Source organism: Arvicola amphibius, chromosome 6 (genome assembly GCF_903992535.2).
Source record: "Arvicola amphibius chromosome 6, mArvAmp1.2, whole genome shotgun sequence".
Lineage (NCBI taxonomy): Eukaryota > Metazoa > Chordata > Mammalia > Rodentia > Cricetidae > Arvicola > Arvicola amphibius.
Genome location: NC_052052.2, coordinates 33,628,726 through 33,868,842, shown reverse-complemented (window position 1 = coordinate 33,868,842; position 240,117 = coordinate 33,628,726). Strand labels below are relative to the sequence as shown.

The window sequence follows — 240,117 nt, the reverse complement described above, 5'->3', positions numbered from 1 at the left end:
TTCTCCTCGAAATGGATCAGTTTCTCTTTTTTGCTTTTTTTTTGGTTTTTCGAGACAGGGTTTCTCTGCAGCTTTTTTAGAGCCTGTCCTGGAACTAGCTCTTGTAGACCAGGCTGGCCTCGAACTCAGAGATCCGCCTGCCTCTGCCTCCCGAGTGCTGGGATTAAAGGCGTGCGCCACCACCGCCCGGCTCAGTTTCTCATTAGAGGAGAGGACTCAAACGACAAACGCAGGTCCAAAGCCAGTGTTACGTTAGCCCAGATGGTCCAGGGTGAGAATTGGCAAAAGGCACTGTTTATTCTACGTCTGGAGGTCCTCGTGCTCTGTGCTACAGGTTTATGCTGTGGGTGCAGCCTACAGCTCCTTCTCTGCCTCCAAACGCTAATTCTCCTAATTCTTCCTTTGCATTAGCAAGTGGATAGTACTTCTGACTGACGAACCATCCCCAAACCCTTGCCTTTTGACAGCTGTTCTCATGTCCACAGCATCTTTACCAGCTTATCTCGGCCAACCCAAGAGTATTCATATCCTTAATTAGACATTTTAAGGTTTTTCACAATGTCTTGTCTCCTTTGCAGTTTTTCTCATTAATTCTCACTGCAAACTTTGAGTTCCCATCAATCTGGGAAACTTGCTATTCCCAACATCATCTTGCATATTCCCAAATGTCTCACATGACATGTTATTACCATCTGTATTTACGTGTTTGTTCAGTGTCTGTTTCTGGAAGTAGACTGCGAGCTCCTTGCAGTCTGTGTGTTGGAGTTTGTATTTAGAGAACCAGAAAATGTCAATACCAACAAACTGGTATCATTTTCATTTAGGCCAAGGGATTGTCTTGAAAGGAGCTGGCAGATGTCAGCAGTGACGTCACCTGGCTCTCAATAACCCCACCCACCTCCATAGTAAGTCCACACACCACCTACTAACGAGGCTTTACTTCGGGTTTCATTATTATCCCATTTGCTTATATTTCTAATGTTTCTTGCCACATATCAGTCTGTGTCTCCTTTCCCTTCTGTCTTCTCCTTCCTTTTGTTTTTGACCCCCCCTTTCCTTTACAGTTTTCCCCACTTGAAGCAGACAATGGAATGGTTCCCATACTTCACTGGAAGTTCTAGTTGCCATTCCTGCCTTTCTTTGTCAAATACAAATCTGTGTTCAGGAGAGATAATCATGGTCATTTTGATGCTGGCCTTACAAATTCTTTGAGAAAACCATGGTACCAACAGGAAATTTCACTGGATTCTGAATTTAACACCATGGATTTGAGTTCTGGTTCTGTTACTCATTTGCTTGTGGCCTTAAGACAGCTTTTCTCAGTCTTCCTTGATATAGTAAAAGAGGATAAAATACCAATCAGTTAGGGATACACAACAGAGTTACAAAGCAGCATTTAGAAGCCAGTTGAATTAAAACAGACACAATTCAATGAATTCTTTTCAGCAATGCTATTTTTCCCCAGCTAAAAACTGCAAAAAATCCTGCATCGATTGCAGGATCATTATTACTAGATTTCCCTGCCTCTGTATCATTCTGTAGCTTGTTCTGCATCTCTCCACAGTTATAGAACAGCCTCCATTAATGTGTTTTTATTCTTAATACCTAGAAAAATAGCACTTGCATGCAGTGCTAGTGAGAGTTAGTTGTGGCAGGCAACATCCAATATGTCCCTTTTAATCTCCCTCTTCCCATGTAGTCTTCTCAGACCCTGAAGTCAGGATAGGCTAGATGCAGTAGTGATGGCATGTGAACTCCAAGGCTAAAGCATAAAGGTATTGTGCCGTCGACTTTGTTTCCAGTTCTTTTTACAGGAAATCAATTTATTGGAGAGAACTCCTTAACAGAGTTCTGTTAAGACCTACCTAAATTTTCCAGTCACATGACTGCCAAAGGAAGCCTTCAAATGATTACATCCTCAGCCAATATCTGATGCGAGCTACATGAGTGATCCAGAGACAGAATCAAAGGGCTGAGCTACTCCCAAATGCCTTCCCTCACAAAAACCGCAAGAGGCGATCCATGGCCATTATTTGACACCTCTAGATTCTGCAAGAATTTGTGACTCTGCACCAGTCACGAACTGTCAGCGATCTCTACAGAGGAAAGTGTTTCTCTTCTATAATTAAGTTCCATTCTAGTTACATTCTCAGGAAAGATTCTAGAATATATGATGTAAGGGCACCCAGAGAAGGATGTTCATTGAAATACTATTTGGAAGAAAGGAAATACTAATGTTTACCATTAGTGAAATAAATAGCTAACATTTATTAAGTAAGCATGTAGTAGGTATTATTCTATACAATCCACATATATTAATTATAAAACAACCTTGTTAGATAAGAATTCTTCACTGCACTGTACAAATGATAAAGCTGATGCATATAAGGTTTAAGTCACTTCTTTCAGTATTCATAGCTAACAAGTAGGGGCATTCTATTTTAAAAATTGTGAGATACCCCCCCCCTTTTTTTGGAGATAGGATCTCCAAACAAAGTGAGTTCAGGCTAACCTTGAACTCACTTTGTAGCTCAAGCTAGTCTTGAAATGGCGATCCATCTACCTTAGCCTCTGAAATAACAATATTGCAGGCACAAACCACCATGCTATGTTCAAAATGTGACATACTATCCCAGCACTCGGGAGGCAGAGGCAGGCGGATCTCTGTGAGTTCGAGGCCAGCCTGGTCTACAAGAGCTAGTTCCAGGACAGGCTCTAAAAAAAAAAAAAAAAAAAAAAAAAAGCTGCAGAGAAACCCTGTCTCGAAAAAAACCAAAAAAAAAAAAAAAAAAAAAAAAAAAAAAAAAAAAAAAAGAAACAAAATGTGACATACTCTTCTTTAAAAGTTTTCTGATTTATTTCTTTGGGGGCATGAACATGTCACAGAGTGCAAGCGTGGGTCAGAGGACATCTTTGGGTAGTATCTTCCTTTGCCATGTTGCTCATGGGAATTGAACTCAGATTTGGAGGCAGATATCTTTACCCATTGAGTTGTCTCGCTGTTCCTGAAATGTGATAAATTCATGTGTGTGTGTTTATGTGGTGTTTATATGTGTTTGTGAGTACATGTGTATGTGGATGCTCATGTCAATGTGTGTGTGTTTGTGTGTGTGGTATGGAGGGTCTTCCTTGGTTGTTCTCCGTCTTAATCTTTGAGACGATCTTTTACGGAACCCAGAGCTCGTCAGTTTTGCTAGGCTGGCTAGTCAGTGAGCTATGAGGAACTACCTATCTTAGTACCCTATAGCACTGGGGTTATAGACACTTGGGATTTTATGTGGGTTCTGGGGAATCTAAAAATTTGCTCACTTTTAACGTTTTTATGTATATGCATGCTTTACCTGTGTATGCGCACCCGTGCATGACTGGTGCCCTAGTAGGCTCGAAGAGAGCATCAGAGCCCCTTGGAACTGGAGTTACAGATAGCTGTGGTGATATGAGTTCTGGGAACCAAACCCAGGTTCTCTGCAAAAGTAGTATAATCTCTTAACTGCTGACCCATTGCTCTCCCCATGCTTGTGAAGCAGGTTTTTACCAACTGAGTCATCGCCCCAGCCTCAGAATATGATATATTCTTAAAACAGACTGTTTTGTGGGGCCTGGGAATGCCTGAGAATTTTTTTTATCATACATAGGAAGAAACAAGACACCAGTAGGAGAGTACGGAGTCAAACCATTTGATTAAACAAAAATATACAAAACTGTTACACACATGCACTTTGGAAATAGACTCTAACTTCAAATTACAGTTGCTTCTAAAGAAGTTATACAGAGATGGTTGAAGGAGATCTTAGATATAGTAAATAGTAATGATTAATTCTGAGTAATGGGCATAAGCCATATAGATGAGTGTAGATATGCTAGTCTTTGTACTTTGCCATACCCTCAAAAATAGTTTTTTTAAGCCAGGCGGTGGTGGTGCATGCCTTTAGTTTCAGCACTTGGGAGGCAGAGGCAGGCGGATCTCTGTGAGTTCGAGGCCAGCCTGGGCTACAAGAGCTAGTGTCAGGATAGGCTCCAAAGCTACACAGAGAAACCCTGTCTTGAAAAACCACAAAAAAAATTAAATGCTGCTTAAATCAAACTTTACTATCTTTAAGTAACATTTCTTCCATCCAATGATCTATTAATCATGCTTGTCAACAACTAATTAAATCAAATTAAAATATCAGTTGATTCAAAATGAAATATTCTTTATCTCTAATGTCTATCATCATTTTCCTTTCTTTTTTAAAAAATGAAATATTCTTCATGTGACTTCCATTTAAAAAAATTTATCTTTATTTGCATTGGTGTTTTGCCTGCATGTATGTCTATGTTAGTGTTAGATCTTGGGATTACAGACAGTTGTGAGCTGCCATGTGGGTGCTAGGAATCGCACCCAGCTCCTCTAGAAGAGCAGTCAGTATACTGTTAACCACTGAGCCATGGCTCCAGCCCCTCAGCTTCCATTTTAAGCATTACGGCAGGTGAGAATCATCCCTTACTTATAAATGGTTTCTGTCCTTACAAATCTAATAGTGGGGTCAAGACAGACATTAAAAGAACACACGCGCGCGCGCGCGCGCGCACACACACACACACACACACACACACACACACTGAAGAGAACGGGTGTTATGTGTGGTCCAAGATTCAAGGAGAGGCGTTTAAGTAGTGATTGATACTTCATAGTGATCCAAGTATACTTGCAGAAATAATGGCAACTACCCATTTATGAAAGAAGCAATTGACCTCTTTTTTAATTCTTACAAGTTATATGCAGACGTTGTTACCAGCTCTCTTTTACAAATCAATTGCATCGTGATTAGTACCACACAACTAGCAAGAGCGATTCACGTCTAAGTGACAGCCTGCACTCTTCTGCTCCAGGCTTTCTTCTCTTCTTCTTTGTTTCTTTCTTCTTCTTTCTCCAGCTGAACTCAACTATAGGAAATCTTCTAACACAATTCTTGGAACTTTTTAAAAGATGGAGTGATTAGTTTGTCAGCAAATTCTACGATTTGAGTAAAAGACAGTCACATCTCTGTGCTGCTTCTGGAGAAGCTACGGTCGTAGTTGTCATTCTTGAGCACCCACTAATGCACCTGGGTGAGAAGACACAGCAGTGAAGAAAATGGACACGACCTTCACTGCCACGGAGTTTACTCCTAGTTGGGCAGTTAGACATTAAATAACAACAACAACAACAACAAAACCGCATTAATTTTTAGGTAAGTAATTCAGGGGAACAGAAGGCAGACAAGAAAAACAAAATCCCAGTTTAAATCAGAGGCAAGGATCAGAGAATTTTATCAAAAACTACACAGAAAATGTTGTTCTTTCTTTCCATTGGATGCAAAGTGCTAAACCCCTCAAAGAGCCCCAGGAGGGTGCTGCTGCCTCTGCGGTGAGGTCCTGGCGCCCCATTGTTCGGACCGGCTGGTGGACTTGGCCAGTTTCTGAGCTGGCGGGGGGGGGGGGGGGGGGCCGACGCTATCCTATACTGTGGCATGAGAAGAGTTTTCATCTCTCGAACTTTCTGATTCCACCCTCCACTCCCACCCCGGGGTCTTCCTTCGGGGCATCTTTCTGCTCGGCTGATGCTCCTTCAGCTGCGACAGCCGCCTGTCAATTCCGCCTTGTCGCAGGAGCCTGATCTGGAGTTCTTTCCTCTCCTCATGCCCCGCAAGTCTATCTCTTCATGGCGACGGCTGGCGGCCTGGTCTTTTCACCGCCTCCGCCCCCCGCTCCCCACCCCCCGTTCCTCTCTGGCCGGCCGGGCGGCAGGTGGGCCGGAGGCACCTGGTCCCGGGCGCTCCTCGTCCCCGGCCACCCCGCGCGAGCGCTCGGCTTGTGTTCCGGGCTGGCGGCGCCCGGAGCGCGCGGGCAGCCTGTGCTCGCTCCCGCGTCTCCTCGCGCCCGCGGCGGCCCGGACGGCGCGCGTCGCCTCGCGCTGCTCCTCCAGGCCAACCAGCGCGGGCCCAGGCGGCGCAAGCACGGGACCGGCCCCGGCTTCCCACTCGGGCCGGCGAGCTCGTGGGTTCGTTCGCCCCGCCCCCTCCCCACAGCGCCGCCGCTGGGCGCTTGCGCGGGGCGCGTGGCCGTGGCCGGGGTCTCCGCCGCAGCCCGAGCCGCCGCCTCCGCCTCAGTCAGTCAGTCAGTCCCCAGCAATGGCGGAAGGAGGTGAGCGAGAGGAGCTGCTCTCGCCGCCGCCGATCTCTCCGGCCAAGCGGCTGTGCTCGTGGCCCAGCCCGCAAGCTCACCACCCCCGCGGGACTCCCGGGGCGGCGGGCGGAGGGGCGGGGGTCGGCGGCGGCGGCTGCCTGGCCCCCGGGGCCCGCCCCCACCTGCAGCCCGAGTCCTTGCTGGACTGCGCCGCCAAGACGGTGGCAGAAAAGTGGGCGTACGAGCGTGTGGAGGAGCGCTTCGAGCGGATCCCCGAGCCGGTGCAGCGCCGCATCGTCTACTGGTCCTTCCCGCGGAATGAGCGGGAGATCTGCATGTACTCCAGCTTCCAGTACCGGGGCGGCCCGGGCGCCGGAGCGGCTGCCGGCGCCGCGGGGTCTTCGCCGGTCGAGGAGGGGCCGCCGCCACCCCCGGGGACCGCCACTCCGGCCGGCTCCGCCCCCGGGGCCGCCGGGGCAGGCGCGTCCCCCGGGCTGGGCACTGGGACTGGCGTGGCGAGCGGCGTTGGCGGTGAGGGGCTGCCGTTCCGCCGGGGCATCCGTCTGCTGGACAGCGGCTCCGTGGAGAACGTGCTGCAAGTCGGTAGGTGCTGCCCGGCCCCTCTCCGTCCCCTGCCTCTTCTGCAGGTGCCTCCCAAGCCCGGGATCGCAACCCCGGCTTTCTGCCCAACTCCTGTGCCCCCGCCGAAGGATAAAAAAGTCACATAAAAAACTTTTCCTAACGTTTCCTTCAGGTCCACTTCTGTTCTTTCCCCTCACCGGCTGCCCCATTTCTTTTTGTTTGAAGAGCTAATAGGGGTCCTCTCTCTCTCTCTCTCTCTCTCTCTCTCTCTCTCTCTCTCTCTCTCTCTCTCTCTCTCTCTCTCTCTCTCTCTCTCCTCCACACTAAAGGCATAAGGATGGGGAGATGGGTGCCCTTTTGGATGCAACAATTTTCGAAACGCGTTTTACTGATTTAAGTTTAGAGGAGAAGGGATCGTTAGTGAATCTGGAGAAATAGGTCTTAGAGAGAGTATTTGAGGGACAGGCTGTCACAGCCAATCTGTAGTTACAGCAGATTGAATCCGGGTGTAATTAACTTTCACATCGGAAAAAACAACAGAATACTGTGCATTTTAGACAATTTTAAATTTCCGTTTTAATATTTTTCTCCCTGGGCCAGTGATGTTTGGGAATCTAGGCTGCAGATTAACAATAACCGAAGATGGAAATGTGACAGCTTCTCTTCTCTACACCCCCATCCATGGGAAAGGGGGGAAAAAAAAAGCCACACAATCTGGAGTGGGGGCGGGGTCTGCCTTCCTTGTCAGACTGGGGTAAATCAAAAGCCAGTCACGTTGGATGTTTCAAATGCTTTTCATTTAACACGTCTTCGATTCGCTTTTGTTTTATCTTTTTGTTTGTACAAAAATGGAAACTGGTTCTTTTCATCTACTCTTCTCTTGAGCTTCCAGTTAGTTTGCTAATCTTTTTAAGTATTTAACTAAAGTGTACCTGATTTGTGGAATGATCAGGGAGAAAGGAAAAAAACGACATTGTTTAACATTGATTTGCTATGCAGAATATTAAACCACTTTTGGAGCCTTTTGGATTATTATAGCGTTCTGGGAGCACATATCCTTATGTATTTTATTGTACAGTATATGCTTTTATTTACTAAAGGCAATACTGATTTTTGTAAAGGAGTTGAAAGGAGGATGTTTCACAGGGCAGGCACACATCCATATACAAACCCAAGCATCTAGCTCTCTTCATCCAAGGTAAAACCAACATATTTGGAATTATTTCCCTTTGAAAACTGGTACATCACAGTGTTTCATATAGAACAGTCTGCTTCCAGTTATTGAGCGTCAGTGAATTTTGTGTTTATTTTTTAAAAAGCGTACTATAATTCTTAAGTAAGTGTAAAATGCATATTTATTATGTGCCTGAATATAGGGACACTGGATTGAAAAGTTATGCTTATTTGAAAGATATCAGTGCTTTGTGTATAGTTTAGAAAGAATGAGTTGGATAAATGGGTAATTATGATATACAACTTTAATATTGAAATATGAAAATGAATATGGTTCATTTTATTAATTTCTAAGGTTTAATATTTCTGAGAGTTCAGAGCAGTTAACTCTAATAAAGATTCTTATTTAAAACATTTTAAATTGAAGAGTCAGTTTAAGTGGTTGTCTTAGGGACAGAAATGGACTTGAAAGCATTTCAAACTTGAAGGTAGCAAACAGGGCAGAAGAGTTTCTGTCCCTTCTCCCACCTCCCAGTGCTGGGGATTGAACCTAGGGCCTCTGGCATGCTAGGCAAACACACTACTACTGAGCTGTAACTCTAGCCCCAAGAGGTACCTATTTTTAGAATGATTAAAATGTCAAGTTCCAAGTGAAATCAGATTTAGAGGATGATCCAGATCATATTCAAATCACATATTCCTCTTTTTGTATGAGAGTTGGTGTATGGGGTAATGGACGTGTCCATGAACATTTCAGGGACCCCGAGAAGAACACAAACAAACATTGTCTCATTTATTTGGATTTCCTAGATAAATAATGAATTACACTGTATTTGAGAACCAGGTGCTTTGTGTTTTTTATTTCTCTGCCCTTAATTTGTCCTAGTAAGTATGGAAGAAGACATCTCATTTCGTTATTTAAAGCATTTTGACATTAATCACCTTGTAATATGAAAAACTAGAAGCCCATCCCTTTTTTTCCCTTGAACTCATAGTTTTTAATTTTTAAACTGAAATATAACTACATCATTTCCCTCTCCCCTTCCCTCCCGCCGACCACTTTCATGTGCCATATATGTGCCATATATGTTGAGGCGTCCTCTTTGCCAGCAGCTTGCTTCTCAGCGCTGGCCAACGACCTCTGCATCTTCTCCACCTTAGCTCTAGCCTGAAGCCCATCCCTCTTAATGTTTTGTGTGACTTAATCCAGATGATCAGTTTTCTAAAAGCATTGCAAAGAGATGAGTCATTTGCATATAGTCTGATAGTAAATCTTGTTCTTTAGCTTATAATGTCACTTCAAACTCAGTTTGATTCTTACATCCCACTAAGAATTCTCTGTATTTCCTTAGTGTTTCCAAGTCATAGTATGATCCTGGAACGGGGGGTTGTTAAAGGTAGAAAGGAAGAAACTTCCAGATAGTTCTATAATAACTGTATTTCATTCTTTTAATTTTGTTTTAAAGATTTATTTTATGTATACATGTGAGTGCCTAGATGTATGCCTGATGCCCATGGAGGCCAGAAGAGGGTGTTGGAACCCCTGGAACTGTAATTATAGGCAATTTTGAGCCACCATGTGGGTGCTAGGAACTAAACCCTGGTCCTTTGCTTAGAGCAGCAGGTGCTCTTAACTGCTGAGCCATCTCTCCAGTCTTAAATTTTTGGTTGAGAAAAGGTTTTATTCTGTAGATCAGGGTGGCCTCAAACTCAAGTCAATCCTCCTGCCTCAGTATCCTAAGTTCTAGGATTGCAGACATGAACCACCACATTTTAAAATCCTTTAAAAGATTCACAATGGAAAAATTTGAAAGGTATTTTTAATTTTTAATTACTTGAGTCTGTGTGTATGGGTGCATGTGAGTGTATGTGCCTTCAGTGTAGGGAGAAGGCACGTCAGATCCTCAGGAGCTGGAGTTATAGTGGTGTGAGCCACCCATGTGGGTGCTGGGAACTGAGCTAAGGACCTCTATAGGAGCAGGCATCAAGCATTCTTAACCGATGATCCATCTCTTCAGCCCTTTATAATGTGTTTTTGTTTATTTGTTTGTTTGGTTTTGCATAACAGAGTATACTCTTGTAAAACCAGCACTCGAGTGAAGGCAGGAAAATCTTGAGTTTGAGCCTAGCTTGATTACATAGTAAGACTCTTAAACAAACAAAAAAAGCACAACACACAAAAGTTTTTACAGAAAATAAAAGCAAAGAAAACTTTTATGAAGACTATATAGGTTAAATTCTTTTACTTCAAATTACTTTCCACAGGTTAACTAAATTCTGTAACTTCTGAGTACTTTCCACTTAGAATCATTAGTAGAAGTCAGTGTGCATGGGTGCTCTGTAGAAAACATCACATTTTGAATGAGAACTAAAACTTCCTACCTTGATGTCAACAAAAAGGAGAAATGTAGGTTTATTATGTTTAAAGATACATTTCTTTACATAATAATACTGACTCAGAAAAAAATAATACCAGTTCAGAAGAATTGTTCCTTTTAAAAGGTAAAAATTAGTCTTTTCATGTATTTCTCTAAGTTTGAAACTGTGTTAATAAATTTACAATCTGACCCCTCAGTGTTATGATTTTAAAATGTTTTATTTGTGTTTTCTATGAATGCCAATACTACCTTGTGTGGTATAGTTATAACTACAAAGCTAACCGTTGTAGTAGAAGTAGACAATTTCAGGAAATTATCCACAATTGAAGTCTATAATTATGTATACTTGTGTATCATCAATAAAAATATCTATGAAGTTTCTTGTGAATCTTAGCAAGTATAATAACTGTTCTTTTTGTTGTTGTTGTTATTTGTTTGTTTTGTGATATCTAGAATGGAGTCCAGACTAGGCAAGCACTCTGCTACTGACTTACACCTGTAGCTCCAGTTAATGAATTTTATATGAAATTAATTTCTATCTATAATATTGGGGAACACAAAAGATATACTACTAGAAAGCTGTATAGTATCCTCTGTAAACTCGAATAGAATAGGTATAATTACAATAAAATTTTGTAATGGAAATGGCTTAATTTATATGTAGAATATCACAAAAGGCAGCCATATACCTTTAAGGAATATTTGGTGACATTAAATTTTCTTGTTTTTTGAGATAGAATCTTACTATGTATGCCTGGCTGGCCTGGAATTTGCTGTTTTTGTAGACCAGGCTGGCTCTGTATACAGACAGATCTGCCTTTCTCTGTCTCACCAAGTACTGGGATCAAAGATGTCCGCCACTACATCCAGCTCATTAAAAAAATAAATAAATTGTTACACTTATTTATTTGTGTGTGTGTACATTTATGAAATGATGTGTGCAGAAATCAGAGGATAATTTATGGGCACAGTTCTTTCATGCCACTTTGATCCCGGGTATCAAAGTCAAGTTATTGGCCGTAGTGCTAAAGTCTTTATCTGTTGAGTCATCTCCATGGTCTGGTAACATTTTTTTAGTGAAAAAGTTTATCAAGTTTTAACTTTTGTTTATTTTTTATTATCTATTTATTTATTTGTTTTCAGAGTGAGTTCTCTCCTTCCTCCCTTATTGTATACATGGAGTTTTATTTTTTTTTATTTGTGTTCATATGCTATGTGTGCATGTATATGTAGAAGCCCAGAGGTCAGGATCAGGTATCATTCCAATACTTAGGAGAACCTTTCACCTCTCCTCTCTTTAAAAACATTATTTTTAATTATTTTGTGTATGTGTGTCTGTGCACATGTCAATATGTACATGTGGGTGTTGGTGTCCTTGGATTCATTGAGTTACAGATGGTTGTGAGCTACCTGTCATAGGTGCTGGGACTTCTGCAAGAGCAGTATGTACTCTTAACTTCTCTCTAGCCCCCACCTTGTTTTTTGAGACAAGCTCTTTTACTAAAAGCTGGGGGCTCATGGCTTAGGCTAGCTTGACCTGATCAGCAAGCAAGACCCTGGACTCTGTTTATTGCTGATTGCAAGTGCACCGCCATGCTTGGCTTTCTCCGTGGGTGCAGAAACTTGTACTTGCAAGGCAAGCACTTTATTGCCTGAGCCATCTTCCTGGCTCTGTACGTGCATGTTAGTGTTCAGTAAGTGAACATTCAGTAAGGGAATGAATCTTGAGTGGACTTTTCAATGCTGTGCAACTGATGAACTGTTGCCGGTGCACCTGTATGCCCAGCTACTCAACAGGCTGAGCTAGAATAGCTTGAGTCCAGGAGTTCCTGACAGCACAATGTAAAATAGCAAGACTTCTTTCTTAAAAGTACCAGCCAACCAGCCAGCCAACCAATCAGCCCACCGAGCAAACAGTCAATCAATCAAGCAAGTAAACAAAAAAATAATATATCCACATCCAGAAAAACAAAAATCAGCAGCAAAAATCCTGAAAGGAGAAGAAAGAGAAGCCTGAATTTTTAGTGTGAGCATTGTCATAGTGAGTGGTGGGGGAAACTCCAAACTTGCCCACGTAAGAAATGGATGAGTATTACAGCATCGTATGTGAAGTGGTGAGTTACCATTTTTTCTAAATATAAGAAATTATTTAATTCTTATAAAGATGACCATCTCAAGAATAGAGTTTTATTTAGATCTTAAAGATAATGGACAAACTAAAGAGAGTAGACTTCCTTTCAGAGGTTACTGTTAGGGCAGGTGCTGTGGCTGAGTGCTCGAGTACTCACCTCGTGTGCAGGATCTGGATTCAGCCCCCAGGGCCACGGGTTTGAAATGTCTTGTGTTTTGGTCGTCCTTATTTGTTTCACAGTACAGGTTTACACAGAACGCTAGGAGCACTTTTCTTTGCATTTTACAGGAAGATTTGAAACAGACAGTTTTTTTTAATAGATCAAAGTACATCCACAATTTTAAACATAAGTACTACTGAAATGTGAGTTTAAAGCCTAGTTTACAGTCTACACTGAAGAAGACTGGAAATCGATTTATGCCTATGTGAACCAAGTAATTTTTCCTACTTCAGCAGTGGTTATGAAGCTGGACATGGTGGCACATACCTTTAACTGAGCACTCTAGAACAGCGGTTCTCAATCTATGGGTTGCAACTCCTTTGGGGTTGTCAGTTGACCCTTTCATGGCCTAAGACCACTGGAAGATACATATCTATATTACAATTTGCAACAGTAGCAAAATTGCAGTTATGAAGTAGCAACAAAAATTTTATGGCTAGGGTCACCACAACATGAGGAACTGTATTAAAAGGCTGAAGCATTAGGAAGGTTGAGAACTACTGTTGTAGAGTCTGAGGCAGGAGGGTCAGGAGTTCAGACTCATCCTCAGCCATATGTTTGAGGCTAGCCTGAACTACATGAGAAACTATCTCAAAATAGCACCTCCCACCCCTACTTCCCATCTCTACAAAACAAACAAACAAAACCCACAAAAAACAAAAACCCACATGCCTGTTGAAAACTCAAGGCATTAACTGGTGGTATTCAGTTTGGGTTAGGGTTTTAAATATGGGACTATATACTGAAAGGTCAGTGGTTCATACAAAAAAAAAAAAAAAAAAAAAAAAAAAAAAAAAAAAAAGAGGCCGGGCGGTGGTGGCGCACGCCTTTAATCCCAGCACTCGGGAGGCAGAGGCAGGCGGATCTCTGTGAGTTCGAGACCAGCCTGGTCTACAAGAGCTAGTTCCAGGACAGGCTCCAAAGCCACAGAGAAACCCTGTCTCGAAAAAAAAAAAAAAAAAAAAAAAAAAAAAAAAAAAAAAAAAAAAAAAAAAACAAAAACAAAAAAAAAAAGAGGAAATTCATGGTTATGGGTTTATCTCAGTGGCGGGGGGAAGGCTTGGCAGACGTGTAAGGACTATGGTTCAAACCCTTTTTTTTTGAGACAAGGTTTCTCTGTGTAGCTTTGGCTGTCCAGGAACTCACTCCGTAGCCAGGCTGACCTTGAACTCATAGAGCTCCACCTGCCTCTGCCTCCTGGGTGCTAGGATTAAAGGCACCTGCCACCACTGCCCATCCTCAAACCCACACATTTTTTAGGAGACAATAATTCATCTTTTTTTTCCCAAGGCTAGGTGCACACCATGGTACCTGGCACTGGGTCACTTTTATGTGAATTTTCTGCCATGTAGTTTGTTTATAAGCTAATTTTTTTCCTATAAAGGCAGTGTACTTCTTGGTCATTTTTAACCTGCCCTTGAGTGTATGGTAAGAAACCATAGTCATTTTGGTATTAACATTTAGCATTTGTCCTGGTTAAATTTATTTTTATTTTACTTTTTGTCAGCTTGACACAGTCAGCATCATCTGGGGAGAAGAAACCTCAATTGAGAAAATGCCTCCAACGGATTGGCCTGTAGGCAGGTCTGTGGGACATTTTGATTAATTGATTTGAGAGGGCCCAGCACTGAGTTGTCTAAGAAAACAACCTGAGCAAGCTATGGGGAACAAGCCAGAAAGCAGCATTCCTTGGTCCCTGCTTCAGTTCCTGCCTTGAGTTCCTGTTCTGACTTTCTTTCATGATGGCCTACAACTGTAACAATCACATTTTCCCTGAGTTGCTTTTGGTCACGGTCTTTATCATAGCAGAGAAAACCAAACTAACACAGCATTTGCGATCATATGCAAAATTATTCTGATACTTTTAATAATAATATGTATCCACTGATTTTGATTTTCAGTACAACTTTCTCTCCCTTAGAGAGATTAATGTAATTTGTCCTAAATGGTGTTCAGGAAATATGTAGTCATAATTTTCTTTTTTTGAGGCTCCCAACCAGCTCTCCAAATAAAGACATGGAGACGTTTTTAAAATTACGACTGCTCAGCCTCAGCCTAGGCTTTTCCCACTAGCTCTTTTAACTTAATTTAACCTGCTTTATCATCTATGTTTTGCCTTGGGGTTTTTAACTTTCATTCTGTATTTCCTATTTTTCTGCTTCCTCTGTGTCTGTCTATCTGGCCCCTGCTGTCTCCCCATTGTCTCCTTTTCTTTCTTTCTTAAGCCTGAATTCCTCCTCCTACATATTCTTCCTGCCAGAAGTTTTGCCTATACCTCCTTCCTCAATATTGGTCAGTCAGCTTTTTATTAGACCAATCAGTTGCTTTAGGTAGGCAAGGTAAAACAGCAACACATCTTTTCATAATTAAACAAATGTAACACATCTTTACACAGTTAAAAAATATTCTAAAACAGAATTTTTTTAATCTATGTATTTATTTTAAGGTAACTTCTCATTTTGTAGCCCATGCTGGCTTGGACTTCATTGCAATCCTCCTGATTCAGCCTCTTGAGGTCTTAAGAGTATAGGTGGGAGCCACTGTACCTGTCTAACAAATGTTTATTGAATGAAAGAACAGTCATGTGCCATTTTTATATTTTGTAGTATGGATATATCTTTTAATTTATATGTGACTAGAGTCTGGAAGATATGCTGACATTTTATGACTTAATCTTTGGATATTTCTAATTTTTAAAATGTGTATTTTGAAAGTGGTGGTTTGTTTTTAACTAGTTTATTGTTATTTATTGAATTATCACATAGTTAACTTATTTTATTTAAGGATCAGTAAATAATTGTTTACCAGCTTTTGATAGAATTGTTTCTAATAAACTTTGTATTCTTCCTTTAGAGTCCAAACTAAGGTTGAAAATGCTAAATCCTAAGGTTCTAAGGATTACATTGTTACCATTTTAAATTAGGCAAGTTATAAGTTCAATGGGTACTTGACTCTAAGTCTCTGAAACTTGATTTTTTTTAAATTTTTTTAAATTTTTTTTCACTGACAAATTGGACAGAATCTTTAAAGAAGAGCTAATGCTTGTCCACCTTCCAACATTACATAAATCAAAACTCATTTTATGAAGACAGTTATAATCTTTTTTTTTTTTTTTTGGTTTTTTGAGACAGGGTTTCTCTGCAGCTTTATTTAGAGCCTGTCCTGGAGCTAGCTCTTGTAGACCAGGCTGGTCTCGAACTCACAGAGATCCGCCTGCCTCTGCCTCCCGAGTGCTGGGATTAAAGGTGTGCACCACCACCGCCCAGCAACAATTATAATCTTGATATTAAAAAATAGATGAAAGATACATCAAAGAAATAAAACTATGGATCAATATCTTATATGAACATAGACTTAAAAAATTCTTAATAAATTTCTGGCACACCAAATTTAAGAACTTGTTAAAATGACCATATGATACATTGTTTTTTTTTGTTATCCATGTCTTTTTTTTTTATTAAAAATTTCTGCCTCCTCCCCGCCTCCCATTTACCCCTTCCCCCCTCCCCCTCCACTCCCTCTCCCTCTCCTGTCCAGAGAGCAGTAAGGGTTCCCTGCCCTGTGGGAAGTCCAAGTTCCTCCCCCCTCCATCCAGGTCCAGGAAGGTGAGCATCCAAACAGGTCAGGCCCCCCCAAAGCCAGTATGCGTAGTAGGATCCAAATCCAGTGTCATTGTTCTTGGCTTCTCAGCAGCCCTCATTGACCGCCATGTTCAGGGAGTCCGGATTTATCCCATGCTTTTTCAGTCCCAGTCCAGCTGGGCTTGGTAAGCTCCGAATAGATCAGCCCCACCATCTCGGTGGATGGGAGCACTCCTCGCAGTCCAGACTTCCTTGCTCATGTTTTCCCTCCTTCTGCTCCTCATTTGGACCTTGGGAGCTCAGTCCGGTGCACCAATGTGTGGCTCTGTCTTTATCTCCATCCATCGCCAGATGAAGGTTCTATGGTGATATGCAAGATATTCATCAGTATGGCTATAGGATCTGGCCTTTTCCGACTCCCTCTCCTCAGCTGCCCACGGAACTAGCTGGGGGCATCTCCCTGGATACCTGAGAACCCCTCTAGAGTCAAGTCTCTTAATAATCCTAAAATGGCTCCCTTAATTAGGATATATGCTTCCCTGCTCCCATATCCACCCTTCCTATATCCCAAGCATCCCATTCCCCCAAGCTCTCCCCATCCTCCCCTTCACGCTTTTCTCTCCCCATCTCCCCTTGCTCCCAACCCACCCCACCCCCAAGTTCCCAATTTTTGCCCGACAAACTTGTCTACTTCCAATATCCAGGAGGATAACTATGTTTTTCTTTGGTTTCACCTTCTTATTGTCTTCTCAAGGATCACAAATTATAGGCTCGATGTCCTTTATTTATGGCTAAAAACCAATTATGAGTGAGTTCATCCCATGTTCATCTTTTTGGGTCTGGGTTACCTCACTCAAAATAGTGTTTTCTATTTCCATCCATTTGCATGCAAAATTCAAGATTTTTTTAAAAAAATTCATTGTTCTTTTTTGTTTGTTTGCTTTTTTGCTTCTTTTTTCTTCCTTATAAGGATTGGGTAAATGTGGTCCTGGGGCTGTTTAAGCAGAAGATGAAGTACTTGCTCCATAGTGTTTTCTTGTTTCAAAGACAGTTATCTGGATACTTACATTAGTTCTTAGAGAAGTGGGAATTAAAATCCAAGGAAATACCTACTCTACACATAAACGACTTATCTAGTCACACTGGGTAAAAGTGAATCTTCTTGGAAAGGAAAGGGGACCATTGGGCGTGGTAACACACCTTTAATCCTAGCACTCTGGAAGCAGAGGCAGGTGGATCTATGTGAATTCAAGGCCAGTTTGGTGAAAATAGTGAGTTCCAGGCCAGCTAGGGCAACATAGTGAGACCTTGTGCCTCTCTCTTTCTCTCTCATTTTGGTTTTTGTTTTTCAAGACGAGGTTTCCCTGTGTAACTCTCCCTCTCCTGAAACTCTCTCTGTAGACCAGGCTGGCCTCAAACTCAGAAATCTGCCTGTCTCCACCTCCTGAGTACTAGGATTAAAGATGTGTACCAGCACTTCCCATCGAGACCTTGTCTCAAAAAAGAGGAAGCTCTGGTTGACAAATAGTTGAGAAACAGCAAGGACTGGACGCTATTTGTGCAGTTATGTAGAGAACAATTAAAAACGATATGTTGGGCTCCTGTTGGAAGAGAAAATCTGTTCGTACTTACCTGTTCATCTAGGTCAGTATTCAGAGAGTGGGTTTCTTGTTGAAATCCAGAATTTGTTGGGTGGAAAATATATATCCATAACATTTGGATGGAGCCAGGTGTTGCTTGGTTGGTTGCTCAGACCCAGAAGGACTAGTTAATCCTTAAAGGAAACAGCATTAAACTTGTTTCCCATGCAGCTGCTTTTATTCTGCAAGCCACATAGTTAAAAGTAAAGGCTGTCAGAGTTTGGGTGTAGGTCAGTGGTGCAGGGCTTGCCCTGGCATGTGTGAGGCACCAGATTAATCAACAATAACAGTGAACAGTGTCAGAAAAATTCAGAGGGTATCTGTTTCCACGAAAAAGGGGCAGATCTACAGATGAGGAGTAAGTTCTAAGCGTTGTCTAGCTACAGAAACAAGATTCTGGATTAAAAAACTAATTTGTGATAGGTTAGAGATGTAGTAAAAGATCTTTACTGGATTAGGAAAAGGAAAAAATTGTGGATGCTAATCTTGGTTTCACAATAAAATCACATGACTTTTTTTTTTTTTAAAAAAAGATCATGTTCAGGATCATGTTCAAGTTAATTAAGTTAGAATCTATTGAGAACAAAATTTCAGAATCAAATCAAAACAAAACCTGTCCAGAGAGAGAAAATTAGTTTGTGTTACTGGATTGAAACTAGGGCCTCGCACATGGAGGCTGACTGAGCTCCATCTCTGCCCTGCCAGATCTTCTGTGAGCAGCCGTATCACCGCTCTTGAACACAGAACCTCATTATTAGTGTTGTCCTGTGTCTAAGTGTGCTGTTGACAGTCAAAGGAGCTGGCAGTTTTGCCAACTTAAATGTTACGGTCCATATTGACTTCTGCTTGTTAATGGAGCTCAAAAAGAACGATTTGCTTAGCACATAATGTTTTTTTTTTTCTTTTCTTTTTTCTTTTTCTAAATCTCGGGTCTTTTTTCAATATTTTTTTAAAAATTTATTTATTTTATGTGCATTGGTGTTTGCCTGCATGTGTGTCTGTGTGAGGCTGTTGGATTCCCTGGAACTGGAGTTATAGACAGTTGTGAGCCACCATGTGGGTGCTGGGAATCGAACCCAGGTCCTCTGGAAGAGAAGCCAGTGCTCTTAACCGCTGAGCCATCTCCCCAGCCCCATGTTTCTGTCTTTTAATTCTGCAAAGTACATCTATTTTTGCCTTTGTAGCAGGCGAATCTCTGTGAGTTCGAGACCAGCCTGGTCTACAAGAGCTAGTTCCAGGACAGGCTCCAAAGCTACAGAGAAACCCTGTCTCAAAAAACCAAAAAAAAAAAAAAAAAAAAAAAGACCCTAGTATTAGTGTGATACCAAGCTACAAGTTTCTCATGCTTGCTCATCCATTCATTTATAGTTTTTATAAATGTTTTTTTAGATTTATTTATTATGTACACAACATTCTGCCTCCATGTATGCCTGCAGGCCAGAGGAGGGCGACAGATTTCATTACAGATGGTTGTGAGCCACCATGTGGTTGCCGGGAACTGAACTCAGAACCTCTGGAAGAGCAGCCAGTGCTCTTAACCACTGAGCCATCTCTCCAACTCAAAACTCAATATTTTTAATGTTCTTCAAAAAATAGAAGTTAATTTCTATATCATAAGGAATTTGCAACTTAATTCAGGATGTATATGTAAGATAGTCTTTAATGCAATGTTTTATAAAAGTAGATGTAATTATAGAGACAAAGTAGAAAGTGTGACCCTGCAAAATGGAATAAGCTGAATATATTTCAACTGTTTTAATGTAATTCAACTATTTTAACATAATTCTAACTATAAGAAATTTTAAGGGGCTGGAGAGATGGCTCACCAGTTAAGAGCACTGGCTGCTCCTCCGGAGGACCTGGGTTCGATTCCCAGCACCCACATGGTGGCTCACAGCTGTGTATAACTCCAGTCCCAGAGCTTCTGACACCCTCACACAGACATACATGCAGGCAAACACCAGTGACACAAAATAAAAATTATAAAAAAGAAATTTTAACATTACAGCTAATATTGCAATAAAGATTAGGAAAATTGTTTACTGTCATAAGCTTGATTTACCTTTTATAGAATTTCTTTTGAATGACGTAAGGCCTGCTCGTACCTTACTATGTAGCTAGTTGATCCAAAGGGACAGTATTAAGAAAGATGACAGAAACATTATCAGATATGAATAATTTTTCTAAAAATAAGCATTACAGATTTCCATTTTTATAATAGTTTTATTATCATCATATAATTTTTATTTTTCTTTTAAAGATTATTACTGCTTTTAAGTAGAACAGCCTTTTGTACATCCTTTCACTGTATTATACTCAGCAAGCAATGCACTGTTTTATTTTGAAAACTTTGGAAATACATTTTCCTTTATTTATTGTTTTATTGAATAAAGCCTGTAGTATTAATTTATTAATAGCCTGCCTGTTTTTATTTTGCTTAAATCTAATAACACCTGATAAGCCAATCTGTCAAACATGAAACATCATCAGTATTATTAGTATAAAAAACCTTTTCTATGTTATGCCTCCCTAAAATGAAGAACTAATGTTCTGTTTAATATAGAGCCTATTGAGCAAAACTGGCTGGCCAGCAAGCCCTAGGGCTCTGTCTTCTCAGCACTGATTACAGGTGTTTAGGCCATGTTCTTGGCTTTTTTATGTGGGTTCTGGGTTTTGAACTAAGGTCGTGAAGATGGCATGGAAAACAGTTTATGACTGAGCCATCTCCCCAGTCCTCAAAATCATGTTATTGTACTCTTTCCTATCTCATGTATTTGTAAGATACTCTGATGTGTGTGTGTGTGTGTGTGTGTATGCAATTCTAGATCATTATTATGTTTGTTCCTCAACTGTAAATGAATAAAATAATGCTCTCTGGGGTTGGAGAGTTGGTTCAGTAGTTAAAAGCACTTGGTGCTCTTGCAAAGTGCTGGAGTTCAGTTCCCAGCACCTATATCAGGCAGCTCAAAACCACCTGTAAATCCAGAGCCAATGAATCAGACACCCTCTTCAGGCCTCCATAGGTACCTGCGTACATGAGGCATTCATTAACATGTTCACATGCACACAGAGTAAAATGTTTTAAAACTGATGCTACTTCACAGATTGTTTTGATAATTAAATTCATTAATAGTAAGCTGTTAGAATGAGGCCCAGCATAGAAACTGTGGAGTACTCATTATTACTATGATAACCCTTATATACATTGTTGCATAGTCTTTATTTGTTCCTTTCCCTTCACCCCATCTCCGAAGCTTTTATAGTGTGACAGGTACTCTCATTCTCTAAATTAAAATTGGTCTCTTAAGGTTACTAGTGACCTCATGATGGCCAAACACAGCATCCTTTTCCAGCCCTTGGTTCTTTATGACTTCTACAGAATTTTCTAGAGTTTGTTGCTCCTTCCTTTTGAAATATTTGCTCAATAGGTATTTGTTGTGTAATAGTTCCTCAGAGATTGAAACATTCCATCTTGTAGGGAAGCTCTTTAAGAAGGAAGGTAAACAACTGAAAATAACTTCAGGAAGTCCCTGAAACTGACCAGATTTACTAGGCTCCACCTTGCCAGATTAAAGAAAGAAAAAAAAAGCTGAGAGTCCTTCTCAGACTATGGAGAAGCTGAACTACAAAGAAGACTCAGTCAAGCCACGTTGCGAAGAAAACCCTGAGACCACATCAACTGCCTGGAAGAACCATCTGAGGCACTTGGAAAGGATGCTCTCGAACCTGCTGAACCACCTACAGGCTGTGTACTGTGCTTCTGGTTCCCAACTTTTATCCTGGGCTGGGTTTTGGAGATGCAGCTGTGTTTTGAGTTATTTCTGCTCCTATAAGCCCTCACATATTTTCCTGTAAGTAACCCAAGTAAAATTCATAGTTCACTAAGTTAGACTTTGGTGGTATCTATAGTTTGGTCTCTCCTGGGCTCACTCTCTGGGCATGGGTAGGTGCTTCCCCAGGAAAAGTTTTATCATGCAACAGTATTTAAAACCAATACATCTGATAAAGGATTAATAGCTAGAATATAAAGAATACCAGGACTCAACTCATATATGAGAAAAAGGTTGAAAAACATTTCTCCAATGAAAATATAAAAATAACTAATAAATATGAGAAAATTTACAACACTAATCATTAAGGAAATGACAGTTAAGTTCATAATGAGACACTTATTAGAATGAATGTAATTGTTATTAATTTATCAGTTCAATTTCTTTCTGTGTGTGTATTTGACTGTCACCCTCTTCCTTCTTTTTTTTTCTTTTTGGTGGTGCTGGAGAGTAAATGCAGTGCATTGTACATACTAGGCAAGGTCTCTACCACTAAGCTCTTTCTCTGGCTCCTGGGGTTTTATTTATTATTAAACTCTACTCCCAAATGCAAGCAAGAATGTTGAGTAATCCTAACCCTTTGGTGTAGAAAGAAGCGTTGGGGCTGCGTCCCGCCACCCGGCCGCCTGCTAGCTTTACACCCGAAATAATTACATGGAAACTGTATTCTTTTAAAACACTGCCTGGCCCATAGTTTCAGCCTCTTATTGGCTAATTCTCACATCTTCCTTTAACCCATATTTAGTAATCTGTGTAGCACCACGAGGTGTGGCTTACCAGGAGAGATCTTAACCTGCGTCCATCTTGGAGAGGAGAAGCATGGAGACTCACTATGGCGACTGCCTGAAGCGTCTCCCCACTCCTGCTACCCAGCATTCTGTTCTGTCTACTCCACCTACCTAATTTTCTGTTCTCTTAAAGGGCCAAGGCAGTTTTCTTTATTAATTAACCAATGAAAGTAACATAGACAGATAACTCTCCTCCATCACTTTGGAAGTTTAAAGTAGTATAGTTGCTCTGGAAATACATGGTTTATTGGCATGATGTTCCCACCCAAAATAATGTAGAATTACTATATGACCCAGTAGTTCTAGTTCTGGATCTATAACCCAGAATAACTGAAATCAGGAACTTGAACAGGTGTTGATATAGCCATGTTTAGAACAGCATTATTTATGATCACTGTGCTGGCTATTTTGTCATCTTGCTATAAGATAGAATCATCTGGGAAGAAAGAATTTCATTTGAGAAATTATCTCCATCAGACTGACTTTTTGTGGAAAAAAGTAGGGCATTTTCTTGATTAGTGATTGATGTGGGAGGGCCCAGCCCACTATAGGGTAGGTGGACCTATAATGAATATCTAAATGGTTTCAGTATAATAAAAACTTAGAAGTCAGAAATTGAGACAAAGACCTGATAAACCAAGGACAGTGGTGAGTTAGTCGTCTGACCCTTTCTCTACATTTTTCCCCAACTACCAACCCTGGAAATACTGTCTTCTCTCTTCCTGTCCCCTCTAGTAGATCTTGTCAGTCCTCCAAGAACTCTATGGCTAATCCTAGTTAGCCAATCGCCAACTCTGTCTTTTGATTTAAGGTGGCTTTATTGGCACAGTGGAATGGCTGTATGAACAATTCTCCCACAACATTTCCACTTTTTGTCTAAATAAAAAGTTTTTAGCACTAACACAGTGAAACTATATATAATAACAATTGTTAAGTAAGAAATACATTCACAATGTTTAGTTCATTTGTATTTTGCAAAATCAGAGAAAATACTCTATTATATATCTTATCTTGGTGAGTCCAGTTTTGAACCTAATTTACTTTCTATCACAACTAAGAACAACTGTAACTATAACTAATCTTCAACACTTTTAGAGACCTGAGACGGATATAATATTGCTTGAGTAATCAAGAAGTGAGAACAAGAAAGTTCCAAAACTAAGAAACTACAGAGACATCTGGTTGCCTGGATAGTCATCCCAGGTTTCTCTGAAACACTGGGGTATCCATATTCAGCCTACATGCCTAAAATATCTGACAGACTTTTCTGTGAAGCAAGAATTTTGAAGGACTCTTTTACCTTGTCTTGGCAAAGTTTGGCAGTTGCTTTTTGTGTCCTGCTTGTCCAATTTGGGTAGTATACTGGGTAGTATACTGTCAACAAGTTGAGGCAAGGGCAGTTTCTTTGCCCAGTGGCTAACTTTGCCACAAATGAAAGCAAACTCCATATGGAGGTTGGAGGTTGGAGGTTCTTTGATGAACATCATCCCCCCCCCCCTTTTTGGAGTAAATTGGTGTTGCCAAGAACAGAAATATCTCACTGTCATGAAAAGCCTTATGTTACTAAAATGTTAAAATGCCATATTCCATAGGTCTCTGAAGTGTTTGAAGACCACCTATCTATTTAAATATGTCTCTGATTGACCTTGTAAACATACATAACGACTATAAATTTGATTGTTATAGATGACCACTAATCTGTATTTCTTTATTATCCTAAATAGCTTTCAAAGACTAGAAGTTTATATAACATTTTAAAATGAGCTGCATAGGTGCAATACTCAAACAAAAGTAGGAACATATATATGGTATATAACAAAAATAACCTTAAGTTTGTATCATTATACAAAACTCCATACCAATATAAAATTAAAGATTAGTAGTGGATTTTTTAGTTTGAAAATAGATTCTTTTATCCTATAATTTCTTTTTCCTTTCAGAAGGATATCCCTGAATCTAATTTTCTTGCTTAGTTTCCTTCCTGACTATGACCAATAACTTGTGACCAACCCCCCTAAATGATGACAAGCATTCATTGAACAATCAAAAATCACCTTCTCCACCTACTTGGAATGTGGGCATCATTTTCTTAAAATTACTTCCTGTTGTCTGGGGGATATGACATCTTTAGGGAATACTAAAAAAATTGAGATAAAGATCAATATCTGGTCGAGCTAGCTGTTGTCCAGCCTTGGTGTGATGGGAAAGCACAGGGCTTATCTGAAGTTCTAAGTGGAGTGGTCTACGAGGCTGGACCATCTCAACTAACTGCTTTGAAGTTGTTCTGAGCTGTTTGTAGTCTGAAGCTGATCTTTGGGTAGTGTTTATCAGCTTAGTGGCAATATTACAATCCAGGTGGATTCATCACTGTGGGACTCCAATGCCCTATGGAGACGTCAAAGATTGCTGTTAGGAATCATGTTTTACTTAACATTTTAAGTGTTATAGGCAACAGATCTCAGAGAGATTAAAGGACCACAGTCTGTTAAATACATCTGGGGTACACAAACTTATTTCCTACTTACCTGCTTCAGACTCAAGCCTGAAATCACATACAGGAAGCTAGAAGAAGCCTATTTATAGAATCAATTTGTACTTTGTATGACCATTATTATCATGACAGAAGGTTTAAATATATATATATATATACACACACATATTAATCTTATAAATTTTGAGATATTATTTATACCTTAAGAAAGATCAAATAATCAAAATTAAATCAAAGGATTATGAGATTAGTGATTCTAGAATAATCCCTAATTTGGTTTTTCTTCTTTTGCATACCAGGTGACCCTTCTGACACAAGACAGAGATTCTGGGTTTTCTTTTAACAAGAATACTTGGGTTTAGAGAAGAGAGAGCCATGCTACAACTCCAAAGCCAGCTTTAACTTTTAGAATTGGGACTACCAAAAGACCATTTGCTTTATATGTCTGTAGAGAACAGTAGAGATTAAACAATTAGGAAGATTTATGAGATTTTATCCAGTTGGAAGTGTACTATACCATTAGGCCAGTTTACTCTTTTTGGGGGGACATTTTTTTTCTGGATGATTTGTCCTTCTTCAGAACATTTGTCCAATGATCTTAAGATTCCTTAGTTGGGTGCTTTTGTTTTTCTGGAAAGAGAAAAATAAAACTGTTTCCCTTTTTGACAGGTTGAATGGACACACTGTTTGATGAACCATCACATCTCATAATAAAGAGGTCTCTCCTGTTCATATATAATCTTTTATCAACTTCGATGATATCCATAGCTTTTCTTCTCTTGTGGAAACAAAAGCAAAACCTCTTTCCCAGTGTAACACATATCCTGGTTTCCATTCTGAGGTTAACACATTCTTAAAGTGTACAAGCTGATTTAGTTAGGTTTTTTTTTCTTTCTACCATCCAGTGTCACTCTGCAGCTGTTGGTCCTTTCTCATTAGCCTTTAAAGAAATTAGAGCTAATAAAGCATTGTGTAATCTATCTGTGGTGATCTTTATTATCCCTTTCTGTTTATTAAGAATGTCTTTTAAAATGTGATTAGATCTTTCTATAACTGCTTGTCCTGTAGGATTGTGTGGTATACCTATAATGTGCTTTATGTTGTAATATGCAAAAAACTGTTTCGTTTTGCTAGAGACATATGCTGGAGCATTGTCAATATTAATTTGTACAGGTATTCTCTGTTACAAATGATCATAACTTCTAATAAACATGAAATTATAGAATGAGCCTTTTCAGAACTTAAAGCAGTTTCCTATTGAAATCCTGAATATGTATCTATGGTATGGTGCACATATTTCCAAACTCCACAAAATGAAGCACATCTACTTGCCAGATTCCATTTATTTGCATATCCTTTGGATTACTTTCTTTGGAGTTTAGTTATATAAAGAACAAGTAGGAATTTTCCTTATTTCCTTGGCTTGTTACCAAGTAATAGAAAAATCTTTCTTTAAACCTTTGCTCTTAACATGGAATTCTGAAATTTCTAGCACATTTCCTACCCATAGCTGATCAATTTCAACATTTCCTTCTGCTAGAGGGCCTGGTAGACCCATATGGGTTCTGATATGTGTTTTATATAAGGGTTGATTTCTATTTTTGATTATTTCTTGCAATTGAATAAGCAACAAAGTTAATTCTGAATCATCTGGAATAAGTTCAGTGGCTTCAATATATAAGACAACTCTTTCTGCATATTGAGAGTCAATAACTATATTAAAAGAGTCTGGAGAATCTAGTAATATCATGAGAGTAGCATATAATTCTGACTTTTGAACAGAATCTTAAGTGCTTTGAGACACTTAAATTTCCTGACTTATAACCTGCCTTTCTTCATTTATTTGCTACAGTATAGAATGTAGGGGAAGGATGTGAAGGATCCAATTAGTTCTTTGGGATATTTGTTGCTAATCTCTCCCAAGAAATTGCTGCAAGCTCTTTGCCAGTGTTCATTTTCTGTCCATAATGAGGCAATTTCAGTATTAGTAAAAAGTATTACAATTTCTGCTGAGTCTATTCCTTTTAGTTGATGAAGTCTCAATTTTCCTTTCAGAATCAGTTCAGAAACCTTTTCTACATAGGTCTTTAATCTTTTTTTACTCTATTTGTGTGGCAAAAAATCCATTCTAAGATATTATCTTCTCTCTGCTTAAGAATTCCAGTAGGAGAATGGGTAGAGGGTAGTATGACCAAGATCCAAGCCATCCACTTGTGTATCCTGTAATTTCTTTTCTATGAGAGCCAATTCTTTCTCAGCCTCAACTGATAATTTTCTTGGACTGTTTAAGTCTTTATCACCTTGTAAGGTTTGAAATAATTTACTTAGCTCTTAAATTGTTAATCCAGTTGTGTGCCATATTTAATATCTCCTAGCAATTTTTGAAAATCATTATGAGTTTGTAATTGCTCTCTCCTTATTTGCACTCTGGTTGAATTTTTTGTAAACCTTTATTATATCCTTGGTAATTAATAGAATCTCCTCTTTGTATTTTTTTCAGGAGCAATTTGTAATCCCCAACAAGGCAAATTTTTTTTTTACTTCTTCAAACATTTTTTTCTGAGATATCAGCATCTGAATCAGGTAGTAAGATATCATCCAAATAATGGTAAATTATAAATTGAGGAAACTTTTATGAATTATTTCCAATGACTGTTACATAAAATATTGACACAAAGCAAGGCTGCTTAATATCACTTGTGGAAGAAATTTCCACTAGTACCTTTTAACAGGCTGAAATTATTATAAGTAGGCACTATGAAGGCGAATTTTTCTCTGTCTTGCTCTTGTGAAGGTATTATAAAAAAACAGTCTTCTAAATCAATCACTATAATAGACCATTCTTTAGGTAATAGAGAAGGCAAGGGAATTCTAGGCTGCAAAGATCCCATTGGCTGAACCACCAATGGCTCTTAGATCTGTTACCATTTCCCATTTTCCAGATCTTTTTAATAGCAAATATAGGAGAATTCCAAGGATTGGTCAGTTCAATATGTTGGGCATTTAGCTTTTAGCTGCTCCTGTATAGCTGTTATAATGCCTGTAAGTTTTGTGATGTCACAGGTCACTGTTCCACCCAGACAGGCTTGTTGGCTATTTTAAAGTAGGACTGTTGGTACCTTTGAAAAATTAGCAGCTGTTGTGCCCTGCTTATGTACAACCTGAGCAGTCTGTGACTGTTCTTGATAATACTTTTAATATTTCTCTCAAAAGCATTCTTTATTTTACAGTTTGTTTTTGAGATTGGAGAAAGGTTAATTTGGGTTTTCCATTGCTGTAATAAATCACATCCCCATAAATTTATTGCTATGTTAGCCACATATGGTTTCAGTTTTCCTATCTGTCCTTCTGGTCCTATGCATCCAACCTATTTTGTCGAATGTTTTACCTGAGATAAAGTTCCAGGCCCTAGAAGCTGAACATTTACCTCCAGAAGAAGCCAATCTGGATGCCAAGATTTTGATGAAATTATTGTTACATCTGCACTTATGTCTACTAAACCCTCAATTTCAATGCCATCTACATGTATTTTTAGCTTTGGTCTCTGATCATTTATAGCAAATTGCCAAAATACTTGTTTTCTGATCTCTCCTGAACCTTTTGTTTTATCTGTTGTAGTGTTTTGTCTTTGGTCATATCCAGAGCAGTATGGTTTTTAACAATAGTTATTATAAGTCTTTTAATTGCTCTATGGATGAATTTCTCCTATGCTGACAGGGAATGATTGAGCCAGATTTGATATTGGAGCCTGCAGGAGGCCCCTCAGGACATTTCTTTTTTTTTAATTAATCTTTATTGAGCTCTACATTTTCTTTGCTCCCCTCCCTGCTTCTCCCCTACCCCCTTCAACCCCCCCCCCAAGGTCCCCACGCTCCCAATTTACTCAGGAGATCTAGTAAGGACTAGTAAGTCTTTTTGGTTTTTCAAGAAAGGGCTTAGTAACTTAGGAGCCTGTCCTGGAACCTGGAACTTGTTCATAGATCAAGTTGGCCTCACAGGAATCTGCCTGCCTTTGCCTCCTGAGTGCTGGGATTAAAGGTATGTGCCACCACTCCTGGCCTGAATAATAAGTATTTCTTAATAGTCAAATTATATTTGGCACAGTTACCCAACCACTTTTTAAAGGATGTGAATTACCAAACTGGTAATAATTATGATTGACACTATGTCAATCCCAGTTAAATTGTTTATCCCCTCAGTTATTTTTTCCATTTGCAAGCCATCCATAGTATCATTAAACAGCATCCTAAATCCCTACATTGTGATATTTCCAATTCTTAATATGGGAAAGATTTTCCTTTTTTTTCTAAACCTAATTCCCCACTTAATAATTCCCAAGTATTTTACCATATCCAATGATGCTATCAGCATAGGTAGAGCTGTTTCTGGGATATTCAGCTACAGTGATGATGTTTGACTGTGCTGGCAGAGTGTGGGTGTGGCGGGGCACACTGTGACTGCTCACATGGTGTACTGGGAGGGGAGTGAGCTGTCTGAAGAGCTAATGTTAGGAAACCAGTGGGAGAAATCCATGTGTTGCTGGGATGCCCCTCCTGTTGCTAGTGGTGGCTTACTGTTGCTGCTCAGCACGGCTGGGTGGAGGACATTGGTGGTGCATTGCTAGGCCCCTTGGCAGCTTGCAGTGGTGGCAGCAACAGTAAAAGCCTGAGCCCTGATCAGGTTTCAGGACGGCTGACCTGGCCTGGGTTGTTGGCCCAGGGAGGGAATCTGGGGGAGGCCTGCATGGTGGGAAGTGAGGGCACAGTCTGGGACAGCTAACCCCAGTGGCATTTTGGTGCCAGGGGTAGGGTTGAAAGACTGCCAAGGACTCCCCCCACCACACACACGGGAAAATAGTTGTGAACAGTCTGTGGGGAGAGAGATAAAGCAAACTGCTGCAGCAGTAGTGATGGCAGCATGGCAGGTCCACCACCTCGGTGTGGTTTAATAATGCCATGTGTTGGTCACCAGATGTAGCGAATATCAAAATTGTTCCAGTATAATAAAACTCGGGAGTCAGAATTGAGATAAAGACCTGATTAATCCAAGGACAGTGGTGAGTCAATTGGTTGACCCTCTCCATATTTTCCCCAACCACCAACCTGGAAAATTCCCTGGAAATCTTCTCTTCTCTCTTCCTGTCCTTTCTAGCAGACCTCCTCAGTCCTCCAAGAACTCTATAGCTAATCCCAGTCAGCCAGTCGCTGACTCCATCCTTTGGTGCAAGGTGGCTTTAGTGGCACAGTGGAATATCTGTGCAAACAATTCTCCTACAACATGGACTTTGGTTATGTACGAAAGCAGCTTAGTGATTTTCAGAGGCTGGACTAACAATAATTACTCATGGATTTCTCATGAAAATGTTTTCTTCTGTATCATAAAACTGTTTCTAATAAACTGTGTGGTGGTGGCACACACCTTCAATCCCACCACTCTGGAGGCAGAGGTAGACGGATCTCTGTGAGTTCAAGGCCAGCCTGGTCTACAAGAGCTAGTTAGTTCCAGGGCAGCTAGGATTTTAACACAGAGAAACCCTGTCTTGAAAAACAAAACAACAACAACAAAAAAAAAAAACAAAGTGTTTCTTCTAGATCATAAAAGTAGATACTGGCAATAACTGTACAAATCCACAAATATATCAAATACCACTGAACTACTTGCTTTAAGTTGGGGAATCTTATAACATGAATTATGCTGCTATAAAGGTGTTACCAGAAAAGCTGGTATCTTCCCCTCCCCAGAGAAGAACCTAAGATACTCTGTTTCACTGGGAATGAGGTCTAAATTTCTAATTACTGTATCTAGAGACCTGTGCTTAGATTCTATCATTTTTTAGCTGTGAAATTTTGGTCAAGTTTTTATGCTGATTCTGTTTTCTTTTTCTTTCTCTCTTTTCTCTTCTCTTCTTTTCTTTTCTTTTTTTTTTCTTTTTTCTTTTTTTCCGAGACAGGGTTTCTCTGTAGCTTTGGAGCCTGTCCTGGAACTAGCTCTTGTAGACCAGGCTGACCTCGAACTCACAGAGATCTGCCTGCATCTGCCTCCCAAGTGCTGGGATTAAAGGTGGGCACCGCCACCACCCGGCCAGTTTTCTTGTCTATAAATTAGGAATACAAAATCATGTTAAATGAGTTCACATATATAAGTAGCTCAGCATTTCTTAACTGTTGTAGGAGTACCATCAATGCAACGGTATCTTACCTTGCTTTCTTTCTCCCTCGCTTCCTCTTTCCCTCTCTCCCTTCCTCCCTCCCTGCTTCCATCCCTCCATCCTTTTTTTTTTTTAATTTTTCCAGACAGTGTTTCTCTGTGTAACAGTCCTGGTTGTCCTGAAACTCATTCTGTAGATCAGGCTGACCTCAGTCAGACTCAGAGATCCACTTGTCTCTGCCTCCCAAGTGCTGGGATTAAACGTGTGTGCCACCACCACCTGGCCTTACCTTGTTTCTTTAAAAAAAAAGAATTTTATATGTATTTATATCATATGTATTCATAGTGTGCTTTGATTAAGTCTACCCCTTAATTCTGTCTCCTCTAACTCCTCCCTCATCCCCCATTTCCTCCCAGTTTCACGTGTTCTTTTTAAAAGCCTAATGAGTCCACTTAGTGCTGCCTGTGTGTGCATCGGTGTAGGCTCTCTCCTGAGCTATGGATAACCTATCAGGGCCACCCTGAAGGAAGCAGACTCTCCCTCTCCCAGCAACTGTCACTTGCCAGCAACTTTTCAGCCAGTGGTGGGATTTCTTTACCATCTCTCAAATCTACGCTGGGAATTTGTCTGACTTGATCTTGTGCATCTAGTAGTCACAGCCTCTGTGAGTTCTTTTGTGCAACTACCCTGTTGTGTCCAGAAAACACTGTTTCATTGTAGCGATCCACACTTTCTTCTGCAGTGATCCCTGTAGTATCGATGGCCCATTTAGGACTGGGCACGCAGCAGTCTCTCATTCTCTGGGGATTGACCAGTGTGGGTCTCTGTGTTTAACCACATCTACTGCAGAAAGAAGCTTCTCTCTCCTTGTCTCTTAAAATTCCTTCTGTTCTTAAAAAAAGTATTTCTTTATCTATTTAGTTGGATTTAAAATTATTTTTAGCCTTTTGTGTTTTTTTAGCAATTATTTATTGAATGCCAATGTGTTAGGTTTTAGTTTATTCCCTGGAGATACAGCAGTGAACAAAAAGAGATGTTTTGTATTTATCTCCCAGGGTGCACATTTCAGGGAGGTGATAAACACTTTCTATCTTTAGCTTGTGTCATAATTGTTTGTTGTAAGTGTTGTCCTCCCTTCTTGTCTGCAAACTTCCAGGACAAGGGTTATATCCTATAGCGTGTTAAATAGTGTCCCTTGTAGGCTTCATAATATACTTTATTGCTTTATTTTTGCTGTGCTAGGGCTTCTTGCTATAATCATCTGGGAAGAGGGAACCTCAGTTGATAAAATACCTTTGTCATATTGGCCTATAGGCAGGCCTGTGGTGGCCTTTTCTTGATTAATCTATGTAGGAGGGCCCAGCCCACTGTGAGCCTAGGCACTGCTGAGCAGATGGTCCTAGGGAATATAAGAAAGGCAGTTGAAGTCAACTACACACCTTTAATCATAGCACTCAGGAGACAGAGGCAGGTGGGTCTTTTTTTGTGTGTTCGAGGATAGCCAGGACTACACAGAAAACTTGTCTTGAAAAATTAAAAATAAAATAAAAAGAAGAGGAAAAGGAGGAAGAGGAAAAGAAGAAGAAAGACCATGAGCCTAGAGAGCATGCCAGTAAAGCCAGTAGGTAGCATTCCTCCATAGCCTCTGCTTCTGTTGCTGCCATGAGCTCCTGACCTGACTTCCCTTTATGATGGACTGTAAGATGAACCAAACCTTTTGGTCATGGTGTTGATCACAGCAATAGAGAGCAAACTCTGTATCTCCCCTCCCTAATAATGGAGTTTAAACAGGTTTTTGTTGACATGAGTTGGGAACATTAATTCATTCATTTATATAACTTACCTAGCAAGTTGCCAGCCCTGGCAACTTTCCAGAGTCACTTGAAGTTTGTAAAGTCCCTGTCCTGGAGCTCCACTCTCTTGGTAACTAAGGTTGGTGTGGGGCTCATGTTTAAATGCGTGGGACTCACTGCTCTGCAGCACTTATCATACTCTCTTGGAAGGTAGTTCAGAAATTGGTAGGATTAATTTATATTCATATTGTTCCAAACTAGATTTGGAATTTGTAGGTTAAGTTGAATTAAATGATCAGGCTGGGCCCTGGAAAGAGTGAGAAGGGCCTGTTGGGATGGCTCAGCAGGTAAGGGTGCCCATGTCAACAAGTCTGAGTTCCATCCAGGGACAAGTTTGCAGATGGCTGAGCAGAGTGAGCCAGAGAGACCTGCCTGGCGGGCTGATCTGTGGTCAGGCGTGTTTTGCAGCTGGACTTGTTTCTCTTCACAGCCTCATTCCGCTGCCTTGCCTTCCCATGTGAGAGCAGTTTCATGCCAGTTCTGTCATCTACTACCTGAGAGCTCACCCTGGAATACTCTGGTGGAGGGTAGCGTGTGAAGGACACAGCTGTGAGCTCCCAACAGACAACTAACCTGGTAGTTAAAGGAATGAGTGCCTTGACCTTGAAAGAAGAATCTGGGTGACACAGTCCCTGTGTCTCCTGAACTTCCTTCATATTGGAAATTCACCCCGTGTAGATGTAGCTTCTCCAGCATTCTGTGTAGTCTGTTTTCTGGAGAAATTTAAACGAGTAAGATTAATGGGTAAGAATAGCAGCTGCTGTCCTAAAAGTGGTAGTGTGTATTCTGGATTCTTGAACAGAATCTCTGCAGGGCTGGGTAGTTTACCTGAAGGGAGAGGGTGGATGTCTTTACTAAGGCATCTGAACCTCCTTATCACGTCCTTTCTGGCCTCACTGCTCGTTTCTGTCAGGGGATACTCAGAGATGTCTTTTTTTGTTTATTTTTTTTATATTTAAAAATTTCCATCTCCTCCCTTTCTCCTCCCCCTTCCCTCCCCTCCCCTCCACCCATACCCCCCTCCCTCCCTCTCCAGGCCAAGGAGCCATCGGGGTTCCCTACTCTATGTTAAGACCAAGGTCCTCCCAACTCCCTCCAGGTCCAGGAAGGTGATCAACCAAGCTGAGAAGGCTCCCACAGAGCCCGTCCATGCAGAAGAATCAAAGCCCAGCGCCTTTGTCCTTGGCTTCTAAGTCAGCCTCCACCGTCGGCCACATTCAGAGAGTCCGGTTTGGTCTCATGTTCCATCAGTCCCATCAGAGATGTCTTAATGACAACCTAAATGCTGAGTGCCACCTACTTCTCCATGGTGTTCTTTGTGTTGGTGAATCTCAAATACTTTGTATAAACACTAACTTTTGTAAAGGTCCAGTGTATGCCCTTACAAGCAGGTCTGTTTTAGTGACATTAAAGAACAAATACAGTATTGCTAATCTTTTTACTTTTATTTCAAGGTTCAATGTTACTAAGTTTCCAAGGCTGTCTTTGAACCTGTTGATCTTCCTGCCTCATCCTCCATATAGTACCTGGGTTTGCAGGCCTATGGCATCAGCTGGACCTGGATTTTTCTTTCCTTTCAGTTACTGCTGTGAGAATCTGTATGCCAGTTTTGAGTGGGTACATGTTTTTGTGCTATAAGATGCATTGAATATAAGAGGCAGTGTTGCTTGCATTGAATTGGAAATTGATTTTTTTAAAGCTCTATTATTGTGTGTGTGATGTATATGTGGGAGTGAGTGTGTACCATGGCACATATATGGAGGTCAGAAGACTTCAGTTCTTGCCTTTCACCTTTATGTGTGTTCTAGGGATCAAACTCAGATTGTTGGACTTGTGAGGTAGTTTCATATATCACTGGTCTGGGAAATTATTTCTTAAAATTCAGGACAATTGTTATTGGGGACTGGAGACATAGATCAGCAGTTACAAGCACTTGCTAGTCTTTTAGAGGACCCAGGACCTATGTTGAATGGCTCACAAGTACCTGTAACTCCAGCTCTGGGGGGATTCTTCTGGCACTCAAGGGCACCCCCACACATCTGCCATACATAATAGATACAATCGCAGGAATAAAAATAAAATCTTTCAGAAATTATAATTGGTTGTGTGTTTGTAGGGAAGTATGAGTGTGATGTGTGATTTGTATGTATATCTCACACATGCCGTGGCATGTGTGCTGAGGTTAAAGGACAGCTTTGTGGAGTCAGTTCTCCCCTTCCACTTTTACACCAGTTCTTGTGTCAAGCTCTGGTCTTCAGGTTTTCAGGGTCAGTGCCTTTACCTCCCCAACTAGCTCCTTTGCTCTTGGGAATTTTCTTTCTTTCCTTTCTTTTTTCTTTTTGTTTTGTTTTGGTTTGGTTTGGTTTGGTTTGGTTTTTTGAGACAGGGTTTCTCTATGTAGTCCTAACTGTCCTGGAACTCGCTCTGTAGACCAGACTTGCGTCAACTCACTGAGATCTGCCTGCCTGTGCTGCCTGAGTGCTGTAATTAAAGGCGTGTGCCACCACCGCCGGGAGGGAAATTATTTTTAATATGCTACTTTGCTATTCTAGAGAAGAAGTGGAGAAGATGGAGCAAGCCAGGGAAGGAGGAAGAGGCAGAGTGAGGGCTTGTGACAGCTGCTTAGCATTTGGTGTCAAGTAGGGACTGATTGCTCAGTCTTCCTGAATTTTCTCATTGAAGGGTAGGGAGAATATCTTGTCTTTTGTCTGCTGTTTAACAAGCATTCAAATGGAGAAGTGTTTGTTTTGCCGATAAGGCTTATTCCTCTCCAGTTTTAGACATTATTGATTTTACATTTTGGATTGTAAGGACCGTAAGATTTGGAGGAATTCCTGCATTGCTGCTGCCCCTCTCCACTTCTGTGTGCACACTGCATTTGGTTTTCTGGTTACCACATGGAGAAATGAGTGTCATAGATCATAACTTTGTCATAACTGGCAATTTTTAATAGTTAGCAATATAAAATAGTGTTGTTTATAAAACAAATGCCTAATACACTTAAGAAAATACCTTTCCTTTTCAATATCATATGTTCTTTTTCTTATTTTCTTTATCATTATTCCTTATTTTCTGTTTTGTTTTGGGGAATATAAGTTATTTAGTAGATCTGTCCAAGAAAGTGACATTTAAGATAACATGTGGCCTGGATGTGGTGGCACATGCATTTGATTCCAGCACCAGGCAAGCAGAGACAATTGGATCTCTCTGAGTTTGAGGCCAGCCTGGTCTACATATTGAATTCCAGGAAAAGACTATATCGAGAGACCCTGTCTCAAAAAGAAAATGTCATGTAAAGTATGTAAAACATAATAGTCCCTGTGGATGGTTTTTAGTTTGACCGATAAGTTGTAATCATCTCTTAGTTACTATTTCTAATTGGAATTATCGAAACCAAAAGTACTCACAGAAACTTAAAAGAAAATTTGACTGAATTATTTTAACAAAGTAATACATAACTACTGTTTATTATATGCTAAGTAAAGATTTTGTGAGATTGTCTCATTTAGTCTACATTAGATAATATCTGCATTTACAAATAAAAATGAATTTGAGGCATTAACTAATTTATTAGTATATTAGAGGGACAGAATTTGTGTCTAGAACCTGATACACACACAGAGACACGTATATAGAAATATAGCAATAACCATAAGAACAGAAAATAGGGTAGGGGCTACAGAGCTGGGTCAGTGGCTAAGAGCACTTGTTAGCTCTTGCAGAGGCATCAGGTTCAGTCAGTTCCCAGCATTTATGTGGCCACTCACAGCCATCTGCAATTCCTGTTCCAGAGGACCCATTGCCCTCTTCTGACCTCCAAAGGCACCCAGCATGCATGTAGTACATAGACACACATGCAGACAAAGCACTCAGACCATAAAATAAAGTAAACCTCAAACTCTGCACTGTGTAGCTCTTACAGTGGTTACTAAAACTTATTTTAACTTATTTTTAGTAAGTTAGTAGTATAACTTTTTTTTTTGTTTTGTTTTTTTTGTTTTTTCGAGACAGGGTTTCTCTGCGGCTTTAGAGCCTGTCCTGGAGCTAGCTCTTGTAGACCAGGCTGGTCTCGAACTCACAGAGATCCGCCTGCCTCTGCCTCCCGAGTGCTGGGATTAAAGGCGTGCGCCACCACCGCCCGGCTAAGTATAACCTTTGCCAACATGCTGAAGGTAATTTTATGTGAATCTTTTATACAGGAGATAAAGTTTGACTAATTCTAGTATAGATGGGATTCATACAAATGTTTGTACAATAGCATGTCATTTAAATTTTCATATGCTATAGGACATGACTGTTAGTACAATATAATATAAATTCTATACCTTTTTTCCAGTTTTACCTCCAGATGAATTGCTTTTGATTTGACTATTTTTAGATTCAATCTTATTTTGCATGTTCTTTTACTAGAATAAAAGAAAGACATGTTAATCTTTTCCCAGGAGCCTTGACTTTTTTTTATAGTCTCCTATTGCAATGATTTATACCATTGTGAAAATTTAAATTTTTATAGAGTTTTATACTCTAAGAATTGCAGTTCAGCTATTTCAGGCAGCAACTGCCATATTATCATAAAACTAAAATTAAAAGGAACATGACTAACACCTACTTGAGAACTTTTACGTACCAGATATGTCAAGCTCCATTGTCTTAAGTCCTCATAACTCTATAATGATAAGCTTTATCTCTATTTTATGGATTAAAAACCTTCAAAATTAAATACCTTATTCAAGTTCCTACAGTTAACTATAAGTAGAGCCAGGTTTTAAACCTGTTTGGTTTTTTAAAAGATTTATTTATTTATTATATACACTGTTCAGCCTCCATGTATGCCTGCAGGCCAGAAGAGGACACCAGATCTCATTACAGATGGTTGTGAGCCACCATGTGGTTGCTGGGATTTGAACTCAGGACCTCTGGAAGAGCAGTCAGTGCTCTTAACCTCTGAGCCACCTCTCCAGCCCACCTGTTTGATTTTGAAGGGAGGAGTTCAGTCAATAAATACTTGTCTCCTGAGAGATATTTGCCAAAACTTTAGTTGACAAAAGATTGTTATATAAGTTTATAGACAACTTAGTTATAAAAAAGACAAACAACCCAATAAAATATGGGCAAAAAAGGGAAACAGACCCATCACAAAATATTATATTCAAATGACTAATTAATACATAAAAACACTCAGCATAATTTGTCATTAGAAACCCTCAGTGTAAATTAAATCTATCCTGATAGTACTACATTCCAGTCAGAATAGGTGTAATTAAAAATAAAATTCTCATATATATTTATTGCTATTAGGAATCTAAAATAGCACACACTTTGGGAAATCATCTAAACATACATTTATCTTACATTCTACATTACATTTACAAATAAAATAAAAGTGAATTTCATGAGAGCCAACAAAAAACTTTTGCAAATATATTCATGGCAGCCTTAATAATAATAGTTCCAAGCTAGAAGCAGCCTAATTGTACTGGGACAAGAGAATACTGAATGAACTGGTGTGATCATATAGTGGAATACTACTTTTCAGAAATAGAAAGGAACAAACTGCAGATACATGCAAAACAATATGCATAGGTCAAAAAGGATGCTTGACTGGTAGGATAGCAAAATGGCAGCAGATAAAGGCTGCCAGGCCTGATGACCTGAGTTCAGTCTCTAAGACTCTGTGATAGTTTGAATGTAATTGACCCCCATAATCTCATAGGGAGTAGCACTGTTAGAAGGTGTGGTTTTGTTGGAGTGGATATGGCCTTGTTGGAGAAAGTGTGTCACTGGGGGGTGGGGGTTGAGATTTCCTGTGCTCAGGATACTGTAGCCCAGTGAGTCAGTTGACTTTCTGTCGCCTACAAGATGTATGACTCTCAGCTAATACTCCAGCACCATGCTCCCATCCAAGATAATGTACTGAACCTCTGAAACTAAAAGCAAGTGCCCTCAAATGTTTCCTCATAAGAGTTGCCGTGGTCTAATTAAGACAGACTCAAATGATGGTAGGAGAGACCTGAATTCCACATGAGCACATGCATGTGTACCCCCTCCCAATGTAAAACAAAACTGAATGAAAAACTTTACTCAAATGTACATTGTATAATTTTATTGTTTGAGGTTCTAGAATAAGAAAATTTGTGTTTTTTAAAAAATTAGAATGATGATTGTCTCTGAAGGTGACAAATTAATAAGTAAAGGACTAGGGAATTTTCAGATGGTGATGGTAAAATTTTATGTCTTGATTGTTTATTTCACATTTCTATTGTTCATTGGCAATGTGTATAAGAACAACTGCTTTTATCTGGTGAACCTTGTAACCTTGTTGAACATATTCATTATCTTTTAGTGAGATTAGGATTTTCTATATAAAAATAATTTAACCTGTGAATAGTATCTGCATACCTGTTATTTCTTTTATTAGCCTATTTATCTTTTCTTAATAATCTTTGTGTTCTGTTCTAATCAGCCATAGTATAATTAACTTTCTCCTGGATATGTTCACTTACCTGCCATTTTAAATTCGATATCTCTTGATGTGGAATTCCCCTCTGTATGCTGTGATTACCATTAATGGACAAAGAAACTGCTTTGGACCTATAGCAGGGCAGAACTTAGCTAGATGGGGAAAACTAAATCGAATGCTGGAAGAAAGAAGGCAGAGTCAGGGGAGAAGCCATGAAGCCGCTGCCAGAGACAAACTTGCCAAAACTTTGCTGGTAAGCCACAACCTCGTGGTGATGCACAGATTAATAGAGATGGTTTAAATTAAGATATAAGAGTTAGCCAATAAGAAGCTAGAACTAATGGGCCAAGCAATGGTTTAAATAATATGGTTTTTGTGTGATTATTTCAGGTCTGAGCTGCCAGGCGGCCAGGAAACAAACTAGCGACCCCTTACAACAACCTCTAAGCCTCAGCTTACCTTTGTTTTTCAGTCTGAAGTCTTCTGCAGAGTCTCCTGTCTTGGATATGCCATCTCACTCAACTAATGGTTCAGATGGAAACAAGAGTTTTTAAAATTTATTATTGTTGTTGTTATTATCATTTGTATGGGTGTTTTGCTTATATGTATGTCTGTGTACCACATGTATATCTGGTACCTGTGGAGACCAGAAGAGGACATTGTATTCCCTGGAACTGGAGTTACTGACAGCTATAAATTGCCATTTGGGTGATGGGAACCAAACCCAGGTTTTCGGGAAGATCAACCAGTGCTTTAACTGCTGAGCCATTTCTCTAGCCCTAGGCTGATGGAGGAGAGTTATCTGTCTATGTTTCTTTTATTGGTTAATTAATAAAAAAAAACTGTCTTGGCCCTTTAAGAGACAAAAAATTAGGTAGGTGGAGTAGACAGAACAAAATTGTGGGAACAAGGAAGTAGAGTTGGGGAGACGCCGGCGGCTGGGTGGCGGGACACAGCCCCGCCGCTTCACACTACACTAGGCTTATGTTTGAGTCTTTAATTTTTCCTTACTCATTATATCTAGCCTGCCACTGAGTCCCGATAATACTGCTTCCTAATTATCTGAATCAGTCTGAATCTTATCTTTTGCCCCTCAACCCCTTAGCTAAACTGTCATAATCTTTTGCCAGGACTACTGCATTTGCCTAAAGGGTTCCTCTAGGAGCCATTCTTGACTTTATCTTGTTTGTTTAGTGACATGCTCACATTTGTCTTTTCAGACAAATCAACCCAGCAGACAAATGTGAACATGTCACTACACAAACCAACTTTTCTAATAGCTTCCTGTTGAAGGCCAGCATTACTCAAGCCTGATTGCTTTCATTCTCTTTTTGTGGTCTGCATGGCACTACAGGTTACAATCTCTAACTTCACCGAACATCATTATTCTGGGATTCTTTTGCTTCCTTGAATCAACAAGGATCATGTACCAATGTATACTAAGGTCTAGTATCAGTAAATATTAATTGAATAAATAAAAATTACATGGCAGGGAGAGTGGTGGTTTCATGTATGTATATCAAATCTTCTGTCATACTTTTTTTTTAAAACAAAAAAAGTTTATTTGGGTTTATGGTTTCAGATGGAGGGTCCATAGTGGCAGGTGAGGATTGGTAGCAAGCAGCAGGATCAGAAAAAAGTTGAGAGATTGCACCTCACCTGAGAATGATGAGTTATGACACATTAGAAGCAATAGCTTGCCTACCATTTTTCCCCCAATAAGGTTACTAAACCTTATAAATAAACACTGAGACATTTCTTTTTGCTAAAATCTTCTTCCAACTTTCTTTCTTCACCTAGTTCCTACTTACCCTTCAGTCTTTGCTTAACTATATTCCCTCAGGGTCTCTCTTTAAATCTTCCTTTGTGTCTTACTGAGTTAACTCTCTCTATTACACATCTTATACTTTCCTTGAAAACATTTATCATAACTGTATGCAACTAATTTTCACTTGATAGTATCCCTTTTTCTTTGCTAAGCCTTTTTTGCTTATGGATGTATTCTTTAAGTATATTATAGGCATTTTAATATTTGCTGACAAAATAAACTATGTATTCATTTATTTATTCTGCAAATATCTTGAGCCATACCATGATTCAGGTACTGCTCTAGGTTTGTAATTAAAGTAGTGAATTGAACTCTTACCTCCACCTCAGTCCGAAAAAGGCAATCCTGCTTCCAGGAATCTCAGAATGAGACTGTCCTGAGAGTTGTCTAACCCTCCCACCCCCTCAGCCCTCCACCCCTGTCTCATATTCTTCTCTAGGGCTGGGATTAAAAGGCATGCAAGCACCCGATTTCTATGGCAATTAAGGTGGCTACTGGAATTAAAGGTGTGTGTTACCACAACCTGGTCAGTAAGGCTGAGCTGTGGTACTGTTTTACTCTCAGATCTTCAGGCACTCTTTATTTATTAAAATACAGTTGAAATGCCAGTACAGTTATCATTAAACCTGATAAAGCACTATTTGTTTCTAGCTAGTACTTACAGGTTATTTTACTGTATTTGTAACAAGTAGAGTTTGAGGTTTTTCTGTTGTTAGTGGTGTTTTGCTATTTGTTTTTTCTCTTTGTTTTGCCTTTTACTTTCTCCCTTTAGCAAATGTGACCCTGTGATGTGTTTTATGAATTAAAGGAAGAAAAATACAGTATAAATATTATGGGACAAGTATATTATAAAAGGGTTCAGTGTCCATCCGCCTTTAGGACTTGAGGAGCCGGTGGGAGCAGCCACTGGAGGGAGACTATGGCTGTGTACCATTTTGCTCCTTTTAGAGAAACTTCATGATGCTCTAGAATATGCACTTACAAAGCTTTCGCTCTCACAAAAGCCTGAATACATCTTTGATTGGTTATATATTAAGGGAAATAGCCCACAGCATGGTGCCAGACAAGTGTAGAGCCCGACCGATTTGATCCTTAAGCAGGGAGAAAAATTCTATTCATCATTAAGAGCTTAGATTGTAAAAATGTTGTAATTATTTCAGCCTAAATTGGTTCACAGCTATTTTTTTTTCAATAAAAGTTCTCTTGAAATTGTGAAGCAAGAAGACAGTTTTCATTTTGATGACCTTTCCTGCATTGTGTTTTTCTTCAAGTCCTCCACCCTCCCCTGTAGCCTACTCTGTTTACTGTTCAAATCTGAATCATAATGTGCATCTGGAGGGATCCTGATCATGTGACCGGCTGAAGAGTCTCTTGTCCTTTATTACCACTCTTTGAACGTCTGATTTTGACACAGCCTTTGGTTACATCATGAGGAACTTACTCCTGCTCTTAATGGCTTTCGGGTTTGTGCACATGTGACATTATTTTCTCTCATTGTTGCCTATACACACATTTTTATTTTGTTTTGTTTTAGTTGCAAAATCAAACAAAGAATGCCAGCCACATTGGGCCTTGACAGAGATCCTTTTACTTGAAGGACCACTCATATAATGAATGATTTTTATTCAAGTGAATATTCATATCTTTCTGACTCTAATTTGTATGAGATGACAGCCTGCACACCATTCTGTTTGATTACAATCCATTCACCTTCATTATCTTTTGTCTGTTTAAGCTCCAGACTTACCATATCCATCTTGACCCTCCCCCACACCTTTGTCTTTTCTTTCATTGCAGTTTTCCTCTTGTCTCTTCTGTGGGCATTCTCAGATTGGTTGGTTTTATGTTGTTGTTTTTGTTGGGGTTGTTTTTTTAGTTCACTAAAAAGGGAGTGTTGTCTGGATGGGATTACATTTGCATGCTGGAGAGGGAACTAAAGATTTTTGTGGGGTTTGCCAAAGAGCCTGCTTTGGGAGGTAAAGGGAGATGAGAAAAGGGAAGCATAAGATTGGAGTTTAAGAAAAAAGTAAGAAATACTGAGGTAATTTCCCCCATCTCATTTTTTTTTGTATTATATAAGGATAGTTTTCCCTGTATTCAGTAAACCACTTGACTAACAATGGAACAAATTAGAGGCCTTTCTGAGGACTGGTTTTGAATGCACAATTGAGTTCTGCAAAGCAAAAGCCTTTCCTCTGAGGGTAAATGGTAATTGTAAATTTACAAGAGAGAAGCTGGCAAGTTGCAGGGTCTGTCTGTCTGTCTGTCTTCTCCTCCCATAGTTAATTAGAAGAGGTTTTATAAGAAAATTATTTCTTGAATTAATGTATTTCATCTAAGCTGCTCTCTTCATAAAAGTTTAGCCATGTTTTGAATTAGGATTTTTTTTTTTCACTTTAAAAATTCAGATTTGGGGCTACAGAGTAGTTCATTGGTAGTATACTTGCCTACCATGTGTAAGGCCTGGATTTGGTCCCCAGCCCTCTAAGATGCTATATTGGGGGGCTATTCTAGTTCTTTTTAAGTTGATAATGTTCATCCCTCATTAAGGATGATATTTGTTATCTGAGAAATGTTGTTTATGCCCACTGGAACCTGAAAGAACTGTAGAACATTTATAACAAAAGGCTGGATGAAGGGGTCCATGCCTCCCGGCACTCAAGAGGCTGAGTAAATGGAAGATTCCAAGTTCAAGCCAGCTCAAAAGGGATGTTGTCTCAAACAAAACAACAAAAGAAAAACCCTATATTTTTTCAGCAGTGAAAACTCAGCCAGGTTCGTAGTACACATAGTACAGGTAGAAGCCTGAGGGTCATCGTGTAGTGGGATGCAGAGTAGACAGGAAGTAGAAATAACTTTGGGATATGAAGGGTGTTCCTGGGGGAATAAGTTCGTTTATCCCAGAGCTTGCCCCAGCGCTTTTGGTTTGTTTGTTCGTGTGTGTGTGTGTGTGTGTGTGTGTGTGTGTGTACGCCTGTGTGTGCGTTCCCCTATGTGTGAGTGTATGTACATATGTATGAGTGTAACTTATGTATGTGCATTTGTGTATATTTCAGATGTTCCTCAGAAGCCCTCCTTGATTTTGTTTGTTTGTTTGTTTGTTTGTTGAGAATGGGTTTCTTACTGTTCAGGAGGTTACTAAGTAGGTAGGGTAGACTGGGTTATCTGGCCACCAAGCTGCAGGTCTGTAGGTATCCTCCTTTCTCTGAGTCCCGAGAGCTGGGATTACAAGGATGTGCCACAACATTCAACTTTTTTGAGTAGGTACTGGAGATCAAATTTAAGTCCTTATGCTTGAGTGGAGAAGGTACTTTATCAATAGCCATTTCCCTAGCCCTTGGCCAAAGGAGTTAAAAAGCCTTTTCTGTGTCAATTAGCATAATCACTTTTTTATTCTATAGACTGTTAATAATATAAATTGATTTTCAGATATTGGCACAGATTGTCTATCTACAGAAGAATTCATGTTCTATAATATAATGAAACAATACACTATTCTTTGTATTTATTTCTGAATTGAATATGCTAATATTTTGTTGAGATTTTATGTTTGGGTACTGTTCAACAAACTCTAGTTTGTTCTCCCTCCCTTTGTCCCTCCTCACTTTAGTGCCATGTTACTTATGTGGTCTCATAAAATGAGTTTGAAAGTGCTCACCTCTGACATCCCATTTCTCTGTTTACTCTGTAGTTAGTTTGTTGTTGTTTGTTTGTGTTTTGGAGGAATTCCTAATTTCCTCAATGTTGTTAATCTTGTATATGGAGTTACCCCTGATAATTCTTTATTTTTCTTTTTAATGGCTACATGGTATGTAATGATAGATAGCCCCTCCTTCTGCCTGAAATGGGCAATTTGTATTCTCTTTTAGGCTTGGTAGATACTTTTGTTGATCTTCCAGAGAACCAACTTTGGCTCAATTGTTTTTTCTGTTGTTTCTATATTCGATTTTTAAAAGTAGTTTACTGAATTTCAAAGCAGCGTGTGTTCATATAGAATTTCACATATATTTTATTGTGGTGCATATGTCTGGGAGTCTTTTTTTGATATTTATTGAGCTCAACCTTTTTCTCTGATCCCCTCCTCCCTTCAACCCTCCCCCAAGGTCCCCATGTTCCCAATTTACTTAGAAGATCTTGTCTTTTTCTACTTTCTAGCTCCCATGTAGATTAGATCTATGTAAGTCTCTCTTAGTGTTTGCATTGTTGTCTAAGTTCTCTGGGATTGTGGTTTGTAGGCTGGCTTTTTTGCTTTATGTTTAAAAACCACCTGAGTGAGTACATGTGATGATTGTCTTTCTGTGTCTGGGTTACCTCATTCAAAATAATGTTTTCTAGCTCCATCCATTTTCCTGCAAAATTCAAGCTGTCGTCATTTTTTCTGCTGTGTAGTACTCCATTGTGTAAATGTACCACATTTTCCTTATCCATTCTTTGGTCAAGGGGCATTTAGGTTGTTTCCAGGTCCCGGCTATGACAAACAATGCTGCTATGAACATAGTTGAGCACATGTCCTTGTGGTATGACTGAGCATCCTCTGGGTATATACCCAAAAGTGGTATTGCTGGGTCTTGAGGAAGCTTTTCCCTAATTTTCTGAGAAATCACCATACTGATATTTAAGGGGCTGTACCAGTTTGCACTCTCACCAGAAATGCAGAAGTGTTCCCTTTACCCCACATTCTCTCCAGCGTAAGTTGTCATCAGTGTTTTTGATCTTGACCATTTTTACAGGTGTAAGATGGAATCTCAGAGTTGTTTTGATTTGCATTTCTCTGATGACTAAGGATGTTGAACATTTCCTTAAGTGTCTTTCAGCCATTTTAGATTCCTGTGTTGAGAGTTCTCTGTTTAGGTCTGTACTCCATTTTTTTATTGGATTATATGTTCTTTTGGTGTCCAATTTTTTGAGTTCTTTGTATATTTTGGAGATCAGACCTCTGTCTGATGTGGGGTTAGTGAAGGTCTTTTCCCATTCTGTAGGCTGTCATTTTGTCTTGTTGACCGTGTCCTTTGCTTTACAGAAGCTTTTCAGTTTCAGGGGGTCCCATTTATTAATTGTTTCTCTCAGTGTCTGTGCTGCTGGGGTTATATTTAGGAAGTGGTCTCCAGTGCCAATGTGTTTAAGTGTACTTCCCACTTTCTCTTCTATAAGGTTCAGTGTGGCTGGCTTTATGTTGAGGTCTTTGATCCGTTTGGACTTGAGTTTTGTGCATGGTAATAGATATGGATCTATTTTCATTCTTCTACTTGTTGATATCCACTTATGCCAGCACATTTGTTAAATATTCTTTCTTTTTTTACATTTTATATTTTTTGCTTCTTTGTCAAAAATCAGGTATTCGTAGGTGTGGATTAATATTCAGGTCTTCTATTCAGTTCCATTGGTCCTCCTGTCTGTTCTTAGGCCAATACCAGGCTGTTTTCAGTACTGTAGCCCTGTAGTAGAGTTTGAAGTCAGGGATTGTGATGCCTCCAGAAATTCTTTTATTGTACAGGATTGTTTGGGCTATCTTGAGTCTTTTCTTTTCCATATGAAGTTGAGAATCATTCTTTTGAGGTCTTTGAAGAATTTTTCTGGGATTTTGATGGGCATTGCATTGAATCTGTAGATTGCCTTTGGTAAATTACCATTTTTACTATGTTAATTCTATCTACCCAAGAGCATGGAAGATTTTTTTTCCATTTTCTGATGTCTTTAATTTCTTTCTTCAAAGATTTAAAGTTCTTGTCATACAAGTCTTCCACTTGTTTGGCTAGAGTTAACTCCCAAAATATTTTATGCTATTTGTTGCTGTTGTGAAAGATGATGTTTCTCTGATTTCTTTCTCAGCCCATTTATCATCTGTGTACAGGAGAGCTACTGATTTTTTTTAGTTAATCTTGTATTCTGCTCCATTATTGAAAGTATTTATGAGTTGTAGAAGTTCCTTGGTAGAATTTTTGGGGTCACTTATGTAAACTATTATATCATCAGCAAATAGTAAGAGTTTGACTTCTTCTTTTCCAATTTGTATCCCCTTGATTTCCTTTTGTTGTCTTATTGCTCTAGCTAGGACCTCAAGAACTATATTGAATAGATATGGAGAGAATAAACAACCTTGTCTTGTTCCTGCTTTCAGTGGGATCGCTGGGAGTTTCTCTCCACTTAGTTTGATGTTGGCTGTTGGCTTGCTGTATGTTACCTTTATTATGTTTAGGTATGTTCCTTGTATCCCTCCTCTCCTCAAGACCTTTATCATGAATGATGTTGTATTTTGTCGAAAGCATTTTCGGCATCTAATGAGATGATCATGTGGCTTTTATTTTTCAGTTTGTTTAATGGTGGATTACGTTGACAGATTTTGGTGTGATGAACCATCCCTGCATATCTAGGGTGAAGCTAACATGATCATGGTGGATGATTTTTCTGATGTGTTCTTGGATTTTATTTGCCAGTATTTTATTTAGTATTTTTGCATCAATGTTCATGGGTGAGATTGGTCTGTAATTTTCTTAGTAATGTCTTTATGTGGTTTGGATATCAGGGTAATTGTAGCCTCATAAAGAGTTTGACAATGTTCCTTCTGTTTCTATTTTATGGAACAATTTGAGTATTGGTATTAGTTCTTCTTTGAAAATCTTGTAGAATTCTGAGCTGAAATCATCTGGTCCTGGGCTTTTTTTTTTTTTTTTTTTTTTGGTTGGGAGACTTTTGATGACTGTTTCTATTTCTTTAGCAGTTATAGTTCTATTTAATTTGCTTATCTGGTCTTGACTTTATTTTGGTAAGTGATGTTTATCCAGAAAGTTGTCCATTTCCTTTAAGTTTTCCAATTTTGTGAATGACAGGTTTTCAAAATATGACCTGATGATTCTCTGGATTTCCTCCGTATCTGTTGTTATGTCCCCCTCTTTATTTCTGATTTTGCCAATTTGGATATTCTCTCTCTGCCTTTTGGTTAGTTTGGATAAAGGTTTGTCTATTTTGTTGATTTTTCTCAAAGACCCAACTCTTTGTCTCATTGATTCTTTTTATTGTTTTCTTTGTTTCTATTTTGTTGATTTCAGCTCTCACTTTGATTATTTCCTGCTGTCTAGTTCTCTTAGGTGAGTTTGCTTCTTTTTGTTCTAAAGTTTTCAAATGTTCTGTTAATTCCAAATATTCTGTTAATTTTCCAGCTTCTTTATGTAGGCATTTAACACTGCTGTCATTATGTCCCAATAATTTGGGTATGTTGTGTGGTCGTATGTTGTGTGGTCATTTTCATTGAATTTTAGGAAGTTTTTAATTTCTCCCTTTATTTCTTCCTTGAACCCACTGATGTTTCAGGTGAGCATTGTTTAATTTCCTTGTGTTTGTGGGATTTCTGGAATTAGTGTTGCTGTTGAATTCTAATTTTAAGCCATAGTGATCCAATAAGATGCATGGAGTTATACCAATTTTTTTGTGTCTGTTGAGGTTTGTTTTGTTACCAAGTATGTGGTCAATTTTTGAGAAGGTTCCATGAGGTGCTAAGAAGAAGGTATATTCTTTTATGTTTGGATGGAATGTTCTATAGATGTCTATTAAGTCCTCTTGAGTCATAACATCTGTTAATTCCCTTATTTCTCTGTTAATTTTTTTGTCTGACTGATCTGTCCAGTGGTGAAAGTATCCAATCTGTTAGCCTGTGTCTTTTTATAGGTGAGTTAAGTCCATTTATATTAAGGGATACTAATGACCAGTGATTGCTATCTCCTGTTAATTTAGTTTTCAGTGTTGGTGATGTTATTTTGTGTGTTTTCCTCTTCTTTGGGATTTGCTGCTGTGAGATCATCAATTGTCTGTGTTTTTGTTGATGTAGCCAACTTCCTCAGGTTGGAGCTTTTCTTCTAGTACTTTGTGTAGGCCTGGGTTTGTGACTAGGTATTGGTTAAAAATGGTTTTGTCATGGAATATCTTGTTTTGTCCTCCTATGGTGATTGCAAGGTTTTTTTTTTTGTTTTTGTTTGTTTTGTTTGTTTTTCAAGTCAGGGTTTCTTTTTGTAGCCTTGGGGCCTATCCTGGAATTAGCTTTTGTAGACCAGGCTGGCCTTGAGCTCACAGAGGTTTGCCTTCCTCTGCCTCCTGAGTGCTAGGATTAAAGGTGTGCACCACCACTGCCTGGCACAAATATGTTTTCAAAGTAATGAATTCTTATCAGTATTTTCCAAGTTATATTTAATGTTATAGATTTCTCCTATATGTTTTAATTTTGTACTTTATACAATAGAATTTTGATTGTTAATACTAGTATTTAATTAATTAGCAATATGTTTAAGCAATGTTTAACACCAATAGTACTTATCACAGTAAAGCATGCTGTGTGGTCCAAGGGTAGTGATCTCCATGTAGTTCTTCTTTGCTTTAGTTATATTCTAATAAAGATAAAGAGAAGAAATTCATTTAACTTTTTATCTTTATTTTATTTGGATCTGTGTATCTGTGTGCATGGACACACATGTGCCGTGGTTCATGTGAGGGTCAGAAAACAATTTGTGGGCTCTCTCTTTCCACCGTATAAGTCCCAGGGATCTGATTTTCAGGCCTAGTACAGTGCTCCCAGCCACTGAGCTGTCTTGTCAGTCCAGGAGTTCTTTTTAAATTCCTTCTAGTAGTGAAAGGGCTCACTACATCCTCACCTGCACTACCATTTTCTGTTCTTGGGTTTGTTTGGGGTTTTGTTTTGTTTTTGAGACAGGGTTTTACTCTGTCCCCCATTGTGTGAATCAGGCTGTCCTCGACCTTGCAGTGATCCTCTTGCCTACATCGTGAATGCTGGAATTATAGACAGGAGCCACTACTCCTGGCCAATCTCTAGTGTTGGGATAGTAGCTATTTTGTTGAAAATGAGGTGGTATCTCGTTGAACTTTTTGTTTGTACTTTTCTTCCTTTATTTTATTCTTTCAGACAGTCTCATGTAACCCAGACTGCCCTCTCACACACTTATTTAGTTGAGGCTGGCCTTGAACCCTTAATCCTCCTGCTTCTGTCTCCTGAGTATTGCGATCACAGTACGTATAACAACACCCATAGTCATTCGTACTTCTCCAATGACAGTGATGAAGTACACCAAGAGTCTATCTTTCCTCCTTAACACACCGAGTCAGTGTGACTTAACACACTGACTGTCCCAAATGTTACTTGCATTTATAGTTCAAGACCTTTTGCTAAACATCTTCTCTTATGCCTGTTGATCATTTGTGTATCTTTGGGAAATTAGCTATTTAAATTCCTTTATGTTCTAATTGTGCCATTTTTATTATTGATTTGTAGAAGTTTCTTAAATATTCTGGATAGTAATTTATCAGGCATAGTAATTGCCAATATTTTCTTCCATGTTGCTGATATGGTCTAGTTTAATTTGTGCTGAAGATGAATTTAGCTACCTAGTAGAAAATGAATCAGTATAAAATATACAGAAAAAAGAATAAGATAATCTCAAAAATAAAGAAAAAATTTAAATTATTAATTAGCAGTGGAGAGAGGGGGTGTGTAGAGAACCAATTAGGAGACTCTTGCAAGAGTCTTAAGTAGTAGACAATCAGGGCTGTCAGTGGCAGTGGGAAAAAGTAAAAGGGATAGTCTATCTTCGAAGGCAGGATCAACTTGATATTGTTGAAAGTCTAGAGAAAGTCCTAGGCTGCTCCTGGATCTCTCAGTTTAGTACTCTGGTGAGTGGCGATGCTGTTTACCAAGGTGCAGAAGATTGAAGGAAAGGCAGGTATGGAGGGAGGGTTTCCCAGGTGGGGTAGAGGAGGGCATCGGTTTGAATAAAAAAATACACATTGGGTATATTGTATCCATGTGTGGCATCACATAGTGGTATCACGTAGGATTTTTTCCACACCTGCTTTTTTCTCATTTGAATCTCAGCATGTGGGAGAGGCAGAAGATCACTAGTTTCAGAGAAGCTTGGGCTTGGGAACGATTCTGTTTCTGTCGTGTAAATAAATTATGTTTACGTTTAGTAAAGGGTTTAGAACTGTAAATACAAAGAATGCTTTGGGACAGTCAGTGTGGTAATGCCACATTAGGCAAGAAAGATAGACAGACTCCTGATGCTGTTTATCCAGAAGAGTTTTGTCCTCTGCTGTTCGATCTAAAAGAATCTAGTCTAAGCAGCCCTCAACAAAGACTGTCTTCCTGTGTACTGAGCAGCAGAGCAGATACGGTAAGGACTGAGCACAGTAAGAGTGATTACAATGTTCTTGCTAGTGGTCACTTAATTCTGAACAGGTTGAATATACGCTGTATAAGCAGAATGAATACATAGTTATAAATTATCTAAAAACACATTATTAGCTTGGTTTCAGGGTGGTTTGTAGAGGGAAATTTTAAACAGCATTTCTTGGAAAAACCACTTCTACAGTCAGGATGTAATCTGGGGCTTTAGAATAAAATATAACATTTTGTTAAGTAAAATCTTTCAGAATACCTGTATACTTCATCAGAAGAGTTCTGCTGTTGTAAATTTAGCTTTGGTTTAATTTTGATTTAATGAGAAGTGGTTTTAGTTTTTTGTTTGTTTTTGGTTTTTGGTTTTTATTAATTAAACTTACTCATTTATTTTACATCCTGACCAAAGTTTCCTACCCTCCTCTCCTCCCATCCCAACCCCAACTCCCATCCACTCCTCTGTTTCAGTTCAGAAAGGAGCAGGCTCCCATGGGTGTCAACAAAGCTGAGGTAGGACTAAGCTCCTTCCGTTGTATTAAGAAACACCACATGAGGAATAGGTTCCTGGAACCTTCCCTTATATACCAGGCTGGCCTCGAACTTACAGAAATCCATCTGTCTCTGCCTTCCAAGTGTGGGGATTAAAGGCATGCACCACCACCCAGCTCTGGAACCTGTTTTTTAAGACAGGGTCTCATATGTAACTCTGGGTGGCCTGGTACTCCCCATGTAACCTATGCTGACCCGGAACTCTCCATGTAACCTATGCTGACTTGGAACTCATAGATCTTCCTGCCTGTGTCTCCAGAGTGCTGGGATTAAAAGTGTGGGCCACTATGCCCAGCTCTCCACATCCCTTGTAGTAATTAAAAGGTAAGAGAAAATGTACATTCTGTTTGTTTGCTTGTTTGTTTGTTTTCCTTTCAGTGCCGAAGAACACACCCAGGGCTAGGCAAGCATCTTGCTCAGTGGCTCCTCTGTAGACTCCTCTTAGAGGCTCTTTCTGTCATGGTGTCCCAGCTCAGGTTTGGCTTGCCTCTCAGCATCTTTCAGCATCCTGCTTGTTTCCCATTTGGACTCAATAGGAAAGGAAGCAATTTTGCTTACATAATCATTCTTTTCCTAGGATTACCCTTTGCTGCTTTTTACAGCCTGGATAGAAATTTTGTCATGAATTCTTCTCAGCCACTTCCTGTTCTTTGAAGGCTGGCACTGTTATAAAAAGCTAGTTGGCATTAGACACAAAAGATTACTCATTAACTTTTCTGTAAGGCCCACAGCTCCTTCCAAGTCTAATATTTTTAAAGGACTCATCTCTTTCTTTCCTTCTGAACAGACATTTAGAATACATTTGAATAGAGATCTGCATTTTTAGAACAATTGCTTTACATGCCATATTTAGTTTAAAAAGTTATTTTTCCCAAAGAAATGATGTTATAAATGGTAGTTTTATTTCCCCAACTACCTCCAAAGTCTTTTAAACTTTCACCATGAGCAATGTAACTTTTTAACTTTTAACTTGTTACCATAACTTTAACTTTAACTTTAACTTTTAACTGTCACCATAAGCAATTTAAGCATAAGCAACATAACAATGCTAACAACATAGAACCAAACAGCTGAGAGGCAGAAGTAAACCAAGAAATAAAATTAAAATGGTAAAATGTAGACTGGCGCCGGGCGGTGTGGCTCATGCCTTTAATCTCAGCCCGTGGGAGGCAGAGGCAGGCAGCTCTCTGTGAGTTCGAGGCCAGCCTGGGCTACAGAGCAAGTGCCAGGACAGGCTCCAAAGCCACACAGAGAAACCTTGTATAGAAAACAAACAAACAAACACAAATGTAGACTGGAGAGTGGCTTAGAAGGTAAAGGTGCCTGCTGCCAAGCTTGACAGCCTGAGTTTGACCCTGAATTCATGTGTCCAGCGCTGAATAGTCATGGTGGAATACATCTGTGATCCTATACTAAGGACATAGAGGCAAGAGAATCAGAAGTTCAAGGTTGCCCTTGGCTACATAGTGAGTTCAAGGCCAGTCTGAAATAATCGATCCTGTCTCAAAACAAAAACAAGAAGAAAACCACAAACAAAGAATTAAGAAATAGTTCAGTTGGTAAAGTGCTTGACAGGACCTGAGTCCAGTCTTCAGGACATACATAAAGAGGCAGGTGTGGTGATGCAGGTTTGTAATCCCAGTGCTAAGAGGGTGGAAAGTCCTTGAAGCTCGCCGCCAGGCCTGCCTCGCCTAAATGCTAAGAACCATAGGTCTCATTGAAAAACTCAGTCTCAGAAAACAGGATTGTGGCCATTGAGGTGGCTCAGCAGATAAAGACACCCACCACCAAGCTTGACAACCGGAGTTTGATCCACATGGAGGAAGAAGAGGACTGACTCTCTCATGTCATCCTCTGACCTCACTCATGCTGTGGCACACACATACACACAAAAATTTTTAAGTGTAATAAAATAGCTTTAAAGTAGTAAAATATCTCAAATTTCTTATTTTAATAGGGATAACACTGAGCCTTAAAAGTCGTTCTCTTTTATTGGTGTCCTTTTAATCTCACATCTGTGGAATTTATGTATTTTTCTTATTTGTTAATTTGTATTATATAAATGTAGTATAGTATGGCTTAATATGGTGTTTTGGTGTTTAAATGAAATTATTACTGCAAATATTGGTCCTTCTTTAGAATGTTGGAATAATGCCTCAATTTACATAAAAATTCAGTTCTCTGAAGTTGTGTCAATTCCAGGTTCCTTGGATATAGCTGATTACTCCAATCTTTGTGTCCTTTATATGTTCCATGTAACTTTAATATCACTTACTAGCTGCAATCTTTACTACTCTTGAATTTGTTCATCTATAAAATGATAATAGTATCTACCTGACAGTTTTGTTTTGGTTTTTTTGAGACAGGGTTCCTCTGTGAGGCCATGGGTGTCCTGGAACTCACTCTATAGACCAGGGTGGCCTCGACTACAGCTGTGCACCACCACTGCCCTGCTGCTTGACAGAGGAGAAAATGAGTTCATAATAATTAGTAGTTATTGTCATTAATGAATTATGGTTTTCATTCAAATTGTTTTCCCCCCGTGAACTATGAGTTTACCAGATGACTAAGTTTAGGAATATTATAATATTCATCTTTATAAGCATTATCTACTTTCCACTAGGTTTTTATTTTGAGATGATTGTAAATGCACTTATAATTTTTAGAAGTAATATAGTGGCTGAGGTGGTGGCTTAGTTGGAAAAGTGCTTGTTTTGCTAGTATGGAGACCCTACAACCCATGTAAGAATGCTGAGTGTGTAATCCCTAAGCCGGGAATGGATGAGACAGCTGATCTCTGGGAATGTCTGGCCAGTCTCTCCTAACCATTGAACTCCAGTCCAAGGGGAGACACTGACTCAAACAAGGCATGTGGCATTCCTGAGAGTGATACCTAAGAGTGTCCTCTGGCTTGTACACATATGTACACCCACTCTCACATGCACATACACATATACACTTATGCATTAACAAAAGAAACTTTTAAAATAATTAATATGAGATAATTTTCTTCATTTCCTCATTAGTAACACACCTTAAAATTATAGGAGAATATCAGCCAGGATATTGATATTGATAGAGTTAAAATACAACTAATTTCTGTTACCAGAAGAACCTATGTCTTACAACCACAGTCACTTATTTCTCATAACTCTTTCTTCCCCAGTTCACAAAGGTTTTAAAGACAGATAAAATAAAGGGAACAAGGAAAGGGAAAAGAGACCCTCACCCAGGAATCTTGTTGAAGCCACTCACCAGCTGAGAAGTTAGAAGTCTAGCACAATTAACATTTGCTCTACACATCACCTGCATAGAAATTGTATTCTTTTTAGACAAATATTTCCAATAAGAGTGTTAAAATAACAATGAATCATGCTTAAGACTGAGACATACGTGACCTTTGAGTATGGGTTCTTCTCCTTTCCTACCTGTCAACTTGAGTTTTCTAGGAATCCCTCTAGAACCCCCATGAACAGTAAAAGGCATGTCTTGTGCAACCCTGGTGACCCATGGCTTTCCTGTTCAGGTAACGACCCTATCTATCTAAGGCACATCCAAAACTACCCTGTAATCTAAGTCCTTGGAAATCCTTTGAGATGTTACTTGAGAGCCAGCAAAATCTTATGTTTAGCGGTTACTAAGATACTTAAATGTAACTTTCTCATGAGAAGCCCATACCCACACTGGGTGTGTCTTGTCTTCTTCCTGATTGCTTCTTCCTCATCACCTTTTCTGCTGCTTCAAGCTTAAAACTATGTTAAAACTTTCTTCTAGACCCTTAATATGTAGCTCAGTAATAAGGTAATTGACTAGCCAACACAAAGCATGAGTTTGATAAACACACACACACACACACACATGCAAATAGCAACAAAAATTTCTTCTTAATACATTATAATTATTTTTTTCATGTTGGATCATCCTAAAATTCTTTTCTGCTGCAAGACAAGAATCTGAGGAGAGGTCTCTGAAAAGAACCCAGACTGCTACTGGAGACAGCACAAAACTATCTCTGGCCCTCCTGTCCTATTGCTGCTTACACCTAACTCCTAGGAACCACTGATCTATTCTCTATTCCTATAATTCTGTGATTTTAGATATTGTATAAATTGAATCATGTGTGTGTGTGTTGAGGTACTCTCAGAGTTTAAGGATCTCTAGGTGCTGGAATTACAGGCAGTTGTGAGCCTGTAGTCAGGTTCTGGGAGCCACTACTGAAAGAGTAGGATACACTTTTAACTGCTGAATGATTGCTGTCCACCTTGGTTGATATTTTCTAAAACTTTCAAGCACAGTTAGTAAAATGTGGCAGAATGTCATTGATTATATGGTATAAATAATAAATAGCCAAAATATTTAGAAAAAAGAGAAATGAGTATCATTTGAGATAATCAACTATATGTAGAACTAATCAAACTTTATCAAGAAGGATAAGAAGAATGAATTGAATTTGGATAAGAGAAAAGGATTGCTTTAGTCTGACAAGGATGACATAGAAATGAGCTAATCTGTGTCTATCTTCATTATTCTTTTTTAAAATATTTATTTATTTATTATATATACAATATTCTGTCTGTGTTTATGCCTGCAGGCCAGAAGAGGGCACCATACCCCATTACAGATGGTTGTCAGCCACCATGTGGTTGCTGGGAATTGAACTCAGGACCTTTGGAAGAGCAGGCAATGTTCTTAACCTCTGAGCCATCTCTCCAGCCCTCCATTATTCTTAAGTGTTTAGGGATTTGTGTGAGAGAGGCTGAAATCTGAATGAGCTTGGTAGGAAAGTGTTCTGTGTATCATTCCCAGCCCTTTCCTTACCTCAATTAAAAAATGAAATTGTCAAATGGATGAAACTGGAGAATATTATGTTAAGTGAAATAAATTAAACTCAGAAAGCAGATATGTATTTTTCTCATCTGCAGAATCTAGATTTTTAAGAAATATATATATATGTATATATATATATATATTTATGGGGCTTGGCAGTGGTGGTGCACAGCTTTAATCCCAGCACTTGGAAGGCAGAGGTGGACAGATCTCTGTGAGTTTGAGGCCAACCTGATCTACAGAGAGAGTTCCAGGACAGCTAGAGCTGTTATACAGAGAAACTCTGTCTCGAAAACAAATCAAAAATCTATGAGGGACCAATAAGATTGTTCAGTTGGTTAAAAAAAAAATGCCTGCCACCAAGCTTGATGAGTTCAATCCCTGAGACAAGGTGGAAAGAGATGTGAAGAGCAAAATTTAAAAACACACACACACACACACACAACAATACTTTTTCTGTATCTGTGAACATTTCTGAGTTGCCACTTTCTTTATATCCAATTCTGAGGTACATGAAGGATAAAAAGAAAACTCAGACATCTAACAATCTGACATTTCTTGGATCTAGGTCTAGTTAGCCTGATCTCTGTTTTCTATATTTCAGGGTCTTTTGTGTTTGTTTTAATGTGGAGTTCTAGGCTTTTACAAAATATATGCTTTCTGAGAAGAATAGGAAAAAGAATATTTGCTCTACCTTCACAAAAGCAGATGTTAGATGAACTTCAACTGCATTGTCATTGATAACTCACTGTGCATTGGCCAGCAGGATGGCTCAGCAGATAAAGACACTGTGAGTGCACTGCCCCGAACCCAAATGATGGAAGGAGAGAGCAGTACAAATTGTCCTATGACCTCTGCACATGTACATGTTGTAGCTAATCTATTCCTTTGCTTTCCTCCCCTCCTGCTAGGTCTTGCTCCTCCCACTTTGCAACAAACTTACAGATCCATCTATGCTAACTTAAAAGACAGGACATTTACACAGCATTGTGAGGTGGAGGGGGTGACTATACAAAACCAAATAGGGCTTGGAGCAGAGAAATAGGAAATGGGGAGATCGCTTTCCATTTCTCCTATTGCTCACAGTATTTGTAAAGGTCCCAAATAATATTAGGATGTAAGGTGCCATTAGGTGGCACTTCGGATTGATTATCTAAGAAGTATTGAAGCCCAATTTAATTGCAAAAGTGAATAAATTTAGGACTCCAGGTCAGGTGTCAGTTGGAGAGACTGGAGGTTTTCTAAGAGGCATCCTTAGGGGGAATGAGAGGGTATAGAAGACAGGTTCCCATGGATGAGAGAAAAGGAAAATGTCACTGCAGCCTGTAGTCATGGGCGTCCCCAGGATGCAGGGAGAACTGAACGAGGACCAAGCTGTTCAGTGGCTCATCACCACACTCAAAGTGGGTCAGAGACTTAGCCTGGCCAAGCCAGCAGAGAGACTCAGTGTCTGGTACCAGGGCTTTTGTAGAGGCAAGAAAGCCAGAACAAAAACCGAGCTCTAAGAGGTGGGGTCTCATCCACAAGAAAGGGTCGGAGAATGGGGTCACAAAAGCCATGAGGGCCTAAAGGAGCTGTAGGATTATGGGCAGCTCCAGGGGGACGGTGGGAGAAGAGGGGAGGAAGGTGTGCAATAGCCTGGTTTGTCCTAAGGAAACTTCAGGATTGCAGCTCCAAGGGTGGGGGGATGGGATCAGGTCAACAGGGTCAGCCTATCCTTAAAGACCATGGCTGGTGGTACCTCCGCCTCCAAGAGTACCAGAGGGGTGCTGGACGCTCAGCAGCCACTTCCTCAGACTCAGGAAATAGTTACACCAACCAAAGGGGAAACTTACCTAAGTGCTGCTGGTGAATGGGAGCTGAGTGATCAGTGAGCTAGAAGGTGACGGGAAGTGCAAGCACTAGGAGTAACAGCACCAAGTGTAAGCATTACAGCTTGGATGGAAAGGCCTCCTGGCAGCCAGGAACCAAGGAATACCACAAAGTCACACCACACAACAAACCTCACACAAGAGATTTATTGGGAGGGAAGAAACCAGGAGCATGGCTGCCTCTGCTTGAGCAAGAATCAGCAGCAAAGTGAACTAGATACAGGGCTTATACAGAGTTTCTTGGGAGGGGGGTGGAAGTTTTGAGGGTAGAGATTGGTGGGATTTCATGTCCTTAGATTAGGCTTTACTCTGTAGGATTGGGGCAGGGTTCAGCAGTTAGAATAATTAAGAGTAGTCTGTGGGTGGAACCTGACAGTTAGAGGTCCTTGGGGGAGGAGCCTGGTCACTTGTGTAACTCAAGGGGCTCCCATTTTCTCCTCAAAATCAAGAGTTAGGTGAGAAGGCTCACCAGAGTTTGGCTCTGGGACCTACATAGCAGCAGGAGAGAACCAACTCTTGCAAGTTGCCGTCCGGCAGCCACAGGCATGCACACATATACACTCCTCACCCCACATACACAACATATGTATAACAAAAATTTATGTAAAAAATTAAGAATTTCTGCTCTCTGTTTCTATTTAATATTATGTGGATGTTCTAAACAGTATTATAAGGCAAGTAATGGGAAGGAACTTTTAATTGGGAAAGAAAAGGTAAAACTATAATTTGCTAATGACACGCCTATGTAAAATATATCCAATGGAATCTAGAAACAAAGCTAATAGAACTAATAAATATATTTAGTAAGGTTGCAAGTTATTAGATCAGTACATAAAATTTGATTATATTTGTATATACTAGCAATGAATATTCAAAGATTAGTAATTAGGGCCTGCAAGCTGGCTTAGCAGGTAAAGGCTCATGTAGCTCAAGGCTTGTAACTTGAATTCAGTCCCACTTAAAGCTGAAAGAAGAGACCCAACTCTACAAAGCTTCTCTGACGTCCATATGCTCACCATGGCAGATATACCCGTATGTGCAATAAAAATCTGTAAAAGTTATATTATAGTTCAATATCATTTACAAATACCAAACACAAGATTTATGAGCAAAAGAGTTCATAAATTTGAAAACTATAGGACGAGTTAAAGCGAAGACCTAAATATTAGAGACACTCTGTTTTCTTAAATAAGAAAGCACTATTTGGTGGAATTTCAATTCTTCCGAGCTGATGTATAGATTCAGTGTAACTTAGTGAGAAGCCAAGCAAGCTTCAGAATAAATTAATTTTAAAATTCCTGTAGAGGGCTGGTGAGATGGCTCAGCCTGTATGAGTTGCTTGCCATGAAGCCTACCTATCTTAGTCATTCCCTGGGACCCACATGGTGGAGGGAGAGAACTGACTCCCCCACCATGAGCCACAGAAAAGGCAAGGAACAAAATTTTCCCTCTAGCCTCCAAAAAGAATATAGCTTTGATGACACTGACTTGATCCCAGTGAAACCTGCTTCAGACTTCTGACTTCCAAAACTGTAAATTAATATTTGTGTTGTTTTTAGCCACCAAGTTTTTAGTAATTTCAGCAGTGAAGGAAAATGAGTACAGTTACTGTGCTGTGCTACATTTGTTGCTGTCAGACTTTCTCGCTGCCATTTCCTTTCTATATGCAACTTTCCACTTCTTATCCTCATTTCCATAGCACCTTACCTGGGCACTACTGTGTTTATCTCTATATATAATTTTTCTCTTGTTGATGGCCAAATGATACATCTTTCCTACTGGGAATGTAACTCAGTAGTAGATAACCTATGATAGACAAGGTCCTAGGTGTGGTTTCCAGCTCCACAGACTAACAAGTAAATATCACTACTGCCTGGAAGCCTTCCCAAAGCTCCCCTCACCCAAGCCTTGACCAGCAGCTCTGTTCTTGCCCTTGTAATACCTACTGCCCCCTGTTTGTGTCATTAAGACTGAAAAAAAATTATAATGGGCATCGTTGTATTGCTCTCAGTATCATTCTCTCAAATGATCATTACATTTTAGGATTCCTTATATTTTTAAAAATCTGGTTTACTTTCTTTTCCCACTGTTTATGCATGGGAGAAAGCTAATATTTTACCTACATAATTTGGTGCAGTACTTTTATCTGTTGTTGATCTTTGTGGACTCTGAACTTTTTACCATTTAGCTACCTCTCGGGTAAAAGTCTTTCCATTCACGTTAAGACTGCATATCTTTGCCTCCAAAAATATCTGTATTTTTAAAACTTACTACTACTACTACTGCAGGGGTGCATTGCTACAGCCCATGCGTGGAGGGAGTCAGTTCTTTCTTTCTACCTTTATGTAGGTTCCAGGGATTGAATTTGAGTTAGAAAAGTTGTTTGGCAGCATCTTTATCCACTGAGCCATCTCACCAGCCCTCCTCTATATTCTTGACCTTCGGAACCTCCTTCCTGTGTTTGGAGATACTCTTACATCTAGACATAAATTAGCTGGAGGAAACTTTATCTAGACTTTTTACTTTTCCCACGGGTACTCCAATAAGTGAGTCTGAGTCTCCACCTCTTTTCTGAGTTCTTTTTCCCCCATTGCCCATGTATTTTTGGAGCTCTAATCTGTCATTCTGAAATCAGGTCAGAGCAAATTGTACTTTAGCTTAATTCATGACTGTTTTATGATCAAATTTAAAGAAAACTGAGCCAGCTAGGTGGTTCAGCAGGTAAAGGTGCTTGCCACCAAGGCTGACAAGGTTTTATCTCTGGGACCCACGTAGTAGAAAGAGAAAGGAGAATCCCGCAAGTTATTCTTTGGCCTCCACACGGGGCTGTAGCATGTACACACATACATAACCTCCCCGTGAATAAGTGTTAAAAATAGCTTAAAATGAAACAAAAACACATGAACATGAGAACTGTAAATGTATAACTCACAGTTTAGGGGTCAATGAGATGGCTCAGTGGGTAAAGGCGCTTGGTTTAGCAAGCCTGGTAACCTGAATTTGATCTCTGGAACCCTCATAGTAGAAAGAAAACTGATCCCCGCAAATAGTCTTCTGACCTTGATACTCACTTCATGGCACCTGCTCATAACCCCTCCTGCATTCACACAAAGTGAACATTAAAAAGTTATTTAAAAGAAAAATTACATGAAAATGAGAACCTATAAATGTATAATTCACTATTTAGATTTCACAAAATGTGTTAAGGACTCTTTCTAAAGAAGTAGTGCACATGAGAAAGAACCTCTATGTCAGTGGTTCTCAACCTTCCTAATGCTGTGACCCTTTGATACAGTTCCTCATGCTGTGGTATGTTGTGGAATATTTATGTAAAGGTGTGTTACTTTTGTTTATGCTGCATTTGTTTAATTATGTGAAGATGTGTTGCTGTTTTACCTTGCCTGCCTAGGGCACCTAATTAGTCTAATAAAAAGCTGAATGGTCAATAGCTAGGCTGTAGAGGGAATTGGGGCTGGTGGGGAGAGAGAGTTAAGAGGAGAAAGCAAAAGGGAGAAAGGGAGATGCCTGGGGCCAGCCAGCCAGGCATGGAGTAGGACATAGAGAATGAAAGAAAGGTAAAAAGCCCTGAGACAAAGCGTAGATGAAGAGAAACAGGTTAAATTAAGTATAAGAGCCAGTGGGACAAGCATAGCATTAGGCCAAGCATTCATAACTAATAATAAGTCTCCCTGTCGTGATTTGTGAGCTGATTGGTGGTCCCAATCATAAAATTATTTTGTTGCTATTTCACAACTGTAATTTTGCTACTGTTATGAATCATATTGTAAATATCTGATATGCAGGATATCTCATATTTGACCCCTGAGAAAGGGTCATTTGACCCCCAGGTTGAGAACCACTGTCCTAACACTGTTCACTGCTGATGAGGTTAGAGCAGCAAAACATTCCTGTAAGATAAATTAATTCATTAATTAACTTTTTAAAAAGCCATGGAAGAGAATGGAAGGAGTTGCTGGCCAGTTGATGGGATTGTGCAGTGCTACAGTTTTACCTCAGAAGAGTTGCTAACACTGGTGGTTTTCTTTGTGAAGTACTGCTCACATCCAAATGATGATGTGAGCATTCAGAACCCCAGTAAAAGCCTGAGGAGAATGCCTTTTATCTGATTGGTTTTGTTGGGAATCAGGTTACTATGCAGAGTATAAGAAGTGGTTTTGCTGCAGTTTCTAACAGATTGAAAAGGATTGTCCTAATTGAATTTGTGTTGACATTCTTGCTACCCCACACAGGTCAGTTTGTAAGATGGAACAAAAGAATAGAGAGCCAGAGAGTGCGATGAAGGTCCTGACCAAAATGCTATAAATGTTAGGAATTTTGTTCTTACCATGTATGAAGCCCTGAAATAAAGACTGTTATGTGGGATATGCATTCATCTCCATATTAAAAAGGCCATATTAGAAATAACATGTCATGGAGTTTAGAAAAAATGAGGGTTAAATCATCTTAAAATTATGCTTTTATTTCATGAGAACTTAATTAAAATTCAAGTGATTCTTATGCTTAGGCATTTTTCTTTCGAGCATTTGAGGCTAGAATCTGTATAAAATGAGGTGTCCGTGAAATGAGATGAAAATAAGGGGGCAGCTAGAGTTATTGTCAGAACATTGAAATGATAACATTTTTAGTACACTGGTATGGCAGACACTGTCCTAAACACACGCACATTTTATATATATATATGGTTTCTGTGAGTTTTCTTTTGTTTGAGGCAGAGTCTCACAGTGGAGCCCGAACTGGTCTCTGACTCAGGATCCTCCTATCATAGCCTCAGTGCTGATTATGGGTATGCACCAAGCACTTAGCTTCTAAGTAAATGTAATGCGTTAAAAATAAACCTGAGGGCTGTAGAGCTGACCCAGTGGTTAAGGGCACGAGCTGTTCTCACAGAGGACTTGAGTTCAGTTCCCAGCGCCCACATGATGGCTCACAACCATCTATAACTCCAGTTCCAGGGCATCTGACATCCTCTTCTGAACTCCATGGCACCAGCCACACACATGGTGCACATATATGCCTGAGAGAAAACATTCACAAACATATAATAAATACATATCAAAAAATAAATGTGGCCAGAAGGTGGTGGCATACACCTTTAATCCCAGCATTCAGGAACAGAGGCAGGCAGATCTCTGTGAGTTCAAAGCCAGCCTAGTCTACAGAGTGAGTTCCAAGACAACCAAGGCTACATAGAGAAGTGCTATTTTGAAAATAAATAAATAGCTTTGTATATTGTTTTCCTTTTGAAAAGCAGTTTATTTTTAATACCCTTTACCCTATTGATGTGGACTCCTGAATGGAGCAGGATGGTTTATGAAATAAGATTATATTGTATGTTGCCTTTGTGTTTGTTTGAATAAGAGCCTAGGTAGGGATCTGGGCATGTAGTTCAGTTGGTAAAGTGCTTACCTAGCATACACAAACCATGATTCTGTCTGCAGCACTGAATGGACAGAGCATAGTGGCACACACATGTAATCCCAGCACTTAGGAGGTAGAGGCAGGAGGATCAAAAGTTCAAGATCTTCCTTAGTTACCTAGGGAGTTTTAGGCCAGCCTGGTGTGTGTGTGTGTGTGTGTGTGTGTGTGTGTGTGTGTGTGTGTGTATCTGTGGGTGGGTGGGTCTGGGTATCTGGGTGTCAGTGTCTCTGTCTGTGTCTGTTTTGCATACACACGCAAGCTCCAGATCTTCCTCAGTTATATGGAGAGTTTGAGCCCAGGCTGGTGTGTGTGTGGGCACACACACAAACACACAGAACCCAAGTGGTAGTGTTGGACTGTAACATCTATTTTAGCAATGTATATGCCTAGTACATGTGCATGCTGATATTTTTAATAGATATTTATGCTCACATAATATATCCCAATTATGGTTTCTCCTTCTACTCCTCCCAGTTCCCACCTTACCTCCTATCTGAATCCACTCCCTGATGTGGGATTGCCCTCTGTATGCTGTGATTACCATTAATGAATAAAGAAACTGCTTTGGACCTATAGCAGGGCAGAACTTAGCTAGGCAGGAAAAACTAAACTGAATGCTGGGAGAACGGAGGTGGGGTCAGGGCGAAACCATGTAGCCCCACCAGACAGACACTGGAACTTTACCCAGTAAGCCACTGCCACATGGCAATACACATACTAATGGAGATGGGTTAAATTAATATGTAAGAGTTAGTCAATAAGAAGCTAGAGCTAAGGGGCCAAGCAGGGATTTAATTAATACAGTTTCTGTGTAATTATTTTGGGTTTAAGCTACTAAGCAGCCAAGAACCAATAAGTAGCCTTCTTCAACAAATTGGCACGCCAATGTGGTGGACTAAATCCATGTAAAACCAAGACACTAAAAAACAAAGTTAAGCCGCATTTATTTTCCTGAATGGGCTTTGCTTACTGGCGGCATGCTGCATCTCCTTTAAGAGAGGTTTTCTTGATTCAGCGGTAGCAGAAAAAAAGCCATGGTTTTGAAATGCCAGCTTTCTGGGCCGTGCTGCCAGTGCGAACTCTGACTCTGGAGGCCCAGCTATGGAGCATTTAAGTGGGTTTTTGTGAGCAGAGTGCTACAACTTGCTTAATGGCAACATAGACTGGGTGTTTGCCTAAAAATGGGGCAATGTACATGGTTCTCAGGGGAGAACTATGCTGGGCTGGGCAGGGCAAGCAGGAAGTACTGTATATACCCTAGTAAAGCCATAGCTTAAGTTCATGAGAAAGGCTTAACATTTTAAGAAGCACTTCTGGTCAGAAAATAATTATAAATACACAATAAAGACAAATTCAGATGGAAAAGACCTCTAAATGGGTCATATTGTTGGATAAATGTGCATAGGCTTGAGAGAAAGAAGAAAAAGAATATAGACAGTTATAAAAAGAAGTAAATGGTTTAAAAAAGGTAAAGTCTTTAAAGAGACAGTACAGTCATCGATTAAAAGAAGTAAAGAAAAATAAGCCACATAAAGATGGAAAATTCACAGAGAGTCTAGATTTTGTATATTATTGTGTTTTCCTTTTATTTTTTGACTGTGAAGGAACTAAGTACAGAGAGATATTTCATTGTATGGCTGCTAAGCTAAACCAGCATGTATATTATAAAGATACCTTGACTTCAGAATTTGGGTCTAAGGATATGTTGCTTTGGAAAAGAGGTTTTTCTTTTGTTTCCACAGAGGATGAGAACCTGTGGAATCCTTCCAGACTAATATGGTTTGATGGACCAAGACCCCCTGAAAAGATGCCTTGAACACCCCTCAAAAAAATTACTTCACCCGCCGGGCGGTGGTGGCGCACGCCTTTAATCCCAGCACTCGGGAGGCAGAGGCAGGCGGATCTCTGTGAGTTCGAGGCCAGCCTGGTCTATAAGAGCTAGCTCCAGGACAGGCTCTAAAAAAAAGCTGCAGAGAAACCCTGTCTCAAAAAACCAAAAAAAAAAAAAAATTACTTCACCCAATAAACAGCAGGAAGCAGCTTGGACAGAACTATGCGCAAATTCCCCAAATATTGTTTATAAATTTTTGTTTACATTTAAAGGGGGATATGCTATAGAGATTTGCATTGGTATTGATCTTGGTTTAGTGATACAAATTTAAGGTCAGTTTTGCTATTCTGTGTATATTTATTATTTCTGATCTTGATTAAGGTATTATGTTTGTCGAGCTCATTTTAAAAAGTAATGTGTAATTAAGAAATATAGGCTAATAGATAATCATCTATAATAGTCAAGCTTGTAGTCATATTAGTTAGATTTTCTGGATGGACAGATATGTATTTCCGATGAACAGGCATTCTTCAAACCTTTCAAAGAATACAGAATATGGCATTTAAAATGTTTTAAGAAGTTAGGACTTTTCATGACAGTGAGACACATCTCCTAGCAGCACCAATCTACTTCAAGAGGAAGATGGGCATCAAAGAGGTTCCTTATGCAGTTTGTTTAGCCATTTGAGCAAAACTTCCTGTACTGCTTGATGAACTGGACATACAGGACCCACAGAGAAATGACTGCTAAACTTGCCTAAAGGTGAGATGGTCCTTCGGGGTTCCTGCTTCATGAAAGAGTGTGCTAAACATCCTGCAAGACACAGAAGAAAGTGACTGCCAAACTGTCTTTGAAATTTCCTGCTTCATGGAAAAGTCTGCTGGATACTATGGGCCTGTGGGCTGAAGATTGGATGTCCCAACAATATAGAAGAACTTTGGGTAACTGTCCAGGCAGTGAAATGTCTCTGTCAATTCTAGAGTTTTGAAATTTGCTTATAATGCACTTCCTGTTTACTTAGGTAATATTATATCTTTCTGGACTCTTTGATGGAGTTGAATATTATGGGTTTCCTTAGTTATGATAAAAAATAAAGTAGATATAAATGTTGTACTATAATTCTTGCTTGATAACTGTTTTGTTATATGTAATTTTACTATGTTAAAACCTTCTTTTTTATTTATACAGAAAATGGTAGGTGATGTGGGATTTCCCTCTGTATGCTGTGATTAACATTAATGAATAAAGAAACTGATTTGGACCTATAGCATGGCAGAACTTAGGAAGGCAGGGGAAATTAAGCTGAATGCTGGGAGAAAGGAGGCGGGATTGGAGAGAAGCCATGTAGCTCCACCAGAGACAGACGCTGGAACTTTACCCAGTAAGCCACTGCCATGTGGCGATACACAGATTAATGGAGATGGGTTAAATTAATATATAAGAGTTAGCCAATAAGAAACTAGAGCTAGGGGGCCAAGCAGTGATTTGATTATTTTGGGTCTGAGCTGCTGAGCAGCCAGGAACCAACAAGCAGCCCCCTCCAACAACTCCCTTTCTGTCTCTCATTAGAAAATAACAGACTTTTAAGAGATAATAAGAAAATACAACAAAAAATATAGGAAGATAAAATAAAAACTATCACATCGGAGTTGGACAAGACAAACTGAATGAAAAGAGCCATAGAGAAGGCACAAGAATGAGAAACCCACTTATTCATACACTCAGGAATCCCTTAAAAGCACTAAACTAGAAACCATTTTATATTTGTGTATATATATATATATATATATATATATATATATATATATATATATATTTATTCAGAGGACCTGGTGCAGATCCTGTGCACACTGTTTTTACAGAGAGCTATTTGAGGTGTCTGATAGTTTCTTTCAAACCTGTGTATCGAAGAGATTACTGATCTATAGTTCCAGAACGGTTACCCACCAGTATATAACATAACTTGCTCTTACACCATAAAGTGGTTATCATGAAAATAAAATTACTATTTGAAATGTTTGTGTTGGTTTTTTTTTGAGACAAGGTCTCATGAAGCCCAAGCTAGCTTCAAATGTACTATGTAGCTGATGGTGACAATGACTTTGAACTCCTGATCCACCTGTCTCCATGTCCCAAATGCTGGGATTATAGGTGTGTGCCATCATGCCAGGTGAAATTACTGCATTAATTGTGTCTTCTGTATGTTAGATATCTAAATAAATTTTTCAGATAAATTTGTATTTTTCTTTTTAACATAAATATTTCTAAAACAGTTTCTAAAGAAAACGGAAACTTTTAAAAACATATACTTAATTCCTTTATTGAATTGCAAGTTTAAAAAAAAACTGGAAACTGGGTGATGTAACGTTATCTCTAGAGGTGAATGCCTGGACTTGGGAGGCTTTGTTCTTTACTCTGGTTGCTAATACAGAGAGCAGAGACTGCTGCCTTCTAAAGCTGATGCTGAGAAAGGAGCCATAGCTGTTCTTTAGAGGTTAATGTAAGGAAACCCTCTTGATTTGCCAGAGGAGTCTGGGAAGGGAGCAGATGGCAGCAGGAAGGGCCCTTCAGCTTACTCAGCTGCTCTGAGAAGCTTAGGGTGACCTCTCTAATACAAACAGACCAAGTAGCTTTCAGAGTAACGGGCAGCATCATTTGTATTCCTGAATAACAATACTGCTCCTCACTTTATCTTCCACACCCTGATCCAGTCTGTGGGCACCATCTGCTTCTTGGGAATTTATAGAGGCCCAGGCCCAGGCTCGTTGAGATTGTTATGGAGTGGTGATTCGGGGAAATGTGTTCTTTACAAAGCACTTTCACATAAGTCTGGTTGAGCCCTATATCTATTTACATAATTAAGAAACTGAGGCAAAAAGGAATTGAGATTGGAATCCTAACTCGGTTATTGACTGTCTGTATTTTACTGTTCCTTTCCGGAGCTGTTCCAGTGCTCTTGTTTAGGTATTAGCCGCTAAGCTTGGGAGTTAAGTTTTCTAAGACAGAAATTAGTTATTTTACAAATGTTGTTGTTGGTGTTTTAAGAGTTCTCATGGCTACAGTTTTTCTAGGGTCACAGATTAAAAAAGAAAGTAACTCTGCCTCCCAAGTGCTGGGCTTAAAGATATGTGCCCAGCTTAAGACTAGTTTTCAGAATGCAGAGGCAGGCAGATCTTTAAGTTCAAGGCCAGCATGATCTACAGATTGAGTTCAACAACAACCAGGACTCCATAGAGAAACACTGTCTAGAAAAAAAAGAAAAGAAAAGAAAAGAAAAAGAAAATGTGTTTTTGAGACAGCAAGATGGCTCATCAGGTAAATGTGCCTGGCAAGTCTGAGGATCTGAGTTCCTTTCCCTGGGACCCATATGGTAGAAGACCTGTACACACATGCTGTGGCATGTGTGCACCCGAAGGCATATACACATACACACACATATATGCAATTAATAAATTAAGTAAACAAATAAAATAAAGTATATAAAAAGTAAAAATAAAATAAATAAATTAAATGAATAAAAATAAGTAAACAAAATGTTTTCTAAAACTATATAATCGTTTTACTAAATCACAGTACTCCTTCTTTGCCGTCAGCTGAAATGACATTGGTTTTCATGCGTTAGCACCTGCCTAGAGGCCTTGGGGAATCAAAAGAGCAGTGAGCAAAGTGGCTTTAATTGCCCAGGCTTTGCCCGAGCTTTTCTTCCACTCAGAAACACAAAGGCCTTTGAATGGTGTCAGAGGGCGGTGCAGAGAAGTGTTCCTTTAGAACTCCACGCAGATGATTCACGTGCTGTGCTAAGACTCTGTCTTGTAGGTCATGAGCCTATCTCATTCCTTCTGTGAGTGTTGCAAAGCCCTTGATAGTTACAGTTGCATAGAGTGGTTGCCCAGGAAACCAGACAGATGTCAGAGTTTCCTGACTTGTCATTGACGCAGGAGTCTTGTCTTTGTAAAATTATGCTTGCTAATTACTTTTATAGAGTTTGGATGCATCCGTCAGATCCAGTAGTATCATATCCACTGTCATGGCTAACAGTACAGGTTGGAACTAGACCGCCGGTGTTCAAGAAGGCTGTGTGATGTGAATGGCACCCCTCTATCTCTCTGAGCTGAGAGGAAAAAGAACAGGCATTACACTGTTCTGAGGGCTTAACTAGTTAACATGTGGAAAACACTTACAATATACTCTAGCATGTAAAAGCTATAAAATAGCTTGTTTTTTTAACTAAAAAAAATTTATAGAGCCAGGCATAGTGTTGCACACCTTTAATCCCAGCACTTAAGAAGTAGAGGCAGACAGATCTCTGTGAGTTCGAGACCAGCCTGGTCTACAAGAGCTAGTTCCAGGATAGACCCCAAAGCTACAGAGAAACCCTGTCTCAAAAAAAAAAAAAACCAAAAAAATATATAAATAAATAAAATGAAGCAGAAGCTGGCGGATCTCTTTGAGTTTGAAGCCAGTCCAGTCTACATAGTGAGTTCCAGGATAGCCAAAGCTATATAGTGAGACCCTGTCTCAAAAAATAAACAAGTAGATAAATAAATAATTGTGGGGTGGGAGAGATGGAGAGAGAGAATGTGGACATGCATGTCTGGCAGTGCCATGTGGGGGTCAGAATATAGCCCACAGGAGTTAGTTGGTTCTCTCTGTCCAGTGTGGGATCTGAGGATTGAGCCTCCAGCTGGAGCAGAACCTTTGCTTTGCTTTGGCTTTGCCACTGCTGAAAACTCTCCACTCACATCGTGCATTGATAACCTAGGCACCTACAGCCAAGCCACATTGAGGGCGCGGGACTCTTGGGAGAGCACCCAGAGGGCTGGTAGATGTCCTCTCTGCAGCCACTGCAACTCAGCTCCAACAGCAGCTGCGCTGGGACAGGAAGACTGTCAGTTAACTTTGTATATAAATTCTTGTTACTTTGTTCACCAGCCCAATAAAACTGTTTAATTTGCTGATATGTTTTAATCACAAAATTGGAAATTTTATAAATATACTTAACCTCTGTGAATTGTAGATATGAATATGTAGAGATTCAATTTAGTGTTCACTTATTCATTCATCTATAAAAAGATACTTATTAAGCCCTTCCAATATGCCAGCTGAAAATATAAAGATGAAAACAAACCCTTGTTTACAAGGAGTTCACAATCTAGAGGGAAAAGGCAAAAATGAAGCCATTAATTACACTGATAGTCATTTGCTTAAATAAAGATAAAACTAATGCAAATGAGCACCCTGAAAAATCACTTAGCTAGGTGTCCGAAGACATAAGTAAGGCTCATAGTAAACATCTTGTGAGCTGAGGAAAATGAGGAGGGGGAATCTCACATATGAAGGTATAGAGGCAAAGAAAATGGAGAAACCCTCCCACGGTAAAGAGCCACTCAGTGAGTTTGTTATGGTAGTGTGTTGAGTAGTGGGAGCACGTCTGCAGAGACTGAAGGTCCCAACACATGCTCCCCTGTCCTGTGACCAGTGAGAGACCTTAAAGGGTTCAAAACTGTTGTATTCAGTAAACATTTGTATAGATGTTTATGATGTGTTGTTAGTCTCTATATAGGTACCAGAAATACACAATAATGTGGAAATTATGTGATTTTTCAATAAAAGGGGCAGGAGGCTGGAAAGGTGGCTCAGCAGGCATAGCACATGTCATGAAAGCTGAGGACCTGAGCTCAATGACCAAAGCCCATATAAAGGTGGAATGAGAGAACTGACTCCAAAGAGTTATCCTCTGATCACACACGACTGTGACATCTCCCCCATCATACACACACGTCATAAATAAAAATTAAAAAAGCATAAAATGCCCAGCATGTATTCATGTTCAAAAAGTGTTACCGTGTAAAAATTATTTTGATCAATAAAAAAAACTAATTAGGGCATGCAGCTCAGTTGTAGAGTGCATTAAAGCTCTGGGTTCGATCCCTAGCACTGGCAGGAAAGAGAGGGTTACTAAGCAATTGGCTGTATTTGGAAAGTACACTGGTTTGAAAGAATCACTATAAATCTATTATTCCTAATTTTTAAAGCCCAAGATATTTCAGAAATTATGGTCATTTAACTTTTTGTTCTCATTACTATAATCATGCAAATTACATAACCGTTCTGGCAATCAATGAAGTGATTATTTCTTAGGTCTTTATTATCTGATTCTGGACAAAATCTTTCTTGTAAACTAGAATGCAAGCTCCACAGGCATAAATGCTAACGTTTTCATTTAATCATTCAACAGTCTGAGGTACCAGGTGGTTTAATGCAAAGTGATATTTGAGCTAAGCAGTGTAGAATATAGGATTTTCCTTATTTGGAAAAAAGAAATCTCACCACATATATACAATATTATCTATTATTATAATATATATAAAATGGAAAAATTGTCTTTAGTATTTCCTATTTAATTCAAGGTTGAGTTAAATCTGTTTCTTGGACTCTCCAAATTTTTTTTTTAATTTTTTGAGGCAGGGTGTCTTTGTGTAGCCTTGACTGTCTTGGAACTAGCTCTGTAAACAGACTGGCCTCGAAATCACAATGATCTGCCTGCCTCTGCCTTTAAAGTGCTGAGATTAAAAGTGTGTGCCACTGCCACCCAGCTTCTGCAGCTTTTTTAATGATGAGAACAAGCCACAAGTCATGCATGGGTTTTTAATAAACAGTGTTTTGTACGTATTTGAGCACAGCAAATTCTAGCAAGGACTTTTTCCAAACACTTGGTTGTTCATTCCGTGTGAGGACATTTTGATGGTTTTTCATTTTTGATTTAGAGACAGAATCTTGCTGTGTCTGTACAGCCCAGTTTAGCCCCAGACTCTCCTGAGACTAGAGGGCTGCTGTCACAGGAGTGTGCTGCCACCGTGGAGTTGCTGGTTCTTGTCCAAGCAATTCTTGGTGCATGTTGAAGGTAAAGAAAGTGTAACATGCTCACAAGAGGGTATCCTTGTAGGAGGCCATAGTATAAAGGAATCTTTAAAGGCCAGTGATTTCCCTAGAAATTGAAACATCAGAGCCATCATGTGTGTAATGGAGATGGGCTGTGGTATGGCTTTATTCTTCTATTTCTAAACAAGATAGAGCTGGGTAGAGAAGGAGTCTAAAATTACAAATTGGGATAGAAATTTAAAGTAAAACATTTCTTTTAATATCAGAGCTTGCTTTGTGCTTTGGGGGAAAATATACTACTTATAAAACTAAACAGGAACTCCTTGAAAATATTTGAGTTTTATTCAGGGTCCATTCAACACTAAAGTATTTGAGAGTTATGGGTTTTTGTTGGTTTGTTTGCTTGTTTGTTTTTTCAATTGATTGTAGGGTTTGTTTTATTTTGTTTTGTTTGAGACAGGGTCTCTCCACGTAACCTGACTCCCCCGGAACTCTCTATGTAAACAACACTGACCTTGAACTCACAGAGATCCACCTGCCTCTGCTTCTCCCCCTAAAAATTGATTTAAAGTTGTATATGATGTGATAGAGATACAAGAGGAGCTGAAGTCTATTTATGTATTCTCTTAAAAACAAGTCTGTACATGTCCACCATTCCTGATTACATTGCATAAAAAAAACACAGGAAAGAAATTGGGATGTTGGCCTTTGTGGCCTGCTACCAGTGGAGTAAATGTTATATGTTCTTTTTAACCACCTCTCCTCAATCTATCCCACATCCTTCAAGGTCTACAACTGGTAAAAGAGGCTCTTTTAAAAGCTTATGTTTCTTGGGCATTGGGCTAGCTGGTAAGTAGCATGGCCTTATGATATACATAAGGTTGTTTTGATTTGGTTTTGCTGGCATGTGCCATGGAAGAAAATGTGAGTGAAGAATCACCTGGGAAGCTTTGTGAAGTAGTTTTGGGCAATGTTTGATGTTTTTGTTACTACTTTTGTTAAGAGAACACTGCATTCCAGCTGAAGACAGGTGGAGGCAGGAGGATCAGGATTCCAAGGTCAGCTTGACTACATATCAAGTTGGAGACATCCTAAGCTACCCAACACCTTGTTAAAAAAAAAAAAACAATGAGGTGTTCTTCCTGCATTTAACAGTTATTGGTGTTGTGTGTCTTGTGAATAGAGATGTAGTACCATATGGTACATTTGCACCAAGTTCTGTGTCTTAGGTCTTGCTTTTTGGATGTTCCATATGGTCATCATTTTGGAATTGTATGTTTTCAAAGATGAAATGTCCTTAATCATAGTTATTCTTCCTATGGAATTCTTTTCCTATCTCATCTATAGCACGCACTTTCCTCTAGACTGTACTAGTGTCTGTGGACTTGCCTTTAGCGCCACTTTGAGTCACATCTACTACAAGAGTTCTTAACTTTTAAGGGTTTCTTTATTAACCATTTGAGACTGTAATGAAAACTATAAACTATCCTTCCACAAAAATATGTACAAAAGTATATTTTAAAGTTTTTACATTAGTCCAAGAGATTCACTCCCAGATAAAGGAGTCTTATATCTCTGGGTTGTGTATTCCTTCGAGACAGTACATAACTTTTGCTCACTGAGCTTGGTGTTGTCCAGACAAATCTCACTACCTGTAGAGGAGATTCCCACTGAGCTGTGTGAACTGACTAACCCCATAAGCTTCCTGCTACTCTCTAAACTGGATGTTTTCCTTTGTTTCTTTAGGCTTCCATCTGAGCGGCACAGTAACTGAACCAGCCACTGCTTCTGAACCAGCAGTGACTTACAAAGTTGCAATCAGTTTTGATCGATGCAAAATCACTTCCGTGACCTGTGGCTGTGGGAATAAGGACATATTCTACTGTGCTCATGTGGTAGCTCTCTCACTCTACAGAATCCGTAAACCAGACCAAGTCAAATTGCGTCTTCCTATCTCAGAAACCCTTTTCCAGATGAATAGGGACCAGCTACAGAAGTTTATTCAGTATTTAATCACAGCACACCACACCGAAGTTCTTCCTACTGCACAAAAGCTGGCAGATGAAATTCTATCCTCCAACTCAGAAATCAACCAAGTGAACGGTAATTATATAACATTTCTTGATTTAAAAAAAATTACCTTTTTCACAACCATTGAAAGCAACACTTTTCTCTGGACATGGTGGCGCACGCCTTTAATCCCAGCACTTGTGAGACAGAGGAAAGCAGATCTCTATGAGTTTGAGGCCAGCCTGGTCTACAAAGTAAGTTTCAGTACAGCCAGGGGTACACAGACAAACCCTATCTGGAAAAAAATAAATAAATAAACAAATAAAGCAACTCTCTACCTTGTTGCTTTATTGTATTTTAAGAGGTTGGAATTTTTCTACTGTTGTAATAATTTAACTTTAATCAATTCATTCTGTCCAAACAACTGTGATTAACTCTTAGTTTCTTAAAGCAATTCATTTCCACTCTATAGATATTTGGCTTGAGGTGTTGGTAGCATTCTACTTCTTGACTTGGTTGGTAGTTACAGTGTTAATCACTATGTAATAATTTATGGATCTTTACTATAGATTGTACAGTTTTCATAATTTATATTGTAACAAATGTTTAAGATCTGGGAATGTAGGTCAGCAATAGAGCACTGGCCTGGCATGTGCAAGGACCTGATCCAGTACCTAGAGCTGGAATAAAAATAGAATTTAGTTAATTTTAAAAATAGAACTTTATTAATTAAAGAAAATACTCAGGCTGGAGAGATGGTTCAGCAGTTAAGAGTACAATTCCCTGCAATCACATGGTGACTCCCAACCATCCACAGTGAGATCTGATGCCCTCTTCTGGTGTACATACATAAATGCAAATAGAGCACTCATACATCAAAACAAACAAAAAATACTGTGTGTATGCACACTTAAATATGTGCCTATGTATACAGAGCAAAAGACTAAAAGAGTCGTTGTAATCTATGACTGATAGAATGACAGGTGTTTTATGCTTTTTGGTCTAGTCCCTATATAAGTATATACTACTTTAATAGTTGAAACAATATTTAAGAAGAAAAGATCTGGGGACTGGAGAGATGGCTCAGCGGTTAAGAGCACTGGCTGCTCTTCCAGAGGTCCTGAGTTCAATTCCCAGCACCCACATGGTGGCTCACAACCATCAGTAGTAAGGTCTGGCACCTTTTTCTGGCCTGCCAGTGCATATGCAAACAGAACACTGTATACACGATAAATAAATCTAAAAAAAAAAAAAAGCAGTTGTGTTTCACTGTCATGAAAAGCCTTAGGTTGTTAAACATATTTTAAAAGAAGAAGAACTGGGTATAGTGGCCACACCTGCAGTCCCACTGCTTTGGAGGTAGAAGCCAAAAGAGTCAAGAACTCAGTCATCCTCACTTCACATCAAGTTCAAAGCCAACTTCAGCCACATGAGTCCTGACTCAAGGGAGAGAGACAGAAACAGACAGAGAAAGAAGGGAAGGAAGAAAGTTGTTCCTCAGACCTAAAAGCTCCCCCAGGACATGTGTCATGAAGCTTCATGAGAAAAAGCCAGTTCCCGAAATGCTTCACAGAGTGGACTCACCTTATAGTAATAGTAGACCATCAGAGTTTAAATTAGAGATGGTGTGATATTTTTTATTTAACTCATTTTACATTTCAGCTGTGGCTTGATTAATAATTATTTATAAAAGATAACCCCTTCCAAGCCGGGCGGCGGTGGCGCACACCTTTAATCCCAGCACCCGGGAGGCAGAGGCAGGCGGATCTCTGAGTTCGAGGCCAGCCTGGTCTACAAGAGCTAGTTCCAGGACAGGCTCTAGAAACTACAGGGAAACCCTGTCTCGAAAAACCAAAAAAAAAAAAAAAACAAAAAAAAACAAAAAGATACCCCTTCCATTTTATCTTCTCCTGTCACCCTGAGGAAGAACCCAGACAATGACACTGAAGTGACATGTCATCAGTACTAGAAGGTCAGTCACCTCATTCTCACTCTTTCAGGAGAAGGCTCAAATACCCAAACCAATCAACGTGTATAAGAACATTTTAATTTAACGTAACTTAATTTTCAATCAGTAGATTTAGACGGGGAGTTAGAGGAACCTAGTTGAAATTTAAATATTACCCTTTCTCTATCTGACTTTTGAATGTGGGCATTTCTTATTTAATCTTTTTTTTCTCATTTCATTGGATCTCTATATGTTGCTTTGATCTGCTGTTTTGTCCCACTGAACTTCCCCTTAGGGGTGGGGGTGAGCGGGAACCAGGTCAAAGGCTCAGACCCCAGGAGAGAGACAGGCTGGGTGCAGCAAGTTCAGTTTATTTTAGGAAGGGGAAATCCCACCCAGCTGAGGGGAAGCAGCAGCACTGGCGTCAGGGTCTCTGTTGGCGGCTGGAGACTGGTTTAGGTCCTCTTGTCTCATCTCAGGGCAGCAGTTAATTTTCTTTTTTGGGGGGTGGGCTTTGGGGTTTTGGTTTTTTGAGACAGGGTTTCTTTGTATAGCACTAGCTATCCAGGAACTCACTCTATATATGAAGGCCTCCAACTCAGAGATCTGCCTGCCTCTGCCTCCCAAGTGCTGGAATTAAAGGCCTGTGCCACCATAGCCTGGCTCCATTTCTTCTTTAAAATCCTTCATTGGTCGCCTATTATTATTAGGAAAAAGTCCACATTTCTTTAGTCTACAAAACAGTGCACAACTAGCTATTGCCTACATTTTTACATGATATTCCCTTGAGGGAATATCTTCTTCCCTTCTCCTATTATAGTTGTATTTAATTACAGTGTAGTTTATGACTTCATGCTGTCTTTGAACAAAAAATACACTCAATATTTCCCTCACTCTGTGCCAGGCAGACTCCCATTCACTCTTCCAGTGTCTTTTTTAAAGCTTATTGCAGCCTCTCTTTCCACATGAAAGTGTGTGTGTGTGAAGAACTGGGAAAGTAGTTATTGCTAGTATGTACAAGGCTCTGGGTTCAGTAACGGGAAAAATATGCATATAATTATTTGTGTATCCAAATAATTATATTTCTCTCCAGCTAGTCCAAAGAGGACAGGGACTGTATCAGTTTTGTTTATCACCAAATATTCAGTATTTGACATTAATTCTACTACATATTAGGCTCTTGGTAAATATTAATTTTTGGCTTGCTCTGTTTTGTTTTATTTTGTTTTTGAAATAAGATCTCACTGTATTGCTCAAGCGAGCCAGAATTCTTGAACAAAGGGATCCTCCTTCCCTAGCCTCAAAAGTTGCTGAAATTAGAGGCATGTGTCACTGCATCTGGCTAAATGTTTTTTTAATAAATGAAACTGTTGGGGTTGGAGAGATGACTCAGTGGTTAAGGGGACTATCTGCACTCTAAAGGACCCAGGTTCAATTCCCAGAAACTCACAACCATCTATAACTGTAGTCCCATGGAGTCTGATGCCTTCTTCAGACATACATGTAGACAATGCACCCATCTACATGAATAAATAAATAAATCTTTCTTAAAAAACAAATGAAACTGTCTTATAAAATATTCTGTAGTTCTGGGCATGATGCGACACACCTGCAATTCCAGTACTTGGGAGGCCAAGGAAGGAGGATCCGGAGTTCAAAGCCAACCTTGTCTGCATCATGGAATTGAGACCAGTCTTACCAACATAGGAAGATCCACACACACACACACACACACACACACACACACACACACACACACACACACACCTTTGTGGGGCCTCTTGGCTTTTTTCAGATGATTGTATAGTCTTAACATTCACACCGATTTTCTCTTGTATCTTACCTAAACGTTTTCTTACTCTCTTTTCTTTTTTTCTTTTCTTTGTTATAACTACCCAGTAGCAGACCAGAAAACATTTTGGGTGAAATTTGATTGTTAATAACTTTAAAGATTTTCAGTGGCCCAGCCCTATCCTAGCAGGTTATTCTGTAGGACATGTACTAGATATTTTGTAATGTGCCTGATTTCTTGCACAACTGCTATGACCATTTAGATCCAAGGTGCTCTCTGCTTTTCTTCGTATCTCCTCCAATTCTGAGAGATGATTGCATTCCATATTTTTTAAATATTTATTTATTTACTTATTATGTATATTATACAATATTCTGTCTGAAGACCAGCAAGAGGGCACCAGACCTCATTACAGATGGTTGTGAGCCACCATGTGGTTGCTGGGAATTGAACTCAGGACCTTTGAAAGAGCAGGCAATGCTCTTAACCGCTGAGCCATCTCTCCAGCCACCTTGCATTCCATATTTGCAGCCAGTTGATTAAGACCAACTTTCTTCTTAGGGCAGATTCCTAAATCTGCTTTTTCATCCCCTATTGATCCAATGCCTCTGCTTTCTGTTGCTAGACCACTATTGTTATTCTTTCCTCAGTCCTTAGACCCAAAGTACCCAGGACCCAGTTCTTGGCTTTACCTAGTTTATCTCAGTTCCTTCTCTGCTGAGCTACCAATTTGGTTTCAAAATATCCCAAAAGTATGTCCAAAATAACTGTATTAACAGTCACCAGCACTGTGCTAATAAATGATTCATCTGAATCCAACTAGGGATTGAAATGTAAGCAAGGAGCCAACAGACATTCAGGGAAGAGGTCTGTGTTAATAACCCCAGCTGTGTTTAGAGTAGTTTTGCTGAGGTAAGCCCAGATATGAAGGGAACTTGAATACAGGTTTATGAAATCATGTCACATCTATAGCTCTGCTACGCTTTAGGAAATAGTTTTGTGGTGAAATACAACATAACACATACATATTTATTTGTTAAGATGTCTCATATGACCCGGGCAGTCCTTAAATTCACTATATTATCAAAGATGGATTTGAACTCCTGATCCTTCTGTTTCTACCTCCTGAGTGCTAGGGACTAGAGATTATGTACCACCATGCCTAGCTAAAAATACAGTTTTATGTTCTAAGAAAGTATTTTTAGGCCGGGCGGTGGCGGCACACGCCTTTAATCCCAGCACTCGGGAGGCAGAGGCAGGCGGATCTCTGTGAGTTCGAGGCCAGCCTGGTCTACAAGAGCTAGTTCCAGGACAGGCTCTAAAAAAGCTGCAGAGAAACCCTGTCTCAAAAAAAAAAAAAAAGAAAAGAAAAAAAAAAGAAAAAAAAGAAAGTATTTTTAGTTTTAAAAATGATATATTTATATTAATACAGATTTGAACTTCACAGAGGAGCAAAGCAAAATAATAAATATCACTTCTCTGGGGGGGGGGAACGTTATGATTTTTCCTCCTATGTTTTGAAGGTGCAGAGGAGAAATAAACTAAGTTTCCCCTACCAAAGCCTCAGAATACAGCACAGAAGGCCTCTGGGACCAACTGTGCACACCCTCAGAATACAGCACAGAAGGCCTCTGGGACCAACTGTGCACACCCTCAGAACACGGCACGGAAGGCCTCTGGGACCAACTGTGTACACCCTCAGAATACGGCACAGAAGGCCTCTGGGACCAACTGTGTACACCCTCAGAATACGGCACAGAAGGCCTCTGGGACCAACTGTGCACACCCTCAGAATACGGCACAGAAGGCCTCTGGGACCAACTGTGCACACCCTCAGAATACGGCACAGAAGGCCTCTGGGACCAACTGTGCACACCCTCAGAATACAGCACAGAAGGCCTCTGGGACCAACTGTGCACACCCTCAGAATACGGCACAGAAGGCCTCTGGGACCAACTGTGCACACCCTCAGAATACAGCACAGAAGGCCTCTGGGACCAACTGTGCACACCCTCAGAATACGGCACAGAAGGCCTCTGGGACCAACTGTGCACACCCTCAGAATACAGCACAGAAGGCCTCTGGAACCAACTGTGCATGGTTTATTTTCTCTTCACACCAACCAACTAGTTCCACAGCAGACACCAACATGTCCTCTAATATAATTCATTTCTGATACTAACTACCTGGAAGGGGTATAAGGCCCACATGTTGAAGACACAATCTCTGGAACTGTTACTTCTGTCCTACTTCAGATGCTAGTCACATGCCCTAGGTTGTTTTCGCTTTTAGCTAGCTGGCAGACTGACTGCCATAAACCGAGGTTCTCACACTCCTTTCCTGGTGTTAGTTAATTTGCTGGGGCAGCTCACAGAATCGGGGAAACATTTTTCTTACATTCACAGGTTCATTATAATATTACCAAAGGTACAACTGAAAAATACATAGGGCAAAGCACATCTTACAAGAGGCTTTGCGCCCATACCTTATCCACGTATGCTACTCTGGAGAACCCTTCCCCATGTTCTACTGTTTGGGAGCTCTACAAATTCTGTGCTATTGGGTTTTTGTGGAAGGGTCATTACATAATGATTGTTTAAATCATTGGCCATTGGTGAGCAATTTAACCTTCAGGACTCTATTTCTCCTCATTAGAGGTTGACACCTGAGACTGTCCCAGCTCTCTGCCTGGAGGAGCAGTGCCAATCCTGAAGCTGTCTAGCTTGTCTTGACTGTCACCAGCAACTCATTAGCACCCAGAAAGCCACCACTTTGAAAATTCCAAGGACTTTAAAGTTGTACGTCACGCCTGGAGAGATAGCTGAGCAGATAAGAGTCCTCATATTTACAGAGTACCTGGGTTTGACCAGGACCCCCATGGCCGCTAACAACCAGTTATAACTAGTTCCAGAGGATCTGATGCCCTTTCTGACCTCTGCAAGCACTATATATTTGTGATTCACAGACAGACATGCAGACAAAACACCCAAACACATAAAATGAAAATCTTTTTTAAAAAAATAGTTGTAAGCTATGAAATAAAGGACAGAAGCCATGGGTATATTTAATAATAGCAGGTGTGTATTTCTCCTTGCTCTCTCTAACTCTCCTCTTTTCCTTTTCTTTCTTTTGGGTTTTGTTTTGTCTTTCAGGACAGGGTTTCTCTGTGTAGTCCTGGCTGTCTTGGAATGTGCTCTGTAGACAGACATCCCGTCCATCTGCCTCTGCCTCCCAACTTCTGGGACTAAAGGCGTGCGCCACCACCACCCGCTAGAGTATTTCACTCCAGCCTTCTCAGTAGTCATAGACCTTAGAAGGCCACAACTGTGACTCCTGTGAACCTAAAACTAGCGTGGATCTTACATTTCTGATGTCGCACACAGTTGCCAAAGCACTATCTAGTCTGTATGTTCACAATGTGCCTCCCAGCTGGGTGTGTGTCATGGGGATCCAGGGCACTCATCACACCGTTCCGTTCCTCACAGGTGCGCCTGACCCCACGGCTGGGGCCAGTATCGATGACGAGAACTGTTGGCACTTGGATGAAGAACAGGTGAAAGAACAAGTGAAGCTGTTTCTCTCCCAGGGGGGTTACTATGGCTCTGGAAAGCAGCTCAATTCAATGTTTTCCAAGGTAAGAAATAAAAAGGTAAGCCCAGCTCACCACACTTCTGCCTCCTGGTGTACCTAGCTTACTTCACCTAGCTGTACTGAGTGCTTAAAACCTAGCAGGAGAGGATAAGCAGAACCTTCATGATCAGGCTAGTCCATCGAGCCCAACTACCTCCCTCTGGTAGTCTGTTCTTTCTGCTGTACTCTCTGAAATGAGCTGGAGAACACAGCTGGAGAACTTCTCTCTGCTGTGAACCCACAGCTACCTGACGAAGCTCCAAAGACTAGAGTTCCAACAGTGTTCCAGAACAGACTCATGCCAGACAGGCCGGATTGGTTTTGTTGTATTTTTTCTCTCTCTCTTCCTGTTAGCACCTTTACTGGGATATATATATAATATTGCTTACACATATAATCAGTACAATTTTGGATGGAAACCCAGGTCAGCAGTAGCATATACAGTTCAGTGGGAATTTATAGAAGGATTTTTTGTGGGGTTGATAGTCATCACCACAATTAATATTCTCATCACCTCAGAAAGAAACATCATGCATTTACCTATTGATCAGAAGTGAGCTGCTTCAGAAACCAGGTATTTGTCTTTCCACGACATCAAATGTATGGAAAAACAATAAATTCACAAGTGATGTCAATTTTATCGGTTTTGATTTACCAACTAGTCCTGATTTCACATTAGAGTTGCAGGGTTTCTTTAATTCAAAATTTATTTGGGGGGATCTTGTGACGACATGAATGTAGTGTTCATATCATGACTATATGAAATCAGTTTTGTTTCCCCCCTCTTCCTTGGTTCCAGGGATTGAACTCAGTCACCAGGCTTAAGGCCAAGTATCTTTATGTGCTAGCCATCTGGCTGACCCCACAACTTATTTTATTCCAACTTTAATTACTGATAATAACTTTAAGATCACACATTATACATCATCCCAGTGTTATACACATACAAACTCTATCATCTATCTGCTTATCTATCATCTACCTATCTATTATGTATATATGTATGTATGCATTCATGCATGCTTCTGCTGGGAGAAGCAAATACTTTAACTCTTTAGGGGTTGCTACAAAAAGATTGGGCTACATATGTCAGTGAGGCCTCTCTGAAGTGAAGATGAGAGAGCAGAAACATGCAAAGAGAGTCACCCAAGGGGGTTAGATAAATATTGACATAAGGGGATGGAAAGATGGTTCAGTTTGTAAACTGCACCTGCAATCAATCCCCTGCAGTGCTGATTAAATGGAAGGTGAAATGCTGGAACTCTGGAGCTCATTGGCCAGCTTAGCCTACTTAGCAGAGTTGCTGGCCAATGAGAGGCTATCTCAAACAGAAGATGAAGTGCACCTAAGGAACAACACTCAAGGTCATCCTCTAACTTCCACACAAGTGACAACTGGGCCAGACACCAATCTGGTCACAGGACACGACCAATTCAGACTGTTTATCCACTATTACTAAGTGGGATCCTCCCCATAGATTCCCGGGAGATTCCCCTGCACCAGGCTTCTGGCCAACCCCAAAATGCCCCCTCTCCCAGCAGTCCTCCTCAACACTCAACCCCTCTGTACCCCCAAACCTGATCAATCATGTTCCCATCCCCACCTGCCCTCCGTCTACTCATGAAATCTCTTCTATTTTCCCTTCCCTGGGAGATCTGTGTCCCACTTTTGGATTCTGCTTATTACCTGGTCTCTCTGGGTCTGTGGACTGTAGCACAGTTATCCTTTATTTTACAGCTAATATCCACTTATGAGTGAGTACATTCCTTGTTTGTCTTTATCAGTCTGGGCTACCTCACCCAGGATGATTTTTTTTCTAGTCCATCCATTTACCTTCAAATTTCCTGGTATCCTTGCTTTTCACAGCTGAGTAATACTCTATTGTGTAAATGTACCACGTTTTCTTTATTCATTCCTCAGTAGAGGGGGTGTCCTTCCCTTTATATGACCAGGTAAGGAGACTGTTGGTCTGTGTTCAATAAGTTCACAAACCTGCTTTTTTTTGACATGGCTTTGATGCATTCCATGTGTTCTTGATTTGATAAGTTCATAGTGATAATATTTTTCATGAGTTGTGCTAGGCAGATGGTAGTTATTTACCTGCACAAGTAAGAGGGGGAGCTCTTCTGCATTAGCATTTGAACTTTAGCAAGAATCAAACGCCGTATTATAAGTGGAGCTAGTCAGGGCAATGCACAGCCTAAAGGTAATGTTTGACTTAGTGCAGAGTAACTGGAGCAGATGACAGCTTGTCTCACACTAATACTCTCTCTTACCCACCATATTTGCCTACCCACCCCCAACTCTCGGTAACCTCTTGTCTACTTTCTGTGTCTATAACCATCTCTATTCTGGACTTTCAAATAATAAAAATGTGAGTGTGTTTGTGTGTGTGTGTGTGTGTGGTGACAGACTTCTTTCACTTCTAAGCCTGCTGATTTGAAGGCTCATCTTTATAGTTAAGTAATAATCTGTTTTATTTACCCTTTGTCTGTTCATAGACACTTGGATTGCTTCCACCTTTTGGCTACTCTGAAAAAAGGTTGCTATTAACATTCTTGTACAAGTTCTACAGAGATGATTCTTCAAGGTTGCTGCCTTATTTTATAGTCCCGCCAACAGTGTGTGGGTTTTGATTTCTTTACATCCAGGCCAATACTGTTGTTATCTTTTTATTCTAGCTGTCCTAGTGTGTTTAAAGAGGTATCTCATTATATATAACAGGCTTTCTTGATACGTGTAGGAATTTCACTTACAGAGTTGAGAGGCTTTCTTTCTGTCTCTTACACTATGCAACTACATCATCTTCTCAACCTGTTCTCCATCCCTCACCTTCTCTTCTTTCTGTGCTCTGCAGTTACCAATTACTTGCCCCTCCTTATATGTCAGGTCCGAGAGATGCTTCGTATGAGAGATTCCAATGGAGCCAGGATGCTGACACTTATAACTGAGCAGTTCATGGCTGATCCCCGCCTCACACTCTGGAGGCAGCAAGGAACAAGCATGACAGACAAGTGCAGGCAGCTCTGGGATGAGCTGGGTAAGTCCCTATCCTTCACAAGTCCTATATCCTATCAGTCTACCCTCTGAGATCTCCCTTAGAGAGCATTTGCTGTGAGTTTTGTGGGGGTCATGCTATTCTCACTTAGGAACATTTCAGGTTCAACAGACGCGTCCTGATCTCACTGTGCTTTCCTGTTAAGGATTCTATTTCATGTCACCCACATAGGAGCCATCGCTGAAAGAACCCCTCTTCACTCGGCTTCAGTTGCATGGGACGACCTGGCTCTCCAAATCTTTAGCTCAGGTTCTGGGGACCTAGCTCAGCTAGTAGAATGCTTTCCTAGCATGTGTGAGACCCAAAGTTCAACCAGCACTGCATAAAGCAGGCGTGTTGGCACACACCTGTAGTCTCAGCACCTGGCAGGAGTTCAGGATCACCCTAGTTCCTTGGCGAACCCCAACACCACAACGAACCCTTAGCCTCACTTTTGTTTCATTCTCCAAGCCTGCTCTCTGGGGTATGCCTAGCCAGACCACTCATTAAGAGTTTCATGGAAAACCAGGCATTTTAGTCCCTAAACTAGTCTCTGTACTTTTAAGGCCATTCTGGTCTACATATAAAGGTCTAGCCCAGCCAGGACTGTATGGTCAGAACTTGTCTCAAAAAGTAAAGAATAGGCCGGGCGGTGGTGGTGCACGCCTTTAATCCCAGCACTCGGGAGGCAGAGGCAGGCGGATCTCTGTGAGTTCGAGGCCAGCCTGGTCTACAAGAGCTAGTTCCAGGACAGGCTCTAAAGCTGCAGAGAAACCCTGTCTCGAAAAACCAAAAAAAAAAAAAAAAAGTAAAGAATAAATATAAACAAGCATAATTTTAAGTTCCTTTAAAAATAAGAGTTGAGCCACTATAAATGAACCTTCATGAGGCTAGGTGGCCTTTGAAACATTACTATTCAGGAAAAACATTCTGTTTCACTTTAGAGGCTATGAAGTCTGGGGCTGGAGACATATGTCCCAGTGGTTAAGAACATGTATTATTTTTGTGAGACCCGAGTTCAGTTCTCAGCACCCATGTCAAGTGGCTCATAACTGCCTATGACTCCAGCTCCAAGGGGATGGATGCCTCTAACCTCACAAACAAATGCAGACATATACACATGCATGCATAAACAAATAATAATAAAAATATCTTTTAGAAAAAGGCTGTGAAATTCCCATCCGTGGTTAAGTTAAGAAGCATTAAGTAACTGGGTATGGTAGCTCTAATTCCAGCATGGGGAAGCATAAGTCAGGGGGAGGTGAGTTCAAGGTCAACTAGTCTGAGCAATTTAATTTAGCAAGACACTGCTGGTGCTGACTGGAGACTGAGAAAATACCTGGCACAGCAGCATAGCCAATCCTGACCTGAGAATAACAGGTCTTTCCTTGGAAAGGAGAGCAAAGTGTTCAAAGAAATAGTACCCATCATTCTTTGGAATATATAACGTTCTCCACAGTGACAGTGGCATGTGCCTGAAATCCAAGCATTGCCATACTGAGATTCGAGGTGGAAACAGGAGGATCTCTGGAAGCTTGAGAGTCAGCTACACTGGCCTGTGTGACAAAGTTCCAGACCAATGAGAGACCCTACCTCAAATAAGTGGAAGGTGCCTCAGGACCAACAGGTTGTCCTCTAGCCTTCTCATATATGCCATACACACTTGTGTACACACACAAACATACATGAAAAGGCCACTGCATCTAGCTTTTATGTGGGCCCTGGAGATCTGAATATTTGGAAGGCAAGCACTTTAACCACTGAGTTACCTCCCCAGCCCTATACCCTGAACATTTCTTAATTTAGCACATTATATTCACATGGCGATATGCTTATTTATCCATCTCTCCTACCAGACAGCTCCTAAAGACAGGGTCTATTCACCCATTGTTGGGTTACTTTTACATTGCTGTGGCCACACTATCAGATAAAAACTTAAGATTCATTTGGCTTAGAGTTACCCAAGTTTTAGTCCCTCAGCTAATTCTGAAAATCTTAGTAATTATATTCATATTTATATCTAATATATGTATATATATATGTATATACATATGTATGTGTGTATGTATGTATATATGTATGTATGTATTTTTGGCATGCACGAGAGAGAAGGAACTGATGGGTTATTTGCTTTTTGCTTTGGGCACATTTGGGCTGTTTGGGTGCCGAAGACTGAAGCACAGGCATGCGTGTTACTCCCAGATACTAAGAATGTAGACTGCTCTGTTTTTTAGGGGCCTTATGGGTGTGTATTATTTTAAACCCACACTGCAAACTGGAAGAAAAATCCTGTTGGCTACAGCAACTACAGAAGTGGAATGACCTGGATATCTGTCCCCTGGAAGATGGGAACTATGGGCATGAACTGCCCAACATTACCAATGCACTTTCCCAGAGTGCCAGCCACAGCCCAGGTGAGCCAAGTACCTTTGTGTTTAGAACTTCAAAAGCTGGGAAGACAAAACACTAGAACAATGGTGACCAGGCCTTCTTCTTCCTCCTCCTCCTTCTTTTCTTGTTTTTTTTTCTATCAAAAAACTTATTTTTTTTCTTTTTTTTAAATTTTGAGGCAGGGTCTTGCTTATGCAGTCTAAACTGGCCTTGAATTTTTTTTCATTTTTTTAATTAAAAATTTCCATCTCCTCCCCTCTTCCCACTTCCCTCCCCCTCCCCTCCACCCATACCCCCACTCCCTCCCTCTCCAGGCCAAAGAGCCATCAGGGTTCCCTACACTATGTTAAGTCCAAGGTCATCCCAACTCCCCCCAGGTCCAGGAAGATGAGCAACCAAACTGACAAGGCTCACACAGAGCCCGTCCTTGCCATAGAATCAAAGCCCATCGCCATTGTCCTTGGCTTCTCAGTCAGCCTCCACTGTCAGCCACATTCAAAGAGTCCTGACAAAAAAAAAGTATTTTTTTAAACTAAAAGAAAAATTATTTCAGAGGATATATATATATATTATATATTATATATATTATATATATATTATATACATATTATATATATTATATATATAATATATAGTCATTTATGTTTACTTCTGCTTTCTGATTCTCCTTTGAGTACACCCTAGTCGGGTTTTCAGCCCACCCTGTACTAAGAACAGCTCTATGCTCTGTGCTGGTCTACCTGCATGCCACTATGTTCCTGTCATGGCAATAATGAACTAACCCTCTGAAACTGTAAGACAGCCACAATTAAATGTTTTCCTTTATAAGAGTTGCCATGGTCATGGTGTCTCTTCACAGAAGTAAAACTCTAAGACAGTGGCAAGCCTTTATCTCAGAACATAACCAGAATCCAAGTACTTATTATCTCTACTGTTTATTACTCAGACCTCCTACCATTGTCTTTGATAAATGGTTACAAGTGACTGCCTCGCAGCTTGCTCATTCCATCCAACTAGTCTGGCCTTGCTGTTTTCAAACGTTCTCCAAATACATCCCTACCTCAGGACTTAGTGCTTGCTGTTCTTCCCACCTGGAATGTGGCTTCCTCTTATGTCCTATAGATCTACATTCAACTGCACTCCCCCCACACACCTCCTCTCTCCCTACCTCTACCAGACAGTCTAACTGCATTCCTGGCTCAAGTGATCTCCTTCCCCAGCTGGGACTGTAGGCATGTGCCACCTCACAAAACTGTTCAGTTGTTACCGTTTGTGGGGCTTGTTTTAGTTTTGGATTGTTATTTCTTTCGTTTTCCAGGGGAGGTTTTTTTTTTTTTTTTTTTTTTTTTTTTGAGATGAGGTCTTGCTATATATAGGCTTGGCTGGCCTGGAACTCATTATGTAGTCCAGGCTGATATGTGGTATTTTGTTTGTTATCTAAATAAAGCTTGCCTGAAGATCTGAGTGAGTGCAAAGATAAGCCACTAGTTAGCCATAGAGGCCAGGCAGTGGTGGCACACACCTTTAATCCCAGCACTCAGGAGGCAGAAGCAGATGGATCTCTGTTAGTTCAAGGCTGGCCTGGGCTACATGAAGATTGAATCTGTCTAAAAAAAGAAATATATTTTCAACTGTCATTAATCAGGCAAAGTAGCAATTGAATTATAGCTTATGTTTTTTTTCTTAAAGCATATTGGATAATTTTATTTTTATTTACTATTTCATGTTTTTGAGTGTCTTGCCAGAAGAGGCTGTCTGATCCCCTGGAACTGGAATGACAGAGGTTGTGAGCCACCCTGTGGCTGCTGGGAATTTAACACCAGTACTCTGGAAAAGCAGCCGGTGCTCTTAACCACTGAGCCATCTCTACAGCCTGTGTTTTTTATTTTTTACATGTCATATTTATAAGTCTACATAAATCCTTAGTTTATAAAGTAGATCTTTCATAATGTTCACTCATGTTCCATTCTTTAAACCTGAGTTTATGGGGCTGGAGAGATGGCTCAGCAGTTAAGAGTACTTGCTGCTCTTGCAGAGGGCCTGGGATTGAGTTCCCAGCCCTCATACCATGCGGTTCATAACTGCTACATCTCCAGTTACAGGAAGTCTGCATCCCTTTCTGACCTAAGTGTGTGCTGTGCATACACTCAAATACACACACACACACACACACACACACACACACACAGAGAGAGAGAGAGAGAGAGAGAGAGAGAGAGAGAGAGAGAGAGAGAGAGAGAAGCCTCTTTATAAAATTGAGTTTGTAAAGTTGAGTATGCCTATAATCCCAGCTCTTGAGAGGTAGAAGGGGAGATAGAGACAGAAGGATCAAATTCATAGCCAGCCTCAGTCACATAGCAAATCTAAACCCTACCTCAGCCTTCCCACACATCCCCAACTAGTTGAGCTTATGGAAGAGTTACAATCTATTTGAGAAGATTCAGCTAACCTATGTGGGAGAATAGCAAAGACTGATAATAGCTAAGCAAAAGATCAGACAGTGAACATTTGGATTCCAGATAAAGAGCCAGGCTGTTCCCTACAAGGCCTTTAACTCTCTGGGCCGCCATTCCTCATTTGCAAAATGTGGGGACTACTGTACTGTGGGAATGGACAAGATGAAGCGGGCAAAGTGCAAGCTGTGTTGAGAGCATACTAACTTTGGGACAGACTCAGTATTATTAGAAGATATAAAATAGGAGAGATACAGACAAGGACTGTCATGATTTGAGCTTACTTTGTGTATTGCTTTCCCTGCAGCCTTTTCCTGAAGGGAGGTGGCTTGGTCAGCTTTCAAGGAGAAAGTCTTGTCAGCGCCAGCTTTTCCTGTAGAGAACAAACTATAAGCTGACGGACAGAGATAAAGGTCCCTAATGCGGGCAGCTTTATGTCTTCCTCGGCCTTTATTAGTTTTATGTGTAAATTTTTATTTGTTTTTGATTTTTAGGGCACCCGAGGCAGGGGGTATTGTTTGTTTGTTAAAACAGTGTAACATCACCCAAACTAGCCTCAAACTTGTGAGCTTCCTGTGTTGGGCTCCTGAGTCGTTTTCCAGTTTCTGGTATGAATATCACAGAAGCCCTTAGTGTGGTAAGGGCCATGCTGCAAATGGAACAAGTTACGATTAGTTAGGGCATTATCTCACTGCCTCTCTCTTTCTGTGATGCTATGGAAACAGCTTATATCCTGACTATTGATGGGCAGATCACAAATGTTCCTTCAAGCTTCGTGTGGCTCTGAATCCCAGTAGAAGGCTGTTCAAAGAGGAAGGAATTCACAGACCTCTGTATAAAGGTTTTTTGATAGAGGACATCAATGTACAAAAGGCTTATTTAAGGAGACAACACAAATGTCCAGACTGACAGAATGTCCAGACAGACAGGATGTCCAGACTGTTCTTCTGGCCAACCTCCCTTCTAAGAAGACCGGGTGTTAGATTATTCAGCCTTTCTTTTTCCTCCCCCAGACTCTTTATCCAGACCAAGACGAACAGTCTTCACTAGAGCCATTGAGGGCCGGGAATTGCACTGGCAGGACAGCCACCTGCAGCGAATAATCAGCAGTGATATCTATGCTGCGCCAGCCTGCCAGCGGGAAAACGAGCGACTACTTTTTAATTCCCACGGCCAGCCACTGTGGCTAGGTAAGTCTAGCCTCCTGTGCTCCAAGAATTTCAGGGCCCAATCCCACCAGTACCAGGCCCACATGAGCCAGCAGTCTAGGTCCCAGCAACACTAGCTACAACTTAGAGTCTATATAGCTCTTTTGGAGCATTTACTACCAACCCTGGTCATTTATTTGAGGCCTACTTCATTTGTATGTTTGCTCAAGTGAGGTATAGCAATCTCAGGTAGAAATTTGTATCCTTTCCCTAAACTTTGGAAGAAGATAAAGCAATTGATACATATTGAAGGGCAATAACGAAGCCACTAGATATCAGTTCACACACTTGGAGTCATCTGTTACTGAGCAACATTATATCCTGCTCTGAATTTATGTTTTGCTTGAAAAGCACTATGGGAACTGAGGAGGCAGCAGGTCAGTAAGCATCAGAATTTGATCCCCAGAGCCCATTTAAAATAATCCAGGCATTGTAGTGTACACTTACAGTCCCAGTACTGGGAAGGCAGAGACAGCACATCCCCAAAGCTTGCTAGTCAGGCTAGCCTAGTGTTAGTGGCTAGTTACAGGTTAATGAAAGACCTTGTCTTTAAAAAAAAAATAGTGCCGGGCGGCGGTGGCGCACGCCTTTAATCCCAGCACTTGGGAGGCAGAGGCAGGAGGATCTCTGCCAGTCTGGTCTACAGAGCAAGTTCCAGGACAGCCTCCAAAGCTACACAAAGAAACCCTGTCTCAAAAAAATAATTAAAAAAATCAACAAAAAGAAACCTTGTCTCGAACCCACCACCACCACCACCACCCCCAAAACATAAATACAGCAAAATGGCTCAGTGAGTAAAATGTTTGCTGCACAAGCTGATGACCTGAGTTTGATTGCTGGAACCTATAGTGGAAGGAGAGAACCCACTCCTGAAATTTATCCTTTGATCTCCACATACAGTCTGTGGCATACACATGCCTGCACTCACACTCACAATAATAATAAATAACATAAAAATTTTAAGAGGTGGATAATGCCAGAGGAGTAACGCCCAAGATTGTCCTCTGGACTCCACATATATGAGCATACATGTACACATACATGAGCACACACACATAAAAAATAATACTGTGTTTGAAATCAGTTACTCTGTACTGGTAATGTGGATGAAGTCCGTGTTCATCACCAGGCTGTCTTCCTTTTCTCTGTCTCGTCTTCCTAGCATCCTTTATAATAAGATAGAGCTGTTTCATCTAGTTTAAACTTCTGCAGTAGTTGTTGGTATACAGTCAGTTTGTCTTTAATTTTATTAGAGAACATTTATTCTAAAATACAACTTAGGAGCCTGGTGTGGTGATACATATCTTAACCTCAGAATCTAGAAGGCAGAGGCAGGTGAATCTCTGTAAGTTTAATGAAAGTATGGTCTATGTAGCAAGTTCTAGATCAGTAAGGGTTACACTCTAGATCAGTTAGAGTGAGACTCTGTTTCAAAATCCAATACATATATACATACACACACATACACTAGATCAACAGACAGACAGACAGACAGACAGATCAAGCAAGCAGGCTAAGGTGTTCATTACAGAAATAAATGATGTACAGATGGGAATTGGGAACTACTTCTTTGTCCAATTTGATTAACTAGTAGATGAACACAGTCAGTGGAATGACATGTATTTATATTGAATGTTATATAAGCATATTTAATGCCATGGAAAAATATTTATGATGTACTGTTAAGTTGCAAAACAATAATTATAATATACAAAATTTGGTTTAAAAATTGAAAAATCTGGAACTTCACATGAAACTGTAAAGAGTAGTTATCTTATTTTGTATTTTTGCTTATTTATATCTTTAAATGTACATTATTTTATGTGTGTGCATGTTCGTGTGTGTGTTTATGTATTCAGATGTATAGATTGCATGTAAAGGACAGAAGTGGACATCAGGCATCTTTAAGTCTGTCTCTTCACCTTACATTTTGAGAGAGTCTGTCCCTAAACCTGGAGCTTACCAATTCAGTTAGACTGGCTAGCCAACAAGCCCAGTGATCTTTCTGCTTCCACTTCCCAGTCCCAGTTATTTGTATAATTTTTAATTTTAGTTCTAGAGGAAATGATAAAATAAAATGAAAGACTTGCTAGGATCATTCCCCTACTTTAAGAAGTTAATAATGCTGGGTGTGATGGTGCACACTTTTAATCCTAGCCCTCGGGAAGCAGAGGCAGGCAGATCTCTCTGAGTTCAAGGCCAGCCTTGTCTACAGAGGGAGTTCCAGTAAAGCCAGGGCATGGTGGCACACTCACACTCAGGAGTCAGAGGCCAGCAGATCTCTGTGTTCTACCTTTCCATGTATCTCTAGCCACATACATAAATTTCATATTCTTGAAGATAAAAACACAGTTCCTGTTACAAGGTGATGCCAAGTTGAATCTGAGAAACTAGACTGAACATAGACTCTCTTTGTCTGTCAAACATGGGCTTTCCTGATTTGAACTCAACCGAAATATTTTCTTCCTGCCTGTTAGAGCATGTGCCTACAGCCTGTGCTCGGGTTGATGCACTGCGATCTCATGGGTATCCAAAAGAGGCTCTCAGACTCACGGTGGCCATCATTAATACTCTGAGGTTGCAGCAGCAGCGGCAGCTAGAGATCTACAAACACCAGAAGAAAGGTATAGTGATTAGAAATCCTCTAACATCTTGGGATCTGAGGGTGGTAAGGATCTCGGGAGATAAAACAACCCAGAACCTAATTTTCTTTTTTTTTAAATATTTATTTATTTATTCTGTATACAATATTCTGTCTGTGTGTATGCCTGCAGGCTAGAAGAGGGCACCAGACCCCATTACAGATGATTGTGAGCCACCATGTGGTTGCTGGGAATTGAGCTCGGGATCTTTGGAAGAGCAGGCAATGCTCTTAACCTCTGAGCCATCTTTCCAGCCCCCAGAACCTAATTTTCATTCAGGACCATGGGCTTGAGAATTCTAAGTAATCTACCTGCTAAGTGGCATGCCTCACACTATTCCTGTGAATCTCAGCTTTATTGTTTGTAAAATAGGGACAATGATGTCTGCCTTTCACAGGGCAGGTGGAAGGCCCATTAAGACTGGAGAAGATGTTTTTGAAACTGTAAAGCTGTCTCCATATATACGTTGCCAGCAGACAGTCTAAATTAGAGCTAGCTGGTGAGCTTGTAATCAGGCCAATCAAGCAAAAACATGACAATAAGGGGAGCTTTTCTTTGACTTTCTGGTTAAGGCTTGAATGATACTGATTAGGAAACCAAAGCAGAAGAAAAGCGCAATTCCCACGTCTGTCTGTCTAACACTTGGAACCTGCTTATTTCCAGAACTGTTGCAGAGAGGAACCACAACAATCACAAACCTGGAGGGTTGGGTGGGCCATCCCCTGGATCCCATTGGCTGCCTGTTTCTCACTTTGACTGAAGCCTGCCGCCTGAATGATGACAGCTACATGGAAATGTCAGGTACAGGAGTCAGCCTGAGACAAGCCAGGACTGCCCACAGCAGCCTTCTCCCTGCCAAACTCTGTGGTCCAACCATGCATGTCCTGCTTTCCGCCTTTACCTTACTAGCTTCCTTAGGGGAAAAAGAAGGGCCAGAGAAATTTAAGGAATCAGAGGCCAAAGTCAGAGCAGTCTGGAAATGGAATAGAACTTCCAGCAATAGTGTGTATATCAAGCTGTTCATGGCAGTGCCCACCTATAGCCCCAGCTACTCAGGAGGCTAAGTCAGTTTCAGAGCTAACCTGGGTCATGTCATAAAAAAAAAAAGCCCAGGTATAGTGGCTCAAGCCTATAATCTCAGCACTCAGGAGGCTGAAGCAAGAGGATTACAACAGAAAAAGCAGCCTGGACCACACAGTGTAAGACACACACACACATACCTCAAGAAACAACAAAGTATCCATCTTTGAAATGATATAATTCCATTAGCAGGATCTTGTTCTAGTTTCCCCTTGGTTCCCCAATCCTCATGATCTCTGTTGAAAGAATTTAGACAGGACTGAGCATGGTAGCACACACCTTTAATCCCAGCACTCGGGAGGCAAAGGCAGGAGGCTAAAGTGGGCTACATATAGCAAGTTCCAGGCCAGCCAAGGCTACATAGTGAGACCCTGTCTCAAAAGCAAGCAAATTAAAAAAAAAAAAAGATAAGACACATAGAGTGTAGTATAGAAGATCATTGACTCTCTTAAGGTAAAGTGGTCCACTCTCAAAGGGAGAGTGGACAGTGGCTAGAGGGCAGTCACAGCAGAACACCCTCAGAGAGGGAACAAGGACTAGAGAGAGCTACAATTTTAGGTAGGCTTTATACTACTTCTAAAACTCTATGTGTAAACAGAGACTAGGCTATGTGTAAACAGAGACTTGGTTTCCCGGCCGCCCAGACCGGAATAATCACACAGAAACTACATTAATTACAACACTGCTTGGCCAGTATTTTAGGCATATTCCTATCTAGCTCTTACATCTTAAATTAACCTATTTCTATTAATCTGTGTATTACCTCAAGGCTGTAACCTACCAGTAAGGTTCCTGCGTCCCATCCTTCTCCTTTGGCAGCTACATGGAGCCTCTCTGACTCTGCCTACTCTCTATATATTTATCTCTGTTTGAATTCCCCACCTGACTTTAGTCTGCTAAACCATTGGCCAAAACATATTTATTCATTAACCAATAAAAGCGACACATATACAGAAGGACAACCTACATCAGCTCTGTCTTGAGGGCACCTTCCTGTCCAGGTGTTTAGAAAAAAGGCAATGATAACTCTTTATTCTTCACCAGAAAGCCTACAGCTAAATAGCAGTTTTTCTTCTGCAAAATGAATGTCATTTCCCACTGAGGGCCAGGGGTAAGACTCAGATCACCTCCTCCCAACTAACCTTTCTTTTTTTCTTTTTTAAAGAGGCATTGGTTGCCTCTGGAACTAGAGTAACAAGTGGTTGTGAGCCCCTTGACATGAGTGCTGGGATGTGAAGTCACCTCCTGAAAAGCTGTGAAAGCTCCTAACTGCGAGCCCATCTCTCCAGTCCCAGATCCAGTTCTTTTGACTAGTAATCAAAATCCTGAAGTATCAGACCCTTAAAAAGCCGGGCGGTGGTGGCGCACGCCTTTAATCCCAGCACTCGGGAGGCAGAGGCAGGTGGATCTCTGTGAGTTCGAGGCCAGCCTGGTCTACAAGAGCTAGTTCCAGGTCAGGCTCTAAAAAAGCTGCAGAGAAACCCTGTCTCGAAAAAACAAAAAAAAAAAAAAGTTGAAACAAAATCCTGAAGTTTCAGACCCTCATTTTATAGCTGCTGATTATGAAGGAGTCAGTCCCCAGTGATCCTTAAGCCTGCCAGCATCTAACTAGCTGCCTAGCAATACTCTGATTTTCTTTTTAACACTTTAACTCCTGGTGGCTTTGTACCAGTATGGGGAAGAATAGCCTAACTGACCCACAATAGCTCACAATTGCTTCTTCTTTCCTTTGTGCCATCACTGTGTTTATTCTCATTTACTTGAGTATTAGTCCACGGCATTACAGTGTCTACAAGCATCCTTACCACATTCTCGGCTGCTTGCAAGCAGAAATTATGACTAATCTTCCTGTGATCCAGCATTACATGCTGCTTACTTGTCTTCAAAGCTACTTAATAGAAAAAGGGGGGAAGAAGAAAATCAAGGTATTTTTGTTTACTTATTTTGTTTCTGAGATTATAATTATATCGTTTTCCCTTCCCTTTCTTCCCTCCACACTCTCCCATGTTCTCCATTTTATTCCCCATGCTGGTTCTGAACTCATGTACTCAAGCCGTCATCTCACAAGTGTCCTGAGAAGCTAAGACCACGAGTATATGCCATCATACCCAACTGAGACGCTGGCTCTTAAACCAGTGCTCGCTTCCTGGAATTTTGAGTGGAGCATTTAAAATCATATAAGATGCAAGTGTTACCAAAGTAAGAGTTAAACTGTATGGAGTCAGGTGTCTCTAGGTAGAGATGTAAGAGTTAACCAAAGCCAAGCTAGGGCAGGCCCTGATTGCCCTTCTAATTTCCTGCATAGGGAGTCCACATCTTTAGTCACCTTCATCAACACAATGGCACTTATAGCTTGAAAAACCTGAAGTTGCACTTGGTTTGTTTACCATTAACATTCACTGCCCTTCCGGTGTCGGCCCTAGAGAAACATAGGACAATGAGACGGTCTCGTTCCTTAAAGTGCTCACACTGACGTAACAGAAACAGACACAAAAACAGTTATGAGATTATATAGTGCACTGGCAAAAGACAAGACTTTATGCTTCCCTGACTAGCCTAGCAAATTCATGTGTTAATGTAGGAATCTTTGTGATTCTTTTTGTGAATCTTTTTTCAGTGTATTTTTCTTACTGCTTTGAGGTTCTGACTTAGCTTTATGATAACTAGTAAGCAGCTGCTATCCCAGAGTGGAACGGGTAGATGCACAGAAGAACCACTGGACCTGTCCTAAGAACCTGGTGTGCCTGTTGCCCTCAGATATGAATGGAAGCAGACTACCCGTGTACCAGCGTGTACCTGTGGCTTCAGGCTGCCCAGACAGCAGTGAGTCATACCTGTCATTGGCTCTGGAAGTTGCTCTGATGGGCATGGGTCAACAGAGGGTAATGCCTGAAGGCCTCTATGCACAGGACAAGGTGTGCCGTAACGAGGAGCAACTCCTAAGCCAACTCCAGGAACTTCAGCTGGATGAGGAGCTAGTACAGACATTGCGGAAACAGTGTATCTTACTGCTTGAAGGTAAGAAGAAAAGGAGTTTCAGTAACAAAACCTTTGACTGTGACTCTGGACCCCGTTCTCTAACAAAGCACAGTTATGGAAATATTTATGACATTAAAAATAATGAAGATTCTTATTTTTAGCAAACAAACTCAGATAGGTTCTTGAGCTCCTAAGTCTAGGTTGATATAAGTATACAAAAATAAATAAGTAAACTGGGTGGTAACAGCCCACACCTTTAATTCCAGCACTTGGGAGGCAGAGGCAGGTGGATCTCTTGATTTTGAGGCCAGCCTGGTTTACAGAGCAAGTTCCACAACTACTAGGGCTACACAGAGAAACTCTCTATCTTGAAAAACCAAAAATAAATAAACAAGTAAATAATAGTTGGCTGACTTATCTTCTTCCTTCAGGAGGCCCCTTCAGCGGTCTAGGAGAAGTTATCCACCGGGAGAGTGTTCCTATGCACACCTTTGCGAAGTATTTGTTCTCCGCTCTGCTGCCTCATGATCCAGACCTGTCCTATAAGTTAGCCTTACGAGCCATGAGGTGGGTAGCCCATGTCCAGCCTGTTAGTCTCCACCAGTGCAGACGTGTTCAGTGCCCTCTCTCTTTACTTATCCTACTCCCCTTTCCTCTTCGTCTGTTCCCTGACACCAAGCCTTCCTTAGAGCAGCTGAGGTATGTCCATATGATTTAGGATCCAGGAGTCGTTATTCATGAAATACTGGCCCTCTCCCCATACTCACGGTAGATTGTCTGAGCAGGCCCCTGAGGTATTGGAGCCACTTGGGCAGCCTGAGGAGGGATTTATGTCCTTCCATAACTCCTTTCAGTCATGGGTCCAGGTATAGGTCTCCAGAGAGTGTGGGAGAAGCAGAGATAAATATATATACCCGAAGACCTAGAAACAATGCTCTATTGAGAATCTTGTTTTCAACCTAGAGTAGGATTCTTGGTTTATGAGTATAGATTTCTGGGATGTAGCAGACCACACAGAGGAAGAATTTTAGTTAGACCATAAGACTTAGAGAACTCCTTAGCTAAAAGGGAAATTCTTTGGCATGTGTTTCGCATGCTCATCAAGATAACCCTATGGTACTCTACATGCTGGTCAAATCTCTTCACGGTGAGAACTGCTCAGCTTGAGGTTTCCAAGTGCCCAGGCTCCTGCCTGATATATTGTAGGCTTAAAACACTTCAAAGCTCTCAGCCTGTCTTTCCCTGACCAATCCCCAGCAGAAAACAAACTTCCCTAAAGGGGCTCACAATGCCAGAGTCTAACCGAAGCCTATGGCACTTCCTGGGTCTTCTAGGTTACCTGTTCTAGAAAACTCATCTTCTGCAGGCGACACTTCCCACCCTCATCACATGGTGTCTGTTGTGCCCAGCCGTTACCCTCGCTGGTTCACACTTGGACACTTGGAATCACAGCAGTGTGAACTGGCCTCTACCATGCTGACTGCTGCCAAAGGTAAGTACAAGTAGACATTAGACTCCAGCCTCCCCGATGTGCCTACCCACCCAGGGTCCGTAGTCTTCCGAAAAAGAGAAGCCATGTTTTCTGTGGTGACAAGAGCAGTGGAGATCTTCATGTTGACTGCTCGTGAGAAAGAGCACCTGGGTACAGTCCAGAATTCTGCCTTAGTTAGTAATTGTAAAACCCTGAACATATAGAAGCAAATGATTTTTAAATGTTTAAAAAATTATTTCATATTATGTGTCTGGGTACATGCGTGTCAGTGTTCAATGAGGTCAGCAGTTTCTGATCTCCTTAGAGCTGGAGTTATAGGTGCTTTTGAGTCCTCTGACATGGGTGCTAGGAACTGACCTTGGGTCCTCTGCAAGAACAGTATGTCCTCTTAACCAAAACCTATCTCTCCAGCACCATAATCAAATATTTTTTGTTTATTATTATTTTGCTTGTTTGGTTTTTTTCAGACAGGATTTCTCTGTGTAGCCCTGGCTGTCCTGGAACTCACTCTGTAGACCAAGCTAGCCTTCAACAATTCATTGAGATCTACCTGTCTCTACTGCCCAAGTGCTGGGATTAACTTCAGAATCAAATGATCTTTAAGTTAACTTCTAAATGTAATCTTCCAGCTAATAAAGTCAGTTTATTTTTTCCAACCTCAGTTTTGAAATCAATAAAATGGAGATTATTGTCAGTGATCTGTCAGCTCCCAGGATCATTGGAAGATGTAATGAAGACTAAGACAGAGCTATAAATCTCCACACAAAATCAGATGGTGTGATTTTTCTACCACACTTGGCCTAAGGGTGGAGTCCAGAATGATTGTGACCCCTATGAGCTCATGGAGCTCTGTGGGCTTGGTCCCAGACAAGGAGCTGCAGTAAACCCCGCTGCCATGAACCCTGAGCATTTGTCCAGGAAACTGGACGTTTAAGATGTCTTTTCATTTTTAATTAAAAATATCTTTGGTGGGAATGCCTTCAGAGACCAGAAGAGGCCCAGATTCCAGAGAGCTGTAATTACAAGCTTTGTAAGGTGTCTTATATGGGTACTGTCATGCCAACTTGGGTCCTCATGATAGAGCAGCAAGTGCTCTTAACTGACAAGCCGTCTCTCCAGCCCCATGAGCGTTCCCTCTGTGGATGTTTTGAAAGATAAACTCAGAGAAATGATAGATCTGCAGCATGGAAATTTGTTTCTTCAGCCATCTAAAGTTATGGCCACAAATAAGATTTATTTTGTGATATCAATTTAATATTTTGGCTGTCAGTAAGACAGGGGAGTTGCCCCAGTCTGACACAGAAAGGGTTAAGATCATCAAGTTCAAAGTCCCTCAGATCAAGTACAGTATTGACTATAACTGTGTTTCCAACCCAGTGTACATTCTTACCTATATTACCTAGACACTAAGTGGGTTACCCGAGTTCTGTGTGATTGGAAGTAGGTATTGCTTGGATTCTGCTCAATATCATTTTATTCTGACTTTAAAAAAAAACTCTCAAGTAGCTGCCATGGATGGATTTTGGGAGAGCCTGACAAACCCAAGTGTAGCTATGGGAAGTGAATGTAGGAGGTATTTTCTCTCCAGGAATTGAGTCCAAAATAGGGATGGATACTAATAATGAGAATCCGGAGGACATGAATTCAGAGTGGCTGAAATGCCTATGAATTTACCAGCAATTGGATTAAAAATGAATTGAATCTAGGTGGGGAAAATCTGTCCAGAACTCCTCAATTCCAGTAGTGGTGAAGGGAATATATGGTAGTGAAAGTGTGTTCCATGCTTGGGAGTTACCCAGCATTATCAACAACAGCCACAGGCTGAAGGATGATGGGGTTGCTCTGCTCATGAAGAGTGCACATGCTGTGTAAAGCAGCCACAAAGATCTTAAAGATGTGACTACTGTACTCTAGGCTGTATAAAACTGTAAGGCTACAGTGTGATTAATCCTGAGCCTTAATTCTCATCCATAAACATAGGTCACAGTTCTTTGCCTTTGTTTTTGTCTGGGCCCTGGCTGTCCTGGAACTCACTCTGTAGACCAGGCTGGCTTGAAACTCACAGAGATCTTGCCTCTACCTGCCAAGTGCTGGGATTAATATGTGTACTACCACAACTGGAATTTACAGTTCACTTCTTAATCTGTTATGTGAGCTCACAAAATCAAAGTACAGTCTTAGTTTTATGATTTAAATAGCCCTTAAGCAAGCAAAATTAACTGCTGTAGTGTGGAAGTAGTAAATGAAAAAACAAGCCATACACAAAGAAAGTAATTTTTAAAAAAACTAATAAAGGATTTATATCCCATGCACAGTGGTGGCTCATGTTTTTAATCCCAGCACTCAAGAGGCAGAGGCAGTTAGATCTCTGTGAGTTTGAGGCCAGCCTGGTCTACAGAGTAAATTCCAGGACAGCCAGGGCTAACTCAGAGAAACTCTGTCAAAAAACAAAACAAACAAACAAAAAAGACCTTATATCCCAAATATACAAAGAATTCTTTTTGTTTATTTCTGGTTTTGTTTTTCAAGCCAGGGTTTCTCTGTGTAACAGCCCTGGATTTCCTGGGACTCACTCCATACACCAGGCTGGCCTCAAACTCACAGAGATCCACTTGTCTGCCTCCTGAGTGCTGGGAATAAAGGTGTGTGCCATCCAATACCTGGCACAAAGAATTCTTAAATTCACAAGAAGCTAATGATGTCACCCAGTTGGTAGAGTGTATGCCTGGCATGTTTGAAGTCCTGCGTTTGATCCCTAGCACTGCATAGGCCAGGCATTGCAGTACACTTCCGTATTGCACTCCAGAGGGGAAGGAAAGAGGATCAGGAGTTCAAAGTCAGACTCCGCTATATAAATTAAAGGCCAGCCTGGAATACATGAGACTCTGTCTCAAAAAAAAATTGACAGTCCAATTTAAAAACTGAGTAAATGCTGGGCGGTGGTGGCTCATGCCTTTAATCCCAGCACTCAGGAGGCAGAGGCGGGCGGATCTCTGTGAGTTCGAGGCCAGCCTGGTCTACAGAGCTAGTTCCAGGACAGGCTCCAAAGCTACAGAGAAACCCTGTCTCAAAAAACCAAAAAAAAAAAAAAAAACCCGAGTAAATCCAGGAATATTAGTACACACCTTTGATCCCGGCACTCAGGAGGCAGAGGCAGGCGGATCTCTGAGTTTGAACCCAACCTGGTCTACACAGTAAGTTCTGCAACAGCCAGACCTACATAGTGAGACCCTGTGTGTGTGTGTGTGTGTGTGTGTGTTTCACAAAGATATGTAGTTTTAACATATGTTCCAGTAGTCTTGTTCCTAGGTATTATCCAAATGAGTCAAAAACATATACATACCCAAACCTGTACAGGAATATTTACATATCTATTCATCCTTGCCCCCAAGACAATCAAAATGTTCTTCAAAATGTTTGAAATGATAAACAAATTGTGACATATCCATACAATGGAATGTTATCTAGCAATAAAACAAAATAACCCCACATACAGGAACCTCAGCTGTGTATTTCACATTGCAAGAAGTCAGTGTAAAAATGCTACGTGCTGGACTGGGAGATGGCTCAGAGGTTGAGAGCACTGGCTGATCTTCCAGAGGACCCGAGTTCAATTCCCAGCAACCACATGGTGACTCACAGTCATCTTTAATGAAATCTGATGCCCTCTTCTGGCTTGCAGATACATATGTAGGCAGAACACTGTACACAGAGCAAATAAATAAATTAAAAAAAAATGCTACGTGCTCTGTGGTTCCAGTTGTTCGATGTTAAGGAGAAATGGGGACAGGTTTGATGAGCATAGGAGTTTTTAGGGCAGTGAAGGTAGCCAGAATGACATTGTAATTATGTGCTTACCTAAATTGTGTGACACAGAGACAATGTATGAACTTTAAAGTATGAACTTCAGTTAATATTTCAGTTGGATCACCAAATAATATATGGGAAAGGTGAGAGGCTGGAGAGATGGTTCAGTGGAAGAGCACTGGCTGCTCTTCCAGAGGACCTGGGTTCAATTCTCAGCACCCATATGGCAGCTCACAACTTCTTGTAATTCCAGTTGCAGAGAACTGGAGGCCCTCTTCTGACCTCTGTGGGTACTAGAAACATATACAATACACAGGTAAAACACCAATATACACAAAATAAAATAACTTTTAGAAAAAAGATGGGCAAGGTGAATTCATGTGACTGTCTAGGAGCAGAAAGATCTACCAGAGCATTTAGAAGAGGCAATTCACCAGCCAGAAGGGATGGTAGCATTCAGAAGCATTGGGTAAATTAGCGCAGTTTACTGTCTAGGGAAACTCCCGAATGAACTCTGCTCCTATCTTTCTGCTGACTACAGGAGATACTCTGAGGCTACGAACTATTCTGGAAGCAATACAGAAGCACATCCATTCTTCCTCCCTCATCTTCAAACTGGCTCAAGATGCATTCAAGATTGCTACTCCCACGGACAGCAGCACAGACAGCACTCTGCTCAATGTGGCCCTGGAGCTGGGGTTACAGGTATGGGTATGAGACAGTGTCCCAGGTTAGGTTTCTGGCCTAGTGACAGTTGGCAGAAGATATTCCAAGGGGACTGAACACAGCCATGCCTGGTTCTTTCCATCTTCCAGAGTACAAGTTCTCGGGTGGACAGAAGGTAAGGACTCAATAAAATTGGCCTCCGTTTGAAAGTTAAGGCCAGAAGTAAAATAGCTTTAGGCACCAGAGGGTTCCCATCTTCTCTACTTCCCTCTTCCTCCAAGTTAGTCAAGGTATGATAAGAGTCTTATCTATTGTCAGTCATGAGTGAAGCCTCATGTCTAGTGAGTGGGATGGAAAGAAATTAAATATATCCACACAGAGAGAAAGATCACTATTTAAATAATGAAAAATACTTGCTGCTGGGCTGGAAATGTATCTCATTTGGTAGAATGCTTAACTACATGCAGCAAGACCCTGGGTTCAACCCCTAATATTTCATAAACTGGGCATGGTGGGATACATCTCTAAGCAGAGGCAGAATGATTTTAAGTTCAAGATCATGGAGAGTAGCAGGCCAGCCTGACAGGTATGAGACCCTGTCTCGGGCAAACAAAAAATGTCCTTTGCAAGAAAGAATGAAGGAGAAGAGAGGAGAGGCTCCCAATTGTTAGGCTTGGCCCCTGGAAATGCCTCTCGTGTCTAGGTAATGCGGATGACCTTATCAACCCTTAACTGGAGGCGCCGAGAGATGGTTCGGTGGTTGGTTACTTGTGCTACAGAAGTGGGTGAGTCTCCTACCTCCCTCTTTCTCTTGGGGAGTTTCAAGGCCTGACTTTTTGTACAGAACAATGAATCCTTAGAGCTGTCATATTTCTGTTCCTGGCAGTCTGAGAAAGGATGTGCTGCTAAGAGAAGATGGCCTCAGTTCAGCCAGCCTAAGCCCTCACTGCTGGGACCATATCCTGATGCCAGCAGCACTTTGATCCCCTGCGATTAGGGAAATGTCTAAGAGAATACATTTCAGCACCAGTCCCCATGTGCTCCCTGGGGAGGGAGTGGGCCCAGTGGTTTGGTCCCAGTCTTTGTCTGTGCTTCTGGAAAATCACAGATAATTTGTAGGCTTGGGACCCATTCTAGAACCCAAAGCTCCAGCACAAGACTCTCCCTAGATGCCCTACTGTGGCTAGAGCCCCCAAGGAAACCTAGGGTCCTGCCTCGAGGCAGGCAAACCTGGGACTCTGTAGGTTCTTCTTTATGAAGGGCTGAGGGTAAAGCAGAGACCTTCAGCTCTCTGGTCTAGGAAGGAAGGGATGGGAAGAGATACCAAACAGGGTCTGGCCATCTGGGATGCTCCCCTTGCTCTGGTTTGCCTCAGACCATCTCAAGGATGCTGAGGAGGAGGGAGAACTCGTCTCTGCAGGCCAAGTTCAGACCCCAAATGGTAATCTGGGCAGACTTGGATTGAGATAGAGTAGCCTCTGCTGAGCTCAGGCTCTCCCTGACAGGTGTTCGGGCCCTGGTGAGCATCTTGCAGAGCTGGTACACCCTCTTCACCCCGACTGAGGCTACAAGTATTGTGGCTGCCACAGCCGTATCCCACACCACTATCCTGCGTCTCAGTCTTGACTACCCACAGCGGGAGGAACTGGCTAGCTGTGCTCGCACACTGGCCCTGCAGTGTGCTATGAAGGATCCGCAGAGCTGTGCCTTATCAGCTCTTACACTCTGTGAGAAAGACCACATTGCCTTTGAGGCAGCCTACCAGATTGCCATTGATGCTGCTGCTGGGGGCATGACTCATTCACAGCTGTTCACTATTGCCCGCTACATGGAGCTCCGTGGCTACCCGCTGCGTGCCTTCAAGCTGGCCTCGTTGGCCATGAGCCATCTTAACCTGGCCTACAACCAGGACACCCATCCAGCCATCAATGATGTGCTCTGGGCTTGTGCCCTTAGCCACTCTCTGGGCAAGAATGAACTGGCCGCTCTCATCCCCCTGGTGGTGAAGAGTGTGCACTGTGCCACAGTGCTTTCCGATATCCTGCGTCGGTGCACAGTGACTGCACCAGGCCTGGCGGGCATCCCAGGTCGCCGCAGCTCTGGAAAGCTCATGTCGACAGACAAAGCTCCACTGCGCCAGCTACTGGATGCCACCATCAATGCCTATATCAACACCACACACTCCCGTCTGACACACATCAGTCCCCGCCATTATGGAGAGTTCATTGAGTTTCTGAGCAAGGCTCGGGAGACCTTCCTACTGCCCCAGGATGGTCACTTGCAATTTGCCCAATTCATTGACAACCTCAAACAGATTTACAAAGGCAAGAAGAAGCTGATGCTGCTGGTTCGAGAGCGCTTTGGCTGAGAAAATAGATAGCTTGCTGCCAGGGCAGCCTGGGCTCCCAGATCAGGACATGGACTCTGAAACATCTGTCTACCCTGAGAGGACTCTGAGCACTTGTGGCTGAGCCAAAAGTACCACAGACCTAAGGATGGGGAGAGTCCAACTTTAACCAGTATTCCTGCCTTGGCAAGCTTCTCACTCCAGCCCACTGTTCCTGGAGGAGCTGGGCCCTGCAGACCGATCAGATGCCCCCACAACATGTCACCTCACGCCCCTATATCCTGCGTGTCCTGACCATTGGCACCTCTCCCTTGGCAAACACAGAACACTGTTCCGTCTCAGGGATTGCTTAACCAGAGAAACAGAAGCATTTATGGTACTGTAAATACTATAGTATATGTGTTGTCAAGCAGTGTAAAGCTGTAACTATTTATAATTCTGACTCTGATCTGATGGGCACTTAAAGTAGCTGTGGGTGGGATGATAGGCTTGTCTTCTGAGGAGACTCACAACCATTTCTCAGGTTTCCCATACAAAGTATATGCTACTGGCAGTGGGTAAGTGGGGGCAGCAGGGAGAAAAATGGACAGTTAAAATCCACGTCTTGTCTGTGCAGAAACTGTGGCCTGCAGATAGGACAGCTAGCCTACTGTTGACAACTAATAGTCACTGAGGGGCAGAGGTCAAGACTGGGCTCAGACGCTTGTCTCGCAGAGCTGTGACAACACTGACATTCCTGCCTCTGCCTCACACTCCAGGAGCCTGATGAACACATGAGTAATAAGTGCAGGGAGAAGACACAGGTCTAGGAAGCCACTGAGCTCAGACAGTACATCTGCTCTGGTCACCTTTATGTTAGAGAATCTGCTTTCATCTCCAAATTTGTCCGTGTGTATATCTGTATGGATAAGAACATGTCTGTGTACAGAGTTACACATGTGCATGCCTGTCAGTTGTGTAAATTATGTGACGTACTAGACTGTGGGTTTGTTTGCTGTTCCATTTGTGTGTGTGTGTGTGTGTGTGTGTGTGTGTGTACGCGCGAGTGATAATGCCTACCTAAGTGTTAACTGTACTCACACCTCCATGTTTAGGGTCTATGTGTATCTAGGCACACACGGGTACCTGTGTATAAACATTTTTGTGTCTGACTGTATGCCTGCTGACCATGATATGTCTTTACGTGAATGGTCTCTACATGTAGTCTGCCAGTGTCTTCATGCTTGGGGATCTGCATGAGTGTGCCTTCTTCCTGCCAGCTCTCTCTTGCCCATTCCTTACTCTCTTGCTAGCTGAACATCGTTACCCATCTCCGTGCCTCCTCTATTTACCTTCTCTCAGCAAACAAGTTTCTAAGCACTAGTGTCCCTCTGCCATGAAGATTGGCCACTTTCACTCCACTGTTCTCTTCCTCCTACTCTACCTCAAACTTCCTCTGCCTGCTTCCATCCTAGTTCCATCGGTAGCTAATGTGGAGGCTGAGGCTGGTATTCCCCCATCAGCCCATGCTGACCTCCAATGTGTCACGTTCCTACTACTTCATGACTCCTATGCTTAGCCTGAAATTACAGGAGGTAGCAAGGGCATTCAGAACCCTTTGGATACAGTTTCTTGAGTGTTTACTGTTTTGTCTTAGTTCCTGAGTTGGGTGGGGTTTGACAGGGAAGGGGTGGTGTAGCTAGAGTGCGAACTAAGGACCTTTCTGTCTGATTTACTTTTTTTTTTTTTTTTTTTTTTTTGGAAAACTACATGTTATCTTTTTTATTCCAAACTGACCAGTAAGTTGTATTTGCTGTTCGTGGCTACTAATGTGTTACTGTCCAGCCAAGGGCCCCTACACTGTCTCAGCCCAATGGGTTGGCAAAAAAAAAAAAAGGAAAAGCCACTCCCATTTCTGTATCATGATTGCCCTTTTTTAGCAAGTATGTGAACTCAGTGCTTTTCTATGAATAAATCATGGATCACAGAAAAGATCATTTTTCTAAAGCAGAAATTGTGTTCTATCAATAAATGAGGTTCGTTTCTCCTTTGATGGGACAGGGGCCTGGTTGGGCCTAGAGATGTACAGAAATGGACAAATGAAAGACTCCTTACATCACACCCATCTCCATGGCTCTAAGGCCTCAGAACCTTGTCCCAGGAATCAAACAGTCACGTCCTAATGTCACATGATAAGCAGGATCCCAAGATTCTGAGATAATCAGCAGGCATGCTCAAAAAATAACACACAATGAACTGAAGTGTCAGAGGATCCTTTGGCTTCTGAGACCATCATACCTTGGCTCCAGTTCTAAGCAACCTAGCTGTGGGTCTTTATACTCTCCCATAATGTGGTATCAAAGCTAGTCTCCCTAACTCCTGTCTACCCAGACTCCATCTTCCTCTCCTGAACTCCAAAGTGTTTTAGCCACTTCTGTGCCCTTTTTTGTTTATATATATATCATAGCCCCAACTACCTGGAAAGGTATACCAAATATCACGTCACTCTTGGGCTTGGGTAGCTGACAGCATGATGGTAGTGTGAGCCTGGTGTTAATGCTGTAGGGCATCTCACTGACACCTGAGCCCTGAGACTTGTGAAAGAAGACGCAGAGGAGGCTTAACGAAAAGGAACAAAGGAGCCTGGCCTGGTGTGACACACATCTTTAATCCCAGCACTTGAGAGACAGAGGTAGGTGGATCTATTGAGTTTTGAGGCTAACCGGGTCTACATAGTTTTTGTGTGTGTGTGTGTGTGTGTGTGTGTGTGTGTGTGTGAGGAAGGGAAGGGAAGGGAAGGGGACTGAGGATAAGATCATAAACCTTTACAAACAAGGGGACATGTTAGACTCCAGCTCTGGAAGTTTTATTCTCCGGGAAACAACCCGTGTTGGTGGTCCTTGAGCGGAAAGGAAAGGCACATACTTAATTCTGTCGAAGCAGACGTGAATGTTTGTGCACAGCATCCACAAAGGCTCCTACATGTTCTGGGTCCATGTCAGGGTAAAGCCCGTGCCCTAGGTTGGCAATGTAGCGTTGTGGCCCAAATTCATCCAGCATCTGCTGCACCAGTCGACCAATCTCTTCCTAGAGGACCAAGAGGGCACGGTCTAGGAGGTCAGCAGGGCTGTAGCCTCCCTGTACACAACAGTAGTGCACACACATGCAGGAGCGCTCCCGCAAGGCTGTACCTCCCTGTACACAACAGTAGTGCACACACACGCAGGAGCGCTCCCGCAAGGCTGTACCTCCCTGTACACAACAGTAGCGCACACACACACAGGAGCACTCCCGCAAGGCTGTACCTCCCTGTACACAACAGTAGTGCACACACACGCAGGAGCGCTCCCGCAAGGCTGTACCTCCCTGTACACAACAGTAGTGCACACACACGCAGGAGCGCTCCCGCAAGGCTGTACCTCCCTGTACACAACAGTAGTGCACACACACGCAGGAGCGCTCCCGCAGTGTCACTGTCATTAACTTAACAAAACTTACCAGGTGCCTCACATGCATCGGACACTAAGAACATACAAATGGGGGCCCGGGAGATGGCTCAGCAGGTAGGGTGCTGGCTAGCAACCCTGATGACATGAGATCAATCCCTGGGACCCACAGAAAGACAGAAGAAGATAACTGACTCCAAGTGTTGTCCTCTAGTCTCTACATAAGCCCCATGACATACATATAACCAAACACACAATAATAATAAGCTTACCAAAACATACAAATGAGAGCTATCCATAATCTTAAAACTTTAGGAAGTTGAGGCAGGAAGATGAGTCCAAAGCCAGCCTCCGTTACACAGTGAGTCTGAGGCCAGCCTCTGGCTCAAAAAGGGAAGGTGTGGTAGCCTGACAAGCACAGGCTCTGGGTTGGGTCCTCTGCTTCAAGGAGTGAGAGGAGGGGACAGACAACAGCCACAAAAACTAATTTGTTTTCATTTCTTGCTTTCTTAGGTGTGTATAGGATAGAGGAGAGGAAAAACAGGTATAATAAACCATACCCCTGTGATCACTCAACCATTGCACAGTGCACAGAGAAAACCTTTTATATACATGCTGGGCCCAGTAATTACCTCAGATGCATACAAGGCACAAGGATCCAGATTCCCCTGCAAGGTCACCATCTTCCCCACACGCTCCCTGGAAACAGAGCCATTGCCACATCCCTGTCACTGCACATTTGGGGATGGTACCCTCTACCTCAGCCTCTAGTGCCCACTCCTCCATCACTCACCGGGCTTTCTTTGGTGCCACTGTCCAGTCAAGTCCAACTACCTCATAGCCAGCCTGGGCCAGCTCTTCCAGGGCAAAATGGCCATCCTTAGCAAAGACAATCTGGAGAAAAGAGCAGAGCTCTGACATTAAGCCTTGCTGCGCCTGCTGCCTCTCTTGGCTGTGCTTCTGCTACCCTCCAGTGGTGACTTCAGTCCATGCAGGACTTAGCCCTGAAAGTGCTTCACTAAACCTGCCCCAGTCCTCACCATGGGCACTGGTGCCAGACCTGCCTCCTGCAGCCCAGCCTTCACTCGCTTGGCCACATCACGGATGTAGGGCAGTGCAAACTTGCCGAAGAGCTCTGGGCCAAGATGTCCTGCATGGGACTCAAAGAGCTGCAGTGCCTATAGATGGGTGACAAGAAAAGTGAACGCATAACACACACAGAGGAGGTCCCTCCAGCCCACACACAGGCCAGGCCATAATTGTCCCTGGGTGACTTTAAACCCTCATCTATTCTCAGGCTAGGAGCTTGGTGTTATTAAAAAAGTTTTGCCCTGAAAAAAAGAAGCCAGGTGGTGGTGGCACATGCCTTTAATCCCAGCACTTAGGAGGCAAATGCAGGCAAGATCTCTGTGCTTAAGGCCAGCCTGGTCTACAGAGTGACTTCTGGGATCTCCAGGGCTACACAGAGAAACCCTGTCTCAAAAAAGAAAGAAAAGAGCAAGGCCGTGGTAGCAGACTCATCTTCCTCTCCCAGCACTTGGGAGGCAGAGACAGAAGAAGCAGCAGTTTTGCCTTCTCCAGATCCTAACAGCAGCTTCAATCTCCAAATACTCAGACCTTTAAGTACTGGGTCGTTTCAGGGCTTAAAATCTAAGTGGTTCTCAACCTGTGGGTCACAGCCCCTTTGAGGCTGAATGACCCTTTCTTTTAACAGGGGTCCCATATCAGATATGATGATTCATAACACTAAGAAATTTATAGCTATGTAGTAGCAAAAAATTTTATGGTTGGGGGGTCACCCTAACATGAACTCTAGTAAAGGGTCACAGCATTAAGAAGATTGAGAACCACTTAGATACTGCAGTCAGATCACTGGAGGAACAGTAAGTGCCTGCTTTCTCCACTTTAAAAAGCCATTGCTTTGGGTCCTGACAGACCAAGCTACAGTCTACTTGTCCCTAGAGACTCACCTGAGCACCAGCAGCCACTTGTCCTATTAGATACGGGACCAGAGCATCAGTGAGTATGCCAAGCAGCTTGTGACTGGCCTGCGGTCTTTGGTACAGCCATCGCTTGGCCTGAGCCATGGTACTTGAACTGCCACCCTCCACCATGTATGTCATCAGGGTCCACTGCAGGGCACAAAGATGTCACAGCATAGAATCCCGTGTCGCTACCAGACCTGCCAGGATGACCTCTTCATGCTCCAGCCCATGCCCTGTGCAGAATTACCGGAGCACCAGCAAAGCCAATTAGTGGCACACGTCCAGCCAGCTGTTGTCGAGTAAGGGTGATGGCTTGGAACACATAGTCCAACTCCGTGGCCACTGCTGCTGGATCCCGTAGGCGCTCTAGGTCCCGCTCTTCTGTCAATGGCTCTGGGAAGCTGGGTCCTTTGCCAGGTACCATGGTCACCTCCATGCCCAGTGCCTTAAGGGGGATAAAATATCTGGGTTCATAACCTGGAACTGCAGAGGGAAGGGTTGGTTCAACCCACGTGATAAGGAAATAAAAGAATAAACAAACCCCGGCAAACTCCATTTCTTAGTGTTTTCCTCTACCAGTTATGTACTAATCTTGAAACTGACAAGACAGATTTCCAAGGAGTCCTCTCCTTTCCTTCCTTTCTTTCTTTTTTTTTTTTTTTTAAAGTCACCTTCCATGATCAGGATTGAGTACCTGGGGCACGACAAGGATGTCAGAGAAGATGATGGCAGCATCTAGAGGGAACCTTCTTAGTGGCTGTAGGAATAACAGAGGTTAGAGAGGCGGCTCACTGAGCGCATGAGTCCCACCCGCACTTGTGAGGCCCTCACCTGCAGAGTCAGTTCACAACAAGCCTCAGGAGAGCGGCAGGTGCTGAAGAAGTCCTGGCCCGCCCTAGTTTCCCTAAACTCTGTGAGAGGAGAGGGAGGACAGGATTCAACCACGAGGTCTTCCAAAGTTATCATGGTCCCCTGAAGAACTTCGCCTTCTAGAATTTCCGGTTTTATCTAGACCATAGCTTTGCCCCTGACCTGGTAAGTATCGGCCTGCTTGTCGCATGCACCAAACAGGAGTGTAGTCTGTTTCCTCTCCCCACGCTGCTCTCAGGAACGTGTCATTCTTCAGCTCCGGAAAATTCTTGCGTCTGAAGATCAGGTGGAGTAAATGTCATTAAGCTAGATTGGGGTTTGGGGAAGGCGGGTTCAGTCAGGCACCGCTATCTGCCGCCTCCAGGTCCGCTTGCAAACCATGGCTCCCCACCCATTCTGCCTCCTCTCTATCAGTTGGCGCACAAGACCAGGAGGGGGGCCCCACTGGGGCCTCTCTTCTAACGTTTGTCCAGCTTTCCCAAACTAGAGGGATGGGGGGGGGGCGGTGTCGTGGAATGAAAATCCAGTAAAGAGAGTTTGGGGAAAAGAAGTTAATCTCGGGGACCGGGCCGCGAGTGGTCTGATTGTGAAGCAGGGCGATCCCCTAAACCGAGAGCGAGGATCAGAGTTGATGGTCCCAGGTGCTAGTTAGAAGTTCTGAGTCACGTCGGAACGTCCTGGGACGCAGTCCCGTAAAGTAATCCCTGGAATGGAGGGGGGTGGGGGGGGCAGGTCGGGAGGGAAGGCGGGGCAGGGAGCGGGGAAGGTTCTGTTCCACGACTGGAAGATTTGGAATCTCAGTGACTTGGGTTCGTACTTGGAGAGTGGAGCGCTCCAGAAAAATAAGAGTTTAAGGATATATCCCCTGAATTGGAAGACCGGAATCAGAAAGCAAGATACCCACAGCGCATGCAGCAGAAGACTCACCCCAGCCCGTTCGCCTCCATGGTAAACAGTAGCTGAGCAGTCGCCGGTCACCGCTTTAATCTGAATCTCCGCCTACACAGTCCAGGCTCCGCCCCTTCCTGAAGGCACCCTAGGCCGTCGCCATATTGAGAATCACGTGACCACTCCAGTGACAGCTTTTGGGCTGCCCTCCCTGCTGCCCGTAGGACCCCAGCAACTTTTCACCGTAAAGTCCACTGTTGCGACGCAGTAACAAAGAAAGAAATGACTTCTCAATACGTCTTAAGGTGGCATGAGAAAATTGTTGCCATCTGTGATCTGGAAATCCCGAAATAGCCCAAGTCTCGCTTTCACTCCCTTCCATGAGACTAACAATGTTATCTGGCAAACGAATGATGCAAAAGGCTGTACACGGAACTGAAGTATTTTACTCTGCGTTTACAATACCCACTAGTAGTTACTTGGAATGATAAAATGCTGAGCAAGACGGGGACTGCTCTACGAATCGTTTGGGAACCCAGAAATTAGTAATCACATTTAAGTGGACAACGAATATTAGTCTCCTGGGGTTAGGAGTAACAAATAGCATCTATCCAGAATGATTGAAAATTCATCCTGCCAGTGACCGGGGAAGGGGTCATTCTACCAAACATTTAGTAACGCCGCCCCTAGGATAGATAGTTTAGCAAATTTAAAAATATTTCTCAAACAGGGCATGGTGGCTCACACCTTTAATCCCAGCACTGGGGAAGCAGAGGCAGGCGGATCTCTGAGTACGCGGGTCTGTCTATATAGTGGGTTCCAGGACAGTCAGGGCTACACAGAGAAACCCTTTCTCAAAAAACCAGTTGTAATATTTGTTGGGCAGGAGACAAAAACAAGAGGCCAAAGCACCCAGAAAATTTGTAGTGGCAGTTGCTTGAACAAAGGTAGTAGCACCATGCGCTTGAATAAAGCCAGTGAGAGGACAGCGAGTTCGAAACTAGCCTGTGCTGCATAACAAGAGTCTAATTTTGAGTCTGCTTTGGATTAACCCTGGACGGGGTCACAAAATAGGAACTATCGTGAAGTGTCAGAGTACACCAGACCAGACGGTGGAAATATGCTGTGCACTTAATCCAAAACATACGGCAAAGTAGGGTGGAAGGCAGGGCAGGGCGTGGTGGGAAGCTGAGTTTGCGGTGCCCCCGCTGCTGCGGGGCAGGGTTTCCCTGACGGGTCTCACCGTAGCGGCTTCACCATGGCTGGTCCTGGCCCCGGAGCGGCGCTCGAGTCCCCGCGACAGCTCCTGGGCCGCGTGCGTTTCCTGGCCGAGGCGGCGCGCAGCCTCCGGGCTGGGCTGCCACTACCCGCGGCGCTGGCTTTCGTGCCGCGAGAGGTGCTCTACAAGCTTTACAAGGACCCGGCGGGACCGTCGCGCGTGCTGCTGCCTGTGTGGGAGGCAGAGGGCCTGGGACTGCGTGTGGGTGCTGCGGGCCCTGCCCCAGGCGCCGGCTCGGGACCGCTGCGCGCCGCCCGCGACAGTATTGAGCTCCGGCGTGGAGCCTGCGTGCGAACCACCGGCGAGGAGCTGTGCAACGGCCACGGCCTCTGGGTGAAGTTGACCAAGGTGCGCCCCAGTTGTCGGGGACCCCGCAAAAGACCCCCTGGATCCAGCCAAAGTCCTGGTTGTTCCGCCCCCCTTTTCCCATAGTGAGCTGGTACTGCTTTCGGTGCTCTTTGCCCTGGGCTGGGCGAGCAGCTAAGCTGTCCCTGACAGCTATCCCCTGACGGCTGTCCCCGTGTGGCACGTCCCTGCAGGAGCAACTGGCCGAACACCTGAGTGACTGCGGACTGGACGAAGGCTGGCTTCTGGTGTGTCGCCCGGCGGAGGGCGGGGCTCGCCTAGTACCCATCGACACTCCGGACCACCTGCAGCGGCAGCAGCAGCTCTTTGGCGTGGACTACCGGCCGGTGCTCAGGTCCTGCAACTGAAAGAAGGCAACTTGGTGACGAGCGGGGCAGAGGGTTTGGAAACACAGTCCAAATCCAAAACCTTGGGTTGTCTGAGATATCGGGGTAGATAACAGGCAGGGATGAGACCTGAATGGGATGGGACGAGTTTTCTGGAGGTTTGGTGGTAGAATTCTGGAGAAGGCTCAAGACCTTGGAGGTTGTGTCCTGTTGCCCGTGCCTTCCTCATTGACCCCAGTCTGTGCCCGCAGATGGGAACAAGTGGTGGATCTGACATACTCGCATCGCCTGGGGTCCAGGCCTCAGCCTGCAGAGGCCTACACGGAAGCAGTGCAAAGGCTACTGTGAGTTATATGGATGGGGTGGAAGAGGAGGGAGCAGGGCCTGAACCCAGCCTAATAAGGGGTTTGGTATTGCTTAGCTATGTGCCCCCAACATGGACATACGAGTGCGACGAGGACCTGATCCACTTCTTATACGACCACCTGGGCAAAGAAGATGAGAACCTGGGTAGCGTGAAGCAGTATGTGGAGAGCATAGATGTCTCCTCCTACACGGTGGGTGCCTAGACTCCTCTTGTGGCTAGATACAGTCACATTCCTCAATGCTAGGTCCAGAGCTCCCATGGCCAAACCATCATCCCCACGGGCCACACTTAGTCCCACTCCCCTTAGAATCCCTATGGGAACCCCCAACATCCTTCCTACCCCACATCCACCCCAACTCAAACACTCACCCAGTGCAAATGTGACTCCATCTTTCTGCCCCTATCCTAGGAGGAGTTCAATGTGTCCTGCCTGACAGATAGCAATGCAGACACCTACTGGGAGAGCGACGGGTCCCAGTGCCAACACTGGGTTCGGCTCACCATGAAGAAAGGCACAATTGTCAAGTGAGTAGGTCCTGGGCCGGACAGGGTGGGTGAGCCATGTGCCGTGGGTGCCTAGAGACGCCCTCAGATACATACTCCGACCCCTCAGGAAACTGCTTCTCACAGTCGATACCACAGACGACAACTTCATGCCCAAGCGGGTCGTGGTCTATGGGGGTGAAGGGGACAACCTGAAGAAGCTGAGTGACGTGAGCATTGACGAGTGAGCGAGCTGTCCCAGGGTGGGAAGTGGGGCGTGATCTTAGCAATGGGGCCAAGCTCAGCTTGAATGGAACCTCAGGAGTCCCTGGAGGTCTAAGGCAGCAAGCATCTGATCTGTTTTATTTTTTGTTTTGTTTTGTTTTTGTTTTTCGAGACAGGGTTTCCCTGTAGTTTCTAGAGCCTGTCCTGGAGCTAGCTCTTGTAGACCAGGCTGGCCTCGAACTCAGAGATCCACATGTCTCTGCCTCCCGAGTGCTGGGATTAAAGGCGTGCGCCACCACCGCCCGGCCCCTCATCTGATCTGTTTTGTACCTGTCTCCTAGGACCCTGATTGGGGATGTCTGTGTCTTGGAGGACATGACTGTCCACCTGCCAATCATCGAGATCCGAATCGTTGAGTGTCGAGGTGGGACTTAAGGCTATGAGGAATCCCAGGGTATGGATGGGGGCAAGAAAAGGGGATGGACATGGAGTTAGGATAAAGCTATGGGGCCAGAGATAGATGTAAGCCAAGCTTAAAGCCTTAGGGGTAGTTGGGCTCATCTAGAAAAGGAATTTGTGTTATGATCCACAGGCATTCCAACAGCATAGAGGTGAGATGAATACATAAATATCAGGGTGATGTAATCGAATCTCTGAAGCCTCTAGTGGCTAACAGTGAGAAAATGCCAACCATTAAGGAGCCGTTCCCAGGTCTGAGGGCCAAGAAGGCAGCAGTCACAGTAGATGACCATACTCTAACCCCTCCCCCCTTCCTTCAGATGATGGGATTGATGTTCGTCTTCGAGGGGTCAAGATCAAGTCCTCTAGACAGCGGGAGCTAGGCTTGAATGCAGACCTGTTTCAGCCAGCCAGTCTGGTGCGATATCCACGCCTAGAAGGCACTGACCCGGAAGTCCTGTACCGAAGAGCTGTCCTTCTGCAGAGGTAGCTACAGTCCTGGCCCTGCAGGCCTGTCTTCCTCTCCCTAAGCCTTGGGAGTCTGCATGAAGGAAGCCCCAAAGTCTGGTAAAATAAACTATTCCGCTTTGAGGGCCAGAGCATCTCCTGATCATCGCTTCTGTCCTTGTGGATTAGAGACTGGGGTCTTACATCCGTGCTAAACTCTTTTTTGTTTTGTTTTTGAGACAGGATTTCTCTGTTGTAGTCTTGTCTGTCCTGGAACTCACCTTGTAGACCAGGCTGGCCTCGAACCCACAGAGATCTGACGGTCTCTGCCTTCTGAGTGCTGGGATTAAAGGCATGTGTTACCACTGCTCGACCTCCATGCTAAACTTTTTTTTTAAGATTTATTATTTATTATGTATGCAGTGTTCTGCCTGCAGGCCAGAAGACGGCACCAGGTCTCATTACAGATGGTTGTGAACCACCATGTGGTTGCTGGGAATTGAGCTCAGGACCTCTGGAAGAGCAGCCAGCGCCCTTAACCTCTGAGCCATCTCTCCAGCCCCTAAACTCTTTATCTTCACCCATTACCACAGATTCATCAAGATCCTGGACAGTGTCCTGCACCACCTGGTACCTGCGTGGGACCACACGCTGGGCACCTTCAGTGAGATTAAAGTGAGTCTGGACCCTGCAGTACTTATCTGGACGTTGGGCTCCTCCTTCCCAGTCAGGTAGCTTTCATTCTTCAGCAAAAAGTTCCTAAAACCCCTCGGGCTAGGCCCTTTCTGGTTCTGGAAACCAAGAAGAAAGCCAGGTGCTATAGGAGAGAGGGAAAGCGACTGCACAGGAGCATGCTGGCTGCTGCTGCACTTCCGCACCACACAGCCAGGCCTGACTGCGGCATGGACAAGCCTAGGAAGGGGCTGACAGGAAGCATAGTCTGCACCTCAGGAGCCCAGTGTACCAGGGGGTGAAGTAGGGAGGAACTTTGCTCTGTCTGTGGAACTATTAGAAAGTTTGTAAGAAGCCTACGGTGGTGGCATACACCTTTAATCCCAGCTCTCAGGAGGTGGAGCTAGAGACGGGGGATCTCTTGTGAGTTCAAGGCCAGCATGGTCTACAGAGCAAGTTCCAGGACAGCCAGAACTGTTACATGGAGAAACCTTGTCTCAGAAAACCAAAAAAATGAAATAAAAATTAAAAAGTTCCCCCTTGTGGTTAGTTTGAGGAAGAAACTATAGGCAAGCACAGAATGGGCTAGACTAGATGATAAGACTGGGTGTAGGCATAGAGGGACACCCCAAGGCTAGGCAAAGGCTGACTGCCCACTGATTCTGCCTGGCCACCTTCCTCACCAGCAAGTGAAACAGTTCCTACTGCTGTCACGCCAGCGGCCCAGCCTGGTGGCACAGTGCCTGCGTGATTCAGAAAGCAGCAAGCCCAGCTTCATGCCACGGCTGTACATCAACCGCCGCCTTGCCATGGAACACCGTGCCTGCCCATCTCGGGACCCTGCCTGCAAGAATGCAGTCTTCACCCAGGTCTGGACCGCCTGGATCAGACTAGGGGAGGGTCAGTAAGGGGCTCGGGGTTTAGTCCAAGAGGGACTTGTGTGAGGTCTTTGGGCCTGAATAGGGACAGCTATTTAAGATGAACTTCCTTGTGGCTTGCACTTACTCCCGTTTTCTCATGCCCACAGGTTTATGAAGGCCTCAAGCCTTCTGACAAGTATGAAAAGCCCTTGGACTACAGGTATGACGTGAGGGTTAGGAGCATGCCCAAGGCCCATATGTCCACACACTGCGCCGCACCCCTCACTCTGACCACCCTGTCGTCTTTTCCTGGATGGTCTCTGGGCCAGTTAATGTGCCTGAGACCAGCTCTGGCATAGCAGAGATCCACCCATCCCTATTTTCAGGTGGCCCATGCGCTACGACCAGTGGTGGGAATGTAAATTCATTGCAGAAGGCATCATTGACCAAGGTGAGGCCCTGACGCGGCTCCCAGTTCTTGTCCTTTTAGAGTGTTAGAATGTTCTGGGATTACCAGCTGACAGATAAGACGCCTGCTTGTTACCCCTCAAGAGGGCTGGACTTTTATGTGCCCAGCTCAAAGCATCTTATTTCAGGTGGTGGTTTCCGTGACAGCCTGGCAGATATGTCAGAAGAGCTGTGTCCCAGCTCAGCTGACACCCCTGTGCCTTTGCCCTTCTTTGTGCGCACGGCGAACCAGGTGATTGTCTCTCCACCCACCCACCACCAAATTTCTGCCATCTCTGCAAATCTCTTAAAAATCAGATGGAGCTGGAAGAGGCAGTGGAGGAGGGGTTGAATTACCAGGGCAGCCTCTGCACAGAGGGAGAGCAGTGTCCCTTGTACATTAGGAAGGATGGTAGAGGGGGAGCAGTAGTCTTTGGGGTACTTGCAGTAGGAAGATAGGGACTCCCCCACGACCTGCTGACAGCTCTGTCTGTGTGGCAGGGCAATGGCACTGGTGAGGCCCGGGACATGTACGTGCCTAATCCCTCCTGCCGAGACTTTGCCAAGTATGAGTGGATCGGACAGCTGATGGGGGCTGCCCTTCGGGGTAAGGAGTTCCTGGTGAGTAACCCAGTCATCATCCTGTCAGCTGAGCCTGGGCCCCAGACCTGGGAGGCTCAGTGAGAAGACAGCCCTGGTTGTCACTCAGGTACTGGCCCTGCCTGGGTTCGTGTGGAAGCAGCTGTCTGGTGAGGAGGTGAGCTGGAGCAAAGACTTCCCAGCCGTGGACTCCGTGCTGGTGAGCAAGACCTGGACCCCTCTGCCCAGACCCACTGCCCCCAAATACATGTGTCCCCTCTCTAGTCTCACTGACCCCCGCGGGTTCTGCTGCTATCTTTATTATGGTAACTCCTAAAATCCTCCGACAGGCACTTCTCTCCTTAGCCTGGGGCCATATCTGCATCTACCACAAGATGGCACATCTGAGCCCTGTGCTCTGCACACTTCACCTGGTCCCCAGCCCACTGCCTCTTGGGCTCAGGCGCCACCCCATCCCCTTGGCGCACGCCAAAGTCTTTAGGGCTTTTTGTTTGTTCTGGTTTTTGCCTTTTTAAAAAGCTTATTTGCTTATTTATTTATGGGGGGGGAGGTGTAGGTGGGTGCATGCACCATGGTACACATGTGGAGGTCAGAGGACAACTTTTGGGAACTGGTTCCCTTTCTACCATGTAGATCCTGGGAGCTGAACTCAGGCCATCAGACGTGGTGGCAAGTGCTTTTATGTACTTAACTGTCTTGCCAGCCCTGTTTTTTGCTATCTGCAATAGGGTCTCATATAGTAGAGGATATATAGTTGAGGATGGTCTTGAACTTCTGATCTTCCTGTTCCCCCTCCTAAGTACTGGGATTACAGTCATGTGCCAGCCACCAGGCCTGACTGGGGTCACCCTTAGCTCTTCTCCCCACAACATCCTGTCCAGTCTCTCCCTGGAATTAGTGTGCCTCTCCCATCTCACTGCTGTTCCCATGGTTCAGGGATCTGTCCTTCTCTTCCAACCGTACAGCTACTGCCCCTGTCGCTAATCTTGTCCACCTCATTTCCGTGCTGCCAGAGTCATTCATTTCACTCTGCTCAGTAAACCATTTGATGGCTTCACTTTGGTCTTAGGACAGGACGAACTCTATAAAGGCCTTACCCGGCTCCTGTACCTCAGCCCGTCAGTTCGCACTCAGGCTAAAGCCAAACGTTCTTTAGGCTTTTGAGTTTTCAGCTTTGTCCTAGATGCTCTCTTCTGACTTCCTTTGTGGCCAAGCCAATTCCCTGCTGTCCTTTGGGTCAGGCCAAGTGCCATTTCCTGCAGGGTGCCAACCCTAACCCCCCAGACTGGCCAGGTCTTGTCTCAGTGCTTTCACAGCCCTTCACTGGCCTCTGCTCTCTACGTTACCCACAGGAAGACAGACACTGTCTGCCCAGTAAAAAGCTGAGTCCCCTGCCTCTCCCCACCCCTCAGGTGAAGCTTCTGGAAGTGATGGAAGGAATGGACAGGGAGACATTTGAGTTCAAGTTTGGGAAGGAGCTAACATTCACCACCGTCCTGAGTGATCAGCAGGTGGTGGAACTGATTCCTGGGGGCACGGGCGTCGTGGTGGGCTATGAGGACCGCTCCCGTTTCATCCAGCTGGTGCAGAAGGCGCGCCTAGAGGAAAGCAAGGAGCAGGTAGTAACGGGGGAGGTTTGGGTCTTCCTAAACCCCTTCCCTTGACAGACAGAGCCCACTGGTAGCCACCATCCAGCCCTGATTCTAGCTCTACCCATAGCTGTGCCCCTCATTCCTCTTGATCAGTGAGTACAGAGATGTCCCCAGTGCGTGCTGAAAGTAGCGCCCTCTTTCCCAGCCAGGTTTCTCTCTCCTTCCTAGGTGGCAGCCATGCAGGCAGGCCTGCTGAAGGTGGTACCACAGGCTGTGCTGGACTTGCTGACCTGGCAAGAGTTGGAAAAGAAGGTGTGTGGGGATCCGGAGGTCACTGTGGATGCTCTGCGCAAGCTCAGTGAGTTCTGGGTGACAGGGCAGTGAAGCTGAAGGGGTGGAACCGAAGGATGAGCAGAGTGAGACCTAAGGATGGATTCTTGCCTTGGCCCCTCCAGCTCGGTTCGAGGACTTTGAACCATCCGACACACGGGTGCAGTACTTCTGGGAGGCTCTGAACAATTTCACCAACGGTCAGTAGAGGGCAGAGTGCTGCTTGCATTGCCTTGGGACGTGACTTGAGGCCGGATAGAAGTTGTAGAACCTCCCTCACCACCAGTGCAAGCGTTAATTTTCTCCTCCTCCACCCAGAGGACCGGAGCCGCTTCCTGCGCTTTGTCACCGGTCGCAGCCGCCTCCCAGCCCGGATCTACATCTACCCAGACAAACTGGGGTGAGTGAGCGCAGAGGGGCCTGAGGGGCCTTCCACACACACACATCCCCCTACACCGCTTCCTAACCTTTTGCCTCTCAAAACTCCCAGCTATGAGACCACAGATGCTCTGCCTGAGTCTTCCACCTGCTCCAGCACGCTCTTCCTCCCGCACTATGCCAGGTGAGTTTTCCTAGGTTCGTGCTTGGGGGTGACGTCCTCATGCGGAAGGGTGGCTGGGTGGCTGGCAGTGAAGCACACCCTGAGGAGCAGCAGAGGTGCCCGACTAGTCACCTTCTTCTCCTCCGCTAGTGCCAAGGTATGCGAGGAGAAGCTCCGCTACGCTGCCTACAATTGCGTGGCCATTGACACCGACATGAGCCCCTGGGAGGAGTAAGGAGGAGTCCAGCTGTGCCTAAGCACGTCATGCTGCCCTCACCCAGGCCAACCCAGCTTGGGTCTCAACAGAGGTGATGGGTTCAGATAACCTCAGAACAGTGGGCTCTGCTCCTGTGTACGGTTACAGTGGGAGCCATGGGTTGACCCTGGTGGTCCAGCCCCCACAGACCCACAAGTCCTGTTCTCCTGGGGCTTGCTTCCCCGGGTACTTAGCATCTGTGAGAAGGAATCTTCCAAAAGCCCAGCACAAGCTGCCAGGCCTGAGCTACTTGAAGGGAGCTGCCTAGCTCCCCAACTCATGGACTTTGATTCTATTTTTGGTTTCCCCTGGTTTTCCCTTTTCTAGCTTCAGTCATGGCTCAAAATGTTTAAAAAATTGATAGGATGGTACTTGAAGCGAGGAGCCAAGGACAGATAGGATGGTCATATTCCTTGGTCACATATCCCCAAGAATGAAGCCCCAGTTGAGTACCCAACCCTTGAATACTTGTCTTCTTCCTTCCATAGCAAAGGTGTGTGAGCTTTGTCCTTCCCATGGCTTAGAATGTACATCCACCCAACATTCAGTCTTTACCAACAGCCAAAGCTCATCACCTCTGTGTGATCCCCAACCCAACTCCATGTCTGCTCTTTCACCCTAAATCCCACACAACCGTGGCTCCTCATCCTCTCAGAACATTCAGGAACTCCCCCTTATCATACTCTAAAGTAAAGCCCAGACTTTAGCTCTGTGGGCTGTGCACACCCTGAGGGCCTCCATGACACTCCTTTAGAAGGTCTTGTACATGGGAGAACTGAATAAATAAATGAATTCATTTCTTTAGAATGTGCATTTGTGATCCCTGCTAAGGTCATGGTGCTGCTATCCTGGAAGGCGCTCTGAGGCCCTACTGGGAGCAGGGGCCATGTGCCTCACGGTAGCGCATGGTGGGGCTTCACAGTGACGCACATATTACATCTGGGGTGCAGCCTGGGAGAGAGGGCTCGGGGGAGAGGATGGACGACTGACACATTCCGAGCTGAGTGTGGTGATTTAGAGCATGGAAGCCCCCACTTCCAGAGGCACGTGAGTGGAAGGATGGCACGTGGAAGGTAAAGCTGGGACCGCTGATTTTGACAGGCTTGGAGCACCCGTCTGCCCCCGGTGCCCCATAACTACAGTACAGGGACTCCTACCCCAAATACGTGCTCCATCGAGCACAATCCATTGAACAGTTGTCTCGGTGTCCTGCCACAGTGTACGACCATTAGTTGCCCATCAGAGCAGACCGTAAGCTTTCCTAACATGTCCTCCAGAGCTCACGCAGCCACCAACAAAGTTCTTTTACTACCCTCTCTCCACATGGCTGTGTGAATGCCCAGACCTCTCTCCCAAACCCTGAACTCACACCCCACTGAGCCTCCTGAGGCAGCCCTGTCCTACCCATACACTGTGGGTGGCCCAGAGGAGACATGAACACCCTCCCTGCCACCCAAGGAGCTGAAGCCACAGGAATCCCAGCAGCTGCACAGCACCAAGCTCTGTTCTCAGCAAGCTCCCCCCTGGCTCTGCTGTTGGAAGGAGTGCCCTTGCCTCTCCTATCAGGGAAGGGCCTTCCCTCAGATGCTGTGGGGTGTAGTTAGTCTCTACAGCAGGATGGGTGTCCTTAGTATCTCTCTTACACTGGTTTGCAACCTGCTTTACATTCATGTAGAAATGAAGCATGGCCCTGCTGGTGGTGGTGCACACTTTAATCCCAGCACTCAGGAGGCAGAAGTAAGCGGATCTTTGTGAGTTCTAGACCAGCCTAATCTACAGAGCGAGTTACAGGACATCCAAGGCTACACAGAGAAATTCTGTCTCAAAAAACTAAAAACAGAAGAAAGAAAGAAACGAAACACAGAGTAAGGTGTCGGGCATCACGTCTAAAGCACCACGGCTAAATCGGTCTTTACATCACAGCACACGTAAAGGGAACACTGCTCATCTTCCTCATTGTGTAACATGTGGAGCCTGTATCGTCTCCATGATGAATTACCATACTTCTTTCTAAGTTTGGATTGTCTGAAACATTTTATTCCCCCTTTTTAAAAGATTTATTTTTAAAATTGTGTGTACATATTTTATATCTGTATGGCGTGTGTGTACATGAATGTAGGCACCCCAGGAGGTGCTGGAAGAGGGCGTTGAATCCCTTAGAGCTGAAGTTACAGGCATTTGTGAGGCACCTGATACAGGTGCTAGGTGCTAAGCTCAGGTCCTCAGGATGAGCTATAATGGCTCTCAACTCTGCAGCCCCTGAAACATGTTATCCTTTGTATGTTCCATCTGATTAAATGGAGAAACACTTCCTCCAGCCCCCACGTGTTTTGTTTCTGAGACAGGGTCTTGCTGTGTAACCCTGACTGGCCTGGTCTGAAACTCCTTATGGAGACCAGGTTGACCACAAACTTGCAGCAATACTGCCTCTGCCACCCAAATGCTGAGATTTCGGGCACCCACCGCCATACCCAGTCTAAAGAACCCTTTAATGTGAAGGGTTTTCTGCCATTGCCTGCTCTGGGACATCCTGTGTACTGCAACTGCTTTCCTCGTTAGCGGAGGTGCGATCACCCTCACTAAGTTGCTGTGGCTACAAATGTGTGGTGACCACAGACAGGGTCAGCACACAGGGTCAGCTGCTTATGAGCCTTCAGTTTTACTTCTAGGGTTATCATTTTTCTCTTTGCTACACTTTCTTGGCCGGTTTGTTCTCTCTCTTGCCTTGTGTACACTTTAGTCCCAGCACTCAGGAGGCAGAAGCAGCTGAATCTCCTGAGTTCAAGGCCAGCCTGGTCTCTCATTTCTCGTTGCTTATATGGAGGGGAGGGGAGAATTTTTAGATGTTTGGTAATGTGTTATTTTTCATAATATAAACTGCTCCCATTTTCTCCTAAATTTGTTAGCTAGAAAGTCATAGAGGCTGAGCTGAAAGTGCTCACCACCAAGCCCAAAGACCTAAATTCAATCCCCCCAAAGCCATAAGGTGGAAGGAGAGAACCAACTCCTGCATGTTGCACGTGTGCACATGTATACGCACATACATTCATACATATAACTACATGTTTAAAAAACAGTTTGGATGGGCTGGAGAGATGGCTCAGTGGTTAAGAGCACTGACTGCTCTTTCAGAGGTCCTAAGTTCAATTCCCAGCAACCACATGGTGACTCACAGCCATCTATAATGAGATCTGGAGTCCTCTTCTGGCGTGCGGTCATACATGGAAGGAATGCTGTCTACATAATAAATAAATAAATCTTAAAAAAAAACAGTTTTGGGAGGTGGGAGAAATGGCTCAGAGGTTAAGAGCACTGACCACTGACTTCTCTTCCAGAGGTTCTGAGTTCAATTCCCAGCAACTACATGGTGGCTCACAACCATCTGTAATGAGATCTGGTGCCCAGAACACTGTAGACATAATAAACAAATAAATCTTTTTAAAAAAAAAACAACAACTTTTTTTGAAAAAGAAAAGTCATAGAGGGACTGGAGATGGAGCTCAGTGGAATAGGACCTGCTGAACATAAGCAAGACCTAGACACATGTTGAAGTTTGATCCCTAGCAACACACACACTCTAGAAAGATATCAATGAAACAAGTCCCTATACTCTCTGTGAGGACCAGGGGTGCAGCTCAAGGGCAAAGTGCTTGACTAACAAGTGTGAGCCCTGGGTTTGCCCTGTACTGGCGTTGAGGAGGAGGCTTCTATACAACTCTTAAGTTCTGAGCTGGGAAGATAGATCCGTCAGTGAAGACCTGACCCCAGAGCCCATGTGCAAAGGCTAGGTGTAGGGTCTCACATTTGTTAGCCCCGCACTGAAGAGGCAGAGCGGGGCTCTCACAGGCTTGCTAGCCAGTCAGCCCAGCCTGACTTAAAGAGCTCGAGGCCAAATGAGGAACCTGTCTCAAGGAAAACAGCTTTGAAAGAACTCCACCTGCCGTCTACCTCTGACTGCCACACATGGTGGACACAGACACCTCACAGTACCCCAAAGCTGTCGTGTGGTCTTCCTGCCCAACTTATTCCCCCCACAATGCCAACTTTTAATAACCTTTCTCTTTAGTCATTTTGTTTAAACTATAATTTAGGCTGCTAGCCCTGCTAGCATGTCAAGTCCTTATTTTTTCAGGTTTATCACAAGAACCTGAAATTGTTGGGAAGGAGACTGATGTAGGGAATGATCCCAAGCAAGCATCAGCTATAGGCACCGAGTAGCTGGTTGTTGAATGAATAAACAAAACATGACCTTAAAACTGTATCTCCCGTTAAAAAGGGGGGAAACAACAGTCTGAAAAGTTGTTTATGATAAAAGTAGGGAAACCACCAAATTAATCAAATTTCTTCTTTAAAAACTGACTCATCAACTTGAACACCAACATCTACATTCTTGACCTTTTTTTTTTCTTTGTCTTTCGAGGCAGGGTTTCTCTGTGTAGCTTTGGAGCCTGTCCTGGAACTTGCTTTGTAGACCAGGCTAACTTCAAACTCATAGAGATCCGCCTGCCTCTGTTTCCTGAGTGCAGGGTGGTTAAAGAGTGTCCCGCCACTGCTGGCTCATCTTTGACTTTCAAAGTCACCAATGGTGGGAGTTCTTTGTATTTGAAGAAGTCCTACTTAATGGAGATTGCTGCCAACTGTTTTATAACGGTAAGCAATGTGACATCATTTGCTCTCTGACTTATCACTAGTCCCATGGGTGATCACTAGGATGACACGCAAATCTAAGTTAGAAGTACTTTAGTTCCCGCCATCAGCGGCCAAAGTAGGTTTTTTTCTCATTTTTATCTTTCACTAGGTGCTCTAAAAATAACAATTCCCCACCACACTGACAAGCCCACAGCCAAACAGAAAAGATGATCAGTATGAGGTGGCCAGCAAATTCCCCAAGAGAGCTTCTCCAGCAGACTGTGTGGAGAGTGTCTCTGAGCTCAGGCCCAACTTTCGGAATGTTTCTTTTGTGTCTCACACTGCAGGGGATTTGCCCTTCTGAGCCTACCTCATTCACCTTGGGAAAGCAATGAGATGTCATCACTTGCAAACAAAAAAGTATAAGGATCAACTCGTTTCTAACAAGCATTTACAAAGTACCTGCTGTCTACTTGATAGACATTAATATGCAGTGAGCCTAGTCACACGAGAATAATATGAACTGCCTGAGAAGGGATCTTCAGGAGAGGAGTTATCCACCACCAAATGGGATGTTAAAGGAAATTCAGGAGAAAATTCCAACTAATTAAATTGATCACTGAGCACATCTTAGGTCCTGGGAAGAGAAAAACTATAGCCTTTTTCCTTAAAGAATGTGATTAAAGAAAAAGAGAGAGAGAGAGAGAGACCTGCAAAAGGCCTGAAGCGATGGCTCAGCAGTTAAGAGCACTGGCTGCTCTTCCAGAGGACTCAGGTTCAATTCCCAACACCCACATGATGGCGCACAATCATCTGTAATTCCAGTTCAGGGGACCCAATGTCCTTATCTGGCTTCCATGGATACCAGGCATGCATGTGGTATGCAGACATACACTGGTAAAACACTCATACATGAAAAATGGCTTTTGATCCTGGTGGTGGTGGCACACGCCTTTAATCCCAGCACTTGGGAGGCAGAGGCAGGCGGATCTTTGTGAGTTCGAGGCCAGCCTGGCATACAAGAGCTAGTTTCAGGACAGTCTCCAAAGCTACAGAGAAATCCTGTCTCAAAAACCCAAAAATAAATAAATAAATAAATAAATAAATAAATAAATAAATAAGAGAGGGGGAAGAAGGAGAGAGAGGGGGAGAGGGAGAGGGAGAGGGAGAGGGAGAGGGAGAGAGAGAGGGAGAGAGAGAGAGAGAGAGAGAGAGAGAGAGAGAGAGAGAGAGAGAGAGAGAGAGAGAGAAATGGCTTTTGGAGACAGGGTTTCTCTATACATCCCAGGATGTCCTGGAACTCACTCCATAGACTAGGCTGGCCTTGAACTCAGAGATCTGACTGCCTCTGCCTCCCCAGTGCTGGGATCAAAGGCACGTGCCACCATGCCCAGCTAAAGAAATAATTAGAGGGGGCTGGAGAGATGACTCAGCGGTTAAAAGCATTGCCTGTTCTTCCAAAGGTCCTGAGTTCAATTCCCAGCAACCACATGGTGGCTTACAACCATCTGTAATGAGGTCTGGTGCCCTCTTCTGGCCAGCAGGCATACACACAGACAGAATATTGTATACATAATAAATAAATAAATATTAAAAAAGAAATAATTAGAAAAGAAGAGGAGGAGGAGAAAGAAGAGGAAGAAGAAGACATGAAGAAGGCCGTAGTATTTTGTGGCGAGTATCAAAGAACCAGGTGCCTAGAGCCAGGCGTGGGGGGGCCACCATATGGATGCTGGGAACCAAAATCAAGTCCTCTGCAAGAACACTAAGTGTCCTTACCCCCTGGGCCATCTCTCAAGCCCCATATGGACTGTATTCTTGTGACCTCTCTAGCTCCTACAAGCCTTCCTCCCCCTCTTCTGTAGGTTTTCCCCAAACTAAAAATTTTCAAATAAATATTTTAATTTGTTAATTTTATTAAATCTTGGCCCTTAAGTACACACCTTTTTACTATTCTATGTGGTAAAACTGGATGTGTGTGCATGTGTATGTGTATGTATGTGTGTGCATTGCATGTGTGTATGTATATGTGTGCATGTGTGTATGTGCATGTGCGTGTATGTATGTGTGTATGTGTGTGTGTGTGACTTCTGTGCATACCAAAGGAACAGGACAGTAAGCTCCAAGAAAAGTACTTACATGATTGTTTGAGTCACAGCCGAAATGACTGTTTTGCCCTCACAGAATATTATTGTTTACTTGAAATGAAAAGGTGACTAACAATTCACAAAAATAAAACCAGCCACTTCCAGAAAATTCACTAATAAGATTATTGCCAATGGTAATAGTTGAGCTTTTCAGAAAAAGAACTTCAAAAAGCTTGTGTCTCTCCTCGTAAACTTGCCAGCCTTCCAATAGTTAAGGCTGTTTTCTGATCAGACGGGTGGTAACGTTAACACATGTGACTTTTTCAATATTGTGAAAATAAGTCAGCTTTGGGAAAATTTGCATTACTCGGGAAACTAGTAGTTTACAAACAGTTAGTATATCAAGTTGGAAAATCATATGGGCAAAAATGTCGACCCAAAGTACAAGCAATGTTCAGAGGTCTGGTGACAAGTCTGTCCTTCCAGCTTGGCAGGAGGTCACAAGCTGCAGAACACCCTGGGCAACTTAAACTCTTCCTAGTCAGACATAAAGGATGGCCAGGTGGGGTCGCTCACACTTTTAATCCCAGCCTCAAATAAATATACAAATAAATGCAAAGGAGAGGCTGGTAACTGGCTCAGCAGGCAAAGGTACTTGCTTGGCAATCTGAACCTGAATCCTGGAAGCCACACAATGGAAGCAGAGAACCCTGACTCCCCAGGTTACTCTCTGACCTCTTCCACACAAGTGTCATGGTGAGGGGCTGGGAATGCAGCTCAGTGGCAGTGTTAGTCTACCATGCCTAAGGCTCTGGGTTCAAATCCCAGCAGCACATTAAAAAGGGGTGTGTGTGAAAACAACTCTTTGGCCGGGCTGTGGTGGCGGCACTCCAGAGGCAGAAGCAAGTGGATCTCTGTGAGTTCGAGGCCAGCCTGGTCTACAATAAGAAACCCTGTCTCGAAAAAACAAAACAAACAACAACAACAACAAAATAGGAAAAAAACAAAAGCAAAAAACACTTGACGAATCAAAATTTGCAGCACCCTTGGGACAGGGATACTGAATGGCGACTCCCAAACGGAAGAGACTGGAGGGGACACTCAATGAGCACTGGTCACTTATGAATGAACGAAAGGGCAGTAACACAGGCATCCCATACCACGGCTCGTGGGCCGCCGGGTCTCCGCCACGTCCGGCACCGCCAAGAGCAGGAGCGTCTTTGCTCCCCCGCCATCTATCACTCGGCGCTCGTCCCTCCTTCCTGAGTCGGCCCTGCGCGTCCCATCGAACTGCTCGGCCACCGCGCGCCTGCGCCATTGGCCTGTCAGGCAGAGGCGGCGTGGGGAGCGCTGGGAGCGGCCGCGGCGTGCGGGGAGCTGAGGTAAAGCCGGGGCTTGGACCGAGCCAGGCGGTGCACGAGCTGCCTGAGCAGGGGGAGCGGCGCGCGGGTGCAGGAGAGCCCGGTTCCTGTGAGGGAGGCGAGCTCGCCCCACAGGGCCCGAGTGGGCAGACGGGGTACTGAGCCCCGAAATCGCCAGTGCGAGTCCCTGCTGGATCCGGCCGTGGAGCCATGTGTCCCAAATGGGAGACTGGAGAATCCAAGCCAACCACCTTGTGCAACAGATGGAAAAACTGAGTTTTGGGGCGGGAAGGTTCTGCTCGAAGTCACGCCGAGGTAGCATCGGACCCCCGTGGTGCCGTGCTGACATTTTCCCGATCTGTTTATTCATCCCACATTTATTTGGGCTCAGGGCAGGAACTACGGGGGATACCGGAGGGCCCCTACTCTCAGCGCTCAAAGGTTTGGCAGACCAATTACGATGCAGGGGTCGATCTTTCCCTGCATCAGGTTTAGGACCTGAGAAGGCGACTTGTGCTCTGTGGAAGGCATGCTTGATGCTGTAAACGCCTCCTGTAAAACTTGGAGATTGTTGAGACTTCCTGACGGTAATATTGGGACTTTGGGGTCAGCTTAGTATTATGATTAGTTAGGTTCACAATTATTCTTGTTTCTTGAGTTGTATTTTTTTCTAAACCAGAGTTTGAGAACAGGAACTCCAGAGTCTAACCACCTGGGTTCTTACATGCCTTTCTTGTTTTGTACACATTTGAGCTTAACTCTAATGGGCTGTTGTGAGACCACAGGCGCTCATCACACAAATAGGTACCTGGCATCTGACTGGGAGTATTCTGTCAACACAGCCCCCAACTCAAGGAACTTTATCGGGACAGGGTTTCTCTGTGTAACAACTCTGGCTGTCCTGGAACTCCTCACAGAAATTCATCTGCCTCTACCTCTCAAGTGCTGGGATTAAAGTGTGCGTCACAGCCCGGCCAATGAACTCACTCTTAATAGGCATTTAAATAAAAGCCTGCAAAGACGCCTATAAAGGCTGATGCAGTCTGTACATAGCATAGCAGAAACAACTAGAGAAAGATGTCCCATCACTGGGGTGGGAAGAGCCAGTTGTGGCTTAGTACTGTGCAAGATGATTGTCTAGCTGAGTCTTACACTTTTCCTAGTTGATTACCAGGCCTGGGAGAAAACCAGCCTAGGAAGCAGGAGTAGCCCCGAACCTGCGGTTCTGGCTACTAAGATCACTTGAACCTAGGAGATTAAGGCACACTTTATTTATTTATTTATTCATTCAGGATGGAATCGGGAGGTTTGTCTGGTCATGCCAAAGCAGTCAAACAACCCCGAGTTTATTTCAGAGCTTGCTTATATACTTATATAAAACCAAAACAAACATAACACAGACGGTCAGTCGGTATCTAACCACAAGACCATTCCTGTCCTTGAGTGAGCAGCCTCCTCTCCATCATGTGCTTGCTGTTCAGAGGCAGCCTTACTTTCTATCTTGATGTTTCTGAGGTTTATCTTCAGCAGTGTACTGTCTACCAGATAGAATGTTCTTTTCTCTCGGGCTAAATCAGAAGTCTCTCACAGCCCTCAAGGTTATAAAAAAAAAAGTAGAGCAGGCAAGCTGTTGATATCCAGTTATGCCAGCACCACTTGTTAAATATGCTTTCTTTTTTCATTTGATATTTTTTGCTTCTTTATCAAAGATAAGGTGTTCGAAGATGTGTGGATTGATATCCAGGTCTTCTGTTCGGTTCTACTGGTCCTCCTGTCTGTTCTTAGGCCAATACCAGGCTGTTTTCAGTACTGTAGCTCTGTAGTAGAGTTTGAAGTCAGGGATTGTGATACCTCCAGAAGTTCTTTTATTGTCCAGGATTGTTTTAGCTATCCTGGGTTTTTTGCTTTTCCATATGAAGTTGAGTACCGTTCTTTCACGGTCTTTGAAGAGTTTTGCTGGGATTTTGATGGGCATTGCGTTGAATCTGTAGATTGCTTTTGGTAAGATTGCCATTTTTACTATGTTAACTCTGCCTACCCAGAAGCATGGGAGGTCTTTCCACTTTCTGGTGTCTTCTTCAATTTCTTTCTTCAAAGATTTAAAGTTCTTGTCACACAAGTCTTCCACTTGTTTGGTTAGAGTTACTCTGAGATACTTTATTCTATTTGTGGCTATTGTGAAGGGTGTTGATTCTCTGATTTCTTCCCCAGCCATTTTATCATCTGTGTACAGGAGGGCTACTGATTTTTTTAGTTAATCTTCTATCCTGCTAGATTGCTGAAAGTGTTTATGTGTTGTAGAAGTTCCTTGGTAGAATTTTTGGGATCGCTTATGTAAACTATCATATCATCAGCAAACAGTGAGCGTTTGACTTCTTTTTTTTCCAATTTGTATCCTCTTGATCTCCTTTTGGTGTCTTATTGCTCTAGCTAGGACCTCAAGAACTATATTGAATAGATATGGAGAGAGTAGACGACCTTGTCTTGTTCCTGATTTCAGTGGAATCGCTGTGAGTTTCTCACCATTTAGTTTTTGTTGGCTGTTGGCTTGCTGTATATTGCCTTAATTATGTTTAGGTATGTTCCTTTTAGCCCTGCTCTCTCCAAGACCTTTATCACGAAGGGATGTTGTATTTTGTCAAATGCTTTTTCGGCATCTAATGAGATGATCATGTGATTTTTGTTTTTCAGCTTGTTTTTTGTTTTTTGGGTTTTTTGTTTGTTTGTTTTTTGTTTTTTTCAAGACAGGGTTTCTCTGTAGCTTTGGAGTCTGTCCTGGAACTAGCTCTCATAGACCAGGCTGGTCTCGAACTCACAGAGATCCGCCTGCCTCTGCCTCCCGAGTGCTGGGATTAAAGGCGTGCGTCACCACCGCCCGGCCACTTCTAACTTTTTTAGACTTATTTTTTTTTTATTATGTATGCAGTGTTCTGCCTGCAATGCCGGCCAGAAGACACCAGAACACATTATAGATGGTTGTGAGTCACCATGTGGTTGCTGGGAATTGAACTCAGAACCTCTGGGAGAAAACCAGTGCTCTTAACCTCTTAGCCATCTCTCCAGCTCCCGAAGCTTGTGTTTTTCAAACAAGCTCTCACTATATAGTTTTGGCTATCCTTGTGTTACCCTGACTGGCCTTGAACTCATTCAGATCTGCCTGCCTCTGCCTCCCCAGGATTAAGGGCATACACTACTACCATACACCACTACCACTGGCACTTGAATTTGTCTTTTTTTTTTTAATATTTATTTTATGTGCATTTGGTATGAAGGTTTCAGATTTCCTGGAACTGGAGTTACAGACAGTTGTGAGCTGTCCTGTGTGTGCTGGGAATTGAACCCAGGGCCTCTGGGAGAGCAGTCTGTGCTCTTAACCACTGAACCATCTCTCCAGCCCCAAACTTGTCTTTTCTTAAACAACTTAAGGGCAAGGGCCAGATAGTTTTACTTTATATTACTCTACTTTTACTAAGATTGGAGCTAAAACTCCTTTTGGTTGGAGACGATGAGAAAGATGACATTTGAACTGCAGGTAGGGAGTGTTTCATACTCCAGTAACTAAAACAGGAAGTGATGCATCTGGTCTAAGTGGGAATTTCTCACGTAAATAAAAACAAAACTAGCACTGCGTTACATCTCTCTCCCCACCCCCTGTGCTTGCAGCCTGTGAAGATGGAGTTTCAAGCTGTGGTTATGGCCGTTGGTGGGGGATCTCGGATGACAGACTTGACTCCCAGCATTCCCAAGCCTCTGCTTCCAGTTGGAAACAAACCTTTAATTTGGTACCCACTGAACCTGCTTGAGCGCGTTGGATTTGAAGGTGAGCTGTGGCAATGATAGATGCAGTCATAAAACTTGTGTTTTATGTGTGTTTGATCCCAATAATTTGTCAGCATTATGAGAGTGAGAGAGAATAGATGATGGCAGACGAGGGCTTAAAGTTTACTAGAGACTGGATGCTTAAGGTGGGGACCCAGGAGCACCCTTTGACCGTATGGGAAAAGAATGAAAACATCATGCTAAACATAGCCATTAAAACACTGTGGGGTTCTCCACAGTGATCCAAGATGAGCCCTATAAGGATATCAGAAAGACACGATTGGGCATCTAAATGTCTGCTTGTCAGTACTTGCTGAGAACCTATAATGTGCTGAGTAATATTTTAAGCGTGAGAATAGAAGATTGAAAAGACAGCTCAGGCACTGACTTCTAGAACCTTCCTTAAGATCATAGGAGTTTTTGTCACTTTTCACTTGGATCAGATTAAATGGGAAATAGAATATAAGACAGGGAACAGGCTTAAACAAAGATAATGAGTTCAGCTTTGGCCATAATGAGTTTGAGGTCTCATTAAGTAGAATGAATCAGAATGCAACACATCAGGGTGCCAGATCCTAGGGCCCAGACTGCTGCAAGAGGGTTCATTCACCTGTGAGAGTTAGATAGGCCCATAAACATTTCTATGTAGACAGAAGTTTCTCTTCAGCCCAGTCACGTAGCATTCTGTCCTAAATAAACACACAGAGGCTTATATTAATTATAAACTGTTTGGTGTATTAGCTCAGGCTTATTACTAACTAGCTCTTAGAACTTAAATTCACCCATAATTCTTGTCCATGTTTAGCCATGTGGCTTGGCACCTTTTATCAGTAAGGCATTCTTTTTTTTTTTTTTTTTTTTTTTTTTTTTTTTTTTTTTTTTTCCAAAACAGGGTTTCTCTGTGGCGTTGGAGCCTTTCCTGGAACTAGCTCTTGTGGACAGGCTGGACTTGAACTCACAGAGATCCACCTGCCTCTGCCTCCCAAGTGCTGGGATTAAAGGCTGCGCCACCACCACCCAGCCTCAGTAAGGCATTCTTATCTTGCTTCCTCTGCCTCTGACTGGTGACTCTCTCTGACTTTCTTCTTCCCAGAATTCTCCTATTCTGGTTGTCCCACCTATACTTCCTGCCTGCCTACTGGCCAATCAGCATTTTATTAAACCAATATGAGTGACAAATCTTTACAGTGTACAAGAGTGTTATCCCACAGCATTTCCCCGTTTTTTCAAAACAAGAACCCTGAATCTAATCTCTTGTTCAGCTTTTTTCCCCAACCTTTATCCAAAACAACTTGTAACCAACAAAAGACAATCATCCATAATCCCCCTTTTGGGAATGTGGGCATTCTTCCTTCTACTTGGGAGTGCTGGTAATCTTATGGGGACCCAAAGAAAATTTAGGAATATGGTCAAGTCCTGACTAGAGTTTTCTGTGAGGCTAATCATCTCAGCCAGCAGCCTTGAAGCTCTTCTGGATGCAGAACTCAGAGGAAACTACAACAGAGGTGCTCTGAAATGTTGAATCATCTGGGCCATCCGTTCCCATTGGAGATTTTCAAAGGGTCTTCCTCAATCAAACCTTAGTTTTCTTAATCAAGGAGGAATCCACAACCTCTCATTTCCTGTGGAAACAAAAGCAAAACCTCTTCTCCAAAGTAACATCTTTTGACTTAAATTTTAAAGTCAGGGCATTTTCAAAATATATAGGTTGGATTAATCTAGCAGCATTTATAATCAAATGTCTTTTAGTAACTGTTGCTCTTCCCCTGCAGTCAAACAATTCAAAGACAGTTCAATAACCCAGATTCTCTGTGAATCTTCTATCTTTACGTGGCTTTTTTTTTCACTCTATTTCTTTTATTTTTAATTTTTGTTTTTTTGAGGCAGGGTTTCTCTGTGTATCTTTGACTCTCCTGGGTATCACTCTGTAGTCCAGGCTGACCTCGAACTCACAGAGATCCACTTGCCCCTGCCTCCCAAGTGCTGGGATTAAAGTTGTGTGCAAACTCACTCAGCTACTCTATTTCTTTTTTTTTTTTAAAGGATGTTCTTTATCCTTTTTCTTTTCTCTCCCAAGCCTATGTATATTTTTAAATATATTTTACATTATTTATAGGTTTCTTTTTCTTTCTGTCTAAATCTATCTTTACTGTATAAATCTATCTTTTTCTGAGCACACAAGTCTTAACCTGCTACATGGCATGGCTAGGATTAAAGCTGCAGCTTTGACAGCTGGCTCTGCCCCATTCCTTAGCTTCCTGGAAGTCTAGCTTCATGGCGGAGGTACAGGTGGGAGCCATGTTTATTACCACAACTCTATGGAGTTCTAGGTCCATGCTACCTACCACCAAGAAGCATGCCACTGGCTGCTCATAAACACCATTTAAGTGTTTGGTGGCAGCACTTCTTAAAAGAGCTGCAAGGTTTTTGCCACTAACACTGAGTCAGGAAGCCTCTGCTTGCCTCTAGCAAACAGAGCCTATCTGAAAAAGTGTGGCTCCAATTGACTCCTGTTTTTGTAGGTCTAGACGCCCTTTTTTTCAGCTTTCCTCGGCTTTATGTGGATGTATGTTTCTGAACGTTGGGCACCATTTGTAAATAGAGACTGCTTTTGTTTCCCAGCTGCCCAAACCCGAATAATCACACAGAAACTTTATTAAATACAACACTGTTTGGTCAATGACTTAAGTGTATTTCTAGCTAGCTAGCTCTTACATCTTAACCCATTTCTATTAATCTATGTATCACCACGAGGCTGTGGCTTACTGGTACTGTTCTGGCATCTTTCTCCTGTGGTGACTCCGTGGCGTCTGCTCAACTCCATCTGCGCCGTCTGTCTCTTTGTTTGGACTTCCTGTCTAGCTTTACTCTGCTAAGCCCTTGGCCAAAACAGCTTTACTCATCAACCAATAAAAGCAGCATGTATACAGAAGGACATCCCACATCAAGACTATGTGATGTTAGAGATTTATTTTAAAGATTTTCTTTCTTGGGGCTGGAAAGATGGCTCAGTGGTTAAGAGCGCGTACTGCTCTTCCAGAGGAACCTAGTTCAGTTCCCAGTACCCACATAGCAGCTCAGACCTCACAGCTCACAACCAACAGTCTAACTCCAGCTTCAGGGAATCTGATATTCTGTTCCGGACTCTGGGGACACTGCATATATGCACACAAATATACATATAACACACATATAAAAGTAAATAAATCCTTTTATTATTTGTTTTAATTTTTAGGTTTATTTATTTTATTTTATGAATATGAATATTTTTACCTACATGTATGTTTGTGCACCAAGTATATACCTGGTGCCCACAGAGGTCAGAAGAGGGTGTCAGATCCCTTGAAATTGGAGTTAAGGATGGTTGTGAGCTGCCATGTGAGTGCTAGGAACTGAACCTGGGTACTATGCAAAAGCAACAAGTGCTGTTGGCTTTTTCTTACTCCTTTGCTCTTTTGGGGGGGCCCGCCACCCAGCTCCCAGATAAATCACTCACAGGGGCTTATTCTTTCTTATGCCCGGCCTTGGCTTGCCTTGTTTCTAGTGAGCCCCTCTCCATTTAAATTACCCGACTCCCCTTTGCCTCTGGGCTTTTCCCCTTTCCTGCTTCTGTAACCTTACTTTCCCTCTTCTCCATGGCCGACTGTGTAGCTGGGCGGCTGGCCCCAGGAGTCGTCCTCCTTATCTTGCACCTCAGTCTTCCATCCTCTTAGATCTCTCCTCCTGTTTATTCCCGCTGCCTGCCAGCCCTGCCTATCCTTTCCTGCCAAGCTATTGGCCGTCAGCTCTTTATTAGAACAATCAGGTGTAGTAGACAGACAGCTTCACGAAGTTAAACAAATGCAGCATAAAAGAATGCAACACATCTTTGCCTCATTAAATAAATGCCCACAGCAGAAATAAATGTAAAACATCTTAAATTAATATTTCACATCAAGCAAGTTTTTTTTGCGGGGGAGGGAGGTTGGTTTTTTTGAGACAGGGTTTCTCTGTAGCTTTGGAGCCTGTCCTGGAACTAGCTCTTGTAGACCAGGCTGTCCTTGAACTCACAGAGATCCGCCTGCCTCTGCCTCCTGAGTGCTGGGATTAAAGGCGTGTGCCACCATCGCCGGTATTGTTTTGGTTTTTTCTAGTTTTTCGAGAGAGAATAGGACAGGGTTTCTCTGTGTATCCCTGACTGTCCTGGAACTTGCTCTATAGACAAAACTGGCCTGCAACTCAGAGATCCGCCTGCCTCTGCCTCCTGAGAGGCATGTGCCACCACCACCCACCTGAACAGCTAATGCTCTTAACAACTGAGCCATCTAATTAATTATTACTTCTAATTAATTATTACTATTTTTGTTTGTTTTTTAAGATAAGGTCTTTATTAGCCAATGGGAGCCCTCCATCATTTCCCCTTTTTCTGTTTAAACAAAAAAGAAAGGCTTTAACTTTAACATAGTAAAATTACATATAACAAAACAGTTATCAAGTAAGAATTACAGTTACAATATTTATATCTACTTTATCTTTTATCATAACAAAGGAAAACAACTATAATTATCTATCTATTCTTCTTCAGCTCCATCAAAGACTCCAGAAGGACACAATATTACCTACGTAAATAAGAAATATGCAATTTCCAAACTCTAGAAACATAGCAGCTCTTGCTGAACTAGAATTTAATATAGACCAGGATGGCCTCAAACTCAGAAATCCATCTGCCTCTGTCTCCCAAGCAATGGGATTAGAGGTATGTGCAACCATGTCCAGCTTAATTAATTAATTTTTGAGACAGGTTTTCAAACTTGTGAAGTAGAAGATAACTTTGGACCTCAGTCCTCCATATTATAGACATGTGCCACCAAACTCAATTCTATGTAGTACTGGGGATAGAATACATGGTTCCAAGTTTGTAGAGGCCATCTGAACTATATCCCCAGCCCTAAATGTAGAATTTTTAACATTTTGTATACACATCTATTTTGTGTGGGTGTATATGTACCTGAGTGTATGTATGCATGAGTGCTGTGGCTCGTGTGGAGGTCAGAGGACAGTTTGTTAGAGCTGTTTGTTCTCTCCTTCCACCATAAGGGCTTAGGTCACTGGGTTCAAGCTAGCACCCTTTCATCTCACCGTCCCTGGCTCCTCTTTCTCTCTCTCTTTCTCTCTCTGTACATATGTATGCATGTATGTTTAAAATTTGTTTTATAATAACTAAACTTGGATCCTCAAACCTGCTAGGTAAATGATTTACCATCGAGCCATATCCCCATTCCCTCTTTAAGTTGCTAGAGCTATCCTCAAACTCTTTTTGTAGTCAGGCAGATCTTGAATTTATAATCTTTGAGCTTCGGCTTCCCAGAAAGCTCGGTTTACAGGTCCAACCACCTGGTAAAGCTAAGGCTGACCTCTAGCCAGGCGGTGTTGGCACATCTTTAACCCCAGCACTCAGCAGGCAGAGGCAGGCTGATCTCTGTGAGTTCTAGACCAGCCTGGTCTACAAGTGCTACTTCCAGGACAGCCAGTTCTGTTATACTAAGAAACCCTGTCTCAAAAAAGAAAAACAAAGAAACAAACAAAACAATAACAATAACAACAAAAACCTAAGGCTCACCTCAAACTACTTTGTATACCAGACTAGGTTCAAACTCTAATCTGCTTCAGCCTACAGAATGCTAGGATTACAAATGTGCTTCTCATTACCTGCCAAACAGAGCTGAGTGTCTGGTATACTCTGCTTCAACCACATTTTCTCTATTTTAGCATCTCTCAAAGATTATTTTATTCTGTTATTAATGGCAAGGAAGATTTTTTCTATATCTAATGTTTTTTTTTCTATATCTAATTTATCTTTGGAATGCTAGCATCATTTGCTTGCTTCTTTGTTAGTTTGGAGATTGTTTTTTGGGGCAGTTATTTTGTTTTGTTGTTTTGAGACAAGGTCTCTTTACATCACCCTGGCTGACTTAGAACTCAATATGTAACCTGGTCTGATCTTGAATTCACAGAAATCTGCTTGCCTTTGCCTTCTGAGTGCTGTGATTAAATTTATGCACCACAACTGGCTGGTTTTGTTTTTATGTTATGTGTATTAGTGTTTGTTTGCATATATGTATATGCACTGCCTGCACACAGTGCCTGCAGAAGACACTATTAGAGACCCAGAAACTGTAGTTACAGTTGGTTGTGGACCCTTATTTGGGTACTGGGAGCTATACCTAGCAGCAAATGCTCTTACTGGTGGAGCCATCTTTCCATCTGCTGAGGTTCCTACTTTCTGAGTGAGACTGTTGTAAGAATTAACTGAAAGCATGCATCTAAAACAAGGTGAGGGCCAGTGAAATGGCTTAGTAGATAAACTTTAGTTCAGTCTCTGGAGTCCTATTAAAGCTGGATGAAAGAACACCCCACAAAGTAGTCTTGATCTCCACAAGTGTGCTGTGGCAAGTATGCCCACATACATGCACATGCATGCACAGAAGAGTGTGCACAAAAACATACACACACACATTTTTTAATGTAATTATAAAGGGGTGAAGAATAGATTTGGGAGGAGTTGGTAAATATGGTCAAAATATATGCATACATGAAGTTCTCAGAAGTTAATAAAATAATTACATTAAAAAATTAAAACAGACAGGCATGGTGGAGCATGTCTTTTGTGTCAGCACTTGGGAGGCAGAGGCAGGTGGATCTCTGAGTTCAAGGCCAGCTTGGTCTACAGAGTGAGTTCCAGGACAACTAGGGCTGTTACAAGAGAAACCCTGTCTTGAAAAACAAACAAAACTTAAAACAGTGCTCACTTCAGCAGCACAGATTATAAATTGGAATGATACACAGAAGATCAGCATGGCCTCTGCACAAGGCTGTCAAGCAAATTTATGAAGCATTCCATTTTTTTTCCTCCTTCTGCCTTCCAGCACCTCTGGAAGTATGGATTTTGTAAGGCTAGCTGTTATTTTGTGAATTTGTTGTTACTGTTTTCCCGTGGAGCAAAGGCATTGGAGGCAGAGATAAAGAACATTGCAGTTGCTCCAGCTCCCTCCCTCCATAGCCTTCACTGTCTGCTTTTCCTGTAACTTAGGCTTTGGTCTTAGGCATTGATTGCTGCAGGAAAGGAAAGAGGGGGAAGGGGTTGCACAGATAGACCTCAGCCAAATTGGCTGGCTTCTTCGGAGTCATTTTCTTTCTTCTCCTGGCTCCACCTCCGGAGTGCCGGATTGCGGGCCTGTGCTGCCACAACAGCACATCTGACTGAACGATCGGAATTGTCTCGGTGAATGAATTTACGCGTTTGTATGTTATTTCTTTCATCCTGTAGAAGTCATTGTAATTACAACCAAAGATGTCCAAAAGGCTCTCTGCACAGAATTCAAGATGAAGATGAAATTAGACATCGTGTGCATTCCTGATGAGGCTGACATGGGGACCGCAGATTCTCTGCGCCACATATATCCAAAACTTAAGGTAAAAAACTATTTCTTGACTTTTATTTGTATTGAAGATGAATAATGTATTGTTTGGCAGTGCTTTATAGTTTACAGAAAACAGGGTCTCACTCTGTAGCACTGGCTGGCCTAGAACTTGCAGTGTAGATCAGGCTGGCCGAAAACTCACAAGAGCTCTGCCTGCTTCTGCTTCCTGAGTGCTGGGATTAAAGGTATGTGCCATCATACTTGGCCTTAGTTTTTAAGACTTAAAAAATATACTTTATTTTTATTTGTTTTGAGACAGTTTCATGTAGCTGAGGCTACATGATCTTAACCTCTTGATTTTCTTGTCTCTACTTCCAAGTGCTGTGATTACAGGCTTGTACCAACAGACCTAGTTTAATATATTTTCATATCACATTAATTGTTGCCCATTTAGTAAACATAGTCTGCTTTCCAAGTAATAATATATCCATTTTTGGATATGTTTATAGCCTCACTTTGTAGTCCAGCCTGGACTGGAATTCTCTATGTTCCAGGCTTGCGTTAAATTCATAGTTATCTTCCTGTTTCAGCCTCCCGAATTCAGGGATTGAAGGTATGCACCTGGCTTAAATTAAAATCATGGGCCAGGCAGAGGTGTATCTCTGAGTTAAGAGTCCAGTCTGGTCTACAGAGAGTTCTAGGATATCTTAGGGCTATTACACAGAGAAACCCTACCTCGATAAACAACAGTAAGAACAATAACCAAAAGACAAAAACAAGCACAATTCGTGTGTGTGCGCATGCGCGTGTGCGTGTGTCCATGTGAAAGTCAAAGGAGAGCTCTCTGGCTCTTCCGGTCGCAGGCGCTTCAGGAGCCGCCGGTTACCGTCCAGCCGTGGCCAAGTCCAAGAACCATCCCTTCCTCCTCTTCAGCTGCACCGTGGCCTGCGCAGTACTGCTCTGGGCTGGGCTTTGCGTCTTTCTGAGAATCTCCTCCTCTTTCCTGTGTTGCCTGCCCTTGTGCCTAGGTTTCATTCCCACCGTTCTTGGTTTATTCCCTCATTTCCGAGGAACCCAGGTCTTATTGGCTTTAAAAAAAAATACAGGAAAGATAAATGTTCTGAGAATTTTCATGCACTTGAGTGATGACTTAGATTTTATAGTATTCTGAGTTAGTTATATTTTTTTAGATTTTTTTTTTACACTAAGCACCAATAGTAAAAGAAAGATTTCCTTGACATCTTCGCCCCTTCCCCAGTCTTCCCTTTCTCTGAGGCCTCCTTTATGCTGGGGCTTCTTACTTCAAACTCGGCCTCACAGCAACTTCTGACCAAATCTGTAACTCTTCTGATCCTTAAAAACCCCAGTGTAGACAGCCAAGGGTTCAGCTCATTTTCCAGAATCTTTAGATGATCCAGTCCACTAGTTTTCCAACACCAGAATCCTCCACACTGAGGAAGATGTTTCCTTTACCCCACCCCTACTCCACGTACCTCCGTCTCCGGTTTACAGATGGGCAAAGTATGTTTCGGAAACTAGAGCTTCGCCTGGAGTGTGGGGAGGAAGAGTGTGCGTTGGGTGCCAGAGTCTCCGTTGATGCCTTGAGTGACCAAAACATTGAAAATACTGTCTTCTGGGGTACAGCCAGGTGCCCATGACTCAGTGAAAACTGTGGTTTTACTTGAGAGTACAGTGGCGGAGGAGCTTGGAAGCCAATAAGGAGTCAGGCGTGTACCAGGCGCCATCTAGAGGAGCATTAGGAAATGCTGCCTACATGGGCTTGCTGAGTTAGGAAAGCTTTGTGAGCTAACGAATTAGGAAGCTTTACTTCTAATTGCAAAAGAGTGGGAGTTTGTAATGGTGGAGATGCGAGGAGTGAGACTAGGATAGAATAACTCCATTTTAACAGTTGAGGAGTTACTATAAAGATTAAATACCAAGGGCTATTTTAAACCCATGTTATGGAAAGACTTCCCTCAGAATAACCTTAAACATCTGAAACTTGAACTTTTATACATGTTTTTATTTGTTGGAAATTTACCAAGAGAATACATATCAGTAAAATAACTATACATTTCCCCCAAGATGATAGCCTAATTACAGTTTGATTTCTTTTTCTCTTGTTTTTTGTTTGTTTGTTTGGTTGGTTGGTTGGTTTTAGTTTTTGGGTTTTGGGTTTTTTTTTGCTTGTTTTTTGTTTTTGTTTTTTTGGCACAGGGTTTTCTCTATGTAGCCCTGATTGTCCTGGAATTCACAATGTAGACCAGGCAGCCCTTGAACTCAGAGTGCTGGGATTTATGGTGTGTGCCACCACTACCCAGCTCTCTTCCTTTAAAGACAGGGTCTTGCTATCTAGCTCTGGCTGACCTGGGACTCAATGTGGAGACCAAGCTGGCTTCAAATTTGTGGTGATCCTCCTGTCTCTGACTCCCACGTGCTAGGGTTTCAGGCATGCACCACCACACCTGGCAAGGTTTAATTTAAAAACAAAAATTAAAAAAAGAAAAAGAACTATTTCAGCGAGAAAGATCTGGGAGGTGGGAAATGGCATGGGGTGGGGACTGGAAACAACAAAGGGCTGCATTCTGATAACAGCTAATTGTTCACATGTATGAAACTGCGGGGTGTGCGTGCGTGCGTGTGTGTGTGTGTGTGTGTGTGTGTGTGTGTGTGTGTGAATAAAACAGAGACCTGTATTGTGGTAATAGCTCATTATTCACACGTCTCTGCCCGGACCTGCCTGAGCACTTCTGAGGATACTTAAGTTTCATATCAGTATGTCTGAGAACGTAATTTATTACCTTAGAAATTTAATACCTGTTCTTAGAGACTGCCCTGAAGTAGAATTAATTTATTAGCCAATTACGGTCACAAGGATATAAAGTTTATTTTCCACAGGACTAACCAGAACATTTTTTCTGAAGATCTCAAAAGAGAGTATTCATATCTAGTAATATATCTGGATTTCTAATCCACACAGCCACCTTAAAGATAGACAACATGAGTTTGCTTTACTATGAAGAAACTTGACCTTCTCTCTTGAGAGAACTTAAATAACCTACTCCAGAAGTACATTCCTGCCTGAGTCTGATCCAAAATTAGACCCTATCCTTGAGAGGGCTTTGCTTTTGCTTTTGAGTTTTGACTTTTTAAGACAGGATATTATCATTAGCCCAAGCTAGCCTCTTACTCTCAACCTTAGCCTTCTGAGTGCAGTTCCATGCCTGAGACTATCCCTGAGTTATACACTTGTACCCATTGCTTCTACTTCCAAAAGTGTAAATTTCATTTTAAAATTAGCAGTCTAACTGGGCAGTAGTGACTCATGTCTTTAATCCCACCACTCAGGAGGCAGAGGCAAGTGGATCTCTGTGAGTTCGAGACTAGCCTAGTCCACAGAGCGAGTTCCAGGACAGGCTCCAAAATGACACAGAGAAACCCTGTCTTGGGAAAAAAAAACACAAATTAATTAATAAAAATTAGCAGTCTCAAGGTGGCACATGCCTTTAATCCCAGGCAGGTGGATCTCTGTGAGTTTGAGGCCAGCCTGGTCTACAAAGTGAATTCCAGGATAGGCAGGGTTGTTACACAGAGAAACCCTGTCTCATGGGGGAAAAAAACAATTAGCAGTCTCCTAGTAGTATCTAATAGTGCTCATGTAGGATCCTTGTCCTGCATGTGTGCAGCTCTGTTTCTTCATATTTTTCTCTTCAGTGAAGGGAAGTCTGGTCTTTCATTCCAGTTTGCTCTGTAGCCAAGGGTGACCTTGAATTCCTGATCCTTCTGCCCCTATCTCCCAAGTGATGGAATTACAGGTGTATGCCACCATACCCACTGGGACTGAGTATTATAGGAGGACTGTCCTATGTCTAAGGACATAGGGACGAGAAGCCTGCCAAAGTAGAGTACTATGCTCAGCACAGAAAAACTAAGTGACTCCTTGGACCTTAAGCCGTATCTGTATTTGAGCTTTGGCCTTTCTGAGATCATTGATCGTTAGTGCTGTTCTTGCCGCTTAGAAGCCAAATTTGGTTATTCCTTAGGTAAGTGTTCTAAGAGCAGGCTAGTGAGGTATATTTAAGATGCCTAAGTAGACCAGATCTATAATAGAGTAGCCTGTGTTTTAATCGTTTACCTTATGTTACAGGTCTCATTGCTTCTCTTAATTTTAAAGTGGCACAGTTGGTAATTCTCTATTTAACCTACACAGAAATTTTTCTGTAGCCAAAGGCAAACCGCGTTTACTCTCTGCCTGAGTTTGACAACTCACAAGGCAGGGATAACGATACCAGCACACTAGTTGTTAGAGGTCTAGTTATTAAAGACCTTTGATGTAAAAGAAGGACTGTTGTTGTATGTTTTATGAAACAGAAAACATGCTACAACAAAGAATAAAGTATGATGAAATCCCCTGGAAACAGCTTATTAGAAAAATTAAATAAACATTCTATTTTTAGATGTGTAAAAAGCTAAACACAAGTTATTTTCAGTTGAGCGTTTGATGTCCTCATCGTGTTACAAATCTCTGTCAGTCGCTCCTGGAACCTTTCATTTTGCCCAAGGTTTTGTTTTTGTCAGATTTCTATCTGTCTGTTTGGAAAAGGTAAGTATAATTTGGTCAGGGGAGGATCTGAGAACTTGGTCCTGACTTGCCTACAGACATTTTGTAAGTGGCAGTTTTCTTCTGATGAATGCTCTGGTGGGCTGCAGTATATCCCTGAGGATCGCTTCTTTGCTACCGCTCTTAGTGAAAATTCCAGGTGTTACAGCGGAGACACACTGGGGTTTTCTTTTTTCTCTTTTGGTTTTTTAAGACAGGGTTTCTCTGTAGCTTTGGAGCCTGTCCTAGACTGACTCTGTAGACCAGAGCTGGCCTCGAACTCACAGAGATCTGCCTGACTCTGCCTCCTGAGTGCTGGGATTAAAGGTGATGCCCAGCATCAGACTGGGATCTTCAAAACCTTTTGATTATTATTGTTGGGTTTTTTTTTAACTTCTCACTTTGCGAATGTGCAGTAGAATGTTTTCCTTGCTTCAGTAATCTCATAGATCCACAGCTTTAAGTGTTTCTGTCCTGTTGTCTCTCATTGCTACTGGATGGAAATCTGATCCGTGGGGTGGAGCTGCTATAGCCTGTATTTCATTTGATAAGCCATAATTTCCCTATAGGCAGCCCTTTCGTGGAACAAAGGGCTGTAGGGTAGTGGGGACTGATATAGCTAGGAACTGGACAGAAGGAGTAGACTGTCATCACAGATGTCACCGGTGGGTAACAAGTATCCTGTTTGACTTAGACATCTGGAAGCTCCTGTGAAGATGGCCTATCTTACTCTAAATCATAAGATGATCCCTGGACCCACGTGGTAGAAGGAGGAAAAACAATTCCCACAAGTTATCCTCTCACCCCATATGCACAACATGACAAATACCCCACTCCACAATAAAATAAATAGAATTTTTAAAAAATCAGTCAACTCTGAAAAATGTTGAGGATGTTCTGAGTCCTCTAGATATTCAGCCAGGATCCAATTGTTTCATTGACTTATGAAAATAAGTATGCACATACATGTTATTAATATGCAAATTTGCATAAACATAAAAATTTAGTAAATAATATAAATTCATCTATTTATGCTTAAAGATTACTATTTTATGGTATCTTTGAGCAAAGAATTAATTATGAGAAAATTGGGGCTAGAGAGATGACTCAGTGATCAAGAGCACATACTGCCCTTCCAGAGGACCTGGATTCAATTCCCAACATCCACGTGGCAGCTCTCAACCATCTGTAACTCCAGTTCCAGGGAGTCTGATGCTCTTTTCTGCTCTCCATGAACACCAGGCACACATGTGGTACATACACTTACATACATGCAAGCAATCTGTCATACACATCAAACAATTTTTTAAATAAATAAGTATGGAGAAATTAGAAGTTAACTGAGATGTATAGAATCTGAGACTGTGCTTGTTGATCTAGTTGTATGATGTGATTATTTGTTTGGTTTTGGTTTTTCGTTGTTGTTTTTGTTTTTCAAGACAGAGTTTCTCTGTAGCTTTGGAGCCTGTCCTGGAATTTGCTCTGTAGACCAGGCTGGCCTCGAACTCACAGAGAACCATCTGTCTCTGCCTCCTGAGTCTGGGATTAAAGGTGTGTACCACCGCTGCCCAGCGTATGATGTTTTTATATGTGCGTTCATTAAGGTAGTTTTTATTTTTAAAGATGTTTGAAGACTAGGAAGATTTTGGGGTCTGGACTAAGGCAGTGCAGTAGAAATAAGGAGGAAAACCAGGGAATTTTAGAAGTGGAGTCTGGGTAGGAGAGAGAGAGTTTCAGGCCTGTATGCCAGCAAGGTGTCTGACTTCAGGCCTGGATAGTAGTGACAGTATGACTGAGCTAAGGGACACATGAGCAATATTTAGCTCTGAGCCTACGGATTATCTTTTTTTTTTTTTTTTTTTTTTTTTTTTTTTGAGACAGGGTCTTATCATGTAGCCCTTAGTGGCCTCAAAACCACAGAGATCGGCCTCTATGCCTCCTGGGTGCTGGGATAGAAGGCTTGTGCTACCACACCCAGCAGTCATTCCTCCCTGCACCTACCACCCCAGTCTCAATGAAAATGAACTAGCAGCAGTTGGCCTTTTGCTATTGGAGACTACAGACTGGGAATTTTTTCCAAACCATTTTCAACCAAAACTAAACCAGTAAGGTCTCTGTTACAGTTAACTGTGGAGCTTGTAAAAGCCTACAACTTCTTTTGGAGATTAGATTGAGTTGGATCACATAGGAAAATGTAAATTGACTGTTTCTAGTTACACCAAGTAGCAATCCTTAGTTTCAGATGGGTGGGGATAGAGTAGGGAGTGGTGATTGGGGTCATAGTCACTGTTTGGAAAGTAGGTGGGTAAATGCATGGTATTTTACCAAGCCCTGACATTTTTTCCAGGGTCCTATGCTTTTCTTTTTCCTCGGTATAGGAAATCATGTCCAGAGTGTATTATTTATCACAGTCTCTGCCAGGAAACAAAGCTATTGCAGTAATTCTCCTTACCTCCCTCTTCCATCACCTCCACACAGACAAGCATCTGGTTTTCTGTTTAACTTTTGAGTTTTTTTCCTAGTTTTACTCAGTGGTTTTGGCTTGATTGAAAATGTTCTTGTAATGAGATATATCTGGGCTTTGCTGTGGCAGTGTAATTGAGTTTTCTGAGCTTGATTTGTTTGCTTTAATCAACACTAACTGGCAGCAGTTTGTAGTTTGAATTCCTGAGTGTCTTGAATTCTTCCTGAATACTACAGTGATGTTTTCTCTTGGAGACCATGTATGTTGGTATACTCTCAACAAGGCACACATTTATTGGAGACCACGTATGTTGGTATACTGTCAACAGGCTCACATTTATTATCTTCCAAGCTGTGCTTTTTACCCTCACCATTACCCTGGCTTCTTTAGGCACAGTCTTCCAATGAAGAGTGAAGACTGTTGGAAGAGAGAGTAGGTGGGTCTTTGGAGACTCGGTATCTGCATAAGAGGCTGTTAGTGTTAGACCAGGACTGATCCTTTGACACACAAGGCAGTTGAGGGCGGTGTGTTCAGATTAGGTGCATTCTGAATCACAGTTGCTTCACGGTCCTAACAGTCCATGTTTATTCATGACTTACGGTCACATATAATCAGTAGTACTTCTGACTGATTAGTTTTTCCAGTTTGTTCCTTTAGACTTTTCTTCTAGGATCTCCAGCTTTTGGATGAGACAGCAGCTCTCTCCTGGAAGTGGTGGAACAAACACTAAGAGGAGGATGTTTGGTTTGCTGTGACTCCTACCAGTTACATTCTCTGCACAGTCATGAGGGCTGGAAACCCACTCTGTCAGTGTCCTGGGCCCTGTTTCTCAGACGAGGCCTTGCTTTTCCCACTGAGAACAGATGGCAACCAGACATTGAAGGGAGGGGGGTTGTTCCTTGTAATCCTTTGGGATTTTGTATTAATATTGTGTGATAGAACTTTTCCTGGGGAGACATATAACACACACACACACACACACACATCTACTCACCTCTGATAGTACATCCATGACAGAACAAAGTATGATATCACCAAAGTCTGACTTGGTGAGCTAATGAATTGGGGGGGTTTTATTTGTTTTTTGGCTGGCTGGCTGGTTGGTTGGTTGGTTGGTTGGTTGGTTGATTTCTCTGTGTAACAGTCCTGGCTGTCCTGGAACTCACTCTGTAGACCAGGCTGGCCTCAAACTCAAAGACCTCCACCTGCCTCTGCCTCCCAAGCGCTGGGATTAAAGGTGTGCACACCACTGCCCAGCTGAGTTTTACTTTTTTTATTAACTCTTGGTTTTACTTACAGGGGTATGGGTAAGGGGTTACTTACAGGAGCAGAAATAACTCAAAGGTAGCTGTGTCACCAAGGCTCTCCTCAGCATGGGTGACAGCCCACAAAAGCTGGGAAGCCTAGAGCACAGTGCACTGCCTGGTTTAACCGGTTGGAAAGTGTCTTTCCAAGTGACCTGCATAAACAGCTTCCAGGCAGCTGGTCTGGTTTCAGAGTTCTCTTTGCAGCTTTTTTTCTGGAGTCTTCCTTGTAGCTCAGCTTTCCTTGTCTAAGAGGGACTGTCACCTTTCATTGTTTACTCTGGCATGGAGGGCCCTAGTGCATCTGTTCTGTTTGGTTGGGGGAGCACGTGACACACAAAGAAGTCGAGGACAATGACAGCTGTTACACAATTCAGTAGGGAAAAGTTGTCTAAGAGCAAAGAGAAGTAAGCCTGCAGGCCTGCTCACAATTATACAAGACTTGCTTGTTTGGCATCCTCAGTGATGACAGATGCTGGATAAGGTCAGCATTTATTTCCCAAGACAGTTTTGTCACCACTTCAAGGACAGCTGCATCAGAGCCGTTTTCTTTAGTTTGAGGTTCACTTAATTTGATTAATCATAAAATAGTCAACGTATAAAAGCAATCATCTTATTAAGGCAACCTAGAAAAAAAGATTTTCGCTCCAGCTGTCTTCATTATAATGAAGTGGAGCGACTTCTGTGCTCTCGTACTGAAAATGATATGCCAAAAAGTAGGATTCTGCAGACTTTTTTTCCTCCTTGGCTTATATGTATAGATGTTGTCTGATTTCTTTTGTTGGGGGGTGGAGTTCCTGATCTACCTGCTTCTGCCTCCTGAGTTCTTGAATTATAGGCATATGCTACTACACCCAACACAAAATTACTCTTTTTGAGTAAATCAGCAAGGTAATACATAAACCAAAATACTTCTTTGTTTTTGGTGCATGGTCTCGCTACTACAGCCCAATCTAACTTCTAACTTGTAGCAATCCTCCTGCCTCTGGCTTCCAACTGTTAGGATTACAGGCATGTGCCACTGTATTTCGCTAAAAATACTTTTATTCATAATTTATTGATCTATTTTTTTCCTGTTGATCTACTCAGCTAAGACTTGGCTCTTTTAAGAGCGAACACCATATAAACTAGGCCTGGTGCACATACTGTAACCTCAGCACTTAGGTGATGAAGATAGGTCAGAGTTTAAAGTTATCCTCATCTACATACAGGAGTTCAAGGTCAGCTTGTCTAGACACCCTGACTCTAAATAAATAAATATTGTCAAATATTTGAAGAGAGATTTTCTCAATTTTTCTTTTCTTGTACTAGGTGGCCAGGCTGACCTCTGAACCTGTGATCCTCATGCACAGCCTTCTGAGTACTGGGTTTACAAACAAGCATGCGCTGCCATGCCTGGCTGCTGTTGTCTTTCTTCATAACCTCACTCTCCTGCATGCGTTCACTTTCTTTTTTGTTATGTATTATTTTTTAAAAATTTTATTAGCATTGATATTTTGTCTGCATGTATGGCCTTGTTAGAGTGTTGGGTCCCCTGAAACTGAGGTTACAGACAGCTGCAAGCTGCCATGTGGGTGCTGGGACTCCAGGTCCTCTGGAAGAGCCACCAGTGCTCTAACCGCTGAGCCGCTCTCCAGCCCTGCGTTCACTCTCTTCCTTACTGTAAAAATGTTCTGTTCTTTCAGCTCTTGTGTCTTTAGCCCTTTGCCATCTTTATGGCCTTGCACTTGGCACATTTTAGTGTTTACTTTTCCGCTACTGTTAGAGTGTGACACTCTAGCTCTTATGTGGTATCCACAGTGTGCGTTGTAGGACAGGTCTCTTGTTATTCTCAGTGCTGGTGCTGAATCCAGGGTCCTGTGCATGCTATGCAAGCATTCGGTCACTGAACTGTACCTCCAACCTAGATAGACCTACGTTGATTTCAGACACTGTGGACTAGAATGTCCCCTAAGTGGGTCTTCAAAGCAGTAAAGCTCTGTGTTTGCAGCACTGCTCAATAATGCAGGTTCCTTAGTTACACAGACGTTTCTGCTTGTTAACTCTTAGTTGTATACACATTTTCTTCATGTATGAAGTACAACTGCTAGTAGTTCTTACTGTGTTATATTCAGTTGTTCTGAAAGCAGAAATGATGTGTGCAAATCCTGGTCAATAGTAAGCATTCATAAATATCAATTGCCATAATTACTTTCTGTAAAATTTTATTAGATCTTTATTTATTTTGTAGGTACAGATATGTGATGCTAGTCTGAATGAGTACGTCAGAGGACAACTTGGAGAGCTTGGTTTTCTACTCCTGCTTTCTGGGTCCCAGGGATAGAACTCAGGTTATCAGGGCTGGTATCAAGGCACCTTCCCCACAGCTATCTTGGTTCTAGTTTCTTTTTTGAGACAGGCTGGCCTCAAATTTGCTGTGTTGCTAAGGATAACCTTGATCTTGCTGTGTTGCTAAGGATAACCTTGATCTTTTGAGCCCCTTCCTCTTGCTTGAATGCTGGCTTTACAGCCTTCTGTCTCCACACCTAGGTTTAGATGGGGTTAAAGACTGAACCTATGGCTTTGTGCATCCTAAGAAAACGCTCTACAACTGAGCCCCTGGTAGTAGTCTTCATTGTAATTAACTTGAATTATTGGGATGGTAATCAGAAACTCCACCATTATGGGAAAATACTTTCTTCAGTGATTTGCTTATTTTACTGAGGGAGTGAGAAAGATGATTTATTGCACACGAGTTACACTTGGTCACAAGTGAGGACAGAAGTGTTAGTGCAGAAGACCACAGGTCCAGGGCAGAGGGCAGCGGACTGTATTGGTTGTAATGAAGGCGTCAGGTTTCTCAGTGTCTCTGTGAGCAGATGGTGATGTCCCAGGTCCACTGAGACTTATAACTGACAGCAGCACACGGGCCAACAACGTGGGCCAGCGCCCCGCCCTTCCGTATCCCTCAATCTTGCTCCTGCAGGCTTTGTGGATACACAAGCTAATTTACTTGCCCCTCGGCCTCACCTGTCTCCTGCACCTGTGCATTCGCCTCTTCCACTTCGTTTTCATGATGGGGGTTTTGAGGAAGATGGGGCTATGGCCAAGAGACTCTTCATTCATTGTTGTTGTTGTTGTTGATAGAGATTGGATGTAGAAATTCCTCCTCCTCCTCCTTCTTTTCTTCTTCTTCTCCTCTTTTTTTTTTTTTTTTTTTTGTGTTTGAAAGCACGGTTTCTCTGTGTATTCCTGGCTGTCCTGGAACTCACTCTGTAAACCAGGCTGCCTTGAACTCTGAGATCCACCCGCCTCTGCCTCCTGAGTGCCGGGATTAAAGGTGTGAGCCACCACTGCCCAACTGAACGTACAACTTTACACATGCTCAGTACTTGCTTCATCAGTTATTAAATGCCTAGTGCATACTAGTCACTGATTGCAGGAATGGACCTCACTTTTCTTACCCATAAAAATAGAGGCCAATGCCATTAATAGCATCAATACTGTTTATATGATGTTGTTACAAGATTAAATGGGTTCTTAGTATATGCCTCAAATTCTATTGTAATTGTTCACTGCCTAGAATGTGAATTAGCAAAGAATGAGGTATTATATTATTTCATAACGTTAGCAGAATATTTTTGTTTTTTTAATCTAGATTTATTTTTACTTTATGTATCAGAGTGGTTTGCCGTGTGTGTGTGTGTGTGTGTGTGAGAGAGAGGGGGGGGGGTGAATGCCTGGTGTTCATGGAGGTCAGAAGAGGTAGCAGATCCTCTCTGCTACAGCCATGTTGGTACTGGTAATCAAACTTGCAGGTCCTCTGCAAATGTAGTAAGTTCTCTTAACTTTTGAGCCATTTCTCCTGCTGATTTTTTATAAAGGTATTTTTCCACTGGGCGGTGGTGATACATGGTTTTAATCCTAGCACTCTGGAGGTTGAGGCAGGTCGATCTCTGAGTTCAAGGCCAGCCTGGTTTACAGAGTGAGTTCCAGGACAGCTAAGACTACACGAAGAAACCCTGTCTTGAAAAACTAAAATTAATTAATTAATTAATTAATTAAAAAGATTTTTTTTCCCAGCCATAGAAATAGACAGTGTAATAGTTTTCATAGACTGACCCTAAAAATCTGGTGCCAGAACAGAAGTGTCTTAGGGCTGCCCGGCAAGGTTCACAAGAGGGCAGCAGAGAGTTCAGATTCTGCCCTAGCACAATTCCATTAGGATAACCCCATTTATTTTACCTTTTTTTTTCCTGTTCAAATGAGATTAGAACATACTGTGTGGTTTGTATATTTCTAAGTTGTGATGTGCTTGTGAGCCATTATTTTTTGTGATGTTTACTTTCCTGTCTTCATTTGACAGACAGATGTGTTGGTACTGAGCTGCGATCTGATCACAGATGTTGCTTTACATGAGGTTGTGGACCTGTTCAGAGCTTATGATGCAACACTTGCCATGCTAATGAGAAGAGGACAAGATAGCATAGAACCAGTTCCAGGTCAGAAGGGGAAAAAAAAAACAGGTAAGGTAGATTAGAGTTGATTTTATAATTATTATTTTCATTTATCCTTTCATATAAGAAACATTTATTTGGAACTTGCTATGCACTGTAGATACTGTGCTAGGGGTTCATGTCATAAAGTCAAGACAGTCTCTGATGCTTAAATGTTTAAACCTATTAAATTTTCTTATATACTTTTGTATATGGAAAGGGGAATTCAAACTGTTTGCATTCTATTTAAGTCTCGGATAATTGAATACATGGCACCTGTTTCTCTCTCTGTGAGGAACTGGCCCTAGGACACATGGATGAAAGCACATGCACATATCCACACTCTACCAAAGCTCTCTGTACTCATCCCTATATATAAAATGGTATAGTATTTATATATAACCTGTGTATATTTTTAGTATACTTTCTCGTGTGTGTGTGTGTGTGTGTGTGTGTGTGTGTGTGTGTGTGTGTGTGTGTGTGTTTTACCTGCAAGTATGCATGCAGGAATCAGATCCCCTGGAACAGGAGTTACAGACAGATGTGAGCTATCTTGTGGGTGCTGGGAATTGAACCTGGGTACTCTCCAAGAGCAGCCAGTGCTCTTTACCACTGAGCCATCTCTCCAGTCCTTGAGTATCTTTTTTATTTTTTTCAAGGCAGGGTTTCGCTGTAGTTTTAGAGCCTGTCCTGGAACTAGCTCTTGTAGACCAGGCTGTCCTCGAACTCACAGAGATGTGCCTGCATCTGCTGGGATTAAAGGCGTGCGCCACCACTCCTGGTGTTTCTTATATTTTAGCTTTAGGAATTATTTGTTGATTTCCTACTCAGGAACTTAAAGATATAGGTCTGTCTTACCACATCCTCTGCTCCTGTTTTTAAACTCCATACAGCTTCCTAATGTGGCATTGGAATCATATTATTAACTAGCTAATTAATGGTTATATTACTATGATTGTATGTAGTATTCACAGCTGAGTTGTGTACATTTTTCTTTCCTGTTCTTATTTTCCTAAATACCATCTTGTTTTATTGCTTGCTTGTTTTCTTTGTATTTATTACTAATCCAACCCCAGTTCCAGTTGTTCAAATGTCCTATAACTACATTTTAGCATATTAGATAATCCTTCAATTCAAATTATCTCCTTTTTTTATTGAGACAGTCTCACTAAATGACAGTCTCATTGTAGCCCTGTTTGGTCTGGAACTCTGAATGTAGAACAGTCTGGAGTCTTACAGAGATCCTATCTGTGCCTCCCAGATGCTGAGATTAAAGGAATGCACCTTGTTGGGCACTGTTTTCCCCCAGTGGTGCTAGTAATCAAACCCAGGGCCCGATTTACTAAATCTCTCTGTCTTTTTGTCACATCTTAAGTCAGAAAATAAAAGAAACCCTTGTCACTTAGATCGACCTATTTCTGTTAGTCATGGAATGGGTTTGTTTGTTTGTTTGTTTGTTTTTGGTTTGTTTGGGTTTGGTTTTTCACTAAAGGGTCTCTCTGTGTAGCTTTGGAGCCTGTCCTGGCACTTGCTCTGTAGACCAGTCTGGCCTCAAACTCGTAGAGATCCACCTGTCTCTGCCTCCCAAGTACTGGGATTAAAGGTGTGCGCCACCACCGCCTGGTTCTTTCAAGTTTTTTTCAAAAAGTTACCATTGTGCTGGGCATAGTGGCCAACACTTTTAGTCTCAGCACGCAGAGAGAGAGGAGCAGATCTCTGTGAGTTCAAGCCCAGCTGGTCTATATAGAGAGACCTTGTTTCAAAAAAACAAAAACAAAAAAGAAAACAACCTTTTTGAAATCTCTTATGTGAATTACTAGTGTCAGTTGCCTGCAGAAACTGTCCTGGCTTCTCATATCCCAGGATCTTATACTAACATTTCCTCTCCAGAGCTCTTGTCTTTTGTTTGGGGTTTTTGTTTACTTGTTGAGGCACTATGCCCAGCTGCTTCTCTTTTCTTAATCTCTTTTTTGTGGAGGGAGGGAATGGGTTGGTTTGAGTGTTTTGAATTGGTGTCTTCTTATATAGTATGGCTGTGTCCCTAAACTCAAGGTCCTTCTGCCTTGGTCTCCCAAGCAGAAAGAGTACAAGAATGTGCTACCATGTATGTAGTATGTGGATCTTTCCCTCATAAATGCCATTGCTTAATTTAGTGCTATGGGCTAATCTACATAAGTTTGCCTGCATGTATGTCTGTGCACTGTGTGCATGCTTGGCCCCAAAGAGACCATGAAAGAACTTCAAGTCCCTGGAACTGGAATTACAGGTGGTTGTTAGCTTCAGTGTGGATGATGAGAATGGAACCAGAGTTCTCTGCGAGAGCAGCCAGTGCTCTTAGCCCTGAGCCATCTCTCCAGCTCTACCCAGTCTTTATTCAGGTGGCACTATTTGTTAAATTTGGAGCAGAATAAGGACTTTGGCTGCTCTCAATCTGTGGGTGCAGTTTCTCTAGTAGCTCCACCTCTTTTCTTTGCTTCTGCTGCACTTTGGCTCTTTTCCTTTATTTCACTTTGCACTTATTTGTGTATTGTTTATTTATTTATTTTGATTTATTGGGCAGGGGCTCTCTATGTAGCTCTTGCTGTCCTGGAACTTGCTATGTAGACCAGGCTGGCCTCAAACTCACAGAGACCTTCCTGGCTCTGCTCTGCTTTGTTCCTGACTTTACTTCTCTATCGTGATGACTGTGGTTTCTGCTCTTGTCCCCCCACCTCCTTTAGCTCTGTTCTTCAGATTTAGCACTGCTCAGAATGTTTCCCTGCTTCTTGTAAGAAGCTTCAAGCACTGCTTCAATATCATCCGCCATTTTCTCTACTGCCTGTTCAGGCTCAGGTACCTGGTACTAATATTCTGAAAGAGACTGTTGGTGGTGCTGGAACCCACAACTGTCACTGTTAGCTCAGAGCCCACCTGACACCTCAGGACTGAGGAAGGTGTCCAGGGGCTGTGAGCGCTGGCTTCTCCTTCAGTTTAGTTAATGGCCATGACTTGTTTGCCATCAGCGGGTTCTAACTGTGGAAACAGAAGCTACCAGGTTTCTGGAGCCATAAACTTGGGACGGATTACTTCAGCTATCCTCCCTTAGTCAAAGCTGGTTACTGCCCAAGGTGGTGGCCCACCTTTAGTCCCAGCAGAACCGAGCTAGTTGCTAAACCAGACCAAGAATTGTAAAGGATTGCAAAGAATTGGGAACTAACCATATCTCCAATGGTAGAAACTGTGCGTTTATGACCTTCAAAATCTGAAGTATAGACTGGGTTTCCTTTGAGTTTGGTTTTCAAGACAGGGCTTCTCTGAGTAGTCTTGACTGTCTGGAACTCACAGTGTAGGTAAGGCTGGCCTTGAACTCAGAGATCCACCTGCCTCTGCCTCCCAAGTGCTGGGATTAAGGAAGTACACCACAACAACCTAGCCAACTATTAGGCTGTTTTTTAAATATGGTTTTCTATTGTTGTTTGGGACCGGGTCTCAGCATGTAGCCCTGACTACCCTGGAACTTGCTAAGTAGGTTGGGCTGGCCTTGAACTTGCAGCAGCTCCCTACCCTGTCTCTCCATTCTGGCATTATTACCTGCCATTGCCCATTGCTCCTGCCTGTGTAGTTTTGATTTGTTCTTAAGTTGTGTAGCATGTTTGTGTTTGTATAATGAGTAAATATGCTTGTCATTTATCCTCTTTGTCTGGTTTTGACCTCAGGATCCTGCTGATGTCATAAAAGGAGTTAAATTCTGAACTCCAAATGTACCTTTTTTATAGGGTAGGAGTACAGATTTACTGATGGAGTAGTGAATGAACGAGTAAGTGAACAACTGTAGAAGAGAGAGAAAAATCCCGGGCGATAGTAGCACACGTGTCTTTAATCCCAGCACTCAGGAGGCAGAGGCAGGTGGATCTCTTGAGTTCAAGGCCAGCCTGGTCTACAGAGTGAGTTCCAGGACAGGCTCCAAAGCTACAGAGAAACCCTGTCTCAAGAAAAGAAAAGAAAATCTATTAAAGCCAGGTGGTGGTGGTGCACATCTTTAATCCCAGCACTCGGGAGTCAGAGGCAAGAAAGAAAAATCAATCAGAGAAATAAATCAAGTAGGGAAAAAGGAGGAATATTTGAATATGACAATTTTTAAAAGTGAAAGTTTATAATTTTGCTTCCTTAGCCTTGTTTGTGTAGTATTTGGGTAGACATTATGAAATTACCTATTCTGCTCCCAAGTGGAATTCACCTTGGTAAAGCAGGAGCGTCTACAGCCTTTATTCAGAGTTTACAGTTACTATGATAGTCACAAAGAAACAATACCAGGAGGAGGGTCTAAGAAGGAAAGCCATGTGGCAACATACCTGAAAATTGCTTGGCTGAGGATTATGGCTTTTAGTTCAGTCAAGTAATTCAAGGTTTGTTTTTTTAATATTTATTTATTATGTATACAATATTCTGTCTGTATGTCTGCAGGCCAGAAGAGGGCACCAGACCTCATTACAGATGGTTGTGAGCCACCATGTGGTTGCTGGGAATTGAACTCAGGACCTTTGAAAGAGCAGGCAGTGCTCTTAACCACTGAGCCATCTCTCCAGCCCCCGTGATTCAGGGTTTTTGTGAGTCTAAGAACTTGAGTATGTTCAACACTCCAAATTAGACCCAGAAATACCATCTTCCTATCTCTCTATTAAGTTGATAGCTCATACTTTCACAAACTTTACTATAGTCTCATTGTCATGTGATGGATAAATTGATACATTTCAGAACTGTGTGTGATATTTGTAATTATTTTCAAAATTTAGCTTCAAATTGACCTTATTTGCTTTTCGTTCTTTGGATTTCACTAATTTTGTTTTGAAAAGAACTGTTTAATTTTTCCCCACTCAGATTCAAACTCTGTGTATGACCAGCTGCCATGTGACTGGTGGCCTTGAGTGCTCCAGTCACCAGAGCTAACTGTCATACGTTAGATAGAGCCACAGCCAACAGTGAAGCATACCAAGTATAGTAGTACTCAGCTGTACACCCATCTCTCCAGAGACTGAGGCAGGACAGTCATGAGTTCAAGTCCAGCTTGGGTTACATATTGAGACCTGTCTCCAAAGAAAAGTGGAAGACGCAGACATAGATGCATATATCTGTGCACCTGTTTACTGGCACATGTGTGTAGAGGCCAGCCGTTAGCATCAACTGTCCTCCGTCCTCCCCCATTTTTTAAAAAGACATGATCTCTCACTGAATCTGGAACTTGTTATTTCAGCTAGACTGGGATATGTTTGTCTTTGCCCCACATCCCATCCTGGGGTTTGAGGTACATGCTGACACACCCCCAGTTTTTATGTGGGTACTGAGGATCCAAACTCAGGATCTCATGCTTGCTTAGCAAGCACTTTATACATTGAGCATGAGACTATGTGTTTTGGTTTGGTTTGGTTTTGGTTTTTTGTTTGTTTTGTTTTTATTTGATTTATTTGGTTTTTTTATGTTTGTTTTTATTTTTTCCTTGAAACAGGGTTTCTCTGTATAGCCCTGGCTGTCCTGGAACTCACGCTGTAGAGACCAGGCTGGCCTCTAACTCAGAGATCCACCTGCCTCTGCCTCCCAAGTGCTAGGAGTAAAAGTGTGTGCCGCCACCACACTAACTTAAATTTTCGGGTTTTTTGTTTTGTTTTGTTTTTTCTTTGTTTTGTTTTGTTTTGTTTTTTCAAGACAGGATCTCACTATGTAGCTCTGGCTGTCCTGGAACTCATTCTGTAGAGCAGGTTGGCTTTGAACTCACAGAAATACACCTACTCTGCCTCTGCTTCCCGGGTGCTGGAATTAAAGGTATGTGCTACTACACCTGACAACTTAAACTGTTTTTGCCTTTGCTTTTTGTTTTATTGTTTTTTCAAGACAGGGTTTCTCTGTGTAGCCCTGACTGTCCTGGAATTAAATCTGTAGAACAGGCTGGCCTTGAACCTCACCTGCCTCTGTCTTCTGAGTGCTGGAATTAAAGGCATGTGCCGCTACCACCAGACAGCAACTTAAATATTTTAATAACTTGGTCAATAATACTACTATAAATCTTTATATATATTATCTCATTTAATCTTCATAACAAGCCTATGTATTTACGTACTATCGATCCCATTTAACTAAAGAATAGAGAGGTTAGTTAATGTACTTATATGTAAGTAAGTAACCATGCTGAGTTTTATACTACCATACCAGTGGACTAGTTTTAGAAGCTCAGTTCTTAATCGTTACACTGTGCTACTTCTGTGTATACATGTCTTAGATATACACACTGGCAAGGTGATGGCGTTGCATGCCTATAATCTCAACCCTCAGAGTCGTAAAGGCAGGGGGATGTCTGTGGGTCTGCAACCTGGTCTAAAGAGCCAACTCCAGCACAGCCTGGACTACACAGGGAAATTCTCTCAAAAAAAAAAGAATCCCCTCTGCTTTTAAATGTATATTTGCGAACTACCCCAAAAAGTATTGCCTTAAAATCAGAAATTGCTCTGGTACAGTACTTTATCATTTTATTCACAGATGGCCGGTTTTCCCAGTAGTATCCTTTAGAACGATATAAATATATTTGACCCTTTATGCTCTACACTTTGTAGTATGTGGTATGATGCTCGTCATGACTCCCCTCCTACCACTTCCTATTTGATTCTAAGAGCAATATAAGTAGGTGCCCTGTCCCCTGAGAAGTCATGCAACAGGACAACTAGCTTGACTTGATTCTTTTTCTTTCATATGATTCAGTGGAGCAGCGTGACTTCATTGGTGTGGACAGCACAGGAAAGAGGCTGCTCTTTATGGCTAATGAAGCAGACTTGGATGAAGAGCTGGTCATTAAGGGATCCATCCTGCAGAAGTAAGCCCTAGGGATTGTCTTCTTGGCAGTTCTCCTTTTCTTGAAACCAAATAAAACCACCCACCATGGGAAAGAAGGAACGAAAACTAGATTACACTGTGTGAAACTGAGAAAAGTATGTGAGCACTTCCCTAGAGACAGGACACCACTCTTCTTCACAGCGTGCACACAGCGCTCCCTAAGTCTTCTCTTCCCAAGGTGGAGCCAAGTCCTGCACTGAAGGAGAGCGAAGCCTTGGGGGGCAGGGTGGGGGCAGGACGGCAGTGTTAGAGAAGAGCTAGAAAGAGTGACATAATTCACCGTCGGTGGTGGTGAGGCGACCACGTTGTTAGGAAACAAATCTCCAGAAGTTTACATCTGGAAAATATGAAACTCTTACCTCCCTAAACACAATTCCCTGTTCTCTCCCTCCCATAAGTCCCTGGCAATCACAACTCTACTTTGTTTATCAGTTAATTTGAGTAATTTATGTATCTTCTGTAAGTGAAATGCTATATATATTTTTTGTGGTTGACATTTCATTTTGCATGATATCCTCAAAGTTCATCATGTTGTATCCTGTAACAGAATAATATCTTTTTCTTTCTTATCATCTATGAAATGTGTATTAAGAACCATTCTTAAACATGAACAGTTAAATAGTCTATCAACAAAGTATATAGAACTCATAATCACATTGCGTCCTAGGATCTTGAGTGTATTCCATCTACTCATTTATTAATTTATTTTGAGGTTTACTTATTTTTATTTTTTTATGTATATGGGTGTTTTGCTTGCATGTATGTCTGTGCACTGTGTACATTAGTGCCCATGGAGAATAGAAGTTGGCATTAGAGCCCCTAGAACTGAAGTTAGTTACCAATGATTGTAAGCCACTGTGTGGGGGTGCTAGGAATAGAACCTGGGTCCTCTGCAAGAGCAGCAACTAATTCTTAACTATTGAACTCTCTCTAGCACCTCCACCTCCTTACAGATCAGGGTTACCCAGCAAAAGCCTCTTATTTTTGTTACCTTTGTTTTTATCTGGCTTTTTCCTCCCTAAGGGTACTTGCACACTGGTAGCTAGTTCCTTTTGTTGGATTTTTTTTTCTAATGGAGGAGCAAACTTAAGTTCAATAGCCAAAGTTTAGTGATAGGGCATGTTATCTTTATTATAATCCTTTATTTTTAATGTAAATTCTTTTTTATTATCATTCTGTGTATGTGTTCGTGTGGATATGATGTGTATGCTTTGGCACAAGTGTCTTGGCATCCATGTGAGGTCAGAGGGCAGTTTGTTGTGTCCATTCTCTACTACCTTATGTGGGTCTAGGGATCGTACTCAGGCAGTTAAGCAGTCACAGCAAGTACCTTTACCCACTGGGCCCTTTCTCCCATCCTTTATGTAAATTCTGTATCTGTATCTTTCACAGCCTCCTGTGCCCCTCTTAGCATGCTGTCTGAAGGGCAGCTGGCCAATCATCTAGACCCTAAGGAATGCCAGCTTTCCCTTGAGGCAGGCAGGTGGATCTGTCCAAGGCCAGTGTGGTTATCTACATAGTGAGTTCCAGGTTTAATATAAAGATATAATGGATATGCTGACTCCTCAAACTCCAGCAAAACAATAAAGGGAATTTAGAAAGGTATACATCTGGAAGGCTTCAGAAAATCGGTTTCTTCAGCTGAATGCAGTTTAGTGATTCTTTAAAGAATTCCTGTTGTACAGCCAGACAGTGGTGGCACACACTTTTAGCCCCAGCACTCTGGAGACAGAGGAAGGTGGATCTCTGAGTTCTAGGACAGCCTGGTCTACGTAGTGAGTTCCAGGACAGCCAGGGCTACACAGAGAAACTGTCTTGAAAAAAAAGAAAACAACCAAACAAAAAATCCTGTTTAATTTCTGACAAGCATGTGTTTTTAATAATTCAAAACTGTAAGATATTTGTGCCAAGCACTTAATAAGAAAATCATGATCCTCTTCCCACAATGCTATGTGGTTCGCTTTTAAATTCTAGTCAAAGGGTCAAGGGTGGTTTTTTGTTTTTTCCTGGAAGGATAATAAACATCTAAAAACAAGCTTTTAAAGATATCTTTTTAAATGAAATAAAATGTTCACAAGTTCATCTTGGAAGGTTTAGGCATTTGTATCGCGGGAGACAAGGACATTTGTCAAGACTGCATAGAACATGGCCAAATCTATTTTGGGACTAAAGATATTAAAAAATGGCTTAAACTTCAGTTGCTTTGTGTATGGAAAGTCTTGAAGTACTTATCTAATTTAGTGTCCCAACTGATACTTAACCAGCCCTAATTCCTAAAATACTCTCTCATTTTATGATATGGAGAGGTGACATAGAAGGACTGCTTTCTATGCCAAAATCTGCTAGTTATGGTGGCCCCTTTAATCCCAGTGCTCTGGAGGCAGAGGCAGGTGGATCTCTGAGTCCGGGGCCATTCTACATAAGATAGCCAGGGTTACATAAAAAAGACCCTGTCTCAAAAAAAGAAAGAAAGAAAGAAAGAAAGAAAGAAAGAAAGAAAAGAAAAGAAGAGGAGGAGGAAAAGGAAGAAGCAGAAGCTAAAATCCAAAGCACTAGACTTTTGTTCTTACTTTTGCATATTTTTTTTTAGTTCTATAAAGAAACTTGCCTATGAGAAAGCTGTGTCTTTAGACATAGCTTTATGGGCTGTAGAGAGCTAGGGAAATCTTCCAGCTGTCTGCCTGTGTGAGGAAGCGTCATCTTGCCAATTCCGATCATGAGTCTTCAGCAGTACAAATCAGCTTGTTCTTGACTTGCTTTTTTTGGCGGGGAGGGGTTGGGTTAGTTTTAGCTTTTTTCAAGAAAGGGGGTTTCTCTGTATAGCCCTGACTCCTGGAACACCCTTTGTAGACCAGGCTAACCTCGAACTCACTGAGATCCATCTGCCTAGGCCTTGGCTTTCTTTTTAAAGTTCTGTTTTCTTGAATATACTAAATTTGTTACCACTATTCTTCTATTGTCCAGCTTCCAAAATTTATAGTTGTCCCTTCTCCTGGTCGTTTTCTTTGTGAGTTTGTAGCTTTGAGTTAAAAACAAACAAAAACCTTCACTACCGTATTAATGAGTTTTCAGAATACATCGTGCTTAATGTCTGTGTTTCATCTTCATCCAGGGTTATTTTCCTTTCTATTTATTTTGTCTCTCCCCTTCTCCTTTCTCCCTCTCTCCATCCTCTCCTCTCTTCTCTGCACCTGCTTACCCTACTGTCCATCCTGTCTCTTCCTTCTTCGTCCAGTCTAGGTCCCAGGCTTTCAAGCTCCCCCCGTCCTTACTTGTTCTTTTATTCTATCCACCTGTACAGCTTTCAATTTTCATTTTTTTCCATGTATTTTATATACATATGAGAAATATGTATTCATATTTTGTATTGTACTGGGGGAGCGCACACTTGCTGTGATGCATATGTGGAGTTCAGAGGACAGCGTGTGGGATCAGTTCTCTCCTAACACCATTTCAGTTCTAGGGTTCAAGCTCAGGTCATCAAGCTTGGCAATAAGCTTCCATCCCCACCCTTCCCATTGCCCTGTAATATTCTTTTTTGCCTTGTAGTGCTGGGACATAAACCCGGGGCCTTGTGCATAGAGGCAAGCTCTCTGCCACTGAGCTGTATCCCTAGCCCAACCCTCTACTTCTAAACTTTATACATCTGTTTTGTCAACTACTTCACAGATTTTAAGTTTTTCAAGGGGACTATTTTGTATTGGTGTAAATTTGCACTATTATAAATCTATAGTTTCGATCTTAATTGAACTCTCAAAACCATGCTACAGTCTTGCTGTCTCAGACCAGCCTTCTATTCCTCCCAGCAACTATTTTCAGCCATCAATCTCTAATAAAAGATACCACTGCGCCTTCTTGGGAGATCCCAGCGAGCAACCCTGACTTCCTGATTTCCCAGCGTCCGTTCTGCCTGCACGCTCACCGTCTCTCAGATTCACCCAGTTATGTTTCTGTAGTGTCTATAGTTGAGGGATCCCTCCCTTCACTTCGGCCTTTTGTCCCGTGCTCCACTGCTTTCCCACAGTCTCTAGGCTTCCCAGCCTTGTTCTGTATTCTTTCCTCCTTACAGCTGTGAATTCACTGCTTCTAGGATAAAGCACAAGTTCCTCGGGCTCCAGTCTGCTGTCCTTACCTCTCCAGTCATTATTCTGACAACTACATACCCAGCACTACACCCTACCACACAGCTAGGAGAGCTGCTCAGGATTCTCTGACTTCCACATTCCTTTCTTATTCTAATTTCTATTTATTTATTAGTGTGTATAAGTGTATGTCTGCGTGTGGCTATTAGAACTAGAGTTAGAAATCAAGGTGTCAGAACAACCCTGAGGTCTCTCAACATTTTATCTGTTGACTCTTTATCTCTGGTTGGAATGTATGGGGTTTTTGTTGTTGTTGTTGCTATTTGTTTTTTGGTTTTTTTTTTTTTCAGGCAGGGTTTCGCTGTGTAGACCAGGATGGCCTCAAACTCAGAGTTCTGCCTGCCTCTGCCTCCAAGTGCTGGGATTAAAGATGTGCACCACCACCGCTCAGCATAACTTCATCTTTATTTGTTGTTTTTTTTAGATTAATTATTTATTATGTATACAGAGTTCTGTCTGCATGTATGCCTACTCGTCAGAAGAGGGCACCAGATATCATTACAGATGGTTGTGAGCCACCATATGGTTGCTGGGAATTGAACTCAGGACCTCTGGAAGAGCAGCCAGTGCTCTTAACTTCTGAGCCATCTCTCCAGCCCTAACTTCACTTTTTAAAACAAAAAAATTTAAAGGCAGTGTTTCACTATGTAACCCTGACTAGTCTAGAACTTACGTGTAGAGCAGGCTAGTATTGGCCATCCAGAGATCCACTTACCTCTGCCTCCGAGTGCTGGAAAGTAAGGGCATGTGTTGTTGGGGTTTCTGTCCTACCCAGTTCCCACAATCGTTAAGTCCCAAAGAAAATCACACAAAGGTCTACATTAATCATAAACTGGTTGGCCCATTAGCTCAGGCTTCTTATTAACTATTATAACTTACATTAGCCCATTATTCTTATCTATGTTAACCACATGGCTCAGTACCTTTTTTAACATTGTAGTCACATCTTGCTTCTTCTGTGTCTGGACAGGACTGCAGAGGGAGCTTTCCTCTTCCCAGAATTTTCCTGTTCTCATTGACCCGCCTATACTTCCTGTCTGGTTGTCCTGCCTATACTTCCTGCCTGGCTACTGGCCAATCAGCGCTTATTTAAAACGTAATTGACAGAATACAACTGTCCCACACCAGGCATGTGCCACGGTGTTTGGCATAACTTAAAGAAAATACTTTATGGCTTCCCTTGAGCAGATCCAAGTTTTCAGCTTCACTACCTTTGTGCGTTAGCGCCACTGTAAACTGAAGGCTGCTGGAATATAAGTCCCATGTTGCTAGGACAGAGACTCTGATAACTAAGGTGGCTAATAGGTGGGACCAGATTTCACCACATGTGTGTTTCTAAAATTACAATTTTTTGATTCTTGGAAGTTTCCATTTAATAGTATCAGACTGTAGGTAAGTGTGTTTATGGAAGACGAAACTGCCAGTGAGGGTACAACACTGGAATAACACCCGTCCTTCACAGTCTTTCTGCACACAGGGCACCAGTGAGGGTACAACACTGGAATAACACCCGTCCTTCACAGTCTTTCTGCACACAGGGCACCAGGCACACACATAGTACACTTACATACATGGAAGCAAAAAATAAAATAAGTAAGCCTAAAAAACAAATTTTTTAGAACAAAAATGCTAGCACCCACCATGGTGGTCTCCCCTGGGGCGTAGGCATCATTACCTTGACCCTTCCCCCTCTTCTGGAGCCCAGGACCTGATGATAGACTAGACTAACGTTAATCTGTATTATCTGATTGTGAACCTGTTGTCCCCTGTTCTTCCTACAGGCACCCTAGAATACATTTCCATACGGGCCTTGTGGATGCCCATCTCTACTGCTTGAAGAAATATGTTGTGGATTTCTTAATGGAAAATAGGTAAGAAGGCCTACAGATTTTCAGCATTCTGTTTCTCAAACTTTTTAGTTTTGCAATTCTAAACCTACAGTTTTTTAACAAGTATAGGATTTTTTTGTTACTAGTTTTACCTTCGTTTATATGTATGTGTATGGGTGTGCATGATTACAGATGTTCTCAGAGGCCAGAAGCATCAGATCCTCTGGAGGTGGAGTCACAGGGCATTGTGAGATGCCTGACATTGGTGCTGGGAACTGAATGCAGGTTGGCTGCAAGAATAGTATGCTCACTTAAACCCTCAGTCATGCAGGGTTTCTTTGTGTAATCCTGACTGCCCTGGAACTCGCTCTGTAGACCAGGCTGACCTCAAACTCAGATCATCTGCCTCTGCTTCTCAAGTGCTGGAATTAAAGGTGTGCTCCACCCCCAGCTTTGTTTTTGTTTTTTGAGACAGGGTCTTACTATATAGTCCTGGCTAGCTTGTAACTGGCTGTGTAGACCAGGATCACCTCAAAATAAGAGAGATCTGCCTGTCTCTGCCTCCTGAGTGCTGGGATTAAAGGTATTTGTCACCTTGCCTGACCCATGAGGTATAGTCTTTAACTAACAAACTACCTTGTGATTTTGGTTTTCCAAGATAGGGTTCAAACTTTTTCTTTGTTTGCAGTGCTTGGATTGGAATCTAGGGCCTTGTTGTATATCCAGTGTAAATGCTTTGCCCAAAATCTTCTTGATGTCAGATAACAGTTTATACAAAGATCACAGCTGGTTTTCATTTCTGTTTTAGAAATAAATCAGATTATCTACATACTGTTACTTTGCTTATACCAAAGAAACCCTGATTATATTTTGGGGATTTGCAAATAATAAACCAGCAGAATTTTTAAATAAAACTTTAAATAAGCTGCATGTGGTGGTGCAGTCCCGTAATTCCAGCACTTGGCAGGTGGAGACAGGAGGGTCAGAAATTCAGGGTCATCCTTGGTTACATGTTGAGTAGAAATGCAGCTGGAATTCTAAGAAGAGTAGATAGTAAAAGACTTAATGGTGCAATGACTAAGAGGCTAATTCCCTTGGTGACTTGTGGATAAGTTCTGGCCTTGAACAGTGCTGGTAACTGAAAAGCAGGCACTACAACAGCCAAGAATTTTAATTTAAATTCTAGCTCTGAGTTGGACATAGCAAGGCAGGCCTGTACTACTCAGGATGCTCAGCAAGAAGATCACAGGTTCAAACCTACATGAGCTATACAGTAAGTTCAACACCAGCTTTAGCAACTTAGACTTATAATAAGTAAAAATAGGACTGGGAATATAATGTTCTTCAGAAGTAGGGCACTTTCATAGTGTGCACAAGTCCCTGGGTTCAGTCCCCATTAGCACCAAAAAACAAAACAAAACAAAAATCTATCTCTTTGGCTGATGGGCCAGTATATATATGGAAATAAAGGAAAAAGAACTAAGCCCAGTGCTTCACATGAGTGTCTGGTACCCATGGAGACCAAAATAGGGTGTCGGCAATCCTCAGAGCCTGGAGTTACAGACGGTTGTGAGCTGCCATATGGGTATTCAGATCAAACTTGGGTCCTTTGGAAGAGCAGCCAGTATTTTTGTTGTTGTTGTTTTGGGTTTTTTGTTTGTTTGTTTTTCTTTCAAGACAGGGTTTCTCTGTGTAGCCTGTGCTGGAACTCACTCTGTAGATCAGGCTGGCCTTGAATTTACAGAGATCCGCCTGCCTCTGCCTCCCAGAATGCTGGGATTAAAGGTGTGTGCCATCACTGCCTGACTTTCAGCCAGTGTTCTTAAAAAGAAGGAATGCTTTCCAAATACTATCAAATAGAATTGTGGCTTTTAGATGCAGGGTGTACAGGCATCTTTGTTGCCGCAGCTCATCTGTAGCTCATCTGAACACGTCAGTTTGCTGCTGCAGCCCTGGCAAATGTAGTAGAGTGGTATGTGCTCTAAGGACAGGCTGCCATCGGTGATGCCCGTGACTGCCGGGTCTGCCAGCTGGGGCTCTTCCTCTGCAGTCCGCTCTGACATAGATCTGGATCCTCAGCCCAAACCACATGTGTTCCCTTCCCCGTCTGCCTACATCTCCCAGAGTCGCTAGAGTCAAAGTGCACATAGTAAAAGTAAATTTCCATATAAAGTGTATCGAGCTGGGTGTGGTGACTGTGCTTGTAATTTCAGCGCCTGGGAGGTAGAGACGTGAAGGATTGAAAATTCAGGCCAGCCTAGGCTAAGGGACAAGAGACCTTGTCTCAAAACAACAACAAAAGAACAAACAAAAATGATATTCACATGGTACTAAACACTGAACAGGAAGGTATAAATCTTGAAACAAATAGTCCACCCTGGTACAGTGGTATATTCATTCCTGCAGCCTGAAGGTACTTTGGAGTATTGTATCCAGCTACTCAACTGGTAGCCTTCATTTTAGGCCTAATGTCAAGATGTTCTGTCCCACAATGGTTCACAATAGCCTTGAGTTGTTCCTGTTCTTAGCAAGCTGTGAGCAATCTCTATGGCTAGGTCAACTGCACTGTATGGGAATATATCTGACATTGAGCACCAGCAGAAGGGGCTGTGACCTGGCAGGACGGCTTCATGTCTTTTCAAATCACTTACCCTGAGTGCTAATAAGGACCATGTGCCAAGGCTTGTCTGCTTGCCCGATGCAGCGCCAATTCTGTTTGCTCCGTGAAGGCCCTAAACGTCCTCCTGCTGTCTGTGCTTTGTCCCTTCAAAAGAACTGACTTCTTCTCCAGGGGAAGGGACCAAGGAATATTTGCTGTCCGCATTGGTATGGAGCATTGAAAACAGACCAAAAAAAAAAAAAGTAAGAAAGTGTTCTGCTGTTTCATTCTTGTATTCATATGGAAATTCTTAATCTTCATCAATGGACCAAGAGAAAAAAAAAATCCCATTGAAATTCAATACAGGGACTCCTAGCTTACACAGAAATGTTCAAAGATATTTGGTTTGATCCTTTAAAAATAACTTAAGACCATGAACTGTGTAGCTCCAGGGTTCATAATTTCCCTTGCCTCCCTCAGCCTCCACTTCTCTCTTGCCTTCTTTCTTACGGCACATGTGTGTGGTCCTGTGTCTCAGTGGGGCCTCTGGTAGAAATGGGTGCTGACAGCAGCAGCGAGGGTTGCGGTGCTGTTCACACTACAGCCCCTCCCTCACGCCTCGTCTCTCAGAGTATTATAACTGCTTAGACACGTTCACAGTCTGCTCCCCCGCCTGTTTGACCTGCTCTTTCTCCCTTTCCCTGGCTTCTGCCCACCCCACTAATAATTCCTTTAGGTATTGGAAACGGCATTTACCAAAGCCCAGGACAGCAACTGACATATAAAAGATGTGTGATAGATACTAAATAAATTAATCAGTGATATAAAAACCTGCACTCTCACCCACCTGTTTTCATTTTCTCTGCTAAATAAAAGTTAAAAGCATACTGCACCCCTTGCCCCCAAGGCTGAGTTCAGTCCCCAGAATCCACGGTAGAAGGAAAGAGCCTGCTTGCAAAGTCTGTCCTCTAATTTCCTTACACAGCCGTGTGGTATATGCATACACACTCACACATGCAGGCACAGGAGGCACACATTGTAGATAAGCTAACAAATAATGTTAATTTAAAAAAGTGTATCCGCTATACCAAATATCAAGTCCTTTCTTCCCCCGTTAAAGATCCATTAGACCTAACAACCTATCATCTTTTTTTTACATTTATTTTTTTACTTACTTGCCGGGGGGAGGGGGGAGGAAGGGTAAAAAAGTGAGAGAGTCCTCTTTTGGGCATTCATGCCCTGACATGTATGTGTATGTCGAAAAGTCTGACAACAACTTGGCAGGAGTTGATTCTCTCTGCCGTGTGTGTCCTGGGCATGGAATTCAAGCAGGCAGGTGAGCGTCTCTGCAGCCCCTGACATCCCGTGATGCCATCAGAAAGAACTTGCTTCCTGGGACCCACAAAGGGCAAATGAAGAAAGCATGCCAGAGCTCTGGCCAGCTACTCGCTGCTCCTTTCTGGGAGTCATTCTCTGCACGAGTTAACTCTGCTCTTGCCCTCGGTGTCAGTCTCAGCTGAGATATTACAGTAGGTTGAAGTTAACTTTGTGGGAATTCTTGAGCAACCAAGAATTTGTAGTACGTACAACTGCTACAATATTTGGAAACCTGCCCTTCTGAGTAGATGGAATTTAACTTTTCTTTTTTTGGTTTTTAGAGACAGGATTTCTCAATAGCTTTGGAGCCAGTCATGGAACTTGCTCTGTAGACCAGGCTGGCCTCAAACTCACGAAGATCTGCCTGCCTCTGCCACCGGAGTGCTGGGATTAAAGGCATGCACCACCTTCGCCCTGTGGGATATAATGTTTCTTTAATTCCTTTAATTCCTGCCATTTAGAAAGCTGAGGCAGGAGGATTGGCCACTAGTTCAAGACCTCCTAGATTACAATGTTAGACCTTGTCTCAAAAATGAAAAGATCTAATGATATGTCATTATAATTATAATCATTATAATTCAGTAGCTGAGTACTTGCTTAGTGTGTCCAAAGCCCTGGGTTCAACCCCCAGGATGAAATAAATATATAACAGACATCGTGGCTCATGCTCACAATCCCAGCACTAAGGAGACGAAGGCAAGCGAATCCTAAGTTGCAGCAGTAACTGTAGCCCCAGTGATGGGGAAATAAAGACAGATGTCTTTCTGAAGCTCACTGGGCATCAAGCCTAGCTAAACCAGTGAACCCAGGGTCAGTGAGAGGTGGAAACTGATAGAGGAAGGCACCTGATGGCCACCCTGGCCTCTGTATACATGCACTTATGCATCCACAGACACGTGTGCACACATACATCATACACGCCACAAACAGAATAGCCTGCTTTCTCATGGGTGGTCACCAATGAGGAATCAGCACCGTGTTATATACTGCATGCATACATGTGTAAATATGTACATACATATACATACCATGAAGTTGGGACTTTGTGGAAGGACCAAGAAGGGGATTCTTATATTTTTCCCACTTCTGTCCAGATCTTTGGCTTTTCCTTGAGTACAAATAATTTCTGACCCAGAAGGATCCAAAATTCTCACATTTGGCCACTCTTTCTTTCTAGGTCAATCACTTCCATCCGAAGTGAACTGATTCCATACCTAATAAGAAAACAGTTTTCCTCGACTTCCTCACAACAGAGGCAGGAAGACAAAGAAGAGGATCTAAAGAAAAAGGAGCTGAAGTCTTTAGGTTGGTGTTGGCTTGGTGCAGTGAGAGGAACAGGGGTCGAAGAACCTTGGGAGAGAATGGCCAAGATGCTCCCTTAAGACAGCCAGTGTCTAGTTTATAGGACAAAATGGCTAGACAAAATGGGCTAGCTGACCTTACTCTGGGTGTGCTTGATCACAGTCGGTTCCTGAATTCTTCCGGGCTGGGCTGATCAGGCCTCAGACCCATTATATGGTCCATCCTTTTTGACTGTGCTCCCCACTAAACCATAGGTCTTCAGATTCTCCTTATCGCATCTCAGCTTCCTGGTTCTTCAAGTTGGACCTACCGCCTCTGTCAGTGAGGGAAGGTGATGAAGGAAACAAGTACAAGCAGAGGCCAGCCAGACTGTCAAGATGAAATGCCTTGTTTGTCCTCGGAGCCCTGTGCCCCTGCCCCATCACGCAGAGTGGTGACAGAGTGGCATGGTGGCTGCAGCCACAGACTCTGGCTCTGACAGCTAAGATTCATTATGCTGGACGGTGGTGGCGCACGCCGTTGATCCCAGCACCAGGAGGAAAAGGCAGGCAGATCTCTGTGAGTTTGAGGACAGCCAAGGCTACACAGAGAAACCCTGTCTCAAAAAGAGAGAGAGAGAGAGAGAGAGAGAGAGAGAGAGAGAGAGAGAGAGAAGAGAGAAGAGAAAAGTAGAATAGTTACTGCTACTCTGAATGCTGTGGTCACCTGGGTACCTGCTGTGTGCTTTCATGATTTACAGACGTTATCATTTTCCTTAGTGATGCTTAATTAATGTTTTTAGGCTTTTGGTTTGCTTGAAAGATTTGATTTATTGTTGTTTTGAGACTATGTGTTATGTCTTATTATGTAGCCTTGACTGGCCTGAACTCAAAGAGGTTCATCTGCCTCTGGCTCCTTAGTGCTAGGTTTTAAAGGTGAGCATCACAATGCCAGCCAACCTTGTTTTTAGGACTTCTTAAATATTAGTATAATGCTTATAATATTTTATAGTGCTTACGGTATTTCAAGCGTATAAGAAAATCCATTGCCTGTTTTAGTTGACTTGGTCTTTCAGCTGTGATGGGTTCCTTGGGGTCCAGACTTAGTGATGAGTTTCAAGGAGAGTAGGAAGGAATATTAGCCATACCTGCTTCTAAGACCTGACTGTATCTCAGTCAGGAGGCAGAGGTGGAGGCAGGGGATCTGTGAGTTCTAGGCCAGCCCGATCTACATAGCAAGGCAGGCTGTCAGTCAATCTGTGTCCCCATGCCATCTTTCTCTTTTTTATTTACTCTGGATGTTTGCTCTGAAGATATTTACAGTTTTATAAAAAATGACAACACTCTGACTTTGGCTCCATATCACGCCTGCTGGAATGCCTTTCGAGGAGACAAGTGGGAAGATTTTTCTAGCTCACAGGTGCGCTGCTATGTCCACATCATGAAAGAGGGACTCTGCTCTCGAGTGAGCACCCTGGGGCTCTACATGGAAGCCAACAGGCAGGTGAGAGGATGGGCTCAGGGTCTTCCTGCCCTCAAGCTAGACCGCGCTTTCTGTCTTACTATTCTCATTGGGGACATTCACAGTCTTCACTCCTAAAGATTAGCAAGACTTGAATTGTCAGGGGAAAATCCAAAGATAGGAACTTGGTGAGTTCAAGGAAGCACTAAGATCTCTAGGGAGATTATCTCCTGAGCTGTGGCTGCAGCAGCTCTCCTGTTTTTCAGGGTGAACATTTGTATAATAACTACTTCTAGGTAAGCAGACAAAGCCAAGCATGATGGTATACTCCAGTAATTCCAGCTCTCAGCAGTGAGATGTGCAAAGTGGAGGCTACCCTGGGCTATGTAGCAAATTCCAGGCTAGCCGTGTTTGCTCACACCTGTAATCCCAGCACTTGGGAGGCAGAAACAGGAGGATTTTGTATTGAAAGCCTGATTGGGTAGCATAACAAGACCTGACTTGGTCGTTGGTTGGGGGTAATAAAATAGATAAATATTGTATAGTCACATAGTTTAATGAAGTAAGACAAAGGAAACTTCTTCAAGAAAGCAAAAAAACAGCCGGGAATGTAGCCCCATTGATAGCGCACAGGAATCTCCGAGCTCGCACCCCAGTACTGCGTCAACTGGTGTGGTGCCCATACTCCCAGCATCAGGAGATAGAGGCCAAAAGACTAGAATTTCAAGGACATCCTTGGCTACATACTGAGTTCAAGACCAAACTGGGCTACATGAAACCCTGTAAGGATTTCTTGCTTGTATTTTTGTTATTGGTGTTTAAGGTAAACTGAATTTTAAAAATTAAAAAAAAAAAAGGAGGAGGGAGGGAGAAAGAAAATGAGTGACCAGATGACTCGAGATAGCAGTGTCTATGGAGAATTGTCTGAAACACTTCAGTAAAAGCATGGAGAGAAAAGGCTAACGATGTGGAGGTTCTTCATAGTCTTAGAAGCACAGGAGGAAGGAATATTGAGACCAGCAAGTGAAACTGGGGAGGAGCAAAGCGCTGAGGTAAAAATAGGCAGAGTTAGTTGGAATGAGATAATAAAAAGGTTAGCTACTAAACAGGGCAGTGGTGGCACATCTTTAATCCCAGCTCCCTAGAGGCACAGGCAGGCAGATCTCTGGAGTTCGAGGCCAGCCTGGTCTATAGAGTGAGTTCCTGGACAGCCAGGACTACACAGAGAAACCCTGTCTTGAGAAACAACAGCAAAAGATTAACTACTGGCATTGTTCCTAGTAGAACTCTGAAAACTGTCACTGGGAGGTGAGATAAGATGTAGAATGGTATTAAAAATATTGTTGAAAACTGAGATTTCTCCGGTTCATGAATCTTGAAGACTCCTAGTAGGCAGGGCGGTGGTTGCACAGCTTTGATCCCAGCATTCGGGAGACAAGACAGGCGGATTTCTGTGAGTTGGAGGCCAGCATGATCTACATAGTGCATTGCAGGACAGCCAGGGCTACATACAGAGACCCGGTCTCAAATAATAACAACAAAAGACTCATACTAGCTGGTGGACGTAACCTCAGCCCCAGATATTAAGCTGCCTTCAATGTGGATTGGTTATGAATCCAAGGGAACCCCAAACCAGAGAAATATAAGAAAACACAGTGTTCCCACCCTTACTCAGGTCCAGAAGCAGGTTTATCAATAGGCCGAGGCTGGAAAGACACCTCTGATGGTGCAGCAGAGAGGCACACAGGGCCATGACTGGAGTGTCATAGAAGAAAACTCATGGTACTGTAGCCAGTGCTGCAAGACCTTGCCCATCTAGCATGGCCACCACCTACAGTGGTTTGTACAGCTGCCCTGTGTTGTCTATGCTGGAGAATCACAGATACATGCATTCTCTTCCTTCCAAGTAGGTTATGACCAAATCACCTTGCACCTTCAACCTGCTTTTCATTTCTCAGCCTTAGGCAAGAATAGTGTAAACTTCTTTTTCTCGTTTCCTTTGGAGGGACATGGACTCTTTCTGGGTCGGTCCTGATTGTAGAGTTTGTCTAACGTTGCTCCTCTTCTCACGTGATACATGGCCACAGTAACCCAGGAGACAAGGAGAAGAACCCAGAATTATTCTGAGCAGGATTCCTGGTGTTCTGTGCCCTATTTGACCTCCTTTCCCATGCAATGTCAGAAGAATGTCTAGGCCTCAGTGAGGCTGCTGCATGCGCTGTCCTGTCCTGGGAAGCCTAGCAGCTTCTCTGCTCTCTTATCTGATACAACTGGCTGAGGGCCCCGTCCCTGACTGGGCGTTGAGTTCTACCTAAAGTGTCGCTTAGGTGTTTTCACATCTTTACCTACGAAACTTACTTCCTCAAGGTACCCAAATTGCTGTCTGAGCTTTGTCCAGAGGAGTCAATGATCCACCCATCAGCCCAGATTGCCAACAGACACCTGGTAAGTGCTGGTGTAAACAGGGCACAGATGCAACCTTCTGAGGGGCACTGGGACTTGTTGAGGATTTAAATTGGAACCCTCAGCTCTAGACCCCATTAGTACAAGGGGAGTCCCATCTCCATCTTGGTAGTAGTAGGGTCTCACTCAAGAAGACTTCATCAGGCTGGAGAGATGGCTCAGCGGGTAAAGCTCTGTGCTGCTAACCTGACAACCTTAGTACAGTCCCGGAACTCCCATGCTGAAAGGGGAAGAAATGACACTTAACAAGTTCATCTCTGACTTCCACATATGTCATAGCATGCACATGTGCACACACACAGAAAGATATAAGAGATTTCCTAGCAGATGTGGTGGTACATCTATAATCTCAGCACTGGAGCAGCTTAGGTGGGAAGATCACAAGTTCAAAGACTGCTGAGCTACAAAACATGCAGTGCTAGCCTGGGAAAGAGTAAGACACAGTCTCTGGCTGCTTGGAACTTGCTTTGTAATAAAAAAAGAGGGCTGGTATATAGTTTAGTGGTAGAGCACTTGCTCAGCATTTATGAATCTCTGGGTCCAGTCTCCTGTATTGCACAAATATGAAGAGTCCTGAAGCCAGATGTTGTGGTACACAGCTGCAGCCATGGCATCCAGGAGACTGACGCAGGAAGAACATGAGTTCTAAGCCAGCCTGAGATGAATAGCAAGTTGGATGCAAGTTTAGGGTTTCATAGTAAGAACTTGTCTCCAAAAGCAATAAAAAGGAGAAAGGGTGTTGAGCCAGTGGTGGTGCACACCTTTAATCCCAGTACACAGGAGGCAGACGCAGGCAGATCTCTAAAATTAAGGCCAGCCTGGTCTACAAGAGCTACAAGTTCCAGGACAGGCTACAATGCTACAGAGAAACCCAGTCTCAAAGAAAAAGAAGAAGAAGAAGTTGGTTGGGGGCCTCTAAGTGGTGCACTCCTTTAAGGCTAGAACTTGGGAAGCAGAGGCAGGCAGCTCTCTGAGTTTGAGGCCAGCCTGGTCTACAGAAAGAGTTCCAGGACAGGCTTCAAAGCTACACAGAGAAACCCTGTCTTAAAAAATAAATAAATAAACTGAAAAGAAGCCGTAGGCCAGTCTGGGCTAAGTATACAAATATGTAAGTGCACACATATGTCTGATTTGTTGGTTTTGTTTTGTTTTTCTTGAAAGAGAAGGGCCTGTTCTTCAGTGTTAGTTGGGGCTGGTGTTGGAAAAGCTGTTTGGTCTTTGGGTCTTGAGAAATACTAATCACTCCCCCAGGTTATTTCTATGGAAGGGTCCCATAGATGCCAGCCCCAAAGATGAGGGTGAATTATAGATAGTTGAGACGGATGGGCAAGATCTCTTTTTGCCTTCTGCAGGTTGGAGCTGACAGCCTCGTTGGGCCAGATACACAGGTTGGAGAGAAGTCATCTATTAAGCGCTCAGTCATTGGCTCATCCTGTGTCATACAAGATAAAGTGACCATTACCAATTGCCTTCTCATGAACTCTGTCATCGTGGAAGAAGGGTATGTCTCCCTCTGTGCCTGCGTGAGGCAAGGCTTCTGGTACCCAAGAGCTTTGGTGGATTCACCCAACCCAACAAAGGGCTCACACTGGGGACAGGAAGGAAGAAGCTTAGCACCTTTGAAGTTTGATTTTGCTTCCATAATGAGGTGAACTCTAGCACCCTCTTCTCGTAGAACCAAACACTCCTGTGAGAAGCTGCCTTCTCTTCCCTGGTTTCATGAAGGTGACCACAGTAGTGAGCCCTTTGTGGTGCTGCAGTGACACTGTGCCGGTGAAGTATCACTTCCCCTGCCTTAATACCCCAAAGCTGCCTGGAGGTAGGGGCGTACAGGGAGTGGACATAAAAGCCATACTGTGCTTTAAGGGCAGGCTTCTCTCCCCAGGCTGGCCTAGACCCTGCTATGTAGCCCAGTCTGGTCTACCCAAAAGCATCCTGCTTCAGCCCTGGAATGTCACGATGAGAGGCAGGCATGCAGTCCCATCCCCAGCTGAGAAGCAATTTGTACTCTCAGGCATGCCCATCCTTTTGACACTGTGACACAGATGTCATCTACAAAGTTCACACTCAAAAACTATGCCACCAGGGCTTAGGAAATAGCTCAGTAGCTTTGCAAGTGTGAGGACCTGCGTGTGATTCCTCAGCACCTACATAAGATCCGGGTATGGCCACACGTGCCTTTAACACCAACATTGGGAAGGGAGACACTATAGCCAGCCGGCCTAGCTGCAATAGCACCTGGGGTTCGGTGAACGACCTTGTTTCAAGGCAATAAGGCTGAGAGTTACAGAACAGAACGGTCCTTGAGATCTTTAACACTTCCAATTGCGTTTAAGTCCAAAGCTGGGATCTGGAGGGTGGCCCTGTGGTTAAGAGCACTTATTGCCCTTCCAGAAGACCCGAGTTTGGTTCCCAGCACCCACATATAACAGTTTACAACCCCTCATAATTCCAGCACTCGGGAGGCAGAGGCAGGCGGATCTCTGTGAGTTCGAGGCCAGCCTGGTCTACAAGAGCTAGTTCCAGGACAGGCTCTAAAAAAGCTGCAGAGAAACCCTGTCTCGAAAAACCAAAAAAAAAAAAAAAAAAAAAAAAGTCCAAAGTCTGGGGCTAGGGATATAGTTGATTTAGTGCTTGTCTAGCATATATGCACGTGGCCCCTGGGTTTAATCCTAGCACCACATAAATTGGGCATGATGAAGCAGGAGGATCAAGAATTCAAAATCATCTTCAGCTTCATAGCGACTTAAGGCCAGCCTTGAATACGTGAGATAAAAATAAAAAGATAAACCTTTTGCTGAAACTATGCTTAAAACAAACAAAGCATGATTCCTCACCAACATACTCCTATAATCCCAGAACTTCAGAAGCCAGAGGGAAGAGTATTTAAAATTCTCCAGCTAGGGGCTGGAGAAATGGCTCAGCGGTTAAGAGCACTGACTGCTCTTCCAGAGGACCCAGGTTCAATTCCCAGTACCCACATGACAGCTCACAACTGTCTGAAAATCCAGTTCCAGGGAATCTGACACCTTCATACCAATGCACATAAAATAAAGATAAATAAATTTAAAAAAATAAATAAAATAAAATTTGAGGCTAGCCTAAGTTATATTTGACAAGTTGAAGCCCCAGCACTCAGGAAGGAGAGGCAAGCGGATCTCTGAGCTTGAGGCCAAAGTAAGTTTCAGGACAGTCAAAACCACACAGAGAAACACTGTTTTTTAAAGAAAAAACAATATGCTTTGCTAGGTGGGCATGGTGGCACATACCTTTGATCCCAGAAGAGGCAGAAGCAGGTGAATCTCTGTGAACCTTGTATAGTGATGAGTTCTAGGCCAGCCAGGGGTACACATTGAGACTGTCCCTTATGCGCCTTGTTTTTTTGTTTGCTTGTTTTTGTTTTTGTTTTTTTTAAGACAGGGTTTCTCTGTGTAGTCCTGGTGGTCCTGACTGTCCTGGAACTCACTCTGAAAACCAGAGATTCACCTGTATCTGCCTCCCAAGTCCTGGGATTAAAGGCAGCACCATCTCACCCTAAGAGGTTGTCTCTTTTGCTTTCTTTTCTTTTTTGAGACAGGGTCTCTCTGCATAGATCTAGTTGTCCTGGAACTCACTCTGTAGACCAGGCTGACCTTAAATTCACAGCAATCCTCCTGCCTCTGTCTCCCAAATCGTGGGATTGAAGGTGTGTAGCTCCTTCACAGGCTGCAAAAGCAAAATCACTGAGCTGATTCATCTTACTAGCAGATTCTCAGCATTCAAAAGGCAGAGAAAGGAGGATCCATAGTCAGAAGCCAGCCTGGACTACATTGTTTGCAAAGAATGAGGAGGGGAGGTGCACACAACACTTCATCGGGCTGAATATGTGGGATGGGAGCTCGTTGAATGTTTGTTTATCTTGAAATGGAGCCAGCTGGCCTTGAATCCTAGGTTCAGCTTTCCTTCAATTGCCCAAAAAGTCCTGTACCGCCACACCCAACTCCTAACAACCCCCCCCCTCCCCCAGAGAAAACAGTTCCTTTTACAGTTCAGAGTGACTGATTGGGCTGGGAGTGGACCTTAGTAAAGAGCTTGCCCTCAGAGCAGGAGGACCTAAGTTTGATCCCCAAAGTCTAAGTTAAAGGGGACAAGGAGCAGCTGGAAAGATCACTTGGCAGTTAAGAGCACTGGTTACTCTTCCAGAGGGCCCCAGTTTGAATCTAGCACCCACAAGACAATAAGGCAGGTGGATCTCTGAATTTGAGGCCAGCCAGTTCTACATAGCAAGTTCCAGGCCAGCCAAGGTTACAAAGTAAGAGCCTGTCTGCATAATAATAATAATAGTAATAATAATAATAGTAATAGCTGGGCGGTGGGTAGTGGCGCACACCTTTAATCCCAGCACTTGTGAAAACAGAGGCAGGCGGATCTCTGTGAGTCCGAGACCAGCCTGGTCTACAAGAGCTAGTTCCAGGACAGGCTCCAAAGCCACAGAGAAACCCTGTCTTGAAAAACCTAAAATAATAATAATAATATATAGGAATAAGATGGTACATGCCTATAATCTCAGGACTTTGAAGGCTGATGCAGGAGAATCATTAAGTTCAGAGCCAGTCTAAGCTAAAGGTGGTGAGAGATCACGCAGTCCTACAAATTAGCATCTGATGATAAGATCAGATATCTTTTGACCCATATGAAGTTTTCCCCATTATTTTGGGGTCATTTAGTTTATTTCCCTATGATAAACTTGAAAAGGGCAATTAAAATTCAGACATGTCGATCTTGTGGACAGTGGGTTGGCTCCCTGCCCAAGGTCCTCAGGGCTTGGGAGATGCCAGTATCTACACCTTGGGGAGGTATCAATAGGTAAGACTGTTCTCAGAAAATTATCTTCCATTTTCTGCCACTTTCTGTGACGGCTGACAGTCAGGAATCAAACGTCTAGTGAAGGCTGGGCAGATGGCACAGGGTGATGAAACGCCGCTGCGCAAGCTGGAGAGCCTGAGTTCAGATCCTAGAGCCCGTGTGATTAGGACACCATAGCCCATGCCTGTCTGCAACCCAGTGCTCCTTCAGCAGTTCAGAGCAGAGGCAGAAATAAATCCTCCTCAGAGACTCACACGCCAGCGAGCCTGACATCCATGCTGTCCTCTGACCTCTACACACACATGCCCTCACTCATACACATAAATGTACACACAGATCTATTGGAGAGAAAAAAGGTAGAGGGGACTGGATAATGGCACACTCACACACAACAAACAAATAAGTAAAAATATAATAATTTTAAAAGTCTAGTCAAAACTTAATTGTCAGGGCCAGCCAGAGAGAGCTCAGCGGTTAAGAGCTCTGGCTCTAGAGGTCCTGAGTTCAGTTCCCAGCAACCACATGGTAGCTCACAACCATCTGTAATAAGATCTGGTGCCCTCTTTTGGCATACTGGTGTAATGCAGATACAGCTTTATATAAAATATAAATAAATCCCTTAAAAAAAAAAAGCAAGCCTATAATAGTCAAGACTTTCATTTGTTGTCTGTCTCTTTATCCTCCTCAACTACATCTTATTGCCTCTGATATAAAGTGGATGACATCAAAGCAGTCTCCATCCCATCTTCAGCTTAAACAAGCTGGAAATCAGGGTTTTACCTGAGTTTTCTGTGCTGTCTGTACTTAACCAAGTCAGCCCTCAAGGCCAAACAAGCTGTTCCTGTTTCTCATTCTAATTATTACCTTGAGCATAGCTCCAGCTGACTGGCCCACACCGAATCCTTGATTTTTTTTTTTTGTTCTTTACTCCCATTCCACCTATTTTTTTTTTTTATGGCAATAGGGATTGAACCTAGGGCCTTACACTTGCTAGGACAAGGATTCTCTACAGGACAGTATCCTTTTTGTTCTGGAGCCCAGACTGACCTTGAATTTAGTGTGTAGGGAAGATGCCTTTGAACTCCTAACCATTCTACTTATACCTCCCAAATTTTAGCATTGTAGACATGTACCATCCTAACTCAGTTCTTGTTTTGTTTAGGGGTGTGTGTGTGTGTGTGTGTGTGTACATTTGAATATAGGTACCCAAGGAGTCGTATGCCCTGAAGCTAAGGTTACAGACTGTTGTGAGCACCTGGTGTGTGGCCTGGGAGTCAAACTGCCATCCTCTGAAGGAGCAGCATATGCACTTAGTTGCTGAGCCATCTCTGAGCTGGTTTCTTGTTTGATGTCTATAGCAAAAGTCCAGTAACGAGCATCTGATCCCCGGGACTGGAGTTCCAGGTGGTTTTAAACGATCCAGTTTTGGTGTTTGGTGTGGAGCTCTACAATAGTAGTGTGAGCTCCTAACCTCTGAGGCATCCCACCTGCCTTGTCTTCTCTTTTTCTTTTTTTTCCAGGACAGTGTTTCTCTGTAGCCTGGCTGTCCTTGAACTCGCTCTGTATAGTGAGTTCCAAGACAGTATATAAATGAGACGCTGTCTCAAGGAAAAAACAACCCTAAATAGGCAGGAAAAACTGTTTAAGGGCCTATCTGAGATCCATGAATTTCTGTCTCCAAAAGAAAGAAAAGAAAATACTCACTTTCTTTTTTTCTTTTTGTATGAGATTACAGGTATGCGCCCCCCCCCCCCCCCCCCGTACCTGATTTTATGACACCGGGGATCAAATCCAAAACATTGTGCCAACTACCATCCCCTGCCCCATATCCAGCATCCATGTCAGGGTAGCTCACAACTACCTGTAACTCCAACTGCAGGGAATATAACACCCTCTTCTGGCTCCTCAGCTACCTTCTCACTTACGGGGCACATACACACATAAATAAAATAAGATACTTTTTTTCCCCTTTTTGAGGGGGTGGGGAGGTTTCAGGGCAGAGTTTCTCTGTAGCTTTGGAGCCTGCCCCTGGAACTCACTCTGTAAACCAGGCTGGCCTCAAATTCACAGAGATCCGCTTGTCTCTGCCTCCCTAGTGCTGCAATTAAAGGTGTGCACCCAGCACACCTTTTAGAAAGCTGGTCATGGCAGTACACACCTAAAATTCTAGTCTGGGGCGATGGAAACAGGAAGGATCCCTGGGACTTGCTGACTGCCTAGTTAAGCAAAGTTGGTAGGCTCCAAGTTCAAATAGAGATACTGTCTCGAAAAAATAAGATGAACGGCTGGTAAGATAGCTTGCTACCAAGGCTGGCAACCTGAGTTTGATCCCTCAAACTGGCGTGGTTAAAAGCAGAGAACCAGCTCCTCTGTCCTACACCACCCACCATGGTACACACGAAATAGATAAATGTAAGATAATAAGGTAGGGAGTAACTGCAGAAGATGCCTGAAGTCAGCCACTGTTCTCCAGAAGTGCATGCTCACCCGTTATACCCTTTTATACACACTCGGATGTATAAACGTTGTGTATGCACATGTGTACACACAAGAGTGTGATTGTGTGTGTGTTCTTTTCCTCCCTAGAATGAACTAAAGGAAGTCTGTGTATGTGTATATTGGTACTGTAAGTTGAATTCAGAGCTCTGTTCATGTTAGGCAAGCATTTTGCTATCTCATTATTCTCCAGTTCTGGCCAGGCATGCTGGCACACACCAGTAATTCCTGCACTTGGGACTTCAAGATACAGTTACCCTTGACTATATAGCAAATTTGAGGTCAACCTGTGCTACATGAGACCTGGGTCTCCTAACACACACACACACGAGTGCGCACACACCCTAGATCCCCACACTAAAGAAAGACTTAAAACCAGGAAAGGATGGAGAACTTAGAGGCACCCCGTGTCACCAATCAGGACTTCTTCCTTATGTGGTGTGACGCAGTGAGTACAGGTGGCACCACCTGCCAAAGAAGCATAGTACTTTCCCAGGCCTTCATTTTGGTTTCAAATGTGAGCCCCACCAAGAATGAAGGACCAAGTCTCCATTAGTCTCAGCCATCACCAAGTGGCTTCTTAGAGAACCCTGGAGAGAATTTGCGCAGCACAGACCCTAGGGCCAGGTTGAGAGCCAGTACTAGATGCAGAAACGTGCTCTGGTGCTGGGCCCAGTTCTCTTCTGGGGTTATGAGAAATTACCTTTTCGGTGTACAGGCAGGAAACACAGTCTGGCTGAGAATTGACCACTTTAAGAGAGGTTGATGTAGTCCTACCTCTCCACCCCTCCATCATGAGCGGATACATACAAATACTTGTAGGGAAATTCTTGATCGTTGGGCTGTAGTTCATGGTGGAGCTTGTGTGTAACATTCATGGGCTGACTGTGGTAGTTCATGTCTATAATCCCAGCATTTGTGAGGCAGAGACAAGAGGACTACCTCAAGTGTAAGGCCAGCCTGGGGTACACAGTGGGTTCAAGGTTAGCCTGGACTACAGTATGAGACTCTGTCGGAAAAAATAAGAAACAGCCGGTGAAGTGGAGCACACCTTCAGTTCCAGCTCTTGGGAAGCAGAAGCAGGTGCATCTCTGTGAGTTGAAGCCAGGGAAAGGGGGCGGGGAGGGAGAGGGGAAAAGAATTCACTAGATATTTGAATACACCAAAGATACATAAAATATATAATGTGTGTATTATGGTCTGAGGATGGGCCCATGGTGAGTTGAAGTCTTGGTTTTTTGGTGGGTTTTTTGTTTTAGACTTTATTTTTGTTTTGAGATAGGGTTTCATTTTGTAGTCCTAGCTGGCCTTGAACTTGCAAAGATCTGTTTGCCTGTGCCTCCCCAGTACTGGGATTAAAGGCAATTTGTGGTATCTGCAGTGAAAGTGAAGAGCTGCTGAAACAAATGGTCAGGAAAAAGCTTCATACCCAGAGTTCACCTCGAGTCTTCAGGGAGCCACTGAGCAGAGCCTCGGTGAGCAGAGCCTCAGTGAGCAGAGCCTTGGGCTCCTTTTCCTGGTTGTATCTAGTCTCTACACAGTAACTAGTGCGTCTCAGAAGTTGTATTTAAACTAGGTAAGATGATCAGTAAGGAGACTCCTGCAGACCCCGTTAGAACTGCGAAACAAAGGGAGAGCAGCCGCGGGTTGTTTTGGAATCTGACCTCCGTTCCAGCCACTTCCTTCCGGTGATGGTTCCCACCCCAAGCCTAGATTCCAGTGTATCCAGTTAGTACTCTTTAATTATGGCTTTGTCAACGAAAGAAACAGCTATCACTCAAAGGAATAAAGATGTGGCTTATTTTGGAGCCAAATATGAGTGGCCATGGCCCTAAAACATGGATTTAGGTCTTCCCAAATAAACATGTTCCAATGAGGTTGCAATCCTGTAAACTTTCTATAGTAACAGAACAAAGAAAGGCATAAATCAAAACACCTTCCCAATACATTAGTGGCTACATGGGGTAGGTGGGTTACAGCAAGACTAGGAGAACTCTGCACTGGCATTAGATGCTGCCAAACAGCCTCCTTAGCCCCTGCTGGAATCTCAGGTTTATTAAGTTAATGCATTTCACAAGTTTTATCTGTTAGTCAACCCGGACGATAGGTTCAACACAGCAGTGGGCAAGAACTAAAGACAGCCCAAAATAACTTGTAATTAGGCTCCAGACCTGCAACATTCCAGCCTCTCGACATCACTGAGGTTCTAACCTGTCAAGCCCACAGCTTTTTCCAGGAATCCTCGTTCACAGCTCATGTGTCCTGCTGACTGTCTGCCCACCTCCTTGCCTAGCTCCAGAGCACGCTTTAAAATCTTAACCACTGATAGGAAACAAACATTGCTACTACTTCAGACATTGGGCTTTGCTTTGGCTAAGTAGGCCTTGCTCTGTCTCTGGACCATGTATATAAGGCATTCTGCACCTTCCTGGTTACCCTCTGTAGGGGGATTTCCTGGAGGATATGGAGCTACTGTATCTGCTGACTCTAATGCTTCGCAATTTGGACGAGTTGCAAAGTTCTGGATTGTACCTCGTGGAACACCCACTGAATGTACCCCAAGACTGCCAGAAAGCACACTAACCACTTGTCCGTTCATACCACCCACAGAGATGCTTCAGCCTAGAATAGGCGTTAACCCTCCCTAGGAATGGAGATAGCACAGATAGCCCGTTTCCTGTCTGCCTCTGGTCGGCCATCTGAAACAGTAAAGCTCTCTGTGTGCTGAGAGAGAGCACCTTGTGCTTTTGGGTGCTCATTCTTGCTCAGATGACTGTAGTCTGTTCTGAATTCTGGCTCCAGGTCAAAATTCTAACACTTTCCATGAAAGAGCTGCATCCCTAGACTTCTGAGCTGTATCAAGGACTGGCTGTTGTGTAGCAGAATCCTGCCCAAACATCCTGCCTGTGGCATCAGCACTTCTTTATGGTGTGGGCCGTTCCCTTTGACAGTTCCCCCCTCGCATGAATAGGGCAGTTTTAAATCATCTTGATACCTCCAGGCAGTGGTGGTACACGTCTTTAATCCCAGCACTCGGGAAGTAGAGGCAGTATGATCTCTGTAAATTTGAGGACAGCCAGGGTTGTTACAAAGAGAAACCATCTCATTAAAAAAAGAAAGAATATGGGTTCTAGTATCAGGCAGAACTGGATTTGAATATACTGTTTAGCAGTTACATGGTTTGGAATAAATGGTTTAAATTCTCTAAATCTGTTATTTCCTATGTAAAATTTGGGTGCTATTTTTATATCAGATAAAATTAATATTCATGAGAATCACCTAGAAATGTTTTCTCTAACAAAATACATAACTTTCTCATTCTGGACCTACTAAAAACATTGATGGAGGCCAAGACAAAAGATGTTCTCGTTTCTTCGTGTTGCCCATAATTTTGTTTTGTTTTGTTTTTTCAAGACAGGATTCTATGTGTAACAACCCCTGGCTGTCCTGGAACTTGCTCAGTAGACCAGACTGGCCTCGAACTCACAGAGATCTGCCTGTCTCTGTCTCCAGGGTGCTGGGATTAAAGTCGTGCACCACCAGCGCCCGGCAAAATAATTTTTTTATTATTGTGTGTGCTGTGTGAATAGTGGAGATGGGGTTGGAGTGGGGGCATATATCATGGCATACAGAGGTCAGAGGACAACTTTCTGGAAGCAGCTCTTTCACCCTTAAATGGGTTCTGAGACTTGAACTCAGGTCTCCAGGTTTGCCACAGCAAATGCCTTTACCCACTGAACCATTCACTGGCCTGCCCAGGTGATTTCTAAAAACTCATTGCTGTAATGTACAGTGTGTTTAGCATGGTACCTGGCATAAATATAGTGAATGTTGGTGATGGTTTGCCATTGGGCATGGGGCATACCTGTAATGCCAGCACTTAATGGATCTCTTGAGTGTGCGGTCTGCCTGGTCTACATAGCAAGTTCCAGAACAGCCAGGGCTGTATATTAGATTTTAAATTTTTAAGTTAAATTTTCCAATTAAAAAAAATGTAAGACCTTTTCCGGCTGGTGAGATGGCTCAGCAGGTAAAACGTGTTGCTGGGCAAGCCTGAGAGCCTGAGCTCAGTCCCTGGGAACCTGCAGTAAAAAAGCCAGCTCTCAACACTCAGCATGGCACAGTGCATACCATGCACATACTCTTGATAGTAACAGTTTTTTATTTTAAAGACTTCTCCCACCTCACAGTCTTCAGGAGACAGAGTAGTGTCTAAATTCAAATCAATAGCCAGAGCCAGTGCTGCTTCTCAGCATGTGTTTGGGGCTCCAGCAGCCTTCTAGTGGTGTGGGACAAAGCAGTCTTTCTGGAGTAGAGCTTTTTGTTTGTTTAGCTTGCAGGGAGGGTGGCAGTTCTAGGGACTGAGCCCAGGTGTTTCCACATGCTAAGCAAGTGCTCTACAGCTCATACTGCCCAAACCACCCCCTCTTTATTTCGATAGGGTCTTAGCTGTCCAGACAGGACTTTATCTCACTCTGTGACTGGAGAAGGCCTGAATTTGTCCCTGTTTAGCCTCCTGAATAGCTGGATAACAGGCCTAAGCCACTGTTCTTGGTTTGACGTGAACTGGCTTTTTGAAATACCCATTTTTGTGCTAGGGAATGTATTTTCAGTGGCAGAGTGTCAGTTTGTCTACCATGTATGAGGCCCCTGGTTTCAATTTCTAGCACTGACAACACAACACACAATAGATAGGTAATAAATAGATACATACATACATACATACATACATACACACGATAGATAGATAGGTAGATAGATAGATAGATAGATAGATAGATAGGAGATAGATAGATAGATGGCGATAGATAGATGGATAGAGAGAGAGAGAGAGAGAGAGAGAGAGCAAGAGCAAGCCACTAAGACAGCTCAGCAGATAAGAGCCCCTGTCATCAAGCCTGCTGACCTGCATGGTGGAAGAAGAGACTGACACTGGCTCCCCTCAAGTTGTCTCTCTGACCTCCACCTAACCCCTCCCAAAGAAAATTTAAAATAATAATAGTGGAGCAGGGGAGTGGTGCTGCATGCCTTTAATCCCAGCACTCGTTACTAATGCCAGTTCTGGCGTTAGGTATGTCCACTATGCCCAACCAGAAAGATTCTTAAATTTCTGGGCCCCAATGACATTTGTCATATGATCCTAGGTAAGAAGACTTGGTGGGCAAGCCTACAGACCAGCCTCAAATTTCACCCTTCCACCAAGGAGAATTTGAATGGAAATTATACCCCAAGATCCTGGGTACCTAAAGTCAAGCCTAGGAGCCTGGCATAGTAGCATACCCCTTTAATCCAAGCACTTGGTAGGCAGAGGCAGGTGGATCTCTGTGAGTTTTGAAGCCAGCCTGGTCTACATAGTGAGTTCTAGGATAACCAGAGCTACAATGAGACCCTGTCTCAAATATATGTGTGTGTATACATGGATGTGTGTGTATACATACATACATACACACACACACACACATATATAAATCAATCTAGGTATGATAGCATATGCCTATGATCCCAGTATTTGGGTGTCTGGGCAGGAAAATCATGAGTTCCAGGCCAGCCTGGAATGCATAGCAAGACCTTGTCTCAAAATGAGAAGAACTTGGAACAGCAAGATGGCTAGTGATCAAAGGCACATTCCACCAAACCTGGCCCAGAGTTTGATACCCAGAACCCACATGGTAGAAAGAGAGAACCAATCTCTAAAGCTGGCCTCTGACCGCTACACTATGACATGTGTGACCCCCCCCCCCATTTCATCTACCCACACACCAAATAAATAATGTAATAAACTTTAGGAAAGAAAAATGAACTTGATTGCTGCGGTTGTTTATATATACCCATAATCCTAGCACTTGGTAGGTAGAGGCAGGAGGATCAAGAGTTCAGTATCGCCGGGCGGTGGTGGCGCACGCCTTTAATCCCAGCACTCGGGAGGCAGAGGCAGGCGGATCTCTGAGTTCGAGGCCAGCCTGGTCTACAAGAGCTAGTTCCAGGACAGGCTCTAGAAACTACAGGGAAACCCTTGTCTCGAAAAACCAAAAAAAAAAAAAAAAAAAAAAGAGTTCAGTATCATTCTTAGCTACATAGTGAGTTCAAGGCCAGCCTGGACTATGCAAGACCCTATCTCAACAGGGGGTAGGGCACATAGTCAGTAATAATAAAGGGCATGTCTAACATGTACAAAGCCCTAGATTCAGTCTCCATTACAAAAAAGAGAAAGGAAAGAAGATGGGGAGAAGTCAAGTAAGGACTTGGGAAATAATTATGAACGTAGTCCCGCTCTGAAATTCCCTAACGCCTTTCTGCCATCCAATAGTAGACGTGTCGCCACCCACAGGATTGACCAGCAGTTGTCAGCCCAGAGAAGAAGCCTGAGCTTGCAGGCAGTGGTTTGCTGGTGAAGCCCTGGGCACCCTAACTTGACTTCTGTGTTGGCTCCTGTGTTACAGAAGCAGCATCCATGGCAGCGTCATCTGCAACAATGCGGTGATTGAGAAGGGCGCAGACATCAAGGACTGTTTGATCGGAAGTGGTCAGAGGATTGAAGCCAAAGGTAAACAACACCCCAAGTTAAGAGTCATGGACGCTGTTATCTGTCACATTAACACAGAGACTGCTTAGTGGGCAAGATGGAAGAAAACAGGCTCGTGGTTATACTGCAGGGGAAACAAACTTAGTCATCTTTGGAGAGTAGCTGATAGCATTATCGAGCTTTTACAAGTTTAATTTAGGCCTATTTCTAGGAATATAGCTTATAAATAAGTTTACTCATATATATGTGCAACCTATACTGTACTGTCAAAATCGAAAATATAACAATGTCCAAATTCACAGCAATACTCTATATTTGCTTTTGGACCTGACAGAGGTAGCCAGTAATGCAGCATGGGCTCTGGAATGTGCTCTGGCCTCCTAAAGACCATGAGCACTCATTCCGACTTGTTTTTGTGTTTGCGTTGTTGTGTTTAAGCAGAGCAAACATAAATTTATATGAAGAGTAGGAGGAACTCCAAGGGAGGAAACCTGACCAGTGTTTAAGGAAGGCAGTCCCCCTAGGTTTCTGGCCTGGCAAAGGTTAAGCAGGGCATACCCTCTAGAGCCAGTTCTCAGCTGCTTAGAATGGGGCTCTAACTGTGCTGTTAGTTTTACTGGGCTGCACTGTTGGAGAATCATAGCGTCTGTGTCACTAGTGCACAGCCCACACAGAACCTTCTAGTGCTGTGGAAGCTAGGTATCAGGGAGAAAGGTTCATGGTCAGTACGGCATGGCTTTCCATGTCTGTCACCAAATGTGCAGTGCTTTCAGCCGCAGGGTCTTACCATCAAGTTCTGGTGAGCAGCTAGGAGCAATTGCAAATAGCCTGTTGAAAAAAAAAATAATATCTATTTTTTTAAGTATCCGACACATGGTGATGCCATGCCTTTAATTCCATCACTCAAGCAGCAGGAAAGGAACAGGCAGGATCTCTGAGTTTGAGGCCAGCCTGATCCAAATAGTGAATGCTAAGCTACCCACGGACTGCATAGTGAATCCTGTTTCCAAAGATAAAATAAAATTAGAAACTAGAGAGATGGCCTTGCAGTTGAAACTTCCTTTTTGTTGTTGTGTTGTTTATGTTTTTTTTCTCCTGTCCTTTGAGACAGGGTTCTCTGTTGCTAGCTCTGGCTGTCCTGGAACCTTGCTCTGTAGACCAGGCTGGCCTTGAACTCAGAGATTTTGCTTGCCCTTGCCTCTGCCTCAAATGCTCAGATTAAAGTCCTGCAGTCCCACTGTCTGACAACACTTGCATTCTTGCAGAGGACCCTAGATTCAGTTCCAAGCACCCACTCACAACTGCCTGTATAACTTAGTTCTGGAGATCTGATTGATGCCTCTTCTGGATTTTGTGGTTACAGGCTCTGAAATTAATTTAATTTAATGAACTAAATTCTAGTCAGACATGGTAACACACACTTGGGAATCAACCCTAGGGAGATTAGGAATGCAAGCCATTTTTCCTCTGCTAAAGTATTCTAGATCAGACCCTGTCTCAAAATAAACAGTAAATTCCTAACTATCATTATAGTACATGAAGCATGTTACTTAGAGGGGCTACAGAGATGTCTCAGTGAATACAGTATTCTCTCTGCCAAGTGTCAGGACCTGAGTTCAAGTTCCTAGCACTCATAAAAGCTGAGAATAGTGACAATCATCTCTAATACCAGCACGGGGGAGGGAGGGGGGAAAGAGACAGGCAGATCCCCCACATTTGTTGGCTAGCCAGTCTATTTCAGAAGGCAAGCTGCAGCTAAGAGACCCCGTTGTAGGAGGCTGCTTGTTTTGTTCCTGGCTGCTCAGCCCCGAAATAATCACACAGAAGCCATGTTATTTTGCAATACTGTTTGGCCAATAGCTTAAGCGTATTTCTGGCTAACTCCTATATCCTAAACTAACCCTTCTCCATTATTCTGTGTATTTCCACGTGGCTGTGGTTTACCAGCAAAGTTTAGGCATATCTGTCTCTGGTGGCTGGCTCCATGACTTCTCCTGACTCCGCCTTTCTTTTTCCCAGCATTCAATTTAGTCTTCCCCACCTAGCTCTGTTCTGCCCTGCTATAGGCCCACAAAGCAGTTTCTTTATTAACCAGTGGTATTCACAGCATACAGAGGGGAATCCCACAGCAAGACCCTGTCTTGAAAAATAAGGTGGAAGAGGCAGAAATGGCTCACTCCTTAATCCCAGCCCTTGGGAGACAGGCTGGCCTGAGAAGCATAGTGAGACTCTGTCTCTAAAATATACACCAACAAAATGAAATAAAATAAAATATACACCAACAAAAAAATAAATAAATAAAATATACACCAGCAATGATAAGGTGACTCATAATCGGCCTCCCTTTTCTAGCACTGCTTAGATGGCAACCCTTGGCTCCCTTCTTGCCAGCGCTGGGCCTTACACATCTGCCACTGAGCTGCGCCCCTGGCCCAGAGGCTCTTGTTACATCTGACTCTTCTTGCTCCAGCTAAGCAGTCTCAGGGTCCTGACAAAGGTTGAGCTCCTGCTCAAGCAGTAGTAGGCACAGTCAACAGTGAAAACCAGAGACAGATGGAATGGCTTCCTCTGAGTTGCTTTGTACTATCAGTGACAAAGTTCAGACCTCCGTTGATCTGAGTGATGAGTCACTTAACCATGAAAAGTCAAGGTCTTAACATGTGTTTGACATGCTTCAAATCATGGCTAGCTAGGAATCCTTCCTAATTTCAACAGTGCAACCTTTCATTTGTAATGCAATAATTCTTCTATTGCATTGGTTTCCCCTGTTATCATATTCTCTTTGTAGCCTGCCTTTTAAGATCTTTTTTGTTTTATTTATGTGTGTTCAGTTATGTGTGAGTAAAGGTGTGTGCCCACATATCATGTGTGAAGGTCAAAGGACAACTTTCAGGAGTTGGTTGTCTACCGTGTTTCTGAGTCAGGGTCTCTTGTTTCAGCCATGCCACTTACTCTGGGCTAGCTGGCCTGCAAGCTTCCAACTGATACCCTGTTTCTTCCTCCCATCTGCTGTGGGCATGCAGAGATTACAGGCAAGAGCCACCACATCTGGCTTTTTAACATCCATTCCAGGGACCCAATTCAGTTCATCAAGCTTCTATAGGTCACTAGCCTTCCTATAGCAGGTGCACAGTGCCACTCTTCCTGCTGAGCCGTCTCCTATGAGCCTTTCGAGATCTTTTTTTCCCCCTTTGGTTTTTTGAGACAGGGTTTCTCTGCAGCTTTAGAGCCTGTCCTGGAGCTAGCTCTGTAGACCAGGCTGCCCTTGAACTCACAGAGACTCTGCCTGCCTCTGCCTCCCGAGTGCTGGGATTAAAGGCGTGGGCCACCACCGCCCGGCACTTTTGAGATCTTGGCCTGGCTCTAAGCCAGAGTTTCTCCATTGTGCTTTATTTTTAGTTGTTAGTATCTGGGTCTGATTTGTAGGCTTTATTATAGTGTGTATTATAGAGAAAGAAATGAGCTGGAATGTTGGCAACAATGGTTTAAGAGCACTGGCTGCCCTTCCAAAGGACCACGATTTGGTTCCCAGCATCCACATGGCAGCTCACAACCTTCTGTAACTCCACTTCAGGGGATCTGATGCCCTCTACTGACCTCTGTGGACACCATGCATGCATGTGCTATACATATGTACACGCGTCCAGGCAGCAAAACATCCATACTCATAAAATAAATGACATTTTTTAATAAAATAAACTGGAAAGTATAGCCGGGCGGTGGTGGCACACGCCTTTAATCCCAGCACTCGGGAGGCAGAGGCAGGTGGATCTCTCTGAGTTCGAGGCCAGCCTGGTCTACAAGAGCTAGTTCCAGGACAGGCTCCAAAGCTACAGAGAAACCCTTGTCTCAAAAAAAAAAAAACAAAAAAAAAAACTGGGAAGTATAAACTAACTGTGGTAGCCAGGGTCTACACAGAGAAAATCTGTCTCAGAAACAAACAAAGCATAGTAATAGGGATGCATGGAAAAAACTATTCATCATTTAATCTTTTTTTTTTTTTTTTCGGTTTTTTTCGATGACAGGGTTCTCTGTGTAGCTTTGGAGCTGTTCTGGAACTCTCTCTCTCTCTAGACCAGGTTTGGCCTCAGACTCACAGAGATCTGCCTGCCTCTGCCTCCTGATTGCGGAATTAAAGTCTGCATCACCACCGCCCGGCCTGTGAAATAATAATCTCTTTGCTGGCAGCTCAATGAAAATCTTTTCCTTTGTTTCCTTAGCTAAACGAATATGAACGAGGTGATTGTGGGAAATGACCAGCTCATGGAGATCTGAGTCTGAACAAGCCTGACCCCTTCCCTTTTGGCCCCCAAACTACAGATGTTGGCTGACTCCTACCTGTTTGACTCTGTATTTATTTTTCAATAAAGAAGAATTTCCAGCGCTGTCGGTTGTAGCTCAGTGGTAAAGTGCTTGCCTCGTGTGCACAAGGCCCCTAGGTTCAAGGCCTGCACTTGAAACAAATAGAAAGACTTCCAAAGGCAGGGTGAACGGTCCAGGTTCCTGGCATATGGGCTCAGGTATAGGATGACAGTGTGAGTTTGTGGTTTTGCAGCGTAAGTCTACACCAAGAGCGACAGAACTGAACTTAGACACAGCGGGTTAGGTCTTGTGTGCCAAGTTCACAGACAGGAGGCAGCTGTCCAGTGGTCCTCTGAATGATATTCCTGACTGGCGACCAAGCCTAGTCTGTGAAGTATCTTCCGTCTGGGGGCCCAGCCTATGAACACATATCTGTAACCTAGCACTCGAGGTGGAGGCAGGAGGATCAAAGTTAAAAGTCATCACCCAGGTGACTTTTGAGGCCAGCTTACACCAGCTACATAAGATCCTCTCTCAAAAAAGAACTAAAATAGGCTAGCAAGAGGGTTAGCCCAGCAAAGGCCCGTGGTTCTCAAGCCTAGTAACTGAATTCCATCCCTGGAGCCCACATAAGGTATATAAACACACACACAAATAATAATGAATAGTTTTTTGTTTCTGACACAGGGTATAGCCTGGCTTGTCTTAGAACTGTCTGTAGACCAGGCTGCCTTGACCTCAAAGCACTTGCCCCTGCTTGACCTCCACCTGCCTCTGCCTCCTGAGTGATGGGATTAAGGGCATGTACTACCATCACCTGGCCCAATAAATAGTTTTTAAAAAGTATCTTCCATCGAAAAGCACCACCTAAAAGCCCTGACCCTAATCAGGCTTTCTGACACTTAGACCCAGCACCTAGCAGTACCAACCTCTGAATAGACTTGTTTTTTTGCTCAGAGGCTCCATACAGCTATCTAGCACCTGCCACCACCTGCCCCTCACCCAGATTCAACTCTGAGTCTCCACCACTTTTCTCCCAGCTCAGTTCCTAACCCTTAGGGCAGTGGTTCTCAACCTTCCTAACTGCCAACCCTTTGATACAGTCCTTATGTTGCTAGGTGACCCCCCCCACCATAAAATTATTTCATTGTGTGGGCGGTGGTGATACATGCCTTTAATTCCAGTACTTGGGAAGCAGAGGCAGTCAGATCTCTGTGAGTTCGAGGCCAGCCTAGTTTACAGAGCAAATTCCAAGACAGGCTCCAAAGCTACACAGAGAAACTCTGTCTCCAAAAAAAATTACTTTATTGCTATTTCATTGCTACTTTTTTTCTTTTTTCTTTTTCTGGTTTTTCGAGACAGGGTTCTCTGCGCTTTTAGAGCCTGTCCTGGAACTAGCTCTTGTAGACCAGGCTGGCCTCGAACTCACAGAGATCCGCCTGCCTCTGCCCTCCTGAGTGCTGGGATTAAAGGCGTGCGGCCACCACCGCCCGGCTTTCATGCTACTTTTATGAATTGTAGTGTAAATATCTGACAGTAGATGCATGCAGACCAGTCGTTTTGACCCCACCCCATTCCCAAGGGATTGAGATTCCACAGGTGGAGAGAACTGCTGCCTTAGAGACTTTATATAGCAAGCTGATGAGGAAGCCATGGCTAGGAGCAGCCTTTTCCCCACGGGTTTTCACAGAAGCGAAAGCTTACTGTCACACGAGTTATAATTGGTCTTAAAAACTTGGAGTCAGATATCAGGGTAAATGCTGAAGGTCAGAGAAGGTAAAGGAGCCAGCCACTAGAGAGACTTCTTACCTCTACCAAGTTCTCAGACCAAAGGGGCAAAATCCATTTTCCAGGAATCCTCAGAGAGACTGGCCTGACATCCTGTCTTGTAGAAGGAGCAGTGGGCCGCGTTCTGCTGCCCCACTCCCAGCTACCTGGCTAGCTTGTGCCCCGAAATAACAACACACAAACTGTATTCATTTAAATACTGCCTGGCCCATTAGCTCTAGCCTCTTAACTGGCTAACTCTCACATCTTGCTTTAACCCCATATTTAGTAATTGTGTAAGCACCACAAGGTGGTGTCTTACCGGGAAAGATTCTAGCATGTATGACCTGGTGGCTGGCTCCATGGCGTCTGTCTCAGAGAGGAGAGGGATGGCATCTGACTAACCTTCCCTTCTTCCCCAGCATTCTGTTCTGTCTACTCCACCCTATTAAATCCTGCCCTATCAAAAAGCAAGGCAGTTCTTTATTAACCAATGAGAGTCCTCCATCACTGTCTTGCACCATCTTATACTCCTCTCTTTTACCCAGCCATTATCCCTTCCTGTTTTTACCTCCCTAGTGTAGGGTTAAAGGCGGTGTGCATTTCGAGTACTGAGATTATTAAGGTGCAAGCCACCACCGCCGGCTCTGTTTCTCCTTTATACTGGATCAGTCTCGCATAGCCATGGTGGCATTGAACTCACAGAGATCCGTCTGCCCTCCCGAGTGCTGGGATGAAGGTGTGAGCCACCACTGCCTGGCCTCCATGGCGAACTAGTGGCCAGCTCCAAACTCTGACCTTCAGCTAAGCTTTGTTAGAACACCACAGCTATACTCTAAAATGGCGGCGTTCTGAGCCAAGCCTTCTTCCATCTCTACCAACACCTTGGGGATGCCCTCTCAGCCTCCCAAGGAACGGTTTGAAAGGCGTCCTGGCTTCTCCAGCTGTGTCCCCTTTGTCTTAATTATACAGGTGCCCATGCTTCAGTAGTTGAAGCATGAGGTTTCTCTGTTCACAGCCCACTGGAGTCATCCCCCCCCTTCCATTTTGCACCCCTGCTCCCAAACATAAGAACTCCACTCTTGTCTACCCTCCCTGCACGGCTTTTACAACCGCCAGGTTGTTAGGAGATAAAAGTGACTCCCTGGGGTAAGATTTCACCTCCGAGATTATCAAAGGAAAGGTTTCTCTTGATGTCTTCACTGTGGGTGGCAGTAGTAATTATAATAAAGAATAGTTTGAACTACTGGTTTCTACGTGGCTTCAAAAATTTTTCCAGGCTCTTGAGTTCACTTGAGTAATCTTGCCTGATCGTATGTTGCTCTCATTGAACTTGTGAGAGAAATGAGCATGCCTCCCCTGGGGGGAGCCCCCCACCTCCAATCAGTCTTGGGAGCTCTGGTTCTCCTTTTCTCCCCGTGCTTAGGATAGGCTCCTGGAAGCTTGCCTTCGTCAGGCAGGAGCACGGTGGTCTAGCAGAACCCATAGGAGTGAAGGAGGAGAGATACAGGCTATGAAAACTGTCCAAGATGGTTCTATGGAACTAGAATTAAATTTTGTGGGGGTGTTTGTCTGGTATGGTGGCACAATCTGTAATCCCAGCACTCGGAAGGCAGAAGCAGACAGATCTCTGTGAGTTCGAGGCCAGCCTGGTCTACAAAAGTGAGTTCCAGGACAGCCAGGCTACATAGTGAGTCCCTGTCTCAAAAAGTCAATAAAATAACAATAAAAAATGATGATGATAATAATGAGGGTGTGTGTCTAGTAGTCCTGCCAGCATTGCCTGGGCAGAAGGGAAGAAGACTGTGTGACGGGTTTTTGGTTTTTAGCCAGTTCACTACTGACCTGCGTGTCTCCATCACAAAAATATGAGTTAGGGTGAGTGGATTTTTTTTAAAAAGATTTTATTTTGGGTTTTGAAACATCCATTTGCTTGCTCAGTGTTTGAGAGCACCAGCTGTTCTTCCCAAAGGACCACCATGTTCAATTCCAAGCATTTACATGGTGATTCACAGCAGTCTAACTCTGTTTACAGGAGAGCTGAAGCCTGGGCACCAGATGTACAAGTGATGCACAGAAAAACCCCACACACAAAAAAGTATTTCTTTTTTTTTTAACCATTGGTTATAGCTTTTTAATCAGGCTCATTCCCGGCTACCACATGAAAACAAGCCACTCCACATCAATAAACCATGGCTTTTTTTTTTTATCACGATTCATTAGTGATGTTTTTATTTCTTAAAAGATTTTAGAGCTGGAGAGATGGTTCAGCGGTTAAGAGCATTGCCCTGCTCTTCTAAAGGTCCTGAGTTCAATTCCCAGCAACCACATGGTGGCCTCACAACCATCTGTAATAAGGTCTGGTACCTTCTTCTGGCCTTCAGGCATAACACGCAGAAAGAATTATTGTATACATAATAAATAAATATTTTTTAAAAAAGATTTTATTTGCCAGGCAGTGGTGGTGCACACCTTTTACCCAGCACTCTGAAGGCAGAGGCAGGTGGATCTCTGAGTCTGGGGATAGGGATAGCCTGGTCTGTAGAGTTCCAGGAAAGCCAGGGCTGAACAGAGAAAACCCCTGTCTAGGGGGGAGAAAATATTTTATTTTTATTTATTATGACTGTGTATGTTGTGCATGGACCTGCAGAAACCGGGAGAGGATGTAGGATCCCCCGGACCTAGAGTTATAAACAGTGCTATTTGGGTCATCTAGAAGAGCAGCTAGCATTCTCTCTGCACTGAGCATCTCCACTCTGGGGGCTGAGTGCTTTTGTTTCTTTGTCTTGTGTTGTTTGTTTGTTTGTTTGTTTGTTTGTTTTGTTTTTTGAGACAGGGTTTTCTCGTATAGCCTGGCTGTCTTGGAACTCGGTTTATAACCAGGCTGGCCTCATCTCACAGAGATCCGCCGGGTGGTGGTGGCGTTTATACTTTAATCCTAGCACTTGAGAGGTAGAGGCAGGCGGATCTCTGTGAGTTCGAGGCCAGCCTGGTCTACAGAGCAAGTTCCAGGACAGTCAGGGCTACACAGGCGAAACACTGTCTTGAGAAGGAAAAAAAGAAAAAAAAGGAAAACAAAAACTAACTCCCAGAGATCTTGCCTGCCTGTCTCACCGAGAGCTGGGATTTAAAGGTGTGAGCCATCACTGGTCAGCCAACCACAGAGTGTAAGTACCCCAGACAATCAAGTCTCAGACCCCAAAGGGGCAAAGCTGGGTAGCTGTGGAAAAGTGAGATGGCAGCAGAGGAGGCGCCCCTGCTGAAATGTCCAGAGCCGTGGTGTTCCTGCCCGTCCTTCCCTGCTGCACCCTCAGAGCCCCTGAACTGAAACAGAAAAGGAAAGCTGGCCTCTGCCTCCCAGGACACAAGTCTACCACACTGCCCTGCGCCAGGAAAGAAGCTGAGAATACCTCAAGTCTGACTCCCAGCTGAGAGCAGCTTCCAGCCCAGGACACTGCTACCATTGTCCTGGCAGCACCTAGACGTCCACGCTGCTTTGTTGTTCCCTGTGCTCTGCTGTCCACCAGTAAGTAGGCAGAAGTCATTTTATTTCCCCTTTGGTAGCTGCAGATGGATTGTGTCTGCAACATAGCAAGCAACTGAGCGTCCACTGGCCTGCCAGCCAGGAAGGCAGTGCCAGGTAGACAGTCTGCCATGCTTCTCCCAGTGATAAAGGAAATAAAGGAAGAGAGGATGGAGGGCAACTTTCAAGGAGGCCTCAGAGAAGGTGCTACTTTAGATAGATAGATAGATAGATAGATAGATAGATAGATAGATAGATAGATAGATAGATAGATAGATGATAGATAGATAGATCTTCTGAGGTGGGTGGTGGTAGCCACCTTTAATCCCAGCACTGCGGAGGCAGAGGCAGGCGGATCTCTGTGAGTTTGAGACCAGCCTGATGTGCATAGTTCTGGGACAGCCAGAGCCTACACAGGACCCTATCAAAGAAAGAAAAAGAAAAGGAAAGGCACCTCTGCAAGTTTGCCATCCAGAAAAACTTTAGGGCTGCTGCTGCAGGAACATGTCTCAACACTTCTTTCCTGCCTGCTGACAAGGCTCTAAGCTTAGGCCAACACTGTCCTACAAGTTCCTTCCCAAGCTGAGATTTGCAGGAAGTGCCCTTCTGTTTATCTACAGCCATCCCTACCCTAAGGATGGTACATAAGCCAGACCTTTCCAGGTTGCTTTCTAAGTAGTTGAGTGTGTGTTGAGGCCTGTAGTCCCAGCACTTCAGAGCTGAATGAAAAGATCACTTGATTCTGGAAGATCCAGATCAACTTGAGTACCATATACCATAGGAAGACCCCTTCTCGACAGAAACAAAAAACAAAACACTTTCTTCTCCTTCTTCTTCTACAGGGTTTTTCTGTGTAAGAGCTCTGACTGTCCTGGAACTATTTTTGTAGACCCAGGCTGGTCTTGAACTCATGAGATCCACCTGCCTCTGCCTCTCCAGTGCTGGGCTTAAAGGCGTGCGCACCACCGCCCAATGGGAAACCCTGTCTTGAAAAACTAAAAAAGTAAAAGGGGCTTGCTACCTCAGAGCTCAATAAGGTAGTAGGCATGTTTAACTCACCAATGGTAATCAAGAGTTAAGTTCCTTGTAGAAGATCGCTCTTCTCTCTGTATTCTTTGAGGAATGTCTCAGGTTTGGGCCCAAACACAGACCCACACCTAGTAGACTTAACAATGAAACACCCCTGTTCACATGGAAGCAAGCTTCTTTTTATTTTTTCTTCTGTTTTGTTGAGACAGGGTTCTCTGTGTAGCTCTGGCTGCCCTGGAACTCACTCTGTAGACCAGGCTGGCCTTGAACTCACAGAGTTCTGCCTGCCTTTGCCTCCCAAGTGCTGGATTAAAGAGCGCACCACCACGCCCAGCCAGTTATCTTCATCTTATTCCTGCTGATTACCTGGTGTCTAGCACCCCACTTGGGAAGTCATTTTTGTTGCGGGAATAGAAAAGGAAAGATGGCTAAGAGCATGTACTGCCCTTGCAGAAACCCCAAGCTCAGTTTTTCAGCACCCCACATCAGGCATCTAGTGCCTGTAACTCCAGCTCTAGGAGGGTATAACTCTGGTCTCTTGGGCACCTGCGCTCATGCACCACATATCCACACACACCACACACACACACACACACACACACACACACTTTGGTCATTTTAGAGATTCATTAAGTGGCCAGAGGGGCAAACAGTCCTCGCTTTGGAAGGCTAGAAAGGATACACCCATTTCTTCCACTGTTCTTGGACTGATTAGCAGGAGGTTTTCTCAGTAGATAGGCTCTTTCAGAAGCATCCATAGAAAAACCTGCAATCCCCCTACTCAAGACCAACCTTAGCCAGGCGATGGTGGCACACACCTTTAATCCCAGCACTCGGGAGGCAGAGGAAGGCGAATCTCTGTGACTTTGAGACCAGCCTGGTCTGTAAGAGCTAGTTCCAGGACAGGCTCCAAAGCTACAAAAGAATCCCTGTTCGAAAAAAAAAAAAAAAAAGAGGAGGACGGAAGGAAGGAAGGGAGGGAGGAAGGAAGGAAGGGAGGGAGAAAGAGAGAGAGAGGAGAAAGAAGAAAGAAAGAGAGAGAAAGAAAGAAAGAGAAAGAAAGAAAGAAAGAAAGAAAGAAAGAAAGAAAGGAAGGCAGGAAGGAAGGAAGGAAGGAAGAAAGAAAAGAAAGAAAGAAAAAGAAGAAGAAATGCCACATCTGTCCTGGAATTATATGCCACCTGTGCTTATTCCAGGCAGTCCCTGTCTTTATAGCCCCAGATCAATGTAGGAGTCCTATCAAGCCCACTTCAGAGCTGTTTATTTCCAGAGTCTTGCTAGGGTACACTTCCCTCAGCAGAGAGCTTCACTTTTATAGCAGGGGGAAAGTTACTGTGCGTACAGGCTTCCTGTCTTTTTTTTTTTTTCTGGTTTTTTTGAAACGAGTTTCTGTGTAGCTTTGGAACTGTCCTGGAACTTGCTTATAGACCAGGCTGGGCTTGAACTCAGAGATTCACCTGCCCTCTGCCTCCTGAGTGCTGGGATTAAAGATGTGTGCCACCGATACCTGGCTGCTTTAAAAATATTTCTCTTTATTTATGTGTATGTGCCTGCGTGTCTGTATGTTTATCATGTGTATGAAGTTGCCCTCAGAGGGCCAGAAGGTTATCCTGGCACCCGAGTTATGGACAATTGTGAATCTGTGGGTGCTTGGGGGTGATGATCTTAACTGCTGAGCTCTCTCTCCCAGCCCCCAGGCTTCCGTCATGTCCAGGTGCCGCTCCACCACAGAACATCAGTGTTGTAGACCAGATGCACTGATACCTCCTTAGCATCCCACCCTCTGCCCGCTGTTCTTCCCTAAGACTAAACCCTGGAGCTGATGTTAATTCACTCAAGTTCTCAAAAAGTTTGGCAGCATGCCAGCAAGACCAAAAACATATTCATGCTTTTGGACCCAAACCCTCATTTCTGGGAATCTGTCCTAAGGACCACTTGAATGATGGGATGCCTGGGTAATAACATGAAATATTTATGATATAATGATTAAAAGTCTGAAAGAATTGAGCAAGAGGCTAGCCAGATGTATTAGCAGTATCCGAATAATGGATTATTGCAGTCTTTCTTTCCCCAAACTTTATTTTGCTGTTTTGTGAGACAGCGTTCTCTAGGTAGCCCTGGCATGTCCTAGAACTCTCTGTGTAGGACCATGTTGAGGTGGAACTCACAGAGATCCACCTGTCTTTGCTCCTGAGTGCTGGGATTAAAGGTGTGCCACCACAACGCCAGCCTCTTCCCAAGTTTCTGTATTCGATATTGATTTTTACCCTTCTATGCCGTATCAGAGTTTATCAGTCAGGAACAAACAAAACAGCACATATCAGATGGAAAGTTTAACAGACAAGCTGTTCTCATTGCCTATCATTACACCTGGTTTCTTTCTTTTCTTTCTTTCTTCTTTCTTTCTTTCTTTCTTTCTTTCTTTCTCTTCTTTCTTCTTTGGTTTCTCGAGACAGGGTTCTCTGTGTAGCTTTTTGGAGCCTGTTGTCCTGGAACTTGCTCTGTACATCAGGCTAGGCTCGAACTCACAGAGATCCACCTGCCTCTGCCTCCCGAGTGCTAGGATTAAACAAGTGTGCCACCACAGCTGGCTACACCTGCGTTTCTTCAGCTCTTATGGAACTCACTCAATACCCCTGAGCACCGCTTACTTTCTAGCAGGGGAAACAGACTTTCAATTGCTATACATAAGTATGTCATCACATATAGGATAGCTGTGCCAATACAGATCTGTCTAATCCCTGAGGTGGAGGGCAATAGGATCGGGGGAGTTCAAGGCCAACCTGTGCTACTGAGACCCTGTCTCAAAAAACATCTTCAAATAAACTTTTTTAAAAATACAGTTACACAAAAACTGAAATGGTGATAAGAAACCACAAAGGAAAAAACCAATTATCCAGCAGAGCAAAAGGGAGTCAAGGAAATCTTCCAAAAGTCTGGACTGATTGATTCAAGTTCAGGTTTGACAAAGGGGCCCCCAACATGTACAAAGGCACGACTCTGTGAACAAATGGCGAGTTTAGTTTAGGAAATACTGAGGGCAATTAGGGACTGGAAGGCAACTGAAGGGTGTGAGGCACTCTGGGGAGAAAAAGCTGTTAGCTATAGTTTGGATGGTGCAGGTTCCTGGGCTTTGGATCAATCATGAGATAAGCATTTTAGAACGATGACTCTGGCCTACTCTGAGAGAGTGGAAAGGAAGCTCCTTGGGGTTGCACTGGGTCAGGAAGAAAGGGTGGCCCTAAAGGGACCAGCAGACTCCCTTTCTCAACATCCTGACTTACACTTGGGCAGAGACTAGCGCCTCCAGGATCCGCCCTCCCTTCTCCTCCCCACTGGGCCCCGCGGGCGGGGAGGCGAGCTGAGAGGCGATGGCAAGGGCGTGGCCATGCCTGGGTGGTCTCCTGCCCCGCCCCCTGCCGGCGCCGTTACTAGAGCAACGGATCCGGCAGCCGGGCTGCGGGTTAATTTTGCGGCCACTCAGCCAATGGGAGGGCGTCACCCCCAGCCCGCTCCTTTTTCTGAGGCTCCCCGCTGCTTCCCGAGAGATCCGCAGTCGCACCTTGAGCTGTGAGGTGCTTCTCAGCCAGCCGGTCCACCCACACGCGGAGCCCACTTTGGAGCACGGTCCACAGATCCAGCGGGACTTAGCGCCGCGGACCTGAGCCACCCCGCACCGCAGGTCCGGGTGCTCCTGTGCATCTGCACCCGCGTCTCCCCCACGATCGCACGTTCGCGGCCCCTAGAGAAGCGGGACGGCCACAAGGGGCCGAGCTAGCCTATGGACGCGCTCAGATAACGAGGTTGGGGGCGCTCGCGCCCCCCCATCCTCACCAGCATGGTTCGGTTCGCTGTCTCTTGGAGAGCTGCCTCCAAGCTACACACCTCCAGATCGGTCCGATGCTCCTCAGGTGAGTAGAAGAGAAGCTAGAAAGAAGAGCAGGGTTGTGTCACTTGACCGTCTGCGGGATGTGTGATGGTTTCTGGTCAAGTGTTACTGGATCTGTGAAGACCAAGTGAGAACTAGCAAGCGATGTGTCGTTTATTTCCTGTCATCCAGACAGTGAAAACAGTACGTCTGTGGGTTTGCCTCTGTGCCAACTGACAGCTAGTGGTGTTTATGGCTCACAACGCTTAAAAAAAGGGGGGGGGGCATTCTCAGGTGTGCTTGTGGAGAAGGCAGAGAGGAAAAGAGTTAAGTCTTCAATTTGAAGTCTCTATCTGTAGCTGCTTCCTGCCCTGCATCCAGAAGTCAGGAAACTAGGACTTGACAGAGAGAGACAAGGGAAGGGTTCTGTATTGTTAAGCTGACACCTGGCTGACCCTTCTCTTCCCATCCCAGATCCTAGCTGGGAGCCTGCAGGCCTCCTCTCTGCTCCGTGCTTACTTCCAAGGCCTCCTCTTCTCCCTGGGGTGCAGGATCCAGAGACACTGTGGTAAAGTGCTCTTCCTGGGACTGGTGGCCTTTGGGGCTCTGGCACTGGGTCTCCGAGTGGCTCGTAATTGAGACAGACTGGAACAAGCTCTGGGTAGAAGGTGAGTTGCGACACAGCCATAGCTGCTTGCTAGGTGGAGCCCAAAGCGAAGGGTCAGGATGAGGAACTGGGGTCACTGAGCCCCCAGCAGATCTGGTCAAGGATCTGGAGGGGAGTTTCCCAAGTATGGGTATCTGGGCATGTTGGAGGAATGCCTGCCTCTCCCCCAGTCTCCCCTCAGTGCAGTGAATGGAGCCCAGGGTATTGTGCATGCTAGGCAAGACTGCACCACAAGGGTACCCTCAGTCTCCCCCTCTGCCACTCTTTTTTTTTTTTTTTTTTTGGTTTTTCGAGACAGGGTTTTCTCTGTAGCTTTGGAGCCTGTCCTGGAACTAGCTCTTGTAGACCAGGTGGTCTCGAACTCACAGAGATCCGCCTGCCTTCTGCCTCCGAGTGCTGGGATTTAAAGGCTGTGCGCCACCGCCCGCCCGGCCCCCCTCTGCCACTCTTACCCAGAATTGGACACCTCTAGATGGTAGCCTCCTATGACCTACGCTTATAGAATATTTCTCTTTGATCATATGATGAGTATTTAACCTTTATAGCTAGGTTGGTTTTGTTTCTTTTTCGTTTGAGACAGGGTTTCTCTGTATGGCCCTTTGGCCGTCTCCGGAACTTATTCTATAGGACCAGGCTGGCCTCGAACTCAGAGATCTACCTCCTCTGCCTCCTGAGATGCTGCCCTTACAGGGTAATGGTGTGCCAACTGTTCACCCGGTGCGCCCTTTTTTTTTTTAATTGTACATCAAGTTTAGCAAACAAACAAGGCTCATTTCTCGGTAGCCAAGGAAAGTAAAATGTGTGCTGGGATAAGTTCCACACAAAACAAAGCAGAGGGCAGTCATGTTGTATAAGAGAAGGCAGGGAGGGACCAGGAAACTGGAAGCTAGGACTGTGGTTCTAGCTACTCAAGGGGTCGAGGCAAGAGAATTGCTTCAGTCTTAGAATTCAACAATAGCCTGTCTCAGAGAGACAGAGACAAAAGGACAGCCAGAAGGGAGATCGCTGGGGATGTAGCTGATGGCAGACTGTTTGTCTAGAATGCCCAAGACCCTAGCTAGGTTTGATCCCTGACACTGGGAAGGGGGCAAAGCCAGAGAAAAAAAAAAAAGTTAGGTGTGGAAGGATAGGAACCCTTGATCATACCATCTGACTGGACTTCTGGGTAGAAATGTCACGCACCCGGGGCCCTGCAGCCCTGGAGTGGAGAAGTAACCTAGACTGCACTCTGAAACAACAGTCAGATAGTCAGGGCCAAATGAGATCAAATCCGCACTTCCTAATGGGAGCATTAAGCAATTGATAATTTCAGTATGGCTCTATTCTTCCCTGACGCCTGGTTTCATCTGGCAGCTGTCTGACAAAGTCACAGGCTCCTCTGTCCTTCCTGGGGAATCTGCATTTGCAGCCATCCCCAGACCTCCCCAGCCCTGGCCCACACTCAGGGCAGGTCCCAGGTCGCCGTCTCGCACCCTTGAGTTATTTCAAATCCTGGCAAGTCCTAGGATACGGAGCAGATGTTCCTGGCGCCTTCCTGCATCTTGGGCTCCCACACCCCAATTTCCACCCTCCCCCAGCCCTCTGCAGTCTCTTAGGTGCTCACACGCTCGAGACAGCCCTAGGGTCCACAGCAGATGTTTCTCCCTGCCTGCCAGCCTGCCCCCAGCATCAGGACACACACATGTGCATACACGCATGTATGCATGCGCCCACACAAACCACGGCTGCTTGGGTGGTCCCAAATGACTTTTGAATATCCTGCCACAATAAAGTGAGTCTCACACGCTCGCTCCCCCCCCCCCGCCCTTCCCTTCCTCTTTCTGCATTCCCAAGATCTTCCCCAATTAAACACTGCTTCGACATCCACATTTGCTCATCCCCCTCCTGCCTTCCATCAAAGGAGGGACTCTGCCCAGTGTCTGCTGTTGGGAGGAAGGAATTGTAAGAGGGGGTAGTTGATTCCTAGACCTTTTGGGATATGGCCTCCCCGTGTCATCCTTGGGATCCTCTTGCCGTAGACTCCTTTGTGTTGAGATCAGTAGGATTGCTGTCTAAAAGCAGTGACCATGACATGATCATTTCTCTGTAGCTCTGTAGTTAAGTCTCCTCATTTAACACCCTTCCCAATGAGGAGCAGATCAAACTGAGAGCCTAAGAGATTTTTTTTGTTTCTAGTTTTGCTAGGATAGGAAGTAGAAGGAGCAGGACCTCAGTCAGCAGAATTTCAGAGGTCAAGGCCCTTCTTGGCTGTAAAATGTGACCTGTTTTCCTTTGCTTTTCCTGAATTTTTTGGGGGGGGGCTTGGAGGATGGCTCAGTGAGGAAAGCACTTCCTGTACAAGCGTGAGAACCTGAGTTTGATCCCCAGCATCCACATAAAAGCCAGATGTGGCAGTGTAGCCCTGGCACTGGGGGAGTGGGACAGGCAGATTCTGGGACTGCCAGCTAGTCTCACTGAAACCACGAGCTCCAGGCTCAGGCACAAACTTTGTCTCAGAAAATGAGGTGGAGGGGCTGGAAAGATGCCTGGGTAGTTAGGAGTGTTCGCTGTGCAATCTCAAGGGCCAGAGCTCAGATCCCAGCACCCATGTAGCTGAGTCTCTCTCCCTCTCTCTCTCTCTCTCTCTCTCTCTCTCTCTCTCTCTCTCTCTCTCACACACACACACACACACACAAACACACTCACACACGTAATCCCCAGCGTGGGGGGGAACGGAGGGTCTCTGGGATTTGTTGGCTTCAGGCCCTACCCAAGAAAACACAAAGCCCGGCTTCAAGGAAACAGGCCCCTCGCCCCAGATCCTCGTTTGCCCTTCTTTGTTTGGACCACAGGCATTGCACACCTGCATGCATGCACACACAGATAGTTCTGTAAACGACAGATTGATCGCGGGTAGCCTGACTTGAAGATAAGGAGCAGTCAGCCCTTTGATGTTGAAGGCAGGGCGCGATCACCCACCTGTCGGTGGCGTCAAGTGGCAGCTCAAAGCTAAATCCCTAGGAGCTGGTCCCAGTTCTCATTTATTGGTTCCTCTTTTAATGTCTCTCGCAATTACCCATCCTCCCACCCTGTGATGGTGCCACAGTTAGACCCTTTTCAATCTTCTGCCAGAGGCACTACTAATTATATCATTAGGAGTCCTTGTAGCCACATGAAAGAGAGGGAAGGGGTCCATAGCACAGGAAGGAAGAAGGCTGAGGTTTTTGTTCTTGTAACAGGAGATTTTGCAATAGAGAATTCTGGTGTGATTAGTCTTGGGCAGACGAAGGACAGCAGCCAGGACCCAGCTTCTTTCTTTCCTCTCTGTCTTCAGCATATGAGACTTGTCCTCAGGCTTATCCCAAGACGCTGTTGCTCCTGGACATGGTGGCACTGGGGAGATGGAAGCAGGGAGGATCAGTAGTTCAGACTCCCCTCAGCTACATAGCGAGTTCAAGGCCAGTCTGGGCCAAATGGTGAGGATGATAATGGAGGAAGAGGAGGAAAAGACAAGGAAGCTGAAGTCATATCTGGACATGATGGCTTATGCCTAGAAGCAGAGGCAGGAGTGTGTTGAGAGCTCCAGGCCAGCCAGAGATACAAAGGCAGACCCTGTCTCCTGTAGGCCAGACTGACCACGGAACTTCTTCATGCTGAGGGATAACCTTGATTCTCCTGCCTTGTGCCTTCCTAAGTGCTGAGATTAAAGACGTGCATCACCACACTCAGCCCTGTGTCTCTTTTAAAGTGATGAAGGCTGGGCCTGTTTGCACAGGTCGACAGGTCGATCGTCTCAGTTACTTGGTAGACTGAGATAGTTGGAGGACTTCCTGGGCTAGAGTGAATTTCAAGACCAGTCTTAGCAGGTTATTGAAATGGTGTCTCAAAGTATTAGGACCGGGCAGGTAGGTTCGGCCGGCAAAGTGCTTGCTTGCCACACAGGCACGTGACCTAACACCTGTGTGAAGGCCATGGGCACACATCTGTAACTCCAGCACTGGGGTGGGCAGAGCAGACACAAGGGGACCCTAGGCCCTGGGCCACAGCGGAAATGGTGAGGCCCACGTTCAGTGAGAGCACCTGTCTCAAAAAACAGAGTGACAGAGGGGAACACAACATATTAACCTCTAGCCTGCACACACGCATGCGCAGGCACATGCGCACAGACAGACACACACTGGCACACATTCACAGGCATACATACGCACTCATCATTAAAAGTACTTTTTTTAAAAAGGACTGAGGCTATAGTGGTAACATGCTTACCTAGCATAGATAGCCAGTGTTCATACTAGTGCATAAATTGATAGGTGGGAAGGTAGGTAGATGGAGGATGGATAGATGGATGGATGGATAGATAGATAGATAGATAGATAGATAGATAGATAGATAGATGATAGATAGATAGAGGGATGGATAGATAGATAGATAGATAGAGGGATGGATGGATAGATAGATAGATAGATAGATGATAGATAGATAGAATAAAATGAAAAATTTTGAAAAACCTCCTAGCCAGTTTCCTGTCTGTTCTACTTAGCAAGAGTATGTTACTGGTGAATCCTTCAGTTAGCAAAATGCAGTGTGCTTCTGTGATTGGAATGTTGGAAAATGTGTTTTTTGCCCTGTGGCGCTAGGGAGGAACCCAGGCGGAGTCTTAATCAGCGTCCTTTCTGAGAATGGCTAGTGAAATCAGTTGGCTAGCAAAGAGGCTAAGGAAATAAATCAACCTCTCCTTCATTCAAATCTGCCTTCCCATCGCCCCTGGAGTACACAGAACTCCGGCCAAGTCAGCCCCTGTGCCTGCTTGGGGCCTCCCTGTCCTTGCTTCTTCCTCTCAGAGTCTTGCAGAGGCTTGGGCTCTTCTGCGAGCCCTGCCTGTACACACTCTGCGCCGCCCCCTCCCCTCCACCCATCCTCCACCCCCCCATCCCCGTCTGTCTGATTCAGTCTCTTCTCCTTAGGCCTTGCTATGGTTCTTCCCTGGCTTGCTCTCTCAAGTATTTATGTGCATGGTGTTTGCCTGCGTGCATGCCTGTGCACCACGTGTTTGCCAAGTGCCTGCAGAGTTCCAGAAGCTATCAGATCCCCTGGAGCTGGAGTGACAGGCAGCTACATGTATGCCATGTAGGTACCAGGAATTGAACCCGGCTCCTCTGAAAGACCAGCCTGTGCTCTTAACTGCTAAGCTAACTCGCTAGCCCACTGGCTCTCTCTTAACAGTATCGAAACCCCAAACCTGTATTAGTGCACAGCACTGGTTCCTGAACCCCTTTTCTAATTCCAGTGGCCGGCTCTTACTGGCTTGTCAGATGATGAAAACATCAGGTCATTCATCCAAGGCTCTGCTCAGAACCTGCTGATTCCTGTTTTGATCACAAGACGTGAACCCTACAATAGCTCTTACGTCCTTAAATGCAAAATTTTGGACTACTGCTTGGGAGCATTCTGAAACAATGTACCAGATTCCACTCCGTGGTGGACCTCTATAGTCCAGCAATGCTGTCAGTTTTAAATTTTTGTTAACTTAGTAGATAGCAATTCATTGCTGTTGTTGTTCAAACAGGATCTCCTACAGTACTTCAAGCTGGCCTTACATTCACTACTTAATCAACTCAATCCTACCTCCCTCAGCTATTTAAGTATCAGCCGCAGCTACATAGAGAATTTGAAGCCAGCTTGGACTACATGAGGCCCCGCTGCAAAAACAAAAGGAGTGGAGAGTCCAGAGATGAGGCGGAGAGAGTGACTTCTAGTTCCCGCAAAGCCCTGGTCCATCCCCAGCACTGCCTAGAAGCAGGCATGTTTGTCTCGGAGGGAGGCAGGAAGATTATTAGTTCCACATCACCCTCACCTACATAGCAAGTTCAGGGCCAGCCTCAGCTACATGAGCCCTTCTCTCAAAGAGAAAAAAAAAGTCATGGGCTAAGAGGATGTAGGACAGAGCTCTTGCCCGGCACATGCTGTTCCTGTGAAGGTGGGGCGTGCGCTGATTAGCCAGGTGTACCCCTCTTCTAGAGAACCAGCTTAGCAGATGCTCTCCCGCTTTTCCCAGCTGTGCACAGTCATGTCTTCCCCAGGTTTCCTCTCCTTTTCCTGTGTTGTCATTTCTCTCCTGGCAACTCCAGATCTGCACCTCTGGGCCGTTTCCTGGGTCTTTCCGCTGCCTTTGTTCTAATACTGCCAGGGTGGGGCGCTAGCCGCCTGCTTGTTTGGTTGGTTGGTTGGTTGGTGTTTGAGACGGGCTCACCGAGTAGCCAGACTGCTGTAAACCTATGGAACCCAATACCAGTCCTCCTGCTTCTGCTTCTGAAGCTGGAGTCAGAGCCGCCACACTCGGCCTCACACTAAGATGCGTGAATTGGGCTTGAGAGACGGCTTGGTGGGTAAGAGCGCTGGCTACTCTTCCCAGAGACCCAGGTCCAATGCCTAGCACCCACATGGTGGCTCAAAATCCGTAACTCTGGTTCCAGAAGATCTGAGCTCTGGGGTCCCCAGACATGCACCTGATGCATATACATACATGCATGCAGACAAAACATTTGCATATATAAATTAAATAAAAATTTGTGTATATATAAAATAAATAAACCTAAAAGGTATTTTTAATATTTTTTTCTTCCTTAAAAAATATTTATTTATTTATTTTATTCTTTTTTTTTTTTTTTTTTTTTTTTTTGGTTTTTCGAGACAGGGTTTCTCTGCAGCTTTTTTAGAGCCTGTCCTGGAACTAGCTCTTGTAGACCAGGCTGGCCTCGAACTCACAGAGATCCTTATTTATTTATTTATTTATTTATTATGTATACAATATTCTGTCTGTGTGTATGCCTGAAGGCCAGAAGAGGGTGCCAGGTCTCATTACAGATGGTTGTGAGTCACCATGTGGTTGCTGGGAATTGAACTCAGGACCTTTGGAAGAGCAGGCAATGCTCTTAACCACTGAGCCATCTCTCCAGCCCCTATTTTTTAATATTTTTAAATAAATAAATAAATAAATAAAGGTGAGAACTGAGGCTCAGGGATAATAATTTGCCAAGACACAGAGCATCAGCAGCAGGGCCTGAAGAGAGCCTTGTTCTAGCCCCTGAACCCATGGCCTCCTCCCGTGTACAGTGTGTTCTCTCTACCCTGATATCTGCCGTCACCCTTGTGAGCTGACATTTGTCTTTGTCTGACATTTTATCCTGAGGATTCTTTAGTCCTGCTGGTGTATTTTAAGTTGTGTTTCTTTCCCCTGCTTTCTTATCAAGTCTCCCCCATTTTCTCCCTCCTCCCATGTCTCTGCCACCCTCACTTACAGGGGTGTTTGTCTGTCCTGTCCGCCTTCCTTCCATGTAGCAGCTGCTAACCTAAGCCTGGTGGAATCGGTGCTGCAGTAGAGACCGGGGACAGTAGTGGGCAGGGAAGAAGAGTAAGTGGCCTAGATAGAAAATCTGTGTCGCTGGGGGCTGGAGAGACGGCTCAGGGGTTAGAAACACTGGCTGCTCTTCCAGGGACCTGGGTTCAGTACTCAGCAATCACGTTATGGCTCACAACCGTCTATAATGAGATCTGGTGCCCTCTTCTGGCCTGAAGGCATACATGCAGGCAGAACTTTGTCTATATAATAAATCTTTAAAGAGAAAGACTGGACTGTTGGTGAGGGAAGGCAGGGGATTGTGCTTGCATGGAAATCTGTGTTGGGACGTTACTCAGAAGTTTGAGGCTCTCACAAGTGAGGAGAGCCTGTGGTCTTGAAAAAGAGATTGGCTGTTGGGAACGGTGGCACACACTTACAAGCCCAGCACTTGGGAATCAGAGGTAAGAGAATTGTCCCAAGTTTGAGAACATCCTGGCTAGTTCTAGACCAGCCAGAGCCATAGAATGGGGTCGGGGAGGCAGGGAACAGGTGAAGGTGGGTTCCAGAGGGTGACCTTGGCTATCAAGAAAGGCCTCCAGGCAAGTAGAAGGTAAACTGAGTCTGAGAGCAGACCAAGTCCACAGTGTCCCTGCTGTGGTCCTCACCCTCCTGCAAACCATGTCCCCTCAAACTGCCCCTTCCGGGGTGGGGAGGGGACGACATGGTGGTGACAGGGTGGATAACTCTGTGGCTCGCATAATGCAGAACTTGAGGGATGCCGCAGGTGTGGCTCTCAGTGAGGCCCAGGGATGGAGTCTGGCTCTCTAACCCTCCTTGCCCCGGTGTCAGGAAGCAGGACACTGAAGACTGACTCCCTGTTGCCCATGGGCTGCAGGACCTAACGTTACCAGGCACAGCCATCACTGCCCATGCTCCTGCCTAGAAGCAGCCTCTAGACCAGATTTTGAGCAAACCCGCCCCACAGGCCCCTGTGGTCCCTCCTTGTCCTGCCCAGCAGAGTGGGACTGAGGGTGCCTTACCTGGTTGTTCCTCTACCCTAGCTCACACTGATATCTTCCTTCTGGTGCTGAGATTGAGCCCAGGGCCCTGTACCTTCTGGGTAGGCCCTCTACCATGGAGTGACACCTATCTGACACCTGTGCAAACCTTCAAGCCTTTGCATTGAGCCCCAGCCAGCGTGGGTCATGCTTGGACTCTAGACCACCAGGCTCTACCTGGGCCCTTCCCCCAGCCCTTTCTCTTTGCTCTGGCAGTGGACAGCCGGGTGAGCCAGGAGCTGCATTACACCAGAGAGAAGCTGGGCGAGGAGGCTGCCTACACCTCTCAGATGCTGATTCAGACTGCACGCCAGGAGGGGGGAAACGTCCTCACCGCCGAGGCGCTTGGACTTCACCTCCAGGCGGCCCTCACAGCCAGTAAAGTACAAGTGTCCCTTTATGGGAAGTAAGTCTGGCTGAAGCCCTGGGTAACTGGGCGCGGACGCGTGCTGCGGAAGTTCTAGAACAGGGGTCCCTAGCCTACTGCTCACCTGTGTCCTGGCCTCTGCAGGTCCTGGGATTTGAACAAAATCTGCTACAAGTCAGGAGTTCCACTCATTGAAAATGGAATGATTGAGCGGGTGAGAGCCCCCAGGGTGAGGCACTGGGGGAGGGCTCAGAGCCTCCACTGGAGGTGGTGGTGTTGGGAGGATGGCAGAGGGTATCCTAGTGACCCAGGGTGTCCTTGGCAGATGATCGAGAAGCTGTTCCCATGTGTGATCCTCACCCCGCTTGACTGCTTCTGGGAGGGAGCCAAACTCCAAGGGGCTCTGCCTACTTGCCGTGAGTGCCGCCCCAGCCGCCCCTGGAGCCTGTTTCATCTCCCGCCAGGGACTCCCCCCGAAGAAAGGAGAGGTGTGGGGGCGTGAGTGAAAAGGATGGTGAAAGCCTTGCCAGGGGCTGCCCAAGGCTCTCCACCTGCCTCTCCTTGCCTCTGAAGGGAAGGAGGGCCTGTCTGCTTTAGACAGAACACACACCTCAGGCAAAGGTCTCTAGAGACTTTCCTGCTCACGGTAACTGACTGTCAACTGAATTGTTGCTTGGAGTGAAAAGAAAGCCTGTTAGACCCAGATGCGGGTCGGCCATCTTAGTGCGGAGTAGTGAGGTTTTCTGACCTGTCCACATATCAAGCACATATATCCCAAGGTCTGTCTTAGCCCCTTTTGTGTCCAAAGCTCACTGCAGCAGGCTGGTAGCTGAGGCAAGCCACACCTTATACACTCTCCTTGTGGAAAAGGTCCGCAGAATGAAGCAGGGCCCATGGCAGAAGTCTGCGGGCAGGCATTGATTTCTGACCTTCATTAACCATGGGCTTGCTTTCCCCAGGGGCCGTCCTGATATTCAGTGGACCAACCTGGATCCCCAGAGGCTGCTAGAGGAGCTTGGCCCCTTCGCCTCTCTGGAGGGCTTCAGAGAGCTGCTAGAAAAAGCACAGGTGGGCCAGGCCTACGTTGGGCGACCTTGTCTGGACCCCGATGACCCCCACTGCCCGCCTAGTGCCCCCAACCATCACAGCAGACAGGTGGGTTGTTTTCTGGAAACACACACACAAGTGTTGTTCTTGCCGGGCAGTGGTGGTGCATGCCTTTTTGGTTTGTTTGTTTTTGTAGACAGGGTTTCGCTGTAACTTTGGAACCTGTCCTGGAACTAGCTCTTGTAGACCAGGCTGGCCTCGAACTCACAGAGATCCACCTGCCTCTGCCTCCCAAGTGCTGGGATTAAAGGCGTGTGCCACCACCACCTGGCAGGTAGAAGCAGGTGGATCTCTGAGTTCAAGGTCAGCCTGGTCTACAGAGTGAAGCCAGCTAGGACTGTTACATAGAGAAACCCTGTCTTAAAAAACCAAAACCAAACAAAACAACAACAACAAAAAAAGTGGGCATGATGGCTCACGCCTGTAGCCCTCCACACTCCAGAGGCAGAAACAGAAGAGGCTTAAGGTCAGGCTGGATACATAGTGAGTTTAAGGCCAACCTGGACAACAAAGGATGCAAGATAAAGCTAGCTACAACTATCATAGCTCATTTCCCAAGTGCCTGTATCTTTGGTGGTGGGGCTACTCTCAGAGGCCTCTGTAATTACACCTCTTCCCTCCAACAACCCATTTTCCAGGCCTTTGATTCCTCCTGTGGTCTCTGGAGAACACGTGTGTGCGTACACACACACACACACACACACACACACACACACACACACACACGTCCTGATTGCTGTGTACAGATGTGTATCACCGTGCTGGGCTGGATCACACTTTCACCTCTCCTTTTTTTTTTTTTTTTTTTTTTTTTTTTTTTTTTTTTTTTTTTTTTTTTTTTTTTGGTTTTTCGAGACAGGGTTTCTCTGCGACTTTAGAGCCTGTCCTGGAACTAGCTCTTGTAGACCAGGCTGGTCTCGAACTCACAGGGATCCGCCTGCCTCTGCCTCCCGAGTGCTGGGATTAAAGGTGTGCGCCACCACCACCCAGCTCACCTCTCCTTTTTTATATGTGATAGTAATGGTGATTGAATCCAGAGCCTTGTGCATGCTAATTAGGCAGGTGCTCCACCACTGGGCATTATCCCTGGCCACTTAGAGCTCTCAGTATATTAAACTCAGGGCTGCTGAGATGGATCAGCAGGTAAAGGCACTCGTCACCAAGCCTGATGACCCAAGTTGATTCCCAGGACCCACATGATGGAAAGAGAGAGAGACACAATCTCAGAAGCTATCCTCTGACCTCTGCTTCCACATATATGCTGTGACATGCTTGCATGTTCACACATGTGCACATACATAAATAAATATAATTTTTTAAAATCCTAAAGATTTATAAAGCTCTTTCTCTTCCCCTCTAGGCTCCCAATGTGGCTCAAGAGCTGAGTGGGGGCTGTCATGGCTTCTCCCACAAGTTCATGCACTGGCAAGAGGAGCTGCTGCTGGGGGGCACAGCCAGGGATCTCCAAGGACAGCTGCTGAGGTCGGGCCTCCCCTGGGACTTGGTGAGGGTACTTGGACATCCACATTGTAATGCTAGGCAGTTCTGGAACAAGCCCCACAGACCCACAATCTCTGACACCCGGCCCCCGCTGTATCCCCAACCAGGGCAGAAGCCTTGCAGAGCACCTTCCTGCTGATGAGTCCCCGTCAGCTGTACGAGCACTTCCGGGGCGACTACCAGACGCACGACATCGGCTGGAGCGAGGAGCAGGCCAGCACAGTGCTGCAGACCTGGCAGCGGCGCTTCGTGCAGGTCAGTATGGGCGGAGCCAAAGGAGAGCTCGCTGAGGCCACCCCTCCCTCCCTCCCGCCCCCTCACGGCCACCCGGTCTCCCCAGCTAGCCCAGGAGGCTCTGCCTGCCAACGCGTCCCAGCAGATCCACGCCTTCTCCTCCACCAGCCTGGACGATATACTGCACGAGTTCTCTGAAGTCAGTGCCACCCGCGTGGTGGGAGGCTACCTGCTCATGGTGGGTCCGGCATCTAGCAGCCCTGCCTCACCCCCACCCAGCAAGTTCCCACCCTGGAAGTCCCTGTCTGAGATTGTGTCCCTCTCCCCACAGCTGGCCTATGCCTGTGTAACAATGCTACGGTGGGACTGTGCCCAGTCCCAGGGGGCCGTAGGTCTTGCTGGGGTGTTGCTGGTGGCCCTGGCAGTGGCCTCAGGCCTTGGACTTTGTGCCCTGCTTGGCATCACTTTCAATGCTGCTACTACTCAGGTAGACCAGGACTCAGGGGCAGCCTTCAGTGGTCGTCCCAAGCCACATGGTTCCTCCACATGCCTGATTGTCCCCCTCTGCCCCTACAGGTCCTGCCCTTTTTGGCTCTGGGCATCGGAGTGGATGACATATTCCTGCTGGCACATGCCTTCACAAAGGCTCCCCCAGACACCCCTCTCCCAGTAAGAACCTGTCCATCAGCCTGGGTCCAGCTGAAGTTCATCAAAGTGGTTAAAAGCCTCTTGGTTTGAGTAATCTTGTCCGATCGGCTCATTAACCTTTCTGTGCATCCATCTGCCCGCATAGAAATGGGAGTAACAGTAGCCGCGTTGGGTTCCTGAGGGCTGGCGCAGGATCAGTGATGTAATTCAAGACCTTAGGCGGGCACTTGCCCGTTCATAGTACCTGACAAACGTTGACTGCTGTGGCATCTGAATTCCTTCCCTGCCAAGTTTCTGAGCCTCCCCTCCTCTGTGGCTGAGAGTATGCCCTGTTCTGTCCTGGCAGGAGCGTATGGGTGAGTGTTTGAGGCGCACGGGCACGAGTGTCGCTCTGACATCCATCAGCAACATGGTTGCTTTCTTCATGGCCGTCCTGGTTCCCATCCCTGCGCTGCGGGCTTTCTCCCTCCAGGTGAGGCCTCATGAATGGGCAGGTGGGATGCGGTGGCCGTGGAGCTCGGAGCACGCTTCATCGGCCTTTATCCCGTCTCCTAGGCAGCCATAGTGGTTGGCTGCAACTTCGCAGCGGTGATGCTCGTCTTCCCGGCCATCCTCAGCCTCGACCTCTGCCGCCGCCACCGCCAGCGCCTAGATGTTCTCTGCTGCTTTTCTAGGTGCTGTCCCTGGGTGCCCGCCCTTTTCCTCATCCTAGCTGTCCTCTCCCCCGCGTCTAGAGCATGACTCATCAGCTTCTCTCTGACTCTTCCAGCCCCTGTCCTGCTCAAGTCATTCAGATCCTGCCCCAGGAGCTAGGGGACAGAGCAGTGCCTGTGGGCGTTGCCCACCTGACGGCCACGGTGCAAGCTTTCACCCACTGCGAAGCCAGCAGCCAGCACGTAGTCACCATTTTGCCTCCTCAAACCCACCTGATCTCCCCACCTTCCGACCCACTGGGCTCTGAACTCTACAGCACTGGAGGGTCCACACGGGACCTTCTAGGCCAGGAGGAGGGCGCAAGACCAAAGGCAGCCTGCAGGCCCCTGCTCTGTGCCCACTGGACTCTCGCCCATTTTGCCCGATATCAGTTTGCTCCGTTACTGCTCCAGACACAAGCCAAGGTTAGTCCAGGTGCGGCCGAACGAACAGGGACTCAGCATGTCTGGCCCCAAGGAGGGCAGCGGGCTGGAGGGCAACCCTAGGCCTCCTGCTTAGTTCCCGTTTTCCACAGGCCCTGGTGCTGGTGTTCTTTGGGGCACTTTTGGGCCTGAGCCTCTATGGAGCCACCTTGGTACAAGATGGGCTGGCCCTGACAGATGTGGTACCTCGGGGCACCAAGGAACATGCCTTCCTGAGCGCCCAGCTCAGGTACTTCTCCCTGTATGAGGTGGCCCTGGTGACACAGGGTGGCTTTGACTACGCCCACTCCCAACGTGCCCTCTTTGATCTGCACCAGCGCTTCAGCTCCCTCAAGGCCGTGCTGCCCCCACCTACCTCCCAGGCACCCCGCACCTGGCTGCACTACTACCGCAGCTGGCTGCAAGGTAAGGCCAAGAGACCCACGTGTGGGACTGCTTCCGACCACAGTCTAGAGCCATCGTGACTCTCTAGGCAGCAAGATGTCTGCCAATTTAGAACTTTGGAAGTTGCTTACAATGCACTTCCTGTTTACTTAGGTAATATTAATATTATATCCTTCTGGGGTCTTTGATGGAGTTGAAGACAAATAGTTATAATTACAGTTTTCCTTAGTTATGATAAAAGATAAATTAAATATAAAACTTTAGACTCTCAAAGATAAAATAGCTGATAGTATATTTTCTTTAATTTTGCCAGATACAAATAGACTAAATATTGTAACTGTAATTCTTGCTTGATACCTGTTTTGTTATATATAATTTTACTATGTTAAAGTTAAAACCTTTCTTTTAAATTAGACAGAAGAGGGGAGATGATGTGGGATTCCCCTCTGTATGCCGGGAATATGTTTTATTACCATTGGTTAATGAATAAAGTTGTTTTGGCCAATGGCTTCACAGAGCAAGGCCAGGCGGGAAATCTGAACAGAGATATAGAAAGAAAGTAGGCAGAATCAAGGAGATGCCATATAGTTGCCGAAGGAGACAGATGCCAGATCCTTACCAGTAAACCACAAACTCATGCCAATACATAGATGAATAGAAATGGGTTAATTCAAGATGTAAGAGCTAACTAGGAATATGCCTAAATCATTGGTCGAACCGTGTTGTAATTAATATTTCTGTGTGATTATTTGGGTCTGAGCAGTTGGGAAATGAGCTGTCTCTGCCTACAGTGGCCCATCCTGTGTACCTGCAGGTATCCAGGCTGCATTTGACCAGGATTGGGCTTCTGGACGCATTACCCGCCACTCTTACCGCAACGGCTCCGAGGATGGCGCCCTGGCCTACAAACTGCTCATCCAAACGGGGAACGCCCAGGAGCCTTTGGATTTCAACCAGGTGAGGAGTGGGCTTGACCAGTCAGAGAGCACCCGTGGGCTCTAGACCCGCACGGCCCAGACCTTAAGCCTTCTCTGCCTTCCCAGCTGACCACAAGGAAACTGGTGGACCAGGAAGGACATGATTCCACCAGAACTCTTCTACATGGGGGCTAACTGTGTGGGTGAGCAGTGACCCCCTGGGCCTAGCAGCCTCTCAGGCCAACTTCTACCCCCCACCTCCCGAATGGCTGCACGACAAGTACGATACCACTGGGGAGAACCTTCGCAGTGAGTACTGGGGGGGGGGGGGCGGGCGCTCGCCTAGACCCTGGTGCTAAGCCGCACGGCCCTGACCCTCCCCTCAACCTCACAGTCCCACTCATCCCGACACCCTCCCTCTGTCTCTCTGTTCCCTCCACAGTCCCAGCAGCCCAGCCCTTGGAGTTTGCCCAATTCCCCTTCCTGTTGCACGGACTCCAGAAGACTGCAGACTTCGTAGAAGCCATCGAGGGGGCCCGGGCGGCATGCACGGAGGCAGGCCAGGCAGGAGTACATGCCTACCCCAGCGGCTCCCCCTTCCTCTTCTGGGAGCAGTATCTGGGGCTGCGGCGCTGCTTCCTCCTGGCGATCTGCATCTTGCTGCTGTGCACCTTCCTAGCCTGTGCTCTGCTGCTCCTTGATCCGTGGACAGCCGGCCTCATAGTGAGTGTTTGCAGGGAGGAGTGGGAGAGACCCCCAGCAGCACCCACCCTGCCCTGTGCAGACCCTGTGTGAGCCCTGCCCTCCACAGGTGCTGGTTCTGGCCATGATGACTGTGGAGCTCTTTGGTATCATGGGATTCCTGGGCATCAAGCTGAGTGCCATCCCTGTGGTGATCCTTGTGGCCTCTGTGGGCATTGGTGTTGAATTCACCGTTCACGTGGCTCTGGTAAGCCTAGGCCCTGGGAGGAAAGGTCAGCTGATCAGTATTTAACAAAAAAGGGTGCGATCACCTTCTGTGTGCTAGGAACTGTTTAAAATGGGCACACCTTTATTTTATTTTTTAGAATAATTTACTTAAATTCATTTTGTGTGCATGGTGTGAAGGTGTCAGATCTCCTAGAACTAGAGTTACAGACAGCTGTGAGCTGCCATGTGGGAACTGAACCCGGGTCCTCTGGAAGAGCAGCCAATGCTCTTAACCACGGAGCCAACTCTCCAGCCTTAATTGTTATATCTTTTTTTTTGGTTTTGTTTTGTTTTGTTGTTTTTTAAAAAATATTTATTTATTTATTATGTATACAATATTCTCTCTGCATGTATGCCTGAAGGCCAGAAGAGCGCACCAGACCTCATTACAGATGGTTGTGAGCCACCATGTGGTTGCTGGGAATTGAACTCAGGACCTTTGGAGGAGCAGGCAATGCTCTTAACCGCTGAGCCATCTCTCCAGCCCCTTGTTTTGTTTTTTTTAGAGATAGGGTTTCTCTGTAGCTTTGGAGCCTGTCCTGGAACTAGCTCTATAGACCAGACTGGTATCAAACTCAACAGAGATCTGCCTGCCTCTGCCTCCCAAGTGCTGGGATTAAAGATGTGTGTCTAGATAGTCAGTAAATAAGTAAGCAAATAAGGGCCACATCTGTAGTAAGAGAGAAAGAAAGGCCTGTTTAGAATGGTGTAAAGACAGAATGGAAGGTGGGAAGACAGAAAACATTATTTTCCTTGAGGCAGTCTTATGTAATTTAGGCTGACCTACTTCCTAGCATGGCTGGGGATGACCTTGAACTCCTGATCCTCCTGCTTTTGACTTTTGTGTTTTCAGACTTTGGATCAGACTCATACAAACCAGGCAGGTGCTCTGCCATTAGGCCATGTCCTCATTCCTAGGAACCAACAATTCCTTTAGGTAGTTTTGCTATAAGGGGGAGCAGAAATTGCACAGATAGCAATGTGGGTATGAAGGACGATTCTACTGAAATAAATGTGTTAGAGCCAAAGAGGGTCCAGGGCTCTCCCAGGGCGTCACAGTCACAGGCCAGCTGAAGCACCAACACAGTTAGCCTCACACATAGCTTTCCTCACCTGTCCCCACAGCTCCATAATAATAAATTATGAGAACAATAGATTAGCCTGCTGTAATTGTACATGTCTGTAATCCAGGCACTCAGGAGTCAAAAACAGGGTGATCACCACAGTTTTAAGGGCATCCTGGTCTACATAGTGATCTGCAAGACCTTGTCTAAAACCAGCAAATAAGGGGGCTGGAGAGAGGGCTCAGAGGCTAAGAGCATTAACTGCTCTTCCACAGTTCCTGAGTTCACAACCATCTGTAATGAATGAGACCTGGTGCCCTCTTCTGGTGTGCAGGAAAAATAGACAGACAGCACACTGTATACATTTAAAAAAATAAAGCAATATATGAATAGGGCATAGTGGCACACACCTATAATCTCATCCTTGAATGGTGGAGGCAGGAGGATGAGTTCATCCACAGCTATGTAACAAGTTTGAGGCCAGCCTGGGCTATGTAGCAAATCAGAAACCAGTCCAGGCTATATCAGTCTCTGCCTCAAATAAACAGGAAAGGATTATAGCTATACTTCAATAGTTGAATGCACACCTAATCGGATATTCCCCAGCACTGATGGGGGGAGGAGGAGCCAGTGTGCAGAACAGCACAAAGAAAGAATTTTAAATGTTACCCTGAGGAACTAGGGAGACAGCTCCACAGTAAAAAAAAAATACTAGCTGCTATTGCAGAGGGCCCAGATAGAGTTCCTAGCACCCACAGCCACTCACAAAACATCTGTACCTTGCCTCAGGGGACCCAAAGCCTTTCTTCTGGCCTCTTCAGGCACTGCACACATGTGGTACACATATACACGTGCAGGCAAACATACACATAAAACAAAGACAAAAAATCTTTTTAAAAAGTTACCCTAGTATTACCCTAAGTCAGGTGTGGGCCAGGAGTTGACACACATGTTTTATTATTACACATATTTAATTTGAGGGAGGCGTGTCCAGAGGACAGTTGCAGTAGCTAGTTCCCTCCGACCAGTTTGTCAGCTCTGGGAATTAAATTCAAATCACCAGCCTTGGCGGCAAGCACCCTTTTCCACCGAGCCATCTTGCTCGCCCCGTGCACACTCTTTGTGAAAGGCTGGGGTAGTAAGTGCCTCGGACTCCGCAAGTGACGTAATCTCACCATCGTGGCACAACGGCGCCATAGGCAGCAGTGCTTTGATGAATGAGCAGCCTGGCGTCATCAAAACTGACCAAACACCATTGACACCTCTCTGGGCATGGCTCGGTGCAGCCAGACACATCTCTAACGTTACCAGAGTGGACTCAACAATGCTTTCGGGCCATTCCCACGAAGTTAGTTCTCCTGGGTGCACCCCGGAATAGATAAACAGCCACTGGGGACACTGGGTTGAGCTGGCTGTGGTCAGCAGAGAGGAATCCCAGGACTCTCTCCCTAGGGCTTCCTGACCGCCCAGGGGAGCCGGAACCTTCGCGCCGCTCAGGCTCTAGAGCAAACATTTGCCCCTGTGACCGATGGGGCTGTCTCCACGTTGCTGGGCCTGCTCATGCTCGCTGGTTTCCAACTTTGCTTCATCATAAGGTACAAGAGGGCTCAGGAAGAGGGGACGACCCACCCTGACCTCAGGGCCTGGCCACCAACCCTCCTCCTTCCCCCCACCCCCATGGTACTTCTTCTGGTGCTGGCAGTGCTAACGGCTCTGGGCCTGCTCCATGGACTCCTGCTGCTGCCGGGTAACTGCTCTCCATCCTGGGCCCCCCACCACAGGTGACCAGAGCTCTCTCTCCGCGCTGTGCTCGCCCTAAGGGATAGGATGGTAAAGGCAAGGGAAGGGACAGACCCATTACCAATGCCCTCAGCCTTCGGTGGGACCAGCCTTACCCTTTTAGGGCCCAGACCAGAGGTGTTTGCGCAGCCTGGCAATCTTGTATTGTGAGCTCTGACGGAGAGCCCAGCCTGTCGACAGTAGTGGTGATCTCCATGAAGGGACTCACTGGGCCTGGGGGTCTCTTCCAGGTGGTACAGATCTACAAGGAGAGCCCACAGGTCCTAAGCCCTGCAGCTCCACGAGGAGGTGGGCTCAGGTGGGGCATGCCTGCCACCCTGCCCCAGAGTTTTGCCAGAGTGACTACCTCCATGACTGTGGCCCTCCACCCACCACCACTGCCTGGAGCCTACGTCCACCCAGCCCCTGATGAGCCCACGTAGTCCCCGCTGCCACCCTAGCTGCTGACAGCTCTATTCTAGGGGACTGGGTCTAGCCACTGATTGAAAGGTCATCTGAATGGCAGAGACCCCACGGGGCCACACGACGTCCCTGGGAAGCAGTGTATGGGGGATGACATCCACTGTGGATCCTAGAAGGCCCAGAGCTGCTCTCTGCGTCTCCTTCCCTGACTCAGCCACCCCAAACTTAGCTGATAACCCAAAGAGAACGGCTGCTGCTTGGCTGAGAGCATCCTAGCACACAGAACTCATGGGAAACTCTGTCTGGGTCCAGGTTGGAGTGAAAGACTGCATTCTGGCTGCAGTGCAGCCCTGTCCTCTTCTGCCCCACACTGTCACCATCAGGCCAGATCAAGCCTGAGGGTCTTCGCACATCCTCCCAGTCCTAGCCCTTCACTGCTTTGGTGACTCCTAAGGAGGCCTCTGTACCCTCTTCCCCTCCTGGCAATATAAGTTATTTATATGAAGATGTTTATTTTTGTACATAGAGCTATTGCCGCGGAAAGTCTTATTTTTTAAAGAGTAAAATATATTCTATACCACCTCATTTCAGATGACCTTGGTGCTTTTTGGTTTTGAGATGACTCATGGAAGTTAGCTATCAGAGGTGGCCTTGTGTAGTATCCAGGGCCTGAAGTCCTGGTCTTGTCTAGTTCTGGGAAAGACCTCAAAGCCGAGTGGTGGGGGTGAACATCCTTGATTCCAGCACTCGGGAGGCCGAAGCAGGTGGATCTCTGTAATTCCAAGGCAAGCTTGGACCACAAAGCAAGTTCTAAGACAGCTCGGGCTGCTACACAGAGAAACCCTGTCTTGAAAAACAAAAAGGAGAAAGAAAGGGGAAGACCTTAGATGCTGAAGTTTTATCAAAGTACTTGGCAACTGGCAAGCATAAATGCTTAGTATAAGACCACTTCGGGAGCTGCAAGTTACCATAGGTAGCACAAGAACCATACCACGCAACCGCCAATCCCATAAATGGCAACAGAAACCTCTGTAAATTTACAGTTCTTCTTAAGGGGGGTCGATCCCAAGTTCCTGGGGAATATGCACCTCGACAAGAAGCACAGCAAGGACCTGCAGAAGGCAAAGAACGCAACACAAAGAGGCGGCCACTGTTAGGGCCCTCAGGAAGCCTAAGGCAGTGAAGCCCACAGTGCCAAAGGGCCCCAGCAGCAAACTTAGCCACCTCTTTCCGTCACTCACCCCAAGCTTCAGAAGCAGAAGCTACATGGCCAAAGGTTATAGACTTGGCCAACTAAAGCCCAAGGGTTCAAACCAAGGCAGAAGCCACAGCTCCAGCTCAGGCCCCCAAGGTGCCCAGGCCCATGTGAAAGGCCTCCTGTCTGCCCATGTGAGGACAGCTGGGGCAGGTTGCTGACACACCGACCCAGTATTTGCAGATGATCAGGACCCTATACTGTTTTTTACAGATCTGTTTTTAAAAAATTCTTAGCAGGGCTGGAGAGATGGCTCAGTGGTTAAGAAACACTGGCTGCTCTTCCAGCGGTCCTGAGAGTTCAGTTCCTGGCAACCACATGATGGCTCACAGCCATCTGTAATGAGATCTGGTGCCCTCTTCTGGCCTGCAGGTATACATGGAGGCAGAATGTTGTATACATAATAAATTTAATAAATTAATATTTTTTTTTTAAAGTAAACATCTAAAAAAAATTCTTAGCATAGCAGGGGCGGTAGTGGTGGTGCACACATTTAATCCCAGCCATCGGGAGGCAAAAGGCAGGCAGATCTCTATGAATTTGAGGCCAGCCTGATCTACAGAGCTAGTTTCCAAGATAGACCCGCAAAGCTACAGAAAAACCCTGTCTCGAAAAAAAAGTGGCTTAATATAAACATGATGCAAGCCTGTGTTCCTTTGGCATTCCAGTCCTGCCCACCTCTCCAGGCTCAGCTTCCTACTCCCTGCTCCTTAGTATGCCAGGAAGGGGCAAATCCAGGAAGACATGATGAGATGGAAGGTCAGCCAAGTGGCCAGCTGAAGAAGAGATGGAGGAAGCAGGGCCTAGGGTGCTATTTTAGGAGGTTTGTGGAAGGAGCCCTGGCCCAAGCAACCTCCATGGCAGAACTGCTGTGTACCCACAGCGGTGGCTGGGCGGCAGGAAACTGTCATTGGCCAGCTAACCATGTGGGAGATGCCCAAGCTAATAACCCCACTGATTTAAGCTCCCGGTGGCGAAGAGTTGGCTAGCCCTGTTGTACAGAGGTCTTGAAGAGCCTAGACACAGCCCTGGACTGCAGTCAGAGCCTTATCCAAATGAATGGCGAGGTCTTTCCTCACCCTTCCCCAGTTACCCCTGATGGACAGACTCCCTGCGTTCCAGCCGCCACTCACCAGGAATGATCCCACCCAGGCACACTGCCTTCTCACACCTCACCCATACACAGGTTGGAATATCATGGTCCAACCAAATGCCACACAGAGACAAAACACATTGCAGCTCAATCCATACTAAAATGCCTTAAACGAATTAAAGTTAGCTCGCATAGTGATCAAGACCTGTAATCCCAGCACTCAGGTGGTAGGATCAGAGGCCATCCTCTGCCACTTGGGTTTGGGGTTAGCCTGGGCTATATGAAATGCTGCCCTTTTTTATTATAACATTTAGTGTATAGGTAGGTAGTTGGGTGTGTATGTGCTATGTTTCTAGTGTGAAGGTCAGAGTTCGAGGCCAGCCTGGTCTACAAGAGCTAGTTCTAGGACAGGCTCCAAAGCTACAGAGAAACCCTGTCTCGAAAAAAAAACCAAAAAGTCAAAACAAACAAACAACAAACAAAAAAAACCCCATAAAGCCAGCAGTGGCAGCCCACATTGGTGGGAACCTTAGGTAGCCTGGTAATCACAATGCCGGAGAACTGCTACAGCCTCGGATGCTGGCAGACTTCTTAGGTAGCAGCACAAAGATGTGATGTCACATACAGAGGACGAAATAAATGGCTATTGTGGGCCAAAGATTTCTCAAGATCCTTTGGCTCCAGACATTAGCATTCCATACCCTCATCACATCATGGAGGTTCTGATCTCTTAGTCAGCCTTGCAGGAGCAGTGCTTCCTTTTAGGAACATTGTTCACAGCTAGTGTTTGAAGTTCTTACCCTGATTGCATGATCCATGCAGTCCTGAGGAATGAGAGGGTGTCACTGAATGGATCCAGTCAGCTGAACCACCCCAGGCGCAGTCAGTCTTGGCCACTGACCTCATCCAGCCTGAGGTAAGAAGTCCCATACTGCTTGTAAAGTGAGCTCACCCAGTGTAGCACCTAGCCCTACTCCACCCTCCGGCTTAGCACCCTTCCATGGCTCCCCATGCCGTAGATCAAGCCTAATCCCATTCCAGGCTCCACTAGGGCTAGCCTCCACTACCAGACAGAGCCTCTTTAAAACACACTGCACTTTCTGGACAAGAATGAGCCGCTAGTGTTTGTGTCGCCATAACTTTGATCTTGGCCTTCCCTCTGCCTAGGTCCTTCCTCAGCTTCCCTTGTCCTCAGCCCAATCCTTCAAGAGGAACCGGATGCTACTGAGTGTGACAAGTCACACTGGGAATCTCAACCTTACTGAGGCTGGAGAATCGCTGTGAGTTTGAGACCAGCCTAAGCTGTCTTTAGAACAGAGTGATACACTGTTCTAAAATAAAACAACCCAGGTGGTGGTGGCACACTCCTTCCATCCAGCACTCGGGAGGCAGAGGCAGGCAGATCTCTGTGAGTTCGAGTCCAGCCTGGTCTACAAGCTAGTTCCCAGGACAGGCTCCAAAGCTACCCAGAGAAACCGTGTCTCAAAACAAACAAACAAACAAAAACAACAAAACAAAACAAAAAACTGGAACCAGACATGGTAGCATACTTTTTTGATTCCAGCACTCAGGAGGCAGAGACAGGTGGCTCTCTGAGTTCAAGGCCAGCTTGGCCTACAGAGTGAGTTCTGGGACAGCAAGGACTATATAGAGAGACCCTGTCTCCAAAAGCAAAATATAAAAAAAAAGATAACCTGGATGACAACTGCCAGAGGGGTGTAGCATGCCTCCTGTGTGGTCCTGCTGCTGAGGGCTGAGCTGGGCTGCTCAGTCTGAAACTGAGGGTACTCTACCAGTCTGGAACAACAAAACAGTCACCCAAGCATTGGGGCCAATAACTTAGCGATCCCAGATCGCACAAGGGAAGACAGAGCAAGGTCCCAGGCAGAGAAGCAGAGAGAGCAGTGGGCTGGGATCCACAGCTTCCTCTGGGTCAGTTCTGTCCACCCACATTCCCACAGCTGCTTTACCAAGCCCGGCAGAGGCCTTCTCATTTGCAGACCCATGGTGCATCAAGAGCAGACAGTTTCACTGTGCTTGAGTTCCAGCCCTGAGGATCACGATCGCAGGATACAACTGCCTTGCAGGAAACATACATGTATTAACCTACACCGTGCAACTGAGGCACTGAACCTCTGGGAGGCTGGAAACACAAGGACACACCCATCCTCTGGTTTTTCTCGGTATCACGGACCTCTTTCATCTTTCAAACATTTCCATGAGGAGGAACACTTCTGAGTCAACATTTTTTTCTTTCAGATTTACCTTACTTTTAATAATGTCTGTGGGGGGCATGTGAATGTGGCATTCAGATACCTATGGAGACTAGAGACAGCAAAGCCCCTGGAGCTTGAGTCCCAGGTGCGTATGAGCTACTGACAGGTCCTAGGGACTGAACTCTGGACTTTTCGCAGAGCAGCTGAGCCTTCTCTCCAGCATCAGCACCAGGTTTTAGTTTGCTTGTGGAAAAAGCCTCTCATTCTGTGTTCCAGGTGTCTGGAAACAGGCAAAGCTGTCCAGCTCCCAGTGCTAGGATTTACAGATATGAGCCACCACACCCAGCTCATAATCAAATTTTGGAAGCCTTGTTTTTTCTATCTTCTCTTTCATAGAGGTTTGAATGTAGAGGCTAGGGTGTGGTGGTCCATGCCTGTCATTAATTCTAACACTTGGGAAGCTGAGGCAGGAGGGTCATTATGAGCCTCTTGGTTTTTGCTTTTTGAGACTAGATCTTGCTGTATTGCACCACTAGAGATCTGACTCAGTGCTGGGATTAAAGGTGTGTGACAACATGCCCAGTTTATTTGTTTGTTTATTTTAAAGTTGTATATAGTATTCTGCCTACAGGTAGACAGGCAGGCCAGAAGAGGGCACCAGATCTCATTACAGATGGTTGAGGGAATTGAATTCAGGACTTCTGGAAGAACAGCCAGTAACCAGTGCTCTTAACCGCTGAGCCAATTCTCCAGCCCTATTTTGTTTTTCGAAACAGGTCTCATCATGTAACTAACCTAGGCTGGCCTCAAACTGCTGATCCTATGCCCACTTCCTGAGTGCTTCCACCTACAGCCCTATTCCACCGTGCTATGCTTGCCTCTTGAACACATGTTCAGAAGACAGCAGTCTTTGCCTGCATGAGAGGTTGAGTGTTCTGTCCTCAAGTGAAGGATTGTTGGATTCAAGAAACATGAATGATTTCCAAGCTCCTGACAACTTAGAAGGCCGTTTTCATCACAGTGCTAGAGCCACGCTAATGGTAGCGACACAGGCTTAGTACATGGCCTCAGCTGGTGTAGAATAAGGTAACCAAAAGCAAGAGAATTACAGGCATGCAAGCAGCAAATTCCTTTCAGCATTCACTATCCAAACAAGAGTACCCACTGGGGAGCCACCTGTTCAATCTTGAGAGAGAATACGAATAGCCATCTTTAATCCATAAGCAAACATTTTTTTAAACATTTATTTATTTATTATGTATACAATGTTCTGTCTGTGTGTATGCCTGCAGGCCAGAAGAGGGCACCAGACCTCATTACAGATGGTTGTGAGCCACCATGTGATTGCTGGGAATTGAACTCAGGACCTTTGTAAGAGCAGGCAATGCTCTTAACCACTGAGCCATCTCTCCAGCCCCCAAGCAAACATTTTTATATGTCAGAATTGTAATTTTATTTCCTTTTAAATTGTCCACTGTCCTTCATTTTTAAATCTTGCTTTACATCTCCTTTAAAATTATTTGCTAGGAGCCAGGCAGTGGTGGTTTTTCTTGGAAAAAAAAATATATATGTAAAATATATATACATCTAATACCATAGTAGTTCCAGTTACTGAAGGTGGGGGTGTTGAGGTGGAACCGTTTCAGCTCAATAAGTCCAGACCAGCCTGAGCAACTGAGTTAAGATTCCTTCCCATCTCTTTAAGAGGTTTTTGTGGGCTGTTTTGTTTTTAATTTTCCGAGACAGGGTTTCCCTGTGTAGCCCTGGCTGTCTTGGTACTTGCTCTGCGGACCAGTCTGGCCTAAAATTTAGCGAGTCGCCTGCCTCTGCCTCCCCAGTGCCTGGATCAAAGGCGTTGTGCCACCACTGTCCAGCTTTTTTGTTGTTTTTAATTTAGATGGAATAGTACATGATGCCTTTAATCGCTGTACCAGGGAGGCAGAGGCAGTCAGAGCTCTGTGAGTTCCAGGCTAGCCTGACCTACAAAGTGAGTTTTAGGCCAGCTGGGGTTACACAGTGAGAGATTACCCACCTCCTACTCCCCCCCCGAAAAAAAGTTAATTCTGGAACTCCCCAATTCAGTGTTAAGAACCACTAAATAGCTAGAAACTTTAGTAGCTTTTCCTGGAATGCCGTTAAGGACGCTGAAGGAATCAGGGAAGGGCGTGACAATCACAACAATGGGACCCTCACGGGGGTGCAATGAGCACTAGGGGGTGGGGAGGGAGTGAGGGAGCACTGGCAGGGTAACGGCAGAAAAGATCCCCAAAGGTGACAGAAGATAGGCTGCAGACTAAACCAACTCGAAAGTACTATTGGAAGGGAGAAAGGGCATGAGGTAAGCAAGAATGAGATCCTGGTTCCTGACCCGCCGAAATGAGAAACAGTATTTACGGGACTGGGAGAGAAGAGAAGATGAGAAGCTCCGGGCTGAGCCTGGAGCCAGGAAGCTGACTTGTTAAGGGGGATGCGCTACATAGATAACAGCGTCAACCGAATAGAGGAGTGACCGGCAGCAGGATGCGGTGTGAGCTCATGGAACAGATGCCACCCTCGCTTCCGGCCTCGGGGCGTCGCCCGAGCCCGTGACACGACTCCAACCTTGGGTCCACTGGCACTGGCCCGCCCCTACATGGTCCTTCCGGCCTCCGGCTCGCAGGGCTTGCTGGGGGCGGAAGCCCGCCTCGGGCGCAGAGCACCTCGGGAGCTGTAGTTTGGAGTGTGATCAGAGGCCTCCCAAGTTCCGGAAGTGGATCATTTTAAACGAAGGTCCAGAAAACGGTGGTGATCCCGGGGCAGGGTTCCCCTTCGCCGCCTGCACGGTGCACCCGGGGCCGCATCTCCTCTCCGTAGGGCATGGCACTTCCACGCCTCCACAATTTGCTCCACCTGTAGGAGAAGGAGGGTCACCATGCAGTCCGAAGGCCCTGGCAAAGGCCCTGGCTCCTCATCCCCACGTGGCAGAGTGGATCTGAGCCCGGGATGAGCTCGCGTCCGCACCGGGATGAGCGGCTCCTGTCGGTTCTGCTCTTCCAGGGCGCTCAACTCCGCCGGGGCCAGCAAGGCCAGTCTCAGCTCTCGAACCACTGGAGCCGCCACCTCTGCCACCGGTCGCTCTAACACCGCCTGTGGAAGCGAACCTTGAGCCCCGGCGGATCGGGGGCCTGTGCCCTGCCGTCCGCTTGCCGAGTTCCTGCGGCCTCCGCCGCTTCGCCCTCGCCTCCCCCAGATCCCACTCACGGCGCCCACGCGCGCCCAGTTTCGGGCTGCCTTGACCAGCTCAGCCTCGTCCACGCAGAGCTTGTCACTGCGTAGCACGGGCAGCAGCGCAGTGGCCGATAGCTCCAGGAAGCCGCGGGTTTGTAGAGCCTCCTATGGATCGGTGTATTTGATCAGAGCAGAGAAGAGTGGCGTAGGGAAGACAGGCTACAAGAATAATAATGCTGGGAGCTGTACCTGGCTGTGAGCCTCTATGAAGGCTATGCACCGCTCCTGCAGCGGCCCCAGGCCAAAGGTTACAGCCACCTGAGAGCAGAATGAAGGTGGTCAGGCTAGAGACTGGAGAGGCCGCGTGACCCAGCTTTGCATACTACGGACTACCACACGCCTGAGCGCCATCCGAATGGGGAGGCTGACAGCACATGCAATGTCTCATGAAATTAGACCTGGGGACTATGTTCAGGTCCTTCAAACTCCGTCTGGGATCCCAAGTTTGGTTTCTAAACTCCACATCCCAGCTTCCCCCATCTCTGCTTAGAGCCATTTCCCACTTTTTTCTGTGTAGCCCTGGCTGGCTTCAAACTCAGAGATCCACCTGCCTCTGCCTCTACAGTGATGGGATTAAAAGCGTGTGCCACTTCCACCTCCGTCTCCATTTCCCACTCTTAATACAAGACCACTATGTAGCCCAGGCTGGCCTCAAACTCAGATTTGATTGCCTCTGCTTCCTGAGTACTAGGATTAAAGGTGTGTGTCACCATGCCCGCCTTTCCCAGCCCTTTGACTCTTCCTCCTCCGCAGGACCTTACTGGTGTACTCTACACCCCACAGATCAGGGCAGAGTTTATCTCGTAAGTGTCCTTGAGCGTATATACACCCTCATATCTTTCTTTTCTTTTTTCTTTTTTTGGTTTTTCAAGACGGTTTCTCTGAAGCTTTTGAGCCTGTCCTGAAACTAGCTCTTGTAGACCAGGCTGGCCTCGAACTCACAGACATCCACCACGGCCCCAGCTTTTTTTTTTTTTTTTTTGGTTCTCATATCGTTCTTAAGTTCTTGTTGTCAGTCAAGGCTTCTGGCATATGGAGAGGAGAGGCCAGGGCCGCATTCTAAAACTCAGATTCCTCCCCAGGGCTGCCCAGCAGTACCCACCTGCAGGGCCTCACAAACCAGCTCCACATCCAGAACCTTCATCACAAACTCCAGGCATAACTGGGGACAGAAATGAAAGTGAATTGTGTGGTGGTGTCCTTGCTTCAAGACCTCAAGCCCTACCCTAGAAGCTGTGACTCATTCAGTCTCCCAGCAGCCCCGGAGCCTTGGGAACCAGGGAACTGTTGGGACCTGTGATTTAGCAAGCCTAGAGGGCCTGGAGGCCAGCAAACCGAGCCCAAAGAGCCCTAGTACACCTCTCTCCACTGAGTCCAAAACTCCAGCCTCCTCTTCCCTCACTGTCTTCCCGCACTGGGTCCCCTCCTTGACTCAACGGCACTTCTATTTTTAACAGAACCTTAAATTTCATGCTTGACATCTCCCTGTCTTCCAGAAAAGCACTGGGTGTTGCCAGCTGTCTCCTCTCAGAGCCACCCACCTCTCTTGGACTGCCATTTCCGGCTTGGCCACACCCTCTTGACTTTGACACTAATCGGACTGGCCGGACAGGCCTTTCCTTTCCTTATCTTTCAGTCCCTTTTCCCCTTAGCTCCCTTGCCCAAAGCATTAGGTGAGTCTCCACTACCCTTGCATTGAAAAGGCTCCAGAAGAGGGAAAGTTGACACAGGGCCTTGCTGTGTAGCTTTGGCTGGCCTAGAACTCACTCTGTAGACCAGGGTGGCCATGAACTTGGTTTTATCCTCCTCTCTACTCTGCCTACTGAGTGCTGGAAATACAGGTATATACCACCACACCGGGCTAGTGCTGGGAATTGAACCCAGGGCCTGTAGCATACTAGGCAAGTATTCTACCACTGAACTACACTTCCAGCCTAAAGCACAAATCCTTGAAGCACCTGCATGAACCAGCCTCCTGGTACCCTTCCAGTTCACCCCACACCCATGTTCCCAGTCCAACCACACCACGTAACTAAGCAGCTCCTTAAGTGCCCTGGGACTATAAAGTCATCTTCCCACTCCTGAACAAAACCCTATTTGTGCTTCGAGCTCTAACACAGAAGATTCCTTCTCCAGAAATCTCTCTCCATACATCAGCAGTCTGCCTATCCCACTTAGACCCGTTTTTCAGTTTAGCTTTTTGAGATTTAAGTCTCACTCTGTAGCCAAGGCTAGCCTGAACTACTTACCAAAAACGTGCCATCCTCCCCAGCCTTCAGATGCTGGGATACTAGCCTGCAACACCACAGCCCATACACGTCAGGTGTCTTCATGTGTCTCTCTCCATTCAACTATGGGCCAAAACCAATTTACCCTTGTACTGCAGAACCAGCCAGAAATACTTCCGGTGCTCGCTCAGCACACACGGAGCATGTGCAGACCCTGTGTCCATCCTTCTGTCTGCATGAGAAGGTCAGGCTGTGTGAAGGAGGCTACGCACTAAGGCGAGGGAAACAAGATGGCCTGCCTGAGACACCCACCTCTCGAAGTTCCTCCAGCCCATATTCTACAGCTGCTGTCAGCACCTCCAGCACCTGCACAGGGAGTGGCAGTTGAGGGAACAGAAGGGAGTTTCCCCTGCCCCTCAACCCCCAGCAGAATGGGCAGACTCCCTGCCTCTTGTATCCCCAGCACGTCCCCTCCCCAGACCCCTGCTTGGTAGGCTCACTGAGCAGCGGTGCAGCGTGACGCTATTGGCATACAGGAACTCCAGCACAGCTAAGAAGGCCTCGGTCGGCACAGTGCTTAGCACCACAGCACTAGGTACCCCAGGGCCCGGCTCTGTTCCCAGAAGTCTCTGGAAGAAGTTGCATCTACAGGCCAACAAGCACCGGTGGGCAAACACCTCTTGCCGTTCTTGACCAACCACAAAGCAAACATCGCTGTGGAAGAGAGGACAGAGAGCCAGAGAAGGGAATCTTGAACCTAGGTCACACTTTTGGCTTTGCCTCTGCCACACTGGGACTTAGCTTCTTTTTCTGTAAGGTCAAAACCCACACCCGGGAGACACGGGCTCAACTCTAGTCCCCCTTCCACGCTGTGACTTTCTGTCTTCGACTCTCAGACTTCTCAGCCGTGACCACGGGTCTCGGAAGAGTTGACTATGCTTGGGCAAAGGGGATGCCAGGGTTCATGCGAACAAGATTGATGGCTCTCCAGACTGAGTCCTGGGGGCGAGGAAACCCCTCGCGGTACAGCGCCCACGAGATGCCAGCTCAGCATTTTCACTCTTCCTCCCGTAGGAGGGTGTGAGGATGTGGGGTGCAGAACACACTGACTGCCACAGCCATGGCAGTGATGCACCATCATGAGGTGAGACCACATTTTCCATCTTCGTGATCACTTCCGGCCCCAGCCTCTGGGCCTCTGAAGCCCTGCGTAAGGTACAGGGGGAGGCAGCAAAGAAAGCTTCAGCTTCCTCTGCCTCCTCCTCCCAGGCTCAAGGCCTAAGGTTCTACCCTTTAGGCCAGACTGTGACACTCTGCCCTCAAGAAAAAGAGAATTATGACAGCCACTAACCCTGGGGAGCAGGCAGCCTCTGAGACCGCGGAGATGGGAAGCAGCAATCCGTCTCCCATGACCAGCCCTGCCCCCAGTAAACTCTATTCCCAGTTTCAGACAGCACTTAGCCTCTTCGGCAAGCCGTGGGCGGTCAGCAACCTTGAACTACTTCCTGTCTGGGTCTCTGACCCAATCCTTTGGGCTTCGTTCCTCTTAGGACTCCCCAGAGTCCTCCACTCTTGTCTCTTCAAGGAAAAAAGTCTAGCACTTAGCTGAATATCCAATGGGGGTGAGTCAGATCAAACCCCACCTTTCAGGGCTGAGGGGGTTGGGGATTCCTCCTTCAGTCCAGAGAAGGAAGGGCTTTGCCTGAGTTCACACAGTTGCCCTCCTGTCTATCCCTCACTGCCCCCACCTCTGACTCTCAGGATAGCATGGACACAGGCCAGTAGACACCGTCTTTACTTGATTTCCTCATAGACTGAGTTCACCAGGGAGGCCAAGTGCTCTTTCCTGGCTCTTCACCTTTAGCCTCCTCAAATTCATCCATAGGCTGGTGAGAGCAAGCTAAGAAAAACCCACCAGGGAGTCACTGCCTCACCTGTACTGGGGGTTGTTGACAAGACTTCGGAGTGCTGTGGAAAAGGAAGCAGCCTGCCCGTGCACAACCAGTCCTGGGTTCTCCATGAGTGGGATGAGCAGCAGAACAAAGGGTGGAATGGCCTAGTGAGGCAAGAGAGGCCCGAGAGGGAGGGCAGGAGCTGTAGAGGCCTGTTTGCTGAGAAGCTGAAGGTCTAGGACAAAAGAGTCCCAGGTCCCTAAAGAAAACCTGAGGTTCAGGTAAGCGATGCGGGTTCAGAGAGGAGCCAGCGAAGCTGCCGCTGGGCAGGCCTATGATCCCAGAGAAGCTGGTTGTGGATGAGGCCCAGCCTGGGAGCCTGCCCAGGCAGCGGCTGGGTGGGAAGCCTGAGAGTTTCCATGGAAACTGGAGCTGAGCCTGAGGAGGCCCCGCCCATCTCCCTATCCGCCTAGGAAAATATTTCAGCGGTAGAAGGGTTCTAAGAGTTGGAGGGTCCTAGTGCTGGCTCCTGCCTGCCTACACTGGGTTCAGAATGTAAGGCCTCTGCCCTCCAATCCCTTCCCTAGGATTAGCAGGCTTGAGACATCATCACCTCATCAGGGAAGATTCTTACCCCTAAGTGTGCTTTTCAGAGCTCAGACTTAAGTTTGTCTGGGAGGGGCAGCCCCATGCCTCCCAGAGCAGGGCAGGGAGGCGAGAGAAGCATCACAGGCTCTGGCATCACCGAGAGCCAATCATCCCTAGGGGAAGAGGTATTATGTACTGGGTGATGAAGGAGGTATGGCCATCTGGGGACAAGTTCCAGGGCACCACTGAGTCATGGCCGTACCAGGCCTGGGTCTTTCCCACTGAGCCAAAAGGCCTCCCCACCTCAGCACACAGCTCTGGCGTAAGGAAGTCATCCAAGCCCCACCCTAGCTCAGCCCTGAAACGGAAATGTTTGTCCTTGTTGAGGCTGATGGGAGAATGTAAAACCATGACGTACTCCTTCCTGTGAGCCCAGATACCGGATTCCTAAGAAGTCGCCCCCGGAGTCTCAAAGTTTTAGCACATCCCAGGCCCCTGTGATCTGTTCACAAATGGCCAGGTCAGTTGACTGGCCACTTCATAAGAAATAGTGGCTCAAAAGCACCTTCCTGTAGATCACACCTCTCTACACCTGCCTGTCTGTGATGCTTTAGAACTCCAAGCCCCTGTGTAGACGCCCCCCCACATAACTCAGGGTACCTTCCCTCCCCCCAGCAGGTGCTCATAGCAGTAACACTTCGGTTATTCCAGAGTTTGGCTGGAGGGAGGAGTTCTGGGAGGGAGTGGCATGCTTGCCACAGCAGCCCCATGGTAACTGCACAACACCAGCCTTCACCACCTACAGGCCTGGCAGGGAGGGCAGCTCAGTGAAGACTGGGGGCCAGCAGAGCTTGGAGGTCAAAGGCTACAGGTGAGTCAGGTGCCTGAGGGAGTTTCAGAAGAGGGCATCCACCCCACAGACGATTCTGAAGGAGGAGGATGGACGCTGTCTCATTCGTCGCCTGCCTCCAGATGCAGCAGGGCAAGGGGGAGATAAGTCACAGCCTACTTAGAGCAGGAAGACGATTACGTTCCATGCTTCTGAGACCAGAGAGATCTATGGGAGTGATGGGGTTGGGTCTGCCCCTTCTGGCTCTGGATTGAAGAAATCCAGAAACAACTTCATGTCCCCATTCTGCTGGTGAAATCAAGTGGGAGGGGAGAAACAAAGTGGATTTCCTGCTCACCCAGTCAGCTCCATGGCGACCAAGGGAGAACTCTGGGCAGAGGTTCCCTAAGCACAGACTGAGCAGCCCTTCCCTTGCTCTTAACCTTCTCTAAGCAGCCCACACACCAATTGGTCCTGCTGGTTCCAAAGATACAGGTAGGAGAGGGATATGGAGGACTAGACAGGTGATATATGCCTGTAGTCTACTACGGAGGCACTGAGTGTGGTGGCATGTGCTGTAATCCCACCAGTGGAGGGCTGGAGGCAGGAGGAAGGAGTTCAAGGCCAGACTCGGGCACACGAAGAGTAGGAGGCCACGTGAGACATTATCTCAAACACACACACACACACACACACAGAGAGAGAGAGAGAGAGAGAGAGAGAGAGAGAGAGAGAGAGAGAGAGGAAACCTCAGCTTCCCTGAGCAAGAGGTAGGGTGTAGGTAGATCTGAGCCAGTAAAGGCCACTCCTAAGTGTGGATCTTCCAGTAAAGGCCACTCCTAAGTGTGGATCTTCCAGCAGGCAGAGCCATGGCTGGCAGGACTCTGCAATCAGGACACCCGGAAGAGGATACTACCAAAGACCTGGCTCTGAAATTACCACCAGGGAAGTCTGGAGGTCACCTGGCCAGCATTGATGAGACCCGACCTGTAGGCCCAGGCCCAGCCTCCCGTCGCGGCTCCCTGCTGAGCCTACACCCATCCTTTTCACGCCGCAACTCGCTGGCAGGACCCCTAGTAGGTCTTGGAGGTCGACGACCATCCCTGGGCCTGATGCCCCCTTTAGGTTCACGAGTTAGTTTTTCTGGGTTACCCATCATGCCTGCCCGTCGGATGGCACCCTCATACCGCACCGAACCAGCGCCAGGCGAGCGCTGGGAAGCTGCAAGCGCTCAGCGTGTCCTGGAGGCAGCACTGGATGCAGGGCTGAGCAATGTGTGCTACTCGGGTACCGAGGCGGGGAAACTGGCACAGGCGCTGTGTGAACAGATACGCATACATGTGCGGGAGCTCAGCCTACCCCGCTACAAACTGGTGTGCAGTGTGGTGCTGGGACCACGCCAGAGACAGGGCGTGCATGTGGCCAGCCGGGCACTCTGGGACGCAGCGCATGATGGACTGACCTCTGCCACCTTCACCAACACTTCACTGTTCGCCGTGGCTACTGTCCACGCAGTTTACTGGGAATGATAAAGCCTTTAAGTTCTGAAAAACGGTTTATTATCCCAGGAGGAGGCCCCCCTGGGGCTCACATCCCAATAAATAAATGTGTTAATAAATAAAAGTGGTCCATAAATAATGCCCCCTAGCTGGGAGCTAAGGCTCAGGCTTATCTCAGGGAGAAAGGGTAAGAGACAGGGAGGACAGGCCGTCCCCAACTGTAGTAAAGCTTGTCCCTGATTCCCTGGGGGACTCAGCCCAGAGCCCCCAGTGAGGCACCAAAGGGACAGGAAGGGCAACAAAGGCAAGGGCCCGAGTCTTTCAGGCACAGGCCCGGGGTCTGATAACAGCCTGCTCTGCAGGTTGGAACCTAAGCAGGACTTCGGTCCCTGAGCAAGCGCAGAGCATAGCGCAGCCGCTGCCGCAGGTCTGGAGAGCAGCCCAGCTGCCG

The 240,117-nt window shown here is 44.2% G+C and overlaps 8 protein-coding genes and 2 non-coding genes across 16 annotated transcripts in view; 6 read left to right on the top strand and 4 right to left on the bottom strand.

Annotated features, from left to right (window-relative positions):
• The first annotated feature begins 6,152 nt into the window (after nucleotides 1-6,152).
• On the top strand, nucleotides 6,153-107,896 carry Zswim5 (zinc finger SWIM-type containing 5). Of its 2 annotated transcripts, none has more exons than XM_038334086.1 (14): nucleotides 6,153-6,750; nucleotides 74,573-74,929; nucleotides 82,062-82,210; nucleotides 85,096-85,246; nucleotides 87,478-87,657; nucleotides 91,101-91,277; nucleotides 93,773-93,919; nucleotides 94,601-94,738; nucleotides 97,775-98,035; nucleotides 98,428-98,563; nucleotides 99,331-99,488; nucleotides 103,837-104,000; nucleotides 104,665-104,746; nucleotides 105,467-107,896. In XM_038334086.1, exons 1-14 carry the CDS (start codon nucleotides 6,153-6,155, stop codon nucleotides 106,327-106,329), a joined length of 3,561 nt encoding a protein of 1,186 aa, XP_038190014.1. In that variant the 3' UTR covers nucleotides 106,330-107,896. The 2 variants fall into 2 exon arrangements, with proteins under 2 accessions (XP_038190014.1, XP_038190015.1); XM_038334087.1 differs by having other exon boundaries at nucleotides 6,468-6,750; nucleotides 94,601-94,804; nucleotides 97,835-98,035.
• Nucleotides 107,897-109,131: 1,235 nt separating this feature from the next.
• Urod (uroporphyrinogen decarboxylase) lies at nucleotides 109,132-115,153 on the bottom strand. The gene is made up of 11 exons (XM_038334072.2): nucleotides 114,720-115,153; nucleotides 113,516-113,624; nucleotides 112,751-112,863; nucleotides 112,550-112,629; nucleotides 112,413-112,475; nucleotides 111,966-112,163; nucleotides 111,704-111,865; nucleotides 110,774-110,911; nucleotides 110,527-110,627; nucleotides 110,366-110,432; nucleotides 109,132-109,374 (listed from the first exon to the last, which is right to left on the bottom strand). The coding sequence occupies exons 2-11, from the start codon at nucleotides 113,533-113,535 to the stop codon at nucleotides 109,213-109,215; spliced, it is 1,104 nt and encodes a 367-aa protein (XP_038190000.1). The 5' UTR covers nucleotides 113,536-113,624; nucleotides 114,720-115,153; the 3' UTR covers nucleotides 109,132-109,212.
• Hectd3 (HECT domain E3 ubiquitin protein ligase 3) lies at nucleotides 114,663-123,533 on the top strand. The gene is made up of 21 exons (XM_038334071.1): nucleotides 114,663-115,103; nucleotides 115,295-115,455; nucleotides 115,699-115,791; nucleotides 115,869-116,004; nucleotides 116,224-116,339; nucleotides 116,428-116,541; nucleotides 116,864-116,946; nucleotides 117,302-117,467; nucleotides 118,022-118,103; nucleotides 118,787-118,969; nucleotides 119,128-119,180; nucleotides 119,347-119,411; nucleotides 119,557-119,660; nucleotides 119,909-120,028; nucleotides 120,117-120,206; nucleotides 121,420-121,626; nucleotides 121,828-121,957; nucleotides 122,055-122,129; nucleotides 122,248-122,329; nucleotides 122,420-122,491; nucleotides 122,621-123,533. The coding sequence occupies exons 1-21, from the start codon at nucleotides 114,735-114,737 to the stop codon at nucleotides 122,703-122,705; spliced, it is 2,586 nt and encodes an 861-aa protein (XP_038189999.1). The 5' UTR covers nucleotides 114,663-114,734; the 3' UTR covers nucleotides 122,706-123,533.
• Nucleotides 123,534-130,772: 7,239 nt separating this feature from the next.
• Eif2b3 (eukaryotic translation initiation factor 2B subunit gamma) lies at nucleotides 130,773-195,121 on the top strand. The gene is made up of 12 exons (XM_038335057.1): nucleotides 130,773-130,824; nucleotides 134,467-134,623; nucleotides 141,929-142,074; nucleotides 154,736-154,895; nucleotides 161,592-161,703; nucleotides 167,647-167,736; nucleotides 172,848-172,975; nucleotides 174,264-174,454; nucleotides 176,780-176,857; nucleotides 178,228-178,376; nucleotides 190,657-190,760; nucleotides 194,960-195,121. Exons 2-12 carry the CDS (start codon nucleotides 134,476-134,478, stop codon nucleotides 194,971-194,973), a joined length of 1,320 nt encoding a protein of 439 aa, XP_038190985.1. The 5' UTR covers nucleotides 130,773-130,824; nucleotides 134,467-134,475; the 3' UTR covers nucleotides 194,974-195,121.
• Nucleotides 141,403-141,508, top strand: LOC119818067. Its single transcript, XR_005285989.1, has one exon. It is a non-coding gene; the product is annotated as a U6 spliceosomal RNA (small nuclear RNA).
• Nucleotides 195,122-204,526: 9,405 nt separating the features above from the next.
• On the top strand, nucleotides 204,527-225,385 carry Ptch2 (patched 2). Its single transcript, XM_042055297.1, is given in 28 exon segments — nucleotides 204,527-204,595; nucleotides 205,107-205,271; nucleotides 205,703-205,858; nucleotides 205,860-205,896; nucleotides 214,488-214,677; nucleotides 214,783-214,852; nucleotides 214,964-215,033; nucleotides 215,036-215,054; nucleotides 215,598-215,793; nucleotides 217,106-217,227; nucleotides 217,353-217,500; nucleotides 217,586-217,717; nucleotides 217,811-217,966; nucleotides 218,056-218,148; nucleotides 218,474-218,599; nucleotides 218,683-218,801; nucleotides 218,897-219,245; nucleotides 219,356-219,668; nucleotides 220,462-220,604; nucleotides 220,691-220,723; nucleotides 220,725-220,751; nucleotides 220,753-220,873; nucleotides 221,007-221,287; nucleotides 221,376-221,513; nucleotides 224,050-224,196; nucleotides 224,281-224,346; nucleotides 224,349-224,378; nucleotides 224,628-225,385. Coding segments are annotated over 28 exon segments (3,708 nt in total). The 3' UTR covers nucleotides 224,820-225,385.
• Nucleotides 225,386-230,717: 5,332 nt separating this feature from the next.
• Nucleotides 230,718-237,077, bottom strand: Btbd19 (BTB domain containing 19). Of its 6 annotated transcripts, XM_042055367.1 has the most exons (9): nucleotides 236,793-237,077; nucleotides 235,346-235,572; nucleotides 235,231-235,302; nucleotides 234,423-234,443; nucleotides 233,733-233,830; nucleotides 232,820-232,888; nucleotides 232,604-232,735; nucleotides 232,364-232,489; nucleotides 230,718-232,252 (listed from the first exon to the last, which is right to left on the bottom strand). In XM_042055367.1, exons 1-9 carry the CDS (start codon nucleotides 236,876-236,878, stop codon nucleotides 232,118-232,120), a joined length of 966 nt encoding a protein of 321 aa, XP_041911301.1. In that variant the 5' UTR covers nucleotides 236,879-237,077; the 3' UTR covers nucleotides 230,718-232,117. The 6 variants fall into 6 exon arrangements, with proteins under 6 accessions (XP_041911301.1, XP_038191479.1, XP_038191477.1 ...); XM_038335551.1 differs by lacking the exons at nucleotides 234,423-234,443; nucleotides 235,231-235,302 and adding an exon at nucleotides 235,171-235,224 and having other exon boundaries at nucleotides 233,733-233,792; nucleotides 235,359-235,572; XM_038335549.1 differs by lacking the exons at nucleotides 234,423-234,443; nucleotides 235,231-235,302 and adding an exon at nucleotides 235,171-235,224 and having other exon boundaries at nucleotides 232,364-232,735; nucleotides 233,733-233,792; nucleotides 235,359-235,572.
• On the bottom strand, nucleotides 234,490-234,564 carry Trnat-agu. The gene has a single exon. It is a non-coding gene; the product is annotated as a tRNA-Thr (tRNA).
• Nucleotides 237,078-239,036: 1,959 nt separating the features above from the next.
• Nucleotides 239,037-239,696, top strand: Dynlt4 (dynein light chain Tctex-type 4). The gene has a single exon (XM_038332465.1). It carries the CDS (start codon nucleotides 239,037-239,039, stop codon nucleotides 239,694-239,696), a length of 660 nt encoding a protein of 219 aa, XP_038188393.1.
• Nucleotides 239,697-239,785: 89 nt separating this feature from the next.
• Plk3 (polo like kinase 3) overlaps nucleotides 239,786-240,117 on the bottom strand; it is a 4,793-nt gene continuing 4,461 nt past the window's right edge. The window contains exon 16 of the mRNA XM_038333961.1: nucleotides 239,786-240,117. Within this exon, the coding sequence (XP_038189889.1) occupies nucleotides 240,037-240,117 (81 nt within the window). The 3' untranslated portion in view covers nucleotides 239,786-240,036.

Bases quoted from the DNA above. Each gene is read 5' to 3' on its own strand.
- Zswim5 (XM_038334086.1), top strand. From the start codon at position 6,153: ATGGCGGAAGGAGGTGAGCGAGAGGAGCTGCTCTCGCCGCCGCCGATC. The intron at 99,489-103,836 runs GTAAGTACAAGT...TGCTGACTACAG, and splicing joins CATGCTGACTGCTGCCAAAG to GAGATACTCTGAGGCTACGA. The intron at 104,747-105,466 runs GTGAGTCTCCTA...TCTCCCTGACAG, and splicing joins TACTTGTGCTACAGAAGTGG to GTGTTCGGGCCCTGGTGAGC.
- Urod (XM_038334072.2), bottom strand. From the start codon at position 113,535: ATGGAGGCGAACGGGCTGGG. The intron at 110,912-111,703 runs GTGAGTCTCTAG...ACCCATCTATAG, and splicing joins AAGTGGCTGCTGGTGCTCAG to GCACTGCAGCTCTTTGAGTC. The intron at 109,375-110,365 runs GTAATTACTGGG...TTGGTCCTCTAG, and splicing joins GTGCCTTGTATGCATCTGAG to GAAGAGATTGGTCGACTGGT.
- Hectd3 (XM_038334071.1), top strand. From the start codon at position 114,735: ATGGCTGGTCCTGGCCCCGGAGCGGCGCTCGAGTCCCCGCGACAGCTC. The intron at 115,456-115,698 runs GTCCTGCAACTG...CTGTGCCCGCAG, and splicing joins GACTACCGGCCGGTGCTCAG to ATGGGAACAAGTGGTGGATC. The intron at 116,005-116,223 runs GTGGGTGCCTAG...CCCCTATCCTAG, and splicing joins TAGATGTCTCCTCCTACACG to GAGGAGTTCAATGTGTCCTG.
- Eif2b3 (XM_038335057.1), top strand. From the start codon at position 134,476: ATGGAGTTTCAAGCTGTGGTTATGGCCGTTGGTGGGGGATCTCGGATG. The intron at 134,624-141,928 runs GTGAGCTGTGGC...TTCATCCTGTAG, and splicing joins TGAGCGCGTTGGATTTGAAG to AAGTCATTGTAATTACAACC. The intron at 154,896-161,591 runs GTAAGGTAGATT...CATATGATTCAG, and splicing joins GAAGGGGAAAAAAAAAACAG to TGGAGCAGCGTGACTTCATT.
- Btbd19 (XM_038335548.1), bottom strand. From the start codon at position 236,878: ATGGAGAACCCAGGACTGGTTGTGCACGGGCAGGCTGCTTCCTTTTCC. The intron at 235,225-235,358 runs GTGAGCCTACCA...CTCCCTGTGCAG, and splicing joins TCACGCTGCACCGCTGCTCA to GTGCTGGAGGTGCTGACAGC. The intron at 233,793-235,170 runs GTGGGTGTCTCA...TTCTGTCCCCAG, and splicing joins GGCTGGAGGAACTTCGAGAG to TTATGCCTGGAGTTTGTGAT.
- Dynlt4 (XM_038332465.1), top strand. From the start codon at position 239,037: ATGGCTGGCAGGACTCTGCAATCAGGACACCCGGAAGAGGATACTACC.